Source organism: Haliotis rufescens, unplaced genomic scaffold (genome assembly GCF_023055435.1).
Source record: "Haliotis rufescens isolate VD_foot unplaced genomic scaffold, xgHalRufe1.0.p SCAF_6, whole genome shotgun sequence".
Taxonomy (NCBI): Eukaryota; Metazoa; Mollusca; class Gastropoda; order Lepetellida; family Haliotidae; genus Haliotis; species Haliotis rufescens.
Genome location: NW_025964334.1, coordinates 43,337,046 through 43,625,403, shown reverse-complemented (window position 1 = coordinate 43,625,403; position 288,358 = coordinate 43,337,046). Strand labels below are relative to the sequence as shown.

General features: G+C 40.2%; 8 protein-coding genes across 11 annotated transcripts in view; 4 read left to right on the top strand and 4 right to left on the bottom strand.

Moving 5' to 3' along the window:
- LOC124114614 (forkhead box protein G1-like) overlaps positions 1-12,291 on the bottom strand; it is a 14,166-nt gene extending 1,875 nt beyond the window's left edge. Inside the window, exons 1-6 of one of the 2 annotated variants that reach the window (XM_048385654.1) lie at positions 10,940-12,291; positions 7,466-7,508; positions 5,518-5,707; positions 5,151-5,368; positions 4,107-4,257; positions 1-3,627 (exon numbers count right to left, since the gene is read on the bottom strand). The exon at positions 1-3,627 is cut by the window's left edge and continues 1,875 nt beyond it. In XM_048385654.1, coding sequence (XP_048241611.1) covers positions 4,126-4,257; positions 5,151-5,368; positions 5,518-5,707; positions 7,466-7,508; positions 10,940-11,823 — 1,467 coding nt within the window. In that variant the 5' untranslated portion in view covers positions 11,824-12,291 and the 3' untranslated portion in view covers positions 1-3,627; positions 4,107-4,125. The remainder of the gene's footprint in view (positions 3,628-4,106; positions 4,258-5,150; positions 5,369-5,517; positions 5,708-7,465; positions 7,509-10,939) is intronic. The other variant, XM_048385653.1, reaches the window with a different exon arrangement.
- A 2,313-nt stretch (positions 12,292-14,604) lies between these two features.
- LOC124114615 (protein kinase C and casein kinase substrate in neurons protein 1-like) lies at positions 14,605-80,801 on the top strand. Of its 2 annotated transcripts, XM_046475287.2 has the most exons (11): positions 14,605-14,753; positions 34,918-35,153; positions 38,480-38,679; positions 46,501-46,638; positions 47,570-47,695; positions 54,056-54,156; positions 58,594-58,714; positions 62,042-62,262; positions 62,393-62,659; positions 74,341-74,513; positions 76,332-80,801. In XM_046475287.2, exons 2-11 carry the CDS (start codon positions 34,946-34,948, stop codon positions 76,436-76,438), a joined length of 1,662 nt encoding a protein of 553 aa, XP_046331243.1. In that variant the 5' UTR covers positions 14,605-14,753; positions 34,918-34,945; the 3' UTR covers positions 76,439-80,801. The 2 variants fall into 2 exon arrangements, with proteins under 2 accessions (XP_046331243.1, XP_046331244.1); XM_046475288.2 differs by lacking the exon at positions 62,393-62,659.
- Positions 80,802-96,357: 15,556 nt separating this feature from the next.
- On the top strand, positions 96,358-98,902 carry LOC125374773 (zinc finger protein 835-like). The gene is made up of 6 exons (XM_048386303.1): positions 96,358-96,578; positions 96,769-96,961; positions 97,177-97,243; positions 97,401-97,466; positions 97,639-97,719; positions 97,949-98,902. Exons 1-6 carry the CDS (start codon positions 96,457-96,459, stop codon positions 98,893-98,895), a joined length of 1,476 nt encoding a protein of 491 aa, XP_048242260.1. The 5' UTR covers positions 96,358-96,456; the 3' UTR covers positions 98,896-98,902.
- LOC125374772 lies at positions 98,902-102,382 on the top strand. The gene is made up of 2 exons (XM_048386302.1): positions 98,902-102,203; positions 102,235-102,382. The coding sequence occupies exons 1-2, from the start codon at positions 98,990-98,992 to the stop codon at positions 102,246-102,248; spliced, it is 3,228 nt and encodes a 1,075-aa protein (XP_048242259.1). The 5' UTR covers positions 98,902-98,989; the 3' UTR covers positions 102,249-102,382.
- Positions 102,383-106,409: 4,027 nt separating this feature from the next.
- LOC124152932 lies at positions 106,410-107,717 on the bottom strand. Its single transcript, XM_046526019.2, has one exon. The coding sequence runs from the start codon at positions 107,715-107,717 to the stop codon at positions 106,410-106,412; it is 1,308 nt and encodes a 435-aa protein (XP_046381975.2).
- An 803-nt stretch (positions 107,718-108,520) lies between these two features.
- LOC125374843 (SCAN domain-containing protein 3-like) lies at positions 108,521-109,648 on the bottom strand. Its single transcript, XM_048386514.1, has one exon. It carries the CDS (start codon positions 109,646-109,648, stop codon positions 108,521-108,523), a length of 1,128 nt encoding a protein of 375 aa, XP_048242471.1.
- Positions 109,649-120,282: 10,634 nt separating this feature from the next.
- LOC124114616 (resistance to inhibitors of cholinesterase protein 3-like) lies at positions 120,283-153,771 on the bottom strand. The gene is made up of 6 exons (XM_046475289.2): positions 153,422-153,771; positions 147,905-148,005; positions 142,913-143,056; positions 141,782-141,980; positions 132,937-133,049; positions 120,283-125,461 (listed from the first exon to the last, which is right to left on the bottom strand). Exons 1-6 carry the CDS (start codon positions 153,552-153,554, stop codon positions 124,973-124,975), a joined length of 1,179 nt encoding a protein of 392 aa, XP_046331245.1. The 5' UTR covers positions 153,555-153,771; the 3' UTR covers positions 120,283-124,972.
- An 11,422-nt stretch (positions 153,772-165,193) lies between these two features.
- Positions 165,194-270,215, top strand: LOC124114617 (CCR4-NOT transcription complex subunit 11-like). 2 transcript variants are annotated; one of them, XM_048385600.1, is made up of 12 exons: positions 165,194-165,297; positions 168,066-168,174; positions 169,003-169,137; positions 184,352-184,468; positions 219,078-219,131; positions 228,035-228,150; positions 231,440-231,593; positions 237,319-237,525; positions 247,485-247,564; positions 248,130-248,199; positions 258,507-258,662; positions 270,036-270,215. In XM_048385600.1, exons 1-12 carry the CDS (start codon positions 165,260-165,262, stop codon positions 270,165-270,167), a joined length of 1,368 nt encoding a protein of 455 aa, XP_048241557.1. In that variant the 5' UTR covers positions 165,194-165,259; the 3' UTR covers positions 270,168-270,215. The 2 variants fall into 2 exon arrangements, with proteins under 2 accessions (XP_048241557.1, XP_048241558.1); XM_048385601.1 differs by lacking the exon at positions 219,078-219,131.
- The last annotated feature ends 18,143 nt before the right edge of the window (positions 270,216-288,358 follow it).

The window sequence follows — 288,358 nt, the reverse complement described above, 5'->3', positions numbered from 1 at the left end:
GGACATATTGGAGTATATTGTCATGTCAAGTTCACTGCACATGGTCAGAAACGATGACATACATAACAGAGCTTACAATAACCAATGTCACTGAGCACTAGAATTAGATAGGGCTTCTCATCAAGTTCTGTGTCAAGTGTCGTCACTTCCTTTACGAAAGTTGATCAAGCAGCTAAGAAGTTGCCAACCATGTATGACGAGGTCTCTTTCCATTGTAATCTTGTCAAATAATCTTATAATTACAAGCAAAACACTGCTTCCTCACATTATGAAAATGTCCAGTACAGCAACAGCAGTCATGGTGAATACACAACACTGCTCATTAACACGTAAAAACACTTGAAACCTGTAAATCTTTGACAGTGACCTGACCTATCTCATTGGAATATGATTTATTTGTATTGGAATTTTGTGCTTTTCATTTGTGACCACACATGAGTCAGTCAAGTTTGTGGAAGTTATCTACTTGAACTATTATTTTCCCATACCGTATCATGGATTACTGTCTTCTACAATTTATAGTTCAAAGGCATGGCTACCCCACATTAATTTCACGACACATTTAAGGCCAGGGGTCGACACTCACATTAATTTAGTGATGGAATAATGTTATGATTTACAGGATATAGGTTAATTGTGACAATACTGTCAAGGAACATGAACACATTCGGCTTGTTGGTTTTATAGTTTATATTGTACATTGTAGGATTCATGATTCACACCTGAAGTCTCAATCAGCATGGCTTCTCTTCAATGGCAGTAAACTATCCCCCATCAGGTGAGTACACCCCTTGCACTACTATCCCCCAGCAGGTGAATACGCCCCTTGCACTACTGTCCCCCATCAGGTGAATACGCCCCTTGCACTACTGTCCCCCATCAGGTGAGTACACCCCTTGCACTACTGTCCCCCATCAGGTGAATACACCCCTAGCACTACTGTCCCCCATCAGGTGAATACACCCCTTGCACTACTGTTCCCCATCAGGTGAATACGCCCCTTGCACTACTGTCCCCCATCAGGTGAAAACGCCCCTGGCACTACTGTCCCCCATCAGGTGAATACGCCCCTGGCACTACTGTCCCCCATCAGGTGAATACGCCCCTTGCACTACTGTCCCCCATCAGGTGAATATGCCCCTTGCACTACTGTTCCCCATCAGGTGAAAACGCCCCTAGCACTACTGTTCCCCAGCAGGTGAATACGCCCCTTGCACTACTGTCCCCCATCAGGTGAATACGCCCCTTGCACTTCTGTCCCCCATCAGGTGAATACGCCCCTTGCACTACTGTCCCCCATCAGGTGAATACGCCCCTTGCACTACAGAACCACACACCCACTCCGAAGTCTTTCCCCCTGAACAAGTCCGTGTTTCCCTTAATGATTGATAAACACCATCAGGTGAGATTCAGTTGATATTCCCCAGCAAAACAACATCCAAACATGGCATTCCCCATAGCATATTATCATTGAAATATGAAATATTGGTATTTTGAGTGAACTAACTTAGATCATAAGTATAGCAGAATTCATTTTTTGGTAAGTTTGTCACTTTAATAAAAGGGACATATATGCAATAAAAAATCCTATGAGAGGCCACCTTCAGACTGTTGACCATATAGACTACATTTATATCCTGACAAATGTACTGCAAGCACTACATCTAGAGGTCTGTGATGCACATGCATTTCATCCAAACATCAAATTTAGCAGCACTTTAAGTAACTCATGACAGTACGTTATCAGGATATACTTATATACAGTTACTGCCAAAGTTTCAACCAGCATTCTTTTTGGAGGAAGTACATTTTTATCCCCATAATTCCTTGTTTATGGCAAGCATGGTCCATCATGCAACAATCATTCACTGCCTGCTAAAACAAACAAGGAACAGTGGCTCACAAGGAAAACATTATGTTTGCCGTAGAAATGACATTTCAGGACAAGTGTCCATAACTAAAATATAAATGTTAGTCATGCATGAAATGCTTATCTATTTAAAAAGAACGATCATCTTACCACATTTTGTTTTCCAAATTACAAATTACAGCCAAACACCATCAACCAAATAAATAAAAAATATATATAATTTTATTTGCCTATCCACTCCATTGTTATTTTGGTCTCTTGCCACTGAAACTTTATGTCAAGAAAAACAAACTGTTTTTGATCAAAGACATATACAACCTACGTTATACTTGCATTTTGTTTGTTACGTTTTCCCATCTAAACTGATAGACAAAGCACAGTATCATGCTATAGGATATACAGATATTAAAATATACATTATATTTTCATTTGAATTACCCAAGCAAATTTATATGCAAACAGTTGTCCATAAATATAAGGTTAACGATAAAAGACTGGTGTAAAGACCTACATGGTGAACTTACACCAGCACACTGCAGCAAGACTGGTGTAAAGACCTACATGGTGAACTTACACCAACACACTGCAGCAAGACTGGTGTAAAGACCTACATGGTGAACTTACACCAACACACTGCAGCAAGACTGGTGTAAAGACCTACATGGTGAACTTACACCAACACACTGCAGCAAGACTGGTGTAAAGACCTACATGGTGAACTTACACCAACACACTGCAGCAAGACTGGTGTAAAGACCTACATGGTGAACTTACACCAACACACTGCAGCAAGACTGGTGTAAAGACCTACATGGTGAACTTACACCAGCACACTGCAGCAAGACTGGTGTAAAGACCTACATGGTGAACTTACACCAACACACTGCAGCAAGACTGGTGTAAAGACCTACATGGTGAACTTACACCAACACACTGCAGCAAGACTGGTGTAAAGACCTACATGGTGAACTTACACCAACACACTGCAGCAAGACTGGTGTAAAGACCTACATGGTGAACTTACACCAGCACACTGCAGCAAGACTGTTGTAAAGACCTACATGGTGAACTTACACCAACACACTGCAGCAAGACTGGTGTAAAGACCTACATGGTGAACTTACACCAACACACTGCAGCAAGACTGGTGTAAAGACCTACATGGTGAACTTACACCAACACACTGCAGCAAGACTGGTGTAAAGACCTACATGGTGAACTTACACCAACACACTACCATGTTCAAATTTATGGCAGGTCCTGGGGTCTAAATCTAAATTGTTAGGGTTATGACAAAGACCCTTGACTTCATGCTTGATTTCGAACACAGAAGTGAAGCCGGTAGGGGAAAACACAGGCACATTAAATAAATAGAGAACATAGATCCACTGGAACAATATATACATTCAAACTTTGAATATAAATGGCTAATATTGCAGTTCAGCATTGATGTTATTATCTCCACAAACGTATTGGCAGTGTTTCAAATGATAAATGCAATAAAACGGCAGTAAAATGGTGAAATATGTTTCAAAATGTATGTCACGAGATCAAAACGAAATACTTCAAGGAATTAAATGGCATAACAGTGTGGCCATCAAGTCAGGTCTGAGCAACAGACAGTGTGCGATTTGGTGTGGTTAGACTGAGCAGCGTTGCGGTCAGTGTTCCTGGCGATGGTGACCGCAGCCCAGCAACTGGACTAGAGGTGTACACACACGTCCCATGGAAGGTGGCTCCGGGCAGACCAGCAAACACTGCAACACAACACATGGCTAGAAAACAATCAACTCTTTACTTCATCCGCATATAACAAGTACACAATGAGAAAAGGTTATCTTATTAACAACTGCATGTGGTTCAAGCAGAATACAGCTTTAGTTTGTAGGACTTAAGCCTGCTTTTCCAGTTATCCCTTCATGTATAATTTTATATTTTCACTATTCTCATTCTTTGACACAGTCAGCATCTAGTTTTTTTCAGGAAACCCATTTAATGTACAATAATGATAGCAATATATCAAACCTGAAAAATAAATTTAGTGCAATAAAACAAGTCATTTGGAAAACAGCAACCTAAATTCATGTTTCACTTTACAACCCATTGTCTGATTGTCAGAATATTTTATCATAAACATCCGATATGGTGATCTCAGCATTTTTAATTCTTCCCCTAACTAATCTGTATAAAGTAGCAAGTGTTGTCGGTCATGATCGGTGTCAATAAAAAAAATTACCCCGCTACCTAGGCTGATCCTAGGACAAGGCGCTACCTGAACTGCTGGAGGAGCCTGACGATGCCACAGGTGACCCCACAGTTGCCATAGCAACATGGGGGCTCATGTCAATGTTGAGGTCATTTGCAAGATCATCATCCCATAGTCCATGCTGCAACACAAAAACCACATCTGACTCACGATACACATCTGACTCACGATACACATCTGACTCAGGATACACGTCTGACTAAGGATACATGTGACTCACAATACACATCTGACTCAGGATACACATCTGACTCAGGATACATCTGACTAAGGATACATGTGACTCACGATACACATCTGACTCAGGATACACGTCTGACTAAGGATACATGTGTCTCACGATACACATCTGACTCAGGATACACGTCTGACTAAGGATACATGTGACTCACGATACACATCTGACTCAGGATACATGTCTGACTAAGGATACATGTGACTCACGATACACATCTGACTCAGGATACACGTCTGACTAAGGATACATGTGACTCACGATACACATCTGACTCAGGATACATGTCTGACTAAGGATACATGTGACTCAGGATACACGTCTGACTCAGGATACACGTCTGACTAAGGATACACGTCTGACTAAGGATACACGTCTGACTCAGGATACACGTCTGACTTAGGATACACGTCTGACTCAGGATACACGTCTGACTAAGGATACACGTCTGACTTAACGGTGGCTAGTATGTTAAAAGATTACAAATCTTGTGATGGGAAGTCAAAGGCTGTCTCTCCCATTCATGAATATGGAGATAAGCAAGCTAAGGTTCAATTGAAAGTCATCTGTCTTCCCAGATTGACCTGCATTGGGCACAAAAATATCGAATAACATCTGAACAAGCACACTGACATGGTTTGCTGAGAGTAAGGATCACCAAGTATTTTGTCACTCCCTATTTTGAAAATGACCACCACCCCTTCCCCAGAAAAGGATCATGCTTGTCTTTAGCATGTTCCTAGGACAGTTCCTCTAGAACTAGCAAGAGTCCTGATTACCTGCATGGCAAGGTCAGACAGTGAGGGGTCGAGGGTGAAGTTGGAGTCAAGGACGTTGAGATCACGAAGTTCTGATGCAAACAGATCATCAGGTTTGGCTGGTGTGTGTGAGTTGGCAGTGAGGTCTGACGGGGCGCAGGGAGCTGCTGGTGCAGCCGCTGGTGTGGTTGGCTCCATGTGGAGTCCAGCTTCACCACGCTCAATCTTCTCCAGCCTCTCTATGACACACAACAAGAATACACATTAACTATTAAGTATTATTGTGGACATCTGCAACACCTGGTGGAAATGGACACAGGATTTGTTATTTTCCAGCTGAACACCCACATAAACACAGGTTGATTGTTGATCATCAGTGTCGACTCACCTGGGTAGGCCATGCTGCTGTGTAAAGCGACTGGGTCTTTCTTGCTTCCTTTGGCTATCTCTTCCTCCATCTTGTCTTTCTTGGCAGGATTGAGGGCCCACAGACACCCCTTCTTGGCATTGCTGCTCAATTTAGGGTTGTCCACTTTCTCAAAACACTTGTTCAGAGACAGATTGTGTCGTACCGAATTCTGAAAATTATGAAGAACACCACTTTAAGGTTTTAAGTATATTGCAAAATAATAATGTTAACCAAATTCGATGTATCAAACTTATTTATTAAATACAAAAGTATTCTCAGAGCTTTGCTACTCTAACCAAGCACTTATTACATAATCAAAGGATTTTTTTGTATGAAAGCGAATCCTAAAGTTGATGCTTGACATGTTGTTTCCTTCACCCAATCACAAACATCTTGACAATCTCAAAAACTACTCCTACAATACACACCTTCCTCCCACCTCAACAACTGGTCCCATAACATACACCTTCCTCCCACCTCAACAACTAGTCCTACAATACACCCCACCTCCCACCTCAACAACTAGTCCTACAATACACACCTTCCTCCCACCTCAACAACTAGTCCTACAATACACACCACCTCCCACCTCAACAACTAGTCCTACAATACACACCACCTCCCACCTCAACAACTAGTCCTACAATACACACCACCTCCCACTTCAACAACTAGTCCTACAATACACACCACCTCCCACCTCAACAACTAGTCCCATAACATACACCTTCCTCCCACCTCAACAACTAGTCCTACAATACACACCTTCCTCCCACCTCAACAACTAGTCCTACAATACACCCCACCTCCCACCTCAACAACTAGTCCTACAATACACACCACCTCCCACCTCAACAACTAGTCCTACAATACACACCTTCCTCCCACCTCAACAACTAGTCCTACAATACACACCACCTCCCACCTCAACAACTAGTCCTACAATACACCCCACCTCCCACCTCAACAACTAGTCCTACAATACACACCACCTCCCACCTCAACAACTAGTCCCATAACATACACCTTCCTCCCACCTCAACAACTAGTCCTACAATACACACCACCTCCCACCTCAACAACTAGTCCTACAATACACACCTTCCTCCCACCTCAACAACTAGTCCTACAATACACCCCACCTCCCACCTCAACAACTAGTCCTACAATACACACCACCTCCCACCTCAACAACTAGTCCTACAATACACACCTTCCTTCCACCTCAACAACTAGTCCTACAATACACACCACCTCCCACCTCAACAACTAGTCCTCCAATACACACCTTCCTCCCACCTCAACAACTAGTCCTACAATACACACCACCTCCCACCTCAACAACTAGTCCTACAATACACACCACCTCCCACCTCAACAACTAGTCCTACAATACACACCACCTCCCACCTCAACAACTAGTCCTACAATACACACCTTCCTCCCACCTCAACAACTAGTCCTACAATACACACCACCTCCCACCTCAACAACTAGTCCTACAATACACACCTTCCTCTCACCTCAACAACTAGTCCTACAATACACACCTTCCTCCAAGTTTGCAGGGACTAGATGAATAGTGTTTTTAAATAGTTAACTTAAATACCCACATGTGTAAAAACTAGTGGGTAACAGAAATTTGAATACCCAGATAGAATTACTGATACCCAATGATTTTAAAATGCATGGATAAAATACCCACAACACCAAAAGCTTATCTGGAGCTCTGCAACAATTTCATATCGATAATTGTTAATATTTCTTCCCATCAATGATGATTCAGATTATCAATCTTTTTAACTAATTTTAGCTAGCCCTACCCACAGCTTTATCCTATTATCATCACTAATTACAATTATAGAATACAGACTTTCAACTAACCTCATCATCTAGGTGAATAACGACACTGATGCAAATTACATACCTTCCAACCATCAGGAGCAGTCTTGAAATATGGAAAGTTTTCCCTGAAAATGAAATTATTAAGAAACAACTTTAATTAATATCATGTGTTCAGTTTACTTACTATATGCTAACTCTTATCTGATTTAACTGTAGGATTATATTTATCACATAATGGGTAGGTAGTTTGGCAGAAGAAAGACATTAGCAAAAAGATAAAGATGGTATCCATAGTTTCCAAAACTACTGATACCCAATCATTAATCCACTTGTGTGTGTGTGGGGGGGGGGGGGGGGGGGGCTGAAAAAAAGTTTTTAAAAATATAATTATGCTTCATACTGTTGAAAAAAATATGAAACTGTCTGCCTGCCACAAAAATTACATTGTTGTAAGGTGTATTTCTTTTAAAAAATCTTCAGACCGATTGTTTAATTATGGAAAACATTTCTCCAGACGAAATCATATCAAATTGTCGGTCCCTTTCTGTAACTGCTGAGAAACTAACATCTCATGTGAGAATATTTACACAATGGACAATGTCACATGATGCATTCATGCACTGATTTTTTCCAAGCATTTACAGTCTTGCAGATAATGGACAATGCAATTTACAAACTGAGAAAGTTGAAAGATGATATTGGATGAATCTCGCCTTCTTGTCTTTTTATATCAAGTATATCAAAAATTGTCGATAAGAGTTTTCAACTTTTATTGACTGTAGACTTGTGTTGATATTTTGGTTATCAAAAGACACTTGAGTAAGATTCTCTATGAAGTTTCTTTTACCTGAAAATGAGAGATACCGAAAGCCAAATTTCTCAATTTAGTTTCCCTGTGATAATTATTTGAAAAATTAAGCAGTCTCTTTCAGTGCTTATCAATGATTATATTTTGAAAAATAGTCACAAGGCTCTTTTGCTCGCATGACTTATGAAGGAATACCTTTATGACACTACATTCTTATTTTGGTGCAAACATCAATAGTGACTGTCAGTGAGTTAAAGAAAACAAAAGCATTTTGCAATGATGTAGAGTGCTAATACTGATTCCTTCTTCTTGTCATTACATTCACACAAGGCCCCTGTAGTTCTTAACAATGGGATTTTCAAACTTTTTGCAAAATCTGACCAAATACAATTTAATGATTGACCATGGTCTAACTTTCCAACATCTGTAGCTATCTGGTGTTATCAGCTTTATCATGTGGCAGGAGGGTCCTTGTATAAATAGGTATCAATTAACCCTGTCAGCTCCAAGAACGTCACTCCTTAATTGTGATAAGTGCTGGTCCACTGCTGGATTTTTATTACCATAAGAGGAAAGTTTGATGTGGATAAGCTACATCTTAAAAACAAAAAAATAATAATTCTTCATTGTAAATTTAATACTCAAATTGTTATATAGATAACATTGTCCCTTGACCCCCTTATTAATCCAAAATATGTACTTCTCTCATGATGTCCATGTATATCATATGGATGTATCTATATAGGCTTAGTGTTCTATAATGCCTATTTTGAAACAAATAATATGCAAGATTTCTTTAACAGCTGAATATCTTAATCTCTATCCAACCTCCATTCGACTCCCTTACACAAAACCAGTGCTAGACTGATTCAGCATTCCAAGAGACAATTTGATGACAAGCTGAAGAGATACTAGAGACAGTCAGTAGAAAGGGAAAAGTAACCTTATCTGTTGTGCATGACACTTGTGGTTGGGCTTTAACATTGATTTGAACAAAATAAGTTTCTTCATATAAAAAAAGGAAGCTGTATGACAAATATCATGTTCTGACTTAAAACAAACTGCATTTCTATCCCGTCCCTTCTATGGGCTGGCATAGTAAAGAGTTTCCCCAAAAACATATAAGGTTAGGCACTGTCAGTGTCCATGGTGTCTCCGGTCCAAAATAAATGCTGGACAGATGAGTTGCAAGAAATAAAACAGAAGTCATAAGAAAATTAAGATATTGATCATGTTGATTATCCTGACATTTTGACATGTTTGAGACTTTGAGTTACCAAAATATCCCTCCAATCATGACAATAACATTAATACCATCAACATTATATTATGATCAAATAGAATGAACTCTATAAGATTTGGATGTTTCAATTAATTGTTTTGGCAACAATACTTGCACCAATTGTCCGACCATATCCAGGTAGATCTACCGGCTGTAGGTCTCAAGAGATAGTACAAAATGTCTGATTGGGAAACATTTGACCGTACTCCTGTCAAAATGTATTTAGATACACAAGTGTCCATAACTAAAATATAAATGTTAGTCATGCATGAAATGCTTATCTATTTAAAAAGAACGATCATCTTACCACATTTTGTTTTCCAAATTACAAATTACAGCCAAACACCATCAACCAAATAAATAAAAAATATATATAATTTTATTTGCCTATCCACTCCATTGTTATTTTGGTCTCTTGCCACTGAAACTTTATGTCAAGAAAAACAAACTGTTTTTGATCAAAGACATATACAACCTACGTTATACTTGCATTTTGTTTGTTACGTTTTCCCATCTAAACTGATAGACAAAGCACAGTATCATGCTATAGGATATACAGATATTAAAATATACATTATACATGTATAAACCAATCTGAAGCTGACTGAAGTTTTATCTTTATGCAAACATAAGAAGTCAGAAGGAATGTGTGTATAGTCAGAAAGAAATCTGAACATTTGTCACTTAAAAGCGTAACCATAGAGTTCTAGTTAATTTTTGCCATTAAACAATATAAATTTGTGACTAACCACCGGTCCGGGTAGTTCTGTGGGTAGCCGGGTCCTACTCAGTACCGACCCCTGTACCCGTCCCAGCCATAATATCATCATTTAACCTAAGCCCAACCTGTTGCCATGGAAATGCAAAATTGATTTGTTTTAATTTCTTAAAAACAAAAAGGCACCAGTTCAGTGCATGCCTGATGTGTATACATATAGGAAGTTTCATGAAGAAATATTGAACAGTTGAGTTATCCACCCGAAACCAAACATGATGGACAGACAGATACTTTGTTTGGGTGGGTATTCCCAATTACCAAACATAAAAATACATATCTACCAATTACCAAAAAGCATACACTTTAACAGAACTTCTCTAGCATAGTCATCATAGTTGTCTGGTTTTAGTATGTTCAAATATTTTTTTTTTTTAAATATACCTGCACAGATCAAACTTTGAATATTATATATATATGTAGGCCTAGATCTATTGAAATTCCCAACATAAATAAAAGAATTTACTGGTCAGCTAACATGTTGTTCTTTTATCAGCTGGTTATGAATCAACAACAATATGTATCAGGCGCTCCTTTGTTTATATGATTTCCACAAAGCTGAGATATGTAAGAACTCATGTAACTTAATTATGTCAGTATATAAGTGTTAGATAATACGATATGTAATAGACGAAATCACTTGTTACATAAAAACTACATAAAAACTGCATTGTTTGACCTTGATACTTACGTCATGAAGTTGTAGATTTCACTGACAGGTAAACTGCCATTCTGACTGTTTTTCAAAGCCAGGGCTATCAGACAACTGTATGAATAGACAGGTTTTGGGAAGATTTTCTCTGTCGGTTTATTATTGTCCGTGTCTTTCTTAGTATGTGCATGGGTAGATATACTGACGCTTTGTCCAGGTGCTGGTGGCAAGTTAACTGTTATGTGTGATCGGGGACGGATTCCGTTCTGTAGGTGGCCCACCAATACAGGCGAGCTTTCTGAAGGAGACAGTACATTTTTGTTTTGATTTGAAACTGCAAAACCACTTTGTGTAGTAAACACAGTATTCTGTGATCCTAAGGAATCAAGGGATAGGGTGGTTGTTGGGGTACTCGTCACGATCACACTCACATTGTTCAGATTTTCAGTCAACATAGCATCACGTACTGTTTGCGTATGAGCTGGTGGCTGCAGGTGCACTGGAATGGCAGTTTGTGGATTTACAAGAAGATTCGGATCGGTATTTTCAGTTTCTGACAGTTGATGTAGCTGTGCAAGTGCCGCACTTTGGAGGCCTTGAATCCAGTCAAATTCCCCGAATGCTCCCGTAGCTGAAACACCAGTGTCCATTGCATCGAGATCAGGAAGTACTGAGACTGTGTCTAACTTTGGATCCAAGCCACAATCCTGCCTGTCGGAATTCAGAAACAAACTATCCAGATCATTTCTATCATCCATCATGTCCATTACTGACAAATGGTCTGGATCATTGTGATTATATATATCCATTTTCAGTAATTCACAGAGAAGCATGTAAGAGAGATGTGGCTGGACTGGAGAGCTGCAGTGTTTTGATAAATCCGATCCTCTCTTACTGGTTTTCCACACATAAGAATTTTCCATACAAGTTGAATGAAAGGTCTCACAAACGGCAAATTTCGTTATTGTAGTATATCAAGTCCTGTTACGTCAATGTTGGATTCAGGTAATCACAGTAGATGCCCATTTGCCAAGTACATGAGACGCAGTAGTAAAGTTTCCAGTTGTAGTAAAGTAGTAAAATTCTGTTGGTCAATCTGGGGGACAAAGAAACGTACTACGTTCAAAATACCGCGCGCTGATTGGATGTCGATTGTCACGAGGTTTGAATTAAGCATCACTGGTTGGTTGTTGTCAAGGCGACATGCCATAACAGGTCCCGTTTTTCTCAGATCGAGCAGGTGCCCGTGCGTGTTTGTACACCGTCCTTATCGTGACAGAGCGAATCAATCTTTTAATACACCGAGTTATTATTGGTAATGACGAAGAATAGCTGTTCCGATATTCGAGTTATTAAGGTTTAAAGAACAGAAACCTAATATTTATACACACACGTTTTGAGAAAGGAATATAGATCTAATATATGGTAATTAATATGGTTATTATACTTACTAATATACTAATTTAATGTAACCAGACATGGACGAATGTCTGCTGCAGTGGTTATAATTACTGTCATTAATGCATTTTCAAATGCAGGATATTTCACAGATTGTTCGTGATGCTTTTTTTCAACAAAATAATCAATACGTATCACACCTCTTTGGACAGTATCTCGGTTACATCACACACACATACACACACATACACACACACACACACGTAGACGTTTAACTACTTTACTGTGAAATACACCATCAGACAAGTATCTCTAAAAAAAAGAATTAAATTCAGTTCTTAACTGTAATATCATGTTCTTATTTTATTATCATTTGCTTATGTGTTAAAAACACCACCCCCACCCCACCCCCACCCCCACCCACCCCATGGGCTGAAGATTGGCCCAAAAGGCTTTGTAAAGATTTTATGATTGAATACATTTAAAATGTAAACAGATTCAAAATTTGAAATTGAAATACTCAAAATGATTATATCCATTTTCAGTAATCATAAGCTTTATATGATCACAGTTATTTTGCCTTTGCGTTTATAACAGATACATGTATCAATTACAAATTATTTCCCCCCAGATTTCTTCATCCTTTATTCACTATCGGTCAAACCCCTGTACCTTTAACGAAGGACAGGTATTGTTTTTTTAAACTATATTCGAGCTATAAAGTCTATTTAGAATGCCCGTAGCTATCGTTAAATGACATAAGTTGAACAATATGTATTGAGACAATATCGGTACGCATGACATAACAATGCCAGACCATTTTTATATTTCATTTTGACTTTTACACATAAATAGTTTTCATGGCAAAATGGGAGCTTTCATTCACTGTAAATAGTTAATTTCTGCTACATTCACCATTTCTGTGAAACTATCAACTGCCCCTTGATATATTTTTTATTGCATTTTAAGTTCAATTACAACAATTACAATTATCTATTAACTGTAAAAAAATAGAATAACACATGTACGGGTTTTCTCTGACAACAAACAGATGAACACCAAAGTACTGAACGGAAGGGAATCAAGGGTGTTACTTTTTTATGCACGTGCATGTGCGCTTTATCAGGTTAAACGTTACATAAAATATATATACAGAATTAAAGGTTTCGCATGCCTGATTCCACGAACATTTTATGGGCACTTCAAAATGAAGAGGCCATGCTTATATTTGCTGTGTAATGTGGAAAATATGTTCTTACACAGTTCAAATGTAATTATGTTACTTATGTCCATATCTGCTATAATACATTGCAATTGTATACACTTTATCAGAAACAGCTTAGCCTTTATGATATAGAACGACTGGAGGAAATGAAACAAAAGAGAACTTAGTCTAATATGGTTAAATATTTATATGGAGAGTCTTATATTTTCTCCTCGACACCAATGAAGAAATTTATATGCTTTCGTTGCCAATACTATTGTAAGAAAATATATAGAATGTAAATAATATGTAGATCTATACAATATGTTTCATAAATAGATCCATACCGGAAATGGTTGGTTGGTTTGTTGTTTAACGCAGCACTCAGCAATATTCCTGCTACCGTATTCGACGTAATAAGCGCCCAGGTCGCTCTCAAAATTAGAAATAGGGGGCTCTTACTAGAATATTATTTTGGTGAAAAAAAACTGAGTTGAAAGATAAATATCGTTATTTATGCTGAAATATTTATGTACGACAGATATATTTTTCCATAATTCAATTACCCATAATTAAGGGTGCATATAGGCTAACACATGAGTGCTTATTATACGCGAATAAATACGTCTTGTGTACATTGATCAATCGGAAGGGGTGCTAATTGGGATTGTTATATCTTAGCAAACGTTACCGTGGGCGCTTATTACGTCGAGCATCAACTTTGCTGAAGACCTATTCTGTCCGGATCTTCACGGGTCATATACCGGAAATGACACACAGGGACAACAATTCTGACAACTTCAAAAACAATGATAAAAAGTGTTTAAATTCCCCATTTATAAAACATATAACATTGGTACATTTTACATGTTCACATAGGCCATGTACGTTTAACTAATAGACTCATATAGGCTATACATTTGACTACGTTCCATAATTGGTGTATTTGTATCTGTAGGATAGTTTCGTAACAAAGGGATTTCAGGCTAAAAGTTGGACATGGCCAGTCACAGCCAGACGTAATCCTGCTTGCTGAGAAAGGGGAGTCTGTAATAATATAAACTAGATCTACTATTTAGAAACCCGCTCCCTGTCGTGACCATCTTCATTCATGCAAGAAACGTCGGGCCAATCAACATTCTTCTAACAGAGACGAACCAATTGTATTGGCTCTTACTTCAGGTGCAAGGCTAGAGATCTTCCACCCATCGTACGGACATATTGGACTAGATTTCTTAGGACAGAGACCAGGTGACACATAATTTGTTACTCTATGATTGTTGATGTTAAAAATGTTGTGCTTGGTGAATTTGATGTCGAGAAGGTACTGTGTTTGCATGAATCTAATGGGCAGGGTGTGTTCGTCAGTTGTATTGCTCGTCATATTTAGCATTTTGACAGCCGTACCTCTCCAGTCTCTTCCTTCCATCTTGCCTCGGCCTGTCATGTCACCTCGTTTACCTTGTGTTGATAGATGTCCGACACTGCGCTTCTGCGAATAACAAGCCTCTTATTTTCTCTCAATAGTTAACTTTTCACTACTTATTCAACATTTAGAAAAGTCTAGCCGTTTCGGTCTACATGTTGATAATAAAATCACAACTTTATCGGGCTACTGTCTAAAAGTCATCCCAAGTTTGTGTGAAGATGACTTTAGCCTAGATCTAGCCTAGATCTAGCCTAGGCCTATATTAGGTCAAACCTGATATCAGTCTACTGAGGAATGTAAGCTGGTATGACAGAATGTGTATATATGTATCCAATTAATCGTTTATTGGCGCAAATATTTCCTTGTTTTCTTTTGGATGTTTGTTTGAAACCTTGTTCTTAACATTGTATAAAACAGTCTGAGACTAAACCAGCATGCACTGTCATACTGAGTGTGGGTAAGGAAGTAACTTAGGGTACTGGATGTAATCATTATCAATACGGCCAAATCTTCACATATTTGCTCAAGATGTAAATCATCATCATCATCATCATCATCATCATCTAAGTAAACAAGTGGCATTAAGAGACAAATAATAGCAAATACATATATATTGTCAGATCATAGGTTTTGGAAATCATTCGTTTTCAGACGGCCATGTTTGTCACAATTACTTGCGCTATAACCATGATAACAGGGTGTGTAGGATCAGGTGCAGGCTAAAATGGCACCTCAGCAATACTAACTGATTTCTCGAGCGAAAATGGCACCGCATTTGGCGAAAACAACTACTATATGTTAGGCGAAAACGGCTTTTCTAATTTTTACAACCATAACGATTTATGTGGTAGTATATATGATTTATTTACATGGTATTTGATGTATTTACAAGTTATTGGATGTATTTGATGTGTTAACATGGTATTTCCTGTTATTTGTGTTTCTAAGAGACGATGTGAGTTTAATTTCATTTATTTTACTTCATAGCATGTTATGTTTTCAAATAAAGTTGAGTTGTGCATAGGCCTAGTTGGAATAAAGTTGGAGTCGAGGCTAATGCCTAATGTAAACTTGTTTCAAAATTTCACAATTATTGGTGATTGGAAGTAACTAGATTTCTATGTAAGTTTAATTTCATATGTTTTACCAAGGTAAAAAGAATAAGGTGCCGTTTTCGCCGGGCTATAGTAGCCGTTTTCGCTTGAGGCGAGGTGCCGTTTCCGCCAGTCGGAGCCGTTTTCGTCCAGTAACCTTTTGCTGAGGTGCCGTTTTAGCTATAACCCGTAGCACCACAGACATTGTAAATACTCAAGTGATAGGTTGTTTTTAAGGGAAAGTTTTTAATGAATGTAGACAATGAGATGTTTTATAGATGTTCATGTGATTAGAGAGAAAACTATGAATGTTTCTTAAGTGTCCAAAAACCCATAACACAGGGTTTATTCAGCCAAGTTTTATTCTATCTTGACCATGTTACTCGTTCATAACATTGAAAACATGTCCTTTTCTTATGCATGTATAGCCCCAAGCAAGATATTTGTGTCCCAGTTTAAAAGTAGCCTTTGTTGATTTTTAGTGTGTTCCTGACAGTTAAGGAGAATCAGAAATGATATTGTACTAAAAGTTTTGTGATAAGGGCTTTCTGGACAGTATTTTTTTTTATACTTCCAAGATAGATTGCCGCAAAACATCAAATGTGCAGGTATATACATGTCTTATTTAAGTATGAAGAAGTACATCAAACGTTGATCGTTTAAATTTTAATTCATTTATTATGTTTAGATGATCGAAAGCAGGTGACACATTCAAAATAAAGATATATTTTTTATTTTTCTCTCGAATCTAACTTTTATTGTGGAAAGAGTCTAAACAATATTTGATAACATTCTAGGCCATGCAATTGCGCCATTGGTGAATTGAATTTTCAAATTGTGCACTTGGAAATTATGAATTGGCCACGATGGTGCACTGTGAATGGATAAATTCTAATCTAATAAAACAAATAAAGTATCCTGACACCAAAGTAACAGTCTGCAACTTTTGCCACTAGTCCAAAACCCAAGTCTCGTAAATTGTCTTCTGGGCAAGTAGAATCACATAGTACTGAGACTAAAATATGCTGAAAATAATACCGATATACATTTTTGGGCTAGTAAAATTTAAAGTTTTGGGCACAGACTACAACCTGAGTTTGTTTTGACTGTAACCTCAATAAACCTCCAAGTCATGCACTTACAATTACAAATACTGCATTATGTTAAACATGGTTAGAACATTAGTTTAACATGGCTCACCTGAATTCTCTGAAGAGATGCGATATGTTTTTTTTAAAGTGCATAACACTCGATAAATCTTTTTCTACTCATAGTGTAGAAATAGATTTATCGAGTGTTATGTGCTTTAAAAAACCACATCATATCCCTTCAGTGAATTCAGGTGAACAAACAGGTTTAACAAACTTGGTCAATTAAAATATGAAATTTGATTTAAAACATCACTAGACATGATGATTTACCATTTAAATTGTATTTCCTGTGTGTATTTTCTTGTTAACTTAGCCGGACATAGCAATCAGCTGAACACGTTTTCTTCCAATCTACCATGGATTCAGTTAAAAAGTAGCCAATGATACAACTTCAAGGAATTTTGATGCAATGGTCAGAAGAAATTGTATCTAAAGAAATATTTGTTTTATCAGGATAATAATATATTCCAATATCGTGTTACTTTCATTGCTGCTTTTACTATATATATTTAAAATGATAAGAACCATAAGCATAGCACTTTGGTACGGCTGATTGCTTTTGAAGGATATTTTTACGTGTGCAACAATTTGACTAGTCATCGAAGGGACATCTCGCGCAACATATATTTTTAATGCGAAAACATTATGTTGACATATAATAGTCAAAGTGCCACAAATATGACTTTTAACAAGTTAAAGTATGACATTTATGATATATGTATGCATTCTCTGGCAACTAAAGTTCTTTACTGTGTCAATAGCGGTACTCTGACCATGGTTGGTCTAAATAATGGTGAGTTGTGCTATCTACCGATCACTTCATACATGATTTCACCGAAATAATTGTAAACAATATTGAATTAAATTTTGAATTAAACTAATAAAACATATTACAAACAAACTCCTGATATACAATGAACCCGTCTTTATAACCAGATAGTATAATAATGGGATGAAATTGTCTACTTCAGTTTAGATTTGTTGACTGGTATTTCCAGTGATACATGCTCATGGTGAATAGCTGATAATGTATTTTGAGATGTGGGGGGGGGGAAACATTGTGTAAGTGTAACCGAGTTAGTGCAATATTGAAGGGCCAAATAGCAAGGGAACACTGTACTTAAGATTTGCGTTCTGTATCATGGCGTATTGATCATTAGGCCAGTGTGTGTTGTGTATTGTATTGTGGGTCAAATATCGTGATGCTTCGGAATATCGGTGTATCGCTTCACCCTTATTATTTATTGATTGGTCTTAACATAGACTCTATGTCACCAGTAAGAGCCAATTTCCATGACATTGGCAAAACATGGCTGGATGGCCATGATGGGCAAGTTGTCTTCTGTCAAATGGCAGGCAAGGATATCTCTTCAAAGAAATGAAAGGCTAAGGATGATCATGATGTAAGCTAAATGGCAGCTGATATTTTGAAAGCCAACCTGTCAAGTGAGGAACTGGAAACTTAAGTACCGGTCTGCACCTCATGTGTTCCCTGATTGGCACTTGGAAATGATATATCATGTATATTAGGAACTATGGCCCACAGTTAGGTGCACCTTTGAACACAAAATGAACTCTCTGGAAGTAGTTTTAATCTCAGCTTTAGGGGCTTGAAAGTAGGGATCAATAGGATACAAGTACATGCATCAATATAAAAGTTTCACACAGCGATAGATTTTTAATATTTTCACCAGTGTTTAAAATTAAGTTTGAAGTCATGGGATCCTTGTCATAACCACTTTGTTAAAACTTAAAGATCAAGGTGGGTTGCATAAATTCAAATATGATAGAAGACCTCAAGGTCCACAGGCCCTCTCTGATCTTCCAACACTGATCACACAGTAGTTACACAAAAATATCCAAACCATTGCAGTGATACTTCTGTACCTTGTTACAGCCTTGTCTGGAACATAATTTTATGTTTATGCTTTACTTAGTATGTCTAACCAATTAACTGGATGATCTGATCAGTGGAAATAAGAATAAAAATGATTATGTGAAGCACAATCTTTTTGTATTATATTTGGCATGAGTTTGTTTGGGTCATTAAAGTGCAAGTCTCATGGGTATATACAACTTTGCAGATTTGGATCGTCAGTGCAAAACATCATATTTAAAACATCAAAAGCAGCGTGTTAATAGGGTTTATTTAATTTTTTGTCCTGTCTTCCAATTTCAAAGGCTGCAATGAAAGTACAGCGGAGGTGGGGCCTTTATATACAGTGGATCCATATATGGTCTTGTTGGGGAAAATTACCTCCAAAATTACATGCTTGATTGCACAGCAAGCCGGCCCCTCTGTTCACATTCTTGCAGGCAAGCTTCTGTTCAGTCATGGTCCCTTGCACACATTCTCGGCAAAGCTAACCACTTGATTAATTATCAATAAATATCCGAGAAGGAACTTTAAGCAAATATCTCAAGAAAGTCCAGTGCTTATTGTACTCATCTCATTTATTTTGCAATGTAAAACTTTTCTTTGTTTAAAATATATAGCTGATCTGTGTATAAAACGATACTTACTTTGTTCCCTTTTGCGATATTGTGAGCACAAATCAATTTTAAATTTCCGATATATCTGACTCTGACAGTGACACTAGTTTACAATTTAACCATGGAATGTGATTGTTTCCCGGAAGATGAATTAGTGATTTCTGAGGAAGGAGTAGAAGTGACCCCTACATGTTTGAATCTGTGACCGACAATAGTGACGAACCTTATCAAGATGATCCCCATCTAGCGTTCTATTGACAACGTCCTTTCGTGCTCATTGACGTTCTTTATTGACAACGTCCTTTCGTGCTCACTGACGTTCTTTATTGAAAACGTCCTTTCGTGCTCACTGACGTTCTTTATTGACAACGTACTTTCGTGCTCACTGACGTTCTTTATTGAAAACGTCCTTTCGTGGTCACTGACGTTCTTTATTGACAACATACTTTCGTGCTTACTGACGATCTTTCGTACACATTGTTCTTTCTTTTCTTATGACATCTTTTCGTAACATTTGACTATTAATATTGCATACTTATGACATCTTTTCGTAACATTTGACTATTAATATTGCATACTTTTGATGATACTTTGTATGTTTAACCCTAGTCTGTTTGTTTTGTATTTTGACCTCTAATAGTAACATTTAGTGACGAACCTAATCAAGATGATCCCCGTCTTGGACGTATGGATTACAAGTGATTGCAAAACAGATTGGTTTGTTTGATTAGTTTATTTTCTCCAAATCACAATATTCTGTTGCAATCTTGCTGAGTGTTTTATGATACCTTGACTGACTGCTGGCGTAGATTAAGCATTAATCTACTGCAGTTTCATGTTGTTATCCCTTGAGTGTTGTGAGACAAATACAATTCTGGTTAATTAGCACTAATTGACTACAAACATCAATCAATGTCTATCTATTGGAACCCACGCCCCTTAAATTGGAAAGGAAAATATCTTACAATGTTACAATTATTTAATTCATGTTAAATCAAGGTCACTTGACATGCTCCCACTAGCCATACTGTTAACATATATGGAATCCATACTAGTATTATGTATACAACACAGGACTCCCCACAACTAATGAAACAATCGCATATATTCTGTACCTGGCTGGTGGTAATACCCAATCAGATTGCAGGCCTAGCCAGCCATGCTAATTAAGGCACACCTCATTGGCGCTTTCAATATTCTTTTCGGTTGGGACAAATAGGGACCTCAAAATACGTAATAATTGCAACAGCGCTAAGTTTATGTTTTTACACTTCATACTGGGCATATAATGATGTAAGAAAATCTATCACTATTCTTATTGATTCTTGAAGTTTGTTTGGGGACAATAAATGGTTATGCTGTTTCAAGAGCAAGATGTTTAGTTATTTTACCGTAGATGTCACAGATGAGAAGAAAGCCTGTTGGCCTTTAGATTCTTGTTTTTAGTGTTGTTGATGTATGGATTATCTTTATGACAAAACTGACAATGCAAACAGTGCATCCACAGAAAACAATGGAAACTTCTAATATCTGTTTCCCAAATTTGTCAAAACCAATAGACAATTTTTTTCATCATGTTTATTATCTGATGATTTAACTTGCCATGATCAAACCTTCATGACAGACCATGTAAGTGACTGTTTTTCCATAATCATATAAATCACTTTCTTTTAACTTGGTCAAGTGGTTTTCATACAGTAGGTACTATTCTACCATGTCTACAATTACAGGGGCGTAACTAGGATATGTTGTAGTAGGTTTCTTTCTTAAACACTTTCAACTCAGACCAAACACAAGCCCTAAAAGATATCTAAAACAGTGATATCACAAAGATGCCCCTACCCTGTTCTTGGCTTTACCATGTTGTGTAGAACAGTTCTACCATTGTGATCAAACCCAGATATCCTCAAACTTATGTGCGGCCATTCGATCAAAATATTCAAAGTTGAAAATAAGGACAAAAGTATGCAATTAAGGTCAAATATTACGAATAAAGAACTAAATGTTACTACTAAAGGTCAAAATACAAAACAGACGAGGGTTAAACATTTCAAACCATATTTATTTCGCTTGTTTACATCCACATTTATATTTGTGACAAAGACAACTTGTAAGTTGATGAAATGTGCGTTTGAAGGTTGTATACAAAATACATGTACTAATGTTAGGCAGATGTTGGATTACACATGTATATATATATGTGTGACGTCAGACGGTGAGTGCACGAGGAATGACATAATACATTGTGCACCTCGGCATGCAGTTATCATATACACAGTGGAACAAATTGGGAATGTTTTACAAATTGCAGCGCCATCTGGCGTTCTTTATTGTTAACATCCTTTCGTGCTCACTGACGTTCTTTATTGAAAAGGTCCTTTCGTGCTCACTGACGTTCTTTCGTACACATTGTTCTTTCTTTTCTTATGACATCTTTTCGTAACATTTGACTATTAATATTGCATACTTTTGACATTTATTTCAACTTTGTACGTTTAACCCTTGTCTGTTTGTTTTGTATTTTGACCTTTAGTAGTAACAGTTAGTTCTTTATTCGTAATATTTGATCTTAATTGTGTACTTTTGTCCTTTTTTCATCTTTGTATTTTTTGACCGAATGGCCGCCCATACAAACTCAAAGACAACAATATCGAACCAACTCAATGACGACAACTTCCACACTAGTAGCTGGGTCAATCTGTAAATGAAACAAAGGTCACCATGATGTTACTGCAACAAATGGCTCAAAGAAGATGACACACTATTGCACACTTTTTAATAAAGTTTTGTAACAATTTGAAAGTGTTTGCCCTTTTTTGTGCTCGTAGTAGCTACATCACTGAATTATTCAAAATTTCTGCGTACTAAATATTCTTTGACCAGTTATAATTTAGGTGGATTTGTAAACATTTGTGCAAATTTCCTGTCCAAGCAGTGAATGGGGTGACCAATCATGGTTTTAGTCATGAGAGCTAGTGAAAATAAGAACTCATCCAGGATTGTGACATTTGCTACAGGAAAGCACTCTTGTGAAGAGCTACTGGTAAATCTTTTGATATTTTCAAATATTGTATTGTACTTTGTACCATATCATTTTTCTGTGTTCTCATGCAGATATTCACCAGTCCTTATTGATCCAACAAACAGTGACAAATATGCTTTGTATTCCTTTTTCAAGCTGTTGGGAAGTACTTTATTCGGTAAATTAAACCCTTTAGCTATAACAGGGCTGCATTGGTCCAAGTACTGCATACATTTCCTGAGAGAAGAGGTTTTAGAACTTTTAGAGTAGCTCTTTGGTGCTGTAGGAGATAGCATAGCCATGATATGTGTCTAAAAAGTGTTACTTAACAAATATATTGTTACACATTCTGATCGTCCTATCCCCACCACAAGGATCAATGCTCATATGTTAACTGTTAGTCATCTTCCCAAGGCAAGAGAGTTAAGTTATAGTTACAACACACCAAGACGAGTTGTTTTGGCAGTAAGAGCACGGTTTGGCTTGGCATTTGATTGACAGACAAAAGGACCGAGGGGCGGAGCCCCGAGGTGATCCTTTTGTCTGTCAATCAAATGCCAAGCCAATCCTTGCTCTTACTGCCCAAACAACGAGTAGGTGGGTGTGTTGTAAGTGACTTGTAGCACGGGTTGCGACGGTCATTCCAAAATTGCGCGAGTTTGTGTAAAATTTAGTGACATTGAATATGACGTCACACGCTTTCTAACTTCGAACCATTCCGAAAATACTGCGTCATTTTGAAGCAGTTGTTCGAAGTGTAACCATGTGGACTGATGAAATTGATGATATTACTTTGTCTCAAGCTGCAGACGTGATCAAAATGAACTTTGCATTAGATCAACTAATGTTATCGCAGGCTTTGAATGTATTTGACATTAAGAGCGAAGACATGGATATTGATCTTGATAGCAGCAACTTTGAGATCGACTACGACCCGTTTGATGAGGACGAAAATGATTCAAAACGCTTCCCTAAGTCTGTTTCTGAACATCTTTATTGAAAGACAGTGAAAGTAAGAACACGCGCAGCAACACGAATTGGGCTCTACGAGTTTTCAATGAATGGAAAGATATTCGGTCTCGACAAATGAAAGTGCCCACGTTGAAGGATTTTACTGCTGATGATGTAAACACCTACATGTCAAAATTTGTTCTCGAAGCAAGAAAACAAAACGGAGATGAATATCCTCCAAAAACATTGTTTCAAATTGTAACAGGACTGTTACGTAACATGCGAGAAGAAGGAAATATTCATGTGAACTTCTTGGATATAAAACAATTGGAATGTTTGCATTTTAGACAAGTGTTGAATGCTGAAATGAAAAGACACACTGCAAAAGGTCTTGGAACCAAAACCAAACAAGCCGAACCAATCACTGAAGAATCCGAAAACACACTTTGGGAGAAGAACATGTTTGGAGACAGTACCTCACAGAGCCTACTCAACACTGTCTTCTATTATAACTGCAGGCTCTTTAGACTCCGTGCATGTGACGAGCACAGAAGTTTACAAGTTGAACAGATAATCGTGGATAAAGATCAAATCGGAGATTATATTGAATTCAGAGGGACGACGGCAAAGAATTACAACGGCAGTCTTTATCATCGTTCAGTGGAGGCCAAGAACATACGTCATCATACAACCGGGGATCTGCCGAGATTGTACAATACTTACCTGTCGAAAATTGGTAACACTGGACCATTTTACAGGAGACCACTGCCAGAGAAAGACAACGACAACCTACGCTACAGCAGCCAAGTGATCGGTGTGAACAAACTTAAAACTTTAATGAAGAAAATGTGTGAAAGTGCTGGAATAGAAGGATATTTCATGAACCACTCCGGGAAACGTACTTGTGCAACGCGTTTGTATGAAGAACAGGAAATCATGCGTTTAACTGGCCACAGAAGCACAAAGGCAGTGAGAAAGTACAAAAGACCGTCACAGGAAATGCTGTCATCTATTGAAAACGTATTGGATCCACCCAAGAAAATCAAACTTGCCCCAGACTCGGAGGTGATCACGCCAAGTCATCCTAGATTGGATTCCAGGCCACACGCAGTTGTGAACGGTGAGAAAGAAAATCAACCAATGTATTACCTTAACTGTGTTTTTAACTTTTAATCTAATCAAGTGTAACCTTAGCAAAATGCGTTCTGTGTCCAATTGACAGTTACATTGTAATCTCTTAATAAAGTTATAAAAATTTCTATTGTTTTTTTGTGGTTTATTTACGTTATTACTCTTGAAAACTGTGTACAACACTATGGAAACATTTCTCAAGCTAGTAGGCGGGGCTTGCTGATCTTGGCATCAGCCAATGGTAATGATCTTTAACAAACTGTGCTCTTACTACCATGATACAGCACGGGTAAGATCAAAGGTACCACTCGCAACCTGTGCTACAACTGACTGTAAATGTCTAGTTTCCACCCTTGCCGAACTAGGCAGGAATTCCTGGGCTCGATCGTAGCGCCACCAGTGGCTACTACGAATTATGTCCTTTGTAAGCCTCTCCTATGGACCAATCAGATTCCACCTCTCGTATCACTTGCATTTGCTTCAAACCAAATGGCAGCGCCCAGTCAAGACAATCTAATTGACAATCAAAATCGATATTGTAATAAAACGAGTCTTACATCACGAAGTGCATTCAATTACATGAGCACCTTGATTAAAAACATGAAAAGATTGGGAAAAAATATGTTGACCATGTTGACAAGGAGTTGGCGGTTCACATGCTTTGCAAACCCTGCAATCAACAGAAATCTGCATGACAGTTTACAAACTGGATTTCGATTTTGTTGCACCTTTTCGATTTTACTATGCATAGACTCGTTAGTCCAGCCAAAATGTAACTCCATAATACCAGGCTAGATCGGCAAGGGTGGAAACTGGTATTTTATAGTCATTTAACTCTCTTGCCTTGGGAAGATGACTGTTAGTATACTTGGTCCAAGCCTTACGACTTGGCAGATGTCAGCTACCTGATGTTGCTGAAATGTTGGTGACGATGCATTATCCACTTGCACATGTTGTCGTTGGGCATTGAGTCATGCAACAGATAAAGTCTTTCAACCTTGTCAGCTTGCAGACGGGTGTTGGTTTATTTGGTCATGTGGATAAAGCGTCTCTGATTATCAGGTCGTTGGTTCGAATCCAGTCACAGGAGTCGGAAATTTTATGTCCGCTACATGCTTTTAGTACTGACTACATCAGAAAGATTTATGACTGGCAAATGTGTTGACAATGGTTAATAATTATCATCTTTGCTACAGCATTATTATTTGTTGATTTGTCTCAAAATTTTCTGTTTTTCCAGAAAGTGATTAAACATTGAGCATGCTGGAGCTATTATGATGTCATCAATTGAATTGTTGTGTTGTCCTGTCATCCAGATTAGTACCCAAAATATGCTTGATAAGAATGGACAATAAGCTGTGATGCATTGAATTGCTTGGATTCAGCATGCTCCGTGGTTTTTGAGAAATAAATTATCAATAACCAATTAAATACATTTTTGCATTGCATCATCGATGTAAACAGTCAAATCAATATACTTTATGAAAGTGATCAGGGCATTGGTTACTCTTTGTCAATAGTGCAGAAACACACAGTTGTGGGAGAAGACAATGAAACCTGTGTGTTGTAATACCATCTCCAGTCCTGGAACCTCTGTATTGTCATGATTGACGGGTCACACTGTTGACTCAAGCTGAGCCTCTGGGTCACATGACAACTCCACTCTGATTGTCAGCCAACCACTCAAACAAATAGGTCAGAGGTCTTTGTTTGTCAGCCATACCAGAAATTCCATAGTACAGGCATTAGCCAGCCATGCATGACCAGCCATCTAGCTAGCTGCAAAGCAGGATGGCTTACCTTAGCATCATGCAGGCCAGCCACACCCACATTGACTGACCCTGCTCTCTACAGTCAGTCAGAAGCCTTAGGCCTATCTCGTAAATGTAGACATGGACATCTTGTCATTGTCGGAAAGTAACATGCCAATCTAGCATCATAAATAACCATTCCATCCTTCACGTTTCGTAATACAGTATATGTTCCTCCCCTCTGAGAAGTTTTATGAACAGCTGACTATTGCTCATGCATACACCATGTATAGACATTAGAGACACCTTTACAGCATATGTACAGTATATACAAAAAATACAAAAAGCTGCATAAATTTTCTCATTGAAGCATTTTCCTGATGTTATTTCTATCTCACTTGATGCGCGCTTATGTTAGGCTGCCTTGTCTGTTGTCTCCCATGCCTTCATGGTGCTTGGGGGCACAGGTGGCCCAGTCGTCTAAGGCGCCGCGATTCGCTGTGCAGAGTTGTGTCCCTTGGGCACGCCAGAAACCTATGATTGTGAGTTTGAATCCCAGTTCGCCCCGATTATGTTTCTAGGTTTGTCAGCACCATACCCGTGCTCATGGGTTTCACCGAAGTGGTAAACGTCTGAGACCTGCATCACTTCGGGCTTTCCTCCCACATTAAGCTGACACGCCGTGATATAACTGGAATACTGTTAAAAGCGGCGTTAACCAAACTCACTCACTCACTTCATGGTGTTATGTCCGCACCTGTACTTTTGTGTAGGTTATCTCCCTTTTAGTTGATACTGTGTTGATTATGGTGTGTGGCTTTGCAGAATAGACGCAACATTCTAAGTTATGAGAGGCAATACATGCACTATGACGCATTGTTTCACAGAAAGATTTTTCTGATAAACATAAGTGTGATGTTTGAATGAGCATATTTTCCTTTAGATGATTTGGCTGACATGTTAAGATCTGAATGTGTTGAACTTGCATCACTTCACTGACTTAATTATCTGAAAAGTCCAACTTAAATATAGTTAGATTTCAATCAGTTTCATGAACATTTTGAACCAGTGGCCAGACCCTATTGTTTATGTACAAGCTTTTTCATACCAAGGAAAACATATTTTGATAGACAATTAGTAAATTTATCCTTTGATGCAAGGAGCTGTTTAGATTTATGGAACGTAGGATGTATAATAAAATACTTTGGGAGAATGTTTTTTCTTTGGTCACAATAAAATAGACGTGTCAGGCAAAAATGAAATTCTGATTCTATACATGGAATTATTCAAAATGGACATAATCTTTGATTTCGAGGGATGTTTAATTTTTTTTCCTTCTTCCATCATGAGATTATTATATGAGCAGCAAAATTTACACAGTTCAATTCTGAACACTGATGTTTTAATACTTGACAAATATTCTTCTGAATTATTTCTTACTTTAATACTTCTTTACAAATCCAAATTGGGAAATAGGGCAAGATTTTCAATCCACTTTTGATCGTCAATGGCAATTCCCTGAACAGAAGTAAAAACGTTTTTTCTTCATCCAACTTCTCCAACACATAGATCTATCCAAATCCATACCTTATTAATAGGGATTTAACTTTGTATGCCCAACAATTACCTTCATCCATATCATATTGATATTTGTACACCTTTTTATCCTCCTGATTTAGTAACCTCACCCAGTACTTTATTATTTTATCAAGCTGGTTTACTCCATGTATAAGACGGTCCAACAGACCACGAGCCACAGTACCAGGTGTACTCCTACCCCTACCAAGACTTTTTTATTCATGTATAATACTCACTCGTGTGAAATATGCACCCTTAATTATGGGGAATTAAATTCTGGAAAAATATATCTGTCGTATATAAACATTTCAGGATATCAGCATAAACCATGAAATTTACGATCTTTCACCTCAGTTGTTTTTTCACCAAAATAATATTCTAATAAGAGCCCCCTATTTTTAATGTTGAGAGCACTCTTGGCACATATTATGGCGAATACGATTTGTTGACATGGTATTACGTGCTCATAGTACTGTCTTTGTGTTGAGGGAAAAAACATCATAACTCTTCAATCCTGTGTATAAGAAGAACCCCCCCTTGACAGCCCCCTAATTCTAGGTATGAAAAAGTCGCATTATACACAGTGATATACAGTATATCAAATACTAACTTGGCAAAGTCAAAATTTTGTCAGAGCTCTTAAGACACGTCCTCTTATCACCCGCCAGGTGACACCAGATTGTCCATTTTGATTAACATTGGCCTTTTTAATCAGAAAAGATTGTCCATAATGGCACTGTTCCAAGTGTGACAAGTATCCATCCAGAAGGCCATTTAGACCTGCACCTACCAGCTGTGGAACCAGGTCACTGGACATTAAGGGAGGTCACTCTATTTCCCCCTTGACATGGTGCACAGATTTCCCCACCACTACGACCGGAATCATCAACAGTTGAAGTCAACAACCCTGCTTACCTGTCCTCCCCTTTACAGGCTTGCTCCCAAGTCATTGTCGGTTGAAGCAATTAGCATGATTAGAGTGCCGACTTTTATGCACTGTATATTCAGTATTATTCACAGTCTGTATTGGCTGAGACTGAGATGTGGTCAGACAGTCAATACATGACCACACATCACTGGTGAGAACATTGATGCGCACATACACTAGGTTTCTTTAGTCCATTTTGCGGATGATATTTTTTTCCTGCAGAATGCAATGCTTTATCTCTTGTGAACTCTGTTTCCATAGCGGGAATACATGCTGTGTAGGTTTAGAAATCCATTTACTTATTGCAGAAGGTGTACCTGACAACACCCTTCTTGGCTCTGAAAGGCAGTGAATAGGGGCTTAATTGTATATTTGTTGGCTTCTACTCAGTATCTTTACTGCACAAGTGTTTAAAATATACAACCGAAAATCAAATATAGTTTCAGAATGTCAATTTCAGTGTTTTTTTGTAGCTAAATTTCTAAGAAATTGAAGAGACGTATGATTTAATTTTTTTGCCACCAAATGACATTTTTCGACAATGTCACATGATAGTTTTGTGAACAATGTTGACCTAGAAATCATGTAGAGATGAACATCAACAAATATGTTCAGAGGAGGACATTGAGGAAGACCTGTATCCTAAATCACAGGAAATCCACACTGATAATTTTTAATCCAAAATGCTGCCAAAACGAGATGACCTATGACCTAAGTTGAAAACAAGAACTTAGATGTGAGTAGTGTCTGATGATGCTGAAAAGGCCATGTGTGGCAAATTGATATTGGATGAGCAGGTGTGGAACAATATGTTAAAAGATAAGGTTTCACATGAATTACGTTATATTTTTCTCACTGGAGTGTTTGGAGCTATAAGGCTGCAGTTAACAATCATAGTCAACATACAAGAAAATAATTTGGTCAAAATCAAACCACTGGTAGCTGAGTTACTAGTGGTTATTAAATGGAGTATTTCAGGACCAGAGCTATGTAGACACCCTAGAACATGTTTTTGCCACTAGAATGGATAGGTGAGACACAGCAGAGAGGTTGCGGGGTCATGTACATCTTAAGTATTTCCAGAAGAAAGAGATCTGTCTTTATCAGGCTTTAGTTCCATCATCCTCTGTAGTCAAAAGGGTTAGTGTTTGTCTATCTGCCAGACATGTCAGAGCCCTTAACATGTTTAAGCAGATAGTTGATGCAAAATTGATGGGCGTCTGATTCTGCTGCTGTACAACAAAATTTGAAGCCATCAGGCTATTTGTTTCTGTGATATTAGCTTTGAATTATCTGCCCTTAGACCTTGAGCTTTGAGCCATGAGATTTTGGTGGTGTCTGTTTCAGATTCTTGCAGACCTTGCTGAATTTCTTGGAGACCTGGTCACTGGTTTTTTAAGTATCTCTCAACCAAAAAGCAGCAGAATAAAAAATGATAATAAACAGAACAAGTGCAATAGGGCCTAAACTTTGGTGATTATAATATGGCTTCCAGCCTTTCTGCTTGAAGGCCTATTTATTAGTGCATTTGTTAGTCACTATCTTCTATTCACGATGTTGGTTGTGAAGAGTACATGATTAATGTGATAAAGTCAGGAGTAGTATTTGTTTGTTTGTTGTTGAACGTTGCACTCAACAATATTCCAGCTATGTGAAGGCTGTCTGTAAATAATCCATTAATTGACATCATGAGCATTGATCTGCAGAATTTGAGGGCAATGACATGCTTCAACCAAGTCAGTGAATCTGATCTGACCACCTGATCCTGTTAATCACCTTTTGCGACAAGCATGGGTTGATGAAGACCAGATCTTCACGGTTAGTAGTATTTGTGACAGGTGAGTTTTATCCTTGATGTGAACACAGAAAGAGGAGAGCTCTTGAGTTCAACTGGGAGAAAGTTTCACAGTGAAGGACCATGGGATGTTAAAGATCTTTGTCCAAATTGTCCAGATAGTCCAGATTGAGTTTGTCCATGGGTTGTACTTCTCCACCAACTCCCAAATGAAAAGAATTCTGTCTGGGAGTACCATAACGCCCATGGTGTGGCACTCTTTCATGTGCATGACCACTTTGCTTATCAAACATGGAAGTGAAAGAGCTCAATTCAATCTACTCCATGAAACTGGGAAAATGTCCACCGCTTAACATCCAGGACTCCAAAACTTGCGTTATAATGTGTGGCAAATCCATCCCCTGAGAAAGAACCCCAAAGAATGTTTAAATACAAGGGAAAACACAGTATGAATTCAGCCTGTCTCTCCATAATATCAGCTTGCTCCAGGATATCAGCCTCTGTTAGTGTTAACCTTGTCCATACGAACTACCTCGGCTCTCAACTTCATAGTAGACAAATTTGAAATGTAATTCTGTTGTGTCATTATAACATTATGCATAGACACAGTTTGTCCAGCTAGACAAAGCTGTATCTCAGGTACACACACTGATTCTGTCAAATTTGAGTAAGCGCATATTTTAGATTGCATATTTTATAGGAAGAAACTGCCAGCTGGCCAGCCAGTTCATCACCGATGCAGACCAGCAGCCTCCTGCCTGTTTCTCCACAGCTTTGTAAATGGCTTGGTTAATTTTTAAATCAATATTTTTTAAAACGGATGAACATTGAATGTATTAAGATGCTTGTTCTGTCCTCCCATGTGAAGCCCAGGAATGGTGTGGATTCTGCCTAAAAAGAAAAGTGGTGTTATGCAGATTTAATATCAAATGAGAACAACCAAGCACCTGCAATCAAAAGTGTTTTAACATGCCAATATTTTCCATTTTGAAATGTTGTTTGATCTAGAATCAAACAGCATTTGTTATTTTTGACAATTTAATCCTCACTACTGTTGGTCTTGTTCTGTATTCTGAATATACCCTATTTGCAGAAAAGAAACTATTTCTTTATATTGGCAGTAGCGACTAACCTCGCCTAGATGAACACTTCGAAGCTGACTGGTGTTCATTTCCCGATGAACATCAGTACGTCCCATGATTACGTTGTCAATCAAGTGAGACATTCAGAACTACTTTAGGGGAGGAAGATATATATTATATATTATCTATTCTTACTCCTTCATCAGCTGAATGAATGTCACTTCTAAATGCCTTTCAAAGACCTGATACTTTCAGGGAATTCCTCAATGTCTAAAAATAACATTAAAAATCTTAAGGGAAAAGTGAGAGCGACATAGATTCAGGCTATGAATGATGCAGGCTTTAAAGCTAGACAGATCATGTATGTCGGATCACTGAAATAAAGCGTCCATTCGAAGCTATAACAGAGAATGCTTGACTTACCAAAAGAAATCACTGAGCTTCACACTGTCACAAATTGCTTCAGGAAATACAACCGCGCCGCCTCAAGCGGTAATCTCCACATTAGCAGCCGTAGTATGACTCAAACACACACCAAAAGTTCGCAGAATGTTAATATCAATCCATTTTCAGCATTAGCCGGGTCTAGATTTCTTTCGAATGCTAACTTTACTGGATGAAACTGTTAGTATAAGGATTGAAGTTGTATTTGTTGACGTTCATCAGCTGATGAATGTCAACAATTACAACTTCAATCCTTAACTGAAACAAATTCTGAAATGTCTCTTGCAGATTTGTTATTTTGAAAACACGCCTTGGTGTTATGTTGACAAAATGTTTTTTATTCCCAAATTTAACTACATAAGATTATACATGTAATTCAAATCTGTAATAGTTTTCCGAAAGTGTGTGTACACCTAAACCTGTACCTAACCTTGCTCTGCTCTTCTCTGGATCTGAAATATAATATTTAGTGTTGGAAAAATCACCTCGATAAGTGAGTGAGTTACCGTGACCCGAATCTAAACAAACTAATTCATGTTCAGTTTCATTCACAAATGTACTTAACCTTTTTTCATCATATCCAAACGGAGATTGCAACTGCAAAACACTAACACTCAAATGCCCAGGCTCCCTGCATCAAGCCCCGCTGTTCCAGAGAACTGTCATTGTTGCTGGAATGGCATCAGCAACTTGCTTGGGTTTCCTATATTTTCCTTCTGGTTTTCCCATGCCCTTTTCACCACCCCTTTGTCAAAAGATCATCTCACTTTCTTGTACTTCTGGTTCTGCATTTCGTAAGAGGCTGTCCGGATGCATTCTCGGACTTGTTCTCAAATGTTTCTCATTTCCCTTTCTCTTGAACTGATGACGTTCACCAGATTTCAACTTCTTGATCTTATTGATGCTGGATTGGATTACTCTACAGATCCTGAAACTTCCTGTCTATTGAACTTCCATTCTGATCTAACAAGTATTCCTTCTTTCAAGGGCCATCACTCCCTACGATGATCACTGCAGTTTTCGTCTGACATATTCATTATGATCGTGCCTAAAACCGACTGTCACCAAATGTGCAAACATTTGAATGACGTACACCCTGCACTTGTACTCACAATGCACCTTCTACTACTGGCCTCTAGCCAATAACAGACTCATTCTCTGAAATACTTCTGTATTTGGAATAAAGCTTTCCCTCCACAGAAGATTGAGTTTCCTTTAGTCTGTTGAGCAAACAAAATCCTTTGTAATGCTTAGGAGACATGTTTCTCTATGACAATCTCTATCATGTCTGTAGGCAGACCGGAATTTGTCATGCAAGATTAAGGTATTCACAATGAGATGTTAGCCATATTTTCATTTACTTCTCCAGGCTTTTTGACAAGGATGACAAGTTGGATTCTTTTTTCAGTGATGGCTTGATCAATGCCATCATTAGTCTTGCTGGCACATAAACAGACTCCAGGCAGAAGTTAACAATTCTAGTACTTACTGGCAGTTGGATATCTGATCAAGAAGCACCTTGGTAGGAAATGGATCCAATTGACAAGAAGTTGATCAGCAGTGTTAAGAACATCAGTTTCTGAAAATGGCATCAGTGTATTTAAAGTCACAACTTCAGAATGATCACTTAGTATGCACTCTTGTCATGGAATAGAGGTATTTCGAAGGTAGTATGCGCTGCATGTGACTTGGCAGGCGTAACATACATGGTCAAGGTTCTCCAGATGGGACAATAGTCCACATTTTAAAGTCTTCTTTAATTTTAAGGTATATTTTGAAGCATTAATGAAACATGATAAATTGCTTATTATTGCAACCTTAATTTTGATTAAGGTACCTGACATCTCAGTGAAAGGGTTCTGAGACGCAAGTTACACATATGTGTGAATCGACTATAACAGCAAAGGCTAACTTTGAACAGTGCGCCGCTCATGTACCTGATTCCAACACTTACCTAAAACATTTCATAATAAAAACATCAACCATGTCTGCAAAAAGATGATCAAATTTCTAATTACAAGTATTGTTTTTCAATTTGTGTGCATTTATCGATGGATACCAGTCTTGTACTGAGTTTGTCAGTTAGCAAATCGATTATTTAGTGTTGTTGGGGACTGGATTTCCTCAGTTGCACATTAACCTGGATGCATAATGCTTTATAGTTATTGAAAGTACAACATAGAATTTCAACGTTTGTTTACACTTGCCTTTTAATCTGGATGTGACACACATGAGGTATTTTACTTGAGAGGTGAATTTCAACAATGACTAACTACTCGGTTAGCTCCGGATGACATGGTCACTGAATGTTGGTGGTAAAGGGGAACCATTGGACATGGTGAATCACCACTGCTGGCACAGGCCAAGCTGCTGAGGCTCAAATCTTTATCAGGATGTAAAGAGGCAAAGATTCCACAATTTAGTAATTTCTAATAATCTTTTGCATTCCATACCTATCATGACTGTGTATATGCATTTTGGTTTGGTGTATACATAGAAGACTAAACATGCTGACGTTAAGATCAGGTTGTAAGGCTGAATGACATCAAGGTGGTTTCTCTTGCAGATTCCAGTGAAAGCATACACAAGCAGAGATGTCTGTGACCGATGAAGTTGTGATGCCAACCTCAGATAGCTTCTGGGAGTTGGGCAAGTTCATGAAGACAGTGAAGAGATGTGACAATGGCTACAAATTGTGTGATTCTCTGAGACAGTTGGTAGAACAACGTAGCGAGATTGAAAGAAAGTATGCCAAGGACTTGGTTCAGTGGGCGAAGAAATGGAACAACTTCTTAGATAATGGTAAAGTATTAATATGTAACTGATATATGTTATATTTTTTACTTATCCTGCACACTAGAGACAGTCACTCCCTCTCCTGGCCTAGAGGTCGATAGCAAGACAGCCATCCGTTTGGACCCTACCTTGCTCCCAACGAACCTGCTGATCATGGACATGATTTTGCCCCAGGATGAGGACTTCAGCAAACTTTCTCTGACTCTGTCCTTCAGACCCCCATGCTATAAACAAGGTGACTACCTGGTTCACTCTCTCCATGTCATGGACCACGCTCATGCTTTAGATCAGGATCTTCACCGCATGACTGGGTCCAACCGCTCCACCTCAATACCTCTGACAATAGACTCACCTATGTGGAGATCGAGATTTGCCACACTCTCAGGCCTCTCTCACTTATGGCTTCATTCTACAGGACTTGTCGGAGGATAACCCTCATATGATCGACCACCTGACCACCGTCGTATCCTACCTCCAGCAACAAGTCGAGCATATGCACTCCCATATTTGCGCAGCCCTGATTGAGCTTACAAACATGAGACGCCTGGGCTACCTTGCTCAATTGGACTGGGACTCAGAGTTAAAGAGAGATCTCCTTCGTTAACTATGGTCCAGATCCAGGCACAGGATGTGCTCATCAGCCTGGATATCAAGGACATCTACCTACATGTCCCAATACATCACGGCGACCGGAAATTCCTGCGATCCAACTCGGTGGGAGTCTATTACCAATGGTTGGTTTTCCCATTTAGAATTTCTTCGGCCCCGTGGCTATTCACATGGCTTACCAGCCTATAGCCTCATACCTCCATCTCCGGGACATTCAGTTCGAGGCATACATAGACGACTGCCTCCTGAAACATTGGGACACTGTCGCTCTACTTCGCCACAGGGACTTAACAGTAACAGTTAGGTAGAAGATCAAAGTTGACATCCTCAAATCGCCTCCAGTTCATCGGGGGCCTCTTCCAGACGCACTTCGACCTCCTCTCTGTACCCCAGGACCGATTGGAGCGCATGCATTCGCACCTGATCCCAGCTCTCCACCTACCATGCACTCTCCGCCAATGGCAAGTCCTTCGATGCCTCCTAACCTCAGCGCAGGACATGACATACAGAGGATGGCTTCAACTGTGCCCAGTTCAGATGTTCCTGGCTCCCTACATCAGATGCCAGGACCCCTCGGTATCCATCGTCCTCCTCAATGCCTTCGCTCTTGCTTGTCAAGACCACGGTCTCCCCAACTCTCTCACTTAGGTTCGTCGACCTCAAAGAGCTAGCCAACTCCAACTGACTGCCACTCCCAGACCGGCCAAACCTGCTGATCCACCCTCACAGCAGGCAGCCACACCCAGGACCAGACAAGTTATGTCTTCACGTCTGGTCCATTTACAGAGAGCACTGAACGCTAAGGGCTACTGGCCAGAGCGGCTAGGGCCATGACGATGGCACATCGCCCAACCACCATGAGCCTCTATGACGACAAGTGGCAATCCTTCGACGGCTTTTGCAGTGGCAAACAACAAGACCCCACTACTGCATCGCCTCAATTCCTGGCCAAGTTCATGCTCTATCTTCGCCAAAAGTGTAAGCTGAAGGGTAGTACCATTGCGAGTTACCTTGTGGCACTCAACTCCGTCCTGGCAGTTCTGGAAAATCGTGGAACTACAGGCTCTGCTCCGCTCATTCAGGTTTGAAGACCAAAAGGCGAAATTTCATCCACCAGCTGAGAGACGCACCCTTCGATTCGCTTGAGGCGATGTCATTCTACAATCTGACGAAAAAGTAGGGTCTTCCTACTGGCGCTCGCTACAGCAGCCCGTGTCAATGAGTTACACGCCTTGGAGACCCGTGAAGAGCCGGGGTAGAATAGGTCTTCAGCAACCCATGCTTGCTGTTAAAGGGGACTATGCTTGTCCTTAGAGGCAACTAATGGGATCAGGTGGTCGCTCGCTGACAACTGCGTGGATCAATGCTCACGATGTCAATCACTGGATTGTCTGGTCCAGACTTGCTTATTGCTGAGTGCGGTGTTAAACAACAAACAAACAAACAAACAAACAACATGCCTCGGACGTCAAGTGCGTCCGCTTTGAGCTTGGGGCACACAGAGCTGTGTATCTTGGACTGTGCTGGGACTTCATTGCCAAGAATCAACTCCCAGGACGTCCAGATAGATCGTTCCTCATCCCTCCCCTATCTTCTATTGTGGGCGCGGAAGATGAACAAGAGCTCCGTCTATGTCATGTTACATGACAATCCAAGGAACGCCGTACACAAATACGACGCCTCTTCATACCAGTATCTGCGACCTCACGAGCAGAAGTCGGCTGCAACACAATCACCCTCTGGCTACGAGCCATCATTCTCCAGGCCTACGAGGTAGCGGGATTGGACCCCCCACGCTCAAACAACCCCCATGAGATCCAGGCGGTCACCTCCACAAAGACGCTACACAGCAACTGCTCACAACGTGCCATCATGGGTGTGTGTTTCTGGCGATCAAACACAGTCTTCGCCAGTCACTACCTGCGAGAAGTCGCATTGGAGGATGTGCAAGGCACAGTTTTGGTCCGTTAGTAGTGGCCCAACAGGTCACCACTACTAAACACTACCACTACTACAACCACTGACCTTGCCTCCAAGTCCAGAGCTTATCCTGCATTTGACTGTCAGTCTATTTGATGGAAAAGTACTAGAGTATTATTCTTAATTGCCACAAGTCTTTCAGTCTGAATCAAGAGAAATGTTTCTTGATCTAGTAAGCTCAGCTTAACATAGTTCATATATCAACACTGAAATTTGTTGAAAATAATACCTTGATCCTGTTGCCTTGATTAATTATTATTAGGGCTGGCTATCGATATAGATCATAGAGATTGATAATCGCTGACTAAATATTGATCAAGTATCGATAAATATCGGAGAGGTAACTTAAAGCAAATATGCCAGAAAGTCTTGAAAGAAATCAACATATTTCAAGCCACTGGTGAGCAGTGACACATTTATCATGTTTATGCACGGATTACTTTGTGGACATTTGAGATATTACAAGAAAGAGTTGCTTTCTGTCTTCGACAATTGACATAAGTGACACTAACAAGTCTGTTTTGGTAAATATAAACTGAATTTCATCATGGTAGTTTATCTAAGTTATTATTGATTACAACAATTTCATATAGATAATTGTTACTATTCCTTCCCTTTGACGTTAATTTTGATTATTGATCTTTTTAGCCAGCCCTAATTATTATTATGCTAGGTAAAGTAAAGGACATTTAGTTTTGTGTTTGTTCATTTGCTAGCATTTTCTGGTTGTATTTTTGCAACAGGTTCAGAGTATGGCACAATGCAGGGAGCGTGGCGAGGAGTTCTGTGTGAGGCTGATAGTCTCTCTGATTTACATACTCTTATTGGAGACAGATTAATGTCAGAAGTGTACCATTCTGTGAAAATCTGGCAAAAAGAAAACTATCACAAATCCATGATGCATTTCAAAGAAACAAAAGAATTTGAAGACAGTTTCAGAAAGGTGAGTACTATTTACTCTACTAAGACTACCATTGAAAATATATGATTGTGATTGGTAAACCTGCCTGATTGTTTAGTGGAAAATTTCAGTCAGTGTAGATTTACTGTATCAAAAGAACAAGATTTGCTTTACCAGCTGCAGATGTGTGTGGGGTGTCGTCCCTGGTACTCGGTGAAGCTCTTGACACTAATTCCTTAATCAACGTGATGGGCCTACGGAAGTGTGACCCCAGCAAGTGTGATTTAGGTGTGCTGTAAAATCCCCCCAAGCCTGATAATAATTAATTTGCCTTCTGCAAGTCATAAAGTATACCGTTTTTATCTAACAAAAGTAGGATTAGACAAAATGTCAAAAATGCTTCACCTCAACCACCTTGCACCGTTGCATCGTTGTGTTGTGAGTTTTCAAGTGACGATACGTTACACGATATGTCTTTTTCTGTATCAATACCATGAATACAGGACTGACACACTTGCTGAAATAAATTACTTACTACTTCTGAAATGACCCCCCAGTGCTTTGTGAGTGAAATATCGCAAGATGTGTTGTAATTAGCACTCAAGTTCACTACTGAAAGTAGCTGCTACGAGCATCTGTCTAGCTTTTCCTTTTGAACCTGCTCTGAAATATTGGTTGATGCCCTGACATGTCTTACAACTCAGAGACTCTCTCTCTCATCACGACTGACACCCATTTGTGGTCTTCCCTTACTGTCACCTTTATCGACAACATCGTCCCCGTCTCCGGTGTCACCATTCACAGGACCGGCTTTTCCGTCTCTTCTGCCATCTATGTTGACAGCAGCGGCGTCGCACTCCTTGGTTTCCACGGCTCCTTCAGCTCTGCGGTTATCTCAACTTTTCCTCGGCACCTGCTATCCTCTACTCCACTTCGGCATCAACAGCGCTGCCTGTGCCCTTGGCTTCCACAGCTCCAACGTATTGCCTCATCAGCGCTACTGGCACCTCCTATTATGGCTCTCATCGTTCTAGATCGTCACAACGTTCTCGTATCCGCTCCTGAAGCCTCTCTCCGGTAAGTCGTCGTGACTATAGTTCTGATTCCTTGGAGGGATCTTTTCAAACCAGTAGACATTTGGTCTGACTGTTTGGCTGATCTTCTGGCTTCTATTGCTCCATCTCCGGGCTCTGGCGTGGATGAGACACCTTATTTGGCCCTAACCGACACTCTCCTTTCAAGACCCTATATTGACCGTTCTCACCTTCTGCTTCTTCGACTAGGTGGTCAGCCTGGACCTGCAATTTCTCGTTACGCACAAGGTTGAGAGCATGTTCTGGCACAAACTCTGTCCAGGCCGGGTGGTAGCTCTGCTCAGACCTGTTCACCTTGATCTGCCAATAGATCGTCTCCCCCAACATCGATCTATTCACCGCATCCTAGAACTGCCAGCGGACATCCTACATCTCAACGGTGCCAGATCCGTCAGCTATGGCAGTCAACGCACTCAGCGTTCCCTGGGGAGGTTTATCCGCGTATGCGCCGGCTCTCCTTCCCAGGGTTCTTCCCTAGACCTTCCGGTGTGGCTCAACCTCCTGTTACACCCACACAGCAGATTGCCACACCCGAACCCCGCCTGGTTTTGTATGCACACCTGGCGCTTCTGTTGAATGCCCTGGGAGCCAAGGGCTACTCAGCTTGAATGGCCAAGGTTTTTGCTTTAGCCTATCATCCGTCTACACAGGGACTGTATGTTGACAAAGGGTGCTCCTTCCAGGCCCTCTGCTCAGACAAACACCAGGATCTGTTGACAGCGTCCCCGCAGTTTCTGGCAGAGTTTCTCCTTTATGTGCGCAGCACAAGTCGGTTGAAAGGCTCTACCATCTCTTCATACCTGGTCGCCATTAACTGCTTGCCATCTCTGTCAACTGGAGAATGACGAAAATCCCGGCCTTGCTGCGCTTGTATCACTTTGAAGATCAGTAAGCCAAGTTCAGACTGCCTGCGTGGGAGCTTTGGTTATGCCTGCTGTGGGCATTGAGGGTTTTCCTATGACGGGTCAGAAGCCTACCACAAGTCTAGGAAACGCTTTTTCTTGACAGTCTCTCCCCGCCCCTCCCTCCCCAAGGCTACCAACACTCAAGAGATCAGAGCAGTTCATAGCAACTACTCCATCAAATCAATCATGGAAGGCTGTCTTTGCCAGCCACTACCGCCGTGACGTAACCTTGGATAATGTCGCTGGCGTCCTTGGTTTTGGTGGTATACAACATGCCTTCAATCCCCGATGTTGCTGATTCTCCGATACACTGAGTGGGGCCTGTCAAACTCTCTGGTGTTTATCACCCAAAATTAGAGGGCTCTCCTTCGTTCCGCATTCGTCACCTAGTCTGGTTTTCCTTTTTGCATCAACTCTTGTTTCCAGACGACAGGAATGGTCGTAGATGTTTCAGTCATCACTTGTATGCGGTGCAGGTTCATCAGACTTTGAAGAGGGTTTATTATGGATCACATCTGAAGGTATGCCCACTGGCTGTGCTGTCAGATAAAAATACATTGAGGAGTAATACAGAATAAGTTAAAAAATCAAGTAAAATCTAAATATTTTTTACATTTGTATGCTGATCCTGCATTACATCGTCTAAGTGCCCTCCCTTCGCTACACTGCCTCCCCACAAAGTTTCAGATGTTGTGTTTAAAGCAGTTATGTCTTTCGATGTGATGTCATTACTTCCGGGTCACGTGCCGACTGTGCGAGGGTGCTGCCTCTACTGGTTGGAACAACTTTTCTTCAGCAGCTGGATCTCACACAGTTCATCTCTGTCAGAAAACATGAGTAATGCATGATAAGTATACAAATGTAAAAAATATTTAGATTTTACTAATATTTGGTTATAAAAGTGTTCATTGTGTGTTTTGACTTACCTTTGTAATCTATTATATTAATTTTATTCAACATTTCATTTATTTTGTCAAAAATTGTTTGTGAACTCAGTGTTTGCATTTACAGTGTCCCATATACAAAAATATGCACTGGGAAAAAATAGGACGCAAAAAAACCAACATACACACGTCCCCTTACGCTTTTTTCATTTTGAAAAAAGTTCACTTCATGCATAACTTATTGTTGTTTTCTTTCATGTTTCTCTTGCTCCCAAAACCCATGTGTTAATTTGTATCCAATATTCGCTGGGTTCCGGTGCTAGCCAGATTTCGGTGTGAATGCGGGAAACTGAGAGGTATCTGATGACATACGAGGGGATATCAAAAAGTTTTGAGCCTCACACAGAAAAAGTAAAAGAATTGGATTGTTACTACTTTATTTTTCAACATAGTCCCCTCCCAACTCCACACACTTGTTCCACCTAGTTTGCCAGTCACTGATGCCCGATCGGTAGAAGTCAACATTCTGGTCCCCTAACCAACCCTCCACAGCAGCAGTTAGCTCATCGTCATCTTCAAATCTCTGGCCCCGGACGTGTTTTTTCAGCCTGGGAAAGAGGTGGAAGTCACTGGGGGCTAGGTCTGTAGAATAGGGTGGGTGAGGGAGGAGTTCATAGCCACATTCTTGCACAGCTGTCATTGCAACACGGCTCGTGTAGACTGGTCCGTTGTCCTGGTGAAGCAGAATCCCACGACAGATTTTTCTACGGCGTTTCACCTTGATGGATTGGCGCACCTGCTTCAATAACTTGTCGTGATACTCCCCATTCATTGTGGTGCCATGGGGCAGGTAGTCGATGTGAATCACTCCTTTGCTGTCCCAGAAGATGGTCATCATAACCTTCTTGGTGGATCTGGTGGCTTTGAACTTCTTTGACTTTGGAGAAGTGGCGTGTTTCCATTCCATGGACTCCTGTTTGCTCTCCGGATCATAATGATGAACCCAGGTTTCATCACTGGTTACAATCCTAAAATGAAAATCATCTGGGTTGGCGTTGTACCGAGTTAGCAAGGCTCCACTGATGGTGACCCTTGATAGCTTCATGTCATCTGTAAGTATTCTCGGGACCCATCTGGCACACACTTTGGACATGTGGAGTTTGCCATGAATTATATTATGTATGGATCCATATGATAGACATGTTGTTTCTTCTAGCTCATGGAGAGTAATACGGCGGTTTTCCATCACTAGTTTGTGTACAGTGTCAATGTTTTCAGGGCTGGTACTGGTTGATGGCCGTCCGGACCGGGCATCATCTTCTAAGCTCTTTCTGCCACGCTGAAATTCCTTCACCCACCGTTTGATAGTTGCAGACGATGGGGAAGACTCTCCATAAACTGCAGTCAATCGCTCTTCCACCTGTTTGGCAGATTGACCCTCTAGGACAAGGAACTTTATCACCGCTCTGTACTCAGATTTGTTCCATTTTGCCAATTCACTAGGGGTAGGTCTCTTCCACGAAGTGTTGTGACAAAATAATTGCAGCCTGCAATATGTTTCTACATAGCATCAGTAGCTAAGACATTCATGTACATCAGGTGTAGCGCATTGTACCATTCGACCATGAATACTGTGTGAGGCTCAAATCTTTTTGATATCCCCTCGTAGGTTTCAAGAAAGTTTGCTTGAAGAGCAAATATACTCTTTCAACACCGGCCAAGAAGCCTTGAGTCCCCTGACACTGCAGGCCGGAAGACCGGCCAAGCCGTAGTCACCTCAAAATAAAGGGTAGATCTATATAATTTCATGAACCTACCTGTCGTATCATTCATTTATTAAATTTATCACATTTCATAATGTCTGAAATACGTATTACATTTCAATTTATCATTTTTTTATCGATAGATTAAAAATGATTCACTATTTCCCGCGATGTTATTGAAAATAAAATTCTCGGACACCCTTAGACAGCGGGTCCACATTGAACATGTCAAAGAGCAAAATAAAGACATTTCAGGCAAATCTTTAAATATAGTATACAAAGTGATGAATAAAATCAACCAAAATATATTTATAAGTTGTCAAACTTACAGCTAAGTTATTATTTCCATCTTTTCATGCGATTGCGTGTAATGTAATTCAAATGACATCTCGGCTTTTGTCGCCTCGATTTCTTGGCTCGGATACGATGTTTCCAATATGCCTTAAAAACCTTTGTCACACAGCCCCTAACCTAGCACGATACATCCACGAAATTCCATGTTTTTAATATAGATCGTGAGTTTACTGCTTGAAACGTTCAGAATAACAGAAACCTTTCAAAAAAAATACACACGTTCCATTGTTGTAATTTGAGTGACAGCCTTAGGTCATGTGCTCTTGTTTGACCAATCAACACCCTTGCAGCAGATATCGGCAAGAAAGCACGTTTTAGCTACGAAAAGACTCTGGGCGAGGTTAGTGTAGATGAAAAAATAAGCTTTCTAATACGAAGCTTCGAAAACGGACGTATTTCTTCATGTTACTGAGTGGGCAGCCGCTGGTATCGGGAAATTGCTGATGACAGATACTATTTACAATTATTTTTAAATGTTTTTCTGATCACGTAAACAATGAAAAATAAAAAATAAATAGGTAGATCTAAGTGGATTTTATGATTGATTATATTTGACAAAAATCGTCAAATTTTCGCTTCCTTGGTCCTCAATCTGGACGTTTAAATGTGTTAGCTTACATTTGTTTTAAGTTGCAAATGCTTTATTTAAATAATGTGATAAACATAAATATGTATAACAGTAGGATTAGACCTTTCAAATGGTGTATAACATGTAGTTGCAAAGATGTTTTACTAGACTGACATTTAGTCTATGAAATCTTATATTACACAATAACCTTCTCGACAATTTCTCCTATGCTGATTTCCTAGCCAGAGCTGGCTTGACTTGCTTTTGTATACGTTTCTAGATTGGTGTTGTTTTCATAAAATAAATATATTCCACAGTCATGGTGCAGGACTAATGTTTTACAAGCAGATATTTTCCTTGATAAATGTTGGCTTCATCTATCACACAAGAGTCTCTGGGAACTCGGTGTCACAGCAGTTAAAGCTTCTGGTTGACTGGTGTTGAAAGAGGCAAGTGGCTAATCTATGAAGATTCAAAGATGTTTTGTGTACACACATAAAAACAGACACTTAAAGATTTTAACCACATACTTATATATGCTCAGAATGGCCTAAAGTTCATCATTTCAGGTCCACATTTAACAAAATTACTTTTTGGGGGGGGGGGGGGGGGGGGGGGGGGCATGCCCCCCAACCCCCCTGGATAGCTTCGCGCCTACCACACTTGTGGCTATCGCATCCCAGGGGACCCCATTATTTTGGAGAACAACGCAAACACTGTGAACTGATTGGCAGATGGTACCAACTCACCATGAACTCGCCTTGAAATGAACATTGGTCATTTAAGATACAAAGTGTTCCTATCACTGCAATAAATATTATTTTCAGTTGTGATATTAAGTATTTCTTATTCTAAATCACCCCAAAATCGTGGAGAAAATGTGTGAACAGCTGATTGTTATTTCCAACTTATTGTACAAGACAATTAGAAACGTAATGTTATTCTCTGTTCTATAAAACAATGTTTAGCATACAGTAAACAAATACTGTTGAATTTGTAAATCATCATTGTGATGTTTTTTTGTAAATTTCACCAGTGACAGCACCTACTAGAGCATCTCTTGCTTCATCTGCACTTGCTAAAGAGCCTCCTGCTGTACCTCCAGTTTTGCATGCACCTGCTACAGTGCCTCCTGTTATATCTGTGCAATCATCGTTTTCTGTGACTCAGAATAACAGATCATTAATTGTGCCTTAGGTTTTAGTGGCATGAGGACAAGGTTGGCTTCACAATTCCTCCAGTGTCCTTGTAATATCAACCCATGACCAAGATGAATTGGTCTTCAGCACTCACGGATAGAAATTAACCTAGAAAATCTTCTAATCCGAATAATGATAACATGCAGAAACATCCCCCAAAATTTTGAATTCTACTATACCTTTAACAATAGTGAAAATGGCTTTGGCTAGTGCTAATTCTATCCCTGCTTTTTGTAAGAAGCGACTAACGATTTATTTTTAGACCATCATAATATAGCTGTAATATTACTAACTGTAGCTTTAAACAACAAACAAACAGACAAAAACTCAGAACTTAGGGACAAAGTTTTGCAAAATCTTTCTCTTAAGGGGACTTGGACTAAGCCAATCCTCTGCCAAGCTTCCCAAGGACTATGTTTCCTTGCAGAAGCAGATGTGCACCTACACTTCCAAGCTTCTCACCTGTTGCCATTCATCTCACCTTCCTGTAGACAATAATATTTTTTGATAGGGTGCATCACAATGTTTGTCTCTCGCTGATGCCTTCACATCTTGTGACTTCCTACTTATCAGGACTGATAACTTTTCTGCAAGGATCAAGAATCCAGAGAAGCTGTTGTATTATCCATAATTTTTTAATTTGCCTCTTATCTGTAAAAAATCACAGGACCCTGGTGGACATGGTGGAAGTTAGGGTACATTCCTTGGAAGGGACTACGACAAAAGTCCTTACAAGGATAGTAATAATTGACAGTAATGTGAAACTTCCTGTATTATGTACTTATCATGGTACGACAAGGATAAGGTGCTTCCCTCATCCTGGTTCCCATCCATCCTTGGCAATATGAAACATGGAAGATTTTTGCAAGAGGAGGATCAAGGGCAGTAACTCCGAATTATTGCCCCTAGTCTGTGGGTGCCTTTGGGCATTGAACTGTTTTTAGTCTGTTTTGAGTACAGAAGATAAATAAGAAATTGCTTACTGTTTTGTCAGGATAAGTATATAAAATATGAAATATTCTGTAAGATTACATATTTAGGCCATGTTTAATCAGTCCCAAGATAAAGGCATTCCAGGATTATGCTTTGTTTGCAGGCTCAGAAACCTTGGGGAAAGAAGCTGACTAAAGTTCTGACTGCCAGAAAGGATTACCACAATGTTTGTCGCCAGGAGAAGAGCACAGCTAACCAGGAGAACAATGCTCGTGCGGACACAGCAGTGTCCCCAGATCAGGTCGGTCCACCTGCATTCAACACCATAAGATTACGATTGAAATATACACATGATCATTTCTAGTTGAGATAAATTCAGCAATGTTATTGTGATCCAAATATAAGTAAAATGTTTATTTTTATATTTTTGTTTGTGCAGTGATCAACAAAGCTTTTCACCTATTATTAACATTGATGTCTACACAACAGATGTATATATTTGTCACCTATGTAAGGTTTTTTCCCTTTATTTCAAGTTGTCATTTATAATTCAGAATCGTCCATGAACGATCACATTTCTTCTCTGTATCAAGTTACTATTTTCTATCCCAGAATGCAGTATTTTTTCTACAGAGCATGCTCAGTACTACGGACGTGACATCATTTTGTTTATCTATATTAACAACAAGAGCCTCAATGTCGTTCAGCTGTTTCCATTGTTCTCTCAGCTGTCACTACGACCCTCCATCCATCTCCACCAAGGGGCTGGCTCGGAAGGGGCTTTGCTATCATTAGATGGCTTGCGGCCCCCAAAGCATTTTCATTTTCACTCATACCCGCAGGTTATCAAACTTTTTTTAACGAGTTTCATTTCACTCACACCCCCAGGTTATCACTCTTTCTACTAACCCGCCTGGTCTCTTAATTACATTGCCCGCAGGGCAACCTTTCTTATCTGGTATAACCTTTTTACTTTAGATCTACCCGCAGGGTTCTAAATCATTTTCATATATATTTCAAATTTACTTATGCAACCCACAGGGCTGCCTTTTTATACTACTTACCTGCAGCGTAAGTTACCTTTCTAACACCGAGTCAGCCCCCAAATCTTATGCTATGTCTTGTATATAATAAACATTTGATTGTACTCAATTAATTGTTTTGGTTGTCACTGCACAAAATAAGTTTTTAATAACCTATGGGATAACCTTTTGAATAACCACACATTTCAGCTGAAAAAATTGCAAGAAAAGCTGCGGAAGCTGCAGGAAGAAGTGAACGTAACCCGTGACAAGTACCAGGCATCTTTGAACGACCTCAACAGTTACAATGCCAAGTACATGGAGGACATGACAGAGGTAGGTCACTCTCCCTCACATCTGGTATCATCTTGTTGGGATATTCTACACAACAGGGCCTTAAGGATTGTGTCATCTGCAACACATCTGCTCTCAAATATGCATATTTTTTTTACAGAAATCTAATTTACACAAGAAAATATAATCTGTCATGTAAATTTTCAGTTTTAGTAGGAAGCACTTACAAAGGTTCCTTCCAGTTTGGTTTATAAGTTGGTCCGGCCCTTACTGGAGGATGGTGATACATTAGATTACCTGGTTCTACTCTAAAGTCTTTTACTTTATTTTGCCAAACATTGGGAATTTTGTAAAACTTCAGTGTAGTTATGCGGTAGTATCAGAGTCCCCAGAGAATATATTAAAAAAGAAAAGTCTAGAAAGATTTGGCAAGTCTTGATTGCTTTGGGATTGTTCTAGGCTCCATTTGGATTTTATTCTTTAATTAGTAGATTTTGATTTTTAAACAAGAAAACTTATTTCTGGAACTAAATGTCATTGTAGCTATGCAGGGACTCCACAGAATTTTATGTTAAACAGAAATATTTGTAAAAGAAATTGCCCTCTTTATGGGACAAATTAGTTTTATTGTAACAGGTATCAGTACAAGTGTTGTGTAGGATGGCAAGTTATGTCCCCTTACGTTTAAACATGGTCTATGATTAACAGTTACATGATTTTGGCTATTCATATTCTAAGTTTGTTCATAATACCAGACCATTCCTTTTGAATCTCTGATGCTTTAATAGGACTTCATGTTATGAATACAGTAGACTGAAGTAGAACAAATGATGAATTACATATAGATTACCGGTATGCTTTTTAAAAGGATTTTCAGTGTTGTCAGTCACTGTTTGCGTTGTTTGCATTTGCAAAGAAAGGAAATGCACTGTGCTTTATGGATTATTAGTTTACATAATCAGATTGCTCATGTCAGTGACTAATTTCAAACCACGTTTTGGTGATGTCCTCCCATGAAACAGATGTCCCATCTGTCAGACAGCTTGGTTTGGTCCAACAGTTGGCGACATAAAAACAGAAGAGCATTGATTCCTTCACATTTTAATCCACATTCAACAACGTGATTTGGCACATTTAATATAATCAATATTAAGAAAGTGTATTTATAGTTAGTCATAAATACATTCCAGAAAATGTACATCCCATAGGTTATAATTATATTTAAAAAGATGTACATTCCACATGTCATTTCATAAGTTTCTTAACCCAAGTTCAGCAAATGCCCCATCGCATCAGGTACTGCATTGGTGATTTCTGGCCTCCTTGCAGTTGAGTTTGAGTCTTGTTATTCTATTCTCGATTTTCCGGTTCACCCTCATCCTGCGTCAAAGTCTAGTTGTAAAAGTTACAGCACCATCGATCTTTTGGATTATTTCCACAAAGCGGTAAATGTTAGGATGCTGATGCGGAAGCTATCACCATAGTCATGGTTCAAAGGGCACACCTAAATCTGTAATGGCACGGTGAATTCCTTACCTGCGTGCCCCTTTGGCACACTTAATTTTTCGATGAAAGTGACTGACGAGTATTTCTGTTGATAACCATGACTCATATGTAAAAATAATTGTTATAAATATGTGCAAAAACTCTTGAACTCTTTCAACACTGAGTCCCCTGACACCGCAGGCTAGTAGACTGACCGGCCAAGCTGTAGTCATGTCAAAATAGTTTTTAATTTTATGAACCTACCTGTCATATCATTCATTATTAAATCTGTCACGTTTCACAATGTCTTAAATACATATTTTATTTCAATTTTTTTTTTTTTATCGATAGATTAAAAGATTATTCACCAGATCTATTTCCCACAATGTTATTGAAAATATGATTCTCGGACACACACTTTGACAATGGGTACACATCGAACAAGTCAAAGAGCAAAATAAAAACTTGTCAATCAAATCTTTAAATATATTATACAAAATAATGAATAAAATCAACCTAAATATATCTACAAGTTGTGAAACTTACATCTAAGTTATTATTTACATCTTTTCATGCGATCGCGGTAATGTGAGTCGAATGACATATCGGCTTTTGTCGCCTCGATTTCTCCACATGGACACAATGTTTAATGCCAAAATATATGCATGAAAAATCCTTGTCACATCTCGTAACCTGGCACGATACATCCACAAGGTTTCATTTTTTTTAATATGGATCGCGATTTCCTGCTTAAAAAATGTTCAGAATAACACGATTTAATAAATACCTTTCGTTAAAATCTGACTTTCATCATACACGAGGATGGTACCATTGCTGTAATTTGATTGGCTGCCTTAGTTCACTTGCTCAAATTTGACCAATCACGATTCTTGTAGCCGATTTTGGCAAGAAAGCGTAATTAGAAACCAATAAAATTGCATGTTACAGCAATGTAAAGACACCAGGTGAGTTTACTATCGTGCAGATGACAAAATAAGGTTTGTAGATTAATGGTGTGTCACATGGCACGTGTTATTCTTACTGAATTTACACAGTTTATTTTGTCATCTGCACAATAGTAAACTCATCTGGAGTCTTTACATTGCTGTAACATACGATTTTATTGGTTTCTTATGACGCTTTCTTGCCAAAAGCTTGGAAAACGGAGATAATTCTTCATGCTACTGAGTGGACAGCCGCTATTATTGGGACAATGATGATTTTATTTATAATTCTCTTTAAGATAATTTTCTGATTACGTAAAAAATAAAAAAATAAAATATAGGTAAGTGGATTTTATGAAATCTTATATTTGCTGAAAATCGTCAAATTTTCGCTTCACTGTGGCTCAGTGCATACAGGGGAAGAGGGCCAGGAGATGGTCCATACCCTATCGACACAGCTACAACTGTAACTGATCAGTGCACAGCTACTTCCAGTTGTGAACAGTAGCTATTAAATCTTGAGACTATTATAATTGGTATTTAACTAAGATTCAAAGGCAACGAGTAACGAGAAATTAGTAACTTGAGTGATGTGTGTTTGAATTGTCTGATTGATAATTCATTCTAAGTATAATTTGACTTGAATAAACGCCATGACAGTCGCTTGACTTGTATTTGAATTTATGATTAACCATCAAAACAGTTTAGAAGCCAATCATGTATTTCCTGGCACACCTAAAAATGTGATGGCACACTTAATTTGGCATAACTGTGCCTTTTGGCACATTTGAAATAATTTTAATTACGATCTCTGGATGCCAAAATATATGGATGAGAAATCTTTGTCACAGCTCGTAAACTAGAACGATATGTCCATGAAGTTCCATATTTTTAATATGTTGTGATTTCCTGAACATTCAGAATAACATGATTTAACCATAACCTTTCGCTAAGCCTAAACATCATACACGAGGACGGTTTTCATTTGATAATAATTTTCTGATAATGTAAACAATGAAATAAAAAAAATAATAGCTAATCATGAATCATGGAAATTGCCGACAAATCACAACTTCCACCTCACATATCAGGTACCCATTCCCTGCTGGGAGAACTGACTCACATTTGAGCAATGTAGGTGGATAGTGTGAAATCTTACAATTGCCTGAAATCACCTCAATTTTCATTTCCTTTTTGCTTGATCTGGCAATATGAATGTGTTAGCTTACATTTTTTAAATTAAAAAGGAATTAAGTTAAGTTGTAAAAGAATTATTTAAATAATATTAAAATATATAACTATCATATTTATGAACAGGATTAGGCCTTTCATATGGTGTATCATACAGTATCAAAGATGTTTTACAAACTGATATTTTCACAGATAAATGTAGGCTTCATCTATCACCCCAGAGTCACTGGAGCACAGCAGCAAACTCTTCTGGTAGACTGGTGTTGAAAGAGTTAATTATCATAAACTAACACTCAAATGTAACTTTAATCATTACTCAGTAAGATTCGCTTGAAGGTTGTACACATTATAATTGTGTTGTTTTTGTTATACTTAACTGAACATTGTAAACATACTTCTTTGTTAAAACGGAAGTGGAGTAGCTCACAGCAAAGACCTGGATGCCATTCCACACATAGGTAGACTGTGTGAAGCAAATTTCTGGTGTCCCCCACTCTGATTTTGCTGGAATATTGCTAACAATGGCGTAAAGCGATAAACACTCCTTACTCTTTGTTATAATTGTTTGTCATGATACATTCTGTTTCTCAATGGGGAATGTATAGATGATCAGATTCCAGGATCACTTTGTACTCATATGGGCATGCAACCAAATCTTTGAGTGTCAGGCATCAACTGATGGGCTAGCTACCACCCCACATGTTCTCGAAAGCATTACTCGGAGGATGTTTAATATCTAGAGAAAAACATTATTTATCTGATCCTTGTTTTGAGCTTAATAGACAAAATGTGAAATATGTCATGTAATATGATCAACCTGGTAGAATATACCATTTAACCTACCAACTACGATATCAGTATGCAATGTGCAGGGCAAGGCTTTGCATCTAAAGGCTGAGTTACATATGCCACCACTTGACCCTGGTGTCATGATGACGCACATTGTTTGCTTTATCCTGTTTCCATACTTCAGTTTCCATGTTATTTGAGCAAGTCATTATACAATTAGGTTTGTTTAAGGTTTATACACAAACCTTGTGTTGTGTTTGCCACACTGATCTGACAAGACTTCATATTTGCTTTAGATATGTATTGCAAGTACATGAAGACTTGTAAATTAATTCATGTCCACAAAACTATTTTGAGACATCATTATTATGGCAGATATTTTTTACAAAGTGGTGGGTAATTATCAAACATTACCTGCAGTATGTCCACAGTGTACCCACGTAAAATTTGGTTTATCCCAATGAAATAGACAATATCTTGATCTCATTCCAATAAGTAGAACTTACAGATAAAAAAAAGAGAGTTAAATTTGGATAACACGAAAATTGTAGTATTTGGACAGGAGGTCTTCTTTCGAAAAAGGATACTTGCCATTAAAAAGGAAAAGTATTTGAAGTTGTACCCATCTACAAATATATTGGTCTACTCTTTAATTCTTCAAATAAGTAAAATTGACATTGTTTAGACCACGGTATTTTAAAAGATATTTGAAACGCAAATACAGCCAATCCTACTGTATGGTTCTGAGGTGTGGGGACAAACCCCAAATGCAATAGTAATGGAGAAACTGGTTGCTTTCCGTTTTATAAAAACTCTCTCCTTAGAACAATAAAATAATGTCTTAAAGTAGTTTATATGCACTAAGACAGATTACCTAAAAAGGCATATAACATGTTGGTGCATTTAGATAATTATGGTCAGCACAAATGGGCCTTTAAAATCCGTTCATTACTTTTTCGCATGGTTTTGGATTTGTCTGGATATCTCAAACAGTTGTTAAACAACTGTCCTTTCTACACTTATTCAAGGATCTTTTTCCATAACTGGCACTCTCTCCTTAATTCAAGTTCACATTACTATTTATATAAAGATATAATCTTGTCTAAAAGAAACTTTAGAAACATTCTCTATATATAAGAAAAACAATGGAGGGAGATATTTAGCTATTGACAGATCACAAGAATATGTCCGTATAGATGACGAACACCACTTTTGTTCATTATGTGATGTTGTTAGAAAAGTATATATCTGCCAGAAACTTTCTGGAAATATCCAAGCTTTAATACCTTTAAGTCTATTTTGGCCACTAACAATGAATGTTTATTAAAAGATTAATCACATTACTTATGATATGCTTGAATGAAAGACACAAAATCTGTTGTTTTGAACTGACATTGTACTTGTGTGTTTGTATTCATGTATTTTTGTATCCATGTATTGTATAATATACTTGCTCTGTGTATATGGTTTGTAGTTGGACCTGAGGCCTTCATGCAAAGAAACTTCTTCTTATAGAGAATATTGCCAAGGCCCACAACATATTGACAACATGATAATCCCATCAAATTCTTAATTAGGGCCATAAAACAAACACTTATTTTTTGCAGAAATCCACGGGTTGTTTGCATCTTCAGTTATTCACATTATAGTTGTGAAATATTTGTAAATTTACAACAGAACATGATAAGGAACTTTTGCATTGTAGTGTATTTCTTTGTAGTGTATACATAGATATGTTTCCAGCAATAGATGATTTCTTGTTCAGACTGCAATGTCAGTGATGCCCCTTTTGTCATTCTGTTGTAATTTTTCCAGCACCCCCCACCCCTCATGCAAATATGAATGGTGCTTGAGCAATATAAAGAAAATATACTTACTGTATATACTGTCCACACATGATACAATATTACATAAATTGCCTAAAAATGAATTGTTTTGAATTGTCAGCTTACAGTTCTCTGTGATTTCCAATGTGCTGTTGATCCTCTTTCAGGTTTATGAGAAATGTCAAAATTTTGAGAAGATGCGAATAGACTTTTTGAAGAAAACATTGTTTCAAATGCATTCCTGTTTGGATCTATCTGTTGATTCCAGGTGAGAATGTGTTGATGTGAATTTGTTTATAATTTTAGAAGTGATAAAGGCAACAGCAATGCATTACTTCATCCAGAAATGATGAAGTGTTTCTCAGAAACTGTTTATACCAAGACATTGTTCATTAGGATTTAAAGAATATCACATTGAGATCATTTTAAACATTCTTGCCTCTGAACATGCTTGCATCAAGCAGACTACATAACAGAGACAATTACCAAGCCACACTTTACTTACTTGATGGCTGAAGATTTCTTAAAAAATAACATTCAGCTCACTTTTAAAATAACTGGTGTCTTGATGCTAAATATCTGAATTTTTTACTTATCCTGTATTACTCCTTAATGCATCTACTGCTTACCTTATGACAGAAACAGCACCTTGTGATGGTCCTAAACTGAAGAAAAAGTTGTTTCCAGTCAAGTCTACTTCTGTCTGAGGACCAACTGGCACAGCTGTCACATAATCGCCGAAAGTGATGTCACGTCTCACCACATTCCTGCTTGTCATCAATAAGACATGTTGTGTCTTACTTTGGTCCTCAATATTTGGCTTGAATTTGTTGTCATTTGTACTTTGCTTCGACATTAAATTTCTTCTGTGACAGATGGAGTATACTGTTATCTTATCATTATGCTTCTATTTGTGTTCAAATATGCATTTATTCCACGTGGGAAGACCGTTGTCTTCATCACTCATGTGGCTTGTTGTTTTCCCACCATTTTGAATTTGCTATGCGTGTCTCGTTTCTTTCATTCTAGGCAGTCATTACAATTTTCATTTGGCTAAGGAGTATATTCTATTTTTAATAAATACCTTTTGCCACTCGTGTTATTTAACACATTAAACTCAATTTTTATGACTTAAACTTTGGTTTTTCTATCGGTGTTTACAAGTCTGTTTTTCACAATACAACTTCAATTTTCACGTGTAATTTATACTTGCATGTTGCATTAACTGTCGTGGCAAAAAATCATCCTACATCCACGTTGCATGAATTTCACAAATTGCGCCCCGAATTGGAAATATTATTTTTGTTTGCCTATCTCCCAGTCTAGTTTTTCAACTTATAGACAGGTTACACATACACATATAGTGCAGCAGTAGAAGGATGTCAGACTCGCAGGATGTTTCCTGCCATTAATCTCCGGCTATCACCACCCAACCCTCTACTTCAGGTTGGGCGTTACTGACTGTTCCGGGATGACTGACATTCCTTTGCCGCCACAACACACCATGACACCAGACTAAATTCCTTACCTGTCTCCAACTTTCAGGCGTTGCTGGCCTCCACTGTTACTTTCAAGCTGTGCCATCGCAGGTGCCTTATGGTGCTACTGCCAGGCTCCTGTATATGGACAAGGCGTTAGATGAAGATTTCGACCATGCTAAAGATCCCAGATGTTAGGATCACCTTCATCAAGACTGAGGTCAGGCAGTCACTCAAACCCTTGTTGGTTTTGGTGTCTTCATCCCAGGCCATGGAGCAGGACTTGACTGAAACTAATGCCAATAGTCTTGACCACCTTCAGACAGTGGTGGACTTTCAACAACGGCAGATAACGCACATGAGGAATCACCTTGGGGCATCCCTTGCGGAGATTACAGCTACCCGCCGGCTTGGCTACTTGGCCCTATTGAATTGGAATTCCTGAGTTGAAACGTCGTCTCCTCCGACAACCGTGGTTGGCCTCCTTGTTGTTCAACGATCAGGTACTCCCATTCCCATTGGGCATGTTCTGGCTATCACCTGGACATAGTGGTAGATGCACTGTTGACCACGGCTCAACCACCTTGGTTCTACCCAGGCGCTGACACCAGGCTTTTATTCTCCCATCTTTCTAGTACCCAAGAAGAACGATGGGGATGATTCACAATCTTTCTGTGTTCAACGAGTGCTACCTGGAGCGTCCGCCATACCTCATACCTCACAACCTTGAAACTGCTCAGGACCAGTATCAATGCTTACAATTTCCAGATCAGTATCAACCTGCAGGATGCTTACCTGCATGAACCTATCCATCCCTCCGACCGCAGGTTCTAAAGGGCGGTCTTGCCCTTTGGAATTTCAGTGGCTCAGTGGCTATTAACATGAATAACCAAACCAGTAGCTGCCTTCCTACACCTGAGGAGCATCAAGTTGGAGTCGTACATAGACGACTGTCTCCTGAATCATCCCGACACGGCTACCCTGGTTCTCCATCGGGACTTTACCAGGCACCTACTGTATCAACTGGAATGGGTGGTCAATGAGGCGAGGTCGGAATTGATTTCATCTTACCGACTCCAGTTTATAGGAAGCCTGTTCCAGACAGATCAGGACCTACTATCAGTGCCACGGGAGGGGATGGCTCAAGATCCTAGCCACATGTCACCATCTGTCAGTGGCAAGTGTTGTTGGGATTGCTCACAGTCACATCAGCCCACTCACGTTTTTCTGCCTGCTGTACTACTTCCCAGGGTGATACACAAAATAAAAGCAACCAAGAGCCTTACTCTGATTTTGGTCGCGCCCTGGTGGATGGCAAGGGGGTGGTTTGTAGATCTCAGAAATCTTGCAGAAAACAATCCGCTCCCCCTGCCAGAGTGGTCGAACCTACTCATCCACCCTCACAGCAAACTACCTCACCCAACACCAGGCAGATTTTTGTCTGCACGCTTGATTCATCTTAAAAGAGTTCTGAGTGCTAAGGGATATTCGGCTCAGGCAGCTAAAGCCATTGCCTTGGCACACCATCCATCTACCTGGGGGCTATATGATGATAGATGGAGATCATTTGAAACTTTTTGTAAGGTGAAAATTGAAGATCCTAATACAGAATCACCGCAATTCTTGCATCTCAACCTATGTACTTGGACGCTCTTAATTCAGTGTTGGCAATTCGAGAGAATCATAAGATGACCAAACTTCCGGAACTACAAGCTTGAGGATCAGTAGGTCAAATTCTGTCCCCCTGCTTGGGATTTGAATGTGGTTCTTGGAGGTTAGAGCCCCTCCACACAACTTCCTCCTTCCAGCTCACCAAGAAAACAATATTTCTCTTGGCTTTAGCCACAGCGGCGAGGGTTGGGGAGTTATATGCACTTAATATTACCCGGGCCCGTTTTGAGCATGGTACGCAGGGAACAGTTCACCTCGGGCTGTGCTGGGATATTTTAGCTAAGAATACCAAACTACCAAGACAACACGACCGGTCCTTCACCACTCCATCAATCTCTACGATTGTGGGGTCGAAGATGAGGAAGAACTCATCTTTTGCCCTGTAAATGCACTACAAGTTTTTATCCGCCACTCTAAGACTAGGCATGGGATGCGGAAACGGTTGTGTCCAGTATCCCAGACGTCCATGACCATAGTAAATCACAACACCATGTCACTATGGTTATGCGTAGTCATCCTACAGGCACACGAAATTGCAAAACTTGATCCTCCGAGAGCGAACACAATCCTCACGAGATTAGGGCTGTTGTCTCAACAGTGGCTCTACATCGCCACTGTTCCATCAGAGCAGTCATGGAAAGATGTTTTTGGAGGTCTGACACTGCCTTCGCCAGCCATTATCTAATAGATGTGGCACTTGAAGATGTCTAAGGCGTTCACAGCTTTGGCCCTCTGGTTAAAGCCCAGCAGGTAACCAACCCCCGACACAAATACTGAACTCCTCATGTCTGGAGCCAGATGTATTAAGGAGTAATGCAGGATAAGTAAAACATTTAGTAACATCTAAATATTTTTTTTACATTTGTATACTTATCCTGCATTACTACGTCTTAAAGGACCGGTGAAGATCTGGGGTAGAATAAGTCTTCGTCAACTCATGCTTGCCATAAGAGGCGACAAGCGGGATGTTCTGGCTCGCTGACTTAGTTGATGCATGTCATCGTATCCCAATTGTGTGGATCGATGCTCATGATGTCAATCACTGGATTGTCTGGTCCAGACTTGATTATTTACAGACTGCTGTTATATAGCTGGAATATTGCTGAGTGGGGCGTTAAACAACAAACAAGCAAGCAAAACGTCTAAGGGCCCACCTGTCGCAGAACTGCCTCCCCACTATAGCTTCAAATCTTTTTTACCTGTGACAAGCAGAAATGTGGCCAAATGTGACATCACTTCTGGTGATATAATGACGGCTGTGTGAGTTGGTATTCAGACAGCAGTAGACTTGACTGGAAACAATTTTTTCTTCAGTTTAGGACCATCCCAAGGCACTGTTTCTGTCATAAGGTAAGCAGTAGATGCATTAAGGAGTAATGCAGGATAAGTATACAAATGTATACAAGGAAAACTTCAACTTACTTGATAAAGAATACTTGTGAAATTACAATTTGTAAAAAACAAACTTTAGGGAAATAATAATAATTAAATTTAATGTACCTAGTCTCTCTACCTAATTTTCATTTATGTCAAATCAACTATGTTTTTATTTTCAGGTATGCTAAGCTGTACACAGACTTGCATTCTACAATAGGTAACACTGACCCAGATAAGGACTTGAAATGGTGGTCTGCAAACAATGGTATAGACATGGCAATGAACTGGCCTGCATTTGAGGTAATTTCTTTGGGTAATAGAAAAACTTTTGCATTATCTTAGATGAATTATAGGAGGATCCTCTGATGAAAATGGGAGGCAAAATTTCACCATCCTGCACATTGTGGGTTTTGCTTTTGCTGTAGTGGTGTACAGCCACTCATGAGGGATCTCTTTCTTGTGAAAAGCAATCTACTTTATTTACAGACTGCTCTCGGACAGCTGTAATACTGCAACCAAACACACAAAAGATAAATTTTTCTTGTCCAGACAAAACACCCTGCAATTTCCATTTTCACTTTGATCATGTAACACAGAATCCAGAACATTCTCCTTGTTTATCCAGGGCACCCCTTGCCCTGGGTTACCAATCTGGAATTATCTGTCCTTGATCACTCATTTTCATTTTCCTTCACTCGCAAGGAGCTTGATGCTCACAGATGCCTTTCTAGGAGGTTACTGCTAACCTCCATGACAGCTAGCTTCAGCATCACCTGCACTGTCTTCTATGAGTGCCGACTGGAGCACGAGCACCAGGTGAAACACAAGCGCTGGCCAAGACAAGGAAGGTGCCGGCTGGAGCAAGAGCACGTTTGAGTGCTGGCTGCAGCATGAACTGTGACTGGTTATTAGGTTGGCACTTAGTCTGGGTCGAGGCACAGTTTTGACTCCTTCAACACGATCCTACCATAAGAGTTAGCTGCTATGAAACCAAGTTCCCAGTAACTCTGGGGTAGAAAATATCAGCTTGTAAATCATTTTTGATACTGCATGTCATACACCATTTAAAAGGCCTAATCCAACTGTTTATTAATATGATAGTTATTTCTATAATACAAGTTAAATAATTCATTTACAACTTAAATTCATTTTTAATGAAAATGTAAGCTAACATGTTCATAATGTCAAGATTAAGCACAGAGGAAGCGAAAATTGTGGTGATTTTAAGCAATTGTAAGGTTTCACCATATCCATTTACTTAGTTCAAATGACTTTTCACCCAGGAGGGAATGGGAATTTCTTTCTTTTTTATTTTCGTTGTTTACATAATCAAAAAATTATGATAATTTTATTATAATCTATCATCACCTATTATCAAATAGTAGTGGCTTTCTGTTCCTTCACATGAGAAAATACCTCCGTTTTTTAAGCTTTGTATGAATAAGTGCAAAGATTCCTTCGATGTTTGGACATCCATAATATTAGAGTAGCCTTGCCCGGGGTATATTCTTAATTTGCTAAGTGCATTTTTATTGGATAGAAATTGGTTTCTAATGATGTTTTTTTGCTGTTTTCTGCTGTAAGGATTGATTGGTCAAATTGGAGCATGCGCCCTAAGACAGCCAATCAAATTACAGCAATGGATACTATCCTCATGTGTGATAATTTCAGCTTTAGATGAAAGATTTTAGTTGAATCGTGTTAATCTGAACTTATTAAGGATACAATATGGAACTTCTTGGACATATCTAGGTTACTAACTGTGGCAAAGATATCTTATGCATATATTTTGTCATCAAACCTAGTGTCCAAGTGTGAAAATTGAGGTGACAAAAGCTGAGATGTTGTTTGACTTACATTACAAGATCACACGAAAAGATGGAAATTGTAACTTAGATGCAAGTTTGACAATTTTTTGAGTTTTTGTTGTTGATTATATTCATTACTTTATTTAATTTATTTACAGATTTGCTTCAAATGTCCACATTAAACTCTTTGACTTTTTTTGTAGGGACCTTTTGTCGAAGCATGTGTGCCAGAATTTCTTTTTCAATAACATTGTGGCTGTGGGAAATAGTTAATAAATTTAAATCTATCGAATGAGGACATTTCGACATTTTCAGGTATTGTGGAAACTGATAGATTTAGTAAATGAATGATTTAACAGGTAAGTTAATAGAATTATATATTATTTTGATGTGACTACGGCCTGGCCGGTAAACCGGCCTGCGGTGTCTGGGGACTCACAACGTTGTGGTTGGTATACTAGCCAGCGCTGTTGAAAGAGTTAAAACACTCCAGGCCACAGGCGCTGGTATGGGATCTAGTGTCGATCAAAATCTACTGAATCCCTGGATGGAGCTCAAAGCTTTAATAAAATAGGTTACAGCATCAACCGCTAACTTTTTTCCAACCAGGTTTATCAGGTCACTCCGCAGTTTAGATGGATGCCCTGATGCTGAGATTTCTCTGATGCCAGTACTCACGATCCCAGTACCTGATGTGCCACCTGGTTCCCCTCTTGGGATTCTCTCGGAGGACGGATCAGATACAGAGGAGAAAAGGGATTGAACTTCTTATATGGGTGTGAAACATCCTTGTGTTGGAACCACCACAGCCAAAGAAACCTGGACCTGGGACTTTTTAAACAGCCTATTACTATGAAGTGCTTGATGTGGTTATCCAACTATGGTGTATGGCTATCAGCAAAACCATGCTTTTCTGTCTTACTACCAAGGGCTTTCATGGCTTAAACAGGTTCCTCCACACTGCAGATGGGCCACTGTCTTTTTCATCTGTCCATTGGTGGGTGCTCCACTGGCAACGGTTAATGGTTAGTTCCAGTGACTGCTACACCTGACATGGCCATCTGGATAAGTCATGACACCAGCAACTCTAGTTGTGCTTCCAAAAAGCACTGCTTCAGCAAGTGATAACATCTAAAGGCTCTGGAGATATTCCCTCAACAACTATAGAGACGCTTATGTGTTGGGCGTCTATTACAACTTCGACAGCAGTCCTAATCTGCACAACGTTCCAGAGGCAAGAATGCACTCTCAGGAGGTGTCCCCTGCTATTTATGTTCAAAGAGGCTCTTAGGCTGCATATCTTTGGGCGAGTAAAAATGTCACATAAAAAATCCAGTCATATTATCAAAATCTTATTGCTATTCGCAACAACTTAAAGGTCTGATCCTGTCTTGATCCTCAAATGTTCGCAAAGACAGAATGTGCACATTTTGTAATTTAAATAGGATTGAAGATGAATTTCGTGTCATATTTGAATGTCCATTATATGATGAGATAAGAAAAGATTACATACCGAAAATATTTAATGCTAAGTAAATATTCACTTCATTTCGGACATATTTTATGGCAGCCTCAACAGCCTGCACATTCACACACAAGAAGTTAAATTTGTCGTACTATGGAGAGCTATAGATCTGCCTTATCTTCTGTTTTTCAGCATGAAGGCTTGTCTTTTGGAAATAACTATGTGGTTCAGATGACTTGGTAAACTAGCACTAATTACTAATTGTAGACCCTAGGTGTCCCAAATATTTCTAATTAAGCTAATTAGATTCTATGTGTTGACATTTCTAATTTATAATATATCTTTACATTATAGGAATACTCTCCAGAACTACAGTCCATATCCAAGCGTGGTAAGTCCCAGATAGTCAGTGGAGATGGTATCACCATTACTCGTATTCGCCATAACAGAGAGAGCAGCTATGAGAACTATGGGTCTGACCATGCCCAACCACCCAGCTACAACACAGTGACCACAACCCAGTCCAGGGCCAATGACACCGATACTGCAGCAGCTACAGTTACACAACCACCCAGGTATATATCATATCAGTTGTGTAATTCCTAATTCCTTCCTACATTTCTATCTGCTCTGATCTCATGGTATTTTGTTAATGTAAAGAGGTAGTAAATCATCACAGTGATCGTAGAAGGTGTGTGTATTCAGGCAGCCTAGCTATGATGAGAGTCTCAATCCATTTGGTGATGATGATGATGATGAAAAAGATGAAGGTGGTGGTGAAGATGTGCCAATAACAGAAGAAAAGACGAGTCTAGAATGTCAGCTACTGCCTTCCCCTCCATGCCCACCATGTAAGCAGAAGACCAGCTTTGCAATATCTCCTGCTCAAGACATGCACACTACTTGTGTTGAAGGCCTTTCATCTGACCATCAACCAAGCTGTGAGCAAGCAACATCTACCAACAACCACAAGTATACCATTTTTTCTTTGTGACCTGCACCAGCTCGTTGCATTTGATTTGACTGTCGGGTTTGCTGCATTCAGTCTCCTAGAACCAGGCAGATTAACCTTTGGATGGCAGTTTTGGAGCATGTTAGCTTAGTTGTATCAGATTACCTGAGACACCTGATTACTCTTGACTAATAAGTAATCACATCTGTCCACATTCAGTGCGGACAGAATTTGCTATCTTCCTAATTTATTAACAAATTCATGGCTGCATTGTCTAAACACAAGTAAGACTTTTCAGGCCACCTGGACCTATTGTCCAAGTGAGTTTATGTCATGGTGCTTTGTCAGTCTTCCATCTTATGTAAATCCTTTGGGTCAGCGAGTTGAACTAGATGATCCACAGTATTCCAAACGGATTTCTCTCTGGTAGATATATTGAAGGATGAACATTGTTAGCTCACCTTGGCATTGACAGTGTGAGCATACATTAAGGCTACTATTCATCCTTCTGTCCTTCCAAATGTCGCAAATTTTAATTGATTTAAACAATATTTATTTACATAAAAAAAGGAATGGGATTGGTGAACAGGTTAAACCTATATAAACACCTCTTCCTAAAACGGAATTTAACAATTAATAAGAGTAAACTGTACATAAAGTAATAAATTCAGATTAATTGTACCTACTGTTGCAAATATTATGATGCGTATATACAAGTCAGTGAAGTCACACACAAATACACACATACATATATCGGTACATAAACAAAAAGCATACCAGCATATCACACGTTAACACCTAATTGCATGGATTGATGCTCATGTTATCAATCACTGGATTGTCTGGTCCAGACTCGATCATTTACAGACCGCCGTCATATAGCTGGAATATTGCTGAGTGCTGGGTGAAACAAACAAACACATACAAAGAACTATTTGGTTGATGTAATCGTAAAGAAGACATATTTATATTTTAAATCTTATAGATTTTGCAATGAACAAATGGACAGATTGTAAATAGCATAGTTAGTATCAGTAGATGTTGTAGCATTTCCATATAATACTGAATCCAAGTCATATCATTTTATATATTAGTACAAATTGTTCCAAAGATTGCAGTAGTGGCAACATGAAAAGAAGTAATGTGTAGGATCCTCATAATGATATCCACAGGAGCAGGTAGTAGACTCATGAATATGTCTACGATATTTGTGTGCATTTAAATCAACTGCATCCTGACCTGAGGCGGCAACAGATAATTTGACAGAAACGGGTACCATAGTCTAAGTTAAAGCCACATATTTTTGGATTTTCTGTTCATTTAGTGAAGTCATTTACAGTATATTTTGACTGAACATTATCCGGTAATTCATTCTAATTCGCACTGTGTCAGGTAAAAATGACTAAAAATGAATGGGCCGCTGAGACATTAGGAGGAACAAAATTACATAGATATTCAGGGGCCAACTTGTTAACCATCTTGTAAAATGTTTTTAATTAATGAGATTGCCGTCTTTTGGATAAGGGTGTAAGGTTAGTTTCAGAGTATAGAGACACGTGGCTGGTACCACAAGTAGTTCCACATATTGTTCTCAGTGCGTCTAAATTTAGCCTTTCCAATACCAATGCTTGTTCTTGAGAACAGTCATCCGATACCTTGTCACAATAGTCGAATATTGGTAAAATAAATGATAAATATATATTCTATAACTTTTTTTCTGGACAGGCGGTATTTGAAAGTTCTAAAGCAGTTAATCATTGGGCTTACTTTATCTACTATATTATCTATATAATTTGATCAGTAGCCATCTAGCTGTAAAATTAGCCCGAGGTTTTTGTGTGATGAGACCTATGTTACTGAAGTACCTTTCATTCTAAGAACAGGTTTTTGACTTGGGTTAATTTTTCTTGAAAACATTATGGTTTCAGTTTTGTGTGGATTAAACGTTACTTGCAATTTATTCTCCCATATGGATATCCTTTCTAGATCAACATTTAAATTAATCGCTGCTGTGTCAGGATCATGGACAATAATATAATGTGATGTATCGTCTGCAAAGAGACGTATATTACTGTCTATATCATCAACCAGGTCATTTATAAAGATAAAAAATAATAATGGTCCTAGGACCAATCTCTGTGGAATACCTGTCGTGATAGATTTTAAACTGTTATTCTTTACCATTAATGACCACTTTTTGTATTCTATTTGATAGATAACTGTCAAACCATTTCAACAATTTACCTCGAATTCCACATGAAGATAATTTGTAAAGTATTTCTTTATGCCAAACTTTATCAAAGGCCTTGGTAATGTCAGAAAACACTGCTCTTACTTCTTTTCCATTGTCTAGAGCCTTTGAAATAAAATTATACAGATCTAATAATTGGTAGGTCGTTGAATCGCCTGGTACAAAGCCAGACTATTGATTGCTCAGAATACTGCTGTCTTTGTAGAAGTTCAACACATGTTTATGGATACATTTTTCAAATACTTTTGCCAAAAAACTTGTTTGTATGATTGGTCTATAATTACTGCATTCATTTACATTTCCTTTTTTGTGAATTGGCAATACAGCTGCTAATTTCCATTTTAATGGAAAAACAGAATATTTAAGTGGCATGTTAAAGATTAATGATAATGGGAAGGATATACTTTTAGCAGAAACTTTGATAAGTTTGTTATTTTTACTGTCAGGTCCGGATGCTTTGGTGGTATCAACAGAAAGTAAAACATCTTGAATTTTCCCTGGAGTTAGGACAGTATGATCCAACGTGTTAGAACACTCAGTACTTACAGCTGGCAATGTTTTTGACGGGAATTTGACTGTTGATTGTTCAGAGAAATAGTCGTTTAAAATATTTGCTTTACATACATCATCCTCATAAATCTTATCTTTATATATAACAGCTTGGATTTTTGTTTTTGAGGAGGCTCTTCACCAAACTTCAAGTTTAAGAGTTTGAAAGTTTTAGAACCTTGGGAATTTCGTGACAACTTGATTTTGTAATTGTTTAAATGTTTTCCAATCCGAGGGATAGTTTCTCTTTTTTGCAGTTTTATGTTTAAGGTTGCGTTTACGCATTAAACGATTGATCTTATTGTTCATCCACGGATTGACCTTACTTCTTACCATAATAATTATACCCCCGACCTTTTTAGGTCGGGGGTATATAGTTATACCAAGGTTCCGTCCATCCGTCTGAAAACTTTGTCCGCATGATTTCTCTTAAACTATTCAGTGGATTCATCTCAAACTTAGTACACATAATCTGTGTCATATGGAGGGGTGCAGTCAAAAGAAATTTTGTTTTTGTTTTTATTAATTTTCCATTTTTTTATGAATTTTTCAAACCCTAACTATCCTAGCTATTTAATTTGAAACTACTGACACACTAGGCGGGTCGGGGGTATTAGTGAGCCACGCTCACTTTTGCACTTGTTTTATTGGGGACGTAAGTAGTGAAGTGAATTCTCTAACTCCATCATCTATGCAATTGCCATTAATGAACTCTTTCCAGTCATTACCATTGAGATCTACTAATAACCCATCAACATTGATAAGATTATAATTAAATATATTTCTGGTATATGCAAAACATTTTGGTTTAGGTATATTAGTTCCTACGAACACTGGACAATGATCACTACAAACAGGATCAAGCACACCAAAGGTTGTTACAATACTATAATGTGATACAAAGATCAAATCAAGGAGCATACTAGAATGGTAGGTTATTCTAATTGACTCAGAGATTATCTGTTTCAGACCATATGCCGTTTGTAGATATTCAATTTTTTGTTTAATTACTCCAAGAAAACCAATGTTAAAATCTCCTGTTATAATTGTATCAATATTAAGGCCTATGGCATTACCTATCGATTTGTCAATAAGATCCCAGTATGAGTTACTTTTGTCTGCTCTATCAAAATTCCAATTAATACACTACAATTTTTGGATATGACCTGGATCCATATAGCCTCAAGTCCAATTATAGTTAATTGGTCCATGTGTTTAACGTGTAAACTATTCCTGACATATATTGCGACCCCATCAACTCTAGTGTTGCGATCAAGCCTAAACGGTAAATGATAGCCAGGAATAGAGACTTGACTATCCAGGATGTAACCAGGTTTCTGTAATACAGATAATATCATAGTATTGAAACTCAATTGCTATGAGGTCTATCTTATCCTTAAGACTACGTACATTTAGTTGAACTATGTTCAGATCTGATAGTCTATAGGGGCCTGGATTTGGGTGGATATCTCCACAGCAGAGTAACATAATCATTTGTAGGATAGCAGCGTTAGAAATTGGCACTAGTCCTGTAGTCTTTACCAAACTGCCCAATAGTAAAGGTATCCTGAGGACTAGTAGAAATTGGCCCATTTTAAGGGTTTTTCTATATGTTATCATTATAAGGACTAGTGGACTAAAACTGTTAGTTTCTAACCCTGGGATAGCGAGGTAGAGAAGATGTCATCTATATAGAATACCCGCATTACAAAAATGTAAACAATTATGGAATGTATGTGTGTTCTGTGAGTACATCGCTGTTGCAAATATGCCCACCGACTGCCTGTTATGTACTATCAACCCCCATCGTTGAAGTTCATTTCAAGCCAAGTATTATATACAGACAGACAATCGGTGATTGGAAGTGAAAGTGTGAAGACGCCTTCAAAAATACATTTGGAAATAACAGTGATGATATACAAGGTAATATTTGCACAATAGGGACAGTAAAACACAAGGATTTGCTGGGGGAAATGTAAGTGATAAATATTAGTTAATTGAACAGTAAGAAAAAAGGAGACAGGGGAAATAATATAAGATATGTTTTCACAAAGGATTGTTGTGAACAGAAGTAATAGATATTAAATATAAAACAAAAATAGATAAATAAATAAAATAATAATATAAAGATTATGTCCATAGTCATCAATAAACTAAGCTCACGCCTGGGGCAAGTCTAGGTATTGGCACACCTGGGTTAATTGCACGGACTGGGCACTTGCACATGGACTGACTACTGTGTGTCGCACACCTGGCTAATTTGCATGGACTCGGCACGTGCACATGAAATGAACAGCCACACCGGCGTCATCAAAATTAGCCTTCTAACAGGTTGGGATATCCTTCAAATATCAAGGAATATGCACCAAATTAAAGATTAAGAACATGATGGAGCAAATGTTCATGAGGACCATATCCAGGTAAGTTGAGAGATAATCTGTTAATAAGACCAGAATACTAGGAATTATGCCCTTGTAGTATTATATGGGTTGATGGTACACATTGTATACATAGTTAATCATGCACAGCTATACCCAGTAAGAAAGGCTAGTGAAGGGCATTAACATCACATACCGAATCTTAGCTGTTAGTTAGCTATGCCATATGTATTACACAAGGTTGTTTAGGTGAAAGCAGCGATGTGGGGCTCCAAGGAACATCCGTGTTTTGCTGCATTATGAAAGTTGTCATACATGGATGTCCAGTCACAAGGTCTCACCTTTAGTTAATCAGGAAATCACAGCAATGAACGAGTGTTCTCCATTGTTTTAACTCATTTAGACTGTGTTAAGGTACAAATGTTTTCTTAAGTCAACAGTTGCCAGTGCACTCAGAACCAGAAGAAAAAAAATACCTTAGCTCAGATTGTTTAAACAAATAAGCACTTCTAGCTGTTGAAAAACAATGTTTAGTTTATTAAAGTTCCATAGTTTGGTTCAGTTTGGAACAAACTTTTATATGAACACATGACTCTTTTTTATGGATAACAACTTTTTTCTTTGTAACGACGTTTCAGATATATAATGATAGGTTTTCACACTGTAGGATTAATGTTCAAAGATGCCAATAAAATCAAAAGAAGCCAATGAGATTACGACGAGAGAGTTAAGCCAATTAAGCACAATGAAGATGAAGTGATTGGGCTGGGTGTAACAACATGGAGCTCACGATGGTAACACTAACAATAAGGCAATCAAGATGTCCATATCTAGTTGATGATGTGATGAAAGCATTTCGGAGTGCATACTGGGTAGGAAGATGCCTTTGTCTCTGTTAATGGCTAGCTTTTTTCTTTGGATTTCCTTAGGTTCTTGAAGATTCCTCTTCTTGGTATGGAGAACCGTGGTTTGTTGCCTGGATATATGGTGGTCAGGATCTTTGAGATGTTCCAAGAGGGCTGATCTTTAAGTCTTTTGTTTGTTGTTTTGTCTGCAACAACAACTGTGTCATGCTAGTGTGTGTCACTTGCAGTTTTTGCTGTACCTTCCTGCTCACAAAACTTTCATGATTTACAGAATTTGTCTCCACATTTGCATGATATCTCATAGACACATCCCCTAGGGTTTGGGGGGACTTGGTGTGACCTTCACCATTGGTAAGATGTTTCTAAATGTCTTGAGGTGAATATCACATCTATGGTGGCTGTTTTTGTTTGAAATCTGATCTTGTGACTGGTAGGGCCTTGATATGGGATGCGAATGAGGATGGGTGATGGGGTTGGTTTGGACTTGGAAACAGGATCTTTTTGATGGGTTACCTGGGTTTTTCAAAGATTTTCTCTACCAGATGTTTAGGGTGTCCATTGGGTGTGATAAAGGTGTGTTGAAGGATTGCAGATGGCTTTTGGCTTTTGGCTTTTGGCTTGTCAGGTGAGGATGGCAGTTGTTTTTTCGTAAGTGTAGGACATGTCATGAATGTACTGGTCGAGTTGCAAAATGAGCAAGGGTGCTTTTGGTGTCCATGGTGAACGTGATTCTTGGGTGTTGAATGTTGAGGTTGTCTTTCTAATTTGGCTGTTGGGTCTTTTTTTTTGGGGGGGGGGGGATTGTGTAAGTGGTGGGGTCTTCTAAGGACTTGTTAACCAGCTGCATAAATTCTTCTGTATCCATGACAGCAGCCTTGTCAGCCTCTGTGGTGGTGATGGTCTCATCATGCTTTTGAGACCAGAGAGATAGCAGAACTAAATGACAAGGAGAACATTTGTTTATTTATTATTATATTTTATATATGCTTCTTGCTTTAAGTATATCACTTCCTGTTTTGGAAAGCATGAACCAAAAAACCCATACATGAAGCACAGTCAGTCAGATTTATATTCAATAAGTAAGTAATGAAGTCAATGGTGATTCTGGTTATGGCTTTGATTGTCACTCTCTTTCGCAACAGAAAGCGTATGGTTACAGTAAAGGACTTTCCAATAATATACTACCAGGGTTGTTATGTGTTTTGTCACATGATCCTCTGTCGATGTAAAGGCAGTTAATGGGGATATGTCATTTATTTTATTGACACTTAATTTTTTCTGTCCCTGATCCTCTGTTGACTTTAGAGGCAGTGAATAGTGCTTTTTGACACATATTATTGATTCTTCTTTCAACACAAAAAAAGTAGTGTGAATAAAGTATTGAAAATATCACCACTATTTACATTGCATTCACTGAAAACCTTTCTATTTCTTATTGTATTTTTGAAAGTCCATTACTGTAAACATAATTTTAAGTTCCATGTGCAATTGTGAGAGAGATATTAATCAGTATCAGATCATAGTTGGACAATTTGGACAAAATCGGGTCACTGGTTTCTAAGTTAATGGTGGCATAAAACAGCCTGTGTAAGACCTAGACACACCATTTTTGACTCTAGAACACATACCAGAAACATAGCACAGAGGTTGAGTTGTCTTAACCTTTAAAAGTAATCTGTCAGAATAAACAGTCACCTCTCTGCTGTATTGTAGTTCTCTTATTTTTGCCAATACAGTCACATCAATTGGTATTTTGGCTTCAACCAAATTTGGAGTATGTGACTTGTGTGTCACATTTTCTGAAAGGTTTGTGTGTCATCCATACAGGTATTTGTAAGCTGTAACTTGTTTTGCCATTTTCTTTTAAACTATTTGATGTACAAATTATCATGTACAAAGAATTATCTGGTTTATAGTATCTATCAATTCTTCTGAGGTCAAGTTTGGTTTCCATAGCAACCTAATGAAAGAAATCAGAACTTGAATCCAAAATAAGTCTCAAATTGACATTTTCTAATATAATTAAAGGTAATATTGATGTAAGATGTATAGAGATCATTTGTAGGTGTGCCCTAAAAGAGCACAAAATGAATTTGGAAAAGCTTAAATCCAATATCTCAGAAGTCAAACATAAAATAATGACTGGCGTCACATTGTGTAATACTGAATCAAACTATAACAATAGGGCTCTTAGCCATTTTGGCTTTGAGCCCTAAATATTGCTTCAAGCAGTAACATATGCCTCCCAAGCAACACTTCTTAATATTCGATTATCTTTGACATATATGGAGGTCCATTGGGATGGTTTGGCTGTACAGAAAAAAAGCACTGAACCAAAATTCATAAGAGGTTTTACTCCCTTAGCGTTCAGACATTTTTATCTCTGATCTTACTTAATAACTTCAGGTCTTCTTGGAAACAGGAAAAAATAACATTTTCCAAAATTCCTAAGCAATGCTAAACAACACTTGGAAATAATAAAAACATCATACATTCTTACAAAAAACCAAAAGGGACCAGTTAATGACTGCGTAAAGTTTGGTCCAGATATGTTAACCTTTTGAGTGACCACTTTGTAAGGTCAACTTGACCAGCCAGAGACCATATATCGAGGGACTGGCTGCACCAATGAGTGTAATTGATGCATTGAGTGCAACAGCGATCGGTCTCCAACTAGCCTAGAGGCGTGTCCCTCTGTATATGGTCAAGGTCACTAGAGGTCAAATTATGAAATGTTCAAGGTAATTTAGAATTAACATATGCTGTTTACCACATTCACCACTGGACAACCTACTGATAACTGAACAATATCTTTGAAATGTGAAACTATTAAGTGAAATTTACTTGCATGATCCTGGCAGTGTAAACATTAATTTTTAAAAGAAGTTTTAATGGTGAGCTTGAGATCCTTATGGCTTTTTTTTGTTTGGCTTTTCCCCCCAAGCTGGTTTGTAATGGCATGGCAGGTTTTAAAATTGCCACAAAGCATGCAGTTGAAATGACATGACATACAACTAACTAGCATCATTTGCCATACCTTTGTGTGGCAGGCTATGTGAAAAGCATGTTTTTCACTTTTCTTTGTTTTGTGCCAGATTAACTGAACCAAACTAATCCTGATATGATGGCATGCACAACATTTGGCCATTGTGACGCTTTTTGTCTACTTAGGTAAAGAGACTTGTCACAGTGTTGGTGGGGTATGGACATAAGCGATTTATCACGTTACTCATTTTGGGCCTATGAAAAAAGAAAACTGGTTCTGATGAACCAGTGACCTAGAGATTATTAGCAAGCTACGTCTCTAATGTTATTGCTTCAATGATGTTTGGGTTTCAACTGTAACAGTGTTCAAAATTTACATAAGTCCACTTGTCCAAGAGTAGTAAAACACTGGAAGGACAAGTGACAATTCCTTATGGACTACTGTTTTACCTTTAGTTGATGGCTACTGAGTAGCTGATATTTAAGACAACTGAAAATAAGAATTAGTTTCTAACCTTGTCTTTTTCAAAAGTCAGTTTGTATTATGATATTTCTTACATGCAAGAAGTTCAAACTGACTGCAGAGTGAAAACAGAAGAAGTATTTGGCTGATGGGGATTTTCTTCTGTGATATATGGAACATTTAATAGCATGTTTTTTTGTTTTTTTTCTTGACATTTGGACCAGCTCAAACTAAATTTGGTGGCAAATGGGTCCAGTGTATGTATCATAATAGAAAAGAGATCACAGATACAGGTTAATAAGGATGATTATGAGCCAACTTCAACTTAACTGTTTAGTCACTGGACAGCCAAAGCCGCATGAGCGCTGGACTCCTTACCAGATTGATATTAAGTGAGAAATGTTACATGAACTTTTATAGACAGATTGAGGTATTGTATCTAAAATGTAATGAATTCTTGGGACTAAAAGCATGTATGTCAAAGATCTTTTACAACAGTTAAATGCAATTTTTTTGGTCTTTCTAGTATGGTTTAGTGGGTTTTTTTTACAATATATGCTAGCAGAAAGATGTTTGTGTGCATCACTGACTAGCATGGGAAATAATAAGTATACACAAACTAAGAATGATTTTGCTACATAACAATATATTGATGTCTATGAAACATGAATTCATCATGACAGTGTCAACACATATCCTCTGTCAATTATCAGTTCACATGTCAGTATGGGGTATGACCGCCATCAGCGATATACCGGTAAGCTTCACAATGGCGCCTCATTGACAACACAAGATCTTTGAAGAAGATGTGTGGGGTGTCAGTACAGATCTGGACCTGTTGCAGCTGGCCCTTTGTCACCAAATGGTTTGGAAGTCTGTGTAAAACAATATTTCATTTCATCCCACACATGTTCCATGGGTGACACATCTGGAGAAACAGCAGGCCAAGGGAGTGTAGGGATGTTCTGTTGTCCATAAAGGCTGTGACCACACATGGCGTGCATTGTGTCCTGCTATAAGGTGATGTGACCTCCATTGGTCGGGTAGCCTAGTGGTTGAAGCATTCGATTCCCAGCTTCGATTCCCGACATGGGTACAATGTGTGAAGCCCATTTCTGGTGTCCCCTGCCGTGATATTGCTTTAGCGGCATAAAACCACATTCACTCACTCACCCATTGAAGGAACAGGAGGATGGATAACTTTGTCATGGTACTGTACACCTGTCAAATTGCCATCGATGTGCACGAGAAGGATCTTGTGATGATTCCACACACCAATACGCTCCAACAACCAAAAGCAGAACAATGCACAACACACCCGCCAACGAAACGTTTCAGCTGACGTTGATAAACATGCCAATGGCCATCACTGCTGTCAAGATGATACATTGACTCATCTGTGAAGAGGACTAACCTTTAGTCCTATAGTCTGAACCTCAGATGTTGTCTTGACCATGCTGTTCCATGACTTGGCATAAAATTGGACATACAGTGGGACGTCATGGCTGTAATCGATTCCTCACAGTTCTTGCACTAATCAGAATCATGTGATTATCATGCATTGTTTTAATGTGATTTTTTTTTTCATGGTGCACAGGAATTTTTTCCCCTGGTATTTAAGCATCTTATAGTTTCTTCCATGGGTAAGTCACATTAGCACAAAGAATATTCTATGACAATCATCAATATATTCATTCTTATACATGTTATAAGGAAAATTGCTGTGAAGCTTGCTAAGGCCTCTTTCTTAATTTTGTTACATGTTTTACAAATATGTTTTTCTAGTCTGCAGGTAGGAAAGAAGACCTCCATAAATCTGTTCCATATTGGTGAAAAATGCTACATAGGTTTTAAATATTGCTGTCTGTGACATAAAACACCATTCACACACTGTGCAGCGGGTGGACTACTAAAGGCTTCAATTTATGTGTGATACCGAATAACATGGGAACAACTGAAATCCTTTTATGAGTGTTGAAAGGTTACGCATTTGCCAAGGGACAGTGACGGTAGAGAAATTCCCTGTCCTATCTCAACTCAATGCACAAGATTGTTTGTACACACGTTTAGTTACGTTAAGTTGCTTTAAGTTATGAAAATATTTTATCTTGCGCATTGTTTGAGTGTGTTGAAGCTTTGTGCCTTGGTACACAATGTAAGTGCCCGTATTGCCATGCTAAGCTCCTGCATGTATGATATGTGTTTGCAGCATGCAGGCCGTCAGTGAGGACTACAATGGTGGGGCTTCCAACCCATTTGGAGAGGCTCAATCTGATGATGATCAGTCAGTTGAAGATGATCCTGCTACAGACCGCGGTGTTGCTGTCAAAGCCATATATGATTATGTCAAGACTGAAGATGATGAATTTAGTTTCAAAACCGGTATGTATTCACTCCCGTGTAGTCCAGTGAAACCATGTCTGTCCAGAAACCCCACAAATGCTGATGATCTTGTACTGATATATATATATATGTATGACCCATAATGTTAGAAATAACTAGTGAAAATATTACATGACTCGCATCAGTGTATTGTTCATCCGGACAGCATTGTTGACATCATTCGAATCTTACTGTGGCGTAAAGTTGGAATGATGTCATACTATAAACAACGTCATGGCTTTAGATTGTTATAATCAGATCATTTTTCTAAAGAGGAGCTCAAAAGGATTAGGAAACAACGGGTAAATTATTTTTTTTATTAAAACTCGCATGTGTGTCAGACTGATTTTACGAAGCTTTCGCTCTGCAAAGACAAGAATTTTGACACTTGTTTTGTAAAGTCAGTATGACACATGCCCGTAAAATAATTTCTATACACTTCATATAATATTATTCTGCACCCAATATTCACCAGTGAATTTGTTACTGAGGATGTTTTCACGAGGATCTGTAACATCGTGTTTACATGGTCTCACTTTTCGGTATTTTGTCCACAACAGATGGTTTTGTCATAGTTTGGAGGTTATATTGTTGTACTGTAAATAGTCACTCCAATTATTGTGTTGGGGTTGAATTAGGTAAAAATGACTAAATTAGTATTTGGCTATATCATACTCAAGAAACAAAAACATATTTATGGCGAAAACATACCATCAGACATTCATGTTTTTTTCAAGACTGCACAGATGTCATGGACAATGAAAGTTCCTTGTGTTCCTGCAGCTGTCTGTCCTTCTGGACTACTAGATATTCAACATCTCCTCTGAAGCCAATAAGACCATGAAGCTGAACCATTACATGGTTCATCCTAACAATGATGTCCTTAAAATTGCCATTTTTACAAATGGCTACCATGGTTTTGCTCATTACCAGATTACTGTATGGCAGGATACATTGTGTGGTACAACTTGTGTTCAGGTGATGGCAGATCACATCTTGTGTTACAGGTGATGGCAGATCACATCTTGTGTTACAGGTGATGGCAGATCACATCTTGTGTTACAGGTGATGGCAGATCACATCTTGTGTTACAGGTGATGGCAGATCACATCTTGTGTTACAGGTGATGGCAGATCACATCTTGTGTTCAGGTGATGGCTGATCACATCTTGTGTTACAGGTGATGGCAGATCACATCTTGTGTTACAAGTGATGGCTAATCACATCTTGTGTTACAGATGATGGCTGATCACATCTTGTGTTACAGGTGATAGCAAATCACACTTTGTGTTACAGGTGATGGCTGATCACATCTTGTGTTACAGGTGATGGCAGATCACATCTTGTGTTACAAGTGATGGCTAATCACATCTTGTGTTACAGATGATGGCTGATCACGTCTTGTGTTACAGGTGATGGCTGATCACATCTTGTGTTACAAGTGATGGCTAATCACATCTTGTGTTACAGGTGATGATTGGTTACGTCTTGTGTTACAGGTGATGCTTGGATACGTCTTGTGTTACAGGTGATGACAGGTCAAGTCTTGTGTTACAGGTGATGATTGGTTACGTCTTGTGTTACAGGTGATGATTGGTTACGTCTTGTGTTACAGGTGATGGCAGGTCACGTCTTGTGTTACAGGTGATGACAGGTCATGTCTTGTGTTACAGGTGATGCCAGGTCACGTCTTGTGTTACAGGTGATGGCTGATCACGTCTTGTGTTACAGGTGATGGCAGATCACATCTTGTGTTACAGGTGATGGGAGATCACATCTTGTGTTACAGGTGATGACAGGTCACGTCTTGTGTTACAGGTGATGTGTTTGTCAAGTTAACAGACGAGGATGAGATGGGATGGTGCAGGGGAAGAAAAGATGGTGACATTGGTCTGTTTCCAGCCAACTATGTTGTGCCATTATGAGTTGGTCAGGCCAGCTGTGAGCCTGTTGGCCATGTATGGGACTGTGATACTTACAGCCTTCAGAAGTGTAGTATGTTACTCCAGACAAACAGCCACCTTATACCTCCAACTCCACATCAGTGGATGTACTGTAGACATATATAGTCACCCGCTTCCACTCCTATCATAGATGCTACCACTTGTAACGTGGGAGGAATAGAGCACACCTGATGTGGGTTGACTCATAATGTGTTATAAAACTTATCTGATATTAGTTTCTGTTAGTCATATTTATTATGTTCAATACAACCTTGCTGAACACACATTGATTCATAACTTAATGTTTGGGCAAAATGGTAGTAGTTTTTCTTTTCCAGTAAGAATCATTACCACATACAAATATTTTGTCTCAATGTCAATATTATGCAACCAGTAACATGACTGTTTCTTACTGTTAGTGGATGACACTAAATTGATAATGCTGTACAATGCTTGATATGCCCCTTGAACAGTAGTCAACCCTACTATTTCTTCACTTGGAACATTTATATCATGATAATTTCAGAAAGCCATTATGTTAAGGTGTACATATATGTGTATATATATATTGTAGCAGTATTCTTTCTTTATAAAGATAAGTAGAGCAGAAATTTACTTAATCGAAATTTTGGTCATTGCAAGCAGTAAGCCTGGGTGTAAAATATTGCCATGTTATCGATATTGTTCTGTTAGTAGCTGATTCTACCATGATAGCTACAGCTTATGTTATTAATTTTCTACTCAGATATTGTATTGTGGTTTGATATTTACTTTACTTGGAGGTATATATATGCTGTTATGAGCAGGAGCAGTGTTTGCCAGACTTGTCAATTGCTTTTCAAATGAAATGAAAAATGTTTAATACTAAGCATGTATAGTTTTGGATTGGTTGAGGCATTCTAGAAAGAGTGTAAATGTGACTCCTAAATTTGTAGTGATAGTCCACGACATATAACACTATTTCACAGTTCCCACAGTGACAGTTGAGGCAGCTGCTTCCATTTGTTATTTGTTGGAGTATATCCTGTGAATACACACTGATAGTAGGGATGAAAGTTGCCATCTTCAGCATTATAGTCACAGATGCAGAATTATTAAATCAAAGGAAGATCAGTTTGTAAAACTGAATTTGCAAAACAACTTACTTTTTACCATGTAAACTTGTTTAATCATCAGAGTGGTCTTTGAGCTGATAGTATTAAGGAAGGTAGGACACATTTGTTGCTGTGATCTTGATTGCTCATTGTAATTGTGCTTTGTAAGACGCATGCATAATATCTTGGCTAGAGCTTTGTGGAACTAAACTGGCCTTTGCTATGTACCTGCCTACTAAACACTGGCCTCATCATCTCAACTATGTGTAGACGCACACACACAATGAAACTGGCCTATTGTGACAAAATCAAAATGCATTTGGAATATGATATAGGAAATGTGCAGATGGCCATGCAAAATACTGGGATCATATAATCATAGCTATTTGTTTGTTGTTAAACGCCGCGATCAGCAATATTCCAGCTATATGGCGGCTATTGCTTGGAAGTTTAATTTGGTGATAAAGTATGGTAATATATAATGTATACAAGATGTCCAATGGTCTGTCTAATTATTACTTGATAATGGGCTAGTTATTCCACTAATTCTATGCCATTAAAATATTTTTCTTAAGCAACATTCCTGGTGAAAAGAAATTGGTTCAATTTGAGATGACATCCAGTATTCTGCAGTCCTAAGTGTTGTTATGCAAGCAATGAAATATAGGCTGATATATTTTGCCTAAAATCAGTGAAAAAAGTGTTTTTGGATTGTTTTAGATATGAATCAAGCATTTACATTAGTAGTTAGTTGTATTGCCACTAAAACCATATGCCTTTAATGTTGTTTTATGCTGTAACTGGGGATTAATTTGTATTTAGACTTCCTACTCCTGAAATGAGCCAAAATATTATTGTGTGTGTATATATATATATATTTCATAATCTTATAGTAAGTGCATAAACAGTAGTTATTGTGACAAAGTTGGACTACCTACATCCTTTCTTTTATTATGACATGAGCCACAACTGTGAGCACATCAAAATTGTGCACCTATAAACAGGGTTTTTTTTAGTTGTTACCATTGTTAAGTGGTCACCCTGGTCCACCTGATACATTTGGAGGTCTAGATGCCATTGCCCCCGGCCCCCAGATACATTGAAGGTTGAGCTGCCATCAACCATGTCCACCAGATGTACTGGAGGTCGAGCCACCATTGCCAAGGTCCACCAGATATACTGAAGGTTGAGCTGCCATCAACCATGGTCCAACAGACACTTGAGGATCAGTATTTGGTATACATCCTATAAATATATGGATTCCCAACAGTGATAATGGCTTTTGTTTAGAAGTAACAAACAAACCTCAGTCTGTGTGAAGGAAGTGTTATGGTAGGTTGTTCTCAGGTGACATTGTCAATATCAAGGAGGAAGTGTAATCTGATTGTGATGCTACCATGAAATATAAGCCATACACCAATTGTGAGCATGTCACACAGTATAATAAGCATGTGGCCAAAATAGAGTACATTTTCAAGGGTGGATGGTGCAAGATCAGATTTTCTATGGCCAAGTAGTTGGCATTAATATCTAATAGAAAAATATTTCATCTACGCAGTTAATTTTGTTTTGTGTTTTTGCACATGTACCAATCCTCATCATTGACACACATGGAATATCCCTATTTTGTGTTTATGAAGATTCTCTCTCAAGCTCAATGTATCAATATCTCGTTTTGTACTAATAGTGTGACGAATGTCACATGGTGCATCAGACATTGTTAATCAGACTGGTTTTTTTTGTGTTGCGCTGTATCAAGACTTGTCGCAGTCTATCCGCTCAGTTTGGAAATTAATTTTTGTTATATTTCTGGAATAGGAAATCTTATCTTTAACTTTTAAAAGGTGTTTTTTCTCCTATCCCTATTAACCAGTTATGGAATTGCCAAAATTCAGAATACCAGTGATGTGTATGTTGTAAAACTTGACACATCTGTAAACGAGTTGAAGTAGCTTAGGACTGCTTTGTAAATCGGTTGTTAGTTTCACAAGCTTGAACATAATAGCTATTTTTTCTCATAAATATTTGGTCTTGGTCTTATTTGGAAAAGATTGTGTTATTGTCATGGAGTCTACGATAATAAGATAACCTAACCTTTTTTTAACTTAATCTTGGCAGGAAATTTTAAATTCTTGATCCTGTATTGTGACAATCTATGGTTGTTTTTTTTATTGCTGTAGGAGCTTATGCTAGTCATTGGTAGCATTGATTGGATACTGGTGCGTTAAGCAATTACTTCATCACTTGTTGACTATTATGGCATCACTTTGATATGAGTAAGTTATATACCCCGGTATTAAATTTCATTTTATCATTTTGGGGATAGGTATAATGTAGGTAGTTTTCATCAAGAGCAATTGTTGAGATTATTGACCGAGTCCATTAATCTATTACAAATTGTTGAAGTACTTAGAAATGTACAGGCCAGTAGTCATGGTAGTATGCAATAAAGTATGAGTATTCATGGAAAATAGGAGCAACATTGCACTTTTGCTGAAGGATTTACTCTTATTTTCATATTGAAAGGAATTTCAGCATATGATTTTCAAAATATTGTCTGACAAGCAAAATATAATGTGGATAGTCTGGTACCTTTTTATGTTGGCTACTTGTTTTATCATTCAGTGTGTTAGTGGAAAGATGGACAATACATCCAAAATGAATTGATGTAACAGTGTTTTAACTGTTACACATCATATTTCAACATTCCCTCCTTGTGTGCAATTGAAGTGGCAAGACAGGGATCTGTAAATAATTAATATCAGAGATTTATGAGTTTTGGAATCCGTATGCAAGTAGTCACATGAGTTGATGATAGAACTGATTTTACAAAGTCTAACACAAGTGGCAATACATTTATCCTATCAGTGGAGACGCCCAAGGCTTGTAAGTTGTTCCACAACACCACTCCAACACTAAAGGATTTTCAACTCAAGTTGCATTGGTTGGATTCTGGTCTTGGCACAGGTAGTGTAGTAAGCTGACCTACTTAATCATGGTATCCCATATTACTCACTACATAACAATGATGTAGATAACTTGTGTATCATTTTATAGCCTGGACAGAAAGCAGGCAAATCGTTGCTGTCCTTGTGACTGGATCTGGAAATTGTCATGCACATGTAGTGTCCTGTTGGGCTTGTCTACGCATGTGCTTCACCTATGACAAGATGAGTCTTAACAAATGTAATATATAAATATATATATATATATATCATCATGGTTATTATGAATAAAGATGTTCAACAGGATGTTATGAATTATATTGTGATGAAGAAAGTTAAGAATTTTATTGGTACTGTGAAAGTCTCAATGCATGGCCGATTATTTTACATGGAAAGAAAACACTCTGAATAATCTACTGAGGTCTACTGGTCCAAGAAGTTGGCTGCAAAACACTTTAAGGTGAAAAATGTTTCCACACCATAAACAAATGCAGGAGTTGAGTACTGATAACAATGGCTAAAAGAAGCTTCTGCTCGTGATCTAAGAAATGAGGTCACTAGAACCTCAAGTTCTTTACACTTTTTTGGCTTATCAAACATTAATTCTACATAAAAATTTCAAGAGCATATGAATGACAATGAGACACTGTAAGACAGCTAGTTTTAATCAAAGATTCATCTGACCCTAAAGTGATCAAACAACTGGATTGACTGATGTCAGATATCAACATGGAACTGAAGGGCCACAGACAAACAACTGGATTGACTCTGATGCCACACAATGCTTCCTTCATCCAGAAATCCGGACATTAAGTTTTATATATCAAAAGTGCAAAATATACACTACTGTGTCCCACTTACTGGACAGTGACCATACAGCCGATATATATATATATATATATATATATATATATTAAACTCAGTTAAACACAAATATTTATCAAAGGATGTAGGAGTACTTATTATCCCCAGGCATATAATGCTGGGGGGGATATAGCTATGGGCGTGTCCGTCTGAATCGTTTCCGGAGAAGAATTTGAAAACCGTTAAATATTTCTTCATCAAACTTGGCATTTATATCACTTAAGGCGACATTTTTTTTATTTCTTGGTTTACGGATGCGCCGCTCTTTCAAAGTCCAAATGTTAAAAAAAAAATGAAAATGAAAATTACCCTTTTTTTTATTACCGCCGATCTTTTCGACAAAAAGTTCAAACAAAAAAAGATTTCTTTTCCTCGTCGAGCGTAAAGCAAAGGGAAGTCACTCTGATATTTCTTGCTGGGAACCTTCTCTAATACCATCAGAGCTTGTCAACGCAAAGCGCAGTGGTGACCAGTTTAACTATTTCAACACTGTTGGCCGTTCAAGCCACAAGTCACACCGCACGGTAGACCGTCCAAGCCACGTCAAAATAGTTTATTATTATATTAACCTACTTGTCAAATCATTCATTTATTAAATCTATCACATTTCACAATGTCTGAAATACGTATTCCATTTGATTTTATCTTTTTTTTTCTATAGATTAAAAATGTATTCACTTGACACTATTTCCCGCAATGTTATTGAAAATAAAATTCTCGGACACACTTCGACAACGGGTCCTCATCGAACATGTCAAATAGCAAAATAAAGACGTTTCACGCGCTGAAACGTCTTTATTTACAAAGAAAAAAAATCATCAAAAATATATCTATAAAAGTTGCCAAACTGACATCTTAGTTATTATTTCCAACTTTTCGTGCGATCGCATATCGTAAGTCAAATGACATCTCGGCTTTCGTCGCCTCGATTTCTCGGCTCGGACACGATGTCTTAATGCCAAAATATATGCATAAGAAATCTGTCACAGCTCGTAACCTAGCTCTATGCATCCATAAAGTTCCATATTTTTAATGATCGCGATTTCATGCTAAAATGTTCAGAATAACATGATTTAACCCAAACCTTTCGCCAAAGTCTGAAAATTATCGTTGCTGTAATTTGATTAGCTGCCTTAGGTCACGTGCTTAAATTTGACCAATCACGAACCTTGTAGCAGATTTTGTCGGTGAAACAATATAAGTTTTTTTAATGTATACTGACATGGCAGGACGTATGTGTTATTCATACGAAGCTTTGAAAACCGAGGTATTTCCTCATGTTAGTGAGCGGACAGCCACTATCATCGGGAAATGGGTGATGACAGATATTATTTGTAATTCTTTTTAAAATAATGTTCCAACAACGTAAATAAATGAAAATTAAAAAGAAATAGGTAAGTGGATTTTATTAATTCTTATTTTTGCCGAAAAAATCGTTAGATTTGCGCTAAATTTGGACGTTATGAATGTTTTTAGCTTACATTATTATTTATTTAAAACGAACTTTATTTAGTTGTTCATGAATTATTTAAATAATGAAATACACATAACTTTCATATTTATAAACAATAGGATTAATTAGACCTTTCAAATAGTGTATGGCCAAACATGTAGTAGCAAAGATGTTAATTTCAGCAGATAATTCCTTGATACATGTTGGTTTCCACTATCACACAACAGTCTCTGGGAATTTGGTGTCACAGCAGTAATCTTCTGGTTGGCTGGTGTTGAAAGAGTTAAACGTTGCCCATGCTGCCAAAATAGCAGCGTCTTTCATGCATTTCTACCCATGACATGAATATTGTTATGTTGCCATCCTTGCACAAGCTGAGTGCCAGGGATATAAAAAAAATGTTCTTGAAAAATTGAGTTATTTTACTTTTATTACGCCAGGATATTTCTTTTCATACCTACCTAACATTTTAGGACAAAATTCAGGTAAAAAAAATGTGAGGCTTTTTTTTCTTTTCTTTTTTTTAATTGGCTTGCCTCACTTTTGAAATGAGTTTGAAATCCGTAAACCAAGAAATAAAAAAAAGTGTCGCCTAAGTGGTGAAGTTGTGCCTTTTGCTATTTTGGAATTTTTCCAATTTTTTTATTTTCCAATTTTCATGAAAGCATGCTGGACATAGGCTAACTTTGCGAGTGATGTTTGTTTTCTGGGCAGAACTCTGAAACTGTTATCTATCAAACTTTGCATTTATATCACTCAATGGTGAAGTTAACTCAAAAACCGTTAAATACTTTCTTACAAAACTTTGCATGTCTAGCAGGCACACACTGAACTGGTGCCTTTTGCTATTTAGGAATTTGAATTTTTAAAATATTTTTTACGTTTCCATGGTAACAAGTTGGACTTAGGTTCTATAGGGTAGAGTTCGTTTCCGGAGCATAACTCAAAACCAATTCAAAAACTTTCTAACAAAACTTTGCATGTCCATCAGACTCATGCTGAATTGGTGCCTTTTGCTATTTAGGAATTTTAGACATTTTATTTTTTTACGTTTACATGGCAACAAGTTGGATTTAAGTTTTAATATAGGGTGGGTTCACTAAACTGTTAAATATGTCCTTGCCAAACATTATATGCTATATATAAAGCACATACTGAACTGGTGCCATTTGATATTCAGGAGTTTTAGAATTGTTTATTTTTAGAATTTCCATTGCAGCTATTTTGACATGGGCTAAGAGAAATGTTGGGTCAGTTACCTGGTTTGGGACCATAACGTGTTAAATTGGGCGGGGGATATAGATGACTTTGCTGTCTATACACTTGCTTAGTTATTGTTTCTTGTCATTTGTTTGCATAAAAAATACCCCACAGAAACACACTTGTTTTACCTTCCATTTCATATGGATGCGACCATGGTGGATCTTTTGTGGGTAAACAATGTATGCTTCTTCAAGAACATTCAGCTCTTGACTCATTACATACAGAATTGCACATTTACTTGTGGTTACTTTACAGACAGCTGCCGGGGGGATATGTCATCTTTCTGATGACTCTTGTTGATTTTGCCAAAGCATTTGACTCTGTACAGCATTTTCTTGTATTTTATGTGTTTACAAAGAATGGAATTTCAAGAAATTTAATGTGCTTAAATGTATGTACAGTGATCCCTTGCTACAACGCTACCTTCGGGGTCAAAATAATTGATGAGAGTTATAGATGATCAGCTGTTAAACAAAGGTCGAGTCGTAGGTGGTAGATTACCAAGAAAACAGTATACATGCTCTGCCTACCTAACACGATCTACGTGGCACGTTTCAGAGGTTCAAAAAAGATAAGAATAGAAGTTATTTATGATTCATAGTGTAAAAAAAAAGATTTATTGAGTATTAATATGCGCTTTCAAAAAACCACACACATCGTATCCCTTCAGATGAATAAACAGGTATAACAAACTTGGTCAACAAAAGTATGAAATTTGATATAAAACTTCACTAAACATGATGAATTACAATTTGAAATGTATTTCCTGCACTCAAGGGCATTGTTTTAATTGCAGAGATTAAGATTACCGTGTGTATTTTCTCGTAAACTGAGCCGGAAATTAACAATCGGCTGTGCACGCATTTCCTCCCAATCAACCGGTGATTCAGTTAAAACGTACCCAGTGATACCACCTTAAAGAAAATTGATGCAATGGTCGGAAGAAATTGTATCTGAACTTAATATTTTAACAGGAATAATATATTCCAAAATCGTGCTATTTAAGTTGCAGCTTCCACCATATATACTTAAAATTATAAGAACCAGAAGCGTAGCACTTTGGTACAAATTGTATGCAGAATGTTTTTTGACATATGGAACGATTTTGACCCGTCACCGTTAGGACTTCCTGCGTTACACGTATTTCGAATGCAAAAACGTTATGTTGACATTTAATAGTCAAACTGCCTCAAAAGTAACTTTTAGCGGCATTTATAACATAGTTAACGCTATATTGAAGGGCGCGATAACGAGGGAACACCATATTCCAAGTTTAGATCATGTGAACACATAGATTGGGCTTAATGAGTACATGTACAGTTGGAACTAGACAAGGATGTATGATCAGTCCAACATTATTTGTTTTATTTTTTGGTGAATATATTGCCATGATATCTGAGTGAAGACGATTTTTTGTTGGGGAAGTATTGAAAACCTGACTACTTTGTTATAATTATTTGCTGATTATGAGGTTGATGCAGCTGACAGTGTTTAGATTACACCAACAGATTGAGTAGTATAAGTAACGACAGTTCTGCCGCAACTCCACTGGAGCCAGATTTATATACCTATACTGCTACTACAGAGGGAATTTTTTATGCAAAAATGATGATGCGATTCAATGATCGTCATGAGACTAAACTAGATTGTAATGAAAATATTCTCTGTCATTTTGACTCATACGCATACCATTATTTTGAACAAAGTGATATTCAACATTTTTACTAAGTTCTTCGTCCATTTTACTAGGAGACCAGACTATATACTCTTTTCCGAAATTGGAAAGAAACAATTGATGACCGTATTTGGTTGGTTTGACATCACTGATATGATATATACCCTGTGTCCCGGAGCATAAATGTTTTTGTTGACATTATTATAGACTTATGTAATCATTTGTTTAAACGTGATCAAATAATCTATTTTCAATCTCCAACCAGTTCTTTGGTTTTGGCATGGAATAATTGAGGCGCTTGTTGTCTCCCCTGTTCTATGAACTTTTTTTTTCTCATCTTCGCTAATACCACTGGTCTTACGAGAATTGGATTGAATCTTCTGCTTCAATGCATTGTATTTGGTTAGTTCTGACAACACTAAACGAAACTCCTCCTCGGATATCTTACAATCAGCCAGTGCTGTTGAAATATGATCCTCAATGCTGTTCAACCTTTCTTCGGCAAGTATCCGAATATTATCATGTTCTAATGCTTTCTTTTGCAACTTACGAGAAATAAATTTTATCGCTATTCCTGCCAGTCCTACTCGACTGCTACTTCCATACTAACAAACACCGGCTACACCGAGTCCTACGGTGGCCCATAAGGGACATGGAGCCTGTTTTTCCATATTTTGATATTTCACTTACTTTTATCGTAACCTTTTGCAAATTAACACGATTTGTCTTACAAATATGTGATAAATGATGTGTAAAGAAGATATTGAATCGCTGAAAAGTTAAACAAAAATGTCAAAAACTAAAATGAAAATGTCAAAAACCAAAACGAAAATGTCAAAAACTAAAATGAAAATGTCAAAAACAAAAGCAAAAATGTCAAAAATGAAAACACAGAAAACTATTTCCACCGCGGTGATAATATTTCCACCGAGGTGATAACTATTTCCGCCGCGGTGGTTTCATTTTATTTTTTGACATTTTCATTTTATTTTTTGACATTTTCGTTTTTGTTTTTGACATTTCCATTTTTGTTTTTTACATTTTCACTTCACATTTCAGCGACTCAATAGCTACTTGAAAGTACATTTTCCATGTTTTCGGTTGTTTTTATACATGATTTATCACATATTTGTATGACAAATTGTGTTAATTTGCAAAGGTTACGATGAAAGTAAGTGAAACATCAAAATATTGAAAAACAGACTCCATGTGTCTTATGGGCCACCGTAGAGTCCCATGCCAGCTGTTACAAGCGCAGTGTCAACTCGGTGGAGAGCATTCACAGCTCTGCGTTCCTTTTTATACAATCCAAGTCTCAACTCCCTCTCTCTATTGGATGTTTTATGTAGCTTATTTGATGTAATCAAAATCCATCAACACTATCCGTCTTTTCAGATGCTTCATCGAGCACCGGATATAAACCCATAATGTATATTATTATATCATATAATAGTCTTTAATTGGTCTTGCTTCAATGTTTTGAGAGTATACATCAACTTTATTAAATGTATATTATGTGGCATAAATATCTCAGTAAGTGAAATACTTTTACTTTTATTAACTTGGACCCCCTCAAGGGTTGCAACGGGTGATACTCCCATATAAAGAATACTGCAACGTTGACGCTCGTGTTTCTTGAGCCATTTAATTGATAGACCTGGTAATATTTCGAAGGCATCTTCTGTTGCATCCCCAAACAAGACTTCAATAATAATTGTAGAAAGATCAGGTATAGCATTCAAGTTCTGCTTTATATCACTGAATTAAGTTACCAAATTTAAACTAACATTTTTAATGCTGGACGACTCAATAACATATGACCTGGGTTTTCTGGCAGGGGAGCGACTAACACACTCTTTCGTTTTGAGGGGATATAAGCCCCGAGTACGATACCACTATTCATTATCTTAGTTAAATTATGTCCCGTACCCATCATCACATACGGTGGGGTAATGACGATATTCAGTAGCCACTCGATTTTTGCTTCGGCCATAGTCCATTTATTATCATCATTGCGAGTAAGACTGTATAAGGTGTTTTTATTGAGTCTAATAACGTCGATATCACTTAAATCTCCTAGATTAGCTGTGAATACAATTTCTTTCCGCTTGTATACATTATCTTGTAAATGTAAAGCGTATAACTTGCCATCGGTACCGGGTTTATCGAATCCTTCTGTGTCTCCAAGATCGGAAAGCGCAATTGTATTACATTGTCTAAGGTTATGCGTTCCATGCAGTGCCTGATGAATCAACCATTATTTATAATATGGAGTGTTACACTCAAGTATCCTATATGTACAGGTTGATGTTTTACATCTAATACAGAAATTTTGAGGTCTGAAATAATACCCCGCTTTAACTTTTTGTATTGTAATGATGAGAAAGATTTGGTTCTATAGGGTCACGGGAACTAGCGATAAAATGGTGTATGATTGGTTCCTCAATTCGATGCAATTTTGGCAAAACCAGTTAAACAGGATGTGGTGTATCTCTTTATACCAACGGATTTGAACTAAATAAGTCTGTTTTATCATTTCACGTGTACTATCAGATTAGACGTATACTTAAAGAAATTAGTGCCCCATTACCGCAGGATGAGCATGGAATGCATCAAGTAATCCGTACAATAGGTTCGCGTATGAACGTATTTGTCAGGAATTTGGTATTTCTACGAGTAAAGATTGGCGTATTAAACGACTTAACCATGGTCTAGGTGTTCCGTACAGTGGACAAAAAACTGTTAAAGAAGAAAGTGATGATTTAGTTAAAAAAACTCATCAACCATTCAATCCATTAAGTTTTTACAGAAAAACAATCTTTTTGTAAGAATGCATAATCTTAATCACGGCTGGGAACTTTTGAGTAACGATTGGAGAGGAGATCTTATGAGCTTTAAGAGTGGTTTAGCTTATATTGTTACAAAATTTGTGCAACTAAACGATACCGCAAACGCTTGGAATGAATTTCTTAATGATAAAACAGAAAATAATTTTACTAACCCAGGAGTTGTAAGAGTTAATGAATCAATAAGAACTCATGTATGGGCAATTCTTGGTGCACAATCGTAAAACACGAACGGGAATAATCGGTTCTGGGACGGTACTCGATGCACAAAAACAGTTTGTTGCAAACGTAGAGGATGCTATTAATTCACCAGTTGACATACCATCTTCTATAAAGCATTATCAAGATGTATTACAGTACGCTCAATCCAAAGAAGACTACGTTTATGGGGCAGGACTATACATATCTCCGAGTAATATGGAACTTAAGATTAGCCAAGTGATAGGCTGTAATAATAAAATTGTTATTGCTACCGATCAACAAAAAACAGGTATTAATTCAGATATTAACACCGAATTAATAACGCAAACAAACACAGGTGAAACGGGAATAGTCAAGCCACAGATATCTTCAAAACCACAGCCATCAGTTGCCCCTCCAGGATTTTTTAGAGAAAACATTTTTCCTTGTGAAAAAACTTGAATAAGAAATGAATAATCTTATTTGCCACGTCTACTGAATTCATCGCCTGCCTGTTCAAGTTTTGTTTTCTCATAAGCTATATGCTTGTCAAGTTCAGATAGCTTGGCTATATCATTGATGAGTTCTCCCCGCATTGTTTGCATTTCCTTGTCAAGGCCTCGTAATTCCCTAATACTGAACTCCAAGGATGGTACCTGTAACGTGGAATTATCGTAGTAGGTATCCAAGATTTCTCCAAGTCCGTCCGAGGCCAGCTTCGAGCTTTCTTCCAAATTATCTTTATCTATGGCACCGAGTTCAGTACGCACAGTCTGAAGAAGCTTAGTAGTCTTCGCAGAAAGTTTTTCTCGTGAGTAACCTACAAAACCTAATTCATTACAAACAGTGTTGATGCCATGTTTACTGGCTATCGTAGACAAGGCTAGGGGCTTACGAGAATTCATAAGATCAATATCCGGAGAGCCACGCAGTCGCAATATTCCTTTACTATCAGTCTATCTATCGTAAACTTTGAATAGTCACAACCAATAGGAGGTTCTTTTAAGGCATCATAATAATCATTAACGGCTGGTTTCAAAAGTTCATCGTTAAGATTCATAAAGATGGTTTCATCAGTACCCTCTTCGATTGTACAAGTATCAGTTATGTTATCTAGATTAAAATCATCCATTTTTATATTAAACATAAGGTTACATAATTTCAATATAAACAATGTCTTCGCAATACCGACGCAAGTTAAACCTACAACGTAGACTTCGGGATCCATTAGGGGTCAAAGCAATTCGCCAGTCTGTAACTATAACTAATAACCCGAGTACCATTGATCAGAGAGCTTGTTCAGAACATAGGTTGTGCGATTGTTAAGAAAATCGTGATTAAAATTAGCCGTAATGAAGTTTTGAGTATTGACGATAGCGATGTACACTTCTGTTACATGGATCTCTGGAGAACGGCTAAAAAACGGGAAAACTTACAGTACTAAGGTATTTGTAATCGGAACACAATGAGACTTCGTGTGGGTTCTGACAGTGGCGATAATACCATCGTAGAAGATAAGGCTGTTGCTGTTGCATTAGTTAACCGGTTCTATATCCTGCTCGACTTTGAATTACTAGATAATCACATGCCCTTTTATCAGCATCCCTAGGCGATAGGTTAGAATACAAACTCACTTTTAATGACTACAGCAGAGTAATCAAACTTACTGAGGGTGAAATATTGATAATATCTCACTGGAGTATGATATGATAACAGATCCTGAATTAGCCAGACAAATTCGTAACCAGTATACCGAAAGTTTAGCCATTTTGTACGATCGCGTGCTTCGACACGCACGGAAAGATCACCAGGAAAAAATGAGATACGACGTGGAATATCAATCTAAACGTCCCAGCGGAATCATTGATGGGTATTTTAATGTTGTTTGAGGACCCCTCTGAAGCATTTCAAAGAGGTACCGAGAAGTTCTACAATCCCAAGATTACAAAAGTGGAATTGACTATCGAGGGTGTGCCTAATCAACTATATAGTAAAGTCATGCGAGCATATCAACAGTGGGATGAGATTATAAAACGAAGCCCAGATAGCTGAATTCCTTACCATATGCGCTATGGCTCGACATGCGAACGACAGATGATGACCAACTACAACAGTAGTGGGCGGAGAATAGAAAATGCCAGTGAGGGTGTTGCTATATAGATAACGAAGCTCTTCGAAGCGGCTGGTAAATTAAACATATATTTGTACGTGATTATGGACGCGCAACTTAATATACAGAATTCAAGCGATCTATTAATAATCTTTTACCTAATGAACCGCACTGCGCTATCATCTGTGGGCAAACGGGTTGCGGGAAAAAACGCTTTTATTTTAGATATTTTACAAAGTCATTATTGGGATGTTTTCGTTCATATTATTATTCTGTGCCCGACTATAAACGTTAATAAAACATACCTATCGAGAGATTGGGTAATGAATGATCCAGGGGTGTACAAAGTTGACCTGGGCGATCATTTACAAGACTGTTTACGACTATCTCATGAATAAAGGAGAATCAACCCTTTTCATAATAGACGACTGCAGTGCGAGTAAAGAACCTACCAAAAAGAAAGATAAGCTTTCATATTTAGCATTCTCCGGATGGCATATGGAGCATAGCGTTTGGGTACTTACTCAAAAATACAACTCTGTTCTGAAAGATCTCGGAGAGCAGACCAAATCGGTAGCCCTGTTTCATTGCAAAGACCGAGATTCATTTGAGGAATGTCAACGCGAAAATGATGTTATTTCTACCAAGCTCAAGCGAGATCAAGTCAGAAAACTGTTAGCGGAAACGAAGCACTGTAAACTCGTATTAAAAACCTATCAACCAGCTGCTTATGGAAATGCTTAGCAAAAGTTATAGCAAATTCTAAGCAAAAATATAGCAAAAATAGGAAAATTATAGCAAATTTATGGCAAAAATGTTAAAAAAGTGAACATGTAATAATTGATTATGTAATAATGTTGTTTGAAATACTCATTCTTTAGCAACAGTTTATTATTTTGGGCTGTATTGGATATGCAATATTTCATTATGTTAGACTTAAATATATCCTTAGGTATGACATTATGGAATGCGATGAACTTATCGAACAACTGCTCCAAGATGAGCCTGTAGTTACAGATCAACATAGAGATCAACATAAAGAAAGACTCGCGGCTTTGGTAGCCGGTGGAAAATTTTCCCAATATTTTGGGGAAAATTATACCACTGAAAAAATTGATAACATGACCGACGAAGAAATTAAAAAACTGTATGCGCTTTATGAGTCTAGACTGGGAGCTACCATGACTAAAACAATAGGTTCGGCTATGTTACAACTATACACAGTTGTAGCTAGTACGTTTCTACCTATCCAGGCAGGAAATTGCATGTTATCTATGCGAATCTCTAGAGAAAGACCCATTCATCGAACACGCTATAAGCACAGTAAGCTGTGAGTTTTATCATAGATACGGAATGTTCTTAGCGCCACTTACCACCCCTTTAATAACGGCTAGGTATTGTCAATTTAAACATACGTGACCACTCACTAAAAATGGAGACGGAAATACAACTAGTGAACGAGGAAACTCTGATTGCAGAACAAGTGAACGAGGAAACACCACAAACACCGATTGCACAATCACCACAAGCGATTGCACCACAAGTCAAGAGTCAGAGTGACTAAGAATCCTCGAAAAGTCGCAGCCGGTAGGAAGGGTGCGCTAGCGAGGAAGGCAAAACTAATACACAATACTGAACATAGCCCGATTAAAACTTGGGCTCCCTTTGTCCTAGGGGTTGTTGCTATAGCAGTGGTATGGTTGTTTTATAAGACCGGAGAAGAGAAAACACCACAGGTTAAAAATTAGATTAGGTTCAATTAGAGTTAAGCCCTCATGTAATGTTGTAAAGCAATGACTACTGCAGTTACAGACGGTAAAATGTTGGTAAACGCAACGTATCATTCAGCGGTGGCCATTGGCTATGCCCGTATAGCTAAAGTGATTACTAAAGCCACACCACCCAAGCTGGATTTTAATGGTTATGATATCAGTATGATGATTCTTCATATAGGATTGGCAACAAAAGATATGCTCATCAAACAAGGGCTTATCCCAGAAGACATAATGAAGTAATTAAACATTTGAATATTTTATATTATTAAACATGGCATCAATTGAGATGATGGTCGGTGGAGCTATTGTTAAAGCTCTAGCTTTTTCGGGGAGTAATTTTTTATTTTCTACTATGAAAGGAGAGGAGCAGAAAAGACATAATAAAGCATCAGAACAACTCGAAACAGCCCAGTCACAATGGGCAAGGTGCAGAATGGAGAGATTAGATTTTATCAATGATGAACTTTGTAAACAAGGACATTCAATTCAAACATTTAAGGATGTTGAATCTGCCATGCACGAATACTTCCTTGTTTACGGAAAGACACTTTACCCAATACCAAGGCGAACACTATCTCAGTTTTATACACCGTCAGAGGCTCAGAAACACCGCGACATAGCGTTTATAGTTTTTGGATTGACTGGTGTGTCCATATTTAGCTACATTATTAGCACAAGCTATGACCTGGCAACACACTATATGAGGCTGAGTCTTATCAGCTATGACACCATGACCGGTGTGTCTATTTTTAGCTACACAATTACGCAGAAGCTATGATCTATTACGTATGAAAATAGCGATGAATCACCAACCAAGTGGAGGTGTGATTTGCATTAAGACAAATGATATGATAGGTGTATAACCATGAATCTGTGTAGATTTACACTCATGGGTAAGCAAATTCAATGCAACCGGCGTTGCGTTGGTATATACTGTGGTATACAGCCTATTACATCAGACAGGGAAATATAAATTATAAGTGTTCTGTATGTAGGAAAGGGGTCAAAGGTCATTATTGTTTATGTTAGTATTGTTTATTGTTTATTGTTTATTCAAGCGAAAAAAAAGTGGGCTGAAAGGTTATCCTCGAATGAGAAAAGCTTAATTGATTGATTTACTCGGTTTGGAATAAACAAACCCCAGATTTGTAACCACAGCCGGCATTGGTAAATAGCGAAGAGGTTGGAAGATGGATATTAATTCCAACATGGATGTTAATGATGTTAAGCCCATAGTATCGAGCAAAATTAACGAGGAGTTAGATGATTTAAATAGTATAAAATACCAGCTGACGGTTTAAATGTCATTGAATAAAAATGACGCAGAATATACCGAACCTTATTTCCGGAGCAACCAAGAAGTTATAACCGAATCTGAGTCCATATGCTTCAATTCAGCGGATACAAGAAACTTTAGAAGGCTGGAATAATAGAGTTTCGGGTTGGGGTGTTGTTAGAATCGATAGTTTATATACTGAGTCAAATTAAAAACTTCACATTTTTAAAAGTAATCCCATATATGATATACAACGGATAAATGTATCAGAGAAGGTAATTTTTAATCATTAATGTCCAAAGAAGGATTTTAATTAACGGTGGTAACCATAATTTGTTCCAAGCACCTACGGCATTCGGTAATAACATCAACAGTTTGAATCATTAGTCTCAAGCACGAGAATCTGATGGCACACAAGTTCAGTAGCGTGTATGGCCACCATGTGCGTTGACAACTGCCACACAACGCCTCCACATGGACCTTGTGAACACATGATTCGGAAGACGACGCCATTGTTGCTGCAAAATGGTGCCAAGATCTTGCAAATTCTGTGGTTGGTTCTGGAGAGTGCGCAGACTTCTGCCAAGAGCATCCCAGACGTGTTCGATGGGATTGAGGTCGGGAGACCTTGACAGCCAGTCAATGACGTTGACTCCCGCATTCTGAAGGAAATTCCTTGTCAAAATTGCTGTGTGGGGTCTGGCATTGTCGTGTTGGAAGATCAAACCGGGTCCATGTGCTGCCATAAAAGGCAGAAGTTCTGGTGCCAGTACCTGGTCGCGGTAAGCAGCAGCGTTGAGGTTGCCACGGATGACAAGAAGCCTGGAACATGCATTGCCACAGAAAGCACCCCACACCATGACACTTCCGCCTCGAAATCTGTCAACTTCCTGTCAACACTGGGCGTAACGTTCATGACGGCGCCCCCACACCCTCACCCTACCATCAGCAAATTGAAGATTAAATCGGGATTCATCACTGAAGACAACTTGATTCCAATTCCTCTGAGTCCATCGTAAGTGTCGCTGTGCCCACAATTGAGGTTGATGTCCGTGTAATTGAGTCAGAATCGGCCCGCAGTATGGCCGTCGTGCTTGAAGGTGAGCAGTTCTCAGACAGTTTTGAACAGTTTGCGCACTCAGTCTACCCCTAAACAGTTCATTTCTGGTTGATGTAGCCATCAAAAATCGGTTACGGCGGTGACGTAAGACAATCTGACGATCCTCTGCATGTGATGTCACACGTGGTCGACCTGGCCGAGGGCAATCAGCGGTGGTACCTGTTTGCTGTAGACGCCTCTGAGTAGTATAGAACGGGTCCGCAGGAACCTTTTTTGGTTGAGGGAGGTTGAGTGAAAATAGGGAAGGTGATTGGTTGATCCAAGTCACGTGATCGGATAGGATGACTCATGCATCAACAGCACGTCACAGGTGAGGGGGAATGAAAGGTGTGTGTTTATAAGACAGAAAAGAATTCATAAGAAAACAAAAGTAAAAGGTTATGAATAGGGCTAAATGTATAGCGTGCTGCCTTGAATAGACAGACCGTACCCGTCAGCCCAGTTTGAATTGAGCGCGCTTGACAACTGACGTGGCCTCGTCGTTTAACCCGCGCTCGCGAGAGCGTGCGATCTGGTTTGATGAATGCAGGGTGTGTCTTGAAAGTACGACCATACCCCAATAGAGACGGGTTATGTCAACACGATATACACCGTGTAATGTAGGGAAAAAAATGTACGGATCAAATTCATCTTGTACGGTCTACACGTTGTACACCATGAACGTTAGACAACCTGTATGGAAAAAAATACATAGAGATAAAATAGATAAGACTACACAATCAGCAAGCTAGCAGTGTCGTTTAATTACATTTAGCGCGCAAGAACGAGGTAGTCACGTCACCCTGCATTGACTATAACGCTGAAGGCAGCCGGATTTCGAATCACCCCGCGCTGCGTACTATTGTGAACCATTTGTATAGAGGGCGTTCACTTATTCAACCCTGTCCCGACTTGCATAGTTGATGTTTCAACGCTAGCGTTTCCATTTAACGCGATGATAAATAAACCGTGCGGTTTGAGTTTTAACCCTGTAACATGATGTGCACAGTTTTTACTTCAGAACGTGCTATTTTGACAATAGATAGTTAGAACCATGTCTATGTTCAATAGAAAACTGATGAGTACACGTAGCAGTGTCACGGCACGAAGCTAGGTTTGTTGGGAAAGTGATGGAAGCAATCTATAAGACATTTCATGTTTACAATACTCACCCTTAATCGGATAGGATGACTTTACTATGTCTATACTAGCCTAGACTATACTACTAAAATTGAGGTCAGGCACCGAGATAGCCAACGCGCAGGTGTGTACATAATAATAATATCTGAATTGCTCAATGTTCAACATCGTTTCCGTGTGACCGTTCAGACAGATACACAGGTGCATCTATATGGGTATATGGGTGGTCCGTATCCCAAGCTGTCAGTCATGCTGACAGTGAGCTATACAGGTGCGTTGAATGGCCAGTTACTATATGGCAATCATTCATCATAGAAACATCCTATATAAACACCACCCCGAATATCAGAGCGTCATTTCAGTTTCAACAGTCAGCAAGGAAAACATGGATTCATCAAACGCGTAAGTGTATTTCTTAATGACTTATTTCGTTTATATTAAATGAGAATACTACACAGCTTACACATGTTTCAGGCTGAGTGAAAAGGTATGTGTTAGTAAAAGTGATTATGAGTAACACTCATTACCAACTTTATGAAGAAAACAATGTTGTATCTCTAGCGAGAATTAAAAGGAATGTTTTGTCTTTCAGACCATTCACCTGTCCACAGTGCGGGAAAGGTTTTAATAGAAAAGATAACCTTTCCCGTCATATGCGATCTGTTCACCAGGGTGAACGTTACGCGTGCGAGAAATGCTCTAAAAGTTTTTCTTCCAAACAAAAACTAAACCAGCACAAGTGCGCTGCCTGCTCGCAACAACGCCTATCGGAATACCGTTGTAGCGTAAGTTTATTTTCGTGAATGTAATCATCATTAGATTTAAGGGAATATGTGTGGGACTTTTATTTATCTTCCTATGCTTTTTAAAAGGTAATTTTCATTTAAACACATGTGGTTCATTCTATGTTGAAAACAAGGACATCATGCTATGTTAGTACGAGTATCGTTACTAAACTCGTACAGTCCCTTTAAGAACACTGCTTTATTTCTACATACAGAAATGCCCCGAGGTGTTCCCCTCTCCCCGTGACTTGGCCGTGCATTTTCGACGGTGTCATTCTAGCGGTAAGTTGAATGTTCATAATGCCATCTGAAGTAAAAGTGTGAAAGACATGGGTTATTAACTGTATTGAAAATATCACATTCGTGACTTCGAGCTTATCATTTCACTCGAATAAAATATGCTCAGATGCTATAGATTGAACATATCTTTTCTCCACAGGCGCAACACAGACGTCGCGTGATGACGCACGGCCGTCTACCTCCAGTGCAGTACCGATTAGTGGGGGTGAGTTCTATTTTGTATCTATCTATCTAATATCTATCACTTCATTCATCCATGTACGAGTGTTAGTATTAACGAGGTTCATACCACATAGGGTTTCCATATATGTGTGTCGTGTGTTTGTATATAGATAGCATTGACTGGGATGTTTTCAGTTAACTGTTTTGTATTTCAGGGACAACCTCTACAAACCAGCCTACACCGTCCACCTCCTCGGGGCAGGTTGCAAGGGCGGGAAACTGTCGTGCTAGTGGAGGTAGATATTGAATAGTATTTTATAAGCTATGGATTTTAGGTAGCCCTGAATTATATGTATTAGTTCAATCCGTCATGGTGTTCATATGTATTCGCTTTGGAAGTATTATATAGCACGTGTAAGTCATGATATTTATTTGAAGCATAAGAGCTCGTAGTGATTGAGTGAGTGAACGATGCTGTTATAGGCGAGCACAGTATTCATACATTGAATTTTATTCTATCACCAGCTCCCTCGTGTTCCCGCATCGCAGCATCGGATGGTTGTACTACCTGCCGGACGTGTCATAGGCGTTTCGAGGATCGGTTGTCTCTCTACCGTCATCAGATGATAGAGGGACACCGTGTCCTACCATCGCAGTCCGGCGGGAGTATGGATACCGATGCTGTTGGTAGTGAGCTCCAACCACGCCCATGGGGAGAAGGTCCCGCCCCGTGGGTAGAGGAGAGCACTGGCAAGGTGACGGAGCCCGGACTCCAGGAAGCCTATGACCTGGACGCTCCCTACATCCTCGCGCGGGACCAACCCGGGGAGGTGTTTTCGACATTCAACCTCCCCGTCAGCAACAACTTTTCGATAGGTGAGTTGATGGAACGCGCTAGGGGTATCTATCAATCATTAAGTTATAGTTTTAGGTTCAATCTAGCGTTCGGTGTCATCCTGCGTCACGTGGAGACGGGACGCTATCGCTATTTCCATCCTTACGCTGTCGATCCGCTCTTTACTAGTCCTCTCTATATCACCGAGCTGAGGGATCTCGAACGGTTGCGTCAGAGACTGGAAAGCTTAGATGTGATGTCTTATCTATTGAAACAACGCCCCGATACCAAATGGAAACCCGTTTTGATCACGAATGTACAGTTTTACGCGTACAGAATGAATTTTCCTTTAGGCCATCCCCCTGTTGCTCTCCCCGATTATCTGAAACACCATAAAGCTATTATCTGTTTACATTATAATGCTAATTCTGGTCGACGATACGAGGACCATTTATGTGCTTTCCGGTGTCTGGCTCTGTATCGAGATCCATCCGCTCGACCATCACTAGAAAAGCCTACCAAAGCTCTTTACTATCAGTGGGTCGCCTACACTCGGGACCATCATCTCCAATCTTTGTATCAAGTTCGTCCCGAAGAGTACGCGGGTCTCCCCCCCTTCTCTCCTGTGTCACTTTGAAGCCTGTTTCCGTGTGAATGTGAGCGTGTTCACTCTAGACGTGACGGGGATAGCTCAACCCGTGTATAAATCTAGAGGGTTGTATCAGGAACACATGTACTTAAATCAATTCGAAAATCACCTATCCCTCATTACCAATATGAACATCTATTGTAAACGCTACCAGTGTCCCACGTGCGAACGCCTCTTCCGGCGCAAAATCAAATGCAACGAACACCAACGTCGTTGCACGGCTCAAACGACTTTGCGGTTCCCGGGTGGTTTCCACCACACCCCAAAGACCGTGTTTGACGAGCTGGAAGAGTTCGATTTCGTCGTCGAGCCTAGAGACAGATATTTCCCGTGGTTCGTGGTGTTCGATTTTGAGTGTTTTTTGAAACCGATGAATACCGGAACCCAGAAACTGAGATGGACGCAAGAACACCACCCCATCTCGGTCAGCGTGTGTTCCAATGTGGAAGGGTTTACTTCGCCGCACTGCATCGTCGATTCCGATCCGGATCGACTGATTGCTGCCATGTTGTCATACATGACGGAAATAGGAGAAGCCGTAAACGAGCTATCCAAAGAAAAATATAAAGGGGTGTTAGAACGCTTGCGCGAGTGGATGCAATTGTTGTCTGACGAGGACCAGGCGACTGTTGACGACGACGACGACGATGATGATGATGATGATGATGATGTCAACGTCAGGAAGGGTGACAACCACCCCGCCAAAGGCAAGTCTACTCGCGCACACTCTACCCCCCTGGCTAAGTGGAGAAAGCACGTGAGCGATCTCTGCGGGAAGCTTCTGGGGTACTGTTCTCAAGTCCCCGTCCTCGGTTTTAATTCAGCTCGTTACGATCTGAATATCATTAAGGAAAAACTACCCAAACATCTCTCTCTCGACGACGTCGAATCTCAGGCTTTCACCGTCAAGAAAAACAATGCTTACTTGTGTCAAAGTAATCAAAGTTTCAAATTTCTTGACGTCACGCAATATCTCTCTCCCGGAACGAGTTATGCTCAGTTTCTGAAAGCATTCGGAGTGCAAGAGAAAAAGGGATTTTTCCCGTACGAGTATCTCGACACTCCGGATAAGTTAAACGAAACTCGGCTTCCCCCTCTGGGTGAGGCATGGTATTCCAGTCTCAAACAGAAGTCCGTCCTCGACGACGGTGTGAAATCCATCGAGGAAAATTATGCCGAGCTCGAGGAAGTTTGGAGACGGGAAGGCATGTCCACGTTTCGAGATTTCCTCGAGTGGTATAACAATCTGGACGTGGGTCCCTTTGTGGAAGCCGTACAAGCCATGCAGCGGTTTTATTTCCAGGATGGCATCGACCTCTTTAAAACCACTATGTCGGTACCCGGTGTGGCCCGTCAGAAACTATTCCGGGAGAGTCGAAAGTTAGGGGTCTCCTTTGCTCTGTTCGATAAACGCAACGAAGACCTCTATCACACCGTGAAGGGTAACGTGGTCGGCGGTCCTTCTATCATATTCACGAGGTACCACAAAGCCGATCAAACGTTGATTAGAGGCCATCCCGAAAAACGGTGTAAAAGGGTGGTTGGGTATGACGCGAACGCGTTATACTTGTGGGCTATAGATCAGCCCATGCCCACCGGTCCTTTCGTGCGTAGGAGAGCCGAGAATCGATTCAAGCCGGAACGCAGGGACAGGTACGCGTGCATGTACGATTGGATGGATTGGTTGAGGGAGCAGGAAGGGCGGGACATTCGGCACAAGTTAAACTGGGGGCGGGAAAAACGAGTCGGGCCGTACTTGGTGGATGGGTTCATTCCCGGCTCCATGACCGTATTCGAGTTTCATGGATGCTATTTCCACGGCCACCATTGTCACCTCACGACGAAAGCGCGCGCTCAGGAAAAATCAAGAGAACGATTAGAACAAAAACTAAAGGCAACCAGAGCGCGCGCTGCTTACATCCGTGATCTGGGTTACACGGTCGTGGAAATGTGGGAATGTAACTTTCGCGCCGAGTGCAAAACTAATTCCCAGCTCTCGTCCTTTATTCGAGATCGTCAACCACCTTTCACTCAAAAGAAGGCGTGGAAGAAGGTCTCGGAGCGGGACATGTTGAACGCTGTGGAAAAGGGGGAACTTTTCGGCATGGTGGAAGTGGACATTCGCGTCCCCGACCACTGGATGCCTGGACAGAACCCTCACGGCACTCGTCTCTCCCCGAAGGAGTACTTTCAAGAGATGACTCCCTTGTTTTGCAATGCAGAAGTTCCGTTCGAGATTATCGGGGAACACATGCAGGGGTACATCAGGGAAAACGACTTGAGTACAAAACCGCGCCGTATGCTCGTTGGCGGGTTAAAGGCGCGGAAAATCTTGATCGCCACCCCTCTGTTGCAATGGTATTTACAGCACGGCATGGTGGTCGATCGCGTGTACCAAGTCGTCGAGTACACCCCGAACGCGTGTTTTCAGCAGTTCGTTCGGGACGTGTGCTCGGCCAGACGAGAAGCCGACCGAGATCCCTCAGCAGCCATTCGCGGGGATACGGCTAAACTTACGGGCAACTCCGCGTACGGTTCGGTTTTGATCAATAAAGAAAAACATCAGACCGTCTCGTACGTGTGTGGTCAAACGGCGGCTAGCACACAAGTCAATTTCCCTCAATTCAGGAAATTGACGGAACTGGGCGGGGGTTATTTCGAGGTGGAGAAAGCCAAGAAAGTCATACGCCTCGATACTCCCGTGCAGCTGGGGTATTTCATCCTGCAGTACGCCAAACTGCGCATGCTTCAATTTTACTACGATTTCATGGACGTGTACGTGGATCGTAGCGATTTTGAATACATGGAGATGGACACGGACAGCGCTTACATGGCCTTGAGCGCGAAATGTCTGTCCGACGTCATTAAACCCACCAAACAGTCGGCGTACCAGGACCAGTTGAAGGGGCTCTGTGGTGACCATAACCCGGACGACAGCCACGTCACGCGTTGGTTTCCACGCAGTTGCTGTTCCGTCCACGCCCTTCACGACAAACGTACTCCGGGTTTATTCAAACTCGAGTACGAAGGAGACGAGATGATCGGACTATGTAGTAAAACGTACTTAGTCTCACAGTCCAGTCTCCAGCGAACGCCAAAGCCAACGCCGAGTTCGAGCGTACGTACAGCACAACGTTTACTACGCCGTGCTCGCCGCCGGCTCGGTCGCAACAAGCCCGTCAATAACAAGGCCCGACGCCTCCGTTCAAGCACCCCTGTCGTCGGTCATTTCGAACGCCGGGTAAAATTCTCCTGTAAAGGCATCTCGAAACGCACACTGAAAACACCACTAAGAGCGTTTAGAGATGTTTTACGTACGCAAGTACCCGGCGAGGGGTTGAACAGAGGTTTCCGACTCAAGGGGAATACCATGTGTTCCTATCAACAGACACGTCAGGGGTTGAGCTATCTGTATTGTAAACGTCGAGTGCTAGCCGATGGCATTCACACAGCCCCTCTAGACCTAGAGCTTTGTCCTTGGCCTTCCCGTGATGACAGGTTGGATGACACCGACACCTTTTTGGCCGAACTTTTAGAAAATTTAGCAGAAAATTAAACAAACAAAATAAGTCCCAAGCGCGTTCCCTCAACTCCAGTAGTGTACATATTATAGTTATTTATTTATTTATTATTATTAGAAGCATATTGTGATAAACATATTGTGATAAACATAAGTATTTCTATCAAAAGTATTCTCTTTACTACTTGTGATATTTTGGTTTCTCAAATGTATTTACATGAATAAATCTATGTTATTTTTGAAAGAGTGTTGGTTGTCTTGTCTTGTCTTATGCCATGTAGGTCTACTTTCTAGAAGTCGTGTATGTCTTATGCCATGTAGGTCTGCTTTCTAGAAGTCGTGTATGAAATAATACATCCATTCGCATACGAGTCCCGTACCCACTCGGAATAGAATGTACTGCCTTCTATAAGTTCACTACATAGTGCAAACTTATCAGAAAATAAGACTGGTTTCCCTTGTTGTTAAGTGAGAAAATAAGACTGGTTTCCTTTGCGGTTGACGACACGCGTGAGAAAAGAAAACTGGTTTCCTTTGCTGTAAGCAAAAGAGGCAAAGTTAGTTTCATGGGAGCCATTCTACACCCTAGTCTCGGAGGGCGATGCTTTGCGCTATTATGTGTATTGTTAGCGAATGGGGGTGTGGGTAGGGTGCTTATTGTAGGCGCAAAGGGGACAGGCCCTTTAAGAGCGACTTCAGCGTATTGCGATTCTATATACCGCATAACATTCACACAAACAACACGAGACTTCCATTCTATCGATTCAGTGTTTATTACTAATAGTTCGTTAATGGTGATACATAAGACAGTATAGTCATTTTAATACACAGTTTCCAGTGGCAACATGAGACAAACTTTCTATCAATTCACGTTTAAAACTAACAACAAGAGAGATTCCATACTATTTTACAGTTTCTAATGGTTTGAATTTCTTCTTCGCACCGGGAACACCGTCCCTCACTTTGCCACGCACGAACATGGGTTGAGTTCGTTTTCTCTTGCCTTTTCCCACCTGAGAGAAAAAGGGTTGTGAGTTGGGTAGATGTTTCAGTTGACGGGTAAATGCTTGAAATCCAACATCTTTTATATCGTTACTGTGTAACACAAACTGTCGAATACTGTCAATCACATTAGAATGCTTTATAGGGTGTCCGTGTTTATCCAACCATTCGAGGTTAGCATTCCAGTTAATGCGGCCGAGCTCTTTTTGTTGGTTGAGATATTGCCATAGCGACACTAACTTTCCCTTTCGGTCGTTCGAGTGGACGCGTTGTAACAGTAGATATAAAACATCTTGACAGTATAGGAGGGGTGGGTTCGCTACTGTTGCATTCCCTCCTCCTCCTGTTGTCTGTGGGATATGTGAGGCGATGTTATCGTGGATGGCCGTGTCCCGCTCAGCCGGTGGTTCCTCAGTTGTAGTGTTGTCTGGAGTCTGCTGCTGTTGTAGCATAGGGGCTGGTGGGGGTTTCAGGGCTGGAGGGGGGTTGGCTTCCATCTTCGGAGGAGGTTGGATCAGGCGATGGTACGTCTCGCGAGATAACAGGATCATGGGTTTCGTCATGTTCGGGTGCGAAATACCTGTCGAGCGCTCTCACACAAGGTGGTAATATAAAGTGAAAAGAAACCAGCAACTCCCTTTTAGCTCTGTATCCTTCTCGTTTGCTGGCTAGTAACCGAATGATCTTTCTGTACCGGTACAAGGTCTTTTTCTCGCGATCCGTCACGGTAATGTGTCCGATGATAATGTTATGTAACAGCGTGATGATGGCCTTAAACTGGTTTTTGGACAGATGAGACAGTAACGTTTTACGCTGTACAGGCTTAGTCCGACTCAGTACGTGGAGAAAATCCACGTTATCTCGAATACACTCGCTCATGGTGTGAAGCGAACCTTTTTGTACGTATAACCTACAGGCCCGCCGTATGAATCGGGTTGGTCCACTCCAATACGCCAAGCTTCTTTAAGAGATGTGATGCACGCTTCCTTCGATGAAAACCACGTAGGGCTCTCTTTTAAGGTGATCTCTTCGGTATGGTGCGGGGTAGCTCTTACGGACAAGGTAGAGGGTGGCGGGTTACACACGATGGTCCAAAAGTAGACCTTGCTCATAGCGCGGCTGCTGTAAGACTGACTCGACTAAAGCGTGTTTATCGCTTTTTATTTGGGAAAATAGAGGGTGCAAAGTTCGCCGGGTAAGATGCCGGTGCGTAAGCGTCCGTATTCCGGGTCACTGTACGGCGAGGCGTCCACGACTAAATAACCGTATTTCCTCCCTTCCACGGCATCCTTGTAAGATTCCGAAAAAAACTTGCTTTGACCTGGAAATATTTGCGAGGCCAAAATCTTGTATTCGTGAGCGGAACGGGGATTGCTCATCAAGACGAATATATGCGTATTCACGCTCACCGTCCGTGAACAGGGACCTTTAGGGTAGACGGACTGTAGCAGATTGATTACGGTAATACCCAGATGATGCGACAAGGTGGTGTATACGTTTAACATGAGTTTACTGGTACATATGTCCATCATGAGATCGTCGAACACGAGAATCATGTTTTTGCACGACTGATCGGACCACAAACGTAGTTGGCTTTCGCTGGGCAAAGATTCGTGAAACTGAATGTTAGCAATAGATTGCTGCACGTCGGCGTACAGATCCTGCCACACCCCGTAACAGTACACGATGAGGTCGGGTGGCTTATCAAACACTGTACTGGCATTCTCTAACAGGCGTTTCGTCCAATAGGTCTTGCCGCTACACGTGCCCCCGATTACGGACAAGGTGGTAGGTGTGATGAAAGGGAGCAAACATTTCTCGGACATATTTCACGGAGTGTTTGTTTGAACTGATACATTCTGTCACCGGTGCGGGCTTATTTATGCAGCCCTCGGTACGAGTGGCCGTTGTTGACGTCTAGCCAGTCTTTGGAGAGCTCTTTGGGCTTCGTCTCTGACCTGTCTGACGTGTTCGTACTCGAATATAAACTGAATCAAGGGAGTATGGTTTAACAGGGTTCGCTTAATGCTTCTATTCGTCGTGTCGGGACGAGCGATACGTCGCAACATTCTCAAATAATGGTTGTGGGGATGAGGCTGTAAGAAACGACGATTCTCACCGCGTGATACCGGGATGCGAGCATCGAGCAATCGCTTTACGATGGCTTTAGTACCCTTGATTTGCTCGCCGTTCATGCTGCGAATATCGCGCAAGGTTTCTTGGTAATCGTTCGACGAAAGAAGTTGTCTGAAAAACGTGTAATGTCGCAGGACGTATCTCGCCATGTCTGAATCGTACGGTGTCACACTCGACAATGACACGTACTCGTGAGACTTTGATCTTAAATAATCATGAAAACCGTATAACCCAACTTACATTGAACCATATACATACGTCCATGTCATATATAGAACTGAAACACAATAGACATTTTCTCTGTTTTTATTGACTCGTCTACCACTCTACAGGAGGAAAGATCGTGTTATATCGTAAAACACGTGAAACAGTACTTGAAATAGTCACAGATAAAGCGAGTCACATACGCGTCATTGCGTGTTTTGTCTGTACCAAACATCTGTACGATATCTCGTAAACTAGCACTATTTCTACATTTCTGTAACGCGTAATATAAACAATAGAATCCACAAGCACTCGAACTTGATTGCTGTAAAACAGACGTGTTATATCGATAACTGCGAGAATGTCTCTTGATAAAATATTCAAATTCACGATGATAGTAACTGGGTTTCTGTCCATAACTATCAAAAAACTCGCCGACTCCACACCCGTCAAAGTAAAAGGCAACCCAATGTTGACCCTCGCCACGTGCTAGGTCCGTGTTAGCCACACATCCCCATGGTTTTCCACTGGAAGGTACGGTGATGTTAGCTAATGTATCTCTCGCGTACACACCCACCACGTGTGTACGGAGGCTGGGGTCGCTACGGATGGCACACTGTAACTGTCGTTTGTACATTGTCTACTTTAGAAACACGTTACGGCTTTGGTCGATTTCGATGAGGGCCGGAAACTTGGCCAGGGCGATGACGTTGAAGGTATGGGCGAGGGCTTGAGCAAACTGGACTTCTAGTCGTAGATTACCCGACTTGACCAGATTCAGATATTCCCCTCTGTCGCCTTGTATGTCTTGCAGGTTAAACACGTACAAGGCATGACCTACGGAAAATTCCGTGCGGTCCAAGTTCAAACCTTTGTCTTTGCGCCATTCGTTATTCCAGTCGTAAAGACCGGCGTAAGCCTCGACGTCGTTCGACTCTAACGGTCGTCCGGGTACACTGGTACCGTTCAAGTACAGTCCCATGCTTTTAACGATGTCGCCTTGGAAACAGAAGGGATTGACCGTGTACGATCCGTTCACCCCATCGGACCTCACCAAGGCGACCACGAGTCGACTGGGGACTTCGTCCTGAAACATGGCGTCCCAGTTAAAACTCAGACTGGACGAGGCGACCGAGGCCATTTTGATCATGGATCGTTCGTACGGGTACAGGGCGTTGGCTTTTTCGAACTGTTTGTTGTGGGCCACGATGAGAGCGTCGTTGATCCTCAGTTTGCATACTTTCAGGTATACGTCTTGTAGTTCGACGGTGTAATGTTTATCGGTCTCGTCGGACATCAAGACAAAGGTCGTGTTGGAGCGAAACAGTTTGAGCCCCACGTCCACGCCGTTCACCAGATGACGGTCGAAACCGAACACGTCTTCCATGAGGGGTCCCGTTAGGGTGAGCGACTTGCTTCCGGCGATGAAGCTTCCTCGATTAATGAGACCGTCATTGCTACCGGCATAGGGATCAGCGGAGTTAAAATCACCCACGGTGACACCCGAATCTTTGTAATACAGCTGACTGGTCAGCTGACTGGTCTTGGTATCGGCGCCGTAGTCGAGGACGGTTTCCATGAGAGCTTTGTAAGGGTAACCGGCATTGCTGGAGCTCACTTGTTGTCCCTGTAGGAACACGCTCACCTGATTCCACAAGCTGTGCAAAGTGAGGTTGACGGGCCCTACTTTTTCTTTATCGGCTAAGGGCGTTTTGTCGGTGTGAGTGACTTTGAGTTTGACGTGAAGTCGGGTCTTGCTCAAGTCGATGTAGTCTTTCCCTCCATTGGGTATTTGAAATTCCACCGGACTGGAATCGGTGATGACGGACAGTGGCCTTACGTTCTCGTAGTAATGTTGAAGGATGCTGGTTTGATAGGGTGGCAGTTCGAATAAATCTAAGCTGTTTGGCAGGGCTTCGGAAAACTCTTTCTCCGTCAGTACCGACATGGTTACTGGTTGAAGATGTCTCTGGGGTCGATAGCGGGGGTATCTTTAAACTCGATGAAGGATCGTTTAGAGCTGTTACCCTCGCGACGTACTTTCTTCGAAGTGACAATCTTGTCTCCTGCTTTGCGTTTTATAGCCTTAGTTCGTTTCTGAGCCGCCACGGCTCTCTGGACCACGTTCTGATTGGGTGACGTCATTGTTACGTTCAATTTAGAGTCGCGGCTGGGTGATACTTTGGCTAGGGGTGCGATGGGAATGATTCGCGACCTGGGTCGACCTTTGATCAGCTGTTTGCCCTGATGCTTACTTCCGCGATCTACTAAAAAGTCCACAAACTTCTTAGTGTCGGGAATGTACAGTTTCCGTTCCATCGTGCTTAAGTCAGAAAGGGATACCGTCGCAACACGAGTGATACGTTCACGGTCTCTTTTAGAAATGAATGCGATGTTCCTTCTGCACACTTTATATACACTTCGATTTCTGACGTATCTCTCACGATAACGGGTAAGTACCATGGCTGGTGAAAATAATAATTGGGTCCGTCTCTCAGATCAACTCGTCTCAATAAAGGTAGATAATTCTCACCCACGTGTGAACTGTCGCACAGATTACACAACACGTCAATGGTGGTATTATTGATATCTTTCAACTCGACTCGGCCTAGTTTCATTTCTAACAGAGCCACCATCCACATGCCCTCCAGTTTCAAATGTTGAGACAGTTTCACCCGGAAACGGTAAGGCGTGTTGTCCGGATAATACTCCCGGGAGTCTGCACTGTTAAACACGATGTATTTATCCATTTTACTTGTCCTTCACTTCGCTTGCTTCTACCCAGGAATCGAAACTGGATGGCCAGCCTGCCCACCTGACTAAATAGTACAATTTCCCTTTATCTTTCTTTTTCTTTAACACTTTTTCGATATCCCATGCGGCATCTAGATCTTTATCGACACGCTGTAATTCTTCTTCGTAAAAGCGTCCCTTTAAGAACTGGTCGTGAAAATCTTTCAGCGTGTATAAAGGAATACCCTGTCGTCGATAACGGGCTGCTACTTTAAATAACTCTTCCGTCCATCTCAAGTTGTGTTCCTTAGCGAAAGGTTTTCTCAAATAATTGATTCTCACGATATCCCCTATTTTATATTGAAAAGGACGGATCTTGTGTGTCATGTACGGTGATGGTTTCGTGTATAAATGATTCCATACTTTGACTTCATTTCGCTCATTCACATCTGCAGGAGCCCACTCGCCTAAACTTCTGTGTACGGTGTGATTGTAATTATACACTAGATCGGACAGCACGTCCACATAGCGCTCGGTGTTCTTGTGTGTCAGATACCTCGCTATGAGTGACCTCAACGTTCGAATGACTCTCTCGGCGTAATTCGCTTTAATGTCTTCGTTCTGAGTGACGAACAGTTTGATCGACTGGCGCTCTATAAAATCCTGGAATGCCCCTTTAAATTCCGTACCTTTGTCCACTCTGATGGTTTGTGGCTTGCGACCGTGCGACCAAATGTCTTTGAATGCCTCGACAGTGGACTCGGGTTTCTTGTTTTTTAAAGGGGCTACCCATAGATAGCGCGACAAAATGTCAATGGCTATCAGCACGTAACGTATACCATCGTTCACTTTAACGTAGCGACTCATGTCCATCAGATCGACATCCCACTGCTGATCTATTCGGTTGACGAGTACTCTGAGACGTTGAAATTTGCGTTTCACCGTCTTATGAAGCGTGTAAGCATCGTGCTTGTTCAATTCGGTTTTTACCTTGGACACGCTAACCGTTTTCCCACGTCTTTTTAAACTTTGTTGAAATTTGGAGGCACCGTAATACGCTCCCGGGGACTTGGGATTAAAGTAATAGCTCTCTAACTCTTTCTGACGAGACGACGACGACGGTGTTACACGTGACTTACCAGACATGTTTCTGTTTACCGAGGTAAACTCAACTGCGACCGCCCCATCCGCGCACACTCTCTTTATATACACAGCAATGATAAACAGACACATGCATTGTTCAATACTATTATTATTTATTACATACAAGGCAAACATGAGTGTACAGCTATTGAGATGCTACTTCGGATTATATACAACAGCATACCGTTCACCGGAATGCTCTTTCTAAATACAACATTTTCCATACACGGTCCTGTATGTCTTTTAACCAGTCACCCGTTTTGAAGTGAGTGTCCAGATGGTCCTTACACCGATACTGACAGATAGCGTGGGAAGACACGCTGCTTAAGCTTGGATCTTCGTGAATCAATCGAATCCATTGATCAATCACACGATCGTCATTCACCTCGTCTAAGGCTGTATTTATGTATTGGTGTATTTTGTGTTGGTCAGACAAGTCTTGACAAGTATGGTATTGACTGTCAGTTTGTTCAAACATGCAGCCGAAACACAGTTGGACGGCGAGTCGTTTGATAATTTTACACAGTTCCACAGTATAGCATAGCGTCAGTAACGACAACGTGTAGTCAGTGACTTCAACCGATTCCACTTCGTCTACGACGATAGCTTTCATCTTCTTAGTGATGATTCGTTTTAACTTCTTATCCTCGTTGGGGACTTTCATCTCGGCATCTTGTATACAATGTTCCCGATGTTGAAACCATCTAGACGACTGTATAACGACGGTTTCGTGAATCCGATCGGGTTCGCGTTGCACGTACTTCCAGGTGAAGAAAGTCATTCTGTCACTCGACATTCTATATAGGATGGAAGTTTTCTTTCTCGGCTAGCATGCAGGGAAGGATGCGACTCGTAAGGAAGTCTCATGCCTGAATGAAACAGTATGCGTGGTGTACTTTCTTTTTATATCTGTTATATTTAGAAAATGATATCACGATGCACTCGACGTATAGTCTGCACAGTCATAGTTCATTATAACGTACACATACTGCGTGGATTGTATGCCATACAGTCATCCAGTAGCGTCCTGACTTTGAGCAGCTGACGCCATTCTTCTTGCTTAAGAGCCATGCCTTTGCGCGTCGGTTTTACTTCCCGTTCGCCATCGGGTAGCCACCACTGCCGTATATCCACGACTTTGTTTGGCGAGTTCATGGTTAGGAAAACGTTACACCCTAGAGGTAGACAGAGAGAGTAATCTTCCTTGTTCAGGATTTGACTTAACGAGTCTGACACAGTCTTTTGAATAACCTTCAGCTGCGCCCATTGATCGAGAGATAAACAAATACCTGCCTTGGTGGGATACAGTATGCCTTCAGCACTCCATTCGTATTGACGAATGTCTATTTTCCACTCTCCACTCCAACGGGTAGCCTTGATGTAGCGACTACTGCCGATATGAAACATACTCTCTCTATGTTCTTCTGATGAACCCACTGCTTGCTTTGTGGTTCCCGTAGATGGACTTGTACTGCACGTTGCCATGACTCAAGGAAAGTGCTGTGATCTTCTAGGTAATAAGCGATAACACCGAGCAAAGTGAAAAGCATTCAGTGTGGTACGGAAGGCCTCTGCGCTGTAAATGATTCACTTTTGGTTCAAATCTGTTTCATATATTGCGGGCCTAGTCACGTGATGCACACGTGACGTGGTAGACGTGTTCAAACATGTCTAAACACGCGAGTCTATAGGAGAAAGTAATGTCATTATAGATATGAATAAACCTGCTTCGACATATTTTTCCAATGAAACATTTTCCTGGTCAAACATTTTTCCATGATAAACTCTGTTCTCTCTTCGAATTAAGGGTGAGTATTGTAAACATGAAATGTCTTATAGATGGCTTCCATCACTTTCCCAACAAACCTAGCTTCGTGCCGTGACACTGCTACATGTACTCATCAGTTTTTTTTGTTTTGTTTTTTTTATATTGAACATAGACATGGTTCTAACTATCTATTGTCAAAATAGCACGTTCTGAAGTAAAACTGTGCACATCATGTTACAGGGTTAAAACTCAAACCGCACGGTTTATTTATCATCGCGTTAAATGGAAACGCTAGCGTTGAAACATCAACTATGCAAGTCGGGACAGGGTTGAATAAGTGAACGCCCTCTATACAAATGGTTCACAATAGTTCGCAGCGCGGGGTGATTCGAAATCCGGCTGCCTTCAGCGTTATAGTCAATGCAGGGTGACGTGACTACCTCGTTCTTGCGCGCTAAATGTAATTAAACGACACTGCTAGCTTGCTGATTGTGTAGTCTTATCTATTTTATCTCTATGTATTTTTTTCCATACAGGTTGTCTAACGTTCATGGTGTACAACGTGTAGACCGTACAAGATGAATTTGATCCGTACATTTTTTTCCCTACATTACACGGTGTATATCGTGTTGACATAACCCGTCTCTATTGGGGTATGGTCGTACTTTCAAGACACACCCTGCATTCATCAAACCAGATCGCACGCTCTCGCGAGCGCGGGTTAAACGACGAGGCCACGTCAGTTGTCAAGCGCGCTCAATTCAAACTGGGCTGACGGGTACGGTCTGTCTATTCAAGGCAGCACGCTATACATTTAGCCCTATTCATAACCTTTTACTTTTGTTTTCTTATGAATTCTTTTCTGTCTTATAAACACACACCTTTCATTCCCCCTCACCTGTGACGTGCTGTTGATGCATGAGTCATCCTATCCGATCACGTGACTTGGATCAACCAATCACCTTCCCTATTTTCACTCAACCTCCCTCAACCAAAAAAGGTTCCTGCGGACCCGTTCTATACTACTCCTCTGTAAATCATAAACAGTCAATCGACTACAACCCATCATCCTTGCGACTTCAGCTACGGACGTTCCCGTCTGCAACATGCCAATGGCACGTTTACGTTGCCCATTTGAAAGGCGTGGCATGACAAATGGTCGTTAAGACTTTTTTTTCTTGTGTTTTTCTTTTTTTGTTAATGACTGCTAACAAATATGGCTGAAAACACGTGCGGTATTATGGCCACGTGACCAGTTGCACGTGAAAAAACACTTTTGCCACTATAGTGCTGTGCACATGATTTTTATCGATTCACCTGCACAAAAACGGGTGTTATCTGAAGACAATACGTGGCCATTACTTTTTAAATACACAATAAGGGCCCACAATGATAACTGGTCAAAATGTTAAAAAGTTTTTAATTTGGTTCAGTATATTTAGATATAGCAAATTATATGCCTTTCAAAGGTGGATCTTAAAGAAAAAAGCCATAATTTATGTAAAAAATAAAGGCGATGACTGTTTCAGAATGATGATAAGATCTGCATTGTTTCCAGCAGATTCTAAAATTGCAAATAGACCTAGCTATCCCCAAAACGATGGACTCAACCTTGCTGGTACAGACGAACCTACACCAATCTCGCAAATTGATAAGGCGGAAAAGCAAAATAATTTAGCTATAAATGTTTTCAGACATTCTCCTAAAGGAATTGTTGTACACAGGATAAGCTCCACTCCAGAACATATTCCAAGAATCAATTCATTTCTGATCGAAAAAGATGGTAAATATCATTATGCGTGGATAAAGAGTTTAAGCAGGCTATTATGCGATCAAACAAAACATGATGGGAAAAAATATTTCTGCGAAAGATGCCTGCATGGGTACAGCAGACACGATCTATTAGAAGCGCATAAAGAAGACTGCAGAGGTGTTGGACAGACCGCTATCAGGATTGATATGCCTAAAGAGGGAAAAAAATGTATTAAAATTTGAACATCATTGGAATCAAATGCCAGTACAGTACATAATTTACACTGACTTCGAAGCACTTATCAAACCTATAGAAAATACCTAACACAATACTACATACAAAACTCAAGAACATATTCCTTGTGGGTTTGGATATATAGTTGTAAGGTACGAGGGGTGTTCATTAAAGATTTCCCCTGACCCACTTCCGATGGACCTAGTGGAATGAAACTTGGCATAGGTATTAGTCTTTCTCCACATAGGAACCACCAAGAGTTACACACTTCTCCCATCGTTTTACGCAACTATGGAGACCTCGCTTGTAAAAGCCCTCATTTTGCGTCTCAAACCAGGACTTGACTTCGGAAGTCAGTGTTTCATCATCTGTGAAACGTTTTCCCTTCAAAAATGACTTCATGGTTGGAAAGAGGTGGAAGTCAGATGGTGCAAGGTCTGGAGAGTAAAGAGGATGTGAAAGGATTTCATAGCCACAGGACCGCGCTTCTGTCTGGGCAACATGAGAGTTGTGTACTGGAGCATTGTCTTGCAGGAGACGGACACCCTTGGTCAGCATGCCACGCCTCTTAAGCTTGATAGGGTCCTGCAATTTCCGCAGCAGTGAAGCATAATAAGCTTCTGTAATTGTGGTCCCCTTTGCCAAGAAATCCATCATCACTACTCTGTGCTGGTCCCAAAACATCGTGAGCATGACCTTGCATGCAGAGGGTTGGACACGTGCCTTCTTTGGGGGTGGTGACTCCACATGCTTCCATTGCATCGACTGAACTTTAGTCTCAGGATCATAGTGATGGACCCATGTTTCATCCTGTGGGATAAGTCTGTCAAAAAAAATTGCCTGTTTTTTTTGGCACATGTCCAAAAGATCCTTTGAGCAATTGACTTGTTCCTGCTTTTGGAAAGGTGTGAGCAACCTGGGAATCCATCGTGCAGACACTTTATGCATGTTCATATTGTCATGGATGAATTTTTCCACAGACCCTACACTGATCTTGACATCTTGTGCTAACTGGCGAACAGTTATACGTCGGTCTGCCAAAATGGCGGTCTCCACTTGATGGATAGAGTCCACATCAATGGCTGAATGGGGGCGACCAGGAATGGCAGCTGTTTCCACAGATGTCTGACCACACTTGAGCTGGCAATGCCAGTGTTTAACGTCATATTATGGGGCATCTTCCCCATAAGTTGCTTTCATTTCATCGAAAGTTTGTTTTGGTGTGCGACCTTTCAAATATAAAAACCTAATCACTGCTCAGTATTCTACTGGCTCCATTGTCACACCCTACTCGATCATAACACCTGTAAAAGTGGTAAGATAATAGTTTGTTTATAAGCCCTCCAATCATCCCTCGTCATACACATGGGTTTCTTACGCGATAAATTTTACCTGATTGTTCTCTCTTCATTTTGTAGATATTCTAGGAACTTTTCCGCCGCATCGGGACCTCTGTAAATCACGGGCCAGTTTGTTTTCCCATCATACGAGGGGTGTTCATTAAAGATTTCCCCTAAACCACTTAGGGTTATCATATTTGGTTGAAATTTCACACGTGTAATGATACATGTATCTATGGGTTATGTCTGAATTTGCAGCACCAAAGTCAACGACTTGTAATAAACCCCTGAATGGGGATTCCGTAAGAGATCATTATCACGTCACGGGTAATTATCGGGGAGCCGCGCATAACAAGTGTAACTTGACGTGCATTCCTAACAATATGGAAAAATATATATCATTCTCGTTGACTAAAACTATACATATACAGACAAGGGTTGGAAAGCCAGAACAAAGTACTGGTTTTCGATTCATAGACTCCGTACAATTTCTGTTATCTTCCCTGGACAATTTAGCTAATGCAAACAATCCCGATGACTTTGCAATACCAAATCAATATACTGATCAGATAACTTGTCATTTGTTGTTGAAAAATGGTGTATATCCTTACCAATATATGGATGATTGGTCTAGATTTGACGAAACTAAATTACCACCCCTTGAATCATTCTACAGTAACTTAACAGAATCTAAAATAACTGATGCCGATTATGAACACGCTATGATGGTATGGGATAAATTAGGTTGTAAGAATTTAAGTGATTATCATGATCTGATTCCGATGCGAATAAAGGGTACATACTAGAAGTTGACTTGGAATATCCAAAAGAGTTGCACAAAGACCATAACAGTTATCCGCTAGCTCCCGAAAGATTAATGGTTAATAAAGATTGGATGTCAGAATATCAACACTCCTTGATGGGTAATACAAGGTTAGCTAATGTAGAAAAACTCGTACCAAATTTGATGGATAAGACAAAATATATAGTTCACTATAGAAATCTCCAGTTATGTCTATCATTAGGCATGAAACTAAAGAAAATACACAGAGTTCTAAAGTTTGATCAAAGCCTTTGGATGGAGCCCTATAGAAGGCTGAACACAGATTTAAGAAAGATAGCTACCAGCGATTTCGAAAAGAATCTGTATAAGCTCATGAATAACTCGGTATTTGGTAAAACTATGGAGAATCTAAGGAAGCGTGTTGATGTTAAATTAGTCAGATCTAATGAGGAAGAAAGACTCAGGAAACTTATAGCCAGTCCGGCTTTTAACAGAAGCAAGATATTCGATAACGACTTAGCTGCACTACATATACAGAAGAGTAATATAAAATTCAACAGACCGGTGTACGTTGGTATGAGTATTCTTGACTTGTCAAAACACTTAATGTATGACTTTTATTACAACGAACTTAAGAAGCAATATGGCGATAGATGCGAGGTGTTATATACCGATACAGATTCTTTGTTGATGGAAATACAAACCGAGGATGTATATAAAGATGTGGCAGAAAAAACAGATATGTCCGACACGAGCGATTACCCAAAAGATAATCCACTGCACAGCGTAGTAAATAAAAAGGTGTTAGGTAAGATGAAAGATGAATGTGCTGGGACCCCTATTGCAGAGTATGTTGGATTAAGACCTAAGATGTATTCTATAAAGAAGTCCGATAATGGGGAGATAAGAAAAGCTAAGGGTGTTAAGAAGTATGTGGTGAAAAAGCATATCAAACACGAACAGTATAAAGAAGCATTATTCAATGGTAGAACATTCAAACACGAGATGAACACTTTAAGAAGTGTCAATCACAGCATATATGGATTAAGAATGAACAAGACATCATTATCCCCCTTAGATACAAAGAGATGGATAAGGATGGTGTAACTACCTATGCTTATGATTATGGTGGTAATACTGTATCGTTGGGAACTATGAGCAACTCTTCTCGTACAAATCCCCTGCCCGGTCCATCTTTAAGATAATAAAGAATAGGCTCTCCTTCTTTCATAACCAACCGACTAATGGTATATATCTGAAGGGACCAAATCGATCACCGGGCTTGTATAAATATCTTACACTTACTCTATCAGGATGTTTTTGTTCTTTGCCTCTCCTCGGTGCTGAAGTCACTGATTTCATTTTAATCGCATCGGATGGTTTTCCCGATTAATCTTGTTACTTCATTTTTCAGCGCTGATACAACAGCTGATAATCGTGTCAACCATTCGGATGATCTAAATCGATCCGATTTCATTTCAATCCCATACTGATATCCAAACGAACGTTCCGCTAATGTCCGGTTAAATCTTTCAACGATAGCTTGACTACGGTGGGCCTCTTTTTCACCATGCCTGATTTCGACATCCTGCTTTGTTAATAGTTTAGTTACTGATCACATAAACTCGCGAGTAGGATCTACTTGAAATAACTTGGGCCATTTTAGAGGTCTGCGTTTATTTATGCGGCTCTGTGCATTAGCTATTTCTGTTGAATCTTTCGAGGTTAATGGTTCAGCCTCCTTGTAGCGACTTGCCACATCCACTACGGTTAAAGCGCATTTATATGTTTTGCGTCTTACCTTATCATGGGGAAGAAACAAGAGGTCAGCCTGATGAACTTCATTCATTGTAAAAATATCAAACTTCTTCCTTGGGATATAACGCGGTGCCAGTAAGTATATTTGCCACATCGCTTGTTTCTTTAGCCAATCCTTGGCCACATCTTAAGATACATTAGCCGCAGTGGCTAATTTTTGTATTGCTCCTATACCTTTCCAATATCCTTGTGGGCTATAGTAAATTGTATCCATTATTAATTAATATTGATGATTCTTTTAATACGAATCATGACGATCGTTGAATCGCATCATCATTTTTGCATAAAAAATTCCCTCTGTAGTAGTAGTATAGGTATATAAATCTGGCTCCAGTGGAGTTGCGGCAGAACTGTCATTACTTATATTACTGATTGACCTTCTGAGTGACTTTTGTAATAAATTTTAAATGAAAGTGAACAAAGATAAACAAAAAGTCATTGTATTTAGAAGCGGGGCACGGTAAGGAGCCCAGAGAAGTGGCAGTACCTCAATATAAGTGTCTCCATGTGTGTTCTCATTGAATTTATCATTGAGTACATTTGTCACAAGCAAGAAAAGCATCCTTCATCCGTAAACACAACATTGATATTGAGTAGTCATCGTTCCTGTTTAATGGAATGGTAGTACCAATCTTCACCTATGGCTCAAATATATGGGATACCAGAATTCTGAGAAAATTCACCTATTTTTTTGTAAACAGATACTAGGTGTTGGTAGTAAAACAAGCAATGAAGTTGTACTCAACCAGGTTGGAAGAATTCCTCTAGCAGTTCACTGTATGAAGAGATGTATTTCATACTGGAGAGAGAGAGAGAGAGAGAGAGAGAGAGAGAGAGAGAGAGAGAGAGATATAGATAGATAGATAGATAGATATAGATAGATAATTATCTATCTATCATGCTTGTGTGTTTGGGGTTGTTGTTTAATATCCTGTATTGGGAATAACATGTACACATACATACACGCGCACACGCACACGCACACGCACACGCACACGCACAGATAAGAGAAGTAATCATGCTTGTGTGTTTGGGGATGTTGTTAACTATCCTGTTTTGGGAATAACATTGTATCTAGCGAGCTAAATACAGAGTGTTCATTCCTAATGCAGGATATTTACCATCCCCAAACACACAAGCGTGATAACCTCTTTATCATATGATGTCATTCTTCAATTCTGTGCTCAAAAATCTCTTTCCATCTCACACAAACATTACCAAAACACTGCAAGTTTTCCTGGAATGTGCGCATTAATGTGTATTATGTCAGAGGATAAATGATGTGCAAGTCGGGCAATTCCAACTGAACCTGTTTCTTATACAGTGGCGTAACTCCATATATGCAAAACAATTGCCTACACAAATTGTTTTTACTTGCCTTTCGCAGCAATCCACGTCTGTCCAATAGAGCTACTGCCCTTTATCAAAGTGAAGCTTCCCAACCCTAGTCTGAGACGTCAGTGCCACAGTCAGATGTTGTTAACAGTCGGCCTCTCCTAACGTTACAAAGTGCAGTCAGATGTACACAGTGCAAAATTGTTTTTCAATTTATATCTCCAAAGTTGCCAAAACTTGGAAAATGCCTTAGCTACGTCACAGTTAGACACTGATCTTCAGTATATCAGACTATTCTTTTCATAATGATTATCCCAGGATTTTCTCCAGATTCCCGATGGTTAATTTGATCGCCTTAATAAACAGTGAAAGTAGTCCCTCCCTTTGATATTTGCACCTTATGACCCCAACGGATATCGTTTGTATCTTGCCGAGACACCTACCCATGATATGATAAACATATATACTTGTACATACACACATATTGTGTTGTATTTATGTCCGTACATGGACTGTTGTGGACTGTGTCTTGATATGTGTGTATAATATTTATAGGGACATAGTTGAATTATGTACTAACACAATGTGTTATGTGAACTAAGGGCTGGATGGCCTACAATCTGAATAAACATTGATACATGCTATAAGAAAAGGTGACAGAGTGTCTGCACAGTACACATTTGCGAGATATCAACATTTGCGAGATATCAACATTTGCGAGCCAACCTGGGAAAAGAAGGCGAGGTGAGGTGAAATTGGGTTTAACGTCACGTCTAAGATTATTGCACTTATATAGCAACGTGCATGCACGTGCTCGTGTGTGTGGCTGCTTGTACTAGTCCGGACTGATGCCGATTTATAGTGCTAGCCCACTGAGATACCTACCGCAGTTTAACATGAATACCCCACTCAGACACAGTATACTGACTCCGAGCCGACCAGTCCTTGTTTTAGCCCCTTAATGCCGAGCGCCAGACAGGGTAACAACAAGTACCATCTTTTGACCTCTTTTGGTATGACGCGGCCGGGGATTGAATCCCGGACCTTCCGCTCTCTGGGCGGACGCTCTACCACTAGACCACGGAGGCGGTCGGGAAAAGTAGGAAATCTGTCAGTATAAGAATACTAATCATAAAACTAGCCTTGAGTTTTTTGTGACTTTAGACAATAATTTGTGACATTTTAAAAGAAAAAATTGACCCATCAGAATTGTTGCAGACACCAAACATGTAAACATAGATTTGTCATATACAATGTTTTGATGTATGCAGATAGTATGCATTACATAATGCCTGAGTTATGCATGAGAATTTGGATAGGGGAGGTTAAGATATCCGGAAACCTATTTGTTGGGACAATATTTGAGAAAAGACAGGAATGAGGTCATGAATATCTGTCTGAAGTGTGTGGTGCAGCAGTGATCAAATGTGAGAAAAACATATTAAGCAGCCCTCCTGATCACTGTCGCTCAGATCATTTTACCTTTGATCCATGCTAAAAGAAATTTCCTAGACACTAAACGTGAGTGCGAGGGACATAATGCTGCTTTGAACTGAGCATGTCCGAATTTGTAAGTGCTTATTCAATAAATAACAAACACATATGTATTGTAAAGACATTCATAGAACTATGAATAAATACAACTTGTAAAGGTAACAAGGATTGTTATCAGATAACTACCACAGTAAAGTTTATACCACGACCTTCCCATGACAGGTTTTTCCATTTCCTGTCATACAAGTGTCATAATTTATGAAATCCAAGTCCAAGCTAATCAGATTCTTACACAATATTTTATTTTGGTAAAAAAAGGAGCAATAAGGCTGTGTAGCTCACCTGATATTTTGGAACATCAAAAGGTCCTACAAGAAGATGAGTTAATGCACACAAAAAAACATTTTCTACACAACATATATCCAGTAACTCTTTTGACAGATAACCCATGCTTGCCATAAAAGGCGACTAAGGGGATCAGGTGGTCAGGCTCGCTGACTTGGTTTGAAGCATGCCATCAATGGATTGTCTGGTCCAGACTTGATTATTTACAGACACATCTTATTTGGCCTCTGGGCATACCACATATTGCTGCTAATCAACATTGTATGAAGACACATAAAGAAGAGAAAATTTTGGGACAAAATTATGTGATTGAGACACCACAGGTGAGTGACAAGGTAACAGAGATTCAGGAAATATAGTCAAAATCAAATAAACATGTTAAGGTAAACAAAACGGAAACACGCAAAAATAAATAATTTATTCCTCATACACAAAACAACTTTATTTTATGCTGCTGTCTGCAACATATTGCATTCAAACTTTGTTTTGAAAATGGATATGCCATGAAAGCCCTGTAATTGCCTTCTTCAATACACATTGCAAGTAAATTATATAAACATAAATATGTTCATTTAGAGTTGGAAAAAGAACCTGTTACAAACTTCCAAGAAACAATGACCTATTGTGGAATACATGTAGTACCGGTATGTAGACAAGTGTTTTGCTTGTGGAACGCTGCACTCACCAATATTCCAGCTATATGACTGAATAAATAACCAAGTCTGGACCAGACTTCCAATAACTGGCTGTGTGCATTAGATTCATCTGTATGCCTGAATCCATAATAGAACAGAAAAGTCCTCAAAGTGAACCATGTTTTCATGTGATAATGGTGGTAAATGTACCTGGCATATACTGATAAATTTGCATTAACTTGAATTTTGGAGATGGAGCCTTGTAGAGAAAAGGCATTGAATTTTAACACTGAAATCCTGTACAAACCCTGTATAATGAGCAACATACCACAATTTGTGTCTCATCATTAAAAGAAAATTGCCTACCTAACTTCAGCTTCACCAGTTTAGCAGTTTCAGAGATGTGCACACATCTGCGAGTGCACAGAAGGTAGGACATGCTCAAAGTGGCCAAATAAAGGTCAATATTTAAATATCACAAAAAGCAGGACATATATGTCAAGCTTAACTACAATCTAGACATTACTCTGCTGTCCTGATGGTCATACTGAGCATCTCATGTGCACCTCTTGAGATGTTATCTCTGGTGGGAACAAGCATGCCAAGTTCCTACTTCACTGTTTCTTAGGACTTAGGAGATGAGGTTACCAGGTACTGAAGACAGACAAGCAGACCATGACTAAAGCTCATTTGGCTTTGGGTCAGGTGAGCTTAACATCCATTAACTCCATTAAATCATCACATCTACTTCACATATGTTAAAACAGTATTACAGTCTTTCAAACAGATTTCCTAAGACAGACAATCAACTTTGTTAACAAATCCTAAATAACAGTACATTCACACACATTATCTTTCTTATACACATTTATAAAAAATACATCCACTTCTAGCAGTTTAATATGATCTTATCCTAGCAACATGTTGCCCTGTTCATACACTGTCATTATAACATCAGCAACACAAAGGACCAAGATGTGGCTCATACATAAATAGTAAAATATTTAGGCAATGACATTCTGCAAGGATGTGCCAAAGTCTGCTAACGAACTGTTAGTCTACAACCAATATAAGGCTTTATTTGGATCATAGATCTGCCTGCATAGGTGTTGAAGCAAACATGATAATGCCAATCCACTGGTGCACACCAGTCATATTCTGAGTGAGCTGAAAGATATACATTTATATTAGCCATGGAGGAAAATGTGGCTGTCTTAAGTTCTCAATACTTTGAGTATCATTTGGCTGTGTAATATGGTCTGTTGGATTTGAAAGACAGTATGACATCAATATGTCTTCAAAGGAACATAAAAGAACAATGCCATGATGACAAACGTGTGACAAACATAGTGATGCTATGCAAGGTATCACAACAACTAGCAGACAATCGAGTAAAAAATTCTTCTATTTTCAAAACATAGTAAAAAATGACCAAAGTTAAGAATTAAGTCTAAGAGAAAGACATACTTGACACTTGTTACTTAAGAAACTAAATCCTTGTTGTAAATTATTAAACTTGAGTGCACTTATAGTACTACATGTCCTACCAATTTCAGCAGTCTTGGCATTGTGATTTCAGCATCGTCCTTCATATCCTCATTGAACCACAACAAAACTTAGTCATTTTACGGTCACTTACTCACTTGTGGTTCTGTAGGGACATTCTTATTTTTTCCCCCAGAGTTCTCTTTTGGAGCTAGACAATCTCTTCAGCTGTTTCAGGACAGAGAACAAAAGTTACCAATCAGAAGGAGACCATGCACCATAAGGTTGCTAAGACCCTCATAAAGGTATACTGCTCATTCCTTGCCAGCCAGCCAGGTAGTGCTGCACTGTCAGTCTGCAGCAGCTGCACGTGTGCCTGTGTGGGTTGGGCATGAAGTAAAGGGATCAAATCGTGAATATGAAGAAATACATATTTGTTTCTCTGCATTATTTTTTGTACATAATAATAAAAACCATAGCCCCAAAACTTACCAATGCTGGATCCGTCATAGCAAGTGTTAGCTTTATTATTGGCTAGATCTACCAAGGGTGAGAAGAAGGTTTTATTTGGGATGTGATTTAGAGAAATAATAGATAAGTGATAATTAGGAGATAAACATACTATGTTGTCAAAGTGAAGCATGGGTACCTGTATATTTAGCACTGCACTAAATTGAATTTGAACATGAACAGAACATGCAATTAAATGTACAGGTCAATTAGTTCAACATTGTAAGCACAGTGTGTTTATCTTCATTTTACAATGACAAAAAGTAATGTGAACTCTTTGGTGTTAGCCACGACATTGAGTGGGTTGAGTTCAATATTTTGAGTGGGTTATCGTATTGAATTCATGAACCACTGATAATAAACAAAGTTTGGGGCTGTATATACTCAAATTGTTTGTTTCCAAGTGTATACCTTATTTGCACATAAAACAGGCACTGAAAGTGTTTAGCACAGCAACTTCCTTAGCCTACATGAAGAGTGCACCCCTAAAGAAAACTAAGCGAAATTCACAAGCTCCTTACATCACATATCAATATTATGGCGTCACACCACACATTGTGATGCAGAACATTTGACATCACAGTCGGTTGTAGAAAGACACCAAATGGCTACCCCTCTGTGTTCCCAAAACTCAAAATACACTCGTTTAGTCCATTTCTATTGTGTTTTTCTGCCTAAAATGTTTTTCCACACATAATTGTACGTATAATTATTTAAAAATGCCTTCCGACAAAGATTGAGAAAGAAATACTTTTCTACAAATATTACCTTCCATGGTGACACAGGCTTTAAATCGTCTGTTTCAATAAGAGATGGTTATCGTGATTTGATACCTCTCATTAACCAATCAGAATCGAGTAACTTAAAAATTCATGGCAGCATAATGTTTACTGGGAATTGTTCATATTGCACATCTTGTTCTATTCACATCACAAACAAGTCAAACAGACATAGTTCCTCACCACCTAGAACCACAACTACTACAATGCTACTAAAAGAAGCAGGAACACAACTTTGGCAATCTGCAACGTATCTGGCTAATTGGATAAACAGGACAGGATGGTACTTATTAATATAGTCATCTCACTTAGCAAGACAACCTCTAGAGATGACACACATGGGTCCTCTGTGTACAAGCTGAAGGCCTGTAACATGACCATGAGATTCTGTAAAATATTGCACAAGCACAAATACTAAAAGTTTAAAAAACATTGAGCTATAATTGTCATTGTATTCGGTTATCAATGTCCATACATGGCCTTAATCGACATTATAGTTCCAAATAGTTTCATTTCTTGCTGGTTTTTGTTTGACATCAGTGACATTTTCTTAGAAGTATTATTCATAGACTGATTAGATTACAAGACTTGACTTCATAAAGAACCTAACAGGCGAGTCATGTATCGTTTAAATCAGCTGTATACTTGTAGATCTAGTCTAAAGGGCTCAACCCTTTCATCTATCAAATTAACCAGCAGTGACTACTATCAGAGGTAACATATTAGGTTAAGAAGGAATACAGTTGTAGTAACATCGTCAGTTCCAAATGAAATTCCTGGAAACCACAATCTAAATCACACCTGCACATTTGAACATGTACTGTGTAGCTTCCAATTAATCCTTCATCATTCAAATCTTGAAACAGTGTATATGGAGGGTGCACCCCTAATGATTGAAGTGTCTTGGTGTGTCCAGGCCATAATGATTTCATACTTTCTGGGCTGTTTGTTGGGTTTTATTTTGTCACTTGATTAGTTCAAAAACTGATGTGTTTACAAACGAACTTGGGAAATAATTAATGGGTGACATTCAAGGCTTTACTGGCTTCATTGTGGGTGAGGCTGAGGTACTTGACGATGACGCACATTCTTCTCATCTGAATCCTCTCTGCTCTGTAGTATTACATCTTCCCCCTCCTTGTTCTCTTCCTTCTCCTTGTTCTCTTCCTTCTCCTTGTTCTCTTCCCCCTCCTTGTTCTCATCCCCCTCCTTGTTCTCTTCCCCCTCCTTGTTCTCCCCCCCCTCCTTGTTCTCTTCCCTCTCCTTGTTCTCTTCCTCTGTGTTACCATCCTTTCCAAGTTGTGAGTTTCCTCCTTCACAGTGTGACTGCATTTTGTCTCCTATTTCAGGTGTTGTGGGACAGTGGCCAGCTTCCTCCACCCCTACACTGTCCACTCCATCAGTATCAGGAGCACCAGCATTGCTCTCCGTTGATGTCTCCTGGTCTTTCTCACTCTTGCTCATCTTTCCACCTTTGTTGACAATCTCATAACTGTCAATATCTTGGCTTGAGTCTTGAGATTTGCCTTTCTGCTCCTAAATATGAGGAAATCAAACAATAATTATCATTTTTACTGGTAATATGTCTAAGAATACTACCTCTACAAGGAACTTGATGATAGCATGTATAGCATAATATATTTGCATAGAAAAAAATCACACCCCTCTATACATATAGACAAGGAGTGACACCAGCCATCTTGGTCCTTTTTCAAGATTTAGCATTCGGTTCAATTCACAGCTCGCTTGAAATATCCTTATCTCGTATTTGTCCGATTTGGTTGGTTGGTTTGGTGTTTACTGGTTGTTTAACCCCACACTCAGCAATATTCCAGCTTTATAATCGAGTCTGGACCAGACATTCCAGTGATTAATATCATGAGCATCGATCCTCGCAATTGGGATCGATGACATGTATCCTCCAAGTCAGTGAGCCTGACCACTCAATCCCGTTAGTCGCCTCTTATGACAAGCATAGTCAAGGACAAGGAAAAGGTGGCCTGAAATTATGGCACAAATTATGACGTTTGCTATGTTCAAGCCTGTGAAGTTCCATCATTTCTAGACACCTTTTCCTTGTTTACATCAGCGGCGAAGCTTAGGGTTGAGATCTGATGGTTGTTTCCAAATAAATATGAGGTAAGGTGACCAAAGATGAACACAGTGGTGTAGCCTTGCGTTTGTTTAGCAAGTACCAATAGGTTCAAATAAGTGACATTCATATTTCATGTGATATCGAGCTGTGAATAAGGACAAGATGGCAGGTGTAACTCCTTGTCCTTATATATGGAAGGGTGTGATATTTTCTATACGAATGTATTATGCTATACACGCTATCATCAAGCGCCTGTGTACCTCTATTACATCATTGCCAATAATCCTGTATTTTGGCTGTCATCACACTTCAAAAATCTTTATATTTTTAACAGGTGTCCTCTTAACTGTCAGTTATCCTCAATCAGTCATTTGGATAACAGTCTTCTATTTGCCAATGGTCCTACACATGCTTAAGACAGGAAACCTTAACTTCTCTCCAATAATCAAACATCAACCTAAATGCAGATAATTCGGGAAGTGGGTGAGATTACTCCTGATGTAAGAGAAGTAGCACTCTTGGAATTATTAACAATTATTGTTTAATAATTCCTGCGAATTCCTTATATCTATTACATCATTGCCAGAATATACTAGAGAGACCTGCAGCTTCTGACATCTAGTAATCCTTAGATAGTATGTACTCTCGAATGACCTAATAAGGTGTAAATTAGAAGGCGTTATGAATGTGCACAATACAGTTAACTTCAACTGAACTACCGTTATATTGCATTCCTTCACTTATGGATCCATGAGAACACTTCCTGTTCTGATGATGTCACTTCCAGTGGTCTGTATATCGACTCCATATCTTATAATATGATTCTATCCATTGACTACCACCTGTGCCACCACTATATAGTATAGTATAGTATAGTATAGTATAGTATAGTATAGTATAGTATAGTATAGTATAGTATAGTATAGTATAGTATAAAACAGCTTGAGTGAGTGAGTCAGTGAGTGAGTTGGGTTTAACGCCGCTTTTAACATTATTCCAGTTATATCACGGCGTGTCAGCTTAATGTGGGAGGAAAGCCCGAAGTGATGCAGGTCTCGGACGTTTACCACTTCGGTGAAACCCACGAGCACGGGCATGGTACTGACAAACCTAGAAACATAATCGGGGCGAACCGGGATTCGAACCCACGATCATAGGTTTCTGGCGTGCCCAAGGGACGCAACTCTGCACAGTGAATTGCGGCGCCTCAGACAACTGGGCCACCCTTGCCCCCTAAAACAGCTTGAATGATAAACAAGTAGAAACTAGTGAAAGTGTTGTGGGACTTCAACTGGCAGCTGGAAACCACTTTTGCAACTGAAAGTGCAAGTCTAGTGCATGTATCTCCTATACTCTAGCAGCTGTAGCCACAGCTAGCAGGAAGGCTGGCTTTCTAGATACCTGAAGAAGAGACGCTCATGCTAAAGATTCATATGGTTCCTCAATCAATGCAGACAATACAACAGATACTTTCCACTTCGGGAAGGCATGTAGAGTTCAGACATCTCCCAGTAAAAAGGATCTCATCAGTCTGTGAAGTGATTGTCTAAAGCTGATCTATATCCTTCTGTAGTGCCATGACGATATGTATTGTCCTGCCTAAGATGGAGCAAGAAGTCCAACACCATGGGTATAGTAACATTGTCATTTCCCAGTCTCCTTCTCCACCACTGACAGAACTTATCTCATCTACTGTCATAATTGGCAGATGAAGGAGGTCTCCAAGATTGCACCATCCCTTCTGATGTCAACTTGGATGAGCCTGAAGCTAAGCCTGCATCTGAGCCATGTTTCCATGCTTGAAGGTGAAGTCTGTGGAGGTGACATATGTCAGATCTGTGCTGACATAGAAGATCGGGGTACTCAGGTAGTTTTGAGTGGTTCCTCCATGAGTAGTGGAAACAACTTGGGATCATGATGCAATCTTTGTCATCCAACTTCCTCAGGAGTGACCATGTCCTCTGACGAGGTAAACATCCCTTTCCATCTCATGGATAATGCATCCACTTGTAGAGCTTGAGGATCTATACTGTTTGTTGTTGAGGCAAGTGTCAACTAAGTGTCAACAGACTGACAAAATGTTGAGTTTTCCTGGGATATGACAAGCCTCATCCTGCAGCTGATTGAGTCAGCCAAAGCAATTATAAGTGTTGTCTCGTAAATGGAACCTGCTTGTTACCTTGTCTGTGGATGAGTGCTACCACTGTTGTTTTGTCCATAACCACCAGGACCAAAGATAGTCTCAACCGATGCTTTCATGTCCTTAATGCATGGTAGATTACTTTCATCTCAAGACAAATCATGTGAAGCTTTTCATAAGACAGCCAGCCACCTCAATGTCAGCATAGCCGCCTGTTTAGAATTGATTAGCTGCTCAAAATCACAAAAGGAAATTGCTGAGGTGGATTGAGGCTTGCTATTATTTTGGGTCTCGGATGATGCAGGAGGAGATTTTCCCTTGGGATGTTATCACTTCTCTGACAATGTAGAAGCTATAGGGGCTGCAGTTGCATAAGTTTTCTTTGTCTCCTGCCTCTAGCCTTCTTCAAGGCATCAGATATCTTGTGAAACAATACTACAAAATGTTTCCCCTAGCAAACACAGGAAGGCTGGGCTGGTGCAAGAGTACTGGGCCATGGAAAACTATTTTTCAAACAACAGATTATGGAAAGCTGACAGTGAAGAGGACTAATGTGAAAATTGAAAGATGTTTATAGTGTGATGACAGCCAAAATACAGGATAATTGGCATGATGTAATAGAAGCAAGGCACTTGCAGGAAAAATGTGCTTCACTGGTGTATGAGTGGGTGAGTTGGTTGATATAACAGTGTGTCTACCTAATGTGGGAGGAAAGACGAAGGTGAGTCATTGGTGTAACCCACAAGCACAGGTATCACACTGACTAACCTAGAAACATAACCATGATAACCAGGGCAAATCTGGCATTAGAACACATGATAATAAGTTCAGGCATGTAACTCTGCACAGTGATTTACAGTATATTACTTATTATTAGGTGACTAGGGCATTTGTGCTCCCCTCAGGTCAATGTATCAAATGGATAGCTTTCGGTGTCAAGCCCTTTTTTACACTGTATTTTGATCACTGCGATTTTGTCAAGTTTGTCCATTTCTAAATGCCAGAGATCCCTGCTTATTATACTTATTTGTCAGTGAAAACATTTGCTCAAATGACTGGAGTTTTTGTGGATATACCTCTTTCACATTATGTAATATCCCCAACAACAGATTTCACTATTACACAATTACTTCTCTTCCATGTGAGGCTCAGAACCTATCAATCAACCCGCATACTTCCACATAAAATATACATATATCTTCATATGGATAATGTCATTTAGTTTTAGTTTTTACAAACCAAATCCAGGTCTTCAGAGGTAATTAATCATTTTTTTTCAAATGTGCATATTCATTCATCCGGAACTGCATAGGCCAAATGTCAAACAAATTCAAATATGGCAAACAGAAATATATCTGAACAACCATAGGAATATGAGGAGGAAGGCATCTTATGTTTCATGACTTACTTCTTTCAAAACAAACTGACACCCAAACATGTAAAAATGTCCCTGGCTCTAGATTGGAGCCATCAATGACGTCATTCCATAGTGGGTGCCAAAGTGTACCTGGGTATGGTCAAGAGAAACTCTACCCCACCAGGATTTAATCCCACGTAGTGGGTGCCCATGTGTACTTAGGTATGATCAGGAGCAACTCTACCCCACTCTACCCCACCAGGATGTAATCCCACGTAGTGGGTGCCCATGTGTACTTAGGTATGATCAGGAGCAACTCTACCCCACTCTACCCCACCAGGATTTAATCCCACGTAGTGGGTGCCCATGTGTACTTAGGTATGATCAGGAGCAACTCTACCCCACTCTACCCTACCAGGATGTAATCCCACGTAGTGGGTGCCCACTACCTGGGTATGGTCAGGAGCAACTCTACCCTACTCTACCCTACCAGGATGTAGTACCACGTAGTAGGTGCCCATTACCTGGGTATGGTCAGGAGCAACTCTACCCCACTCTACCCTACCAGGATGTAGTACCACGTAGTGGGTGCCCACTACCTGGGTATGGTCAGGAGCAACTCTACCCCACTCTACCCTACCAGGATGTAGTACCACGTAGTAGGTGCCCATTACCTGGGTATGGTCAGGAGCAACTCTACCCCACTCTACCCTATGAGGATGTAGTACCACGTAGTGGGTGCCCATGTGTACCTGGGTATGGTCAGGAGCAACTCTACCCAACGACGATGTAGTACCACGTAGTGGGTGCCCATGTGTACCTGGGTATGGTCAGGAGCAACTCTACCCCACTCTACCCTACGAGGATGTAGTACCGCGTAGTGGGTACCCATGTGTAACTGGGTATGGTCAGGAGCAACTCTACCCCATGAGGATGTAGTCCCACGTAGTGGGTGCCCATGTGTACCTGGGTATGGTCAGGAGCAACTCTACCCCACTCTACCCTACCAGGATGAGGCCCTGTAGTGGGTGCCCATGTGTCAGGAGCAACTCTACCCCACTCTACCCCACCAGGATGTAGTCCCACGTAGTGGGTGCCCATGTGTACCTGGGTATGGTCAGGAGCAACTCTAACCCACTCTACCCTACCAGGATGTAGTCCCACGTAGTGGGTGCCCATGTGTACCTGGGTATGGTCAGGAGCAACTCTACCCCACTCTACCCTACGAGGATGTAGTACCACATAGTGGGTACACATGTGTACCTGGGTATGGTCAGGAGCAACTCTACCCCATCAGGATGTAGTCCCACGTAGTGGGTGCCCATGTGTACCTGGGTATGGTCAGGAGCAACTCTACCCCACTCTACCCTACCAGGATGTAGTACCACGTAGTGGGTGCCCATGTGTACCTGGGTATGGTCAGGGGCAACTCTACCCCACTCTACCCTACCAGGATGTAGTACCGTGTAGTGGGTGCCCATGTGTACCTGGGTATGGTCAGGAGCAACTCTACCCCACTCTACCCTACGAGGATGTAGTACCACATTGTGGGTACACATGTGTACCTGGGTATGGTCAGGAGCAACTCTACCCCATCAGGATGTAGTCCCACGTAGTGGGTGCCCATGTGTACCTGGGTATGGTCAGGAGCAACTCTACCCCACTCTACACCGCCAGGATGAGTCCCCTGTAGTGGGTGCCCATGTGTCAGGAGCAACTCTACCCAACTCTACCCTGCCAGGATGTAATCCCACGTAGTGGGTTCCCATGTGTACCGGGGTATGGTCAGGAGCAACTCTACCCCGCTAGGATGAGTCCCATGTAGTGGGTGCCCATGTGTACCTGGGTATGGTCAGGAGCAACTCTACCCCACTCTACCCCGCCAGGATGTAATCCCACGTAGTGGGTTCCCATGTGTACCGGGGTATGGTCAGGAGCAACTCTACCCCACTCTACCCTACCAGGATGTAGTACCACGTAGTAGTCGCCCATGTGTACCTGGGTATGGTCAGGAGCAACTCTACCCTACCAGGATGTAGTACCACGTAGTAGTTGCCCATGTGTACCTGGGTATGGTCAGGAGCAACTCTACCCCACTCTACCCTACCAGGATGAGTCCCATGTAGCGGATGGACATGTGTACCTGGGTACATCTTCCCGAGGCAAGAGAGTTAACTGACTTTAAAAGACCAGTTTCAAACCTTGCCGAACTAGGCTGGAATTACTGGGCTCGATCGTAGCTCCACCAGTGGCTATTACCAGCTATGTCCCTTCTAAGCCTTTTCTATGGACCAATCAGATTCCACCTCTCTTATCACTTGCGTTTGCTTCACACAAAATGGTGGCACCCACTCAGGACGTATGATCGATAATCAAGATCTATATTGTTATAAAACGGGCCTTACATCACGAAATGCATCAAATCACGCGAGCACCTTGATTAAAAACATGAAAAGATTTGGAAAATATCTGCTGACAACAATTGCGATTTTGATTGGACTATGCATAGACTCGTTAGTCCAGCCAAAATGTAACTCCATAATACCAGCCTAGTTCGGCAAGGGTGGAAACTGGACTTTTATAGTCAGTAAACTCTCTTGCCTCGGGAAGATGACCTGGGTATGGTCAGGAGCAACTCTACCCCACTCTACCCTACGAGGATGTAGTACCACGTAGTAGGTGCCCACTACCTGGGTATGGTCAGGAGCAACTCTACCCCACACTACCCTATGAGGATGTAGTACCACGTAGTGGGTGCCCATGTGTACCTGGGTATGGTCAGGAGCAACTCTACCCAATGAGGATGTAGTACCACGTAGTGGGTGCCCATGTGTACCTGGGTATGGTCAGAACAACTCTACCCTACCAGGATGTAGACCCACGTAGTGGGTGCCAATGTGTACCTTGGTATTGTCTGGAGCAACTCTACCCCACTCTACCCTACCAAGATGTAGTCCCACGTAGTGGGTGCCAATGTGTACCTTGGTATGGTCAGGAGCAACTCTACCCCAACAGGATGTAGACCCATGTAGTGGGTGCCCATGTGCACCTTGGTATGGTCAGGAGGAACTCCACCCCACCTGGATGTAGTCCCCTGTAGTAGGTGCCCATGTGTATCTTGGTATGGTCTGGAGCAACTCTACCCTACCAGGATGTAGTCCCACGTAGTAGGTGCCCCTGTTTACCTTGGTATGGTCAGGAGCATCTCTACCCCACTCTCGCCCACCTGAATGTAGTACCCAGTAGTTGGTGCCCATGTGTACCTGGGTATGGTCTAGAGCAACTCTACCCAACTCTACCCTACCAGGATGTAGTCCCACGTAGTGGGTGCCCATGTGTACCTGGGTATGGTCTTGAGCAACTCTACCCCACTCTACCCCACCAGGATGTAGTCCCACGTAGTGGGTGCCTGTGTCTACCTGGGTATGGTCCACCACTTTGTTCTGTACCAGCTGCATGGCTTTAAGGATTTGTGTCATCTGTGTCTCTGTCTCCTCTAGCCGTCTCTGTAACTCCTTCATCTCTGCTTCACCTGGTGATATAATGCCATGTTTCAGTTAGCAGCACAATACAAGTCAATTTACAAGAATGTAGCATCTGCAAATCATCAAACCCAGCCAGAATGAAAGTGTTTTCCCTAAAGAACCAAGGGCCCATTCACAATAATTAGTTCAGTATATGATACACTATTCTGATGTAAATATTTAGAAATGTATTTGATTTTGTTATACAAACACCCAAAGAGCTTAATGTTTGCTGACAAACCAATAATCAATACAAGGCAAATTGCCTTAGACGAGGCATGCATCTATTAATCATTAGAACCTTAGAGGAAGCTATCCTATTTGCATGAAAAACATGAGAACGCTTTCTAATTGTTGCCATTATCTCCACACACAGATCTAGCTGGTGGTATGGCACAGTCCAGAAATATGCTGCGCATATCACTGCGTAGGTAATACATTCAATTAAATAAACACTGACAGTTCATTCAATTTCTTCTTACATCAGTGATTATTGGCCGAAGAACAAATAAAAAATTGTATGCCTGTGTCACACAGAAAGTGAGATGTTCTGACTCATCTCGCCTGCCACTCTCCAGGGTTTACATGAACAGTATCCAAGTTTGGGGGGATAACACAGGAATGGTACCTGGTGGTATAATATGGAAGAAGTCTTCGGACCACCAAAGGCCCCAAAACATACCTCCATGATGGAAGCGACATAGCAGTCATAATAGCAACTCCACCTCGTCTTCAGATCACACTACAGAAAAAAATAGTTGGACTGGTGATATGGTTCTTGGCTATAAAGTCCCAACAGATGAACCACACCATGACAAGACAGTTCAAACTTGACCTTGTTAATGTGGAGGCTGTGTAGCTGACCTAGACATGCAGCTGTAGCAAGGGCTATCAAAAATAGTATTTCATGGTCCGACACTCGAGGGACACCGACGTCATGTGTAAGTTGCCTGGCAAAGGTGACGTAGTAGGATGTTAACTCTTTCAACACCAGTCAACCAGAAGTGTTTACTGCTGGGACACCGAGTTCCCAGAGACTCTTGTGTGATAGATGAAGCCAACATTTATCAAAGAAAATATCTGCTTGTAAAATATATTTGCTACTACATGTTATACACCATTTGAAAGGTCTGATCCTATGGTTTATAAATATGAAAGTTATGTTTTTCACATTATTTAAAATAATGCAAATTAAGTTTGTTGTAAATAAAAAATGTAAGCTAACACCTTGTTAACATCCAGATTAAGGACCAAGGAAGCGAAAACTTGTCGATTTTCGGCAAATATAAGATTTCATAAAATCCACTTACCTATTTCTATTTTATTTTCATTGTTTACGTAATTGGAAAATCATTTTAAAAAGAATTATAAATAGTTTCTGTCATCACCCATTTCCCGATAACAGCGGCTGTTCGCTCAGTAACATGAAGAAATACCCCTGTTTTCGAGGCTTCGTAGGAATAACACGTTTGTCGAAGAATGGCATATGACACATTGCTGGAAAGCTTATTCCTTCATCTAAATGCTCGTATTATCGCCTGTTTTTTCCCCGTAGTTATAACAAGCGATTTAATAGGATTAAAATTGGTTTCTAATGACGCTTTTTGCCGAAATCTGCTACAAGTTTCGTGATTGGATAATTTTGAGCACGTGACCTAAGGCAGCCAATCAAATTACAGCTGTGATACCAAGCTCGTGTTTCATAAATTTCAGAAGTTGGCGAAAGATTTTTGTTAAATCGTGTTATTCTGAACGTTCTAAGCAGGAAATCACAATATATTAAAAATATTGAACTCCGTGAATGTATTGCACTAGGTTACGAGCTGTGACAAAGAATTTTCATGCATATATTTTTGCATTAAACATCGTGTCCGAGCCGAGAATTCAAGGCGACGAAAGCCGAGATGTCATTTGACTTACATTACATGCGAAATAATAACTTAGATGTAAGTTTGATTACTTTTAGATATATTTTTGTTGATTTTATTTATTACTTTGTATACGTCTTTATTTTGCTCTTTGACATGTTCGATGTTGACCCGTTGTCGAAATGTGTGTCCGAGAATTTTATTTTCAATAACATCGCGGGAAATAGTGAATAATTTTTTAATTTATCGATAAAAAATGATAAATTGAAATAGAATATGTATTTTAGACATTGTGAAATGTGTTAGATTTAATAAATGAATGATATTACAGGTAGGTCCATAAAACAATATACTGTTTTGACGTGACTACGGCTTGGCCGGTAAACCGGCCTACGGTGTCTGGGGACTCGATGCTTCTTGGCCGGAAAACCAGCCTACGGTGTTGAAAGAGTTAATGTCCCAAGCTGGTGGACAAAACTTCTGTTTCACAAGATATGAAAGTTCCAACTTATGTTAAATAAGCTGGAGCTTTCATATCTTGTGAAACTTCCATATTTCAAGGGACAGCTAAAACTTAGATGATGGCGGCGGGATAAGTAGCAATAGATAGTTTCTCCAATCAGATGGTGGGTTGGATGCAAGTACACAAGGAAGCCGGGTTAGGAACTGCGGAGTAGCCTCTATAGGAGACTTAACATGACGCCAACAAAAAGCCTCAAATGACACCACTTGTTATCATAGAGGCCTCTAGTGATGGGAAAATGTGCCTTGAACAACACTTGCACATCCTGTCTGGAGTAACCAGACCAGAGGAGTGAGTGAGTGAGTGAGTTTGGTTTTACGCCGCTTTTAGCAATATTCCAGCAATATCACGGCGGGGGTCATCAGAAATGGGCTTCACACATTGTATCCATGTCGGGAATCGAACCCGGGTCTTCGGCGTGACGAGCAAACGCTTTAACCACTAGGCTACCCGACCGCCACCCGGACCAGAGGAAGGAGGTCGTCTGATCGACAAAGTGCGCTCCAAACCTATGGAGAGATAATTAGTCGGCATGAGTTCTGTCTCTGGGATCATCCACCGCCGGAGAAACCGATCAAACTAGCAGGTGATTGTCATCATGTCTGAGGTAGGGCTGAAGAAAGATTTGAAGTGGTCGCAACCCCGGAGCGTCAAGTCCTGTGTCATTGTTTAGAGGCCTAGGAGAACATGCCAATCTTTTAGGCATTGTGGGCCCACTAATGCAGGAGGTATCACTGCCTGGATCTTGTGTCACAGTTCTGTGGAGACAAGTTCATCATAATCATGATGCATTTGAATATTCTCTCGGTTAAACTTCTAACTGCCATTAACAATGGCATTATTGAACAGGACCAGGTGCGGTGCCTTATTTGTTATGGGTTTGAGAAGTTTGGGGGCATGGGCCATGGGGATGAGTAATCATTGGAAAGATGCAATCAAACTTTTAAAAGAAACTATATCTTTGTCTACACATGAAATACATCAATAATTATGAACATATTTTTTTTTTTTCATATTTTTTAAATATTCCTAACTGTAAAATATTACGCTAAACATGTTTATCATGTTTATGTTATTCGGCGACAATATCAAAACAAGGAGACATGTCTTGTCCTAGAGTGCATGCTCTCCTTACCTGCAGCCGCTAGGATAAGAGGGGCAGTGTAGTAGTTCAGCTCTATCTGACCTATTTCCCTATACCACAATTTGCTGCGGTTCAACGTTGACCCATTTCCGTGAGATGGGTGTGTCGGTCTAGAGGGACGTAGACATGCCTACAGCATGTCGCTACGCGGGAAACGTTGACCCATTTCCGTGAGGTGGGTGTGTCGGTCAAGAGAGACGTAGACATGCCTACAGCATGTCGCTACGCGGGAAACGTTGACCCATTTCCGTGAGGTGGGTGTGTCGGTCAAGAGGGACGTATACATGCCTACAGCATATCGCTACGCGGGAAACGTTGACCCATTTCCGTGAGGTGGGTGTGTCGGTCAAGAGAGACGTAGACATGCATACAGCATATCACTACGCGGGAAACGTTGACCCATTTGGAAGTAGTGAGATATTAGCACTTCTGGACAGTGTTAATAATTGATGAGTAAGGCTACAGGAGTAAACATATTACCATTAGGAAGGTAACTCTCATAGAGAAGAATGGTTCATGGATAAAAATAACAAACGCACTCACAACGGCGTGGTTTTCAATTGTAACAACATCTGCATGTCAATCTCTATGTGCAGATCAACCTCATTTAAAATAATATTACAACATTGTAGCTATTACTTTGAAAAAATTAATTATGAAAATCTTTTAATAATTTTACCACTGTAGATATATCAATGTCAACAGTATCATGTATACCACTATGATTGTGTCATCCTAATACCACATGTTCCTTGAAAACAATAACAAATGTTTCAGGAAGCCATTGTTGTGAACTGAAAAGATATTACTAGTTTTGTTTTCAATATATGTTCGTTTTCTACTTTTATATTACACAAATATTTAAACTGTAATTTGCTATATTCTCATTCCTGATTCTGAAGGTACCACATGCAAATTACAATTTGTTTATCTTCTGGTTACACATGTGCGTTTTATGACAGTATAGGAACTTGCATCAATAGGTAGCTATGCTACAAAATATCTTTGCGCCGTGTTGATCCTCTGTTATCTTGTTTCAAGCAATAGATTACAAAACATTGTATCTGACGATTTGTGGCATCTCAACCAGTCAAATTCTAGCAACCATGACTCCTTAAAATACACAGGATGGAACATTCACAACTTTTGATTTTTTTTCTTGGTATTAGTAAAATCTAAATATTTTATACATTTGTATACTTATCCTGCATTACTCCTTAATGCATTTACTGCTGTTTTTTTTACAGAAAGACAAAGCTCTGAGATTTTCAGCTGCAGAAGAAGTTGTTCCAACCAGTGGTGTAGCAGAACACTCACACAGCTGCCACGTGACCCAGAAGTTATGACATCACATAAGAGCACATTACTGATAAATTCTATGATCAAAACGAAAATATTATCAAAATATTTGTATTACTGTATGCAGATGATGCAGTTTTATTGGCCACAAATGCTTTTGATCTAAACAATATGTTAGACTCATTTCATAGCTATTGTATACATTGGAGGCTTAAGATTAATACTACCAAATCTAAAATATTAATATTTGGTGGATCAGAAAATGATTATAAACATAATTTCAAAATTGGTCATGATGTTTTTGGAAAAGTTCATTCCTATAACTACCTTGCTGTTACCTTTCAAAAATTCAATTTAACAAAGAAACAGTTACTAGAACAGCCAACGAAGCTATGTACTATGTTTTATGCCAAGGATGGAAGTTAAATTCATCTCTTGAATATCAACTGCAGCTTTTTGACAGTATGGTTATACCAGTTCTTCTCTATGGATGGGAGGTATGGGCATTTGAAAACATCTCAACTATTGGTGTCTATTTGCATTTTCTAAAATATCTTTTATCATTGTACAGCGTACAGCAATGGTCTTGGGTGAAGAAATAAAGTTGTTTCAAAACCCCACTCTTGCTTTATGTATGGACCATCGTCGCTGTCAGGTGACCTTGATGAAAAGTCACCTTCCTCACATCACTGCCTGTCGCCTGAGCTTAAAAAACCTACTTTTGAGGTTTCTGAAGCTAAAGTGGGGAGGCAAGTCTGCGACAGTGGATCCTTAAACGTAGAAATGCAGGATAAGTATACAAATGTAAAAAAATATTTAGATTTTACTATATCCTTTAAGTATCCTGCAGTACTGCTTTATGCATCTGTATCGGACGGTGTGGAGGCAGGTAAACCTTCAGAAGTACAGAATCCTCAATAATTCACACCCTGAAACAACGACACATAATCAATAATGAACGCGTCCACCACCCAAGCCTGCGGATCCGGTAACAGGGACATATACTGAACAACAAAAGTTCCGGTGACATTGAATAAGTTTTAAAACAAAGTTATGTTATGTTATAAATTTGCAACAGATAAAAGACCCCTGTAAGTGTTCAAATGGTTTAATTTGCCATACTGACTTCAGAAAATGCGTGGTTTCATGAACATGCCAAAATGTCAATTTACAAATCAATAGCATGTGTGTCCACCTCTGGTTGCGATGCAAGCAACACATCTTCGTCTTATAGAATGGACCAGGCGTCGCACAAAGTCCTGTGGGATATCTGTCCATATCTGCTGGAGCATGTTTCGAAGTTGCTTGAGTGACTGCGGAACTTGTGGTTGCGTCGAAGGCGCCGATCCATCTCATCCCATCCATCTCATCAGGGGAGCAAGCCGGCCAGGGGATGACATTCACGTTGTTTTGTTGAAGGGAATCCTGAACCAGTCGAGCAATATGAGGCCGGGCGTTGTCATGTTGAAAGGTAATGCCTGGGCCATGACGACGCAAAAACAGTAGAACAACAGGGCCGATGATCTTGTCACGGTAGCGCAGTCCATTGAGATTTCCCTCTACCACTAACAAATGGGTCCTCTGTCTTGCTGTAATCCCACCTCATACCATAATGCTGCCACCCCCAAAACGATCTTCTTCCATGACACAATGATTGACGTAACGTTCACCTCGACGTCGGTACACTCAAATCCGTCCATCGCTGTGGCCGAGGTGAAAACGAGACTCGTCAGTGAATAGAACTTGTCCTAACTGCATGGCCGTCCAGCGTAGACAATGTCTGTACCACTGTAGACGTGCTTGGCGGTGGTTTCCTGTCAAAATGAAACATCTGGCAGGTCTTCTGGCGACAATCCCTGCACGTCTGAGGCAATGACGTACAGTTTGTGAAGATATTCGTCGAAGGCCAGGGATGCTTCTTGCTGTCACTGTTGCTTGCTGGAATCGATTTCGTAGGTGTGTTGTTCGAATCCAGTTGTCCTGTCGATTATTGGTTACGCTTGGCCTGCCACTCCGAGGATGGACGTTAAATTGTCTTGCAACATCTTGTTGACTCGATCCTGCTTCAAGCATACCAATGGCTCGCAGACGCTCATTTTCGGACAGGCATGGCATTTCGTAATGTTGAATAATTGCGTAATTTTGTTGTTTTTCTGAGTGGTTGTTGTCAGCACGATGCTAAACAATGCATATGGAACCCCGTTAATGCACATGTTTTTATACCCATTTTTCGCCTCGTTGATTATCCATCCCAGTTGATATAGTAGCCGTCTGGTTAATTCCCGGAGGTGTACTAACGTTGGCGTGTGTTGACGACACAGGAGACAGTTGTCTATGTACGACTCGAACCAAATGTTCTTCAGGTGTAGATACGCAGTTATTGGCCTCATTACTCGTGTAAATAGCCACGGGGCTACTGAAATGCCAAATGGGAGCACTGCCCATTGAACTTGAACCTGAGGAGGCTGCGGTCTGAGGGATGGATGAGTATATGCAGGTAGGCATCCTGCAAGTAGAGACTGATCAATGATCGAACGCATTGATGCTTGTTCTGAGCAGTCTCAACGTGGTGAGGCAAAAGTAATGTGGACACTTCAGATAATGTTCATTGAACATGGAGAAATTGTGGACCATTCTCATCTTGTCTTAGTCCTTCATGGGTACCAGACAGATGTGAGGATAAAAACCTGGTGTTAAGTCTGGGGTGTGAACCATCTGTAAAGCTCTTATCACCAACAGTATGTCTATGTTGGGTTTTAATAGCAGATGATGATTTCTTGGATATTTCCAAGGTGGCGGAGCTGTGGTCAACGGTGGGGTTACCTCTACGTATAGCTGGTAACCGTGACGTAGTACGATGAGTAAGTAATAGTCCTTGAGAGTTTGCCTCTGCGACGCCCTTTCCCACGAAGGTCTGTTAATAAATCAAGCCTGGACAAGACAATCCAGTGATTGACATCATCAGCATCAATCTAAGCAACTGGTATACAATGACATGCATCAACCAAGACAGCGAGTCTGACCATGAGAGACGCTAATGTGGTCATCTTGAAGCACAGAGGGTGCTCCAGATAATCTCTGCTGAAGAATCATTATTATTTTGTTTCAAACTTCTTGGGACCAGAAACATGAGCGAAATGAACCTTGACATTACTGGCATTGACAGCACCTTTAGCGCCTGCTTCTCTATGAGAACATCAATATTTGATTAAAGTAGGGCCATTTCCTCTAAGTCCCTCCCCTCGATGAATGGTAATGTTATTAATGGAGGTGCAGGCTGTACCCAAGACACAGCGTGTTGGTAACATAGGGTTCTCCAAGAAGAGGCCAGTTCTGGGGAAGGCTGGCCATGCTTCATATAAGATTCCTGCACATGGCTGAAAAGGTTTACCTTCCCACAAAAGGTGAGGGATCTCTGTTGGGATTATGTTTCTGTTCAATAGCAAGAGATTGCACTATTATGTGTTATGCATTATAAGTTAAAAGAAATAACAGCTTAGGTATCCATAGGACTAATACAGTTTAGTAGAAATGACTAACATTAATAAGTTTTGCGAATGTGTATCATCATGGGGACTGATAAACAAAGAGTTTCCAGCGCTGTAGGGGTTCTCCAAAAAATGGTAAAGAGTTTTCAACATTTCAAAACAGTTATGGTTCAGCGATATAACAAGACTGTCAATATACTCATTGACTTACAGGTTGTTCTCTAGATACGATGATGACAAGATAAGTTATGTTGAAAAGTAGATTTTACAGAATTTGTAAATGCTTCAGTAAAAATCCTTGAAGCTATGTGTCAGATTGCTAAAAGGTCTATGGGCAGTGTTTATTAAAAACATTTTCTCAACATATTCATGCGACAGTATGCTTGTGTTTTACAGAAATGAAAGATTATAATCTTACTGATGCTTTTATCATCTGCCTTCAGCAACAGATTTTCAAGCTCCTTCTTCTTGTCCTTGCTTATTAGGTTGTTGAAATCTTGTGCTTTGAGTGGGTCTAGCGGTGTTGATGACAAGGGATTGTTGTAGACAGCCTGATTGTCAGTCTGGCAGCCCCAGCTGCCACCAGATTCCAACTCTTTATCTTTCTTTCCAAACACCTGAAAATACACCTTACTTAGAGAACATGATCATTTCTAGAAGTGTATGCATACAACCACCATGGTGATAAAGTTGAACATACACAAGATGTATGCAACATGTAACAAATGTTGCAACAATAAATGGTACTAGTCTGTAGGAGTGTAACAATACATTGCAGCATTCCAATATGAAGTGTCAAAATTTGTTTTGCCAAGTTGAACCTAGAATGTTTCTGTTACTTCCACTCTGTCAGTGTGGTGCTACCTGCGATGAACACCAGAAGGGTTAGTGCTCTGTACTAGTAGTGGGATGATACACCGATGCATCATGATTTTTCACTTTAATACGATCACAATCACACACTAAGTAAAAGTATCGAGTCTTACCTTAAATGTATTCTTTAATAAATGTTACACCAAACACTAATTACTTGTGAAAATGAGTAGTGGAAATGTATATATATTCATCCGATGTGCAATACTTGACACTGCCAACTGTAAATCATTAGTGTGCCAGTTATTTGGCCATCCAGTCTTTTCAAAACATGGCTTCTGCACCACAGATAACATGCAAGAATAGTGGTATGTATTGGATTGTGAGCAAGGTTTCGTGATATACATGTAAGCAGTACAGGCATCTGGTGGGAAGCAAGCATGCCAAGTTTCAGCATCATTGGTCCAGGGATTTCTGAAATGTTCACAGATCTTGCAGAGGAATCCCATTATGAAGTGCTAACACTTGACTTGATCAAGACTTTCAGATATAAATAATTACGAACTCTTTTTGTTGTCTTCTGCAACGTAGATATGTTCTTCAATATAGGCTTTTAACCTGGCTTCTATAAACAATTTCTGGCTTCACATTCTTCAAATACATCTTCTAACAGCAAGTATGATCTACTTCCATAACTAATGTCACAACATTTGACAACTGTGACAACACTGGTTACCTTAACTAAGGTATAGACGAGATAAAGGACAATGCCCACGGCATACATGGGCAGGACAATACCCATCATGCCCCGCCCAGCTCCATGCTGAGTTTGCTGTCGCTGCATCTCTGCTGCTGCTCGCATGCCAGGGTGGGGACCGGGCTGAAAACACACAAATCAAGGACATTTGCCCTTACAACTCTCAACAATGCATATGGAGTTATAATAGTATGCTTAACAAACTTTCATCAAAAATAGCATTTATGTACAGCTTCAAATGTGAACAATGATCAGACACTTATGAAAATTAGCTGTCAGATTTTAAAAACCAAACACTGACAGACTTGCCAATAAGATGCAAAATAATATGGAATGGATTCATGAAGCATAAACTCTTATTGCAAAGACCATAGATAAGACTCATGGCATTAAGGGATAAGTTCCCCCAGATGAAGACCATCATCCACATATCATTAAGAGATCTAGCTGTGAGCAAGTGTTTGAAAGCTGCAGGATTAATGATGCAGTTATGATATTCTCAAACATTTTCCAGTCTGCTGAAACTATGAGCATGAGTATAGTGCTGACAATTCCAGACATAATGATACTATCTGGGTGAAATGGGAATCGACCTCCAGATAATAAGTGTTTTTACATGGCTAAGGAAGGATACGACGGCACAGCAAGACACCATGCCTGCGATGTGGGGATGGACGGATGGGCATATAACGTGTGCGATAGGATAAGTATATAAATATACAATTTATCATAAAATTTTCAATTTTTTTAACTTATCCTATCTCCAACAATGCATTTTATCCACGGTTGGATGGTGGGGTGCAACTCCCTAGTCTATAAATCACAACTGTAGAAAATTTACGAGGAAGCTGGAACAGTGACTGCGAGACGAGTGAGCGTTATAAACCAACTTCGAGTTGGCCAGTAGGGCGTGACCAAAAGCAGTGTGAGGAGATTGGTTGCTCTTATCTTCTGTAGAACCCGATGTAGAATGCCTGAGGGGGGAAAGGCGTAAGCATGTAGACCTTCCCATGGGATTGCTAACGCATTGTGGTCCCAGACAAGAGGGTCAGGGATTGGAGATATGAACCGGGATAGCTGAGTATTGAAGCAGGTTGCAAAGTGGTCGACTTCGCGGCACGGAAATAACTGGCAAATCCACAGAAGAATCATGGGATGTAGTTGTATCTTGATGCTAGTGTGGTGTGTAAACTTCCGGTCCACATACCGCGGACGGCGATAGTATTTTATAGAAACATATGGAAAGTTCTGAAATGTTCTAGTGCTGCTAGACTGGTGAGGGAAACTTCTAGTAGCTTGTTAGGGTGTATACATAGTGGGACAAGAGCGTGATTACGTATCTCTCATGTATTTCATAACTTTGGAACCAGCTTTCATGTGAGGATCGCTCATCATCCCTGATTCCCTGCCTAGCCCCTCTATGAAGCTTGACCACTGTAGCTTCTGGGTGAATATATATCGTTATCACTGACTTTAGCTATCACCACTATATTTATGTATTTGATACAGAAAACTGCAATCATATTATGTATTGCCATTGAATGTTGTACTACCACTCTATTGTGTATTGCCATTGTAATTGCTGTGAAGTGATTTGTATTGATTCGTAAACCGAGTTAATTTTGGAAATACATTTGTTGTTTGGATACCACTTGTTGGTTGTTTGGGGTTTCACCCTATGTTCTTTTACGTACAGATTTCTGCGTTAACGTATTAATTCAATTACGGAATTGACACGTAACAATTAGTTTGAAGAAGTTGAGCACTGGCGATAGTAGTGACATTGACTTGGTGGATCCCATCTTGTTTATGTACCCTCGATAGGTTGTCTGCCTGAATAATTAAGTGTGGAGGACTGAAGAAGTGTTGACCAATGGGACACTGCCAGAATCACTGCTTTGAATTCTAGAATTCCAGGCTGACCACCAAGTCAAGGAAGCGGAGGGTCTGGTTTAGCAGGGATGGAGAGTGGAGAGTACCGTGGTTCCTCAAACACCACACTATGGTGATGTTGTCAGTGGACATGATCAACAGGGCGTGACCGAGAATTTTCTGCCAGCAAGTGACATCCTGGATAAGCGCTTTGATCTCGAGGCTGTTGCTGTGCCAATGTGTTGATCTCCGGATCACAGTCGGTGGTGTGGGCAATACCAGAACACTAGCCACTGTCAAGATGGAAGCGGCAGTGGAAGAGCTGGAAGTCATGGTATATGAGGTCGTCTACAAGACTGCAAAGTTGAAAAGTCAGCAACAGGGGTCTCCGATCGTGTACCGTCGGGACGATACGTGGAGAGGTGTGCTCGCCTGAGAACCAAACCCCATGTAGACGAAATAACCCAGCTTCACAATCGACCGCCTAGGCATCAACGTAACCAGGTAGTCGGAAGTCGAGGCAATTTGTCCAGAAGAGAATGAGGAAATCTGTTAAACTGTGGTTCGGGTAGATTGAGGTGTTATCGAGGTGACGATGAAGGACGACAACACGATACTAGGCAAGTTGTCAACAGGGGTTGATGGAAATGGTCGTGGGACGAAGTATAAACTCGATGCTGTGTCTGGTAGCCAAGGCTGAAGATATGAAGGTGTCGTAGTCTAAAAGATCAAACTGTCGAAGGAAGGTGATCTTTTCCACCCCTTGAACGCTGTATAGGCGCTATCATTCTTATAGCCAGGGGGCGATGAAACGAGGTGCCTCGTGACAGCCATGTTGGCAGCGGAGGTCTACCGTTTCCATCATCTTTGCCTGAATGGACTGCGACAGGCGTCTGGTTTAGTGGTTGCATCATGCATACATGTAAGCAAGCAAACCAATCTGTAGAAATATAATGCACTGCTCGCCATGGTCAGTTGACCTAATTCCGGTCGGATTTGTTGACAGTCCATGTACTTGACACGTGACATGTAAATCACTCTGCGCAGTAGCCGAGAAAGCCGCATTGGAGCCGGAAATGAGGTGCAATCTCCACACACAGACAATCCTCAATGAACTGTGTGATCGACAAACAAGTGGTGTACCTGTGTTTTGAGAAAAAACACGGGATCACCGGGAGCGCCATGGAAAACCCAGGGAGCGCCAAGGTAGAGCCTCTTTGAGGAACGCTGGCGCTGAGGCAGGGTAGAGGAGCGTTGGTGTTGGTAATGGCGACGAAGAAGACAGTGGATGTTGACGTCGAATGGCTGGGCCGGTGCAGAGCGATATGATACACTGTGATTTGCGAGACCAGTCAACTATGATCCCGAGAAGTGGGTACCCGGTAGCCTATGACGAAGGGGTCAAACAGGCTTAATGAGCCTAACAGTGAAGATCTGCCACTGAAGATGGCGGGAAAGAAACAAAATGGCGGGAACAACATTGCGCCCGTAAATTACTGTGACTAGAGCCAAAAACGAGCGATAAACGTTACAAATTACAAATGGGAAGACCCTGAAGGTAAGAGCCCATAAACAGGTAACAATGTAGCAGCATACGATGAATGTAGAAACACACAAAATATAGAAACAATAAGCTTTAATCTCCACAAGAGATACAAAGTACGTCCGTCCGTGGAGGTGACAAAGCAGTTATGTGTTTTAATGTGACGTCATGACTTCCGGGTCACGTGCCGGGCGCAGCTTCCTGTATTGGTTGGGACAACTTTCTTCGGCAGCTGGATCTCACACAGTTCGTCTCTGTCAAAAGACAGCATTAAATGCGGAGTAATGCAGGATAAGTTAATAAATTAATAGATTACAAACATAAGTCCAGATACACAATGAACACTTTTATCACGTCATTACCTCCAAAGAGTATTTACCATACCGCAACACTGATCCTAGACTAACATTTAATCTCAGAAATGAACATATTTGACAGAAGAAAACAGTTGTTAAATTATCTTGTTATGAAAATATAATAAAAAGGAACCCAGAGACTCTCTTCATGTTCAGAAACTGCAGTAATCTAGACTTGAGCAGCCAGAACATTTTAATTTGAAAACATATGTGGGATTACAAATGTATAGTTACTGTAACATAGTGATGGCTAAAAACATGTGAATGAAGCTTGACGCATGACAAGTGTAGAAAAAATGCTTACATATTATTTGTCACTGAAAAATTATCATGAAATAAAGTCAAATATTCATTTTTTTGCATTTCCTGTGACCATATCACAAGGGTTAGGAAAATGCAAAGTTTTCATGAATTATTCCAAAATTTCATTCGATTTACGCTTCTTAATAATTTGACCTCCAGCGACCTCGACCTTACATGGAGATCACACAAAAATTGATGCTGTTGAAATCATGCTGCAGACATCACATACCATGTCCAACAAGAGTTTGCCACTAACGTGGCTATATCCCCCGCCCCTGTTGCAGAATTTATGACATAATTAAATCTAAACAAACCCTAACCTTTTTTAACCGAGGTGAAACTTGTCATGGAAATTGTAAAAAAAACAACGAACCTGATGAAAAAATATTGAACGGTTTATGAGTTATGCTCCGGAAATGAACCCTACCCTCACAGAACCTAAGTCCATCTTGTTGCCATGGAAACGTAAAAAATAAAAATTTCTCAAATTTCTCAATAGCAAAAGGCACCCGTTCAGCATGTACCTGACAGACCTGCAAAGTTTGATGAAACAATATTGAACGGTTTATGAGTTATGCTCCGGAAAGAAACCCTACCCTCACAGAACCTAAGTCCATCTTGTTGCCATGGAAACGTAAAAAATAAAAATTTCTAAAATTTCTCAATAGCAAAAGGCACCAGTTCAGCATGTACCTGACAGACCTGCAAAGTTTGATGAAAAATATTGAACGGTTTATGAGTTATGCTCCGGAAACGAAACGTGACGGACGGACGGAGCCCGTTTCTATATCCCCCGCCAACTTCGTTGGGCAGGGGATAATAATACACAAGTTATCATGTACACAAACTTTCTTGATGCCTAGTTCTAGTGGGCTGCTAAATTAAATGTTAACTGACCCTCATGTGTTGTCTGTGATCGCCACCCTGATGTCCCATATGTGGAGGACGCCGGTCTTCAGGACGAATTCCCGAATGTATATTTCGTCCTGGGGGAGTATCTGCAAATTAAAGCACCATACAGTCACACACAGTCAATTGGCATAATAAATTCATTATTAGAATTTCATCCACACTCATCTCACAATCACATTTAGGAGCAACTATTGGGGCTATTTTTCACTATTGTGATTGCATTGCAATAGTAGCCCACACCATTGCAATAGTCTTGGGATAGTACTAAACCACTTTTATGTTATGACCTTCATCTTGGAAATCTACTGTTCCATGTGTGCCATATGGAACCTTGGTCAATGACAATGATGTAGGCCAATTTTGAACAACTGAACCATCTGTTGATTATTTATAATAAAATATACACATAAAATAACTTTCTCATTTCTTATTTGCAGAGTTTTTATCAGCTAATCCTTTGAACAAAGTATGTTGTTCTCACATAGGCATTTCATGCCCAGATGTGGGTGTATTCCATCTGCTTCAGTAAACCAACATAAATACATGATATAAACACTTACTTTTGACACATCCACTGTGCAAGACAACAGTGATTAAGCAATCAACGTATCGAATAATTGTGTGATCAATGGTTTTTGGGTAACTCAACTGATAATTCTTCTCATACTGCTACGTCATGAGCATATTAAATAAGTTGATAACATGTGTCCTGGGTTTATTAGCCAATCTTAGTTTGAATAATTATCCAAGACACAAGAAATGCCAAATGGTAACTTGACTAATTATACCTGAAATAAATTATTTACTGAGCTTCAAGAGAATGTCCATAAATACACAGGTGGAGGGTTGTACCATTGATGACAAGGGAGTTTTCAGGGTAGTAATTGTTGTATAATATGCAATCTAGTTGCTTGAATAATAAGGGTTGTTGCTATTTTGAGTGCACGGGTGGCCCGGTCGCCTAAGGTGTCGCGATTTGCTGTGCAAAGCTGCATCCCTTGGGCCCGCCAGAAACCTATGATTGTGGGTTCGAATCCTACTTCGCCCCAATTATGTTTCTAGGTATGTCAGCACCATACCCATGCTTGTGGGTTTCACCGAAGCGGTAAAGTCTGAGACCTGCATCATTTCAGGCTTTCCTCCCACATTAAGCTGACACGCCGCAATATAACTGGAATACTGTTCAAAGCGGCGTTAAACCCAACTCACTCACTAACCACTTTTCAAATATAGTGTCTGATACTCAAATGGTTATTTAGCCCAGCATGGTATGCTATATTATTGAGGTAGTTAATTCATAATGGATCGTAATGGTGAAAGCTTACTAACCGATTAAATATGTCATACGCAAAATGTTTCTTGTTCATTGTTTACTTTTATGACACATCAATTAGGATTTACTGAGTTTGACAAACAAAGTACCTGTCATTTGAGACTCAAGGGCAGGCAACTCTATATTTTGTGGTGTAACAAGTGAGGATTACATGGTTTACATCACTTCATGTTTTGGTTTATGTATAATCAGTATGCATACTACCTAGGTTGGGTCAAGGGACATCAGCCAAACAAATCAGGCCTCAAAGTTTAAATTGTTACCAAGTAGCCATATGGCTACAAATATTTTTTTTCCAGGTAGCCAGTGGTAAAGTCAAGCCAATATTGAAGGTAGCCAAAAGCATTTAATTTTTTTTGTATGAAATAACTATTATATGTACAAGTCATAGCAGTAGTCTTGGAATTGTATATTTGTGGAAACTGTACTTGAGTTCGGTCATTTGTGACTCGAACAATGATGCAATTTATGTTTCTAGATTATATAGGTATACCCTTGCTTATCCAATAAACTATCAATTAAAATAAAATACTAATAACATTAATATTTATGTATTTCAGTTCATTGTTGACTTTAGGAGGAATTATTTGTGAGTACAATTAGTGAAATAAGACTCAAGTCGCCGGTAAACTCAAACGATGTTTACTTGTTCCGATCAAAACCATAACTGACAACACAACAGTATTACTATGATGACATCATCACAACACTCACACAACCATTCCAAACTACATTAACATTGCGTTCTATTTATAGAAATACTTCCGGGTTTAGAGTTACCTCCCTTACATCATTAGTAACAGACGTGTCTTCCAAGATCAACTGTTTTTGTGTCTAGATATGTGTAGCAATAGAATTTAGTCGCCACAACATATTGCACAAGGTAGTCATTTGGTTACCTCTGAATTTTGGACAGTAGACAAATTGAAATTTAGGTCGCATTGGCGACCGTTTTAATCGCAACTTTGAGGCCTGCAAATGGGTTCTTTTCTAACCAATTTTGAATGGAGGTAGGGGTAATTCCACTTTAAAATCATTCAAGAAACTATCATAAAAAAGTTATTGTAATGTAGTTTGACTTTAGGTAACCCAGTTTTAGTCAAGAGTAACCTCCCTTATCCCAGCGTCACCTATGTCCTCCTAGTCAAGCATGGCGAGCAGACCATGCACTTTGAGTCACAGCATTTTTAAGATTCAGTTTTGGACTGTCCCTGTGAAACCTCGAACAGTATGGCCAGCTATCTGTGACATGATGGCTGTAAGAAGCAAAAGATGTGGAGCGGGGGCACGCATAGCAGAAATTATGGCCGATTTAAAATCGCCAGAGACACCGATAGAGCAGCAAGGCATGAAATGCATGGATGTTCTACCCAGAGGATGTCAGGGGATGAGAGACAGGTTTGAGAATCTTGAAGCAGAGCCCTAGACTTACTTCTCCATAAATTGGAGGGACTGGATTTTTCAAGTAAGCTACACATGTAGACATGGGCAGCATGTCTAGTAGGTTTTTTTTGGCCTGCTACGTTCTATGAAGAAAGAGACTTGCATACTATGGATATAGTACGACATGCCAAGGGCATATGAGGTGGACAAAGAAACTACAGTTTCATGAGAGTATATTGTAGGTCACGCTTCCTGCATTGGGCAACCACCGTTTGTGTCCAGTTAAAGCATTGGAGGCACTTTAAGACAGACATGTCCATCCTCATGCAGCCGTGCCTTTGTATTGTGACTGCAAGGGCAAAGTTTTGTCCTACAATGTGTTTATTGACTTAGTCAGTTCGGTTCTGACAAGTCAGGTTATCAAGGCCTCCCTCATGGGGCACTCATCTCGTTGGGTGGGGGGGTTACTTGGGCATTCAAAGCGGGCCTCCCAGGAGAGATCAGTCATTTACCAACACATGGTGATAAAAGCATTGCGTGGCAGTATGCCTATTTCTGTATTAGGCTATTTGCATATGCAGTATTAAAATTTGTGCCAACCTTTCCTCTAGTCCTTATTCTGCATTTAATACCGGTTCTGAGAGTTAGCCTCAACCTCAGGGTATCGCGGTACTTGTTCTGTATGCTAAACAGAACAAAATGCACTCACTAACCTTTATGATTATTCATGTTCTCTATATCAGATGTCATTTATTTATGTAACTATGCATATTTTACTAATAAAAGTTTTTTATCTACATTAGTAACGCCGAGTGAAACCCAGGCCTCGCGCTCAGTTTGACAAGGGAGAGAACTCCATCATATCGAAGAGCAGGAAAAAGTTGTGTATGGAGGTCCGAAATGGATGACAACAGGACATAATTTTACCAACCACTAAGTATGATGATGCCAGACTTCAGTGATTTGTCCAGACAAGTGCAAAGACAACACAACTAAAATTCTGAATGTGTTATCAGTAATAGGTATTCAATGCATATTTACCGAAAAATAAGAAAAATAATATTTTAAAAAATCAACAACAAAATATCAGAAATGATATTTTAAGATGTTTGTTTAAAAAATTGGATGACAATAATTTGTCAAAAAAATGGAAAAATGTTAAAAGTTAACAATAAATATATATAACATGTATAAAGCACTTCTAGTTAGCCAAAAGTATGTATTTATCATCTGGCTTCTAGTGAATAACATATTTCAAAGTATGGCATTATGACCATCAAGGCCTTATGATCTAATAAATTCTGGCCACAGAGTGAGGAAAAAATAGGCGGACTACACAACACTTCCTTTACCTTATTAGTCACCATGAATATACAGATGATCTTTTTCAGGCCGAAGGAGAAAGTTTACTTAGAAAACTGCGGGTTATATCATTGTCATGGGGGTAAGGCAATATTAAAAAGCTGACAGAAGTAAGTATCAACACGTTAATAACTCCTTACTAAAGCAGACAGAACATTCCAAGGAATTTGAAATTGTTTATGGAATGAGCACTTCCTGCATGGTTACTGATTTGCATTTATAGACAGCTGCTTAGTGGCGTGTACGCGTTAACTACCGGAAACCACAAATGCCGTGGTACCACAGGGTCCGAGTACAAAGTGTATACATACATGGCCATGACATACTGTAACGAGTCCTGTATTCGATCAAGCGATGAAACAGCATCTTCAGATTTGCATAAGTCAACAGTCAACAGGTGTTGACTACGAGATTTACAGATACAGAGATAATATAGAGCCCGCAATAATATAGATTCATACTCTAGACGTGTTGCAGAATCAAAATTTGCTGTCTGTCAAACTTCAAGCATGCTAAGCACTTTACTAATATTTACATATTTTGCCATCTTAAGTTTTGGGCAACAATGCAGTTTACCGGGCACAGCCCAAGGTCTACCATACGCTCATTTACCGCGCTATAGTGCCACCGCTGTCTCGCTATACCGTTACTGTGTCTTAAGCTCTTGCTTCACAATCCAACACCCGTTTTTGGTCTTAGGGAAACTTACACGTCTTTACGACCCAACACCCCTTTTTCGGTCTTAGTGAAACTTACACGTCTTAACGATCCAACACCCCTTTTCGGTCCTTAGGGTTAGCTTGCTTTGGGCAAGGGTTAGCCATAAATTCTTACTTTCAAGCGTTAATTTGGTTAATCCGATTGGTCATGTTGACAATGGCGGGTGTGGTTTCAAGAAAAGATGAATGGGAGAGCGGACTGTGATGCCACACACATGCGCAACTGATTGTTTACTGAATTACGCATGCATGTTAATTGGGATTCTAATGACCCGTTAAACGAGCACTGATTACATGTGATAGCGCCCGTGGTCCAGTGGTAGAGCGTCGGCTAATTAACGCATTAATTCGCAAAGCCAGTGAGCCAGCAAAACGCGTTCGAGCCCCCACAGCCCTAATTGGATCTGAAAAAGTGCACTACTCCCAAAATTCTGTATAAAATATGCATGATAAAGCTGAGGTGATTAGAGTTATATGACGGTTCGAATGTTTATTTACGGACCCAGTGTTTGACATTTTAATTCACAGTAGAAAAAGCGATATTTTCTTTGAACCATATGTATGATGCCGTTGCACTAATGGGGTGTGAATAGTGAGGGACTATATATGGTCGCATGGCACCAAGAAGGTTAATATTAATAACAAGTATGCAGGATTATTTCGTCACTTGAAACTGGGGAGACTCCATTTGTAAATATTTTGCACCTGAGACGTCACCAGAACTCTTTGTCTGAAGTCCACATATCCGCAGCATCATTGGATGAAGAAACCTCGGATACAGCACGGCAAAACAGCCAATGATGATAGCAAAGGTAGCAACGGTTTTGATCGACGACATGTTGAATGTTTCTCTTTTGACGGTGGTGGTAGCGGTTGGGATGGTTGTCAACCGGAAGTCCAGATTTGTGGTCGGATATATCCAAAACGGCACTCAACGAAAATGCATCAAACTGGCCACTCTCCTACCCAGAGTTCCATGCGATAAAAGCAACGCTCTTCATGAGCTGGTTCCTAGACTGGTTCCCGTTCGTTCCGGCGACGTTGATTAGAAACCGGAACAAGTGCAGTCTAGCTGGTTCCCGGCTCCCTATGCGCGCCCAAGCTCCACGCAGCGATAGCCCGTTCGCGGAGCTCTATATACTATCGCTGCCACCAGTCAAAACTCCCCACTGTGATAGGTGGCCAAAACCATGCTTGGAGTTGAACTCGCAACCGAATGACCGTTATGTTCACAAACAAGTGACGACAGTCGTGACGCCGAAGACACTTACCGCTGCTAAATTACTTTCTTTGTTTGTCAATTTGAATTTCAATTTCATATAAACTATCATCTTTAATTGATATAGTAAGAATGTAAGGGAGAAGTTGGTTGATTTTTCGTTAGTCTGCAATCTCGAACTAATCTGATTATTAAAACAAAAAAGTAAATTCATCTGGAAAACATGGTCAGTCGTAAACCTTTTCACTATGATGGCATTCCCAAAGACATAAACAAAAGTAGGAAAGTGACTGCATTTGGGGTTAGAGGCCAAATTTCAAGATTCTTGTAATGGCCGCGCCCGCACTGGTGGCAGCGATGTTACCGAGAGTGTAACGAAGGTGTCCTGTACGTGTGACGCCATGACTGACGCAAAATCACGCACAAAGACAACGGTATTTAATACTATTTATCGTCATTTCTGACTATTTCCGTTGGTTTAAATGAAAAATATCACAACAAATAACAGTACACTGATTTTCAGAATGATTCTGATAACTTACACGTCACATTTATGTATATACGATCCCTGAATCAACGAAAGTCCCCTCGTAAAATCCCGTGTACTGTTGACAGTGAACACGCCATTTTTTAAAAGTCGGTCACCGGTAGTGATGTCATACGCCAACATTGTTGTGCATATTTGGTAATTTCTTTGAGTGAGTGAGTTGGGTTTTACGCCGCTTTTACCAATATTCCAGCAATATCACGGCGGGGGACACCAGAAATGGACTTCACGCATTGTACCCATGTAGGGAATCGAACCCGGGTCATCGGCGTGACGAGCGAACGCTTTAACCACTGGGTTACCCGACCGCCCCGTAATTTCTTTGAGATGAAGGTCCTTGAACAATGTTGAATGAAAGCACACACGATCATTGTATCCTGCTGTTTACAGTTATAACTATTATGTAGATTTTGCATATCTTTCATACATTTGTTCACGCATTTAATTTCACTTTGGATATTTGTCAATGTTCGATATGATATCATATGTAGATCTAGGCCACAACATGTATGAACCTTTGATAATCTTCTGTTTGTGTGAACATTGTTTACATTAGAAATTGATAGATTTATAGTGTCGTATACGACATTTTTTAAAAATTTGGACAAGTGTTACATCATTACCTTACGTTGAGTCATATATTTTTGACAATGCAGTTAATAATGAACTGTACAATGTGCAGAAATGTTTTTATTTGGCTAAATATTGAGATATGCAGCAAGACAACAATGCCCGAGACGAGGTAAGAGAACCTCTTCTCTCTGATTGTTTGGGGATAGTTCGATGCCACAGAGATAAGCAGTTTTCTAAGAAGGCATACCATAAGACCCCATACCATCTTTCCAACGATCTTGAAAATTATCAACATAATCACTTAACACAGGTCTGATTTATGTAAATAGTTACTGAATACCATCCATGTTTAAAAGAAAATCGACATCTGACCGCACCCAGGTGCAATCTTAGGCTACATTACCTCTATTATTTGTAACTCTTTGAAAAGGAATGTCACCTTCATTCTGCTGTCACTCAGCTACAACGTTGTACAAAGTTAGAAGTGATGAGTGGGTGAATGAATAGAAACCATCCATTATGATTCTGCCCATGTGTTGAGTAGCGGACATTGACTTATTTCGTTGGTATAATAATTGTATTGCATTTGAATGTTGTTTAAAAAATATAGCTAGAAATTATCAACATCGGCCATGGTTTATTGCTATTCTATTCCTATTTCAATGTTTTCAACAGAGCTTTCATCATTTTAAACGTAATCATCCAATAAATACTAGTATATTGCAACCACACACGAGTCGTACAACACATTTCTATTTTGTCAGAAGAGTCGCATCATATATATTACACATAAACATTTTTGACGTCATGGAATGGAAAGATAAAGTTAGGAATATTTTCAATGCGACATTTATATTGTATGCGTGGCTCAAATACCTGAGAATATTTTATTCGCTCAAAGTTTTCTGACAAGTGTATAATAAATATTTTTCTCGCATAGCACAATTTGGGGGTGTATTCGAAAACCTGCGAAATTTTCATGCAAAGAATACGCAAGACTATGTTTACTATCATTTCTCTTACATATTGATAGCATGTACGTAAAATGTATGAAGAAGATAATTTTGGAAATTTAACTTCCTACAGTTAAGTACAATTTAAAGTTTGAAGGCCTTTCCTGCACCAGATGTTGGCACATATCTAACAAAATGACTTAAAGTAGTGACGTTTCTCAGTGGTGGCTGTTGTAGAAGCGTAGTGCTGCGTCTAAAAATAGCGACCAATGAAAAATTACATAACATGGTGTATGTTTAATATTTCGAAGGCGCTCACAGCCATCGTCTCATTGGCCTGTTCCGGCGGGGCCCAGCTGAAATGTTATAAATATTTTCGTTTTCATTCATCAATACAGGCACAAATAAATTATGCCCGTGATCCAGCCACCAGTTAACCCGTGAAGATCCGGGGTAGATAGGTCTTCAGCAACCCATGCTTGCAATGGTTGATGCATGTCATCGTATATCCCAATTGCATGGATCGTTGCTCATGATGTCAGTAACTGGATTGTCTGGACCAGACTCGATTATTTACAGACCGCCGTCATATAGCTGGTCAATAACAAATAACCATGTTAAATAACTATGTGTACATGGACACAGATGGTCATTGTAAACAAATTTTGAAAATTTGAAACTCAAATACCTTCAGGGACTCGGATTGATTAACTTTAAAATTCAAACAATCATATACCAAGTGATCACTTGTGTACCACTATTAATTAAACATGAGCATCACCAGTAACCTGAAACCACTGTTAAGTATTTCTGACATTACAGATTTTAAATATACTCAACAACTAATGTTCCTGTGACATCAATATTTTAGTGTATTTTTCAAACAAGTAAAGTTTGGCTTTCAATATTGTAGTACATGTATGGAATCAAGTCACAAAAACGCAACTGCTACAGAAAAGCATGCATTCCATGCAAAAGTTGACTTATATGCAAGCCCCATTCATTTCACTACCCAAGAATGGGTATTAAAGCATGTGCGTTAACGGGATTCCATATGCATTGTTTAGCATCGTGCCGACAACAACCACTCAGAAAAACAACAAAATTACGCGATTATTCAACATTACGAAATGACATGACGAGTGCGAAAATGAGCGTCTGCGAGCCATTGGTATGCTTGAAGCAGGATCGAGTCAACGTGGTGTTGCAAGACAATTTAACGTCCACATAAACACCATTTTGGTGTTTATGGCAACGTTGGCAACAGACAAATGCAGTCCGAGACCATTCTCGGTGTGGCAGGCCACGCGTAAGCACCGCCAAGCACGTCTACAGTGGTGTAGACAGCGTCTACGCTGGACGGCCATGCAGTGGGGACAAGTTCTATTCACTGACGAGTCTCGTTTTCACCTCAGCCACAGTGATGGACGGATTCGAGTGTACCGACGTCGAGGTGAACGTTACGTCAATCATTGTGTCATGGAATATGATCTGTTCGGGATCGGCAGCGTTATGGTATTGAGTGGGATTACAGCAAGACAGAGGACCCGTTTGATAGTGGTAGAGGGAGATCATCGGCCCTGTTGTTCTACCGTTTTTGCGTCGCCATGACCCAGGCATTACCTTTCAACATGACAACGTCCGGCCTCATATTGCTCGACTGGTTCAGGATTCCCTTCAACAAAACAACGTGAATGTCATCCCCTGGCCGGCTCGCTCCCCTGATCTCTCACCAATCGTGCACATTTGGGATGAGATGGATCGGCGCCTTCGACGTCAACCACGTGTTCCACAGACACTCCAGGGACTCCGAAACATGCTCCAGCTGATATGGACAGATATCCCACAGGACTTTGTGCGACGCCTGGTCCAGTCCATGAGGCGAAGATGTGTTGCTTGCATCGCGACCAGAGGTGGACACACACGCTTATGATTTGTAAATTGACATTTTGGCATGTTCATGTTTTTTTATGATTTCAACGCATTTTCTGAAGTCAGTATGGCAAATTAAACCATTTGAACACTGAAAGGAGTCTTTTATCTGTTGCAAACCGAAATTGTTTCAGATTTGGTAAAAAACATAACTTTGCATTAAATCTTATTCAATGTCACAGGAACTTTTGTTGTTCAGTATAGTAAGGAACAAGGGAGGCATGAGCATGGCTTGTGACGACACAACAGTACTGAAAAAATGTAGCCGGTGAAAGTGGCTTGTGTCAATGTTCCAGGACAGTTTCCAGTATAGCCAAAGTATTCGACACAAAACCATTTCATCCCTTTTACTCGACGTTTTTGTGTGACGAATATTACGGCAACGGCCATGGTGATCCGATGCAGTGAGTTCCGTGCAAATTGAAATGCGCATGCGTTCCCCCATTTCTTGCCCTATAAAAATCCACCCAGATCGGATAACATTCACTCGTTATTGAATTGCTGCCACATGCCAAGACTGACAAGAAATCAGCGACACTAAGCCCTTGGACGATTGCAAGCTGGACAAACCGCCCGGCAAGTAGCCAATGCATTTCAAGTCCACGTAAGACCATATACAGGCCCCAGCAACTGTACCAGACCACCAACACTACAGATGACCGATCACGTAGTGGAAAACCAAGCATCACCACCCGACGTCAGGATCGTCAGATTGTGCGACAGCATCTTCAAGATCGCTTTGTTACTGCTGCGGAAACTGCTCGACAGAACATGGGGACACACCAGCGACACATTAGTGCGGACATCGTGCGTCGACGATTGACGAGCAGACACCTTCACTGTCACAGGCCACACCGAGGACCCATTCTGACACCACGTCATCGCAGGGACCGTCTTCAGTGGGCAACAAAGACCACCATTGGCGCCACCAGCATGCAGTAGAGAAGAGTCCTCTTCTCAGACGAGAGCCGTTACTGTATCTCAACAGTAGATGACAGAGAGAGAGAGAGTCTGGCGACGCCGTGGGGAACGTTATTCGGATGCTTGCGTTGTTGAGAGAGACTCGTGGGGTGGTCCGAGCATCATGGTGCGGGGTGGAATTGGTCTTGCACAGAGGGAAAGGCAATGGTGTCACAGCAGCTCGGTACATTGATCAAGTCTTGAGACCAAAGCCATACCTCATTTGGCACGTCGCCGCAACCACGAGTTTCAGCATGATAACGCCCGTGCCCACACTGCGAGAGCAACACGATACTTCCTCCAGCAGAACGGCATCAGAACAACGTCCTAGGCCGCTTGGAGCACGGGAATCCCGATCAACTGTGACCAGGGTTTTCAATGTAGCGCCCAGCACCATCACAAGGCTATGGGATCGGTTTCAACAGCATGGGTCAACACGTGATTGGCCAAGGTCGGGACGACCAACAGTAACCACCCTTTTGATAATGCCATTTGCATAAAATTATCTAAATGCCTATTTGGTTGTGATAAATATGTTCTTTTATTTGGAATGTACATACCGCCATATGGATCAAACTACTATGATACCTCAGGAAAAAGAACAAGTTTTGAACAACTGGAACAGTGGTTGATTGAACATTCATCTGAACTGTTAGATTTTTACGTATTGATATGTGGTGATTTAAATGCACGTACTGGTAATAACAATAATCCCCCTGAGCCTGTAATGATGAGGAAACAAGTGTATTCTCCGAGGAGGAACCTGTGCATGTCGGGGAGAGATCTTCAAAGGATACATTTATGAATAGATTTGGTAAAATGTTAGATTTTTGCTTCGCATTCAACATGTATGTCATAAATAGGAGGTTCAAGGGGGATGAGCAGGGTGAATTTACTTATGTATCTGAGCAAGGTTGTAGTGTTGTTGATTATTTTATTGCCTCTCCTGCTCTTTTTGAATACTAGTACTTCACTCGCTTCACAGTCGAACAGAGGCTGATTAAAAACATATGCCCTTGTTGCTATATTTTAACAGGCCACCCATTAGTACTGTAGAAGTAGATGATTCAACAGAATGTAGATCATCCAAATACCAGTGGAATGTGGATAATGTCAATACATTTGTTGAAAACCTTAAATGATCTATTTTGCAACTTCTGCTAATCTCATGGCTAGCGTTAATGTCAACATCAATTCAGCTCTTGATATCTTTGTTTCCACCTTGCTAGATGCTGCAAGTTGTATGAAAAAACCCAGTTTACCCTAAAAATGTTAGAAATGGATTTTACAGTTATGAGTGTAGGATAGCTAAGAGTGAGTGAGTGAGTGAGTTAAGATTTAACGTCAAGGATAGCTAAGATATACCTTAGACTATTTCGGAGATATAAATCAAACTTATTCAGAAGACAATACTGTACTTTGAGGAATAGATATAAATTTGTCTGCCGAAAGTCAAAATTTGAATTTAAGACAAAGACTGCGAAGGCGTTGACAACAGTTATATCCAATCAAAAACAGTTTTTGGAAACTTCTCCGAGGAATATCTAAGCCGTGTTTTAAACAAAATTATATAAGCAGTGATGCTTGGTTTAACCATTTTAGCAATGTGTTTAATGCTGATATCTTATGTGATCAGAATGTCTCCTCATCGAACGTATAGACAACGAAGTAAATCTAGAACCCAACTGTGCTAATGTGGTAAACAATGTGAAAGAGTATATATTGGACTCCACTATAACAGATGAAGAGATACATAATTCCATATCTCATTTGAAAGATGGCAAAGCTTCAGGTATAGATGATGTGGTAATTGAAATGTTAAAAGTCTCTAAAAATGTTGTCATGCCCTTTCTGAATGTGTTATTTAATAGAATATTTGAGTCTGGTGTTTTCCTGATGTTTGGTCAAAAGCTATTATCATTCCTGTTCATAAAAAAGGAGAGAAAAGTAATCCTGATAACTATCGTGGTATTTCACTTCTCAGTGTTATAGGTAAAGTTTACACGTCTGTTTTAATTAAACGAATAACTATATTGGCAAACATCAAGAACAGAATACCAGAAACACAGGCCGGTTTCAGAAAGGGTAATGCAACCGCTGACCAGATATTTACTCTGTATGCTATTCTTCAGAAATGTTTATGTAAAAAGAAATCAAAACTTTATGCGGCATTTATAGATTTTAGAAAGGCTCTGATTTTGTTAACCGTGATAAGTTGTGGAATCTCTTAATGTCTTATGGTATAAGTAGTAAATGTTAAAAGCTTTAAGAAGTTTATATAAAAGTGTTAAATCGTGTGTAAAATGTGATCTAGGTTTCACAGATTATTTTGACTGCCCTACTGGTCTACGACAAGGATGTATTTTGAGTCCATTACTGTTTTCACTTTTTATAAGCGAATTATCAAATGAAGTTATTTCTAATGGAAAGCATGGTGTACAGTTATTCCCTGATTTAATAGACATACAGACTCAATTGAATATTCTAGAAACCCACACAGAAAAATGGAATTTGACGGTAAATCTGGAAAAAAACAAAAGTTTTTGTATTCAGACGAGGTGGGGTGCTTTCAAAAAAGGATATTTGGTATTATAGGGGGGAAAAGGTTGAGGTAGTGTCAAGCTAAAAATATCTTGGTTTACCTTTTTATTCATCAGGAAAATTCAGTTATAGTATATCTGATCTAGCACTAAGAACAAAAAGAGCTTTGGTCGAATTGATTGCAACTTTAAGTAAAATTGATCTTATTTCAAAGTCAGTGTTCTTTAAGATATTTGATTCGCAAATACAACCTATACTTTTATATGGCTCTGAAGTGTGGGGATTTCAGCAATATGACAAATTGGAAAAGGTTCATCTATTAGCCTGTAAGAAATTCCTGCAAGTAGGACAACAAACCCCAAATGCTATAACCTACGGGGAAACGGGTCGCTTTCCACTGTACATCAACTCCTATGTTAGGACACTTAAGTTTTGGCTTAAATCAATTCATATGAATGAAGACAGGTGGCCAAAAAAGGCTTATAATATGTTATTGTATTTAGATAACTGTGGACCTCATACATGGGCTTCTAACATTCGTTTACTTCTTTTTTCTCATGGCTTTGGTTTTGTATGGATATCGCAAACAGTTGGGAACCAGCTTTCATTTCTACGACTTTTTAAGGATACTTGTATAAACATGTTTTACCAAAACTGGAGAGTTTAAAAGTCTTTTAGAACTTGAAAAATATCTTTCGGTTTTGTATGAAAGAAAATTTAGAAACATAATTGTAAGATTTAGAGCAGGTCTTTTAAAATTGAAGAATAAGGAAGGCAGATATCTGTCGATAGAAAAGTCTCTTCGAATATGTCCAGTCTGTAATAATGGTATAGAGGATGAATTTCCTTTTTTACTTATTTGTTCATGTTATAATGATCTCAGAAAAGAATACTTACTGGCAAAACTTTGCCGATATCCTAGCTTGAACCATTTCAAATCTATCATGTGTAATAACAATGAAGCAGTCTTAAATAGTTTATCACGTTTCCTATATTACGCTTATTCCAAAAGAACAAGTAGTACAATTCAATTATGACATAAGTCATGTGTCACGTTACTTTACCGTTGCATCTGTGAACAATTGGTATATTGTGAACTGTAATTGTATATGGGCCCGAGGCCTTTATGCAAATAAAAGTTCTTCTTCTTCTTCTTCAGTAACCACCCACGCCCAAGATCGCTACATTATTTAAGAATAGACTTCAATAATTTATTTTATGAAAGTGATTACAAACGAAAACAACTGTAGTGCACACATTGTGCAAATCCGTAACAAACAGATTGAAGTCAATTCTTAAAATGGGCATGACCTAACTGTTTAGGTTTATGGAAATTCAAACGCAAACAAAATCACTTAGTGGTTATCAAATCAAATGGCATTAAATCTCTTGCAATTTATTTTTAATATCAGTCGTGTTCGATGTTCTGACATAATATTTTAGGCAGCATACAGAGTTTTAAATTTGTTTCAGGCAGATAGTTTTGGTGTATTAATGCGTTCATCATTTTTAATACTTCGGTAGTTTTTTTTGCATTTTCCGGCGTTTTCTGAATCTCCATGCCAATAATTGTGCAATGATAAAATCAAAGAAAACTTTTTCACTTCACTGAAATAACACAGAACTCTGTAGACAGGCGGGACTTTACCCTGATAAAATTTACTTTTTAGAAGGACAGATTTGCCAGAGTTCGATACGTAAACATATTAAGCATTCAATGATAGAATTCATGGGGAAACCAGTGATGCCGACGTCCATAAATATATACTGAACAACAAAAGTTCCTGTGACATTGAATAAGATTTAAATCTGAAACAATTTCGGTTTGCAACAGATAAAGACTCCTGTAAGTGTTCAAGTGGGTTTAAAATGCGTAAAAAAAAACCCCATGAACATGCCAAAATGTCAATTTACAAATCAATAGCGTGTGTGTCCACCTCTGGTTGCGATGCAAGCAACACATCTTCGTCTCATGGACTGGACCAGGCGTCGCACAAAGTCCTGTGGGATATCTGTCCATATCAGCTGGAGCATGTTTCGAAGTTCCTGGAGTGTCTGTGGAACACCTGGTTGACGTCGAAGGCGCCGTCCCATATCATCCCACATGTGCTCGATTGGTGAGAGATCAGGGGAGCGAGCCGGCCAGGGGATGACATTCACGTTGTTTTGTTGAAGAGAATCCTGAACAAGTCGAGCAATATGAGGCCGGGCGTCGTCATGTTGAAAGGTAATGCCTGGGCCATGGCGACGCAAAAACGGTAGAACAACAGGGCCGATGACCTCGTCGCGGTAGCGCTGTCCTTTGAGATTTCCCTCTACCACTATCAAACGGGTCCTCTGTCTTGCTGTAATCCCACTCAATACCATAACGCTGCCACCCCCCCCCCCCCCCCCCCAAACGATCTTCTTCCATGACACAATGATTGACACTCGAATCCGTCCATCGCTGTGGCTGAGGTGTAAACGAGACTCGTCAGTGAATAGAACTTGTCCCCACTGCATGGCCGTCCAGCGTAGACGCTGTCTACACCACTGTAGACGTGCTTGGCGGTGGTTTCCTGTCAAAATGGGACGTCTGGCGTGTCTTCTGGCGACAATCCCTGCACGTCTGAGGCGACGACGTACAGTTTGTGAAGATATTCGTCGAAGGCCAGGGATGCTTCTTGCAGTCACTGTTGCTGGCTGGAATCGATTTCGTAGGTGTGTTGTTCGAATCCAGTTGTCTTGTCGATTATTGGTTATGCGTGGCCTGCCGCTCCGAGGATGGTCACTGACTGCATTCCTCCTTTGCCAACGTTGCCATAAACACCAAATGGTGTTTCTGTGGACGTTAAATTGTCTTGCAACACCACGTTGACTCGATCCTGCTTCAAGCATACCAATGGCTCGCAGACGCTTATTTTCGCACTGGCATGTCATTTCGTAATGTTGAATAAACAATGCATATGGAATTCCGTGGGTAGTGAAATCCATGGGGCTTGCATATAAGTCAACTTTTGCGTGGGATGCATGCTTTTCTGTAGCAGTTGCGTTTTTGTGACTTGATTCCATACATGTACCTACTACAATATTGAAAAACCAAACTTTACTTGTTTGAAAAATACACTAAAATATTGGTGTCAAAGGAACTTGTGTTGTTGAGAATATTATCCACATCATCCTAACAGTGTTCCCTACCAAACTTTTCTGTCACAAAATCCACCCGAAGAATTATCAAATACCATGTCATTCATGCTTACTTATGGCAAGCCGTTTTCACATTATTACGGAATTACAGATATCTTCAATTGTTTTAGAGATATCGGTATTTTATTTAAAGATATCAATAATGTTTTTAAGATATCAAAAAATAATTAAAGATATCTTAAATTCATTTCTGATATCCATAATACAATTACTGATATCTTAAAATGTTACGGTGATATCAACAAATTAGTTTGTGATATCTCTAAATGTATTTAAGATATCATTAAACAATTACCATCCTACAGTACATAAATATATTAGAAATAAATTCAAGATATCTTTAAAACAATTGAAGATATCTTAAATTTTATTGCAGATATCTACAATTATCTGCATTTAAGATATCTTCAATTCCATTCAAGATATCTTCATTTCCACTCAAGATATCTTCAATTCATTTCAAGATATCTTTAAAACAATTGAAGATATCTGTAATTCCGTAATAAATGTGAAAACGGCTTGCCATACGTACTCGCGTCGTAAAACCTTACTCACTTCCGTTTAACAATTTCCGGCTGTTTCTGCCAGTGAAATATGAGCCGTTTTGGTAAAGAGCCGTTTTGGTAATAAAGATGGCGCTCTCCTTGAAGGAACTCGCATCTCTTCTAAGGTTTGGTTTCATTTCATGCACCATGATCTTTTATTATTCCATAAGTACAGTTAAACTAAAGTAAAATATGTCAGAGTTTTACTACCATCTGGTTTATATCGTGTAAATATACTGGAATGCCGGAAAACAGATATTCGGAAAATGCATTGCTGAAAGTTCGTTTTTCGATCATACGGAGAGAGAAGAGAATGTTTTTATTACAGTAACGAGTGTTACTTGTTATTTCCCACGACAAGGCCTAACTATTACAGCATTCAGATCTAACAGATAGTTTTCAAACTATCATGGACTTAAATGAAATCAGTAAGAGATAGGCCTGCGAGAATACGCAGAACACATTTTTATTAGATAGACGTCCGTGCCTTTATTAATAATTGATTATAAAATAACGAGCCGATTTAAAGAACTAATTAATTTTAAATGTTATTTTTATATCAACATTACGGAATGAGACGAGTGTGCCAAATGGCATCGGGATCATTCATAAGTGTCCGTATACTAAAGTCATGAGACACCATGGATACCCGTAACCTTCGGAGTGTCCGTCACATATTCGACCCTCTTCTTCGTTCAGTTCCGTAACGTCGTAGGCGTGACTAGGTAAATTGGCACTTTGTTTCATAGTGTGGACATAGCTGTTGGTTAGCTGTTGGGCTAACAATCAGAAGGTCGCGAGTTCGCGTCCGACGGATTCTCACAATAACCGGTTGCTTGTCTTTGAGACATGTGACCCATGGCAGAGATCGTCCTCACGAGAAGTTGTGGTACTGTATTCTAAAGGTGCTCCCAAAGTAGGCACAATTTTTGGATAACACCTTCTTTAATACTGTAAAAAGCGACGTTTAGATCCTTATTTCGTTGTCAAGCAAGACTGAATGAGGGACATTATACAGAATATAATTAGTAGGTGGAGGATTAACAGTAACAACAATTGCATACATGAGTGGGCTAACATCATTACATGAGTAAGTAAGTGTCTACTTTGTCATCCGTCAACTTCTAAGTAATGCCTATCAAACAATTCAAGTTTTAAGGTGTGTTTTCATGACTTAATGAATATCTTACCGACTTATCAAAATTTGTAACATAACTTCAACAGCAAATGGCAAACAGATTGATGTCGTCAGTGGGCTTTGAAGCTTCTACCTTGATTATATCATACAGCGCGTGTTCACATATTGTTTAGGAGCTCGAAAATAGGTGAGGCTCAAAAACATGTGGTGTTGGGATATATAAACCAATCAGTTACCAGGGCTAATCCAACACCAGATTTCAAGGCATAAGTAATTTCAGGGTTGTGCTCAAGTTGCTGGGTGTTTGTCAAATCAACCACTACTCTCTTGTATCATTACAATTGGCCATGGTTTGGAACATCATCATCATGTAACACTTTGTATATCTACAAAAATAAAACTGCACACAGGAAAGGGTTCGGTTCTGACAGAGTTGATGACCTATGTATCAAAACAGAAGGTGGTATGCTTGGTGAATTTGACTTAATCTCTGCACTAAAACACTGGAGATCAGTAAAACAGAGCAAAGCCTTTATTTATACGAGAAGTACCAGTACATGTGCCTTGCCAAGTGACTTGATCGCACTGTAACTGTAACAGAACACTGCAACACACAAATGACTTCATAGTTCATATGTATTAAACTGTCCTTACTTCTGAAGTGTTACAAAATCTGCTACAGTATTATACATCCGGAATCCATTGATTATGATTTATCTTGTCTCAGACAGTGGCCTCCATTATTTTAGAAATATTTTGAAGCTGAAGGGGGCATGTTTACCACTGGTCTAATTGTAATTGAATGCATTTATATTTAAGAAAATAAATGATAACATGGTTTATTCTCCCTTGAGTGTTTTATTTAAGAAATAAACGACGAGTGGGAGTTGTTTATCGTACAATAAAATGCCGCAGGGAGAAAAAATCCTGAGGGCAATGGTAGGGCACGAGCCTGAGGGAACAACACTGAGCGATATGCCAACTGTACCATTGCGGACCACAATTGTTATGGAGGTGAAAGCTTAATGGTGTGGGGTGGCATCCAGGTTGGCCAAAGAACCGATCTTGTGGGCATCAGACTGGCATACCTTACAGAGCTTAGATTTTGACATCTGTCATCATTCCTCTGTCACAACAAGCTGGTCCTAATTTCCTCTTGATGGATGATAATGCCAGTCCGCATCGAGCAAGAGTCATTACTGATGTCCTCAAGGCCGACAATATTACACAGCGAGATCACAGGACCTCAATTTGATTGAACATGCTTGGGACATCCTTGGGAGACAGGTTTATGGTCTCCATTTTCAGCCCCAGTGTGTGGGTCAACTTGAGCAGCCTTTGCAGACAGAATGGCAGGATATTAATCAGCAGCAACTTGATCATCTCATTTGGTTCGTGGCAAGCTGTGTACAAACCTGTAGTCGTGCCAACAGTGGGCGTACACGTTAATGAATCTTGTATGGCCATCCCACAACAACTAGATGTTGTAAAATCATCAAGATGCATTTTCGAAACATGCAGAACACACATTTTGCCCGATGTTTTCAAGGGTGTATGTTAATGTGTTTGCACATTTCTAACTCTGTTATTGTTCAATAAGATTTTCTGTCACTTTTGGTTGTTGTGCCTATATCTTTTATTTTGCTATTACATGGTTCAATAACTTCCAACTTGTGTTAAATAAAATATTATCCTGAAAATATTCATGTTGCTTACCATTTTCATGAGTCTCATCTATGCTGTCATTGTTTTCAGTGTTCTCTCAGAGGATGCAACACAAACACAAACATTTGAAGGGCTGGCCTCCAGCTTCCATCATTACTTCTCCAACAAACAGGATCACTTCAAAGTGGGATCTGCCTTGGTATGGTAACAATGTTAGAAGGAAAGTCTCCTATCCATAACAATAACCTATAATGTGCCATGTAGTGTAAAAAATCATGATGTAACAGGCTGGATAGGCTTGTTTTGTAGTGCCAAAGACAGCTCCATCTCCAACAACTACCCATGTCAGGTCGCTGAAATCATGGTTAGGGTCAAGTGGTACAACAAAAGCTTTGTTGTCGATATGAGCCAGCTACCAGACACTCTGAGTGACAGGTACAGAGCTACAGATAAGCTTTTGGTGTTGTGGGTATTTTACCCATGCATTTTAAAATCATTGGGTATCAGTAATTCTATCTGGGTATTCAAATTTCTGTTACCCACTAGTTTTTACACATGTGGGTATTTAAGTTAAATATTTAAAAACACTATTCATCTAGTCCCTGCAAACTGGTGTCGTGTGGGTTCGAGAGCTTTATAGGACTCAAAAATACCACGATACTTCCACTAGAAAGTGTGATGGCAAATGATCATGATGTAACTGTCATCGTGGAGTTTGGCAAGGTTGACGGAATGCCCGTTTAGAATTTCAAAATAAGTTGCTGATTTGCTAATCGAATACGCAGGGTTACTTCACAATATTTTGATGATACGCACAAGTTTTATTTTTGTAGCGTATCTGTAATGTTCGTTGCGTATTTGATACGCTTGGATTTTATTTTACTGCATATTTCTGTATTTCTGATGCGTATTTTATGCAGATACGCAGCTTATCTGGAGCTCTGCAGGTAGATTGGCAAAAGCTGCACCAATTTCACTTTGTTTGGCAGGTTTTGCATATAAGTCTTCTTGTACTTTCTTGCTCTAGGTACTACTGCTACAGAATCGGGACCTTCTACCACATCCCACCCAGAAACTGGCTGCCATTTACCTCATCTATGAGATGTACAGAACAGAGCCCATTGCTGCTAATCCCTTTGCATCTGTATTTGTTCACTTGCTGGTGGGTATATTGCACCTGTTTTCACGACACTCTGCTAGGGGATATGTAGATTTTACCTCAGCTGACGGAAAGTGAAGTGAATGTAATGAAACTTCTCACAAACCAATAAAGTTGAAACTTGGCATGCTTGTTGATGTAAACAAGTATTCAGGGAAGAATTGATTGGGGACAAGTTATCACAACCTAGCAGACCCTCTCTGAACCCTCTCAGAAAGTAAGAGGAAAAGAAACAAATGGAAGGATATGTGAAACATCAAAGTCTGTATTCTCTTTGTCCCAACTACTGTAGTCATCATATGAAAGCCCTCTTCTCCAAAAAGCAGCCCCTTGCCAACCTCTAGACCAATCTGTAGGTAATGTTCATAAGCCATACTAAGTCCAAACATTTACATGAAAGTTTGTAGTGTACTGTATATTACAGATTCTCTAGAAGGAGAATATGATTATATAGTAACTATTATTGCAATACTGAATAGTTTGTCACAATTTTTAAGCATCCTACACACTTATTATGACACATATGGTATTACGATGCACTAAATTGTAACATTCAGTAAGAAGCTTCAAAGTTTAACATTTTGCGATATACATGATGTGCTTACATCAACACAATGATTGGACTTCTGTCTGTAACCCTCCTCAAACATGTCAATAGTATGCAAAATTCTTTCTTGTTTCAATTATATAACAGTGTAGAACATTGTGAAAGCAATAATCACCGGAACACACCCTCCGACCACCTTGCTCCCAGCATGCTCCTGTACTACTCCTCACTTTTTCCTTCATCGCCCGTAGCAGTGTTTCCGTTCTCCGGTAATTACCGGCTTTTTACCGATAAAAATATCAACAAGCTGATAAATATGAACGTTGTCGGCTACCATGGCCGATAAAACATTGTTTGTTTTAAGATATGATCATGTCAACAGTTACTTGCCTTACAAATTTGTCATATGAATTGATAAGCTTTATTCATCAAACACAGAAACGCAAGTGTCTGTCTCGCATTCCAGGGAAACCCCCATCTAATAATGGCATGACTATCCCGCACCAATTGACGTGCTTCGCTCTGATTGGATAATATTGTCTTGATAGATGATGTTGGTAATCACGTGATCTCTGACGCCTCGTGGCACGAGATTAAACATGTCGAAGGCGAAGCAGACGAATCTTTCCACTTTCTTTGGGGGGGAGACGTCTAATGCTAATCTGAAAAGGAAACATGCGGCTGACGCGAGCGAATGTATTGAATCAAACATGCCAACTCCCTCGACCTCGAAATATTTGGACACAATGCCTAGCAAACCAGACTTGAAAAAGAAAATGAAATCTGTACTGCGAAAGTTTAATGCGGAGTGGTTGAATGAATTCAAGTGGCTACGTTTTGAGGAGGAGGGTGACAAAATCATAATGTTGTGCCGAATCTGCGAGGCAGCAAATAAATCTAACGGTTTCACTAAAGGTTGTATTAATCTCAAAAAATCTGCTTTGAAAGATCATAGAGACAGCGCCTCTCATCATCAGGCCGTTTCAACGATGTATCACAAAAATGCAATGGCAGGTGGCAGCAGACAAATCTGACGAGAAATTAACAGCAATGTTAAACACAGTTTTATTCATGTCTCAAAAAAATATTGCTACCTCCAAGTTTTCTAAACTAATCCAACTGCAGCAGCGGAACGGATGTGAACATTTACAGGGAGAAACGTACACTCATTCGGACTCGATAGACGCGATGGAGAATGCACTTGTTTAGAGTACTAAAGAAAATTTAAAATCTAAACTTGAAAAAAGCAAGTTTTTTGGACTCATTATCGATGAGACTGTTAATATCATGGTTGAAAAAACCTTATATTGTTTGTGAAAATCGTTAACGACGGAAAGGCAGAAACAGTGTTTTTAGGAAAATTTTCAGTTCATAGTGGAACAGCCGAATGTATCATGGAAAAAATTCTAGAAATTGGAACATTCCTTTGGAAAAAGTGGTCTAGGGTCGGATGGTGCGTCTGTTATGACCGGGAAACTCTCAGGAGTTGGGAAGAGGTTGCAGGATCATAATTCATATCTTGTGCACGTCCATTGCATAGCCCATTGTGTCGCACTTGCTTCAGCCGATGCAGCGAAGATTTCGAAGGTCGTAGCGGAATATAGAAGGACATTGAATGATATCTACAAACTGTTTGAATATTCAGCGACGCGATACAACAGATTGCGAGAACTTTCAGAGGTCCTTGAAGATTCAGACTTTTCAAGTTTAAAACAACCGTGCAGTGTTCGTTGGCTTTCCGTGGGACGGGCGGTCAAAGCAGTGAAATCTAACTGGCCAACTCTTGTTCTCGAAATTGAAGAGGAATCTGCCGAGCGAAACATTGCTGTTGCCACGAATATTCACAAGAAAATTCGCACATACTCCTTTATCTGACTTACTTCCATGATGACTGATGTGCTCCACGTGATGGACAAAATTGTTACTCTTTTTCAGAGAGAGAATATCAACTTGGGCATGATTATGCCAATTGTGAATTCTACGATTGACTCCCTTACCAGTCTAGAAAACACCGTAGGTGAAAATGAACAGCATTTCTTGGATAATCTGAACAACGGGGAATTTCGTGGAATTCAGGCTACATATGGGGACCTGCGATCTATCGGTGTGTTTGTGAAAACCCGTTGTGGGTTTATCGAGGAACTCTGTAACTCTCTGTTACTTGTCTGGACAAAGTGCTCAACCCAAATCGATTTCCCCAAACGCAAGAGGAACTGACAGCTCACGGAAGGGAATCCCTCGAGAAATTACTGGACAAATTCTGCCTCCCGATTGGTCCAGCTGAAAATGACGTCATCAATCGCATCCGGGCGCAGCAGGACTTCATACCTTTCAAGATGGCTGTCAACAACTTAGGAGCCGACTCTTTCGAACAAAGTTGCAAGACAGTGATTTCTGAACTTTCAGATATTTATCCCGACTTTTCCACTCTGTGCTCGATAGCACTTGCTATCCCAGTTAGCAGCGTTGATGCTGAACGTGGATTCAGTTTGTAAAACAGGATACACTCTGCCAGTCGCAATCGTCTTTCCCAACAACGGATAAACAACCTGATGCTGTTGAATCTACACGCAGACGTCAACAATACTGTCAAACAAGCTACGAGGATCTTTCGTAGAAAGAAACGCAAACTTTAATAAACAAGTCAGTATGTTTTGTGTTGTATTTTATTGAATTTATCAATGACTGACAAAAATCACAAATGTCTGGTATTTTGGTACATTGCCGGCTCATCTGTCCGGCAGATAAAAATATGACCGGAAACACTGCCGTAGTGAACGGTTGTGTTTGCTTCCACTCCCTATTTGCGATTGGATTTGTTTGTCATCTTCCATGTTGAGATGTTATGGACAATGTGATCATTTTGGGGGTGGTGTCGGGGGTTGGTGATGACTGCCATGGGAAAAAATGGCTTATGATCACAACTGCCTTTGCCCTGACTGCCGGGTCCCCGCTCCTTGGACCAGTGATGCTAGCTTGTGCCGACTTATCCTCTGTCCTTTTCAATGTTTACCTAGCTAACTTCCGAAGAAAGGCTAATGAAGAACTACTGCACCAGTCCTCAAACTCTTCTCATAAGCCTGCGACTGTCACATCCACTGCCTCAGCAACACATACATGCTCGTCATCGGTCGGATCCATCCTTGGGACTATCTCGCCTGGTTCGTCATTCTTATACAGTCATTCCCCCTCCTACGAGGGCTGGTCCAAAAGTTCTAAACCTCACAAACAAAATCAACAATTGTGAAAGTCTTTTTAATTTTATTTTTTCAATATAATCTCCCTGCTTTTCAATACACTTCTCATATCGATAGTGAAACTTTTCAAATCCAGTCAGGAAGATGTTTTCTGAAGACACCCTGAAGAACTTATTTACGGCAGATTTGTGGTCATCATTGTCAGTTTAGGAAACAGATCGAAATCACTTGGTGCCAGTCTGTTGAGTATGGAGGGTGAGGAAGCTCTTCGAATCGACAGTATCGCACAGCAGCCTTTGCAAGTCAAGAGGCTTGAGAAAAGGCATTGTTATGAAGTAGTAGAACTCCAGCAGTCAGATTTCCTTGCTGCTTTTCTTTGATAGAATCTCTCAGGTGATGAAGCAAATCACCATTATAGGCACCAGTAATCGTCTTTTGACTTTCTAAGTAATCAACAAGGATCACACCCTTTGCATCCCAGAATACAGTGGCCATAACTTTCTTCACTGATCTTGAAGACTTGAATTTCTTTGGTGCCGGAGAAGTGGAATGTGCCATTGCATGGATTGATGTTTTGACTTGGAATCATAGTGGTAGACATATGTTTCATCACCTGTTACTAATCTCTTTTTAAATTTGACGAAGTTCTCCTCAATAAGCTCAAAGGTTTCTCTGTCAATGTCGGTTCTTCTTTCCTTAGATCAGAATTTAGAAACTTTGGCACCCTACAAGCAGATGTCTTATTCATCTGTAAATGTTCATGAATAATAGTTTTAATGGATCCATGGCCTAGACCTGTCTCTACCTCAAGTTCAGTAATGGTGATACGTCTATCTGACAGTATAAGTTTTCTATCTCCTTGATTGAATCTTCATTGATGGAGTTGTTATCCCAGCCTTAAACATAGCTGCCCAATGTTTAACAGTGGAATAGCTGGGGCACTTATTCCTGTACACTTGTGACATGTTGTCATGAATTTCTTGGGGAGTACTTTTCTCTAAAGTCAAAAACTTGCTTACTGCTCAGTACTCATCTTTTCCATTTCTGTGTCCATTTTGACCCCTATCACTTTCAACTTGAACTTTTTGACCAGCCCTCATATCTGTTTGCTCCAGAACTACGATGGAGCCTGCCATAACTACTTGAGACTCTTCAGCTGACATGTCTCCTTGCCTACTGATGTCATCTCTCATCCCATCATGTCAGTTGACCTGGTGCCTTTAGACACCTCATCAGGCGCAGTCACCTGAGACATAATTCCATGCGGCTATCCCTAGTGCCGCCTCCCTTTCCGGCAACTTCTTCCAGCGCCTCCTCAAGCGTTTCTCCATGCACCTCAACAGACATTGAATCCACAGGCTCCACACTTCCTCAGGTGTTGCATTTACAGGTGCAACTACAGGGTTATCAGCCTTGGATGATCGGTTATCACCCTGCTTATCAACAGCCATTCCAGGTGCCCTCCACCTGGCCTCCCTTGTTTTACTCAGAGCAAGTGCAGGCGCCTCAAACACTATTGCCTCAGGCACCGCCTCTTCCTCAGTCTTCTCAAGCACAGCCATCGCAGACTTTGCCTTTGTTATACCTTAGCGATAAGATTGCTATTAAACTGGTGCTTTTTTGTGTTGTTTATGTAAACTTGTTATTTGTAAACCCACAAGACTGGGATAATGATTACAGCATACATAATCGGGTGTAAACGCATTTTGATTACACTCTACTATCATTGCAGATACATGCCCTGTTGTAGCAAGTGTCATGAAAATAAATAAGTTTTGGGCACGCACCCCTTATGTCTCAGTTGCACCACCATCTGTGCCAACAAGCAGCACCTATCTTTATTAAGAATTTCCGACTTGTCCAACCCATCTCCCCAACACCAGCTGCTACCTACTCCCACCCAGGCGGGATCCCCCGGCATTCACCACCAAGCCTGTAGCTTCGTCAGGGACGATTTCTACCTCCTCCCCTCCATCTCAATCTCTGCCTGTCGTCGTTGATTCATCACTGACGCAGTCTTCCATGTTGTCTTTGTTGAATTACACGTCCTCATCATCCGTAGCAATGCCCAACGTTGAGCTCATTCACTTGAGCTCCTCTCTACCAGCGTCGTACCAGTTCTCCACTCCTCTTCAGTCGCCTCCGGGATTCGGACAGTATTTGACACCTCTCCATCCGCCTGCAACACCCTACATGGACGCGGCTTGATACCAAAGCGTAATGCAGTCTATGTTTCAACAACCTATAACTAGATACAAGGCTCCTCCGTCACCTCCAGTGTCTCGGCCCCTCTGGTGACTTTAGGTTTCTCGGGGCCTCCAGTCACAGCTCCTCCAGTGGATTGTAATGGCACCTGTATCACACATTCTTCATCCTCCCTCATCTTCTACTCAGTTCCTGATCCAGGCACACAACGCCCTGATAAACCTAGACATCCAGGACGCATACTTGCATGTACCAATCCACCCCAGTGACAGGAAATTCTACTACCAGTGGATGGTGATCCCATTTGGAATTTCTTTTGCCCCGTAGCTATTCATACGCATTACGAAGCCTACCTCCATCTGAGGGGTTTCCAGTTCGAGGTGTACATCAACGATTGCCTCCTGAACCACAGGGACTTCACTCGTGTCTCCTTCGTCAGTTGGGCTGGATTAACAATGTCTGGAAATCGGAGCTGACACCTTAACACCAGACCCTTGTTCCTTGCTCTCTACATCAGTCAGCCTCGATCATCTCTGATGGTGGAGTTGAATGTCTGAGACGGCATCTCCTTGACAAAGTTCGCGACCTCATTACACCTGTTCGTCGACACCTCATTCCAAGGCTGGGGAGCACATCTGGAGGGTTAAGTCGCCTTGGGGCTGTGGAGGAGCCTGGTGGTGAAAGTGTTTGCTTGTCATGCCATAGTCTCAGGTTCAATTCCGCATTTGGGTAAATGTGTGAATCTCATTTCTGGTGTTTCACCCCACCACAATTTTCCTGGAATATTGTTGAAAGCAGTGTAAAATCATACACACACACTCACTCACAACAGATTAACTCAGAAGGTATTGTCAGTATGTAAGGCTGGGACGGGTAACTTTGGTCTGGTGGGTACTGAGTAGGACCCGGACCCATGGTTAGTCATGCGTTTTTATCGTTTTATGTAAAAAATTATATACAACTCTATGGTTACACTATAAGTGACAAATTTTCATATTTTTTAACTTATCCTATTTCACACTTTGCATTTCTCCCTTCTTCGATCCTATGTGGGATCCAAAAGCTAGGTCAATTTCGTGCCTCTTGTGCATGCCGTGCCTGCTTGAACTTACCACATGTACACCTCTACCAAATCATTCTCTTTCTCATCACCGCCGTGTGGTGACATGTTTGTAATATCAGAGAATATTGTTTTCCTTCGCCAAGTTGTCAAGTATCCTATGGCCTATAAATGTGGGGAAAAAGGATAAACAACGTCCTGCATTCAAACAATCCAGAAGTACCTTTTCCACATCGGATCCTCACTCCTTATGTTGCGATTATCAGGGACAGTGCGCCCTAGGTTCCTGATGTGCTGAATGTCATTCCCTAACAAACTTGGCGTTTATAGTTTACCTACAACGTTGTCGTCATCGTATTGCCAATCACTGTTCCAAAGCGGGGGATTCCAAGGCTCAAACCAGCTCCTCATGCCCTAATGTCTGTCACAGATGAGACCCTCTCAGACACGATTTATAGACTCACAACCTGTCGACCACTACATAAGAAAATACACAGGTCGATGTGCGCTCAGTCTGTCTGACCAACTCAGGTCCTGCTCTTATTATACCAGCGACCGATTGCTCCAGTCCATTTAAAATCCGGGTCTTGGATTCAGCTTGCTCTGCTCCCCCGGCTGCTAGAGATATGGCCGTCGGTATTACTACCTCTTAGATCATCACACTTCGATGCGAGGTTAACCCAAGATGACAGATCAGCACTCCCCCTCCCACGATCGGCATTCTCCATCCAAGGATTGGCATTCTCGTTCCAAGGATCTGCGTTCCCGCTCCCAGGATCGGCGTACTCGCTCACATGCAGTTACCAACATTAATCGGCACTGTAGGTACTAGCAAAAAACACTATCGAATGTCTCGGTGCACTTCCCGCGACCCCTGGGTTTTATTCCCCCATATTTCTTGTCCCCAAAAAAGGATTATTTTCAACATGAAGACTTTCAACCCCACATACCTCTAAACCCAACCACATTTTCGCATGACATCAATCGAGCGCCTTCATACGCTCATTCATCCAAGCGATTTTATGGTCAGTCTCCATCTCCAAGACGCTTATCTGCACGTTCTCATCCATTGGGAGCACCGTCACTTCCTCCGGTTTGTTTTTCAAGACCATCATTACTAGAGGTGGGACGATAAATCGATCCCCGAATACATCGATCTTTTTTAATTTCCGATTCTTGAATCGATTTAAAATTCTTACATAGCAATTCAGTAAAACGATTCATGCTTATCTAGTTTAATTTCTATGTTCATGATATTAGTATATACCGTTACCAAATACAGTGCGCCGCCATCTTCATTAGTGTGAGTCTCGTGCAATCTCACGAAAAACTCGCCCTTGCTGAGCAAACATTCGTGCGGCCACTCGGCAACCTGATGTATCCCGTTTAGGCTTATTTCACCATATCAGTAGACAAAAAGGAAGTGAAATGCACCTTATGCTAGTGATATCACACTACAAACTTAATCAATCATATGAAACGAAGACACAAAATAGTTAATTTTGAAATCAAGTCTCAAAATGACACTAAAATGAGATTCGAATGTAAAGAAACCCAAATGCTGTATGAGTGATGTCAAGGCACTACCTACAATGATCAGCAATCAAACCAAATTTAAGAAGGGGGGATTACGTGACAGGGAAATAACTAGTGCACTTTACGTTGGCCAAAGATCTGCAGCCTTTTTCCGTTTTTACATTCAACATGATTCTGTAAGACAAAAGATGCCCGATTCTTTTAATTTAGATTTATAAATACTCAAATGATTAAAAAAACTTATTATAAAACAAGTGATACCAACTTAAGTAGTCAAATCATGAATTTATTGAATTGAATTTAATCGACATGTAAAATCAATAATGAAATTGAATCGCATTGTATGTGAATTGGCCAACCTCTAATCATTACCAACGGAAGGTGCTCCTGTTTAGAATTTCTTCGGCCCCGTGGCTTTTTACCCACCTGACCGCCTGACCCGCGCATCACGAAGTTCCTACATCTTGCTGGATCGTGTTTGATTCTTATCTCGACGACTGCATTCAAGTTCATGCAGATGCCAATTTCCTCCGTCTACAACTCGCCTTCACGCTGCGTCTTCTCAGACAACTCGGCTGGCTAATCAACGTACAAAAGTTGGACCAGTGGAGGAAGATTCAATGTCTCATACCGTTAGCAATCAAACAGCCAATTCAAAGGCGCCAATGGCAATAACTCCTGGGCCTCCTAACATGGTGCAGGTGCTCACTGTACTGGGTCGACTTTATTTGCGACCGCTTTAGTGTTTTCTCGTGATTTCGAATTGGTTGAATCTCCTCAGGTCCTCCAGTCTGACAATGCGGCGGTAGTGTGGAACATGAACAGAATGGGATCCATGAAGTCGATGTCCCTACTCTCACTTGCTCTCGGGTACTTTTGTCTCAACGATTCCCTCAACATACATGTCACCGCTCAGCACATTACCTTTGACAACTTTATCAGGCCACGGAAGTAGACCTCTTTGCCACCTGCTTCAACGCTCAACTATCCTGATTCGTATCCTCCATCCCCGACCCTCGGGCTTAAGAGCACGATGCATTGGCGATCTTGTGGGAAGGTTTCAATGCCTAAGCCTTCCCCCCAACAGGGCTCCTCCCCCAGGTGCTGCAGAAGGTACCAGCCACCAATCGCCTGTAGGTGATATTGGTCCTGCCCTATTAGCCAATGTGCAACTGGTTCCCCACCTTGCTAAGGTTTGCCGACGATTTCATTGTGTTCCGCTTCACGACAACCTCTTCCTTCAACCTCAACCTTGGTGGCTCCATCAGTCCCTGACACCACTCCATCTTTCAAGGATGTGAAATCCCCACGGAAATGCGGAAAATCGCGTTTTTTAAAACAGAAGTAATCGGGAAGAATCATCTTCCGCCTAAAATGTAATCAAAGATTTAAAAAAAATGCTCTGAAAAATAAACAGGACAATTCGCAACAGTTGTCCGGTTTTCGGTCAGAGCTTTCAACGGCATATGTTTTCGGACATCATACATTTTCCATGACGAATACTTGCACTATAACATAGGGTGTGGCGTCACACAGAAATTATAAATACTCAGAGTCAGATGATGGCATGTTTTTAAGATAAAGTTGTCTTTTAACCTATAAGTGAAGATGTTTTGTGTTGTTCATGTGATTAGCGAGAAAACTATGAATGCTTCTTCACCCTCCAAAACCCATAACATGGAGATGTATGTCGTATTAATGTCTTATGTTTGCAATGGAGTTTATTTTGTTTTGTTTTTAGTAATTAAGTATAAGGTAAGTCTTTTTGAATATGCTTCAACATGGGGAAAGGGTCAGACATTGCACGCTTGTGACAGTTGTCCTTGTGTCTTGGGGATGGGGGTTCAAGTTTATGGTAGTATTGCTCCCAGACCTGGCGGGTAGCCAGGTTCGTGGAAACCTTGCCTGATTTTTTAAAAGTACTGTTTTAACTTCGAAATGTTACTGTATCTGCCATCTTTGTTTATTTGACTTATTTCATTCGTGTGAACGTTGTCCAAACTGCTCGAAATTGCGTAAAATGCAATCTAATGCAGGTAGCGAAGACCATCACTGCTGGCCATCGTTCTTCTACCAGGCGCATTTATGACCACAAGTGGATGGCTTTTGAGACTTATTGTTGCACTCCTGATACTTCAACTCCTACCTTGGCTTTGCCTCAACAGATCGCCGAGTATTTACATCACAGTTACACTGAAGACCGCCTTTTTGTTGACTTTAGTCACTGCAGCACGGGTGAGCGAAATCCATGCTTTTGATGTCACTGGTGTCCAGTTTGACAGATCTTGAGGTGGCAAAGTGTTCCTAGGGTTTCGATGGGATTTCGTGGCAAAGAACCAACTTCCTGGACAACTGGACTGGCTATTTAAGATTCCCCCACTCCCGTCTATTTTGGATCAAACGACCATGAAGACCTCTCCTTGTGCCTGGTTCGGGCGCTTTGAATATATCTCGATGTGTCTCTCCTCCACAGACATTCCCAGAAGAGACTTTTCATCCCATTGTCAACAGCGTCTACATCAGAACTTTCTCGCACGTTGCTATCCTTCTGGCTCTGCTCCATTATCCTGCGAGTGTGTATCTTTACTGGGCTGCCTCCACCTACAACGTCCAATCCTCACGAGACTCTGTAGAGACTTTTTAGTCTTAATTTACGAAGTCACCATTTGGTGAGGCCGATCAAAAACAGAAAACAAAAAAGATCGGTGTTCCAAACCTTTATTCCCTTCACCTTGGCCTCAGGTATCTGTGATAAAGGGTTTTGGTTGGAAGGTCCATTGCTATGGAATATTGTCGAATGTTCCTTTTCTAGTTTGGTTTGCTTCATAGACTCGAATGTGTTTGATAATCTTGAAGCGTTAAAAGGGTTACCAAATGAAATAGTTGCTGTGTTTTGTTTGAAGAATCAATGCCATGCCAGGATCGATTTTAAATCGTCTACGTTTACAGCTACACGGTCATTCTATATGTATGATGACATACGGGAAAAAACGTTCTGCATGTATACCCGATCTCATGCTGTTTCGTGTGAGTAGCTTTTCGGGATCGTTACCACCGGTTGATCGTGTGTTTTTTTCCTGCTCACGAGTTCATGTCTTTTAGACGCATGACAGTTTTCAAAATTCTGAAACAAATTCAAAGTAACACTGTCTAGAGCCAGCTTCCTAGTGCATATCTCACGGTTGTAGTCTATACAGGCTAGGGTATCTGCGACCCACCATCAAACCATGGGATAAGTTGCAAAGTTTGGAAATTTTAGTATAAATTGTACATTTATATACGTGTCCTATCTCACACGCGATAGGCCCACCCCACCATCCCCGCATCTCATTGACTCTAGCCTTATAGCTCAGTGAAAGAGTATGATTTGGTAGAGGTGTACATGTTGTCAGTTCAAGCAGGCACGGCGTGCATGAGAGGAACGTAATTGACCAAGCTTTTGTACGTACCATGTAGATGCAGGGGGGCTTCGGGGCCTATCTTTATTTCAGAAGATGGAAACATGATTCAAGCACGTTCCCACATAGGATCGAAGAAGAATGGAAAAATGCCAGTGTGAGATAGGATAAGTATATAAATATACAATATATTGATACTAAAATTTCCAAATTTCTTCCTGACTGTCCATACATTCCTTCTGACAAAAACTTCAGTCAACTTCAGTGTATGCTTGTCCAGATTGGTTTGTATGTGTATCTAAATACATTTTTACACGAGGACAGTCAAAACTTTTCCCAATCGGACATTTGGTATCTACCTCTTGAGATCTACAGAGGGTACCCATGTAGGGTTGGGTAATAGCAGGGTGGGTACCCAGGTAGTAAATTTGGACTCTTCCCAGCCCTGTCAGTATGGTATGTGGACTTCATATTTGTGACACCACCTGAGTTGGTAATGTACACGCAAGTAATGGATGACATTGAAGGTCAAGGTCATTCAGTGTACTAGATATCCCCAAAAGCATGTATATTGAATATTGTGAGCATCTTTAGGGGTAATTTAAGGCTTAATAAAATTTATAAATACACATGAAGGTTTGGAGAAGATTCTTGAAGACCTCCATTGAAGGTAACATTCACCAGAAAGGTTACTGGCAAAACATGATCGTTCACTCATTGAAAGACCTCGAACAGTGTAATTCAGACTGTATTTACAATAAAAAGTACAATAACTTCACATTCGCAACACCACATTTGCTTCCAATTTGAAATTTTATAGCTGCTCATGGTTAGGAAGGTGAAGGTCATTAGACGTGATCTGATTATAACCTATTTCTTATGGTCGCTACAGGCATGGTACTTTTTCTGTTTTAATGTACTGTTTTGGGCAAATGACTACTCGTAGTTCTTTATTGCTATCAAATAATATCAACTGAGAGCCGTCGACTAGCCACTTTGAAACCAACGGGGCACAAATGGCTGTCATCTGACCCGAACAAAATGGGTGTGTGTTGGAAAGCAGCCTGCGCCAAGCTTCAATGGTTTGAACATCAACCAGTCTCTGTCCTGGGGCATCCCAAAGCAAATGCCCGAATAATTATCAGATGTTACGATCTGACTTATCTACTCAGCCAATGTGGACAGAATACATTTTGGAAGACACAGACATTTCTGCCTGTTTCAAACTCTAAAGTTTCTTGGATTCTAGAACCGAGCATGTTCCTCATTTTAGACATTTGACTGTGACAAATACTGGATATTTGTGGGTGCACCAACTTTGATTACATTAGGGCCTATTATTATCCCCCGCCACGAAGTTCGTCTCCGCCTCCGTCCGTCCTTCCGTCTGCTTCTCAAAGGGGACAAGTTTTCCCAAAACCTATTTAAGTCAGAGAAATGAAAACTGTCAAACACTATTTCACACTATGCTTTTCTCTTTCTTCTTTCGATCCTAAGTGGAAACGTGTCTGAAATAAAGGTTTCCAAATTCAAAAGTTAATTCACCCGTACATACCTCACGTCACCATGGTCACCTCCCAGATTGCTTGCATGCTGGTTGATCTAAATGTGTCTATTTTTTGTTTTCCTTGCCAATTTGCATCTTTTTTTTTGTCTTCTTGCCTGCAATGAAAATTGTTTAGCATTTGTTGTAGCATTTCTAGATCTATATAATTATGAAAAAGACTATGTAAAGCACACCAAAGGCTTGCTTTATTTAGGCCAGTCTGTTCTGTTTTCAGAATAAGCGTGTTTGTTTACAAACACGCAAAATTTGAGTCACGTGATTGTGATATGCAAATTAGCCTGTGGCAGTTGTGTAATGCAAAGTCATCACTGCACATGAGTGTGCACGTGGTTCTGAGCTCATTCGGAAAATATTGATTAAATCCGTCACTTGATTACTATAACTATATTGTGTTTAGATAACAAAGATACTAAGATGCAATCTGAATGAATCTAAACGAGTCAAGTTTATTTTTAAAAAACTGGGATTTTCTTTCTGTGAGGAAGAAATACACGGACTGATTTTAGAGTTGAGTGAACAAAGTTTTAACACCACGTTGCAGAGAGACGCAGTTAAAGTTGAATCTTTCAAACATTATTTCTACCGGACAACGATACCGTCACACTAAAAATTTATCGGTCTTGGCCATTTTTTAACAGCCAAAATCCGGCATGTACCGGAGAAAGGAAACCCTTGAAGGCCGTTGCCAATGTGTTCTACATCCACTTTACGGCATTTCCATTCTCTGATGAAAGTCAATAGTGCATATCCCTAGCTGATGGCAGAGTCAGTGCGTGGAGACGAAGAGGTGTTGGAGAGAGATCGACAGGGTGGTCCATGCATTATGATCAGGGGTGCAATTGGACTCAACCAGGGAATAGTGCCAGTGGTCTTCCAACATATCAGTCCAGGGAGAGTTATGGTGTTCTCAGCCCTCTGGTTGTACCTGTTGTGCTCATCATCAGTGACCCGTTGTTCAGCAAGACAATGCAGATGCTCGCACTGCAAGGGTTTACCAGAACTTCTTACAGCAACACAACATCATATCCATGCCTTGGCCGGCACCGACTCATGAGTCCGGATGTAAATCCCATAGAGCATTTATGGGACATAGACCCTTGTTCCTGTGGCACCTTCCAAGCATTCAATGCAATTGATATATACAGGAGATGTACTGCTGTCATCAACACAGTTGGTGGCCACATGAGATACTGACTGTCAGTGATATTTGTTTTTATTGCTTTAAATGACTGTCTTCAGCAATGATGTGGAAAACACTCCTTAATGTTTCCTACTCATTCGATTCCTTTGACCTGTTTTGGACGTATCCAAAAATAAATCATGCAGACACCATGAATTTGTTACTTGCGTTTCTTCTGCAGTTTAGTATATATTTAATTTGTGTTGTTTTATATATATATATCATTTGCAATCGTATTAATTTGGATCTATAATACTGTTACTTGATCTTACTGGCTGTCCATGCCTCGCTACCTGAAATGTGTGGATATTTAGACATTACAACACAGTTCTGCTAGGTTCAAGATCGTGGGATCCAACTGTACTTATAATTATACCTATATTTGAAAATCACCTGCCCATTATCTTCAACCGACAGGATTAAGCTTTGCATAAAATGTTGTATTTTAGTGGGTGTCTTGTATTCTAGTGGGTCTGATAAAAAGCACATCTAGTGAGCCTTTTAATGTACAATTTTTTAACTTTCAGAATCCACCGACAGAAAAACAAGAAGCGGGTCAATATGATCTCCACTGGGCCATTCCAGCTATCTCCCCCCCAGAACGCTACTTTCTCTCACAGCTCATCTCCAGCCCATCTAAAGAGGTAAGTCCACTGACTACCCATTCATGTTTAATAAAAAATCCAAATTGTATTATTTTTGCCCTTTCTACCTTTGCCGTTATTTTATTCAATACTCAAGTAGAACATATGACTTTCCAAGTGAACTGCCTTCCTGAACGTGCTTCAGATACACACAGCTCCAGATGAGCTGCTTAATTTCATAAATTATGCAGCACATGAACAGATACAAATTAGAAGTCACCGAAAACATAAATTTAATCAGAATTATTTGAATATATACACAAAGAAAAAATGTTAAGCACACCCTAATATATTTCATTATTGTTTGGTTACAGTTTTTGTTACAGTCATGAGAGATATAATTACAGGGGACTAATTATGTTTTCTCGAGAGGATGTAATCAGTCATCTGGATGAAAGCTCATGCTACCCTCTAGAATCACTAAAAGCAGTATATCCAAACGTTAAAATTGCTTTCTTAAGCGTTTAGTTGAGAAACATGCTCAGACAGGTGATGTGAAGGACCGTCCCAGATCCAGAAGACCTCCTGTGGTGACACATCACGAAGACAGGGACTTTCTTTGTCTCATATGCCAAGAACCCTTTTCAACAAGTACTCGTCTGAAACAGCTGTGGTGGCCCAATCGTCGTTTCAGCACCAGAACCGCCAGGAACCGGCTGAAAGCAGCAGGACTGAGGGCGAGATGAGTCATAAAGCGTCCCTTGTTGAGAAGTCACCACAAAGCTGCTTGTTTAGGATGGTGTATTGCGGGATAGAACTGGAATCAGAGAACTTGGAGATGCATACATTGGTCAGACGAAAGTCGCTTTCTTCTCCACGTCACTGATGGAAGAATGAGAGTTTGGAGGCACCGGAGCACGGCCTACATCCCCAGGAACATTAAACTGACTGTTGCATATGGCGGGGGCTCAGTAATGGTTTGGGGGTGTATCTCTCATGATTGCAGGTTGGATTTGGTCACCATAAGGGACAGCTTAACAGGGGCTCAGTACATCCGGGATGTTTTGAGGCCAGTTGTTGTTCCTCATTTTGACAACCACCCTCTTGCTACTCGACCTCAGTACATGGATGACAATGCCAGGCTGATTGTTTGCATGCAGTCTTGGATTGCATGAGGGCCAATGCAATAACGATTCTACCCTGGCCAGCAGTGAGCCCAGATTTGAACCCCCTTGAACATGTTTGGGATATTCTGGGGCGGTGCATACAGGCACGAGATCCTCCTGTACAAGATTTACGCCAATTGTCAGCAGCATTGCATCAGGAGTGGCTCTTGTTGACCCATCAACAGATCCAACGTCTGACTGGAGGCATGAGACGAAGGTTGGAATGCGCCATCCGGGCATGTGGCGGTTATACCCGCTACTGATCTGTTTCACGTGTCATGTCAAGTAGAGACTTTAAGGAACATGAAACATCAAACGTAACTCGTTTACTTAATCCTGCAGCTCCATACTTTTTTTAGGTATTGTCTAAAGTAAAAAAAAGTACCTGTGTTACCATGATGTTTTTGTCAGTAAATTTCCATCCCAACTCAACAATATCTTCTTTATTTGTTGTCAAATGTTTGTTCTATCAGATGACATTAGTATCGCCCAGCTCCTGTAGTAGGTTATCCCATGTCATGATTTTTGCCATTTGTCATGGTTCAGAAATAGGGGTTTGCTTAACTTTTTTCTTTTTGTATATGTCTACTCATTGCTGTAAAAATGGAGCCAAGGGAGTAAAAACAGATTAAATACCCAAAGAAAACTATCAGTACCAATGTGAATGATAATATGTGAGTAAATACGCAATTGCGTAATATATTATCCAGTATTCAATTGTGTGCTGACCCGTGAAGATCCGGGTTAGAATAGGTCTTCAGCAAGCCATGCTTGCCATAACAGGCGACTATGCTTGTTGTAATAGGCGACTAATGGGATCGGGTGGTCAGATTCACTGACTTGGTTGATGCATGTCATCGCATCCCAATTGTGTAGATAGATGCTCGTGGTATCAATCACTGGATTGCCTGGTCCAGATTTGATTATTAACAGACTGCTGTCATGTACCTAGAATAATGCTGGGTGCGACGTTAAACAACAAACAAACATACAATTGTGTGCTACAGTGCAATGTTATAACGTGATATACTGCATGTATAACCATATGCGCTACAGTGCAATGTGATCATTTTGTATAGTGCATGTAAAACCATGTGTACTACAGTGCAATGTGATCACTTTGTATACTGCATGTATAACCATGTGTACTACAGTGCAATGTGATCACTTTGTGTAATGCATGTATAACTATGTGTACTACAGTGCAATGTGATCACTTTGTATAGTGCATGTATTATCATGTGTACTACAGTGCAATGTGATCATTTTTTATACTGCATGTACAACCATGTGTACTACAGTGCAGTGTGATCACTTTGTATACTGCATGTATAACTATGTTTACTACAGGGCAATGTGATCACTTTGTAAAGTGCATGTATTATCATGTGTACTACAGTGCAGTGTGATCACTTTGTATAGTGCATGTATAACTAATTGTACTACAGTGCAATGTGATCACTTTGTATACTGCATGTATAACCATGTGTACTACAGTGCAATGTGATCACTTTGTATAATGCATGTATAACTATGTGTACTACAGTGCAATGTGATCACTTTGTATACTGCATGTATAACTATGTGTACTACAGTGCATTGTGATCACTTTGTATAGTGCATGCATTATCATGTGTACTACAGTGCAGTGTGATCACCTTGTGTAGTGCATGTATAACTATGTGTACTACAGTGCAATGTGATCACTTTGTATACTGCATGTATAACTATGTGTACTACAGTGCATTGTGATCACTTTGTATAGTGCATGTATAACTATGTGTACTACAGTGCATTGTGATCACTTTGTATACTGCATGTATAACCATGTGTACTACAGTGCAATGTGATCACTTTGTATAGTGCATGTATTATCATGTGTACTACAGTGCAGTGTGATCACTTTGTGTAGTGCATGTATAACTATGTGTACTACAGTGCAATGTGATTACTTTGTATACTGCATGTATAACCATGTGTACTACAGTGCAGTGTGATCACTTTGTATACTGCATGAATAACTATGTGTACTACAGTGCAATGTGATGACTTTGTATAGTGCATGTATAACTATGTGTACTACAGTGCAGTGTGATCACTTTGTTTACTGCATGTATAACTATGTGTACTACAGTGCAATGTGATCACTTTGTATAGTGCATGTATTATCATGTGTACTACAGTGTAGTGTGATCACTTTGTATAGTGCATGTACAACCATGTGTACTACAGTGCAATGTGATCACTTTGTATACTGCATGTATAACTATGTGTACTACAGTGCAATGTGATAACTTTGTATAGTGCATGTATAACTATGTGTACTACAGTGCAGTGTGATCACTTTGTATAGTGCATGTATAACTATGTGTACTACAGTGCAATGTGATCACTTTGTATACTGCATGTATAACCATGTGTACTACAGTGCAGTGTGATCACTTTGTATAGTGCATGTACAACCATGTGTACTACAGTGCAATGTGATCACTTTGTATAACTGCATGTATTATCATGTGTACTACAGTGCAGTGTGATCATTTTGTATAGTGCATGTATAACTATGTGTACTACAGTGCAGTGTGATCACTTTGTATAGTGCATGTATAACTATGTGTACTACAGTGCAATGTGATCACTTTGTATAGTGCATGTATAACTATGTGTACTACAGTGCAGTGTGATCACTTTGTATAGTGCATGTATAACTATGTGTACTACAGTGCAATGTGATCACTTTGTATACTGCATGTACACTACTGCCCAGAAGTTCATTCCCCTTACACGCATGGGCAACGCGTTACGCAACCAGTGTGCATCGGGTTGGTCACGCGTGTGCACCCCGTCCGCCGCTCGTGTGCAACGCGTGACACACTCATTAGAGGGGGAACAAACTTTTGACCAAAGGAGGACCCGTCTTAAGCTGAACCTGGAGGTGGTAACAAGGAGAGAAAATTTTGTTATCCTGACGAAAAATGATAATACACATGTATTTGCTAATGTCTCCTTTCTTTATGTGATTTTGAGGGAATAACATGAATACTGTTGTGTTTAAATAGATCTGTCTTGTTTTATACGACCATTGCTTCTAAATCCGATGGTGTTAAGAGAATACATGGTCCTGGAACATGTTATTGCAATTGAAATGCTTTTATTGTGATTTGACATTAACCGTCTGTAGTACGACTTTCAGTGATAATATGTATGAGGTTTGGCGGCGCATTGTTTTTATTGGACCCTAATTACTTTATGATGACTTGGACTCTTTATCTCAACTCCATAGCCGTGAGGCTGGGAAAGAGCAGCATGTAATTAATGAGGGTGGGTTATATCATTGAGGATACACTTGAGGGAGAGAATACTAATTACCATACTACAGGAAGAGACCTGTAGACGTAAGCGCGGGGTTGTGTTTTAGCTGGCCGTTCGATAATGGCCGCTAGGAGAAGTGAGCTTTGACTGCGTCATCTAAAATAAATAGTAAGAAACAGCAGTGTTATTTTCACGGGTCTGTTGAATAAACTCCCAGCGCTACGGTCAATGTATCTTCTACTTGATCCTTGATACATCATTTTGGCATTCACAATATATAGTATTTCAACGTACAAAGGAGCACTGATCTAAAGCAGTTGTTACCTGTGCATTACTGTATTTTCCCAGTGCGTACCCGGATGATATAGCAGAAATCTAGACTTGTTCGCGACCTGTGCTCGCCATTCGTAAGCGCATTTTTATTGAAAGTAGAAGGACGTATGGTCACATTGATCAACAAAAATGAAATACAGTTTTGGAAATGTAGGTAAATTTGTCGGGAGCATCGGTAATGGTGATGCAGTTTTGGTAAGTCACTTGCTTGGTAATTGTGCGATCTTTGTGTACACTATTTTGACTTGCAACACAAAGTAAATATTTCATCTGAACATTGCTTATTTTACCGTGTGTATATGTTTACATTCAAAATGTAAACATATTTCACTAAGGAAATTTATTAAACGCCTAAATATTCAGTTTATTTTACAAATTAACTGAAAAATATGTCCATCTTTATTAATATGATAACGAATTCCAAATATTTGTTTATGTTTAATATCATCACCAAGTACAGTTCTGTATTGTGGGGCTTCTTTTCTTAGCATAATTAATATATTGTGATGTGTTTAAGCTCTTTTGATCGTCTTTATCATTTTTAGTCTGTCGGTTAAATAAATGAATGGATTATTCAGTCAATTTGTAAAATGACTGAAATATTTAGATATTTAATAAATTGCCTGAGTGAATCATATTTTACACATTGACTGTAACATATACACGCTTACAAAGGAAAATACTTGTGAAAACAACGTCTATCGCGCATCGAAAAACTTCCCAACCAAACGGAAAGGAACAAGAATGATTCTGTTCAAAGCTGCAGCGAATGAATGAAAACAAAATGCAAATATAATTATTACAACCTACCAAAGTTATAATGTATCCGGGAATATCAACATAAAGGAACAATATCCATTGCGTCTGCAGCTGTACAAAAATACTTATTCGATGTCAAATGTCTATGTGAGAATCAAATACTTTAATAATAATTATTTGGAAACAATATTTGGAATATATATGAAATATATTAAAATATTTAAATATATCGTTTTAAACGTTATTTAAATGTATCGAATATTAAAACCCGTGTTTGTTTCTTAACTGATCACTTAGTTTGTTTCAATTGTTTCACATAGGTGCCAAGTTAGCTGAGAAAGGCCACGTGACAACTATTTTTATAATGTCCTCGGTTCTTAAAAACATACATTGAGTTAGATAACAATGAACAACCAGTCAGTGTATTATCGGTTACCCTTTGAACAAAGTATGTTGTTTTTACATCTGTACTTCACGCCATGATATGAGTGTATTGCCTAGGTTTAGTAAACCTACCTTCACATGTAAACACTTACTTTTGACATATCCACTGTGCAAGATAACAGTAATTAATCAATCAACGTATTTCCTGTTGATCCTTTGATGTCTGGGAATGATCAGTTGATTTACAAAAAAAGTAAAGCAACTGACCATACATCTCTTGCTGGGCTGCCACGTGCGTATCACATAACTCACATTCCACCTCACTTCAAACCTGGATTTAGATTGAATAATTACCCCAGGTACAAGAAAGACCAAATTTGAACCTTTATAATCTGAGTGGTGCTATACAACTAAGTATACATGTTATATATTCATTAACTGAGCAGCAAGTGAATTACGACAAATACACAAGTGTAAGGTTATACCAGAAAATGTGGATGACAACAAGGGAGTAGTAATTGTATCATCCACGCAATCCGAAATCCGCAAATGAATTCACTCAGGGATACTTTTTTATTATTAAACTGTAACCATCAGGGGTATTTCCAAATAACGACATCCGATGAGCTTTCGCCGTTATTTGTCTGTTTGTTTAGGCTGAAGAAATTAATTACCATGCGTCCTTTGTTGAAATCTTCATAGATCACGGGTAACCAATCAGTTTTCAAAAATGCGTAAGCTTATTTAGCTGTCCTTGCAGACTGGTAGCCCAGTCTCTTGTCACGCTCGGTTGCGTTAACGAGCAAATTGACTCACGGCAGCTAGAAAGCCCAAGCGGAAATCCAAAGGTCGTATTACCTGAAGAATCAACCTTCATTTGCGAAATATCTACTGCTCTCAAAATTAAAGTCAGAACTTTCTAACCAAGGATTACCAGTTGAAACAGGTCGATGGCTGAACATTCCCAGGGAAGACAGCCAGTGTCCACTCTGTGAATCTATCGCTATGGGAGATGAATTGCATTATTTATTCCAATGTGAAGCTTTTCACCAACGGCGATATGAACTCTTAAATAAGCAATATCTTAAGTTTCCAAACATTTAAGAAAATTATGACCACTAACAGTGTAAGAAATCTAAAAGGCCTATCTAAATTCCTTAACAATGTGTACAATACAATTGGTAAATTGTATTAGTATCCACGTATCCTATTTTTATTATTTTTGTTAAATTGTACATAATAAAAATTGTAGATAATTGTATGTCATGTTATTCTAAGAATAAATGAGTTTGAGTTTGAGTCCGACACCCGAGAAGAAGCCAGAGATTAGTGCCCCTTTTTGAATAGTTTACAATCATGTGTTTTAGGGTTAGCTGTGTTGGCGTAAACATATTTTTATTTCAAAAGAAATCTGGATCGGTAAACAAGCAAAACTTGCTTATGTAATACCACTCCAGGTAACAACTTAACAACAGCTGGATATATATAAGAGAGTGATGAACATAAACATACAAAATGCACAAATGAAATACACGAAGCCAATACACTGAGCAAGTTGTGTCTGTGAAATAAGGTAATGCAGTTTTCCTTTACTACATGCATACAATTAAGCTACTCAAACCTTTTGCTTTTGACAATGATGTCGTGAACTGATTTAAGAAGAGTCATGTTTGTAGAACTGTTTAACTACTGCCACGTAATATCATTTTTAGACCATACCCATGTGTGTAGAAATACACAGTGTTTCTGATATTATCGTATTTTTTGACAGTTATAGAAAAAGTGAATTGCATCTTCAAGGTGATATCCACAAGTGCAGTCTGGTATGTCTGATACATGTCGTCTAAACTTATCAGCGTTTAAGTCACTGCAGCCGAGCCTAAGGCGACAGTGGACAATTTGGCATGATCTATGAAAATATTTGAAGTATAAATTATTAGTAATTGCATCAGAACGATTAATTAATTATTTGATTTCTTTTAATGAGCGAGCATTAGTTACTTCATCGGATAGAGGGTTCCGCAGGTTGATCATATCCAGAAGAAATTATTATTAAGCATAGGTCTGTGTTCTACATTTGATTGTTTGTATGTTTAATCTATTTCTAAGGTTATATTTGCTGTTATCAGAGAATTGAATATACACTTTTCAAATATTTTGGCTAAGCAACTTGTGAGTGCTACAGGTCTATAATTTGAGCATTCATGTTCATCGCTGACACTGACACCGCATCAGCCCGGCAGTGGACTTGACCCAGTTATTTGCGCACCGATTATATAACTCGTACAGATAGGGTGGGGTGGTTGTTTAAAGCGAAACGGACGACCCCGTCTGTTATCTAATAAATGCTGTGTGGCGCCTTTGATCTTGCCTCAAAACATACACCTTATAGTAGTAAACGACGATCAGGATGGCCTGGAAATAAACACAATTCTGTCTGCCCAGTGTATCCACAATTAACTAGAATGCTTCATATCCACAAATATATATATAGAAAATAGATATTTGCCCACAGCAAATATTCATTTGCTTAATTGCATCAGTATGGTTTATCAGAACATGTACAATGCTTTCTACGCTTGGTGAGGCAGACTGAAATTGAACATTAGGATAACGTCAGCAGGGATAAAAGAGGTCATACCAAAGAACTTTAATTACTAGTGGAAAAGTCAGACATTCCGATCAACCACTACCAGGCCCGGCCGGATCTCAAGGTTGACCAGATCAACACCCCAAAGGAACATCTCTACGCCAAACAAGGAGTCCCTTTCGTCATGGTGCACAAGAAGGGGGGACAGGACATCGAGTACGACATCACAAACTACACAGACTTGTACCACTTCTTCCAGAGTAGTGGCGTACCGACCTCAAACCACTTCGTCGCCAATACCGCCGCCCTCCTTGCCAAGAGTCTCTACCAGAATCCCAACCCCCAGGATGAGAAGCTGACCAAGAGACTACTAGAAGGATACCGCCGCTAGACTTCTAGCCACACATGCTCGCCAGCCGACGCCGTGCCTTCCCACGCTTGCCCCCCCACCCCCAGGCCCAAACTTTTCAATATTATTGAATATTCTTTTATCACCCACTCCCACCCAGCCAAACCCCAACCCCTTTAACTTTATTAGAATAGGCTGTAAACTTATATTTTTCTTTCTTTATTTAATCATTACGCTTTTTAACCCTAATAGTATAAGTGCTTCCCTGTGTGCGAGATAGGCTTAAGTCGGAAAGCGCACGTTAAATCTCCAAGGTACCTATCTACCAGAACTTTATTTGCTGTTCTGGTCATACATAAATATATGTAAGTTACGTACATGGGGAGGCTAGATTATTTACAGCTAACAGCAATATAGTGCAGATATTATGTTCAATAAAAGAAAACGTTGATAGATCTATAACACACTTTTTGTACTATTAAACAAACTGTGGACTTTTAAGACATTTTCGCTTATTGTAATAACATCTAGCTAACAAATCATGTCTATCTCTGAAATCCACAAGCATAGCTGCTGTCAAACCTAAAAAACATATTCAGGGAGGTCAGTTTTGACTTGCCAAGCACCTTAAGGTGAGTTTATTTTTAAACTGTCAAAAGCGATTGTCCCTGGAAGCTGTTTCTCGGACTGTTATGAGTTATGATGTATTTTATGATATTACTGGGGAATGTTCAAATTAGTTACTGTCATTTAATCCAACGTTCTAACTGTCAACTGTCTCAACAGGACCATAGGTTTGGTTATATATCTCCTCCCTGTCTCTATGTCTTAAGTTGTTAATCGGTAACTGCGGTCCAAATGTATCAACCTATTCATCTATTGTTGCAAACTTGACTGATTTAAACATATCTAATTGATCATGAACTACTCAGTCAGTCTAGCACCTGTATCAGAAATGTAAAACCAGCCATGTTTCATGTATCCCAATATCACTGAAAAATGCCGATGAAACGTGACATATAAATTTACTCACAGACAATATATTTTTCGTGAGAGTGAAGCACAATTTTATTAAAGTTTTATTAACAATTTCATAAACTATAATAATATTAATATTAAAATTCATCATCACTTGCCAAGTTTATGAACATGTCCCCATTTGGGAGATGTCACATATAAACAAGGATTTGAACTAAGTTTGATCGTCTTTGACACTGAGGTTTATCCCCACTTTGCCAGCAAACTGCAGAAGATTAACAGTGAGTGAGCATCGTTTCTATGTTTATACAAGAAAAGATGTTGTGCCAAAAACGCTCACAGTAGTTAGTGAGTAAACTCACGACCTGTCATGACCTGGTTGAGTGACTTCCTCCAATCAACGTGAAAGGATTACCCACAGAGAAAGAAAGGATTAAAGTCACCCATAAATCTTATCCTAACGTAGTACTCCAACTTCTAAATGCCTCTCAAAGAAGGATTAAAATCCTAAATATATCCTATCTACGTGGTATAGGTACTCACAACCTCTAATAATAAACTGTTACGTTTGGTATCCCCAGAAATACTCACTATGGTCATTGGGCAAATGTAAAAATCACAAACCCTAACGAGATTCTGTCTACATGGTCACACCCGGTGATTGTGAAGATCTCAAATTCTATCAACAATCAGACAGCATGGCTGTTCATATTCATTTACAACATCCTCTTATAATTAGTATAAAAGTGTCCCACACAAAACCTTCTTTTATTTATTCTTTCAAAATACAAAACAGAAAGTGGGGTGTGGGGAAATGGGACATATTCCTACGTGAAATAATGAGACATTAGTAGTGGTGACGGCTATATCATAATTGTACTGTCTAAAGCATAAATTTGGCGAACGAAAAACGTTATATTTGCAATCAAATGGAATGACTCGTGTGGGCAAATGAATATGTTCGCAAATCCACAAACAATCATTTTATTAATGGCGAACATTTACCAACCCGCGACAATCGTGTCAACACGGGGGTTCCCCTAGCAATAAACTCGCATCTAAATTCACTACTGTTCTACTGTCGGCTAGCCACAATGGCTAGACAGGACCCTAGTGGAATGGTTCATGCCATAAAAGTCTAACAACCGAACACTAATAAAGACGGGCCGACATTGTATTTACGGTCTGGTGAACACAGCTCAATGGCCGCTCATTAACTCAAATTTCACATCTCACTGTTTTGTTTTATCTCACTATTCATTTGATAATTTTGTCAACTTCAACTGGAACCCGGTCCCGTGTTACACGCGTGGCACACGCGTGTGCAACGGGTTGCACATGCGCTGCACACCCGTTGCACACCCGTGTGCAACGGGTGCTCACCCCGTGTGCAACCCGTTGAGCACCCGTGTCACATGCGTGTTACACGCGTTCTCAACGCGTGTTAGGGGAATGAACTTTTAGGCAGTAGTGTATAACCATGTGTACTACAGTGCAGTGTGATCACTTTGTATAGTGCATGTATAACTATGTGTACTACAGTGCAATGTGATCACTTTGTATACTGCATGTACAACCATGTGTACTACAGTGCAATGTGATCACTTTGTATACTGCATGTATAACTATGTGTACTACAGTGCAGTGTGATCACTTTGTATACTGCATGTAGAACTATCACAAGACCAAATAGCGTCCATTCCAATTTGGAATGAACGTTGGAATGCTTTGGAAAGATCGCTCATTCCAAACTTTCCAAAGCTTGAAAAGATCGATCTTTCCAGAAAATCCAAAATTGGAATGGCAACATTTCCAAACATATTTTCAACACTGGAAATGTTTTGAATGACTTGGAATGGTTTGGAATGGTTTGGAAATATGGTTACAAGGAACAAGTTAAAATATGTTTTATCAGTAATTTGAACACTATAAAGACTATGAATTAGGGGCTTTAGGGGTTGCTTATATAGTAATTTTGAAATTTTGAGATTTGGAAAGAATGCCAAGAGTGGGTGGGGGACGAACTAAGGGAGCTGTGTGTGTTGAGTGGTTGTTAGATAAGGTAGTTTTGGTTTTATTATTTTATTTGGGGTTTAAATGTGACTAATTAGTCCTGTTTTAATTAGGTATAAACCTAAGGCTTTGAATTTTTCTAAATTATTTTGTGGATTTAAGATTGATTCTAGTGTAAATCCGGTTTTAAGATTTAGGGTGGTCTGTAGTGGTGTTCGTGGTGTTTGGTAGTGTGTGCAGTGAATGAGCACGTGTTCTGGTTTTTCTTGTATTTTGCAATGTGGGCAGTTTCCTGTTGTGTGTAGATTAGCTATTTTACGGTGATTATTTAGTTTGGTGTGGCCTGTTTGTAGTTTAGTAATTATTCTGTCGATTTTTTTGGATGGGTGTAGTATTTTTGGTTTATTTAGGTTTTTTTTGAGTACTTTCCTGATTTGGCTATTTAAGTTTTGGTATATATTTTGCCATTTTTTGTTGATTTTTTGTTTAGTGAGACTTTTGATTTCTGATTTTGAGCTGGGTAAGTTTAAGCTTATTTCTGGGAGTTAAAGGGATAATTTTGCTGCTTTATCTACCTTTTCATTTCCAAAGATTCCTACGTGGGCGGGGGTCCAAATGAAGTAGTATAGGTAATAGGGGTTCTGGACCACTTCCCCTGGAGCCGGATTCATATACCTATACTCCTACTACAGGTGGCATTTTTTATGCCAAAATGATTATGCGATTCAATGATAGTCATGAGATTAAGTTAAATTGGGTCTAGCTCACCAATACCTGGGGCCAATCATTGCTTCTGTTAGTATAAAAATGATGATGCAATTCAACGAAAGTCGTTTTAAAAGAAATATCAATATTAATTAATAATGAATAAAATTTACTATAGCCCACGAGGATATTGGAAAGGTATAGGAGCAATAAAAAAATTAGCCACCGCGGCTAAGGTATCTAAAGATGTGGCCAAGGATTGGTTAAAGAAACAAGGGATGTGGCAAATATATTTACCGGCACCGCGTTATATACCGAGGAAGAAGTTTTTGATTTTTACAACGAATGAAGTTCATCAGGCTGACCTCTTGTTTCTTCCCCACGATAAGGTAAAACGCAAAACGTATAAATACGCTTTAGCAGTAGTGGATGTGGCTAGTCGATACAAAGAGGCTGAGCCATTAACTTCGAAAGATTCAACAGAAGTAGCTAATGCACTGAGTCGCATATATAAACGCAGACCACTAAAATGGCCTATGCTATTTCAAGTAGATCCCGGTCGTGAATTAATGGGATCGATAACTAAACTGTTAACAAAGCACGATGTTGAAATCAGGCGTGGTGAAAGAGAGGCCCACTGCAGTCAAGCTATCGTTGAAAGATTTAACCCTTTCGCCCCGACTGCCCGATTTATCGGGCAGGATAAACCGTGTCCCAGGACCCGGCTGCCCGAAAAATCGGGCAGCATAAGCCGTGGCCAAGAACCCGGCTGCCCGATAAATCGGGCGGCGCGAGCGTGTTTACAAAATCCCTCTTTCTACTTCCTTTCTCGTGTGTAATCTCGTTCTAAATATGGAAACGAGATCTACACGTAATGACACGTCATTCTATGGAATTTCCCCGTCTTTTTGGCGCGAAAATCGCGGGTATGTCACCTGTTTTCGCGACAGGTATTTTTCTCGCTTGAATCGTAAATCAAGCGTAATGGCGGCCAACTACTATTCGGATAGCGATCAGATGATTAACAACGACTCTATCGGGAATAATAATGTGTTTGAATTGAATAATTTACGCGAAGGGGAGAGGGAATTTCGCGAATATTTTCGTGAAGATTTTGACGGTTTCGACGAGGTGTCCCCCCCGCCAACTTTCAAGAATGGGAGTGGCAGAGGGACCACAATAGTGGAGACATGAGGGATTTTGAAGAGGCAACCGGACTCAAGAATATATATTGACACGGTGAGTGAAGAGTCGTGCTATTGATTTTTTCCAACTGTTTTACAATAATTCTGTGTTTGAACAGATTATCAGTGCGACGAATGAGAATCCAGCCACCGACACGTGAACGAGCGATCACAACAACAACAAAGGTGAGTGGCATGACGTATCTGTTTCTTTTTTTTTTAAATTTATTTTCTGATCGCAATCCGAATTGTAGTTTGCCGGTTTGTCGTATGTCCTTATATTTCGCTCAATTTGAATAAAATTTATTTCCATATTCATGTTTGTTTTCTTGTTTTTTACATCTTAATTTAATTTAAATTTTAGTAACTGTAATGATTATTTATTTATTAATTGATTTAATAAAGTACTCATTTAATTTATTATGCAATTGTAAATAGCAGTGTATTGTAAATATGTTATCACAACTTGTATATTTGCAGAACTTGAATTTACGATCTTTCCGTCCTTTTACAATCTTTCCCTCTTCAGATCAATCTGTGTTATCTTCCCTGTGATGTCATTCTTATAGTAGCTGTGGTTCAATGTTCACATAATGTGATAAATAACTTTTTAAAAACTTAAATACTTAATTTTTGTTTCAAATCCTGAAAAAGAACAAAATAAATCAAATATTTGTGTTTTTACCTGTGTTAACGAGTTTACCTGCGTTAACAAGTTTTGTGACATCAGTATAGAAAACAAAGTCAGTACCAAGAGTTGTAAACTTGTTTATTTGTTTACAGATGTGCATGAAGACAATTTACCTGTAACACCTGGGATTACCTGTGCCGTCCAAGATGACAAGACCACTGTGTTATGTTTACCTTGTATCTGTGATTTATTTTTGTGATTTGTAATACAATTTGAGCCAAAATTCATTGTCTGTTTTCATTTTTTCAGTGTTTTCAAGTTTTATTTCACTTGTAAACACCTGTAATTAGAAAATAACAAAGGTTAGAGACAATAACAACAAAGAATATTAAAGTATACTTAATCCTCTTTACAATGGTATATGATAAATGTATATTAAAAGCAAGTTTCTGGTAGAAAAAGTGCATCAAAAATGATAGTGTGATTTTCCAATAATACTGCCAGGGAGGCCAGTGTGCAGGCCTTGTCAGTGTCAGGGACTGCAGGGTCTCAAGGGACATAACTCTGGGGCAGCCAGTGATGAAAGAGTTAACAGGACATTAGCGGAACGTTTGTTTGGCTATCAGTATGGGATCGAAATGAAATCTGAGCGATTGAGATCAACCGAATGGGTGACACGATTATCAGCCGTTGTATCAGCGCTGAATAATGAAGTAACGAGATTAATAGGGGAGAAACCATCCGATGCTATTAAAATGAAATCCGTGACTTCCGAACTTCAGCACCGAGGAGAGGCAAAGAACGAAAACTTCCGCATAGAGTAAGGGTAAGATATTTATACCAGGCAGGTGAACTCAAAGGAGGCCTACGTCGCGCAACCGATCCCATATGGTCCCTTAAGACATATAACATTAGTCGATTGGTTACGAAAGAAGGAGAGCCTATTCTTTATTATCTTCAAGATGGACCGGGCAGGGCATTTGTACGAGAAGAGTTGTTCATAGTTCCCGACGGTACGGTATTACCACCATAACCATAAGCATAGGTAGTTACACCATCCTTATCAATCCATCTCTTTGTATCTAAGGGGGATAATGATGTCTTGTTCATTCTTAATCCATATATCCTATGATTGTAACTTCTTAAAGAGTTCATCTCGTGTTTGAACGTTCTACCGTTGAATAATGATTCTTTATACTGTTCGTGTTTGATATGCTTTTTTACAACATACTTCTTAACACCCTTAGCTTTTCTTATCTCTCCATTATCAGACTTCTTTATAGAATACATCTTAGGTCTTAATCCTACATACTCGGCTATAGGGGTCCCAGCACATTCATCCTTCATCTTACCTAACACCTTTTTATTTACTACGCTGTGCAGTGGATTATCTTTTGGGTAATCGCTCGTGTCGTACATATCTATTTTTTCTGCCATATCTTTATACACATCCTCGGTTTGTATTTCCATCAACAAAGAATCTGTGTATATAACACCTCGCATCTATCGCCGTATTGCTTCTTAAGTTTGTTGTAATAAAAGTCATACATTAAGTGTTTTGACAAGTCGAGAATACTCATACCGACGTACACCGGTCTGTTGAATTTTATATTACTCTTCTGCATATGCAACGCGGCTAAGTCGTTATCGAATATCTTGCTTCTGTTAAAAGCCGGACTGGCTATAAGTTTCCTGAGTCTTTCTTCCTCATTAGATCTGACTAATTTAACATCAACACGCTTCCTTAGATTCTCCATAGTTTTACCAAATACTGAGTTATTCATGAGCTTATACAGATTCTTTTTGAAATCGCTGGTAGCTATCTTTCTTAAATCTGTGTTCAGCCTTATATAGGGCTCCATCCAAAGGCTTTGATCAAACTTTAGAACTCTGTATTTTCTTAAGTTTCATACCTAACGATAGATACAACTGGAGATTTCTGTAGTGAACTATATATTTTGTCATATCCATCAAATTTGGTACGAGTTTTTCTGCGTTAGCTAACCTACTATTACCCATCAAGGAGCGTTGATATTCCGACATCCAATCTTTATTAACCATTAATCTTTCGGGAGCTAGCGGATAACTGTTATGGTCTTTATGTAACGAACTTGGATATTCCAAGTCAACTTCTAGTATGTACCCTTTATTCACATCATTATTATGGATATTATGGATATCATTCACTTCGATATCATCGACCCACTCAAAACCACCAGTGGGTAAAGGTTGACTCATAGCCCATCCGTACAGATTGTTAGCGTCGAGATATAATATGTGCGTATTGGGTTTACTCGGATCGTATCCTTCCACTAATTTATTATTAGCCTTAGAATACCTTTTAGCTGCCATCGATATACCACCTCTTAATCCTTTCTCAATAAACAAGTGCATATCGTAATCTGTGAGTAGTTTTAGTTCTACGCCGGTCTTCTTCAACAATGCATCCCACGATAGTCCGGGACTTGAATAGTACCATGCCGGGTCCAAGCCGTATTGTTTTAAACATGTCTTTCTAAATATCTCGAATATATCGGCGAGTAACAGTACATCGGTTTTTAAGTACAGATCGTGATAATCGCCTAAATTCTTACAACCTAATTCATCCCAGACCGTCAGAGCGTGTTCATAATCGGCATCGGTTATTTTAGATTCTGTTAAGTTACTATAGAATGATTCAAGGGGTGGTAATTCAGTTTCTTCGAATCTAGACCAATCATCCATATATTCGTAAGGATATACACCTTTTCTCAGCAACAAATGACGAGTTATCTTATCGGTACATTGATTTGTTATCGCAAAGTCATCGGGATTGTTCGCATTATCTAAATTGTCCAGGGAAGATAACAGAAACTGTACGGAGTCTATGAATCTATGCCCATTACTTTGCTTTATTCTAGATTTCCCATCCTTGTCCCTATAATGTATAGGTTTAGTCAACGAGAACGATATGTATTTTTCCATATTGTTAGGAATGCACGTTAAACCACCGTTGGTCTTTGAGATAGCTTGCATAATGAGATGAGAATCGTATCCCCTAAGGTTATGAAACACAACGGGGATGGGTATTGTTTGAGAATTCATTTTTAGTTTCAAGTTACACTCGTTATGCGCGGCTCCCCGATAATTACCCGTGACGTGACAATGATCTCTTACGGAATCCCCATTCAGGGGTTTGTTACAAACATGACAACTCGTTGACTTCTTATGGGCCTTCCAATCATCCCTCGTCATACACATGGGTTTCTTACACGATAATTTTTCCCTGATTATTCTCTCTTCATTTTGTAGATATTCTAGGAACTTTCCCGCTGCATCGGGACCTCTGTAAATCACGGGAGAGTTTGTTTTCCCATCATACCTTACAACTATATCCAAACCCACAAGGAATATGTTCTTGAGTTTTGTACGTAAAACTACTATCTTGATTATTATGGTTGGTATTTTCTATAGGTTTGATAAGCGCTTCGAAGTCGGCGTAAATTACGTACGGTACTGGCATTTGATTACAATAATGTTCAAATTTTAAGATATTTTTTCCCTCTTTAGGCATATCGATCCTGATAGCGGTCTGTCCAACACCTCTACAGTCTTCTTTATGCGCTTCTAATAGATCTTGTCTGCTGTACCCATGTAGGCATCTTTCGCAAAAAAATTTCTTTCCCTTATATTTAGTTTGATCGTATAATAGCCTGTTTAAACTCTTTATCCACGTATAATGATATTTACCATCTTTTTCGATCAGAAATGAATTGATTCTGGGGATATGTTCCGGAGCGGAGCTTATCCTGTGTACAACAATTCCTTTAGAATGTCCAAACATTTATAGCTAAATTATTTTGCTTTTCCACCTTATCAATTTGTGATATTGGTGTAGGTTTGTCTATACCATCGAAGTTGAGTCCATCGTTTTGGGGATAGCTAGAAGGTCTAATAATTTGCTATATCTAAATATAAACTATCGATTTTATCCACACCCCAACCCGAACCTCTATTAGTCCAGCGTTCTAAAGTTTCCTGTATCCTCTGAATTGATGTATCTAATGATGTGCTTATAGTATCGGTTTCGGTTATAACTTCTTGATTGCTCCGGAAATATGGTTCGGTATATTCGGTGCTATCGTCTGTGTTACTTTTACTCAATAACATTTTAATCGTCAGCTGGTATTTTATACTATGTAAATCATCTAACTCCTCGTTAATTTTACTCGATATGATGGGCTTAATATCGTTAACATCCATGTTGGAATTAATATCCATCTTCCAACCTCTTAGATATTTACCAACGCCGGCGGATATGGGTACAAATATTAATTCTTGTTGTTGTTGATTATTATCAATATCAACATTATTATCAATATCTAGTAAAGCGATCAATTCAGCTCTTCTCATTCGAGAATAACCTCTCAGCCCACTGTTTCTCGCTCGAACTTTGAGTTCCCTAACAGTCTGGGGTTTGTTGTATTCCAAACCTAGTAAGGTAATCAATTCAGCTTTTCTCATTCAAGAATATCCACATAGGCCACTTTGCTTTGCCATAGCCTTCAACTCTATGACAAAAACCATTGTGGTTGAATGGTATATGCAAAATGAGACAAATGTCTAATTGGTTGTTTTCATATATCTAAATACGTATTCTCCCCAACCTATTCCTCTCATTGATGTAATCTCTCTTCCTAGCATAAATAATCTGGTTCCTGACCCTATCAGCACCGTGTTCCTTACATAAACAATAACGACCTTTGACCCCTATCCCGCATACAGAACACGTATAGTTTATGTTTCCGCGCCTGATGTAATAATTGTGTATGCCGCAGTAAATTTCAACACAGCTTCGGTTACATAGAGTCGTCTTACCCATGAGTGTAAATATGCAATTATTCATGGTTATACATCTATCATATCATTTGTCTAAATGCAAATCACATCTACACTATTGATTAGGAAGTCAGCCAGTCAATGCTATTTATAGATCGCTCTAAACTAGGTCATGGGTTTATGTGTAGCCACAGCTGTCACTCTGACTTATGCGTAATTGTATAACTGAAAATCAATACAGCAGATAACCCCATTATCACAAATGCGACCTCGCAGTTCTTTTGTTCCTCTGACGGTGTATAAAACTGACTCATTGTTGGTCTCGGTATTGGGTCGAGTTTTTTCCCATAAACGAGGTAGTATTCGTGCATGGCAGATTCGACATCCTTAAACGTTTGAATTGAATGTCCTTCCTTAAGCAGTTTTTCATGAATAAAATCTAATCTCTTCATTCTCTGCCGCGTATATTGTGACTGAGCTGCTTGGAGTTGTTCCATTGCTTCGTTATGTCGTTTACGCTCCTCTTCAACTTCTTTAGCATTTGATTCTCTCATACTAGAAAATAAAAAATTACTCCCTGAAAAAGCTAGAGCATTAACAATAGCTCCACCGACCATCATCGCAATTGTTGCCATATGTTTAATAATATAAAATATTCAAATGTTTAATTAATTACTTCATTATGTCTTCCGGGATAAGCCCTTGTTTGATGAGCATATCCTTCGTTGCCATAGCCAATCCAATATCCAGAACCATCATACCGATGTCAAAACTATTAAAATCTAGCTTGGGAGGTGTGGCTTTAGTAATCATTTTAGCCATACGGGCATATCCAATGGCCAAGCCGGTGACCACCGCTGAATGATACGTTGCGTTTACCAACATTTTACCGTCTGTAGCTGGAGTAGTCATGCTTCTTATAGCATTATATGAGGGCTAACCTCTAATTGAACTTGTTGTTGCATCGGGGGTGACATTTTCTCTTCTCCGGTCTTATAAAACAACCATACAGCTGCTATAGCAACAACTCCTACTAGTGCCCATGTTTTAATCGGATCAATATTTGAATTATTTATTAATTTCGCTTTCCTCGCCAGTCCTCCCTTTCTTCCTGCGGCTATTTTCAAAGGATTCTTTGTCACTCTGGCTTGTTTTTGTGTTTGTGGTGCATTCACATGTGGTGTTTGTGGTGCATTCACTGGTGGTGGTTCCTCATTCACACGTTGTTCCGCAATCTGTTGTGGTTGTGCATTTATTTCCTCGTTCACTATCTGTGGTGTCTGTTGAATCTCCATTATTATTAAGTGGGCACGTGTGTGTAGTGGTAATATAGAAGACCCTATCGTTTTAGTCTAGTTAGTTAGTCTAGACTCGTAACGCGCGTACAGTTTTTTAATTTCTTCATCGGTCATGTTATCAATTTTTTCGATGGTATAATTTTCCCCCAAATATTGGGAACATTTTCCACCGTCTACCAGAGCCGCGAGTCTTTCTCTATGTTTATCTAAAGATTTATCTAAAGATTTATCTGCATGTTGATCAGGCTCAGATTCTTTGAGCATTTGTTCGATGAGTTCGTCGCATTCCATAATGTAATACCTAAGGAGATATTTAAGTCTAACATAATATAATATGACATATCCAATACAACCCGTAATAATGAACTGTTGCGAAAGAATGATGATTTCGAACCACATTTTATGTAATACAGTGGTCCCTCGACTTAACGCTCCTCGATGTACCGCTACTCCGGATGCACCGCGGGGTAAACCATGGCTCCCAAAAATGCATGAAGAATTTTCCCCTAAAAGCGCGTTAAAGCAAATAAAATTACAAATAAACCGATGAAATTTAATTCCAAGTCGATGTACACGTGTGTGTATTTGTAAAACAATTACGTTCATTGTATCCGGCTGAATGTGATCGAAACCATTCTGCCTTTTGTTCCGGTTGTGAAAAAACATATTGTACACAGATCTGGCATTAAACTCACATAAAATCAAATCACAGCAACAACAAACATAAGCCGCATTGTTTCATTTAATACTCATCTCAGCTTGTTGTGATTGGTAAGACAACATGTGAGATGTCTTCGAACTTCAAACCGGCCGCGTGTAATGCAATAACAACAATCGAAACAATGGCTTCCGGTATTTAATCCGGACTTGAGTACCCGTGAGAGACCTATAAAAAACATTGGAACTTCATTGTTTAAATAGCGTAATTACGAAGGGTATAAAATAAATCTTAGTTCATTAGTCAAACTGTCCCAAGATATTCATGGCCCTGACGATTTTCCCTTTGCATAATTATCATTATTAACAGAACTAAATATATCTCTTATCCACTCAAATCTACGTTTGTGTTTGATTTTTATAAATCACTCAAATGACCGTGTAGTTACGCACGTCATGTCAATGTACATTGTACATAAAGTGCATACAGAGAGCCGGCCGTGTCCGGGTTTTTCATAACTTTGACACGTCATTATTTATTAACCAATCACAGCCTTGGTTGCACATTAGTTTCGTTACAAGGCAGGTTTGGCTTTGTAATGTACTGTCGATCGATAATGTGAGTAGGTCGGCGATCGGACCAATTTTCTCCCGAAAAACTTAAAAAATAACAACATTTATTTAGATTCTACATGTATAACATCCAGTCGTAAAATAATACAGACTACTTTGATTAATTTACACAAAGTATTTTTATTTTTTTACGCATGCAGTTTGAATCATCGTCCACGATCAGTGTTACATAGATCTACATATCCCATGCCACTGTGAAATAATTGCGCCACTGTTCCATTCACTACCATCATTACGTAATGTGAACCTCAGCAAGGAATAACTGTACACTGCTCTTTCCTACACCGCGGGGTCAGTTTCTTGGACCCCGATGACAGCGGTATATCAAGGGATCACTGTATTAACCGCTAATGTTCAATTTGCTATATTTTGCTATAATTTTGCTACATTTTGCTATAATTTTGCTAGGCAATTGCATAAGCAGCTGGTTGATCGGTTTTTAATACGAGTTTACAGTGCTTCGTTGCCGCTAACAGTTTTCTGACTTTAACTCGTTCGGGCTTGGTATAAATGACATCATTTTCGCGTAAACATTCCTCGAATGAATCTCTGTCTTTGCAATGAAACAGGGCTACCCATTTGGTCTGCTCTCTGAGATCTTTCAGGACAGAGTTGTATTTTTGAGTAAGTACCCAAACGCTATGTTGAGTATGCCGTCCGGAGAATGCTAAATACGAAAGCATATCTTTCTTTTTTGTGAGTTCTTTACTCGCGCTGCAATCGTCTATTACGAAAAGGGTTGATTCTCCTTTGTATCTTTCGTGACATACTCGGAGGCAGTCTTGTAAACGATCGCCTGGATCAACTCTCTGTACCCCGTCGTCATTCATTACCCAATCTCTCAATAGGTATGTTTTATTAACGCTTATAGTCGGGCACAGAATAATAATATGATCGAAAACGTCCCGATGATGACTTTCTAAAATATCTAGAATAAAAGCTGTTTTTCCGCAGCCCGTTTGCCTGCATATGATAGCGCAGTGCGGATCTTTAGGTAAAAGATTATTAATAGATTGCTTGCACGAATCTTCCATTCTGTATATTAAGTTGCGCATCCATAATCACGTACAAATATATGTTTAATTTACCAGCCGTTTCCTGGCGCTTCGTTATCTGTATATTGACACCCTCGCTAGCATTTTCTATTCTCCTCCCACTGCCGTGTAGTTGGTCATCGTCCGTTGATCGCATGTCTAGCCATAGCGCTTACTTCGTGGTGAGGTATTCACCCATCGATACATTCCCGAGAGACAGATCTTTCACGACCGCGATAACTTCCGGGGAACGTTTTATAGAAGGAAGTTTTTTAATCTCATCCCACTGGTGATACGCTAGCATTCCTTGACTATATAGTTGATTAGGAACGCCCTCGATAGTCAATTCTACTTTTGTAATCTTGGGATTGTAGAACTTCTTGGTATTTCTTTTAAACGCATCGTAGGGGTCCTCGAACAACATTAAAATACCCTTCAACGACCTCGTGGGGACGTTTAGATTGATATTCCACATCGTATCTTTTTTGTCCCCCAAAATGGCTAAACTTCCGGTATATTGGTTACGAATTTGTCTGGCTAATTCGGGATCTGTTATCATATCGTACTCCAGCGAGATATTGTCAATGGAATAGCTAGCATCTTCACCACCGGTTCTGATTACTCTACCGTAGTCATTAAAAGTGAGTTTTTATTCTAACCTATCGCCTAGGGATGCTTGATAAAAGGGCATGTGGGAATCTAGTAATTCAAAGTCTAGGGGAACATAGAATCGGTTACCTAATGCGTCGGCAACGGCCTTATCTTCTTTGTTGGTATCAACACCATTTTCAGCACCTACGCGCAGTCTCAATGTGTTCTTATTACAAATACCTTGGTACTGTAAGTTTTCCAGCTCTTTATCCGTTCTCCAGAGATCCATGTAGCAATAGTATACATCGCTATCGTCGATACTCAAAACCTCATTTCCGCTAATTTTAATGGCGATTTTCTTGACGATGGCACGACCTATGTTCTGAACGGGCTCCCTGTTAACGTCGGTAGAAGTCAAAATAATCGTAAATGCTAGTCGGACAGTTCCCGGAACTAACACATCGTGTGCGCCGAGATTAGGAAAGCGAACCAGAAGCGTTTGATTCTGATCGATGGTACTAGGGTTATTAGTTATAGTTACAGACTGACGATTTGCTTTGACCCCTAATGGATCTCGAAGTCTACGTTGTGGGTTTAACTTGCGTCCGTATTGCGAAGACATTGTTATATTGAAAACATGTACCCTATGTTTAATATAAAAATGGATGATTTTGATCTAGATACCTTTGATGACTTTGATAACCAGAATCCAATCGAAGATACTGATGAAACAAGCTTTATGAATCTTAACGATGAACTTTTACAATCAACCGTCAATGATTATTACGATAACTTTAAAGATACCCCTATTGTTCGTGCCTATTCAAAGTTTACGATAGATGATAAAGGAATATTGCGACTGCGTGGCGAACCGGATATTGATTTTATCCATTCTCGTACTCGTAAGCCCCTAGCCTTATCTACGATAGCCGGTAAACACGGTATCAGCACTGTTCCTGATAAATTAGGTTTTGAAGACTACTCACGACTTTCCACGAAGACTACTAAGGTTCTTAGGACTGTGCGGGAAGAACTCAGTAATACAGATAATTTGGAAGCAGCCTCGATGGTGGCCTCGAACGGACTCGGAGCAATCTTAGATACCTATTACGATAATTCCACGTTACAGGTACCATCCTCGACCAATGCGGGGAGAGCTCATGAATAATATGGCCAAGATATCAGAAATCGACAAGCATATAGATTACAAGAAAACAAAACTTGAACAGGCGGGCGATGAGTTCAGTAGACGCCGCGTAGCGGAAAGATTGCGTAACTTAGAAGACGAAAGATCGGCCCGCCTCAAAGCAGCTTCCAGTAATAGAAAGGCACTTCATTTGCAAATCAGTCGAATTCGAGAAACTATCGATCAAGTCCTCAACGATGACACTACACTGGCCGATAAAATTAAAACATTGTTCAGAGAACAGGGAATAACAATTGCCAGTATTTTAACCGCGTTGGGATTTATTATATCGACTTTGACTCTCGCGTTAACCGGTGGCACAGGTGGTACAGGTGGTAGTACACCGCCTACGTCTGATGGTATAAAAGAGTGGATAAAAAAGCATTCAAAAGCATTAGGTTCAGCACTGGGAAAGCTCGCTGAGAAAGCCGCAGCCGCACTTCCCGGTATAATAGGGAGTGTTGTTTCCTGGCTATTGAATTTATTAGCTAAGACCACCACTTGGCTTAGTCAAAACTTGTGGGCACTGATCGTAGCAATTGCAGGGCTGTTGTACGTATCCGCAAAGAACTATTTATCCAAATCAGTTCGCTAAGAACTATTTTACCAAATCAGTTCGCTAACCAAATCATGAGTAAACCAGCCGCGACTCCACCTAATACAAGCGCTGTTTTTTCATCGATATGTTGTTGATTTTTAGCCTCAATATGTGGTGGCACTTGTGCGTTAGTAGATAGTTGAGCGATAGTTGGTGTTTGCGGCTTGACTATTCCCTTTTCGCCCGTGATTGTTTGCGTTATTAATTCGACGTTAATATCTGAATTAATACCTGGTTTTTGTTGATCGGAAGCGATAACAATTTTATTATTATAACCTATCACTTGACCAATCTTAAGTTCCATATTACTCGGAGACATGTATAATCCTGGCGCATAAACGAAGTCCACTTTGGATTGAGCATACTGTAATACATCTTGAAAACGCTTTATAGACGATGGTATGTCAACTGGTGAATTAATGGCGTCCTCTACGTTTGCGACAAACTGTTTTTGCGCATCGAACGCCGTCCCAGTACCGATAATGGACGTTCGTGTTTGCGATTGTGCTCCGAGAATTGCCCATACTTAAGTTCTTATCGATTCATTAAATCTTACAAATCCTGGGTTAGTAAAATTATTTTCCGTTTTATCATTAAGAAATTCATTCCAAGCGTCATCGTTCAGTTGTACAAATTTTTTAACAATATAAATAGACCCACTCTTAAAACTCATAATATCCCCTCTCCAATCGTTACTATAAAGTTCCCAGCCTTTATACCAATGACCGGTTTTATACCGATTATCATATATTCTTGTGTAAAGTTTGCTGGTACTCAACAACTTATTAAAATTAACATGAAGTTTATTAAGTTCTTTATATACATAATCGCTTTCTTCTTTGACGGATATATTTTCCTCTGTGTAAGGAACACCTAGACCATGGTTTGCTCCTTTAATACGCCAATCTTTACTCGTAGAAACATTAAATTCCTGACAAATACGCTCATACGCGGACCTATCATAATTATTATTTGTGGAATTCCACGCTCGATCCTGCGGTAATGGAGCATTAATTTCTTTAAGTATACGTCTAATCTGATAGTACACGTGAAATGATATAACAGACTTATTTAGCATAAATCCTGGGGCATTAACAGATACACCACATCCCGTTGTGGCACACCATACGGCAAAGTTTAACTGATTCTGCCAAAATTGCATCGGATTATGAAACCAATCGTGCACCATTTTATCGCTAGTTGCCGTGACCCTGTACTTTTAAAAAATATCAGGGAATTTAACGAAAAAATCAGTACCATAGGAATTTACCATAATCGATAGATTAGTAATGTGTCTCGATTTCATATTTAAGTTATGATATAGTATCATTGTATATTTAATATGTATGTTACACTCACTGGAATAACAAATGGTCAGTCTATTGAACTGCTTCATACTATCGATAACTCGGATGGACAACTCGAAGTCGCTCTATGCGATGTAACGTATTATCCGCTGTGGACCAATATAAGTACTGCAAAAGATAATAATTTGATACATATAGTTGATGGAGTTAGTATTCCCGAAATAATTACTATACCTGATGGGTATTACAGCGTATGCTCACTCAATGATGAAATTTTTAAGCCTAATGGAATTAGTCTCACACAAAATGAGTCGAATGGGTTACTGAAATTAGACACTGGAGAAAAGAATGTAAAGATTTACACGAACTTATCAGTTACACTTGGATTTGCTCGCTTAATTGGCATAATATACAAGACATCAGATCAGGGGGTTAAATTGCCCGATTTAGTTCCCTATAAAGAGTTGTGCATCCATCTTGATCAAATAAGCATGACGGATAATATTCAACTAGAAAGTCCTTCAACTCTACTCAGATCTATTCCAGTGAAAAATGAAAAATATAATAGCGGTAGAACGGAATCTTTCTCACCATTACAATATAAAAAATTAAAGCGTGGTATTATTTCAGACCTCAAAATTTCTGTATAAGATGTAAAACACCAACCTGTACATATAGGATACTTAAGTGTAACACTCCATATTATAAATAATGGTTGATGCATCAGGCCCTGGAACACTCAGAAAATGTAATACAATTGCGCTTTCCGATCTCGGAGACACAGAAGGATTCGGCTCAAGAAACACGAGCGTCAACGTTGCAGTATTATTCATATCGGAGCATCGCCCGTTGCAACCCTCGAGGGGGTCCAAATTATTAAAAGTGGTAGTATTTCTCTTACTAAGATATTCTTGCCGTTTAATATACATTTAATAAGGTTGATGTATAGTCTCAAAACATTTAAGCAAGACCAATTAAAGACTATTATATGATCGTAATATACACTATGAGTTTATATACGGCGCTCGATGAAGCAATTGAAAAGATGGAAACTGTTGATGGATTTCGATTACATCAAATAAGCGACATAAAACATCGAATAGAGAAGGATAGGGAGTTGAGACTTGGATTGTATAAAAAGTATCGCAGAGCCGTGAATGCTCTGGACGGAGTTGACACCGTGCTTGTAGCAGCTGGCATGGGACTCGGTGTAGCCGGTGTCGGTTTACTATCAACTATAATTGCCGCGCCTATCGTGCTCAGCATGGAAATAGCCGCTGGAGTCTCAGGACTGGCAGGAATAGCGATAAAATTCATTTCTCGTAGGTTACAAAAGAAAGCATTAAAACACGATAGTATTCGGATGATTGCCGAAGCAAAGTTGAACAGCATTGAGTATCATATTTCGACAGCAATGGTCGATTGTAAGATATCCGAGGATGAGTTTCGTTTAGTGCTGTCGGAACTCACCAAATACAACGCAATGAAGCAGGAGATTCGATCAAAATCTCATAAGACCAGTGGTATTAGCGAAGACAAGAAAAAAAAGTTCATAGAACAGGGGAGGCAACAAGCGCGTCAATTATTCCGTGCCAAAACCAAAGAACTGGTTGGAGATTAAAAATAGATTGCTTATTATCGTTTGATCACATTTAGACAAATGCTTACATACATATATATAATAATGGAGATCGAAAAAGCTATTAAATGGAGAGAATTACCACAAGGTTTTTATTATATCAGTGATGTCAAACCAACCAAATACGGTTATCAATTGTTTCTTATCAATTTACAAGAAGAGTGTAGTTATATAGTCTGGTCTCCTAGTAAAATGAACGAAGAACTTAATAAAAATGTTGAATATCGCTTTATCGATAAAAATAATAAAGAATATTTTTATTACCATTTAGACTCATCTAAAGCAATGATTGGCCCCAGGTATTGGTGAGCTAGACCCAATTTAACTTAATCTCATGACTATCATTGGTCTTTAGTGTTTTTATTTTTGAGGGCTTGTAGTCCACTGAGGGAGTCGGTTAGGATGAGGATTTTTTGTTGTTTTTTAGATTGCTGATTGTGTAGTGCTGAGACAACTACTGACTGATATAGAAGATTTAACGTGCGCTTTCCGACTGCAGCGTATTTCGCACACGGGCCTGGCCGGACCATTTAGTGTATTCCGAAAAGGGTGAAAGTGGTGTGTGCAACCCAAGAGGGGGCTTTTAGGGGTTGCTTATATTGACTTTTTGAGATTTTAAATTTGGAATAAATGCCGAGGTGGGTGGAGGAGGGAACTAAGGGAGCCGGGTGAGGTGTGTGTTTGTATGTTTTTTTGATTTTGGATTGGTAGATTAATTAATTTTTAGATGCGCTTAATTAGGTCTGTTTTGATTAGGAATACGCCTAGGGCCTTGAAGTTTTCTAGTTTATATTTAGGGTTTAGTATTTCATCTAGAGTAGGAACCTTATTTAGATTGAGGGTGGTTTGTAGTGTGGTTCTGTGTGTTTGGTAGTGGGTGCAGTTGCCTGTGGTGTGTCTTTAAAGTTTTTTTAGGTGGTTATTTAGGTTCGTGTGTCCTGTTTGGAGTTTTGTAATTAATCTGTCAATTTTTTTAGAGGGGTGTAGGATTTTAGGTTTGGCTAGTGGTTTTCTGAGCACTTTTTTGATTTGGCTATTTGAGTTTTGATATTGATTATGCCATTTTTGGGGTATTTTTTGTTTGTTTACAGTTTTAATTTCTGATTTTGAGATGGGTAGGTTTAGGCTTATTTCTGGTATTTTAAGAGATAATTTAGCTGCTTTATCGGCGCTTTCGTTGCCGTAAATTCCTACGTGGGCGGGGATCCACAAGAAGGTTATTTGTTTGCCTGCTTTTGTTAGGTCGTTGGAGCTTTTAAGTATTTGGTTTATTAATTTAGGTCGTTTTTTGGTATTTTTGTTTTGGAGGGCTTGTAGTCCACTAAGGGAGTCGGTGAGAATTAGGATTTTATTGTTGTTTTTAGATTGTTGGCTATGCAGGGCTGAGGCCATGCCCATAAGTTCGGCCGTGAATATAGATTGGTTGTCAGGGAGTCGGTAAGATTGTGTGGATATAACTGGTTGTGGGGTATGGACTCCGAAGCCTGTGTGGTTGGAGATCGGGTCTGAAGATCTGTCAGTGTATATGTGACAGTCATTTGGCCAATTTTCGTGTATGTATGCAAGTGTGGTGGTTTTAGCTATGTTTGGGTCGGTTTGTTTATTTATTTGGTTAGCTAGCGTTGTGTCTATTTTGGGTATTTTGAGTTTAGGGGTGAAGATATATGATTTTTTGCAGTTTTGTTTAAGATTTTGAGTTTGGTGTTCATTGAGGTAGTTAGTTATTCTTTGGGATATTGGGGTGAGTAAGGGGTGTTTGCGAGCTAGAGTTTGGTTTCTTGGGCTAATGTTTTGGTTAATTATAAGACAACTAATAGGTCTCAAGATTAAGTATTCGGCTTAATTACAAAACAGACAGTCGTCTAGACGGCTCACATGTAAGTGCGCTGACATGTGCTAAGATCATAAAATGGACAATCTTTGGTGACATCTAATTTATTGTTGTCTCACGCCAGAGCTCTGAATAATTCTGTTCATTGAACAATTGGAATTCAGGAAGTTATCAATAATTGTTTTACTTAACATAAGATAAGATAAGTTGTTTACAACATAATATTATGATGTCAGGACGTACTACAGTCAAAACCATATATTTTAAAATCAATTTAATGACAGACTATGATTTCCAAGTCCCGATTAGCAAATCAATAAGGTATCAGTTTCACCACATGTGCACAGACCGCCTATACTTATATATATATTTTTCATAACTATTCTCCAGTTAAAGTCCTATCCTCTTATCAAAAAAACTGTGAGAGTGATCATCATTAACGAAACTCATTCTCGTCAAAGAATACAGAACAAATGAATACATTTATTGCCATGCTTCATTCATCACGAAGTAGATTTACACAGATTTGTGAATAGCACTTAAACTGTGATAATGAATTTTACCATTGTCCATATTATATTATAAATATTAACCATAATATGGATTTCCGAATATATAAACGACTCCAAACGTTGATATTTCAGACAAAAACAAAGTCAGCTGTCTTTTAACGTTCAGGGGAAAAGGGTTTGCTTTCACAATTGAACATTTGTTTTCACCAAAGGACAATCAAATCAAGCCAAAAACAGTAAAAATACACATATATGGTTAGCGACCGTCATTATACAGCGAGGGGGGAAATTCGTCTGCTCTAACTGCCTTCACAAAAACATTAATTACCGAGTCAGCTGTGACGTAGTAGCATTACATTCGCTGCGTTTGCAGCATATAAGATGTGTAATCTGTGGAGTGACTAAAGTAATATTACGGCTGAAATCTTACTTGCATGGTTGTTTTAATAGAAAACTTACGGTTTAAAAACACAATTGTTCTTATATAATGTTTTTAGGTTTGGTTTATAAATACAAGAGAAGATTTTTTATACATATAAAACTGGTCGAAAATACTGCTGAACAATAGAAAAATAAAAATAGGAGTTGTGAATAGTGACAAATTTTAATTACATCACCGTGTCAATAATTATTGATTGATTCCGTCAAACAACTGTCAAACCATTTATTGCCATGTACGTACATGTACACAGGAAGTCGGCGCTGTCGGAGGCTCCAGGTAAATAAACATAGTGGTTTTATGACGGGAGATCAGACGAACCGTGAACCAGGGGCATGCGCCGTAATTACACCTAAAGGTGGTAGAACCAGGGTATTGTCTCTTGGACTGGCTAATTGACCGTACGTATAATTGGTAAATATATTTGTTTTGACACCCGTGTTTCATGCGCATCCCGGCTCATAAGCAGAATAGAGACAAATGAGGCCCCATGATCAGCGGAGCGTGAACAACATGGATGCCGCCTTTCGGCCGTACAGAACAGTCAAGCTGCGATCTCGGAACTGAATCCAATTGCAAGCGGAGACAAGATTACTTCCCTTACCCAAACATGATCGTTGCTCAGAAATGTTCAAATCTATCTTCAGTAAATCATGAAATTAATGCGAGCATGACATTTATGCGAAAAATGCAATCGTCAGTCCCTCTGATTATTTTAATATGTTTCATTTCATCATGATAAAAAAGTTAGTCACTTATAAGGTTACCACGTTGAAAATGGAAACGATCGTTAACAAAAACAACAAAATGTATTCTCTCATCACTCAGCCTAACAGTGATATAACTGCAAATTAAACAATCAAGTACGCTAAAGTATTACACATGGTGGGTGGAGGACCAGGGGCACTTTGAGTTTGACAGGTGTCATCAACTGGTCAAGTAACATCACGGTTTGTATATTCACATTGATTGGACAGTCTAGACTGGCGCCAACTAATCATGAGGGCGTCTTCAGAACAGAACAGAACTTTATTTCTCCCAGGTTTAGGCTTACGTGGATAACGTAAAATTTTGTTTAAGTGATAGCACATTTGTAATTCAATCTAATATACTTTCCTTGATTGATTATGTGGCAATAGACGTAGCATATAATTGTCCACATGAACAGTCTACTCTGTTCCAGATATGTTTATTCATTTTGTCAGCATTTAAATCGTTGCATGCCTGGCTCAATGATTCATTTGACGAAATCTTGTTCCCTGTTTTGAATTACCGTCAGATAGTTCCAGAACAATTATAAAATTTTCAGCCCTATGTGTTGCGCAGAATTCCGAGATAATTCGAAGTTCATATTCTTGTACGAGCACTTATCAAAATTCATTTATACCTAGTACTATTATGTACATATGTATATTAGTTCAAATTATAATAATGAGGCCCTCTATATTCTCGAAACGGTCTTTGTTCTACGACAACCGTAAGTCGGTATGGGAAAACAAAATATTTGTTTAATTGTTCAAAGTCCAAAGTCAGTGTCATATGATTATAGACAAGGAAGATAAGAAATTAAATATAAAGAGTAGCCACTTTAAATGACAGAATTTCTTTTAGTTAAATTTGCTCATGATTTGGTCTTTTCGTGGTACATAGTGCCAAAATACTCTTAATTATTTACTTTCATGTCATTACTAATCTCACATAAGGTCAAAAGTTGTACAACTTTTAACAGATATGATTATGACATGTTGTATCCAAACATTTCCAAACATTTCCAAACAAATCCAAACAAATCCAAGCTTGGAAATATGACCTTTCCAAATATTGGAATGGTCATATTTCCAATTGGAATGGTGGTATTTCCAAGTTTTGGATTTTTTGGAATGGAGGATATTTTGTCCAGTGTATGTGTACTACAGTGCAGTGTGATCACTTTGTATACTGCATGTATAACTATGTGTACTACAGTGCAATGTGATCACTTTGTATAGTGCATGTACAACCATGTGTACTACAGTGCAGTGTGATCACTTTGTATAGTGCATGTATAACTACGTGTACTACAGTGCAGTGTGATCACTTTGTATAGTGCACGTATAACCATGTGTACTACAGTGCAGTGTGATCACTTTGTATACTGCATGTATAACCATGTGTACTACAGTGCAATGTGATCACTTTGTATAGTGCATGTACAACCATGTGTACTACAGTGCAATGTGATCACTTTTTATACTGCATGTATAACCATGTGTACTACAGTGCAGTGTGATCACTTTGTATAGTGCATGAATAACTATGTGTACTACAGTGCAATGTGATCACTTTGTATACTGCATGAATAACTATGTGTACTACATTGCAATGTGATCACTTTGTATAGTGCATGTATAACCATATGCGCTACAGTGCAATGTGATCACTTTGTATACTGCATGTATAACTATGTGTACTACAGTGCAATGTGATCACTTTGTATAGTGCATGTATAACCATATGCGCTACAGTGCAATGTGATCACTTTGTATACTGCATGTATAACTATGTGTACTACAGTGCAATGTGATCACTTTGTATACTGCATGTATAACCATGTGTACTACAGTGCAATGTGATCACTTTGTATACTGCATGTATAACTATGTGTACTACAGTGCAATGTGATCACTTTGTATAGTGCATGTATAACCATATGCGCTACAGTGCAATGTGATCACTTTGTATACTGCATGTATAACTATGTGTACTACAGTGCAATGTGATCACTTTGTATGCTGCATGTATAACCATATGCGCTACAGTGCAATGTGATCACTTTGTATACTGCATGTATAACTATGTGTACTACAGTGCAATGTGATCACTTTGTATGCTGCATGTATAACCATATGCGCTACAGTGCAATGTGATCACTTTGTATACTGCATGTATAACCATATGCGCTACAGTGCAATGTGATCACTTTGTATGCTGCATGTATAACTATGTGTACTACAGTGCAATGTGATCACTTTGTATACTGCATGTATAACTATGTGTATGTACTACATTGCAATGTGATCACTTTGTATACTGCATGTATAACTATGTGTACTACAGTGCAATGTGATCACTTTGTATACTGCATGTATAACTATGTGTACTATAGTGCAATGTGATCACTTTGTATACTGCATGTATAACTATGTGTATGTACTACATTGCAATGTGATCACTTTGTATACTGCATGTATAACCATATGCGCTACAGTGCAATGTGATCACTTTGTATGCTGCATGTATAACTATGTGTATGCGCTACAGTGCAATGTGATCACTTTGTATAGTGCATGTATAACCATATGGGCTACAGTGCAATGTGATCACTTTGTATAGTGCATGTATAACCATATGCGCTACAGTGCAATGTGATCACTTTGTATAGTGCATGTATAACCATATGCGCTACAGTGCAATGTGATCACTTTGTATGCTGCATGTATAACTATGTGTATGCGCTACAGTGCAATGTGATCACTTTGTATAGTGCATGTATAACCATATGCGCTACAGTGCAATGTGATCACTTTGTATACTGCATGTATAACCATATGCGCTACAGTGCAATGTGATCACTTTGTATACTGCATGTATAACTATGTGTATGTACTACAGTGCAATGTGATCACTTCATATACTGGAATATTTGTTGATGAGAATGAAAATCACTGCATTTTCTTTTTCAGATGTTCAAAAAATCACCAAGTCAGATTATACACATGGATGTAGGCAGTATGCAGGTACCTGTAATTTTAAGTTCCACACAGTCACATTAGCATTGTCAATGTAAACTTGTCATGGCTCTTCATCTGTCATCTGTCTGAATTCATCAGTGCTGAACTTATGAACCCTTGTCCTTGTATACTGAACATATCAACATCACATTTACATTTAACCATTGTGTCCGAGTAGGACAAAGTTGACTTTTCATTGTTTTTCAGCTCGGTATATTTCAATATAATTTGCTGATTGCCCATTGATCTTGTGTGGTTTACTGATTTCAGAAGTTAGTTCTGTATGTACCAATTTTTCTGTTAACCTGTGCAATCTTTTATCTTATCCTGTATTACTACCTTAATGCTTCTACTGCTGTTCTCTTGACTGAGGAGACGTAGCTGTGAGAGTTGTTGTACCGCCAGTCCTTCCTCCAACAACTACCACGTGACCAGAGGTGGCGATGTCATGTATAATCACATCACTGCCAGTCACCGGACTGAACAGACGTTTAAGAATAACGCTCCCCAGTTTGAAGAACCAGAAAGCGTCCTTACTTTTGCTTATCATTTGATAACCAATAATTCTCAATTGTGTAATTGTTTTACTTATCCTGCATTTCTCCTCAATGCATATACTGCTTGCTTTTGACTGAAGAGAGAAAGAAAGTTGATATATATAACCATTATTTTGAATTTCAAACTTTGTTCTCTATAATTGGGTATCATACTCATTGCAACTTCACCATAAATTGGTTCAATTTATACAAGTTGCTTGCACTCTAGGCCGTTTTCACAATGCCCATATTATAACGTTAATCCATTATTTTGTAATTGAAAAATCTATTTACAACTTCAACTTCAATTGGTTTTAAATTATGCTTGCTCATCGTACTATTTGCCATGTAAAAAAATCTATCACCCACATTGTTTAAACTGTACTCAGCTTTGTACGTCAGGGCTAATAGTGTAATTTTTGTTCAATGTTCAATGTTGGCTGAACGATTCCACGGAGAGGGCGAGAATACTCTGTTAGAATTGTTTCATGTGCCCACTGGTAGACATGATCTGTACCAAAACGTGAAAATCTTCACAAATTCACGATTGATTAGACAGAATTGTCAATGCTACCAGGTACCCATCTCTTGGAATAATCGTTCTCAGGACATGACTAGGCGTCACAAGAATCATGGAGATCACACATTCTACACAGAACTCAGAAACACCACTTACCATCTAACATACAGTTCACTCCCTTCATCGTCACCTCAATATAAGAACAGGAGCACTTATTCGACATCCAGGGGTTGGATATGATCACCTTACTTCGAAAGGTAAAATCTTTAAGACCAAAGAATTATATATTCAGCTTTATCTTTGGATACAGCTTCAAATTTATTATTCTTCCCCACAAAAGTTATGTCGTGCATCGGCGATTGGTTTGGGAGTGCATTTGTTCAGTCTACATTTGGCTTTGGTTGGCTGACGAACACAATTTTCCACATATCGTGAAGGCAGGACACGATCAGAAACCCTCCTGAAGTTGACTTTTCAACTTTATGGTCTTGTAGACAGCCTAATCTAAATATGCTACCAATTCTTCAGCAGTCCATTACACTTCACCAATGGCAAGTGCTCCTGGGAATGCTCACATCAGCCTATGGCTTGACGAACAGGGATGGTTGCACTTACATCCGATCCAACAGTTCCAGGCAACCTACATCAGAAGACAGGACCATTCGCATCCATCCCTCTACATGCTTCACCTCAGGACTCACCTCAGTTGGTGGATGGTAGAGTCTAACGTCTCCTTAACAGAGCTGTCCCCATCGTCACACCTATTCCTAGACATATCTCTGCAGGGTTGGGCTGTGGTCCGGCACACAGTGCACTTAGCACATTAACAACCATTGAGTTTGAGGCGCTCATACTGGTGATAACACATTGGAAGTAGCAAACACCCAACTAGCCATTTCCACCGACAACATCACGGTGGTCTGGTACCTGCGGAATCAGGGGACAACTCACTCACACTCTCTGCTCAAACAAGACATTCAGGTTCTTCAACCAAGTGGATCGACTGATTCTGAACCCATAGTGAGTGTCACCCATGGAGTGGAAGCTCCACCCAGAAACATTCCATCTTGTATACATACTAGTACATTCACACAGTAGGCCACACCTCACACCAGGCCACACCTCACACCAGGCAGGTTTCATCTGCACGCCTGGTTCATTTACAAAGAGCACTAAACAAGGAAGTCTATTCGGCACGATCGGCTAAGGCTATTGCTATGGCACTATATTCCACTATAATCTTGCTTCAATTCTTTGCTGAGTATCATCAACACCTGTGTACCAATGACACGTGAAGGTTAGCACCATTACCATGTAGTTGGCAGTGTTGGCATTTATGGAAGATCGTAAAATGACCAAGATACCGGAACTGCTAGCTTTATAATGCTCCTTTAGGCTTGAGGATAGGAAGACCAATTTTCATTCCCTTACTCGGGATCTGAATGTGGAACTTCAATGTTTGTGAGGAACTCCATTCAAGCCTCTCCACACAACATCATTCTATAACCTCACCAAGAAGACAATATTTTCTGTTGGCACAAGCCACAGTGGCAAGAGTGACCAAGATTCATGCGTTCCAAGTCACTCATGTATGCTTTGAGCATGGTACGTGCGGAGCAGTTCACCTCGGGTTATGTTTGGATTTTATAGCAAAAAAACAGTTGTCAGGACAACCTGATCGTTCTTTCACCATCCCACTTTTATCGTCATTTGTGGGCATGGAAGACGAGGAAGAACTCTTGTTATGCTCAGTACGTGCACTACGAGTTTTCATCCACCGCTCCAAGAATAGGTGTGGTACGCGAAAACTATTATTTATTCATGTTTCTCTGACATCCTTGACTGAAGTCAGCTGCAATACCATTTCTTAATGTTTGCGTGCTATCATCCTTCAGGCTTACGAGATTGCTAATCTCGAGCCACCGAGAGATAACCCCTATTAGATTCAGGCGGTTGCCTTGATGATGGCTCTTCACAGTAATTGTTCAATTAAACCATCATGGAAGGATGTTTTTGTGGGTCTTATCTAGTTTTTAGAAGATGTCGAGAGCTTCCGCAGTTTTGGGACTGCTGTTTGTAGCCCAGCAGGTGACCAACCCACGACACCATAAATACAATCTAATCATGTCCAGAGCCAGCCTTACTCGACTCGCATAGTTTCGTTACTCGCTTGTGAAAGGGGGTTTTCCTTGCTTTTACACACTCATGGCTTGGTAAACCCAATTTTTAGACCCAACCGCACGCTATTGTCTCTTACTGTTTGTTTACTCGGACATGCTCATACTCTTGATCATTTACTGTTCTGCGCAGAAGTACAAAGTATGACCGACACGACTGCTTTTTACTGACATCTGAAGATGTCCACACCTCCATACCATCGGATACAGATGCATTATGGAGTAATGCAAGATAAGTTAAAAAATCTGATAAATCTAGATTGCATTACATTGTCTTAGTAGACGGGCCCACCCGTCACAGACTTGCCTCCCCATGATAACTTCAGACAATTTACGTGTGACCAACAGTGATATGAAAGTCATAACGTCACCATTTCAGGCATTGGCAGCTGGTGATTGGGAGTCCTGCTCATGGAATGGAACAACCTTCTTCTCTGTTCAGCAGAACCAATCACACCTTCATTTCTGTCAAAAGCAAGCAGAAAATTGATTAAAGAGTAATGCAGGATAAGTATAGAAGTATGAAAAATATCTAGATTTTACTAGTATTTTAATCTGGTGTACTTGGGTGGTCTTTACAGGCGTTTGTTATAGTCATTGTTGCCTGACTTTGGCTCTTTCCTGCGCCTACTTCGCGTGTTTTGTTCCATCCGCCATCTTGTTTTGCCACATGTACAAAATACTTTTTTATATTCTGGGCCTCTCAAGTGTAAAATTATGCTCTTTATGTCATAATTTCTCTCGTAAAGTTTCTAAAAAGGTTGAGTTATTATTACATGCCAGTCTCTCTTTGTTGACACATGAGTCTATTCTGCTTCTCACATTTGTCTATTTCTTTGAAATTACATGCTCACAATGTCGGGGCAATAAGTCAGCCAAGGATCCATACCTACGGTGCGCCGATTGTACAGTCCCCTTGTCCTTGTTGTCGCAGTGTAAGTTTTGCCACGATCTCTCCCCCAGGGTACCTCAGGGTTTTGAGAAAACGACATACCCAATGTGCCCGTAGGCATCCCCAGGTGGCCGACCACAGGGACATGTCTACGACTTCGAAGACACTGAGGTGCTATTATCCCCAACTATGCCGCAATCATCAACAATGGAGCAGTACCTCACCTACCCACCGTTGTTTCTTGTGGTAACACCTCTATTGCCAAAAACTACAACTACCTCTCTCCTGTCCTTGGCTCCTTTAGAGGACGCCACTACAGCTTGTCGGTCTCATACACGTGTCTCTCTCCCGGGTCTTCCAGTCACACTTCCAGATCCATAGTCGTTTACCGCTTCCTCAACAATACGACAATCATTCTGTTGGCTTGACTTTTGAGTCGACCACATTTGAGTTAGACACGCACCAGGGACTTAACCAATGTTGATGAAAGGGAAACAATTTGGTCTTCCCCTACATCCATTCCACCGGATCCCATGCTTACAGATTTAAAATCCATGTTGGATGATGATTTCCCCAAATTGTCTGTCACTAGATTTTCCCGTCCACGCGTTCAAAGCCTCAGATAATGCGCATACTCTGGACGATGATTAGGCCGACCACTCTTGCGTATGCCCGATACCTGACTTGCCTTTGTTGAGACGGAAATTCGACAGTCACTCATGCCCTTATCCATCTTGGCCTCGTCCTCCAGAGCTAGACAAGCCTAATCGAGTGGATCATTTACAGACTATATCATTTCAACATTGACCATTTACTATTCATCTCTGGGCGGCCTTGGCAGAGAATACCACCACCAGGTGCCTCAGTTAACTCGCCTTAACGGATTGGGATTCCGAGTTCAAGAGGCAACTTCTGAAACCCACATCTACAATCAGTCCAAATTCAAACCAACTAAAACAAGCAATTATCAGCCTAGACGCAGCTCTCTTGAGGCTTCCGATCAGGCTCCTTGGTGGCAAAGGTCAAGACCATACAACGTCACAAGGCAATTATCAAGCCTGCTGTCGCCAACACAAGTCCAGCCTAGGTCATCCCAGTCATAGTCCCGTAGGTGGGAGATTGGGCAGGTTTTGGGACAATTGGATAATTCCTCAAGGTCCATTTGTCACCAACATCCCTCGTCATGGGTACCAGTTCTCTCTTACAGCAGACCCACCGCTAACTTCTTACCATCCAAATTTTGGATTAAACACAATCTCGCCATCTTCAATAAGTGTTACCTGGAATGTCCTCCCTACTTTCATCTATGTTGAAACTGCTCAGGACCAAAATCAATGCCAACAGCCTCGACCTCAAGGAAGCTTATCTTCATGTGCCCATCCACCCCAGTTGCAGGAGTTTCTAAACTAAGAATCAACTCCCAGGACTGCTTGACAGATCTTTCACAGTTCCTTCCTTATCAGCTAGAGTGGGATCCGAAGATGAGGATGTACTACCTGTGTGCCCAGTTCGAGCCTAAGGGTTTTCCTCCATCAATCCAAGACACAATGTTGATCTCAGAAATTACTTTTTATTTTAGTCTCATCTGCCTTCAAGATGGAAGTTAGTCGAGACACTATCTCACTATGGCTGCGCTCCATTATACTACAGGTGTATGACCTAGCAGCTATGGACCTGCTTAGAGACAGCAACCCCCATGAGATTTGAGCTGTAGCCTCGACCATGGCTCGACCAATTGCTCCATCCAATCCATCTTTTAGCTCAGATTTAGTTTTCGCCAGTCATTATCTCCGAGACATGACTCATGATCAGTATGTGCAAGGTGTTCATAGTTTTGGTCCTTTGGTGGAAGTGCAACTAGTTCCTAACCCCAGACGATCTTGACTCAGACGTTAACCACTTCTGTGAAACCCACGAGCATGGGTATAGTGCTGACAAACCTAGAAACATAATCGGGGCTCCAACAAATACACTATGAGGTGAATACGATTCATATCATGAATATAGGGTAATGAAGTCAGCAGCTGATGTATTATTTGTTATATTCAGTGAAACAATAACAACATAAATTATTTGACATGGTTGGTTATACATTTAAATACTTCACTTATCCAGGTACAGGTATCTGCCCAAATGCAACAATGACCAGTGACCACAATACTGTCAAATTAAGTTTGTGCCACAAACAACATGAAATGTAGTACATGGCAGGAAGTTTTATTACATACAGATATTTACATAAAACATTTGGTATAACGTGGGGGCTGCCTCGGTTGCCTATTGAGACCCTGGGGTCGAGGTGACCCGGGTTGACACCCTGGGGTCGTGGTGACCCGGGTAAGATGACAATGTCCTGGGGTCTTAGGGACCCCGACTGTGTAGCTGTGGGAGGGATATGCTGGTCCTGGGGCCCGATGACCCGGACGATCCCTAGAGGTAAGCTGGTCCTGGGTCGTGCTGACCGGACGGTACCGAAATAGCGTAATGTTCTTATATAGGCGCCTGATAAAATGCCATGGAATGCATGCCAATACATTAGTACTAGCGAATCCACAAGAAACCACATACGTGATGCACATGAATACATGAAGCAATGCAAGACAGGAAGGGCTATGGGGTGGCTGGAGGGTAACACAGTTGAGTGGCTTGCGACAATGGAGAAAGTAACCTCGTGCGGGGCTGATGGGTTAATAAAGGTAAACACTGTGACGTCATGTCCGTCTTACTGGGCATGCGCAGACTGTTTGGAAGTGCATTGTGGGAAGTAATTACTGTAACATGATCCAAGCGGAATGAAAACACATTCAGGTGACAGAGTTTAAGAAATCGTGTTGAATATAAAAGTAAAGAGGTGATTGACCTGTAATTGGTAGATTAAATATGAACGAGTAAGTACTGTTGTTGTTGCACAAACTAAAATATCAAATTACCATTTTGTGCCACAAACAACATGAAATGTAGTACATGGCAGGAAGTTTTATTACATACAGATATTTACATAAAACATTTGGCATAACGTGGGGGCTGCCTCGGTTGCCTATTGAGACCCTGGGGTCGAGGTGACCCGGGTTGACACCCTTGGGTCATGGTGACCCGGTTAAGATGACAATGTCCTGGGGTCTTAGGGACCCCGACTGTGTAGCTGTGGGAGGGATATGCCGGTCCTGGGGTCCAATGACCTGGACGATCCCTAGAGGTAAGCTGGTCCTGGGTCGTGCTGACCGGACGGTACCGAAATAGCGTAATGTTCTTTGGGGGCCACAAGCCTTCCATGCTCTGAGTGGCTTTTGACGCCCAAACGAGGTTAGCAACCGAGAGCCCCCAAAGAATAAAGAATATAGGTAAAATAGAACATGAATATGGTACTTAGTGATGGTGACACATAGCCTTGTGGGCTTGCACTAAGGTGGATTCGGACGTTCTGATATACTTGGCATAACAGTCTGTTGGTTATACATATAAATACTGCACTTATCCAGGTACAGGTATCTGCCCAAATGCGACAATGACCAGTGACCACAATACTGTCAAATTAAGTATTATAAGAGTGTTGTCTTCGAAGAAATCTATGCATATAATATGTTGTTCTTATGGATATTTGTAGGTAAAGGGTATTTTAATGCACATGATTGCATATTCATAAATATTCTATTCTGGTGACCACGTATAACAAATTCAATTCACCGAATACGCAAGTGAATCGTGACAGCCCTAATATCTACACATACACCAAATTTCATTGCATTTTGAAAAAAAAGATAGCTGAGTAATGGTATTCAATGGGCTTTAATACATTGCTTCCGTGGGGGCCAATATGAGAATTGGCTTGTGGGAACAGGTATGTCAAGTTTCAGATTCATTGGTCCAGTGGTTTCTCAGGAGGAGGGGCGGTCGGGTAGCCTAGTGGTTCAAGCGTTCGCTCGTCACGCCGAAGACCTGGGTTCGATTCCCGACATGGGTACAATGTGTGAAGCCCATTTCTGGTGTCCCCCGCCGTGATATTGCTGGAATATTGTTAAAAGCGGTGTAAAACCACATTTACTCACTCACTTACTCACTCTCAGGAGGAATGTTTACAGACACTGACAACAAGGAAGCTGGCCATGATAAAGCTCACTTGACTTTGTCCTACTTAGACACATGTGTTTTATGTAGATATGGTGTTGAAATGTTCAGTATAAAAGTATATTCTGTAATTAGACAAGTCTCTACACTTGCATTCCAGTTGATGTATACTGTAACTGTCTGTAGTACAATGTTCAGTTTAGGGGAATTTTACACACAAAGGTTTCCTTTGTCAAAATCAGAAAATTAAACACATTTCAGCGATTGGAGTATCATAATCATTTATCGTAACCTCAAAAGTCTTCAGTTAGCATTCAGTAATGATAGGTTTAGTAATACGCAAATGAATTGACCATTGCAATGTAACACGTCTTGATTGGCTGGTTCAATTTACTTAGCCCAACCACCTAACTTTAAGCTTTCAGTTTTGGGTGTAGTATCTCTGTCACATGTGGCCATCAGTTTGTCGTGGCATCTGAGAAATGTAAGCAGACAAAGGTGCCGAGTTTATTGAATTGTTTCCAATATGTGTTTGTCCCCTAGTTTCTTCCAATGTCCCCAATTCCTAGTAAGTAGGGGTCATATTGTACATATAGTACATATTGACTATAGTTATTGTACATGTGTTATCCTTCATTATGATGTAAATTCTATATTTTTTTGTGTGCAGTGATAACATATGTACATGTTTTATCCTTCATTATGCATCAATATTCCAGTCATTTGACGTGAGTGGCCTACAACTAGCTTTAGCAGAACGCCAGTCTGAGATGCCCTATACTAGCAAGGCAGCCATGCCCTGTGTGGTGCCAGATCCTGATACCAAACCCACAAGGTAAATTAGAAGTCTAACAATTCATCAAATTGTTGATGCATTGCAGTTGTCTTTGGCCCAGTGGCAATAGATTGATGAAAAACTTAAAACATTAAAATAGTTGACATCGATACGATAACATTATAATTCCTGCGAATACCCTACCTCTATTACATCATAGACATAAATTCCCATTTTGGCAATAATCACTCTATAAAATCTTTAGATTTTTCAACAGACGTCCTCTTCACTGCCAATTATCCAATAGTTTTGAGGTAAACCCTATCCCTTGTCAAACTGCATCTGCACATGCGCAAGGCGGGAAAACATCACTTCTTTCCCGTGTGTGTTGAATCAACAAGCAAAAAGTTTTACTCATCAATCCAAACACATATTGGATAATAATTCATAGCTTGTACAAGATCTGAAAGATTACAACAGTCAACCTTTGATCGTCAAGTTTTGCAGCAGACAACCTACGACAGTCAAGCTTGCTTGGAACGGTGGTATAAGAAGCAAGATCGTGGACGCAAGTAGGTAGATTTAGTTTACATATTGTGTGGTATGGATGCCTCCCCACTACCATCATCGGGAGTCTGCTCAGGGTGTAATTGATCAAGCGATCGGAGACCCTCACCATAGATGTAGTACTTGTAGAAAAAGCATGTGCACTCCAAGATCAAGATGAACGTATTGCAAGGACTTGTCGAAGGAAAAATTTGACAAGCTCTATAAAGCCCTAAATTGTCCTAAGTCTAAATCCAAGAGGAAGACCAAAACCCAAAACCAAAACTAAATCTAAATCTAATGTGGAAAAGTGTTGTCTCTCAGGTAAACTGACTTCCTCAGAGAAACATACGGTCACTAAAGGGGTGTTGTATAAAGAGAACCATGTTTTTCTTTTAAGGAAAAATCACGTTACTCAACCCCAAACTAAGGAGCAGGCATACAGCATAAAGCAATCAAAGCATGGTCCGATCTACTACACCACTCATGGGTACTGATAGCTACCACGGTGGTAGGGTATATACAACATCAAGGGAGCCCGAGATCAGACCTTTTTGTTGAGAGAGGTTACACTTTTATTTGCCTTGGCAGACTCAGTGAGTTGCAGGATAGAAGCACGGTACATACTGGGAAAAGTCAACATACTTGCAGACTGCCTATCCCGGAAAAACAAGATTGTACCCACGGAATGGACTCTCCATCCCAAGGTTTTCAAGTGGATAACCTCGACGTGGGATACCCCTCACCGGGATTTGTTCACCACATGCCTAAATCATCGACTTCCCGTTTATGTCAGCCCTGTCGCAGATCCATTAGCCCTTCAGGTCGACGCCCTATCCATGAGTTGGCAAGGAATGTTCACCTACCCTTTCCTTTCTTGGTCTCTCCTGGACAGAGTAATAAGGAAGATCGAGGACACAGATTGCGTCATAATTCTGATAGCCCCCGTATGGCCCAATGGAGCGTGGTTTCCAAGACTGATTCCACTTCTCATAGAAGAGCCTCTCAAACTACCAGAACATCACAATCTTCTCCGCCAACCGAAATCGGACATATTTTATGGCAACCTGACAAATATCCACCTTCACAAAATATAACAATACCTATGGTGGCTGACTTTCTAGTTCACCTGAGAAATGAGAAAGGGTTCAGACATGGTACAACTATAGAATAGCATTAGCCTCAGTTCTACAACATGATGGTATATCCATAGGATCTCACCCAGTTTAAATTCGACTCATGAAATCGTTTTCCCTGGAAGACATAAAAAAAACACGCAGTTACCCAAAATGGAATTTATCCATTGTACTGTCTGTGCTGATGGAAGCTCCATATGAACCAATGGCAGAGGCTACCCTTTTAACAGTTTCTGAAAAGACTGCCTTCCTCTTAGCAATAGCTACAGCTGCTAGAGTGTCTGTGCTTTACGCTATTGATATCTCATCTATTACGCATTCACAAGACTCGAGCCCAATATCCTTCAGATCACTACCAGAATTTATCGCCAAAAACCAGGCATCAGCGTTTGGGACTCTAGGACATAGACAATATTCTATCCCATCCTTGAGTAAAACAGTGGATCATCCACATAGACTATCAGAGCTCTGAGATTCTATATTTCAGCTACTCAGAACCACAGGAAGAAAAGAAAACGGCTCTTTAACTCTTGCAAGCCTTCGTCAGGCGTAACATGTATAACGACCAGAGGTGTCGCCCTGGAAGACTTCAGAACCAGAATTGACGTAAAGAGTATGTTTTATCACCAACCGGAAGTGATGATAAATGACCCAAATGATGTCACCAAGAGATTGAACCTAAGTGTCATCATAGATGTTCTCAGAACCGGATGTGACGTCATGAAGGTCATGTGAACCGGAGAGAAAGATCCGAAATGAGGTCATATATCTCCAAAAACAGGTAACAATTATGAGATCATAAAAATGGAAAGGACACCACAAGTGCCAACTCTTCTGCACGTTTGCCAAGGGTGAAATCAGGAAGTCTGGCATTGGTTCATTCCCCATGTTTCCCTTACTTCACTGCTGCCAATTATCAGGGAGTACTAGATGACAGGATCCCACCTATCCCTCTGGTAAATACTGGCTCTGATGTAATAGAGGTAGGGTATTCGCAGGAATTATCAAACAATAGTTATTATTGTGTATAATTCTAAGAATACTTCCTCTATTACATCAGGAAATAGTCCCTCCCACCTCCCCAATATATCTTACATCTAGTCGATGAAGGTTATTGGAAAGAAGTGATGTTTTAACACCTTGCGCATGCGCAGATGCAGTTTGTCAAGGGATAGGGTTTACCTCAAAACTATGGGACTTCTGTTGAAAAATCTAAAGATTTTATAGAGTGATTATTGCCAAAATGGGAATTTATGTCTATGATGTAATAGAGGTAGTATTCTTAGAATTATACACAATGATAACTATTGTTTGATTTTAAGAATGCTGATTGTAAGCATCTCAAGGAAGTACTTTGACTCAGGGGTTGAAAATTCATTCAGAAGCAGTCTGGTACCAGACCTCCGACCAAAAGCATCTCTGGGACAGGGTTGGGGTGGTAACTGGTCTTAGGACTGTATCATATTTTGATACCCTGCATCATGAAGTCAGCCCATTATGACATAGCACAAAAAATGTACGTTATTGCAGGATAAAGTACTAATGGTGTGTTTGTTCTCTCAGCAAAACATCTTAGGAAACCTATTATCAGACTATTATCAGAGCTGCTTTCTTTAACTACCATTTGGAGGTTATGGTTCATATATTTAGTGTTGCTTTTGTTACAGTTTTGACCAGTTTGGCAAACCAGGAGTGATCAATCCAGATGTACAGAGACAGACTATAGAAGCCCTTCTCACAGGAAACCGTCCGTCTGTAGACAACTGTATGACACCAGAATTTGTGAGACTAGCACCACCACTTCATATTACAGAAGATGAGGTGAGGATATCAACAAAACATATGTCATAGCCTGTGGCAACAGTTTCTGTAGACATTTTCTCCTCTGAATCAACTGGACAGGTTTGACTTTGGGCTTGATTGACCTTTTCACTTTTACGATACATCATTACAAGATTATCAAAGTGCATTCTAGGCACTGAAGAAACATATATCTCTTGTACTGATGAAGCTGAACATTGGCATGTATGTGTCTACCAACACTGGGATTTTGTTGTTATTTTCAAACAGATTCCTGCTTATTGAGTTTGCTGAAATTTGAACTCCTTCGCTGGACCGACTTGTGTTGCAGTTGGTGTGGATGTTGACTAACTGTACAGACTGGCTTGTGTTGTATTTTATGTGGATGTTGACAAACTGTGCAGACTGGCTTGTGTTGTAGTTGGTGTGGATGTTGACTAACTGTGCAGACTGGCTTGTGTTGTAGTTGGTTTGGATGAACCTATTGACTAACTGTGCAGACTGGCTTGTGTTGTAGTTGGTGTAGATGTTGACTAACTGTGCAGACCGGCTTGTGTTGTAGTTGGTTTGGATGAACCTATTGACTAACTGTGCAGACTGGCTTGTGTTGTAGTTTGTGTGTATGAACTTATTGTCTGACTGTGCATAACCAACTTGTTTTGTATTAGGTGTGGATGTTGACAAACTGTGCAGACTGGCTTGTGTTGTAGTTGGTGTGTATGAACCTATTGTCTGACTGTGCAGACCGACTTGTTTTGTATTAGGTGTGGATGTTGACAAACTGTGCAGACTGGCTTGTGTTGTAGTTGGTGTGTATGAACCTATTGTCTGACTGTGCAGACCGACTTGTTTTGTATTAGGTGTGGATGTTGACAAACTGTGCAGACCGGCTTGTGTTGTAGTTGGTGTGGATGAACCTCTTGACTAACTGTGCAGACGGGCTTGTGTTTTAGTTAGCGTGGATGAACCTATTGACTAACTGTGCAGACCGGCTTGTGTTGTAGTTGGTGTGTATGAACCTATTGACAAACTGTGCAGACCGGCTTGTGTTGTAGTTGGTGTGGATGTTGACTAACTGTGCAGACTGGCTTGTGTTGTAGTTGGTGTGGATGTTGGCAAACTGTGCAGACCGGCTTGTGTTGTAGTTGGTGTGTATGAACCTATTGACTAACTGTGCAGACGGGCTTGTGTTGTAGTTGGTATGGATGAACCTATTACAGACTGGCTTGAGTTGTAGTTGGTGTGGATGTTGGCAAACTGTGCAGACTGGCTTGTGTTGTAGTTGGTGTGGATGTTGGCAAACTGTGCAGACCAGCTTGTGTTGTAGTTGGTGTGTATGAACCTATTACAGACCGGCTTGTGTTGTAGTTGGTGTGGATAAACCTATTGACTAACTGTACAGTTCGGCTTGTTTTGTAGTAGGTGTGGATGTTGACAAACTGTGCAGACTGGCTTGTGTTGTAGTTGGTGTGGATGTTGGCAAACTGTGCAGACCAGCTTGTGTTGTAGTTGGTATGGATGAACCTATTACAGACCGGCTTGTGTTGTAGTTGGTGTGGATAAACCTATTGACTAACTGTACAGTTCGGCTTGTTTTGTAGTAGGTGTGGATGTTGACAAACTGTGCAGACTGGCTTGTGTTGTAGTTGGTGTGGACAAACCTATTGACTAACTGGACAGTTCGGCTTGTGTTGTAGTAGGTGTGGATGTTGACAAACTGTGCAGACTGGCTTGTGTTGTAGTTGGTGTGGATGAACCTATTGACTAACTGTACAGACCGGCTTGTGTTGTAGTTAGTTTGGATGAACCTATTGACTAACTGTACAGACCAGCTTGTGTTGTAGTAGGTGTGGATGTTGACAAACTGTGCAGACTGGCTTGTGTTGTAGTTGGTGTGGATGAACCTATTGACTAACTGTACAGACCGGCTTGTGTTGTAGTTAGTTTGGATGAACCTATTGACTAACTGTACAGACCAGCTTGTGTTGTAGTAGGTGTGGATGTTGACAAACTGTGCAGACCGGCTTGTGTTGTAGTTGGTGTGGATGAACCTATTGACTAACTGTACAGACTGGCTTTGTGTTGTAGTAGGTGTGGATGTTGACAAACTGTGCAGACTGGCTTGTGTTGTAGTTGGTGTGAATGAACCTATTGACTAACTGTACACACCGGCTTGTGTTGTAGTTGGTTTGGATGAACCTATTGACTAACTGTACAGACCGGCTTGTGTTGTAGTAGGTGTGGATGTTGACTAACTGTACAAAACGGCTTGTGTTGTAGTTGGTTTGGATGAACCTATTGACTAACTGTACAGACCGGATTTGTGTTGTAGTTGGTGTGGATGTTGACAAACTGTGCAGAACGGCTTGTGTTGTAGTTGGTGTGGATGAACCTATTGACTAACTGCACAGACCGGCTTGTGTTGTAGTTTGTGTGTATGAACCTATTGACTGACTGTGCAGACCGACTTGTTTTGTAGTAGGTGTGGATGTTGACAAACTGTGCAGACTGGCTTGTGTTGTAGTTGGTGTGGATGAACCTATTGACTAACTGTGCAGACCGGCTTGTGTTGTAGTTGGTGTGTATGAACCTATTGACTAACTGTGCAGACCGGCTTGTGTTGTAGTTGGTTTGTATGAACCTATTGACTAACTGTGCAGACCGGCTTGTGTTGTAGTTGGTGTGGATGTTGACTAACTGTGCAGACTGGCTTGTGTTGTAGTTGGTGTGGATGAACCCATTGACTAACTGTGCAGACCGGCTTGTGTTGTAGTTGGTGTGGATGTTGACTAACTGTGCAGACCGGCTTGTGTTGTAGTTGGTTTGTATGAACCTATTGACTAATTGTGCAGACCGGCTTGTGTTGTAGTTTGTGTGGATGTTGACTAACTGTGCAGACCGGCTTGTATTGTAGTTGGTTTGTATGAACCTATTGACTTACTGTGCAGACTGGCTTGTGTTGTAGTTGGTTTGGATGTTGACTAACTGTGCAGACTAGCTTGTGTTGTAGTTGGTGTGTATGAACCTATTGACTGACTGTGCAGACCGACTTGTTTTGTATTAGGTGTGGATGTTGACAAACTGTGCAGACGGGCTTGTGTTGTAGTTGGCGTGGATGAACCTATTGACTAACTGTGCAGACGGGCTTGTGTTGTAGTTGGTGTATATGAACCTATTGACTAACTGTGCAGACGGGCTTGTGTTGTAGTTGGTGTGGATGAACCTATTGACTAACTGTGCAGACCGGCTTGTGTTGTAGTTGGTGTGGATGTTTACTAACTGTGCAGACCAGCTTGTGTTGTAGTTGGTGTGGATGAACCCATTGACTAACTGTGCAGACCGGCTTGTGTTGTAGTTGGTGTGGATGTTGACTAACTGTGCAGACCGGCTTATGTTGTAGTTGGTGTGGATGAACCTATTGGCTAACTGTGCAGACCGGCTTGTGTTGTAGTTGGTGTGGATGAACCCATTGACTAACTGTGCAGACCGGCTTGTGTTGTAGTTGGTGTGGATGTTGACTAACTGTGCAGACCGGCTTGTGTTGTAGTTGGTGTGGATGAACCTATTGACTAACTGTGCAGACGGGCTTGTGTTGTAGTTGGTGTGTATGAACCTATTGACTAATTGTGCAGACCGGCTTGTGTTGTAGTTGGTGTGGATGAACCTATTGACTAACTGTGCAGACCGGCTTGTGTTGTAGTTGGTGTGTATGAACCTATTGACTAATTGTGCAGACTGGCTTGTGTTGTAGTTGGTGTGTATGAACCTATTGACTGACTGTGCAGACCGACTTGTTTTGTATTAGGTGTGGATGTTGACAAACTGTGCAGACGGGCTTGTGTTGTAGTTGGCGTGGATGAACCTATTGACTAACTGTGCAGACGGGCTTGTGTTGTAGTTGGTGTATATGAACCTATTGACTAACTGTGCAGACGGGCTTGTGTTGTAGTTGGTGTGGATGAACCTATTGACTAACTGTGCAGACCGGCTTGTGTTGTAGTTGGTGTGGATGTTTACTAACTGTGCAGACCAGCTTGTGTTGTAGTTGGTGTGGATGAACCCATTGACTAACTGTGCAGACCGGCTTGTGTTGTAGTTGGTGTGGATGATGACTAACTGTGCAGACCGGCTTATGTTGTAGTTGGTGTGGATGAACCTATTGACTAACTGTGCAGACCGGCTTGTGTTGTAGTTGGTGTGGATGAACCCATTGACTAACTGTGCAGACCGGCTTGTGTTGTAGTTGGTGTTGATGTTGACTAACTGTGCAGACGGGCTTGTGTTGTAGTTGGTGTGGATGAACCTATTGACTAACTGTGCAGACGGGCTTGTGTTGTAGTTGGTGTGTATGAACCTATTGACTAATTGTGCAGACCGGCTTGTGTTGTAGTTGGTGTGGATGTTGACTAACTGTGCAGACCGGCTTGTGTTGTAGTTGGTGTGGATGTTGACTAACTGTGCAGACCGGCTTATGTTGTAGTTGGTGTGGATGAACCTATTGACTAACTGTGCAGACGGGCTTGTGTTGTAGTTGGTGTGGATGAACCCATTGACTAACTGTGCAGACGGGCTTGTGTTGTAGTTGGTGTTGATGTTGACTAACTGTGCAGACTGGCTTGTGTTGTAGTTGGTGTGGATGAACCTATTGACTAACTGTGCAGACGGGCTTGTGTTGTAGTTGGTGTATATGAACCTATTGACTAATTGTGCAGACCGGCTTGTGTTGTAGTTGGTGTGGATGTAGACTAACTGTGCAGACCGGCTTGTGTTGTAGTTGGTTTGTATGAACCCATTGACTAACTGTGCAGACCAGCCTGTGTTGTAGTTGGTGTGGATGTTGACTAACTGTGCAGACCGGCTTGTGTTGTAGTTGGTGTGGATGAACCTATTGACTAACTGTGCAGACGGGCTTGTGTTGTAGTTGGTGTATATGAACCTATTGACTAATTGTGCAGACCGGCTTGTGTTGTAGTTGGTGTGGATGTAGACTAACTGTGCAGACCGGCTTGTGTTGTAGTTGGTGTTGATGTTGACTAACTGTGCAGACCGGCTTGTGTTGTAGTTGGTGTATATGAACCTATTTACTAATTGTGCAGACCGGCTTGTGTTGTAGTTGGTGTGGATGTTGACTAACTGTGCAGACCGGCTTGTGTTGTAGTTGGTGTGTATGAACCTATTGACTAACTGTGCAGACCGGCTTGTGTTTTAGTTGGTGTTGATGTTGACTAGCTGTGCAGACCGACTTGTGTTGTAGTTGGTGTGGATGAACCTATTGACTAACTGTGCAGACCTGCTTGTGTTGTAGTTGGTGTGTATGAACCTATTGACTAACTGTGCAGACCGGCTTGTGTTGTAGTTGGTGTGGATGTTGACTAACTGTGCAGACCGGCTTGTGTTGTAGTTGGTTTGTATGAACCCATTGACTAACTGTGCAGACCAGCCTGTGTTGTAGTTGGTGTGGATGTTGACTAACTGTGCAGACCGGCTTGTGTTGTAGTTGGTGTGGATGAACCTATTGACTAACTGTGCAGACCGGCTTGTGTTGTAGTTGGTGTGTATGAACCTATTGACTAACTGTGCAGACGGGCTTGTGTTGTAGTTGGTGTGGATGTTGACTAACTGTGCAGACCGGCTTGTGTTGTAGTTGGTGTGGATGAACCCATTGACTAACTGTGCAGACCGGCTTGTGTTGTAGTTGGTGTGGATGAACCCATTGACTAACTGTGCAGACCGGCTTGTGTTGTAGTTGGTGTGGATGAACCCTGTGGAGTATGAGTACAAGGTATCCTGGGACACCAGTATGTGCGTCAGCAGCTCAGCCGGGGCAGAAGTTCGCAGACTCATGGCAAAAGCCTTCAAAGGTTCTCTGACACCTGCTCAGCAACAACAAATCTTAGTGGAGCTAGACAGAGACTCCAAGCTGGTGTATCATATTGGACTCACACCAGGAAAGGTTAGCACCATACACACTTTACAGTCAGTACCTTGCCTATTAATATTGCTTACAGCTTGCAATTTAGAGCTGTTTTTAATCCCTGACACAAGTGGAAGGTGGATATTCAAGTGGGCGCTGTCCATTATTATTCCATTATGGTTAAACCCTGTTTGCAGGATGAAAGAATAACTATTGTTTGGACAAAAATTGTAACAAAAATACATTGATTTTGAAATAAGAATTTTTAAACCCTTATTCAGAGATGACTTGTTTTAATTCTATACTTACAAATTGTGCTATGTCAAGAGTTAAAAATTTGTTTGGGTCTGTTAGGAGGTAAACATACTGGGTTTGCATTGTAGATTGAGACATACAAAGTTGCATTTGGAAATGAACACTCAAACACGCTCTTTCAGTCCATTTCTTTTGGTTTTTTTCTGACAAATTAGTATTGCTACACATACTTTCGATATTATTGAAACCACAACTCCACATTTTATAGACAATTATTGTACTTTTTTTTTTTAACTTACCCTGCATTACTTGTTGTATTCTCTTCTATTTCTTGCGAAACATGACTGGAAATATCATACCTTGATATGTCTGTTCTTGAACCATTTTTGCTCTGAACTTTGTACACCTTTGCAATAGTGTTGGGTATTTAACCCATTCTCAATTGACAAAAGGGTTGTTTAGTCACTTGTGGGATGTTATTGAATTCTTTTTTCACATGCAAGTATTTGTTCACGGTCAGTTGGAGCATGTTTGTTTTCTATCCATTTTGACTTGGAGCGTTTTCAGACAGGCTTTGTTCTCAAATGGATTCAAGGTTTAGCAGGTGGCAAGTACTTGCTGTACACTCATATTTAAGTACATGATAATGTATTTAAAGTATTATACAAACATATCTATCTTGTTACTGTGTGTCTTCACATGCAAGTTGTGCTGATTAGGCTTGAGTTCCTGCACCATTCTCAGCCTGTGAGGCGCTCTGTGCCACATTCTGTCCATCTTCCTGAGGCAAGTGAGTTAACTGACTATAAAAGTCCAGTTTCCACCCTTGCCGAACTAGGCTGGTATTATGGAGTTACATTTTGGCTGAACTAACGAGTCTATGCATAGTCCAATCAAAATCACACACCGAAATTGAAATCCAGTTCGTAAAGTGTCGTGCAGATTTCGGTCGACTGCAGGATTTGCAAAAACATGTGCACCGCTAAGTCGTTGTCAATAGATATTTTCCAAATCTTTTCATGTTTTTAATCAAGGTGCTCATGTGATTTGATGTACTTCGTGATGTAAGACTCATTTTATCACAATACAGATCTTGATTATCGATCAGATCGTCTTGACTGGGCGCCACCGTTTTGTTTGAAGCAAATGCAAGTGATACGAGAGGTGGAATCTGATTGGTCAATAGGAGAGGCATAGAAGGGACATAACTCGTAATAGCCACTGGTGATGCTACGATCGAGCCCAGGAATTCCAGCCTAGCTCGGCAAGGGTGGAAACTGGACTTTTAAAGTCAGTTAACTCTCTTGCCTCGGGAAGATGCATTCTGTCATACAAGAGGAACGCTCAGTGCCACATCCTTTCATACCAGAGAAGCGCTCAGTGCCACATCCTTTCATACAAGGGGTGCGCTCAGTGCCACATCATGTCATACAAAAGACGCGCTCGGTGCCATCTCCTTTGATACAAGCGGGGCGCTCGGTGCCACATCCTGTCATACAAGAGGCGCGCTCGGTGCCACATCATGTCATACAAGCGAAGCGCTCGGTGCCACCTCCTTTCATGCAAGAGAAGCACTCAGTGCCACATCATGTCATACAAGAGGAGCGCTCAGTGCCACATCCTTTCATACCAGAGAAGCGCTCAGTGTCACATCCTGTCATACAAGAGGGGCGCTCAGTGCCACATTATGTCATACAAGAGAAGCGCTTGGTGCCACCTCCTTTCATACAAGAGGGGCGCTCTGTGCCACATCATGTCATACAAGAGGGGCGCTCAGTGCCACATCATTTCATACAAGAGGGGCGCTCTGTGCCACATCCTGTCATTACAAGAGGGGCGCTCTGTGCCACATCATGTCATACAAGAGGGGCGCTCGGTGCCACATCCTGTCATACAAGGGGTGCGCTCAGTGCCACATCATGTCATACAAAAGACGCGCTCGGTGCCATCTCCTTTGATACAAGCGGGGCGCTCGGTGCCACATCCTGTCATACAAGAGGCGCGCTCGGTGCCACATCATGTCATACAAGCGAAGCGCTCGGTGCCACCTCCTTTCATGCAAGAGAAGCACTCAGTGCCACATCATGTCATACAAGAGGAGCGCTCAGTGCCACATCCTTTCATACCAGAGAAGCGCTCAGTGTCACATCCTGTCATACAAGAGGGGCGCTCAGTGCCACATTATGTCATACAAGAGAAGCGCTTGGTGCCACCTCCTTTCATACAAGAGGGGCGCTCTGTGCCACATCATGTCATACAAGAGGGGCGCTCAGTGCCACATCATTTCATACAAGAGGGGCGCTCTGTGCCACATCCTGTCATTACAAGAGGGGCGCTCTGTGCCACATCATGTCATACAAGAGGGGCGCTCGGTGCCACATCCTGTCATACAAGAGGGGCGCTCGGTGCCACATCATGTCATACAAGAGGGGCGCTCTGTCCCACATCATGTCATACAAGAGGGGCGCTCGGTGCCACATCATGTCATACAAGAGAAGCTTCGGTGCCACCTCCTTTCATACAAGAGAAGTGCTCAGTGCCACATCATGTCATACAAGAGGAATGCTCAGTGCCACATCCTGTCATACAAGAAGGGCGCTCAGTGCCACATCCTTTCATACCAGAGAAGCGCTCAGTGCCGCATCCTTTGATACAAGAGGGGCACTTGGTGCCACATCCTGTCATACAAGAGGGGCGCTCAGTGCCACATCATGTCTTACAAGAGGGGCGCTCAGTGCCGCATCCTTTGATACAAGAGGGGCACTTGGTGCCACATCCTGTCATACAAGAGGGGCGCTCAGTGCCACATCATGTCTTACAAGAGGGGCGCTCTGTGCAATATCATGTCATACAAGAGGGGCGCTCAGTGCCACATCATGTCATACAAGAGGGGCGCTCGGTGCCACATCATGTCATACAAGAGGGGCACTCGATGCCACATCCTTTGATACCAGAGAAGCGCTCGGTGCCATCTCCTTTCATACAAAAGAAGCGCTCAGTGCCACATCATGTCATACAAGAGGAGCGCTCGGTGCCACATCCTTTGATACAAGAGGAGTGCTCGGTGCCACATCCTTTCATACCAGAGGAGTGCTCGATGCCACATCATGTCATACAAGAGGTGCGTTGGTGCCTCATCCAGTCGTACAAGAGGGGCACTCGGTGCCACATCCTGTCATACAAAAGGGGCACTTGGTGCCACATCCTTTGATACCAGAGGGGCGCTCGGTGCCATATCTTTTCATACCAGAGGAGCGCTTGATGCCACATCATGTTAACAAGAGGTGCATTGGAGCCACATCCTGTCGTACAAAAGGGACACTCGGTGCCACATCCTTTGGTACCAGAGAAGCGCTCGGTGCCATCTCCTTTCATACAAGAGAAGCGCTTAGTGCCACATCATGTCATACAAGAGGAACGCTCGGTGCCACATCCTGTCATACAAGAGGGGCACTCGATGCCACATCCTTTGATACAAGAGGGGTGCTCGGTGCCACATCCTGTCATACAAGGGGTGCGCTCTGTGCCACATCCTGTCATACCAGAGAAGCGCTCAGTGCCACATCCTTTCATACCAGAGAAGCCCTCAGTGCCACATCCTTTGATACCAGAGAAGCGCTCGGTGCCACATCATGTCATACAAGGGGTGCGCTCTGTGCCACATCCTGTCATACCAGAGAAGCGCTCCCTGCCACATCCTTTCATACGAGAGGGGCACTCGATGCCACATCCTTTGATACAAGAGGGGTGCTGGGTGCCACATCCTGTCATACAAGGGGTGCGCTCTGTACCACATCCTTTCATACCAGAAAAGCGCTCGGTACCACCTCCTTTCATACAAGAGAAGCGCTCAGTGCCACATCATGTCATACAAGGGGTGCGCTCTGTGCCACATCCTGTCAAACAAGAGGGGAACTTGGTGCCACATCCTGTCATACAAGAGGGGCGCTCTGTGCCACATCATGTCATACAAGAGGGGTGCTGGGTGCCACATCCTGTCTTACAAGGGGTGCGCTCTGTGCCACATCCTGTCCTACCAGAGAAGCGCTCAGTGCCACATCATGTCATACAAGAGGAATGCTCGGTGCCACATCCTGTCATACAAGAAGGGCGCTCAGTGCCACATCCTGTCATACCAGAGAAGCGCTCAGTGCCGCATCCTTTGACACAAGAGGGGCACTTGGTGCCACATCCTGTCATACAAGAGTTGGCTCTGTGCCACATCTTTTCATACCAGAGAAGCGCTCGCTGCCACATCCTGTCATACAAGAGGGGCACTTGGTGCCACATCCTGTCATACAAGAAGGGCACTCGATGCGACATCCTTTGATACAAGAGGAGTGCTCGGTGCCACATCCTTTCATACCAGAGGAGTGCTCGATGCCACATTATGTCATTCAAGAGGTGCGTTGGTGCCTCATCCTGTCGTACAAGAGGGGCACTTGGTGCCACATACTTTGAATCCAGAGGGGCACTTGGTGCCACATCTTTTCATACCAGAGGAGCGCTCAATGCCACATCATGTCATACAAGAGGCGCATTGGTGCCACATCCTGTCATGCAAGAGGTGGGCTCAGTGTCACATCCTGTCATACAAGAGGGGCACTCAGTGCCACATCCTGTCATGGGGCCCCACCAGAGGGGCCCACTCACAGACCTACAGAGAGGCACGTAGCACAACCTCCAGCCACACCATATAGGTGCTCGGTGCCAGTCTCACAAGAGAGGTGCTTGGCACCACGTTCAGACTGATCAGACAGGCTCTAAGGCATACAGCAAGACGCACTGAAAAAGCGATTAGTGCCTGATGTAGAGTCACTGGACAGGCACTCTGCGCAATGAAACGACACACAGGAGAGGTACTCTGCGCCACATTCAGATGCATCAGACAGGTGCTCTGCGCCACATTCAGATGCATCAGACAGGTGCTCAGTGCCTCAGCAAGATGCATCAGACAGGTGCTCTGCGCCACATTCAGATGCATCAGACAGGTACTCTGCGCCACATTCAGATGCATCAGACAGGTGCTCTGCGCCACATTCAGATGCATCAGACAGGTACTCTGCGCCACATTCAGATGCATCAGACAGGTGCTCTGCGCCACATTTAGATGCATCAGACAGGTACTCTGCACCACATTCAGATGCATCAGACAGGTGCCCTGCGCCACATTCAGATGCATCAGACAGGTGCTCAGCGACTCAGCAAGATGCACAGGGTAGGTGCTCAGCTCCTCGACCTACTGCTGTGCTTATCAGGTCTTCCAATCATTATCATCGAGATAAACTACTGCAATTACTGCTATCAGCAACACGATCATCAGCTGCAGCCATTATGTCTACAATATCCGTAAGTATGATACTTATCATTCGGTTCAGAGTCCATCTCTGGTTAGGCATTTAACACGTCATCAGCTATTACATTCCACTGGTCGTTCGACTCTCATCTTTTTCCAGTCTCTTGACCCAGACTATGAGGAAGAGGTCTCTTGTCTGGTGGACTCTGACTTGGACATTAGAGGTGCAGATTTAAAGTCGATGGCCAATGACACGTAGAGTCCTCGTCCCCCTCTCCGACTGGCCTCATTGCATAAGCTGGTCTAAGGACTTGGAATAGCCAAGTTTCACCATGTATGACAGCTGCAGCCTGGAAACTGGAAAATTGCTCAGATCAAGCACATCAGGGTACACTTGCATCAAGCTCTTGCGGCATCAGGGACTTCTGTCTACTTCAGCTTCGGATTCGGTGTTCACCAAGCTACTTGTGAGATAGCCATGGTCAGCTGATACTTTATTTAAGTCTGGGGCAATATCCGAGGAGGTCTTGTCATTAACCTGAGCTCAGACTACTCCACCCATGTGACAGCAGGTATCTTCATTTTCTTCACAATTGTTGTCATTGGATGGTGCTCCTGTTTTGGGAGTGGATTATCAACTGGACAAAGTGGAAAGTCATCCTCACTCGTTCTTGGATGTTTATTGGGGACCTATTTCATACGGACTGAGGCCTCCTCAAGGTGCCTGAAGGTGCCTCAAGATACAGTCCCTTATCCACCCGCCGACCAATTGCTCTCTGGATATATCTTCACTTGTTCCTCCAGTGGTAGATGATCCCATCAAACTTCTTAAAGCCCCACCCTGACTATAAATGGCATGCAAGGTGGCGGTGTTTCAGTTTTGAACATTGATAGGCAACATAAACAACTGTGTCTCGAGGGAAGCTTTTGATAACCGTACGTAAACAATATCACCAAAGACCGTCAACCTTCGTATCAACTTGAATGACAAACCTTGGATACCACAATTGTCTCCATAACCAGAAATAAGTCATAAGAAATACATTTTCTGTAGTTTTATCGGTCATGTTTGAGTGTCTTTCAAAGTGCTTGACAGAGTTGTCGTAAGCATTAATCCAGTTTGGCTGGGTCATTCAAAATGTTTTAGAAAGTAATTAGAAGAAATCTGCAGTGGTTTCTATATGTCATGCCTTCTCTTTTTGTAAAATTTATATATATATAAGTGCAATCCAAAAATACCATGTACAACACGTTTTTATAATAATGTTCAGGAAAACAAATCTTAACTAATAATTGTCGAAAGGAATCTTGTGATGATGCTGAGAATCAGACTGTGTCTATTACATTGTTGAAACCAACTGACCACAAAGATTATTGAGGCATACACATGACAGATGCTTGTCATGTATGGAGAGAAAAATGTAGCTGAGAGCGACATTGTTGCTTTGAGTGTCAAAACCAAAATTTGTTCATAGTGTGAACAAATATTGATACGGTAGAGTCGAACATCTTAGGAGGTGTCTCCTTAACAGAGTTTTCCTGACGTCCCACCTGTTTGTAGACGCCTCTCTACAGAGCTGTGGTCAGGCGCAAAACGCACTTGGCACGTCAAAAACCTTGAGTTGGAGGCACTCATATTGGCGTTACCACACTGGCAGGAGTGCCTCCGGTACACTCAACTCCCCATCTCCACCGACAACATCACAGTGGTTTGGTGCCTGGTGCTTTGGTTCTTCCATCTGGTAGATCGGCTGGACCTACACATTCTGGTCCACCACATTCCCAGATGTTGGAACGTTCTGGCAGATTCTGGCTCTATATGTGCCAGACAGGGTAGCACCCATGGAATGGAAGCTCCAGGCCAAGGTGTTTCATCTCCTATGTCAGCGCCTAGGTCATTCCAACATTACCTCTTCGCCACTTGCCAGAACTACCAGATTTCAAATTACGTCTCCCAGATCCCGGACCTGCAGGCTTGGGTGGTGACGCATTCAGCATCCCTTGAAAAGGACTGTATGCTTTTCTGCCACCAGGACTTCTTCCGAAAGTGATGCAGCCTTTGTGGCCGTTGAGAGTCTTGCAGGAAGTGACCAACCTACCTGAATACCTCCTTTATTTGCATACCAAGCCACACTTGAAGAGCAGCACCATTATTACCTATTTGGTAGCTCTCAATTTGGTATTGGCAGTTCCAGAAGATCGGAAGATCATGGCCAAGATCCTGGAACTACAGGTGCTATTATGCTGGTTCCGCCTTAAAGGTCAGAAGGCCAATTTTTTGCCCTCCTCCACACTTTGGTGTGTGCGTGCTCCCCCATTCCAGCCTCTCCACACTACATCGTTTGATAATCTCACAAAGTAAACAATATTCTCATTTGCACTGGCCATGGCGTTAAGGGTTAGTGAACTTCTTGCTCTCGACATTACCCGTGTACGCTTTGAGTGTGGTATTCACGGAGCTGTTCACCTTGGGCTGTGCTGGGCTTTTATTGCCAAGAATCACTTACCATGACAACCTGACTGATCTTTCTCCATCCCACCGTTATCATTGATTGTTGGAGCTGAAGATGAGAATGAACTCTTATTATGCCCTGTGCATGCATTACAAGTTTATCTCCGTCATTCCAAGACTTTATGTGGTGCTCGGAGATGCATATTTATTCCCATCTCTGAGACCTCCACAAACAAATGTCAGCTGCATCACTATATCATTAGGGTTGTGGATATCATCCTTCAGGCTTATTAGATGGCCGACATTGATCCACGAAAGCTAACAATCTTCATAAGATCAGGGTGGTTGCCTCTACGATGGCTCTACGCAACATATTAGAGCCAACCCTGTCCAGAGTCAGCCTTGCCATTGATGTCAATCAGGACTACATCTGAAGGTATGCCCTCTGCCGTACCGTCCTATATAGATGCATGACGAGTAATGCAGGATAAGTTAAAACAATTTACTAAAATCTAAATATATTTAAATTTTGTATACTTATCTTGCATTACTATGTCTAAGGGCCCACCCGTCGCAGACTTACCTCCCCCCAATCTCTTGAGATGCCAAGATCTAGGCGTCCGTAGCAATCAGTAATGTGGAGGTTACGTGACGTGATCACATCCATGTCACATGGTCTCATCTGCTGGGTCCTGCCTCACACTTCAGTGAAACTTCTTTCTCAGCTGGTAATGTTGTTTTTTCTTAAAGATTTTAATTTGATTGAATGGGAATTAGGTGATAAAGGGTGAAGGCTTCAATACTTGCTGCTCCTATTTATTTGGTTCTCCATAAGATAAATAGGTAGTTGGACTTCTAAAATCACTTGGCTGTTGTTACTTGAAGTTGAAACTTTATGTGGATGATCATACCAATGATGTTTCTTGGAAAGTGCTCGCCAAACTTTGAACTGATTTCAGACAGCAGCCATGTTGAAAATATCACTTTTGCTCAATTCTCAGCCATTGCATATAATGCAATCTCACTTCAGTTTGTACTGTAGTATAACATAGTATTACATTCAAACACGTTTGTATCGAAGTAAAAGGGACCAACATTAATAGTTTGAGTTATCCAAGGATAGACACAACAGAAAAATGATGAATAAAGATGGAATACACTCTGAGACAACCGTATTTTTTACTCATCAAAGTTCAACACAATGGTGTTTGACTGTAGTTTGTTTATGTATACAGATTTTCTAGCCTACTAATACCTTTGACCTCCGCATATCCCCGTTGTCTAGTTTTACTGCAGGTAAACTCTGCGGGCACCACATACAAAGTGAAGAAAAAAGCAACAGAATGAAAAAAAACTAAATAGAGGTTGGAAAGGCCCCATTGTGCCCAAACCTTCAGTAATCTGTTATCAACTGTGCTGATATAGGTTTTATTCGAATAGAAAAGCACTGAACTCAAGTTTGACAAAGTTTGGGTATAGTATCCACCGTCTGTCAGTTCTCCGATTAGGACCTTCGTTCTGATAAAATGTTGATTGACTCTGTTCTGTTGGAGGAACTGGCTCTGACCTCACGATTCATGAACCTGAAATCTTGCAAATATTATCTCAGCAGTTGGTCTTTCTACTGTCACTCAGGGAAATCTGTTCATGTTTCAGTTTGAAATGGTATGGAAATAACATGTACATGTTCTGCAGATATATCCTGATGTAATAACTGTGTTTGGAGAAATAATCATAAGATAGACAAGAAGGCTGAAACTCTGTAATATGATGAAAAGTACTTTTATCATTGTTCCAATGATTGATCCAGTTTTTGATGATATAAAAACAGTATGTTCAACTTTCTAATATACATAGGGATGGGTGGAAGGACTTCAGTTGGTGATACACTATGTATGCCCAGACATCTGTGGAATCTTGCCAGGTAAGCTGCACAGCACTTTAACTATTTCTTTTAAACTAATCTAAATAACACCGTGAGAATTGGTGTTTCAGCTGCCAGATCTCGTTGAAAACAATCCCCTTGTTGCCATTGAAGCTCTGCTGAAGTTGATGCCTTCCAACCAAATAACAGAGTAAGTTCCCAAACACTGCTTGTTCTGTGGAGAGGTAGAGTACCTTGACCTTCCAGCAGTGTCCAAACAGCAAACTTGGTGGAGGATGTGGAAAGACATGCTGTTCATGTTCTTGTTCATCTATCAAATTTGGCTGAATATGTGAAGAACCAAACACCTCCACTATCTCAAGCACATGTTGAATTTGATTGGTTATTTACAGACATTTCAACAATACATGGAATAGATTAGTGAACTTTAAATCAATGCAATAGTTTCTCTTTCCATTCAGAAATATTTGGAAACACATTATGATGTATGCAAATTGTATTGTCTGAACTGTAACTCCTTGAAAATAAATTTTGATTTAGCTACTGCTTGAAGTAATTTTATGATGTATGATAAATATAAGCGCTCATAAATTCACAAATATGTTTCAACAAATATATCATTATGTTGTCTTACATCCCTGTAGGACATGTGACAACTCTCTAGTGTTGAATAATCTCTTCTACAAGGTTTTAAGATCATATATAAAACATTTGCACTCCTGCTTTTCATCTGGACTTGAAATTTCTGTTGGCAGGTATTTTTCAGTGCTTGTGAACATGGAGATGTCTCTTCACTCTATGGAGGTTGTCAACAGACTGACCACGGTGAGCTTCTTACCTTCCAGTGGTGTGGTAGCTGCTAAGTTTCCTTATTTCTTGGCAAACTCATCGCAATTGAGGCAGGACTGACTGATGGATTTAAGGATGAATGAATGGAACACATTCTTATAATCCATTAAATATTCTGTTTCGGTGGGAAGAAATATTGAATTGGTCAAAATTGACAAAAATCATTGCTATATGTCATTGTCATATGCTGAACTATTTCAATAGCATTAATCAACGGATCAACTTCAATGGTGTCAACTGTTATATGAATCCAAATGATTGAAATTTACAAAATTTAGCTGTCATTGTTAAACCTAATGTGGTGGCATATTGCCTGAAAATCTTTAGTCAGTTGCCAGTAATTTCTTCAATAAAAACAAACAGTTCTTACAAAACTTCTACCTCTATTACATCTCTGCCGTAAATCCTGTATTTTTGCTTCAGTCACACTAACTAAAGCCTTGTAACCACCCTAGCTATGACGTATGCAATGGCGGCATCCTCACTTTTTTCCTGTGTGTGCTGGAGTCAACAATTGTAATAGTAGTAACGATCTAGCACTTGTTAGTAAGTCACATTAATCTAAGCAAGGCCATGCTCCCTAGCTAAGACACTGTACGGTTACCGGAGACGAAGATTACCGTAAAGGCTCCGTTACACATGGGCAGCCATCACAAGCCGCACAGACCTTAATCATACTGGAATCCTGGGTGCCGTTGTACAAAACAACCTTAGGGCTACGACTGTTGTAAGTCTATGTTAAGGTATGGGAGTTATGATCACCTTACAGCTAAGATTGTTTTGCATAACGGCACCCAGGACACCAGGGGATGATGAACTGCATGGAGAACACGTGGAGTGTACGGAATATTATGAATATCCACACCCCGGGGGCTACCTACGGTCATTCGGAGGCAGAAGCAGAGTTTTATGAAGAGATTAATCAGACTGATGAATCACCCCAGCGGCATTATCAGGAGGGATATACTTTGTGGAACTCATCAAGGAGTTATATCACCTTATGCCTGTATTCCAACCTCCTATGACAGAAATTCGCAACCTAAGATGCTGGAATATGGGGGATCTCATGCTCCTACATCATTGCAACATATCCACCAGACATTGCCATGGGCTAGTTATGCAGGCAAGGTAGTAGACCAGATGTCAGAAAGTCTACTCAAGCTCAGACATGATGAACGACTACCCTTACCTCCATTGAAGCGGAAATTGTATAGAACACGTGATGCTCCACTTCAGGATTATCAAAGTTTGGATGAAGACTTTATGAAGCTAGTATGCAACCCTAGTACTAATGTCACATTACCTGCTTCATGGATTAAGGATCTTTCCTTGGTATCCAGATATTCAATCGACATTGGTTCTGATATCAACTGGTTTGTCACTGGAATCAGACACATCATTCCACCATTACATACATCATTTGAATGCATACCCAGCTTGACTCCTATGACTTTTAGGACAGATCAAGTTGGACTCATCCACAGCCTGCTAGTCAGTATGCAGGAAGACTTACTCTCCACCCAAGTCTGATGCTCGTGATATCAATCACGGATTATCTGGTCCAGACCCGATTATTCCCAAGTCTGGATGTCTTCACAGCTATTAAGCGTTTAGCGTCAACAAATATACTAGCACAGATACATTCAAGAGCTGTTTCCAGGTAATCCAAGAGGTTGATAATGTCACAACCAATTTCTGCTCCCAAGACATTCAACGGCAAATTTCTACTTCCCCCCCCACCCCACCCACCCCCTTCCTAAGAAGAACTTTGGTCCCTCATGACCTAAAGACCCTCAACTGGGTCATTGTTCACAACACCGGACAGGTCGTAACTTTTTTCATGGGTATCAACTTGCCCCTACACCGACTCAGAAGACACACCACTGGTCTGCCTCGTATAGAGCTTGAAACTAGTCGACTCAGCATACAGGACTACAGTTTACTGTGCAGGAAGAATTACATGTTACGTGTCAAGACTGTAAACATCTTTGACCGTAATCAGGTCAACTGACCTAGTGGGATCCGTGCAGTATATTTGTACAGAGTGACTTACATGATCGCTTATGTGTAACACTACAACCACTCGACCAGGCGCCTGTCGCTGTATATAATGTAGCTGATTCACAACTACAGTGGACATCCGATGCCTGCACGCACAGTGAACGAGACACCATGCACAATCGTCCCCCGATATAACAACAGGAAGGCTTATGCGAATCCCAAGAGATAGAAACGATTCATATGGTACAATCTTTCAGACCAAGTAATTTTTTATATTCAACCTGTCCTACGCGATACATTATTGCATTCTTCCCACGATCGCTCCTCGATACAGAACGAGTGCGCCTATATGTCTACCAGGGATTTGGCATTGGTTCGCTGACAACACAGTTTTCATGTTTTGTCATGTCCCGACATGAGCGGAGAATCGATTGAAGTGGACGAGCTGACTCCACCAGTTGTTGGATGGAAGCTAGACATATTCCCGGGAAACTGAACAATGATAATCCTGATAGCACAAATCTAGACCAGCAGAACGGGGTTTCCTAGATTATTAAGTCTACTAATGGAAGCACCTCACCTCGCCATCGAGATCTGTTACAACAGCCCAAGTCCAACAACTTCCACGACATCCTGCCCAGCCTACATCTAAACGCCTGGAAGTTATCACGCAAAATGCAGATATCAGGATACTCTGATCATGCTTCAGAAGCTGTGGCAAGATCATGGAGACCTTCATCCTCCCTTTTATATGACAACAGATGGGACAATTTCGCCCAGTGGAGAAGACAACAAGGGATTATAAGTAATGCTGTATCAATCCCTATGGTAGCAGATTTTCTACTACATCTATGTCAGGAAAATAAGTTCCGACATTGGACGATAGAAGGTTACAGATTGGCTCTTCTCTCTGTACCTCTATATGACGGATTATCAATTGGAAACCATCCCATTCTAAACAGACTAATGAGGTCCTTTCTACTAGAAGATGTTCGCACACCTAGTATCTTCCCCAAGTGGAATCTATCTGTTGTGCTATCGGCACTTTTAACGGAACCTTATGAGCCCATGGCTAAGGCTTACTTACTCCAAAATCCAATAGAGCCTCCTTCCTCCAAGCCATGGCAACAGCAGCAAGAGTTTCAGAACTCCATGCCTTGGACTATTCTAGTCTCACTCATGATCAACATTGGACCTCAATCACTCTAAGATCGCTCTCCGATTTTGTAGCCAAGAATTAATATACCTCAAAGGGGCCGTTGGGTCATAGACAATATACCATCCCTGCCTTGGGACCAACAGTGGATCACCCTGACAGATTTTTATGTCCCATCAGAGCTCTCAAATTCTATCTTTCGACTAAAGACACACAGACGCCATCGAAGGAGACTGTTTATATCCCTCAAGACTCATTCCAAGAAGGACATCACCAAGGCTACGATAGCGGGCTGACTTAAGGCTACTGTTGCAGCAAGTTATACACAAGCTCAGAATTCCATGCCATGTCTCGGTTCTGCTCAGCTCATGAAATCAGAGCCCTAGCCATAAGTCTCGCTTCATGGACATCAGTCTCAAGATAACAAGTAGCTGTCGGTGGGCCTCATAAAACACCTTCAACCGTTTTTACTTGCATGGTGTCCAACCAGACCTAGAGGGGATATATTCCCTTGGTTCTATTGTCGAGGCGAAAAGTATCATCCACCAATAGTTTTCCCCCTGCTATCTAAATAAAAAGGTGGGGAGGGGGGCAAGGATCCAACACCAACAACATCAGAGGGTGAGTACAACCTTGATTATGCTGTCTATTAGGTGTAGGATGGATTAGAAGCACCTTGAGTACCGGTATTAACTGCCTCCAGTGGACCGGAAGTGACATTATCACCGGAAGTAACATCATCACCGAAAGTGAGATCATAACCGGAAGTGACGTCAGCTCCAGAAATAGCAGTACAAGGTTCATCTAATCAGGAAATGATGTCTTTGGTAGAAATAGACCTTGAGAGACGTCATTACCTAATAACAGGGAAGTGACAAACCGGAAGTGACATCACAGCCGGAAGTGACATCAGCACTGAAAGTGACGTCAGCACCAGTATTAGTGTCAAAAATCCAAATTTAACAAGAAATGGCGTCATTAAGCAGGAATAGATTAGAAATGACATCATTATTATGAACAAATTCAGCAAATATAATGGTAATTCTAGTGAAGGTATATCCTAGTGAAATTATCTCGAGTTAGGATACGAATCAGTAACAATGGTTTCCAGAAGAGGATTACTGTCAATTAAACAGGGAGTTGCTAGAGGCAGATTTCGGCGGGTCCCCCTGGTATATTCTGGCAGAGATGTAATAGAGGTAGAAGTTTTTTAAGAATTATCGAACTACAGTTATCATTGTTGATAACTCTAAGAATACTACCTCTATTACATCCGAAGTACTCCCTCCCACCTCCCCAATTCATCTACCTCTAGTAGTTAGAGGTGTGAAAAAAAGTGAGGTTGCCGCCATTACTTACACCATTAGCTTGGGTGGTTACAACTCTACTTGCCAACAACTAGTTGTGTGTAATTGTGGGGTCCAGCCTTGCCACTGAGATCCTTTATCATAACATGGAAGGGGTTCAGATCTTTATGCTACATTTGTATCTAGAGAAGTACACGTTCCTGCTGTCATATTTGTTATCCACCCCTTTTAAATGCTGACAGAGTCAAAATTACGAAATATTTGCAGTATTACATACATGTCAATGTAAATGTATCTTTTGTCATGATTGTGTAAATATCCAGGTGAGCGATACAGAACCTATGGGCCTCTTGTATTACTTTCTGGTATATTTCTTGGTACAGTATTGTAGGATTTATTGTGCTGTTATGAAATGTGCAACCCAGATATTTTGTTCTGTCATCATTTTTCAGTTGCTTTCATCTTGCAACTATTTATGCTCCTCTGTGTGTGTATTATTTTGCCACAATTGGATGCATCCTGCTCCAATAAACTATAATCTTAATGAAACCAAACCTACTGACAAAGATTTGAACACTACCACTATTAGAGATAATGTGTCAAATAAGGAAAAAACGTAACGTGGAAGCAATGATAATACTTCATGTTAGTTTCCCCCTCCTAGTAAGGAATGTAAGGTGTTATCATGCTGGTAATCCTTGTGGCTGTGTCAGGTCTGGATGCAGCTTGGAAAGCCATCTGGTGAATCTAATCATCATGTTTACTGTATAGTTCATACTTTTCAGTAAATGGTGAACATATCCTATTCTAACTTCTGACAGTTACATGTGTCAGACTTGTTTTGTTGATTCCAATGCAAAAACAATGCTCTAAAAATATGTTGGTTGAAGATTGTAGAAAAGAAACAGTCAAGTGGAAATCCTCTCTGTCCCTGGTGTCATTATGAAACTGAGAATGATGTAGGTATATCAGCATTGTTTTGTCCATGTCACAATGCATCAAATGTATGGATGCAAAAATTAACTGTCAAAATATGGAAATAATATTTCAGGGAAACAAGACCTATCAACCTAATTTTGCAAGAAACATTACATTCTTCAGTAAAAATCAGTGGCATTCAGGACATGTTTGAATCTCTTGTCAGAGTGGCTGCTATATCTTTGCTGGCTGCTTGGGAAAAGATATCAATTACACTATCCAGGGCCTAGATTTTCGAAACGATCGTAGCCCTAAAATTATTGTAAAGTTATCGTAAGGAAATTGTAGGCTATTGTAGCCTATTTTTGAAACTATCGTAGCCCTAAGATATCTCAAGATTGTCGTAAATCTAAGATAGCCCCATACCTGCCGTAAGTTTATTTTATCTTCATCCAAGATGGCGGCATACTTTTCCATAGATATTTTGCCAAACAATTAGTCTGCTTCACGTTCAAACATTGACATTTCATTTGGTAAAACTGAGTGATTCAAATTGACACTTCGAAAACACAAAGAACGCATCAAGGATTTCATGTCAAAAATGTTCTTAATTGCGACAGTGATCCACATAACTGTGGAGTCGATAGCTTACAATATATTTCTATACGAGTCCATGCAGAAGAAGTGTGAAACAACATACCTTTTCGATAATTTGGGAAGGATAAAAAGGGAAGGTGTCTGCAGGCTACAGTTGACAGTCACCTTATTGATAACTCAGGGGGAGCTAATTTTAGTACAAACTCTAGAGAGTGGTTCCCTTTGTATTCGCCCTGGACACCTTGCTCAATGTTACAGTTTTCATAAAGCGCAGAGTTCCGCTGTTTTCTATTTTCTGGATCACATTTGTGTCAATGCTTTAGTCTTTATTTTATATAGCATTTTATAAAATTATATCAATCTACATATGTAAAAAAACCCATAAAGGTTTCGCATAAGTTTTTACATCTAAAATCGTGTGGGACGGGTGGTTTTAATAATTGAATTTTAACTATACAGTGTAGTATTTATTGACTTAACAAGGAAATACATGTGATCAAATATTTGTATACAATATTTAATATTTTTCTTGCAAAAGTAATTGTGATTTGTTTCGTTTTCAATTCAATACCTATGTTATCTATATCCTTTTGAAAGACAAATATTTGATACAAAGTGATTAACAAACTGTCTGTTGAACAATTGCATTCTTTAAAAACACGTGATTAACGGCATATAGATGTATTCCATTAAATATAACAATTTACTGAAATTTTGACAGCAAAAGTTAAGCATAGATTTTCGTATCGACAAATTAAATAAAAAATTGGTTCCCATGCTCATTCGGGTTATCGTCACAATGTAGCATAGATTGCCAATTGTCCAAAATTCACTTTCCAATATATGTTCGCAGAAAAAATGTTTATTGAATGAAAGTTACTGATCAATATTAAATACACGTTTTCAACACAATAATCTTTGCATTCAATAAACCGGTTTTAAAATATTTTGGTCTTTTTAATATTCAAGTCTACATCTTCCTGTTTTATGTTTTAAAAAATATATAGATATACTTGAGACAAGAAAATCGTTGTAACGTATAGGTTCAACAGACAAATACTAGTAAATGATCCTCAGCAATTCTGTCCGACAAACCAAACATCATTGAACTACGTTCTGGAACAGATTTGACACATACAAAGTATTTCGCTCCTTAGCCAGATTTAATTGAAATCAGACAAATCAGTTTATTAGGTCTACTTAATCTAAAAGGATAGAAAATGACTACATAATATGTATGTTCACGTTAACTTGTGGCATGTTCCATGAGACAACATGACTTGACAATTCCTAAATTATCTCCCTTTGCGAACGAAAATTAGTGTCACTTTTAAATTTTGAAAAGAATAATGGATCTAGATAGATAAAAAAATAATTTCATCATCTAAATACTAATAGCTTGATAGTGTATTTAAGTCCTTGGTTAATTCGTGAAATATATTGGATACATAAATAACAAAACAAACTTAACAAGCTTAGATTGTCTTAAAAACTTGCTTGTGGGTGCGCTGCTTCCTGAACATTTTTTTTCTGAGTGTTTCCATGTATAATGTTGGTGTTTACACTAATATAAACTTGACTTTTGTATACTTTATAATTTATACTCTATACATCACTAAACATCAGACTTGAACACGCATGTTAAATGCTGAACGCATATGCTGTTCGATCAAAGGTCTCATCATTGTCATTTAAAATAAAGTCCCTTACTTTCGTCCTTGACTTTGTTCGGGATGTGTTTATATCATAAAGTTCTGCGCGCTCACGAGAGGACCATTTGAAGGGAAAATAGTGAAGTATCTTTTGGCACATTATTTCAATTCTAATAGCTAAAGTGTGGTAACACTAAACTTATTGATTATAGCATTTATTGGTTTTGAAAAATGCTATTGCATGGCACACGAATGCTTTTTGTGTTCGGTTAGTCATGGCATCTTTTATCATAAAAACAAAACTTCTACATGTAGGACATATGTAGGATTGTACAGAATTTCACTCAAATATGTGCATGTTAAACAATGTGACCTGACAATGTAATCATGAATTCTGTGTCACTTATCTATGTTGTTGTTATTGTCCGCAGCTGGGAAATCCCCGTGACGTCACTGGGAAACACCCTGCTTTTTCAATCTCTAACACAAATGAGTTCTCTGTCAGAGTTACGATACGCAGATACACAGCTGAAAAGAACAGAATTACTGTATAAACTGGGAAGAGAATGTTTTAGCAGAACAGATGATTGTGATGGAGAGAGTGAAAATTTGATGACAAAATAGGAAGTAGAATTATAACATTATGTTATTCTGTCCAAAATTATTCACAGTTTTTAGCTCAACAGGACTCATGGCACATATCTATTCATTAACTAGACTGTTTGCAATAAATTAATTAGGTTTGTAGGCTCTAGTTTTGTAATGAAAGCAACGGATAAGAGCCCACTTCTCAAGCGTTTTAAAGAAAGGTTGTCAAAGGGTCAATGCATGCAAATAATTGCACTTTTCTGTTACTGCTTTTAAATATTCAGTTGCATTCATAATATTTTTCACACAAAAAACTGTCTAGAGAGCAGGATGAAATGGTTTGGTGTCGACTATTTTGGCTACAAGAAACTGTCCATGTACTTCCACCCACTTTCACTCACTATATATGTTCAGTATTCAAAGCCCACCTCACCCTCAAGGCATCACAGTAAGGCTTATACCTTCCTCATTCCTTACTGTGATCCACAGTATCCTTACAGTGTCCCCTTTCACACTTTTCTGTCACAAAAACACCTGATGAATTATTAAATACATGTTATTCATGCATACTCATGAATTCGATGTCCAACGCCTGGAGTCGTTTTCAGTTTGTGCCATATCCACTGACTCCTCACCACTTGGTATCTGGTTCGTGTACATGAACTGGACAAGTGTGCCAAATGGCTTGGGATCACTCGTAAGTGTCCGTAGACTAAAGTCACAAGACACCATGATGACCCGTAGCCTTTGTACGTGTCTGTGAACGTGACCTATTTGACCATCTCTGTTCATTTCCATAACATCTTACGCATTACTAGATAAAATTACACTTAGGTTAAAAGTGTTGACGTAGCTCAGTCAGCTAACTGTCGGGCTAACAATCTGTTGGTCTGAGTTTGCATATGACGGATTCTCACAAAAACTGGTTGCTTGTCTTAGTGACATATGACCTACAGTACAGATTGTTCACATGAGAAGGTGCTGTGGTGCTGTATTCTAAAGGTGCTCTGATAAGATAAGTTACTTTTATGCACCAACATCTTCAAAAAAACAAACCCAAAATATCTTGCATCACAGAGGGATTTACCTGGGTTATTTATGATGAGGGCCAGTGGACTCGCATCCTTTCATTGTAGGTATCCCTGGTTAGAAAATGGGGGTTCATACATATGTAAACTATGTAATATAACAATGTTAATTCAAATAAAACACCCTAATTCCTCCCTTGTTTTTACCTGATTTAATATGTAATGTATATAATTATACTAGTGTTTGTTTGCACTTGAAGACGTACCTGTACATACCCCTCTAAAAAAAAATATTCGTAAGTCTCGTTGCATACACTTCACCCCAATCAATTCGGAAACAGTACCCTACCGCACATGATGTAAAATTGTGCATGCTCTGAAGCTGATAGTTAGTTAGTTAGTTAGTTAGTTTAAAATACATGTGAAATTCCGCAACTGAAACAGCTAGAACTTGAAGATCATGAAGGTTTAGAATGTGTATTCAATTTTTAACTGATTACTTATAGAAATTATTTTTTTAATTTGTATCAAATTATGAAATGGCAGCATTCATTCGTCAACATGCATAATAAGATTTCCCTTTTGATGCACTCCATGTGAAACTGTGATGTGTAAAGGATGCAGGATTTCGCATCCGTCATCTTAAATAATTTTACATGGATGTTTGTTACTATATATGATAAGAATAAGAATATTACACATAGATTAATCTGTTCTCACATATCAACCAGACAGTACTTCCTTACTTGATGGCTAATGATTTCACCATGAATGGCAATTGTCATGCTTTAAACAAAGTGCGCATCAGTGCCTTGGTGCTATGTCTTTATATGTCTGTTGATGAATATTGATTGATTTGGAACAATTTCAACTCAGTTTAATAGCGAGATCTGTTGGTCCGGGACATTATGACAATGACAGAAATGAACTGTATTGTATGACACATTGACAGTTGAGCACATGTGTCTGATTTTGTAGGTGTATAATTTTAACTTAGGTACCCAAGTTTCAAAGAAATGATGTATTTGAATTCCAGCATGTTGATCTACCTCCTGAATTCATCCACCTGTACATCTCCAACTGTATATCAACTTGTGAAACCATCAAGGATCGCTACATGCAGAACAGATTAGTCCGCTTAGTGTGTGTGTTCCTCCAGTCCCTCATCCGCAACAAGACAATTGATGTCAGGGTAAGTCTCGATACACTCCACACACCCATACTAACACAAGTACATTGATGTCAGGGTAAGTCTCGATACACTCCACACACCCATACTAACACAAGTACATTGATGTCAGGGTGAGTCTTCATACACTCTACACACCCATACTGACACAAGTACATTGATGTCAGGGTGAGTCTCGATACACTCTACACACCCATACTGACACAAGTACATTGATGTCAGGGTGAGTCTCAATACACTCTACACACCCATACTAACAGAAGTACATTGATGTCAGGGTGAGTCTTCATACACTCTACACACCCATACTGACACAAGTACATTGATGTCAGGGTGAGTCTCGATACACTCTACACACCCATACTGACACAAGTACATTGATGTCAGGGTGAGTCTCGATACACTCTACACACCCATACTAACACAAGTATATTGATGTCAGGGTGAGTCTCGATACACTCTACACACCCATACTAACACAAGTACATTGATGTCAGGGTGAGTCTCAATACACTCTACACACCCATACTGACACAAGTACATTGACGTCAGGGTGAGTCTCAATACACTCTACACACCCATACTGACACAAGTACATTGATGTCAGGGTGAGTCTTGATACACTCTACACACCCATACTGACACAAGTACATTGATGTCAGGGTGAGTCTCGATACACTCTACACACCCATACTAACACAAGTATATTGATGTCAGGGTGAGTCTCGATACACTCTACACACCCATACTGACACAAGTACATTGATGTCAGGGTGAGTCTCAATACACTCTACACACCCATACTGACACAAGTACATTGATGTCAGGGTGAGTCTCAATACACTCTACACACCCATACTGACACAAGTACATTTTAGTCAGGGTGAGTCTCGATACACTCTACACACCCATACTGACACAAGTACATTGATGTCAGGGTGAGTCTTGATACACTCTACACACCCATACTGACACAAGTATATTGATGTCAGAGTGAGTCTCAATACACTCCACACACCCATACTAACACAAGTACATTGATGTCAGGGTGAGTCTCAATACACTCTACACACCCATACTAACACAAGTACATTGATGTCAGGGTGAGTCTCAATACACTCTACACACCCATACTGACACAAGTACATTGATGTCAGGGTGAGTCTCAATACACTCCACACACCCATACTGACACAAGTATATTGATGTCAGTGTGAGTCTCAATACACTCTACACACCCATACTGACACAAGTACATTGATGTCAGGGTGAGTCTCAATACACTCCACACACCCATACTGACACAAGTATATTGATGTCAGGGTGAGTCTCAATACACTCCACACACCCATACTAACACAAGTACATTGATGTCAGGGTGAGTCTCAATACACTCTACACACCCATACTAACACAAGTACATTGATGTCAGGGTGAGTCTCAATACACTCTACACACCCATACTGACACAAGTATATTGATGTCAGGGTGAGTCTCGATACACTCCACACACCCATACTGACACAAGTACATTGATGTCAGGGTGAGTCTCAATACACTCTACACACCCATACTGACACAAGTATATTGATGTCAGGTTGAGCTCTGATGTACACTTTGATGTCAGGATTTTGGAAAAGAAGTTCATGGGAATGTTATTCTTCATTTGTACCAGCCTGGTTCCCTAGGTATGTTGCGCTGGCGCTACACTGACCCAGGCAATGACTGCACAATTGCCGCCACCACTAGACGAACAAACATGGCGGACATGCCATGTATTTACTATAGAAAAACTCTAGAACGGGTGGTTAAATTTTTTTTTAGCATATTCATGAATGCTCTTGCAATGTATATGTCACGAGAATAACGTCCGTTGTTAATTTTAGTGAAGAAAAACATTGTTTAAGCTGTTTCGAGACTCGAAAGTGGTCGTCACATCAGTGAAATGTAAACAATGACACACACCCCATTTTCAACAGTGATATGTGCGTTAATTTTCGTGTCAGCTCACTGTTATCACGAAATCGTATACACAATACATGGAATTAAACGACCACGTCAATGAAATACTGTTGGCATCTTTGTTTTAGCAAATTTGATGAAGTAAATGTCGCCGATTATGCCCCGTTTTCTCCAATTGTGAAATTGTGGTTTAGCGGAATTATTGAACGCCTAGTGTGTGTCATTGTTTACATTTCACCGATGTGACGACCACTTTCGAGTCTCGAAACAGCTTATGGTATCCGGGGTCATTATTACATTGGGGTCATATATAATAAAAATGTAAATATGAAAGGTCAGGTAGGTGCTACTTTCAATGTTTACAAACAAACATTGCGTCCCCCTTGTCAATCAATCAATCTTTATTCATGGTACTTATGAGGCCAAAGGCCTATAGTACAATGTGTGGGGCGTGTTACAAATTCATACATTTTCTTAGTTTCATGGCATGATAAATGAACATTGATAGATTTCTAATAGTTTCTGTACAATCACAAGTCATTGATTTACAAAATTTGTTACCGTTTGGGTTGCGGTAGAAATAGTTATTTAGATATTTTGCTCTTAAATCTTCATACACTGGACATACACATAAAAAGTGATATTCATCTTCAGTACAATCAGTTTTATAAATCCTACAAAGTCTGTGTTCTCTTGCAATACCTTCATATCTGCCTATTTCAATAAATAGATCATGTGAGCCACAACGGAATCGAGAAAGAGCTGTTCTAAACTTATGTAAATTTACACTTAATAGATAAGGTTCTAGTATAATAGTAGTCTTCAATGTAGTGTAGTAGTTTGCTTTTCTAGAACTGGACAAAGAACAATGCCATTTTTTAATGTACATATCTTTTAAAGTCTGTGTCAAACGGGAGAAGAAATGTTGTGGCATATCTACATGTTGCTGTAACCATATTCGTATAACATGTTTTTAACTTTTGATGCCCAATTTTGTTTCCCATGGCTGTTGTAGAGAAGCATCATATTATAACATTTTTTCGGGTATCTTGAAGATGGCATATTTAATAGCTTGACCCAGTATTTAATAACCTTTAAATAACTATTGATATACATGGGAAACCGTCCGCATTCACCATATACCCTTGCGTTTTCTGTGCTAGATTTTACCCCCAAGAACCGTTTACATGCATATAAATGTATTTTCTCAATAATAGTCTGTTGGCCAGGGGTGAAAAACAAGATTTTCGTTCCCACATTTTCCTGTATACCTTAAACCTTTTCTATTGCATAAAGGAGGTATGTGTACACAATTTTCATTGGGTAGTAAGCTTGCAAGTGTGTGCAGGAATTTTCAGGGGGTCAAAATTGCATAAATTGAAGAAAAAATTCATAATTTGACAAAATTGGCTGTAACATTTTTATTAAGTCATTAAACTATCCAAATTATGTCTTTGATTTCAGGAATTATGTTCGGTTATCTGAATTTGGTGCATATTTTGTTTCATTTAACTGTTATTCTAATTCTCAGTGGAAACATTGGTAAAAATCATGTTTTTTTACTTCATTTTAAAATCTTGTGAGTAGGTAAAACATTAATTCCTTTGAATTGTGATAATAAAACCACTATAACTGGGTATTAAAATCTGCCTTAACCATTGTACTATCCTATACCAAAAACAAAATGAAAATATATTACATAGGGGTTGAGATATTGTATACAATGTTACCCCACCCCCCAAAAACCAATTTTGACAAAAATTGCTTATTGAGATATGGTGGTAGATGATGTTGCTGTAGTGGATGAGTGGGATAATTGCAACAATGCTTAAAAACACCAAAATTGTAAACACATAAAGAAAAAAGATCTTTCAAGTTTTTCTGTGAGCATTTATGGTGGCCATCTTGAATTTCAATATGGCCGCCATTTTTACCTGTTTTCAAAATCAAGATCTTATATAGTTTTTCAACATGGTCATGTAATATATCATATGAAAGCCTTTTACATTGTCTTTTCAATGATGTACATTATTCACTGACTCCTGTGGTAAATTGACACCCAACAATGAAAAAAGGAAATATTGAAATCTAATTTCTCTCGCGACCCATACCCAAATTTAGATTTAAGTTAAAATGGACATATTTTCACTCAAAATTGTAGATCTACTGCACTTTAGTTCTTCAACATGGTCATGTAATATATCAAATGAAAGCGTTTTTACATTGTCTTTTCAATGATGTACCTTATTCACTGACTTCTGTGGTAATCTTATCCCCCAATAATACAACAAATGATATATCGAGAGCTAATTTCTCTAGCAACACCAACCAACCTCCAAAGTCGTATTTTAATCAAATGGACATCGTTTCACTCAAAATTGTAGATATACTGCACTTTTGTCTGAGCATTTCACTAGTTTATAATTTGAGTGAAGAAACAAACATGAGAATACTTGTAGTATTATGAAGTATTAAAAATTACATCCCAGAGTCAAGGGCTGTGAAATAGTGTCACCTCTAGTCACCGTCAGAGTCCATCTCTTCTGGAAAGGTAGGTAAGTTGTTTCTGTTTAGGCATGACATAGCACAACTGCATCCAAGGGAACATCCCATGTTGTTCTTGGCACAACTACACCTGGATGAGGAGCATCTGCCTGTTGTGCATTTACAGGTGAGCAATTCTAGACACAGTGCTGGCATTCATTCCTGGGTCATTGGGATGGGTTCTATGACATCGTCTGTAGACGTCCACCTATACCCTTCTGGTGGTAGAATGTCAGACTTTCCTTTGTGTGCAGAACACCACGTAACGCAAATGTCCTGACATCTGAGTAGAGGTTGTGTGGTGGGAGTTCCTCTAGGTCTCAAACTCTGTGGAACATGTCAGCTGTAAGTGTATTAATGCTGCAACAAATACGGTTGTGCGATAAATATGTTCCAGGTCCACAACCTGTGACCGTATGGAATGATGGTAGAGCTGCTACAACATCTGAGAGAATGAGAGATTGATGTACATCATCAACTGATATGCACCAATTCATATATGAGAAGAAAACCAATGTTTATGATGTTTCATCTGTACTAACACATCAGCGTCCACCATTCGTGTCTCTGCCTCTTTATGTGTTGACAGTAGATTTGGCATTGCTTCAGATTGATCTATGGACGATACTGCCGTATCTGGGCTGCTTAATCCACCTGCCTTGATGATGATTTGATGATTATGATGGAGATGCTGTGCCTGTGTGTGCAATTCTGTGGTCAAGAATTGTATCAAATTTTGCTTGTTCATTTCAATAAAACTGGACAATGAAGTCAGCAAAAGGATGTCTCATTTACCTATTATTCTTCGAATTTTCTTTGATCGATCACCTCTTTTTGTCCGAGTTGCAGATTTTACTGACTTTGCAACATATTGGTCAAATACATCATCGACTTAAGTACAAGTTTCACTGAAGTTCTTCAGCACATACCAATTGAAATCATCAGCCAAATCTCCAAAGGTCCTAGATTAGCTTGGTTTGCCTATAGCCTGTACAAGAGCCATGCCAGAAACAACAATGCTTGTTGTGTCATCAGTTGATGGTAGCATGAGAATCTGCAAGCAAATGTGATAATGCAGCTTTGTTGTACAAAGTAGACCATCTATTGTTGCCAGGGAAGGTAGGGTCTGGGACAGCTCATGTGTTAGAAGATGTGGTACGTTTACTTCTCTTCCACTGTGGGTGCCACTCAGCAACCTTCTTAAAAGTTTTCTTCCTTGCCTAAAGGTATTGGTTTGAGTTGACTTCTTTGATACCTGCATGGTGTACAGTGCGGAACATGTACTGTTGGACGTATTTCTGATATTTTGTCATGAATACTCTCAGTATTATCCGCCAATCGATTGTCAATGAACTCTGACAAAAGCTTGTCACCTCGATTCATACCATGATGATGTAATATCTTCTTCAGATCAATCTGCAGCAATACCAAATCTACTATAAACACATGAAGAGGCAGATACACGAATGATAATGCATGTCATGGATGCCTCCTGCAATGTATACGACCACATTGTCATTCACAACCGAGACACTGATGTGTTAGTACCATTAATACATCATAATCATCTGTTTTCTGCTCAAATATAGATGGGTGTAGGTACTGCAAAGGACCCTCTATTCATACAAGTTGATGATGTACATCAATCTCTCACTCCAGATGTTGTAGCAGCTCTACCAGCATTTGTCGTCAACATGTACAATCCAGCATTGACTGCAACTAGCATTAATACACTTACAGCTGACATGTTCCACAGAGTTTGAGACCTAGAGGAACTCCCACCACACAACCTCTACTCAGATGTCAGGACATTTGCGTTACGTGGTGTTCTGCACACAAAGGAAAGGCTGACATTCTACCACCAGAAGGGTATAGGTGGACGTCTACAGACGATGTCATAGAACCCATCCCAATGACCCAGGAATGAATGCCAGCACTGTGTCTAGAATTGCTCACCTGTAAATGCACAACAGGCAGATGCTCCTCATCCAGGTGTAGTTGCGCCAAGAACAACATGGGATGTTCCCTTGGATGCAGTTGTGCTATGTCATGCCTAAACAGAAACAACTTACCTACCTTTCCAGAAGAGATGGACTCTGACGGTGACTAGAGGTGACATTATTTCACAGCCCTTGACTCTGGGATGTAATTTTTAATACTTCATAATACTACAAGTATTCTCATGTTTGTTTCTTCACTCAAATTATAAACTAGTGAAATGCTCAGACAAAAGTGCAGTATATCTACAATTTTGAGTGAAACGATGTCCATTTGATTAAAATACGACTTTGGAGGTTGGTTGGTGTTGCTAGAGAAATTAGCTCTCGATATATCATTTGTTGTATTATTGGGGGATAAGATTACCACAGAAGTCAGTGAATAAGGTACATCATTGAAAAGACAATGTAAAAACGCTTTCATTTGATATATTACATGACCATGTTGAAGAACTAAAGTGCAGTAGATCTACAATTTTGAGTGAAAATATGTCCATTTTAACTTAAATCTAAATTTGGGTATGGGTCGCGAGAGAAATTAGATTTCAATATTTCCTTTTTTCATTGTTGGGTGTCAATTTACCACAGGAGTCAGTGAATAATGTACATCATTGAAAAGACAATGTAAAAGGCTTTCATATGATATATTACATGACCATGTTGAAAAACTATATAAGATCTTGATTTTGAAAACAGGTAAAAATGGCGGCCATATTGAAATTCAAGATGGCCACCATAAATGCTCACAGAAAAACTTGAAAGATCTTTTTTCTTTATGTGTTTACAATTTTGGTGTTTTTAAGCATTGTTGCAATTATCCCACTCATCCACTACAGCAACATCATCTACCACCATATCTCAATAAGCAATTTTTGTCAAAATTGGTTTTTGGGGGGTGGGGTAACATTGTATACAATATCTCAACCCCTATGTAATATATTTTCATTTTGTTTTTGGTATAGGATAGTACAATGGTTAAGGCAGATTTTAATACCCAGTTATAGTGGTTTTATTATCACAATTCAAAGGAATTAATGTTTTACCTACTCACAAGATTTTAAAATGAAGTAAAAAAACATGATTTTTACCAATGTTTCCACTGAGAATTAGAATAACAGTTAAATGAAACAAAATATGCACCAAATTTAGATAACCGAACATATTACCTGTAATCAAAGACATAATTTGGATAGTTTAATGACTTAAAGAAAATGTTACAGCCAATTTTGTCAAATTATGCATTTTTCCTTCAATTTATGCAATTTTGACCCCCTGAAAATTCCTGCACACACTTGCAAGCTTACTACCCAATGAAAATTGTGTACAGATACCTCCTTTATGCAATAGAAAAGGTTTAAGGTATACAGGAAAATGTGGGAACGAAAATCTAAACTAAGCCACTTTTCCGCTGGTGGCCAACTGACTATAACATCCAAATGTTCTAGGCCCCAAATTTCTGATCCATACAATAGCATGTCAATCAGTAATCGATCAGAATTAACCATCTGGAATCTGGAGCAACTACTGGGATAATTGTTATCATTATGAAAACACTAATCTAAGATACTGAGAATCAGTGTCTAACTGTGAGATAGCTGAGACATTTTACAAGTTTTGTCAAGATATATACTCTGTTAAGGGCAAAGGTGATTTTTAGATTATTTTTTTGTTTCATATAAATAATTAACAGATGGTAATCGATTTTTTAAACTTGGCACACATGATTGATATTGACCAAGGTTCCATATGGCACACATGGAACAGAATGTTTTAAGGTGAAGGTCATCTGTTTACAATATCTTGTATGGCCACTATTAGAGTCCAAGACTGACTGGCATCGTAGTGCCATGAAAGCAGTCCGATCCAGAATTGTGGCCTGGGGAATGTTCAACCACTCTGCCTGCAGTGCTTGTGCCAACTGTCGGAGGGTCTGTGGTTGTTGCTGATGTGCTCGTTTATCCAGTGCATCCAGGAGACCTGAAGGGCCATTGCAGAACCTGCATGTTGTGATTCCTGAGGCTGTTATCTGTCTTGCTGTGTGAGGTCGTGCGTTTTCTTGTTGCAAAATGACTTTCACTTATGGCAAAATAGGAGGATGTGGACGCTGAAGAATCTCATCCATGCAACGTTGTGCCGTTAAATTCCCCAGAACTTACACCAAGTCTATCCTACAAGTGTAGAAGATGGCTGCCACATCATCCCACTACCACCACCATGTCTGTACACTTCCTGTATGCAGTGTCGTGCAAAATGTTCCCCGCCTGTAAACGTGATGTCTACCATCTGCACACAAAGCATAAAATATGACTCGTTCCCAAGCCAATGTTATCTCCATGGCAGTTGTGGCCATACTGTATGACCTTGACACCATTGAGGTTGCAGCCGAAGAAGCAGGTATGTCAAAATGACATCTTGAACTGATCGTTGAGTGCATATACCTTCTATGCGTAAAAGCTTCCTCGCTATCTGTGCTGATATCCTATGGAGGTGGCTGTGATGGTTCTTTCACATAAGTGACCTAGCTGTATGAATCTGTCCTGTGCCCTGGTAGTGATTCGTGGTCGAACCTTCTGGGAAGGTAACGTGTCATCCTGTGTGTCTGGTAACAGTTCCACAGTCTCATAATGGTGCTTGATGCTACGTGGAAGTACCTGGCTACAGCTGAAGATGATTCTCCTGTTTGCAGGCAGCTAATAGTGTTGTTGCCTTGGGCTTCCGTAAGTCGTGGCATGTTTTCACTGTTCACTTGCTGTAAGATTCTGATGGCTTGCAAATGAAAACGCAACGGGTCTATAGCCCAACAAGTAATGTTGCACATTCATGTCATGTTGGTGTGTATTTGGAGCAAGGCTCTCACATGGTTGTGTTTTCGCAAATTTTTTCAATCTTTTGGCTAAATTTCTGCAGTAACTCAATCTTTCCACACAAAACAATCCCAACCAATTCATTTTTGGTATTAATTTTGAATGGATGTGGGCATCATTATCAGGTATTTACGATTTGACTACTTTTGTGTTTCTTTTTTTGTAGAGTATATGAGAAACAATTTAGTCAGGACTCTTGCCTAGCGGGATCAGTTTCCATTTCTTTGCTTGTAGATGTCAGCGGCTTGGGGTCTTTTCCCTAATTTTAACTAGTTGGATTTGTCTGAAATGTGTCCGAATTGTTACCTTGTTTCATTTTAGTTATCATTGTCCGACTGACAAATCATCAACCTTCTGACGTAATATATATTAATACGCGCATTCCAGGAAAAGTTAAGCACCAACCCTCATTATTTTCATATATCACATACTTCCATGTATCTTTCTTTAAATGTCTGCTCATGAAAGTATCTCATTTTGAAAAGTGGCTAGCGTGCAATCGATACCAGCTGAAGTTTTTGTACCAGAACACTGTATGTTTTTCCAAGTGGTCGCAAGTACTGCGTCATGTCATACGATGCAAAGAAGAACAGTGATAGTTATTGCCATGGAACAGTTACAAAACATATCATAATATAAGGGTAATGCTTATTTTCAGGGCATTATAATTTGCAGAAGCCCGAGGTCTTCCATTAACTGCCCGACAAGGGGGGCAGTTGAAAAGACCAAGGGCTTCTGCAAATGATCATTATTATAGCTAAAATGAATAGAATTTGTTAGCAAAAGAAAAATAAACAACAATGTCCGTTTTGAAACATTTACTGCAATCAACACACAAAGAATGTCACTGATCCATTTAACAAAAATGAAAACATCATAGAACAAAGCAGATGATGTCACTATTGAACATCAATATGACGTCACCTAACAACGTGCTTGATAATGGCCCCTTCGTCAGAAAATATGAGGGCATTATCAAGTCACAGAGGCCGGCTCATGTCTGATAACATGCGGGCGGTTTAATGATAATTCTATCCATTTTAGCTGTAAGATAATGTTCGTTAGTTTCTATATTTCATTATGAAAACTGTATATCACTTTGTAAACACTGGAGTCATATGAAAATAGAACCACAAGGCTCAAAGGCATGCCTGAAATATGAAAAAAATGATGACAGACATGATTAAGCTGCAATGACACTAGAAAAACAGGGTTACTCGAAGGTCAAAGGTCATAGCTGGATAATAAAAATATCTATACCCCCCGAATGTTGTGTGTTATTCCGCATACCACATACCTCCGTAATGATATGCAACCCATGCTTGCCGTAAAAGGCAACTATGCTTGTCGTAAGAGGCGAGTAACGGGATTGTGTGGTCAGGCTCGCCAACTTGGTTGATGCATGTCATCATATCCCAATTGCGTGGATCGATGCTCATCATGTCAATTACTGGATTGTCTGGTCCAGACTCGATTATTTACATCTGGAATATTGCTGAGTGCGGCGTTTAACAACAAACAATCATAATGATACATGCAGAAATGTGCAAACATGACATTTTCAATATGGCCATCGGGCCATTCTATTTTCAAGTTGTCTCACACTTATGTTAGCTCAAGGCAGGGTATTTTAATCTGGCATGAGGTTGTAGCTGGCATGCATTTCACTGAAGGAAATGGCAGCCACTGGGAATGTGTGGTGTTATTATGTAATGATTTACGGGGCCTTCAAAAATTGTCAATGACAGGGCTGCTTCTGATTTTTCAAGTATGTGCAAGCACTTTTCTTCTTCTTATATTTACAGACTTTATTAGGGCATTTATGGATTAAGACAGAGTCAGCATTAAGAAGACTGCATGAACAATAGGAAAACAGGGCCATGTTTCAAAGGTTGCAAAAACACAGATAGTCTTTGATAGGATGTTGAATGGAAATAACAATTGAGTGAAGAAAATCATAGTGGATATCAATACATCAGGAATTTAGTGTGACTATTTGTTTATTGCAGGACATCTTCATTGAAGTACAGGCATTCTGTATAGAATTCAGCCGCATTCGAGAAGCAGCTGCCCTGTTCCGATTACTGAAATCTCTGGACACAGCTGAGCCTCAGCCCCCACCTCCACCAGCTTCGCGTTGAAAGTCACCACCTCACTCACTCTCACAAATAAAGTGCATTCAAACACTACTGCTGTCCTATGTTGTATTTTTAGCTCATCCAACTGAATGTCAAGTAACCTGTAGTAATGGCTTGTCATTTAGAGTTGTACCGGCAGCATCTGATAATTCCTCACAACCATTGGAAACATATCCTATACCCTACCTCTATTACATCATAGCCATAAATATTGTTGTTTGGCTGCCATGTTGCTTGTCGTAAGAGGCGACTCATTGGATTGGATGGTCTTGTGTGGTGACCTAGTTGATAACATGTCACCGTATCCCAGTTGCATGGATTGATGCTCATGATGTCAATCCCTGGATTGTCTGGTCCAGAAATAAGCATACAAAAATCAAACAATAGTTATCATTTTTAATAGTTCTATGAGTAGAAACTCCATTACATTATGGACATAAATCCTGTATTTTGAATGTCATCACACTGTACACTTCAGTTTCAACAGAAGTCCTCTTCGCTGTCAACTATCCATATCAGTTGTGCAGGTAATAGTAACTTGCTTACCTGTATCTCGTGCACTTGCATGAGTCGGGACAACGGCACTTCTTTCCTTGAAAAATGCAAAAATTGGAAATGACTTGACAAGTAATCAATTCATGATGTCTTTAGCTGTGAACAATTTCTTGGAAACAAACCAGGTTAACTAGCACTGTGTAGTCAAGAGGAAATTAGGAACATTATTGTTTCTTGTATGAAGATTACATGACATCTTGATCAAATTCCTTCAAAACTTGTCGTTGAATTTATAGATCCTGTCATCACTGACATCATCAACAAGAGCTCTTGAAGGACAGTATAGATCTTGACCTTCCTAGAAAAAGATGTTAATTCCAGACTAATGGATTGTCTCTCTGCTTGATATATAACAATCTTCTTACAGCTCCAAATACAGTACCAAGACTGCTTGTACGTGTTGTAAATGATCTTATGTACATGTATGCTATCGAAACAAACTCAACAACAAAAGTTCCTGTGAAACCAATATTTTATTGTATTTTTCAAACAAGTAAAGTTTAGTTTTCAATATTGTAGTACATGTATGGAATCAAGTCACAAAAACGCAACTGCTACAGAAATGCATGCCTTCCATGCAAAAGTTGACTTTTATGCAGGCCCCATGCATTTCACTACCCAAGAATGGGTATAAAAACTTCATTTCATATGCATTATTTAGCATCGTGCTGACAACAATCACTCAGAAAAACAACAAAATTACGCAGTTATTCAACATTACGAAATGCCCTGCCTGTCCGAAAATGAGCATCTGCAAGCCATTGGTATGCTTGAAGCAGGATCGAGTCAAGGTGATGTTGCAAGACAATTTAACGTCCACAGAACACCATTTGGTGCTCATGGCAATGTTGGCAACAGACAAATGCAGTCAGAGACCATCCTCGGAGTGGCAGGCCGCGTGTAACCAATAATCGACAATTGGATTCGAACAACACACCTACGAAATCGATTCCAGCCAGCAACAGTGACTGCAAGAAGCCAGATGTCCAATTTTGACAGGAAACCACTGTCAAACACGTCTACAGTGGTGCAGACAGCGTCTCCACTGGACGTCCATGCAGTGGGGACAAGTTCTATTCACTGACGAGTCTCATTTTCACCTCAACCACAAGGGACGGATTCGAGTGTACCGACGTCGAGGTGAACGTTACGTCAATCATTGTGTCACGAAAGAAGGACGGTTCGGGGCCCAGGCATTACCTTTCAACATGACAACGCAGGGCCTTATATTGCTCGACTTGTTCAGGATTCTCTTCAACAAAACAACGTGAATGTCATCCCCTGGCCGGCTCGCTCCCATGAACTTTCGTTGTTCAGTATATGTCATTCCTTTTTTTTTTTGGTCTTTTGACACCATAGACCACAAATTGCTTATCAGGAGACTTAAACAACAAATTGGAATCACAGGTGATACACTGAGGTGGCTCTTATCATATCTCAGAAACAGATTCCAGTCAGTCTATGTCAAAGGCGAGAAATCTAATCAAACATCTATCACCTGCAGTACCCCCCAGGGTTCAGTCCTGTGTTATTCATCCTGTATACCAGTGGTCTGAAAGGCATCATTTTCAAACATCAGACATCTCATCCCTGTTATGCTAATGGCACGCAACTGTACAACAAGTTCCGGCTGTACACATTATCACATGCATTCTCCAGAACAACATAATGTACAAAGAATTAAAACAGGGAATGACATCAAGCCTGTTGATGCGGAATGATGATAAAACTGAGGTGATGTTGCATGGCACACGACAGACGCTGCAACAAGTTTAGTAACAGATAGCCATTGGGGATGCTATATCTCGGGAACCAAAAGTCAAGAACTATGGTGTGTACCTGGATCAGGACCTGTCTCCATTTTCAAGTCGATCATTTGTGCAAATCCTGCTTTTACAATCTTAAATGTATTGTAAACATCAGGCATCTAAATACATCTGACGCAGCACATGTTCTAGTCGGTGCACTGGTCCAAACAAGACTACAAAAGATCCAGAACACAGCAGCCAGGATTGTCGCGCGTATTTCACGACCTGCATACATATCACTCGTGCTGCAATATGTCCACTGGCTGCCTCTGGAACCTCGGACCCAGTTCAAAGTCCTCTGTTTCACGTACAAGAACCTCCATGGACATCGCAAGCATTACGGACCTAACCTGGGCATTCCTTCATAGTGACCAGCTATGGTCTCGGTGACCCGCTTGGACTCAGCTTGATTACGTCAGATTATCCGTACTACAAAAGCTACGATCTTAGCCAAGAATTGGACACTAACAGACCTGGATTAACATGTGCCACATGTGACTCAGCAAGTGAATGACACCCTACCGAGACACAGTCATCATGGACACACCTTGGAAGTCAGGCCTACTTACTGAGGCTTGTGGGCCGAGGAGGAAAGTTTGGATACAGCATTGACTAATACAAGGAGAATAAATACAAAGAACGACAAATATATTCAAGTTTTCTACTGTGTAGTCGGGGGCACGGGTGGCCCAGTCGTCTAAGGCGCTGTGCAGAGTTGCGTCCCTTGGGCACGCCAGAAACCTATGATTGTGGGTTCGAATCCCGGTTCGCCCCAATTATGTTTCTAGGTTTGTCAGCACCATACCCGTGCTCATGGGTTTCACCGAAGTGGTAAACGTCCGAGACCTGCATCACTTCGGGCTTTCCTCCCACATTAAGCTGACACGCCGTGATATAACTGGAATACTGTTAAAGCGGCGTTAAACCCAACTCACTCACTCACTCGACTGTAGTCATTTTACGTTTCCTTCGTATAGATAATCCCATATAAATACTCCATGGCAATAGTATTCCGACCCAATGATCCAAGCTATGATTAAATCAACATCGGAAAACACCATAGATACAACTCGTTCACTCCGTCAATGTAAACACAACGTTTTTCCCGTTTTTACACCAATGATCTAATCTTCAAAATCTGTATATCCTGCTTATATAGAATGCTTTCTTGAACTCTTTGCTGTTGGCTGTAAACAGCATTCCTAATGATTTGGCACAAATGGCACAAATGAATAATGCTAAGTACTAACGTGTAAGAATATCAAAAATATGTATTCATTTGCTTCAGTCCAATCCTATGAACTTCTTCAATGATAAACAAGCGATAATTATTCACTTAGTAGGTATAAAGATTAATATTAAAATTATAAAGTTTATCAATGAATGTTAACTTAGAATATTTATGTTTTCAACAATTAAATGTTTAGATTTACCGAAGAAGTGTTTACGAATACTGAACATGAATATACATGCCCATAGAAACAATTATTGCAGCTGATTAGGCTGTCATGATGGATGTCAACCAGAACAGCGGGGAGTTGTTCATCATCGGAGAAATAGTTGAGCATGGTGTTTGCTCGGGAGATTTTGGAATCTAAGGACTTCACGAAGAGTCCTTTGGTCGGATGAGAGCAGGTTCCTGCTCCACGGATGGCCGATTGAGGTTTCGGAGGCATAAAAATGCAGCCTTCACACCCAGGAACATAAGACCTATGACCCCATATGGTGGAGGCTTGGTAATGGGTTTTGGTTGTCTGTCACATCATTGTAAGCTGGATCTTGTCACCATCCAAGGCAACCTCAATGGTGAACGGTACACTCGCAACGTCCTGCAACCAGTTGTGCCGCATTTCTACAACCACCCACCCGACCTGTAAACATGAATGACAATGCTGGTATATACCACATCTTTCCCGAGCAGTAACAGCTTTTCTCCAGAAAGACTTTGTTGCGACACTGCCATGGCCTGATTGGGGGCAGTTCTTCATCGGGAATGGCTGCAGTTGCCAATTCAGCAGATCTTACAACTTTCTGGAGGGATGTGACGAAGGCTGTCATCCGGGTTTACCCGCTATTGATGATTTCTGTAATGAATGCCATCTTTGGACTGAAAATGGCGTGTTTCCAGTCATGATGTGGAATTGTGTTCCTGACTCTGCACCTCCATCCTTATTGTTGCACAAATACAGTGCCTCTTAGTTTTTGTTAGAAGCATGATTAAAATCTCTAAACATGATAAAGTTTTAATGGTTTTTTTTATTGTCAATGCCAGCGCTTGTAGGACCTGTATTTGTAAAATATACAGGTGGGTGCTTAATTTTATTCTTTGTGTATATTTGCTCATGAGTGCATGAGGGTATCCATGAATACCCCACTCAAACACAGTATACTGACTCCGAGCCGACCAGTCCTTGTTTAGCCCCTCAACGCCGAGGGCCGGACGGGGTATCAACCGGACCTTGCGCTCTCCGGGCGGACGCTCTACCACTAGACCACGGTGTCAGATCACATGAGATTGAAGGAGAAGTTTAAAGTCGCATTAAGGTCACACAATATTCACCCCTAGATATGTTAGTCATGGAGGTGGTGAGGTGAAATTGGGTTTAACGTCGCGTCCAAGATTATTGCACTTATATAGCGACGTGCATGCACGTGTTTGCGTGGCTGCTTGTACAAGTCCGGACTTATGCCGATTTATAGTGCTAGCCCACCATGCCTCAGTTTAACATGAATACCCCACTCAGACACAGTATACTGACTCCGAGCCGACCAGTCCTTGTTTTAGCCCCTTTATGCCGAGCGCCAGACATGGTAACAACAAGAAACCATCTTTTAACGTCTTTTGGTATGACGCGGCCGGGGATAGAACCCCGGACCTTCCGCTCTCCGGGCGGACGCTCTACCACAAGACCACGGAGGCGGCCCTGTTAGTCATGGAAGTGAGAGAGTATCTCAATTGTAGATGCAGAACCTCGTTCTGACGTGACCCGTTATGACCAGATGTCCTCAGATCTTTGTTTAGCGGCAGCGAGAACTTAAATCTGATTTTAATGAGATTGAAAACAACAACAACAACAACAAAGCAACTTACATGGTTTTCAACAGAGTGTAAAGTAATATACACAAAGAAAAAAAGTAAAGCACACCCCTATTTCTGAACCATGACAAATGGCAAAAATCATGGCATGGGATGACTGACCACAGGAGCTGGGCGATACCAATGTCATCGGATAGAACGACGACTGGCTTCAAAAACGTCCCGGATGTACTGAGCCCTTGTTAAGTTGCCCCTTGTGGTGACCAAATCCAACCTGAAGTCATGAGAGATACACACCCAAACCATTACTGAGCCCCCGCCGCGTGCAACAGTTGGTTTGATGTTCCTGGGGGTGTAGGCCGTGTTCCGGTGCCTCCAAACTCTCGTTCTTCCATCAGTGACAAATGGATCCGTGTCCAAGTTCTCAGATTCCAGTTTTGTCGTGCAATACACCATGCTAAACGAGCAGCTTTGTTGTGATCTCTCAACAAGGGACGCTTTATGACTCGTTTAGCCCCCAGTCCTGCTGCTTTCAGCCGATTCCTGTCGGTTCTGGTGCTGAAACGAGCTGTTTCAGACGAGTACTTGTTAATAAAGGTTCTCGGCGTATGAGACGAAAAAAGGTCCCTGTCTTCGCGATGTGTCGTCACAGGAGGTCTTCTGGATCTGGGACGGTCCTGTACATCACCGGTCTGAGTATTTTTCTCGACTAAACAGCTTACGAGAGTGTAATGATACCCCATATTCTGACCAATGGCATTACAAAACACTCCTGCGTTATGCATGCCGATTATTTGCCATCTTGTGGCGGTTGATAATCGCCTTCGTGCCATGGTCACACAATGTCATGGGTAACTGTTTAAAACCGAGCTTAAGAAAGCAATTTTAACGTTTTGATATACTGCTTTTAGAGATACTTGAAGGTAGCATGCTGCACGGGCATACCATGCATGGCACGCGAGCTTTCGTCACGCATGACTGATTACTGAGAAAACATAATTCTTTCCGTAATTATATCTTTCATGACTGTTACCAATATTGGGACCCAACAATTATGAAATATATTAGGGTGTACTTAACTTTTTTCTTTGTGTATAATAACATACAGTATACTTTGGACTAGTCCACAAATTAATGTAAGAGGTGCAGTTTTCATAGTGTAGGCATGACTATCCTGCTTCGGGGGCCTGTGCACGTAACACCGAAAATGGCACGTCAACAAATCCGTACTGAAGTATTCAAGTTAGTCCTGGTAAAACTATACTAGCCACATAAATAAACTGTGCACGGAGAAAATATATTCTTGATTGAAATACAACACAGCAAGAACAAAATGATGCAGACGCTGTAGCAGCTGAATGATCGGACCATAAGAAAATGTCAACGGGACCTGGACAACATCTGTTACGATGACGTCAGAAGATCAAAATGGAGTAGGGGGTCATACGACAAATTCACAAAGTCAATAACGGGTATGACCACCCTGTGCGTGAATCACAGCAGTGCATCGGCGACGCATGGAGTCCACCAAATGGGCATGGAAGGCCTGGGGAATGGCCTGCCATATCCTCCTCAAATCCTGTTCCAAGTCACGGACGTTATCTGGAGGATGTGGAAGACGACGCAGACGGCGCTCCATTTCATCCCACACATGCTCTATTGGGGAGAGATCTGGAGAAACTGCAGGCCATGGCAGTAACATGACATTGTTATGGTGAAGGAAATCCATTGCGACCCTAGCCGTGTGAGGACGAGCGTTGTCCTGTTGAAATGTCAATCCCGGGCCATGACGTTGCAGGAAAGGAATGATCAGAATCTGATCTCTGTAGCCAACACCGGTGAGATTGCCCTGAACAACCACCAAAGGGGTTCGGTGCCGTGCTGTTATCCCACCCCAAATCATCACAGAGCCACCTCCAAAACGATTCCTCTCCACAATACAGTTGCGTGCATAACGTTCTCCCAAACGCCGGTAGACACGTTGGCGCCCGTCACTGTGGGAAATGTTGAACCTCGACTCATCTGTAAAGACAACATTTCTCCACAATATTCGAGGTTGGCGAACATGATTTCGACACCATCTTAGACGGTTGACTCGATGACGGTGTGTCAGGATGGGACGTCGTGGTCGAATCCCGTACTGACGTAAACGATTCCTGACAGTGTTGGGATGGATACGGCGCTGTCCAGGAATTGTCTGGGACGTCGTTACTGCCGTTTGGAACCTGTGTCGGAGATGTGTAACTCGAATCCATCTGTCCTGTCTTGGCGTCGTTACTCGGGGACGTACTGAACGTGGGTGGTCGGCAACGTCATTTGTGTTCTGATAATGCCTCACCAATGCCGATATCGTGTTACGATGGCATTGGAAATGTGTTGTCACCTGTTGTGGCCTCATTCCCGCTCGGATCATTCCAATGGCTTCATGACGCTGTGCAGCTGTCAATCTTGGCATGATTTGCTTGTGATATGCTTTTGTCTGCGCCTGAGAAGTTTAGAAATTTTGAATGACCACAGATCATGCTTTCCAAAGTGACAGAGAATTTTGAGTTGCACATGCTGTGTACAGCTGCACAGGATGCACGTGCAGTAACACATTGCACGTCCATAGGCCCCCATCAATGACGTCATACCGCATGGCACGTGCATGAGCGTTTGAATGTCTCCAATAATTGCTGTGTTCAAACCTATATTTCATATATGGACGGTGTGCCCTTATATCTATATTTTCTCCGTGCACAGTTTCTTAATGTGGCTAGTATATATCTGTGTATAAAATGTAACGACTGAAGTTAGGTTATCTAAGAGATTCTTCTCAAGACTAAGTTATTTTTTCCAGAGAAAGGGCCTTTTGTGTGTATTAATTTCACATTTAATAATTTTTCTGATGACAAAAAGCGGCTTAAGTGCCTATATCTTCTTCAGGCATTATGGGACTTTTTTATATTTTTTGTTCACTACTATATGAACAAACAAACTTCTAATGTGCCTCTTGGCGGGGGATAGTGATAATGCTGTTTTCTTGTTCAAAATTGCATTTTCAATATTATTTACATTATTTAGGTGAAAGTATGTGTGAACTGATCGGGAGATCGCACGAACTCACCATTATTTACAACAACCATGAACCGATTATCGCTACTGACACCTTGAAAGAAACCTTAGTTGTCAGAGAATAGATACGTATGTCTTAAATACCTATATTTTGGTTCATAAGTCATAGTTGTTATTTGATTATTGTATGTCAGTATATTGTTTACCGATCGCAACAGCAAGCCATTGGAAGTGTCCCTGTCGCAATCACTGATTGGCTGACCTCAAATGGTGCCTCACGCTACATGGTTCGACACTTATGCATGATTATTTTGTGTCTTTTCAGTATATGTATATTCAATCTTGGTGGTGCAATACTTTTGACGCGGTACATATACAACCAAGATTTTTTGACAATCAGAAAAAGATGAGTAAGGAGAAGCTGGAATGTGAAACAAAAGCAATCAAAAGTGTTACTTAATGTCAAATAAGATGTCATTTTTATGAATGATAGGAAAAATTAGCATTAGCAACAAAAAGTCAACTATATTCGCCTGGGACTACGAGGTCTGCGATTGGGGATAAATAGAGGCAGAATAAGTATGGTAACTGTCAGTAATGGAATGAACAGATCAACGTGTGGCAAGTGTATGGCTATCAAAAAGAGGCACAACAAAACCGTCCAACGTGGTATCTTGGTACCTTTGTCCAATTAATGTCCCCTGAACTGTGACCAAATCAAGTTTACAATCAAAGGAGAAATGCTGAGATGTTTGCCCCCAGGCGCGAGTCCTACCATCAGTGTGGAGCAATAAAAACCTGCTCTCGTCAGACCAAACAATCCTCCTCTATGACCTAAAGTTCGCGTGTGCTCGCGCCTGTAACAAGGATACACAAGGTGTTGTTGGTCTCTGCTAGTTTCCGAATGGCTCGCTTCTTTAGTAGCTTCCTGATGGCTAAATCTGCTGCTGCTAACTTGGCTCCGATTAGATGAAATCTGCATCCGACGGCTTGGATCTTCAAGCTAAGATGTTTCTTGATGTGCAGCTTGTACCCGAGAGCCACGACATCTAGAATCCAGCGGTCAGGTGTAACTTGCTTCCAATTTTTTGGCGTATGACAGAAAGCGCCCTCCCACTGGTCCCCGAGTCAGCATTCTGTTGAAAGATGGTAGGTGTAAATCGCAGTCCAAAGACATAACTAGGTCAAAAGGGTCTATAACGTCGGAGAGGGTGGCAGGGAAGTCAGAACCTGCGTTTGCCTCTGAATCAAGATCTTCCACGGCGATTGAATCCTCATTTAAGTAATCTGGCTGGCGAAAAGATTCCTGAAAAGATTGGCGCTTGTCATAACCCCTTCCCGGAGGGGACAAACGTCTTCTTAGGAGGCTGTTTAGATGATTAAGTTTTATGGTCCAAGAGACGCTTGTGGGGATGGGAAGATCCATGGGCTTTGGCAGCTAGGTTGATAACTGAATCGTTCCGTCGTATCTTGTCTGACTTCATCTATCACGGGGGGCATTGGGGGGCCTAGTCGTCTAAGGCGCCGCGATTCGCTGTGCAGAGTTGCGTCCCTTGGGCACGACAGAAACCCATGATTCTGGGTTCGAATCCTGGTTCGCCCCGATTATGTTTCTAGGTTTGTCAGTACCATACCCGTGCTCGTGGGTTTCACCAAAGTGGTAAACGTCTGATACCTGCATCACTTCGGGCTTTCATCCCACATTAAGCTGACATGCCGTAATATAACTAGAATACTGTTAAAAGTGGCCTTAACCCCAACTCATTCCCAAACTCCAATTTCCTGTTGAATGTTGTAGGAGCCAGTCATGTGGGTAGTGACATTATCCTCTTGGTTTGGTTAGAGACAGCTAAGGGATCTGAGATAAAAGTTGAAGACATCCAGACTTGGGAGGAGAGTAAGTCTTCTTGCATCCTGAATATAGTGTCTAGAAAGCTATGGATCAGTCCTTACAGTTATAGGCGTGTCTCCAGTTATGCCTTCAAAAGATGACTGTAATGGTGGAATTAGGTGTCTGATTATGGTGACATTTTATGAATTATATATATATTTGTCAGCAGAGTTGAACCAATTATAACTTTTGAGATGGTAGAAACCTGGTGACAGGAAAGACATTCATGGTAACAGGACAGACAACAAGGTAACAGGAAAGACAAAATATCTTGTAATTGCCAAAACTATAATAACTGTTTCTGTATTCTGTGTTTAGGAAGCAAATGTAGTCCAAAAAAAGGAAACTCAATGAATGTGCATATCAAAGTGTTAGGTGTATTTTGTATGAGACACTAATTAAATAAAAACGTGAGGTTTGGTAACAGCACAGACAAGCAAATATTCATAAACAAATCTTATGTGGAATTGCTCATCTCAAATATAGAACTTGATCAGAAACTCTACCAACAACCTTAAAGGCACTTCTTGAGGTTATTGTTGCTTATTCCAAGCATAAACCTGTAAAGAAATGAGAATAGTCAACTTTCAAAACTTCAACAGTAACAGCACAGACAAAGTCTGATAATATATTTGCACTTTTACCAAATGATAGCATTATATGATAACATTCAGTAAATCATTCTTGACCTCATTCATGTGCACATGTAAACACAGGTTATTGTTTGCCATGAATTGTTTCCAACATATTTTCCCATAAAGAAGGCTCAACACAATAGTCAGAGGACAGTGAGATTTTGGAAGGCTCTGGTACAAAGCTAACTATGCCCTTAAAATGGTACCAGCATTTAAGTTTGGTGTCCAGAAGAAACGATTTGCATTTCCCACTGTGCTTTCCCACTTTATGCATACATTCCACAAAAACATCACCTAGCTGTATATCTTCAACATAACCAGGATATGATATGTTATACATAATGACAACATATTTCCCCAGGCATTCATTTGTATCAACTGGCTGGTGTATTTCCTTTTGTCTTTCCATCTTATCATTGACTGAACTTTGTACCATTTCCTTATGTGTCTTTTGGTGAATCTCATCATCATTCAGACTCTCCATTCTATCAGCACACGTCTCTTCTTCTCTCTTTCCCCTACTCAGACACTCCATTCTGTCAGCACACATCTCCACTTCTCTTTCCCCCACTCAGACTCTCCATTCTGTCAGCACACATCTCCACTTCTCTTTCCCCCACTCAGACTCTCCATTCTGTCAGCACACATCTCCACTTCTCTTTCCCCCACTCAGACTCTCCATTCTGTCAGCACACATCTCCACTTCTCTCTTTCCCCCACTCAGACTCTCCATTCTGTCAGCACACATCTCCACTTCTCTTTCCCCCACTCAGACTCTCCATTCTGTCAGCACACATCTCCACTTCTCTTTCCCCCACTCAGACTCTCCATTCTGTCAGCACACATCTCCACTTCTCTTTCCCCCACTCAGACTCTCCATTCTGTCAGCACACATCTCCACTTCTCTTTCCCCCACTCAGACTCTCCATTCTGTCAGCACACATCTCCACTTCTCTTTCCCCCACTCAGACTCTCCATTCTGTCAGCACACATCTCTACTTCTCTTTCCCCCACTCAGACTCTCCATTCTGTCAGCACACATCTCCACTTCTCTTTCCCCCACTCAGACTCTCCATTCTGTCAGCACACATCTCCACTTCTCTTTCCCCCACTCAGACTCTCCATTCTGTCAGCACACATCTCCACTTCTCTTTCCCCCACTCAGACTCTCCATTCTGTCAGCACACATCTCCACTTCTCTTTCCCCCACTCAGACTCTCCATTCTGTCAGCACACACACCTCCACTTCTCTCATAGACACTGTGTTTGAAGTGATCATGTAACATTACTTTCCTTTAGAGTTGCTAAATATGTTACATTTCTTAATTATGTACAACAGTAGGGCGAGCAAAATGAATAATTGTTCATTATTTGTGTCAACATGATCCAAAAAATCCTAAAATGTCTTTGTTGTCACTGAAATGTGTCTGTGCTGTCACTATTAAAAGTCTGTGCTGTTACCAAAGATCTACTGTGCAGTGTAATCAGTGTTTATTGACCCAAATGTTAATAATATTCAGATTTTCATGCAACAAGCAACCATACAAAATAACTTACCATTCATGTTTTCTTTGTCTTTTAATATATATATGTTGAAACATTTATTGAACACTCTATGTCTGTGCTGTTGCAAAAATATGTCTGTCCTGTCACTTTTTTTAAGGTGACAGCAGAGACAGTGACAGGAGAGACAAACTATGACATAATGCCAGCTTAGGACAATGACTTATCCCTTGCACTACAAAAAGCACAGTGGTTGAGTTCCATTCTGACAGTCAAATATACTCATCATATTTGATTTTTTAAATAACAATTTCGAAATCCAAAATTCATGGTGACAGTACAGACACCTACAAAAAGTACACATCAAAAGACAACACTTACCAGTTATTTTCAAGACATTTCACCAATGTAAATTGCTTGAGCATATGGTGCCATGATAGTACTGGAAAGTGAGTGACCTGCAAAGACCTTAGCCTTCTGGGATACCAAAGGTGCAATTATTATTTGTATTTGTACTATCTGGTGACAGGACAGACGCTATTACTCTGGACAAGATTACTGTTGCCAAAAATAATGAATCCAAGTGGAAAACCAACAGGTTTTCTGCTGTTATTAGCCTTTCATGATGTCATGCTACATAAATCACCAGGGCTTTGGGAAGTATTTGTTCCCAGAGACTTTAGATAATTTGAGAAAGTTTGATTTTTTATTTGTGGACAACAAATTTCTGCACAATAGTGCACATTTAAGGTATTTTACTGGCTAACATATGGTTATAGCAGTAATTTGATCAGAATATTGCATACATCTGATAAATATCTTCATTGTCAAGTAATCTGAAAACAGAATTATGAGTTGTTTTCAAGAACATTCATTAGGACAGGAAATGTTACTTTTTAAAAGAATGACCCTTTTAGCCTTCTCCCTAGTTTATCGACTTTTGCATATTCCTCGGTGTGCGATGCCATAAACGTGCTTCCGGTTTCAACAATGATGGATAAAGTGACAAATATAGATTTCATTAGCTGCATTATTTTGCTATTAATTGTTTTAGTCAGAATGTAAATAAGTTCAGATTTTGCGTATGATCACATATTTTCAACTATTAGCCTAGTAGTGTTTGTCCAACTAGATAAATCACAAGTTGGGCCAAGGCCTGACGTATCATCTACACTTGTCAGCAGCTTGTCAATATCTGAGTGTTTATCAAACGAAATCCACAAACTCGATAAATATGAGATAATGTTTACAAAGATTTATATACTGAACCGCAAAAGAAACATCACCATGGACAGATATATATGAGAAACGTTATTTGTCCAAACACTGTAAACATCCTTTGAGACATTAAAAAGATGAAACTTGGCAAAACTGATCATCAAGGTTGAAATTAAAGTGTCAAATTTTCTTAAAGTGAAACACAACACTAGTCTCTGAGAAAATGGCACCAGTATCTCATGTGTCCGCCATGTGCATTGATGACTGCCGTGCAACATCGATACATGGAATGGATGAGGCGGTTGATGAAGGCCATAGGCACTTGAGCCCACACTCTGAGGAACGCCTGACGCAGTCATCTGCTGTTGAGATACAGTAACGGCTCTGGTCTGAGAAGAGGACTCTTCTCCTCTGCTGGGGGCGACAATGATGGTGCTGTGTTGCCCACTGAAGATGGTCCCGGCGATGACGTGGTGTCAGAATGGGTCCTCGGTGTGGCCTGTGACAGTGGAGGTGTCTGCTCGTCAATTGTCGACGCACGATGTCCGCACTAATGTGTCGCTGGTGTGTCCCCATGGTCTGTCGAGCAGTTTCCGCAGCAGTAACAAAGCGATCTTGAAGATGCTGTCGCACAATCTGACGATACTGACGTCGGGTGACCCTTGGTCTTCCACTACGTGGTCGGTCATCTGTTGTGTTGGTGGTCTGGTACCGTTGCTGGAGCCTGTTTATGGTCCTTACGTGGACTTGAAATGCATTGGCTACTTGCCGGGCGTCCAGCTTGCAATCGTCCAAGGGCTTGGTGTCGCTGATTTCTTGTCAATCTTGGCAAGAAATGGGGGAACGCATGTGCATTTCAATTTGCACGGAACTCACGTGCATCTGGTTACCATGGCCGTTGCTGTGATGCGTTCGGTTTACATGTTTGTTTTATTTTTCCGGACAAGGTGATGTTAAATTTTAGAAACTTAGACAAAAATAACCCAGATATTTAAATGACAACTTTTCATGCAATGTTACTTAGTGGTTTACCATTAGAATACAGTACCACAAACTTTTCAAAACGTGACACTCAAGGATTGAATTGAGTTCATTGGAGTATGAACCTTCATAGAGTGAGAGCCAAACTGTATGAACGTCGGAGCTTGCGACATTTCAAGAACACAGTCTCTTGAAAAACGTATGAACGTCATATTATGTTGTTTATTTAAGGATTGACTGTGGATTATTTTCGGTTCATTGGGGTATGAATACAGTTTGCACACTGGTTTTTCGATTCACACCTCAATGAACCTAAAACAATACACGTCATGTCATGTAAAACATGTCATTGTCATGACATTGATAAACATTCCAGGTGTAGGAATACAAACTGTGGCGTGACATGAATGAGGTGATTGTTTAATTTATGCACATAACGTGATACGCCTACAAAGTCAGTATCTAATCAATGGAAAGAAGGATCAAAACAATTTTCACAGGACCTGTCAATCAAGGCAAGAGGCGAGAAGGAGTGCAAGTCAGACTGTTACGAACCGGAACAAATATGTCCAGGAGAAGGCGGCTGTTCAAATGACATGGTCAGTTACCGCCAGATTCAAATATAGGTTCCCTGAGAATGGGAAGACACAGTTGGAAAAATGCTAGATCTCTATTTAAAAATGAAACCCGAAGACATGAAAGTCGTGGAACCCAGGCGTTTGGGGAAAACAGGCGAGCAAGCCTGCACGTTTGCTGTTTCCTTCCTTCTCGGCCTTCGGTCTCAAAGGGTTGTTTGAACAATGAATATGCATGAATTTCGCTAAATGTCCTGTGCATGACGATCGATACTCTTAAGCAGAAAGGGAATTCCCTCGACTGTAATTTAGGGATTCCCATGCATTGTAACAAAAGTAGTCCGCCTCGGTGGGCGTGGCTATTATTTTTTTTACATTCATGGGGAAATGAATGCAATAACACGTGACCAATTCAGCTAATCAGAATGCAGGAATATTAATGAACACAACGAAAATTTAATTATACACTTATGAACGTCAATATCGCGGTCATGTGACCGACCTCTCGTTCTGTGGAAAAGCCGTATATCGTGTTAACTTCAAATTAAAACATTATGTAAGGATTGACCGTGTATTTTTTTCGGTTCATTGAGGTATGAATCGAAAAACCGATGTGCAAACTGTATGAATCCGCAAACCAAATGTCCTGTGCATGAGGATACATGTGAGTAGAAAGGAATTTCCTCGATTGTAATATTGAATTCCCCGACATTCAGTAGTAATAAAGGTAGTCCGCTTCGGTGGGTGTGGCTTAATTTTTTACATTCATTGGGAAATGAATGCAATAACACGTGATCAATTCAGCTAATCAGAATGCAGGAATTTCAATGAACACAAGGAAAATTTAATTATTACCCTGTGACGTAAATTGTATTTTGTTGCCAGACACACCGGCGAAACAATGCCCTCTGACGTCAGGGGTCATCAAGTGTGCATAAGCTCCTCCCAGTGATCTATCATTTCTATACTATATCTATACACAAAGAAAAGGGTTAAGCACACCCTAATATATTGCATTATTGTTAGTCCCAATATTTGTAACAGTCATGAAAGAGATAATTACGAGAAGAAAGTTTTCTCGAGATGATGTGATCAGTCATGCGTGACGAAAGCTCACGTGCCATGCATGGTATGCCCGTGCAGCATGCTACCCTCAAGAAACTCTAAAAGCAGCATATCCAAACGTTAAAATTGCTTTCGGTTTAAACAGTTATTCAATGACAGTGTGTGACCTGACACGAAGCCGATTATCAAACGCTACAAGATGACAAATAATCAGCATGCATAACACAGGATGTCTGGTAATGCCATTGGTCGGAATTTGGGGTGTCGTAAGCCGTTTAGTTGAGAAACATGCTCAGACCGGTGATGTACAGGACCGTCCCAGATCCGGAAGACATCCTGTGACGACACATCGCGAAGACAGGGACCTTCTTCATATGCCGAGAACCTTTTTTAACAAGTACTCGTCTGAAACAGTTCGTTTCAGCACCAGAACCGACAGGAACCGACTGAAAGCAGCAGGACTGAGAGCTCGACGAGTCATAAAGTGTCCCTTGTTGAGACATCACCACAAAGCTGCTAGTTTAGCATGGTGTATTGCACGACAAAACTCGAATCTGAAAACTTGGTGACGGATCCATTTGTCAGATGAAAGTCGCTTTCTGCTCCACCTCACTGATGGAAGAAAGAGAGTTTGGAGGGGCCGGAACACGGCCTACACGCCCAGGAACATTAAACCGACTGTTGCATACTGCAGGGGCTCGGTAATGGTTTTGGGGTGCATCTTTCATGAATGCAGGTTGGATTTGGTCACTACAAGGGGCAACTTAACAGGGGCTCAGTACATCCGGAACGTCTTCAGCAACCCATGCTTGTCGTAAGAGGCGACTAACGGCATCGGGTGGTCAGGCTCGCTGACTTGATGTATGTCATCGATTCAAATTGCGTGAATCGATGCTCATGATAATATGATAATAATCACTGGATTGTATGCTCCAGGCTCGATTATTTACAGACCGCCGTCATATAGTTGGAATATTGCTGAGTGGGGCGTTAAACAACAAACCAACCAACCAACATGAATGACAATGCCCTGCCTCATCGTTCGCATGCATTCGTGGATTACATGAGGGCCAATGCAATAACGACTCTACCCTGGCCAGCAATGAGCCCAAATTTGAACCCCCTTGAACATGTTTGGGATATTCTGGGGCGGTGGATACATGCACTCCTGTACAAAATTGGAAACAGCATTGCATCAGGAGTGGCATGTGGCGGTTATACCCCTACTGATCAGTTTCACGTGTCATGTCAAGTAGAGACTTTAAAGAAAATTTTAACATGAAACTGTAACTTGTTTACTTAATCCTGCAGTTCCATACTTTTTTAAGGTATTGTCTAAGGTCAAAAACAGTACTTGTGTTACCATGATGATTTTGTCAGTAAATTTCCATCACAACTCACCAATATCTTCTTTATTTGTTGTCAAATGTTTGTTCTATCCGATGACACTGGTATCGCCCAGCTCCTGTGGTCAGTCATCTCATGCTATGATTTTTGCCATTTGTCATGGCTCAGAAATAGGGGTGTGCTTTACTTTGTTCTTTGTGTATATGAAAGTATTTTGAGAAAACCAAGTTAAATATGACTAAAGGATTGTACAAGTATTGCAGGATCACGATGCATGTGGAGTCGTTCGTTTACTGTGTTATGAATGACGTTGTATATTTGTGTGATTCACAAGGGGTCCAGTTTGGGTGGACGGCGTCATGCTTGATTGAGTTAAGCAAGCTGCCTGACGGGGATAAGCGTGCTTGTGGGGTGATTGGAGTTTTAGTCGGATTGGTAACTGATTGGTGTGGGCCGATCAACCTTTTGTTGTGTGCTGAAGTAGATAGCTTACTTGTAAATGTGTTTACTATATGAGGGCAAGTT

Coding starts and splice junctions, on each gene's coding strand:
- LOC124114615 (XM_046475287.2), top strand. CDS start 34,946: ATGTCTGTGACCGATGAAGTTGTGATGCCAACCTCAGATAGCTTCTGG. Junction 38,680..46,500: donor TTGAAGACAGTTTCAGAAAG/GTGAGTACTATT, acceptor CTTTGTTTGCAG/GCTCAGAAACCTTGGGGAAA. Junction 54,157..58,593: donor GATCTATCTGTTGATTCCAG/GTGAGAATGTGT, acceptor TTTTATTTTCAG/GTATGCTAAGCTGTACACAG.
- LOC124152932 (XM_046526019.2), bottom strand. CDS start 107,717: ATGTCGGTACTGACGGAGAAAGAGTTTTCCGAAGCCCTGCCAAACAGC.
- LOC124114616 (XM_046475289.2), bottom strand. CDS start 153,554: ATGTCGTCGATCAAAACCGTTGCTACCTTTGCTATCATCATTGGCTGT. Junction 141,981..142,912: donor TCGTCTATACCTTAGTTAAG/GTAACCAGTGTT, acceptor GTGTATTTTCAG/GTGTTTGGAAAGAAAGATAA. Junction 133,050..141,781: donor GGCAGATGATAAAAGCATCA/GTAAGATTATAA, acceptor TTATATCACCAG/GTGAAGCAGAGATGAAGGAG.
- LOC125374772 (XM_048386302.1), top strand. CDS start 98,990: ATGTACTTAAATCAATTCGAAAATCACCTATCCCTCATTACCAATATG.
- LOC125374773 (XM_048386303.1), top strand. CDS start 96,457: ATGGCCAGTTACTATATGGCAATCATTCATCATAGAAACATCCTATAT. Junction 96,962..97,176: donor TATCGGAATACCGTTGTAGC/GTAAGTTTATTT, acceptor TTCTACATACAG/AAATGCCCCGAGGTGTTCCC. Junction 97,720..97,948: donor AAACTGTCGTGCTAGTGGAG/GTAGATATTGAA, acceptor TTCTATCACCAG/CTCCCTCGTGTTCCCGCATC.
- LOC125374843 (XM_048386514.1), bottom strand. CDS start 109,648: ATGTCTGGTAAGTCACGTGTAACACCGTCGTCGTCGTCTCGTCAGAAA.
- LOC124114617 (XM_048385600.1), top strand. CDS start 165,260: ATGGCGCTCTCCTTGAAGGAACTCGCATCTCTTCTAAG. Junction 168,175..169,002: donor TCAAAGTGGGATCTGCCTTG/GTATGGTAACAA, acceptor TTCTTGCTCTAG/GTACTACTGCTACAGAATCG. Junction 219,132..228,034: donor TGGATGTAGGCAGTATGCAG/GTACCTGTAATT, acceptor TCAATATTCCAG/TCATTTGACGTGAGTGGCCT.